The sequence below is a fragment of the Leptodactylus fuscus genome, chromosome 5 (genome assembly GCF_031893055.1).
Source record: "Leptodactylus fuscus isolate aLepFus1 chromosome 5, aLepFus1.hap2, whole genome shotgun sequence".
Classification (NCBI taxonomy): Eukaryota; Metazoa; Chordata; class Amphibia; order Anura; family Leptodactylidae; genus Leptodactylus; species Leptodactylus fuscus.
Genome location: NC_134269.1, coordinates 83,607,725 through 83,851,517, shown reverse-complemented (window position 1 = coordinate 83,851,517; position 243,793 = coordinate 83,607,725). Strand labels below are relative to the sequence as shown.

Below are 243,793 nucleotides of genomic sequence, written 5' to 3'. Positions count from 1 at the left end.
AACAGGCCACATTACATGTTAACATAGGAACCCTTCTTTAAGATGTTTTTGATTGAAATAAATGCTTTTCATTTAAGTAAATGGGACATTTTAATGCTGCAAATTCAACAACTGATCATTTTCAATTCTTTAAAACATATAAAATATTTAGAAACTCTGTTGTGCATAATAATTTGGAACACTGGATTTTTTATTTTTTTTATATATATATTTCTGAAAAAAGTTATCACTGGGAGGTTTTTCCAACAAAATTTGATTTATAATTAGGGTTGAGCCGATCTTGAGATTTCAGGATCGTTTTTAAAATCCGATTTCCGATCATTTTCCATTCGAACCCGATCCCAATGCAAGTCAATGGGATTTTTTAAATAATCGGAGATCGGATTTTAAAAATGATCCTATTCACTACACAGCATGGAGTCCAAAAATTGAACGCTTTAATTTTTAGACTCCACGCTGTGTAGTGATTAAAAAATCCCCCAGCTACTTAAGTCTCCCCTACTGTCCACTTACCTGCACAAAAGCGCTGCTGCTGTCGATCCACGCTGCACTTGCTCCTCTACTTTTTACTGCGCATGTCTGCAGACCACCATATGTACCCCCGCCTCCCAGGCTAGTGTTACTGATGCTGAGAATAGGCGGGGCTTGTTATGGCTTAGGTGAGTGTGGGCGGGTACAGATCTGTGAAGGTAAGTGGACTTGTCTATCAACTCTTCTGCTTCGTCCCTGCTTTATCGTATACTCAGCTCTGCTACATGTGAGATGTAGATCTCAGATGTAGCAGAGCTGATGAGTATACGGTAAAGCAGGGATCAGGAAGAAGAGTAGATAAACAAGTCAATGTACAATAATGCAGATGTAGCAGAGTCGAGGATATGGCACAGCAGAGAGGAAACAGAAGAGTAGATACCATCTACTCTTCTGTTTCCTCCCTGCTATGCCGTAGGAATGAATGGACGCAGGCGGCATGCAGGGGGTTAAGTGGCCGGATGCCGGCACAGGCTTTGTGCCGGCGGCATCCATTCATTCCTAACATTGTTAGCGTTTCCTACAATGCCTGGCCAGTAGCAAAGCATTATGGGAAATAGCCTCCAACCTCGATCCTGCATAAAAAGATCAGGATCAGAATTCCGATCGTGATCGTGAAATTTACTTGATCGCTGATCAGAATCTGATCTTTTCCGATCCCTCAACCCTAGTTATAATGCTTGAAGATTTGAATATTATACTGACTTATTTGCATTGACCATTTAGGAAAATCAGAGAAGAATACAGTTTGCATAATTTGAAACTACTAGAAGTCATTCTGTAGACCGACTCTAAGGCAAGAGCTACATGGTAACTTTGTCCGCCACTCCGGTTGCATGTTTAAAGAGGACATGCTGTTATGTAGAAAATGTTAAATGATACATGCCATTCCATTCTTGCTGTTTCCTTGAACAGTATTGTGTTTTCTATTTAAAATCTGTCCACCCGTTCAAAAGATATGGCCCCTAGAAGATTATATGTAAACTAGCCCTGATTGTACATGTGGACGGGAACCTATTTTCTCATAGAAAAACATAAGGTTACCGCCCACTTGGAGAATTAGAGCTATAACCTTCTAGTGGTCACATATTTAGAATTGGTGGATGGATATTAAAAAGATTGACATTTATAGATTGCTGTGACTCCTGCACTAAGGCTAGGGCTATATGGCGACTTTGGATGCGACTCCCGGCATGTGACCCTTTGACTCCTTTTGCTAATGTTACTGTGGCTTTAGTGTGCCGCAACTTCAAGTCGCAAAAATTTCAAACAGTGTTCAACACAGTCACTAGGGGTGACAATGAGGCTCCACTCAATGGGGGTTAGTTATCATATGCCTATTTTTTGGCCATACCTTTCACAGGTGAGCTTTTTTTTTTTAGACTAGTTTTACTGTGGTGCTCTTTTATGATGTCTGCATATTTCCTTGTTAAATTATGTGCACATTAGTTAGTTTAGATGCGCCTTTTTAGACCATGTGCTCTTTGCCCCTTTTTTGGTCAATGAGGTGTAATTGCCCCTTTCTATTGCATTCTAACCTGCCGGGCTCTTTTACGTTGCCCATGGAATGAATTATATTTGTGCCTCATAAATACAGCACAAAAAGGCTCTTCGTTTTGGCTACATCCCCTTTTCTCGTTAAAAGCAAAAGTTGTGAAACAAGTATTACAGTATGAAAAAACAAACAAGCAAATGCTTCATAAATTAAGCATAGAGCAGAGAAAGACCTCAAAAAGGCCCACTATATGCCAAAAAAGGCGCAAGTAGCTTCATAAATGTGCCCATTGACTTTAGTCAACAAGAGTTACAGACTTTAGGATCACACATGCATTTGGGTTTCTGTTTTTTGAGACCACTTCGGGATCCAAAAAACAAAAACCCAATCCGCTTAAAAAGCAGTTACCTGCCGCGCCACATAGACTATAATGGGGTTCGTCTACTTTCTGCCAGAAAAATCCTACATTTTTCAAACGGAATTATGGACGAAATCTCCAAACGGCGATCAAATGCAGATGTGAACCTAGCCTAAGTCACTGTGTAGCTCTAGTCTAATGCATACCTCCCAACCGTCCCGATTTCCGTGGGACATTCACGATTACGGTGACATGTCCCGCGGTCCCGGTTGGAGGGAGGTATGTCCTGATTTCAACTCAGATCTGCGTCCAGAGGACGCAGATCTGAGTTGAACACATATGCGGCTGAAGCAAGGAGCTGTCACAGTTCAGCTCCTTGCTTCGCCGCTGAACGACGCCTACTGGCTGTGTAAACGCGATGTGATGACGTCACATCGCGTCTACAACTGTGCGCGAGAGAGAGAGCGGCGAGGGAACGAGGAGAAGGTAAGTGTAATGTGTACACTGAGGTGGAACGTGAAACTGGGGGCAGATGAAGGAGAGGACGGCATGACACTGGGGGCAGAGAGTTGGAGACATGAATCTGGGGGCAGAGATGGAGGGGCATGAATCTGGGGCCAGAGATGTGGAGACATGTATCTGGGGGCAGAGATGGAGGGGACATGAATCTGGGGGCAGAGATGGAGGGGGGGCATGAATCTGTGGGCAGAGATGGAGGGGACATGAATCTGGGGGCAGAGATGTGGGGACATGAATCTGGGGGCAGAGATGGAGGGGGGGCATGAATCTGGGGGCAGAGATGGAGGGGACATGAATCTGGGGGCAGAGATGTGGGGACATGAATCTGGGGGCAGAGATGGGGGGACATGAATCTGGGGGCAGAGATGGGGGGACATGAATCTGGGGACAGAGATGGAGGGGGGGACATGAATCTAGGCAGAGATGGAGGGGGAACATGAAACTGGGGGCAGATGAAGGGTGTATATGAAACTGGGGGCAGAGATGGAGGGGGGACATATAATTTACGGGTGACTGTAGGAGGATTATACTGTGTGCGGGCACATGAAAAATTGCACATTTTGTCCCTCTTTCGGTTCTTCAAAAGTTGGGAAGTATGCTAATGTAAGCGAATGGAGTTGCACTGCGACCTGAGAGCGCTCGGACTGCGACTTGGAGCTTCAAAAAAAAAAAAAAAACCATTGAACCCAATTTGATTCTTTTTGCAACTGGAAGTCGTGTTCACCTCATTCCCTGGGCTGTAATGTGACTCCATTCAAATACATTTGTGAAAGGGTGACAAGGTGATCTTTCATCATGTGACAAACAGCTGCCATGGAGCCCTAGCTTAAAGGGACAGTACAGCATTATCACAGGCTCCAACACTAGGCGCTGCATATAGCCAGGACAGATAAGGTAGTCAGACAAACCATTACAACACCCAAGCCCTTTGGTGACATGGCCGATAACCCTGGACCTCAGAGTTTTCGCGGCGCATTCCTTCATTAACCAGCGAGCTCAAGACTCGTTCTGAAGAAGAGCAGCACACATCTCCGCCGCACACTGCCCTGACGCGCATGCGCCGATATAGTTTGTAGCAACATTACGTTACCATGGAGGCCGACAAGCGGCGGAGTTATTGGCGTTCAGCGTGTAGGGAACGGGGAGGGGCGGGCGGTTTCCGTGGAAACAGCGAGCGCCACCTGACAGAGATGTGGAAGAGCCCATCTTCGTATTGTGTGTGAGGGGTTATACCATTGCCATTCATCAGTAAAGGGGGGCACATTCAGTAATTCTATGTCATTATTACCCGCCTTTACCCTGATTCCTGCTAGCCATGTACTACCGGGGATAAAACATGCTGCCTAGCAAATACCGAGGGCGGCTGGTGTCTAATGTGAGTAACTGGCTTTGTGTTTAATGCCTGTGTGTGCCTGCCCATGTAGTCAAGCCCACCAGCTACATGTCTGTCTGTCTGTCTTCTTCATGTGTGACTAAACCAATGTACTGTATGTTCTGTATCACTGGTGAAGCAGCAATGGCTGTACCCTACACTATAAAGGCAAGTGCTGTGTAATGCCTGCCAATGGTGGCAGAATGGTATGGTATGGAGAAGCATCTATTCATTGTTCTTAATGGTAAACTGTGTGCTATATGCTGCCACATGGTATGGGGGACTCCGTGGCACGATATATAATGCTATGTAATGTGAAATATGATGAAACCTATGGTACCTGTCAGTGGTGGCAGACCATTGGCAGCAACATCAAAATGTGACCAAATGTGCCCCCTGGCGCCCACTGCTTTTTATCCACCCCTGCCCCTGCTTAGGGCTTCCTTCAGCCTCCAGTAGACGCCACACATTAGGTCCTGATGAGTAAGTAGATCTCAGCTGCAATAGTTAATGGATAGAAGTCACTGTGGGGGCCTGTATAGGAGGCAACTACTTTATGGGGCGAGTAAAGGGGGCTAATGAACAATATACCTGGGGGGGCGGGGGTCATTAAAGGGGGCTTGCTATGGGGTCTGTTTTTTCCTAGGTATGTTCCTCGCTGCCAGCGATTGCATAAGATGATACAGAACATGCATGCACCTATACATTGTTGGGGACACTCGTAGAAGACTATTTCAGTTGTACTCAGAATGCAAAAGCCTCAGCCCTCTCTAATATGCTTAATCCCCTCCGTGTATTTTATTAATAGATTAGCAAATTCAGGGCATCGCACATTATTGGGGAACCATTAGGCCATTGCCATACTTGGGTTTTGCAGTCTAAATAATTTATGGCCTATCCTTTGGATAGGTCACGAATTAAAGATCGTTGGCGGCCTGACAATTGGGCCCCTTGCGAATCAACAATTTGGCTAGGTTGCAGTGTTCAAGTGAGCACAGTGTTTGCTGTATAGCGGCTGTGCTTGATATCGCAACGTAGCCCATTAAATTGAATAGGACTGAACTGCGATCAGGCTATGTGACTAATGAACATGCCATCAGGAAATGCTGCTACTACTTCAGATAGTTATGGGGGTTGCAGGTGTTAGGATCTTCCATAAAAGTTCCGAAATACCCATTTTAATGAATTACAAACTATAAGATATCTTTGTGTGATATCTTGTAATTATCAATAATAGAAATATTCTCCCTTCTGCAGGTAAATAACTGTGGCCTTCATTTGGTTTTACAAGCTACCCCTGTAACAGATAAAAATAAACAGGTAAAGCCAGCTCATATTGCTATAATATTTGTTTCTTTGTAATCCATGTATTTTTTTTATAGTGTTTCATATAGCTTTTACAAATTGAGAAACAAAATACAAACAAGAACATCAAAAAAAACCCTCTGAGACAGATGCTTGCCTTATGTTATAGGAAAACCTCCCAACTCCCTGGATAAATGCGCCATCACCAGAAACCTAATACCCATGTCTTTTGTAATGTGTGTGTATATATAAATGCAGGCAATCCAGTCCCCCTATGAAGTTGAAATTCCATGGTCACACTGCTTTTACAGAATGTTTATGTAGCACCATTGATTCCATGGCGCCTAAGGGGGCGTTCACACTACCGTCGGTGTCCGACATGTAGTGTCCGCTCCTAGTGTCCGCTCAAAATCTGTCACGGACACTAGGAGCGGACACTAGATGTGTCCGTGACACCTGTCATTCACTTGAATGGGCATCGGGTGCGTTCTTTTGCACTCCGTGCCCGTCCTTCCCTGTCCGCAAGAGAAGATGTCCGACTTCTCAAGTGGACAGAGGAACCCCGCTTGAGAAGTCGGGCCTTGGAGCCTTTATTAGACTCTTGGCTTCTGTAGGAGCAGGAAGGCTCTCGCTGCAAAAGAAAAGGAACTGGGTTGGTTGGGCCAGCCCTGGGAGGCTAAGTTTAAAGGGGATATTCAACTCTCAAAAATTATCTGCAAATACATCCACAGCAGTGATAAATACTCTACACTCCCTTGTGCAGCCTTTGCTTAGTTTTATTTTCCTTTGCTGCTTCTTGCATCACAGTTATGTACATGCAGTGAATGTGTGGACAAACTACATTTCCCATGATCCGTCTGCCTGCTCTCCCTTCTCCACTCTTCTCTGCAATGACATCAAAGGTAATAAATCACTCTCAAATCTGAAGTCATATGCTGCTGTGATGTTTTGTTTGCAAGCCAAATCTCCCCCCCCCCTTTGTGAGCAGCAAACACAGAGAGTGAGAGCTGGCTGATGAATCATGGGAAATGTAGGTTGTCCCCGGAATCATTTACATGTAAATAACATTGATGTAAGGAGAAGCAAGTAAAGTCAATCAAAGGCTGCACAAGGGGACAGTGAGTGTTTGGCACTGCTGTGGCTATATGAAGATAATTTTTGGAAGCTGGATAACCCCTTTAACTTTAGGTGGGCATCACAAACAGCAATGCCTGTGGACACTGCATACGCTTATCGCGGGCATTATCTATGGGTCTCTGCTGTGCAATACAGCGGTGACACAGTGGCTATAGCAGCCTCTCTGCTTCAGGGTGGCCCCATCTCTAGAGACCTAGCATCCACCGTACTGTTGTGGTGGATATTGGGAAGGGGTTAAAATTTGAATCCAGTGGACAAAAGTCATTTGTGCAGGACACAATGGGACAGAATTACTAATGAAAATATAGCAGAATTGTGGAGCAATCTGTGTCTTGAAAATGGTGTATGTTGCTTACAGCGCACTTATTAAAGAGGACCTTTCATCAAATCGGGCACATGCAGTTTTATATACTGCTGGAAAGCTGACAGTGCGCTGAATTCAGTGCACTGTCAGCTTTCCCGATCCGTGCCTAGTGTAAAGCGCTATCGGTCCCGGGACCGTAGCGCTTTAGTGTCAGAAGGGTGTTTCTAACACTTAGCCAGGGATGTCCTTCTGCCTCACGGCGCCTATCGCGCTGTGCTGTGGAGCGGGGAGGAACTCCCCCCTCCCGCTCCTGATAATACTTGTCTATGGACGAGCTGTGTGAGCAGAGGGAGGGGGCGTTCCTCCCCGCTCCACAGCACAGCGTGATTGGCGCCGCGAGGCAGAAGGACGTCCCTGGCTAACTGTCAGAAACGCCCTTCTGACACTAAAGTGCTACGGTCCCGGGACCGATAGCGCTTTACACCGGGCACAGATTGGGATCAAGCCCATTTGCATATCAATTTCCACAGTAATTAACCTTTTTAAAGGCTATTTATGCATATCTTTAGCTCATAACACGTAAATCTAGTGATAGAGCCCCTTTAAGACTGCCTAGTTTATGTTTACATTGTCTGAGTACTAGACAGTATTACACTAGGTTCATAATAGCATTGAATGTCCATTCTTCCGGTCCATTGGATAATATATGCTTTTTTTTAAGGTTGTGTCCCATTTTCTGTGTTTCAGGCACAATTTACCAACCAGTGCAAACAGCTGCAATTTTATTTGTTCAATTTAGGCTAAGGCTGCAAGGCAACTCTGGCCACAAATCCCATCGTGTGACCAAAGATCACCCTGTCACTCTTCCACTAATGCAAGTGTGACCCCCGAGGGTGCTGCAATTGTGACTTTTAGTATTAAGCACTTCTGGATGTTCCTTTTCTGTGTCTAGACAACAGTGACATCACCCTCGGGGTTGCAGTACTGCACTATTTACTTACATTAGTGAAAGAGTTGCAGGGTGATGCAGCGATCTTTGCCTGTGTGAGAGGAGTTGTGGCCACTGTTGGTGGGTAACCCTAGACTAAAGGTTAATGTGCATTTTAAAAAAAATGAATGGCGCTATATGGGAACTGCTGAATGCCACTTTCCTGCATATGCAAACCTTTACCCCTCATTTCCAAAATCAGGATTTGCGCATTATGAATAAGTGTCATGGAGGATTAGTGTGATCTTTTTATATAGGAGTTGAGTTTTTGTCTGGTATTTCTTAAAATAAGCACTTCCTAACATCATGTAAATGTGACCAATTTATTTTACAGCACCAAAAAACATACAGTGCGGTAAAAAGAGTGCTCAACAGCTGGAATAAAAGTAAGCTAATGTGTGGCTGACTACATGTGGTTTTAATATAAACTCTTCTGTGTTTTGTAGTTTGACTTCAGGTTAAGTAAGGATACTGTTCCTCTCCACAACAAGCATTCGCAACATGACCTGGAAAAGAACATTACAGGAAGGCAAGGTATAAAGAACTGTGAACTGATAAAACTGCTGGCAATAATAGATCAATACATATCTATATCCAGTGTTGGCCAAAAGTATTGGCACCCCTGCAATTCTGTCAGATAATACTCATTGTCTTCCAGAAAATGATTGCAAGCACAAACTCTTTGGTATTAATATCTTCATTTATTTTGCTTGCAATGAAAAAAACCCAAAAGAGAATGAAAAAAAAAAGGCAAATCATTGATCATTTTACACAAAACTCCAAAAATGGGCCAGACATAAGTATTGGCACTCTCAGCCTAATACTTGGTAGCACAACCTTTAGACAAAATAACTGTGAACAACCGCTTCCGGTAACCATCAATGAGTTTCTTACAATGCTCTGCTGGAATTTTAGACCATTCTTCTTTGGCAAACTGCTCCAGGTCCTTGAGATGTGAAGGGGGCCTTCTCCAAACTGCCATTTTGAGATCTCTCCACAGGTGTTCTATGGGATTCAGGTCTGGACTCATTGCTGACCACTTTAGAAGTCTCCAGTGCTTTCTCTCAAACCATTTTCTAGTGCTTTTTGAAGTGTGTTTTGGGTCATTGTCCTGCTGGAAGACCCATGACCTCTGAGGGAGACCCAGCTTTCTCACACTGGGCCCTACGTTATGCTGCAAAATTTGTTGGTAGTCTTCAGACTTCATAATGCCATGCACATGGTCAAGCAGTCCAGTGCCAGAGGCAGCAAACCCAAAACATCAGGGAACCTCCGCCATGTTTGACTGTAGGGACCATGTTCTTTTCTTTGAAGGCCTCTTTTTTTCCTGTAAACTCTATGTTGATGCCTTTTCCCAAAAAGCTCTACTTTTGTCTCATCTGACCAGAGAACATTCTTCCAAAACGTTTTTGGCTTTCTCAGGTAAGTTTTGGCAAACTCCAGCCTGGCTTTTTTATGTCTCTGGGTAAGAAGTGGGGTCTTCCTGGGTATCTTACCATGCAGTCCATTTTCATTCAGACGCCGACGGATAGTACGGGGTGACACTGTTGTACCCTCAGACTACAGGGAAGCTTGAACTTGTTTGGATGTTAGTTGAGGTTCTTTATCCACCATTCGCACAGTCTTGCGTTGAAATCTCTCGTCAATTTTTCTTTTCCGTCCACATCTAGGGAGGTTAGCCACAGTGCCATGGGCTTTAAACTTCTTGATGACACTTGTGAGGAAGCCTTGAGATTGCTCATGCTTCTTCACAATTTTGCTTCTCAAGCCCTCAGACAGTTCTTTGGTCTTCTTTCTTTTCTCCATGCTCAATGTGGTACACACAAGGACACAGGACAGAGGTTGAGCCAACTTTAATCCATTTCAACTGGCTGCAAGTGTGATTTAGTTATTGCCACCGCCTGTTAGGTGCCTCAGGTAAGTAACAGGTGCTGTTAATTACACAAATTAAAGAAGCATCACATGATTTTTCAAACAGTGCCAATACTTTTGTCCACCCCCTTTTTTGTTTGGTGTGGAATTATATCCAATTTGGCTTTCTGACCATTCTTTTTGAGGTTTTCCATTGAAGACAAATTAAATGAAGATAATAATACCAAAGAATTTGTGATTGAGTATTATCTGACAGAATTGCAGAGGTGCTAATACTTTTGGCCAACACTGTAAGCTTGATGGAGAAGTTTAATGTTTGTGACTTCTGTTTCTTTAGAAACTAAGATCATGAAATATTAAGACTTTTTACTAGATAAAATGTACACTACAATTCTCAAACTGCTCCCTCTAGATCAGGGATAGGGAACCTTTGGCTCTCCAGCTGCTGTGAAACTACAACTCCTAACATGCTCCTTTCACTTCCATGGGAGTTCCAAGAACAGCAGAGCAAGTATGCATGCTGGGAGTTGTAGTTTTGCAACAGCTGGGCAGCCGTACGTTCCCTACCCCTGCTCTAGATGTTCCTGAATCTCAAAATGTCGATCCACACCTGTGCATTTAAAGGGTTTTCTTTTCATATTCCAGAACGCTCTTACACTGCTTTATAGTGGTATAAGAAGCTAGTTATTCACTTCTGGGCTTACCACTGGCGTAACTATAGTAGTCACCTCTGTGTCTTGGGCCTTTCTGTCAGAAAGAAGAAAATTTACCATTTAATGCCAAAAGTAACTGTTGGCAAGCTTATAGTCAAGGAGCAATTCTGTGGAGGAAGGCTATGGTGCAAAATGGAGCAAGTTACTGCATGGGGGATATTGACAGGAGGTGGCAATGATGAGAAACATTTGTCCATAGATATATTGTGAACAAATCTCTATGGAACTCGAGGCCCAGATAGAAAACGAAAATGTGAATGTTAAAATGTACAGAGGGAAAGTGTGTGTGTGTGTGTGTGTGTGTGTGTGTGTGTGTGTGTGGGGGCGGTGTGGCAGTATGGGGGGGGGGGAGTTGGCAGACTTGTGAGGAGAAATTGTGCAGGGGGCTCAAACTGAGCTTTTGCTTCAGAGCCCACCAGCCCCTTTTTCCGTTCCTGAGAAGTAAACCAGTTGCATGCTCCTAAATTAAACCAAAGTGTCACCTGTGTCTTCTAGGTTGCAGTTCCTCTGCAACATACTAGTTCAATATATTGCAGGTAAAGTTAAGAGATTGTTTCATATTTTGTATCATGACTTAAGAACTTCAGCTTACACATCTGCCGCATGCACAGTGTGTAAAAGCCATTGAACTTTTATTTACAAACAAGTTAGATTACCACTTTTTTCCATTCTAATAGCGGGTTATTGAAGAACAATCCATTATTTTACCACAAGTTGTGTAGAGTTAAAATTTATTTATTTATTTTTAATTGTAAAGTTGATGTCAATTTATTTTTAGGTGTTTCTCTTCTGTACTTCTGTTGCATGCAGTTTATACTTTCCTGTTTTGTCAGATGTAACTAGTCATCTGATCTTTTACAGAAGAGCTCACAAGAACTCTTAGTTTATGTCCACATAAGATGTATACACAATAGTTGCAGTGGACCTGCCAAATACTATTTCACTGTGTTGTACAGTAAAACATTAAACTGGTTGAAAACGAAGTAAAACTTGCCCACATGATGCAAAATAAAGACACAGCACAACTTGAGCTGTGGTTTATGTCAGTTTATTCTGTGATATTTCATTACATCTTTCAACCTTGTGAAAGCAACAGCATACCCTTAAGAATTCTTCCACAACAAAATACTCCAATTTGGTTGATTTTTACCAAGGCAAAATTTCAAGCAATGTTAAAGATGATTTTACCTACACAAAGGTGGTGAGGAGGAGTTTAAAAAGGATCAATGGTGATTTATAGGAGGACCCCGTAAATTATATCAGGATAGGAATAAGTAAGCGCATCTGTATTAAACTCAAAAATATTATCTCATAGGAGCAGTTTCTGTATTCCACTGGTTTATCCTAAGCGTACTCTTTGTATAGTTAATTTTATAGATGAACATATTGTATAATTGTACAGTTTTCTCACGACTTGCACTCTGCTTACTATAATGTTTTTGTTTTTCTTCTAGATGGAAGAAATTCAAGTCCCCTAAGTAGGAATAAGCAGCCATATATCCCTTTAACGTCTAATGTCACTGAAGTTTTTGGCTCTGCTTCAAGATATGGCAGGGACCCTGTGTCACTAGGAGCATTTGGAGAGCTTCCAAGTCAAATAGCCAAGAAAAGCAGATCTAGATCCGTCCCCCATTGTGGCAGTCCTAATAACAATGAGGATGTGCATCAGTCTAAAGGCAAGTCAAGTGTATAGTCAGAAGAACATGGTGCTTATTGAGAACAGTAGGAAGGGATCTGAAGGGTATTTCCTTAGCAAAAGGTCTAAACCTAAAATCTAGCTTAAACAATCTTAAAGAGGACCTTTCATCAGATCGGGCACAGGCAGTTTTATATACTGCTGGAAAGCTGACAGTGCGCTGAATTCAGCGCACTGTCAGCTTTCCCGATCTGTGCCCGGTGTAAAGCGCTATCGGTCCCGGTATCGTAGCGCTTTAGTGTCAGAAGGGCGTTTCTGACAGTTAGCCAGGGACGCACTTCTGCCCAGGAACGCCCCCTCCCTCTGCTCACACAGCTCGTCCATAGACGAGTGTTATCAGGAGGGGAGGAGGCGTTCCTCCCCAGTCTTAGAGCACAGCGCGATAGGCGCTGCTGGGCAGAAGGGCGTCCCTGGCTAAATGTCAGAAACGCCCTTCTGACTGTAAAGCACTACTTTACCGGGACCGATAGCACTTTACACCGAGCACAGATTGGGAAAGCCGATAGTGCGCTGAATTCAGCGCACTGTCAGCTTTCCAGCAGTATATAAAACTGCATGTGCCCGAACTGATGAAAGGTCCTCTTTAACAATTTGCGCCCTGGGTCTCCGTTATGCAGGTTCCCGTTTCCTGCCCGAAACTGGACAGGAGACAGAAACCTGCAGTCAGTTTTCAAACCCATTCATTTGAATGGGTTTGAAAAGTGTCTGGCCGTGAGCGCCGGTGAGCGTTTTGTGCTCTCCGCGGCAAAACAGTTTTTTGTTTTTTTTTTAATTGGACACAAAGTCAGACATGCAGAACTTTGTGTCTGGTTAAAAAAAACAAAACAAAACAGGTTTTGCCACGGAGAGCACAAAACGTTCACCGGCGCTCACGGCCGGACACGGTCTGACAGGTTTCCATCTTCTGTCTGCAGAAGACGGAAACCTGAAAACGGAAATCAAGCGCTGGTATGAGGTAAGAAAGGCTTTTTTGTGTTAAGAAAAATATACTATGCTCTAGGGCTGGGTGATTAATTGAAAAAGTTATTGGTTATTACTATATACACAGGGTCCTATTTGCATTTCTATTTGCAAGGTTTTAAAAAAGGGCATGACCTAAATAATCGCCATTGCAATGTACCATCACTTGGCTAGATGTTAGGTGCACAGAAAAGCCCTCTCACAGCCATATTACTAGAATAAGGAATTTCCGGCACTGACACAGCACCTGTTTTTCTGGACATTCCACTTGGCTTCCATTCTATCCTTCTCCGTTTCACTACATCCCATGTACTGAGGAAGGTCCATGGGACCGAAACATTTATGGATGTAATAGAATTCACCACTGTTTTGGAAATCTACTTTGAGTGCCAGAAATTTCTTATTCTAAATAATCGCCAATAATTATAATCGAGGTAAAATTCATGATTAATCGGGATTTATATTCAGGTCATCATCCAGCTCTACTATGCAGTTCAGATGAGTAAAATGACACAATACTACATTTCATATACCACTTAACTTAAAACATGCTTGACGTTTGATAGGTCTGTATTTAACACTTTGCTTGTAACGTATGTACAGCTGTGATAAAAAGATTCTTTAACAAATGTAAGTATAAGCTAACATTAGAGAATGCTTATCTAATGAGTAATAAAAAACAGGTATAGTTACAGATAAATATGACTGAAGACGTTGTGAATCAATGCATTATATTATATATACATCATAGACTGTAACAGTACAAGAAAGCACTGTAGGGCTGAGCATTACTACAAAAGGAATATTTTTATTCTTGAAATTCTTTGAAATCTTTTTGAAACATCTCAAACATGACGTAAGCTTTTCTGTAAAAAAAAAAATAAAAATAAAAAAAAAAATAAAAAATGCTTTTTTGTCTACAAAACAAGACAGGTTTTTTTTTTTATCTTTACAAACGAAACCGTGCAGTGCATATACAGTGCTGTGAACAATACCTGCCACATCCTGATGCATATTGCACATTTGTCACACTGAATGGTTTGTTTAACCCCTTAGCGACCCTTGACGTAACTGTACGTCATGGGTCGCATGGGGATGTATGGAGCGAGCTCACACGCTGAGCTCGCTCCATACACGGCAGATGCCGGCTGTATAATACAGCCAGGACCTGCCACTAACAGCAGCGGTCGGTGCCCGAGCCGATCGCTGCTGTTAACCCTTTACACACTGCGGTCAAACGTGACCGCAGTGTGTAAACGGCGCCGGCGGCATGGGCGCCGCCATGTTTCGCCGATCGCCACCCTCCTGAACGTCACAAGAGGGCGGTGATCGGTTGCTATGACAGCCGGAAGCCTATTGAAGGCTTCCAGGCTTGTCTCTGCACTAGATCTATTAGACGATGCCAGAGGCATCGTCTAATAGAAGTGCTGCGATTTTCCTATTCACTGCAATACTGTAGTATTGCAGTGAATAGTATGAGCGATCAGACTCCCTAGGTTTCAAGGTACCTAAGGGGTCTGATCATAAATGTAACAGAAGAAAAAAAAAAGTTTTTAAAAGTATTAAAAAAATAAAAAAAATATAAAAGTTCAAATCACCCCCCTTTCCCTAGATCAGCTATAAAAGTAATTAAAGAACATTAAACATAAACATATTAGGTATCCCTGCGCTCCAAAATGCCTGAACTATTAGAATATTAAAACATTTATCCCGTACTGCGAACGGCGTAGCGGCAAAAAAAATAAAAACAGCCAAAAAGCGTTTTTTTCAACACTTTGCCTCCTATAAAAAATTGAATAAAAAGTGATCAAACCATCGGATCTTTCCCCAAATGGTATCAATAGAAACGTCATCTTGTCCCGCATAAAAGACACCACAACCAGCTCCATACATGTGTTAAATATCTTGTATTTGCCGGTGAGACTTGTATCCACTGTTAAATATCCGTACCTAGCCTTGAAATTGTGGGATAGACTTGTGTCACGTGTTGAAGGCCTTATCCACGATAGGAAGAAGTCAGCTTGTTATAAAACAGTGTAGAGGTTTATTAATATGTTGAAGGAAAACACAGGAACAGGGAAAATGTCCAAATAACACAAATATCAGTCAATTGTCAATAGCTTACATCTTCAGAGAAGTTAAATCATCTGGATATCTTGTAGTTACAGCTTGGTTCATGCTTGTCATCTGGTTGGTGGACTTGGGATATTCACGACATCTTGTCCAGGATGACAGAGAGGGATGGCAGACAGACCTGCCATAGATTCCCCATGGATCCCCCTCATGGATGACGACGACGACGTGTGTGTCTGTCACTCATTTATATTCATGAGAGTGGGTGTTACCTTCCATGTTACAGCTATGTAGGGAGATTTCTAAAATGGTGTACTCTAACCGCACCCATGTACCCAAAATACAACAGATATGATGTCAGTAGAGTGTTAACCCCATGTCTGCTAGAGAATATTGTAAATATATAATATTTAACAACATGGAAATTTGAAAAAGTTACAGGTGTTAGAACATGATGACACAAATTTTTTTTTCTATTTTGCAAAGTTTATCATTTTTTTAAAAGTATCAAAAAATTTCAAATACTATATAAATTTGGTATCACCGCGTTTGTACTGACACGTAGAACACAGGTAACATGTCATTTGTACCAAACAGTGAATGCTGTAAAAATTAAACCCATAAGAAAATGGCGCAAATGCATTTTTTCTCCAATTGCGCCTCATTCTGAATTTTTTTCCAGCTTCCCAGTACATTGCACAGCATATTGAATGGTGCCATTACAAAGTACAATTTGTCCCGCAAACAATAAGCTATCATGTGACTCTGTGAACTGAAAAATGAAAAAGTTATGGCTCTTGAAATGTGAGGCGGGAAAAACGAAAATGTGAAACCAAAAAATGGCCTGGTCCTTAAGGGGTTAAACAAATATTAGACAAAGAAAACTGCGTAAACACATAGCAGAGATTTTGGACTAATACTAAATTCTCTAGGAGAAGTGAGAGCCATGTTTAAAAGGAACTGCATCTATTTGGTGGAATGTTTTATTAAAACGGATCTGTCATTTAAAGCAAGTTTTTTTTTTTGTTTTTTTTTAAATGTGTGGTTTAATATTTAATGTCATCATCTATACTAAAGGAAACTGTCAATCTCTAAGTGCAGTCCAATCTGCAGACAGCCCTCAATGACTCGCTGTGCATACTGAGATATGTCAGTCATTGAGACTGTCTCCATGACTAGATGACTGTTTCTAAGCATAGGAAGGACAAAAATCTAAATGAATAAAATATACGTTATACTAAATCTAAACATGGGTAAAGGAACACTAAAACACCAAGCACTCCTCCTTTCCTTTTGGTTCTGTTTTATCAGTAAGTGAAAGGGGAGCCGGAAGGTCAGGAAATGGAGAGGAGTCTGAAGCGAACAATTGCCTCATTTCCACTTCATTTTCCAACATGTGAGTCAATAGTTCCCTACAAGTAAAGTCCTCCCTCTCCATAACTAAAAGCATTACTTATCTGGGCATGGGGATATTACCTGGGGGTGCACTATAAGCTATGTGATGAGACAATTATCTGTGTGTGTGTGGGAGGGGCACTATTAACGCTCAATTACTGTGTTAGTGCGCCCCCCCCCACACACACACACACATGGTAATGCTGTTACGCTTAGAGGCACTATCATTTCAATAGTGGTTTCCCCCCAACACACACACAGCTGGTGTGCCAATGCAGCTCTCACCCTCTGCATCACTGCTTTGTGAATACGATATAATATTATACAGTGCACTGGAGGAGGCACACCCAAGGGCACCCCTAACACTTTGGGGAGGAGGGGGGGGGGGGAGTTGTGCAGGCCGCAGCATGGGGGCAGACAGTAGTGTAGCTTGGCCCACCTGACCTGCTTGCCAGCGCTGCCCCCTCAGGGACTCTGTCACCTGAGTTGAGATTTTCATCTTATTTAATGAAGATGTGGTCCTGTTGGCTCTTTTCTAGGATTCCGTGCTGAAATTTTTTTTTTTTTTTTTTTTTTAACATACTGTAGTTTTCTATGTCTTTTGTTGTGCATCATCATAGTGCAGCAAATTATCTGATTCAAGTTGAAAAAATAATACATATTAAAGCTTTTGATTATTATCGTTAATACATTTTATAGTATACTTTATAATTTATAATATGACCAGCCGCAATAGTAATGTATAGAATCTCCCACAAAATAGTGGAAAAAAAAAAAAACTTAAAAAAAATAATAATAAAAAAAATAAAGTAAATAAAAGTTCTAAATCTTCTTTCCCTAGAATACATATAAAAGTTGAAAATGACTGTGAAACACAAACACATTACGTATCTCTGTGTCTGAAAGTGCCCGGTTTACTGAATATAGGGTACCTGCAGTGCTCCTGTTCCATCGGGAAGGGGTTAATAGGAGCACTGCAGGTACCCTATATTCAGCCAGGCTGAATTCTAAGTGGGGGAGAAAAATCCCAGTCCTCAAGCTCAGGGAAGGGGCAGACAGACAACCAAAACAACCCCTCCCCCTTCCCCATCACCCAGCAACTACTGCACCCAAAAACTGACCATTTTAATTTTTGAAGTTTTCCAGTAGCTGCTGCATTTCCCTCCTTCGGCTTATACACTAGTCAATAAGTTTTCCCAGTTTTTTTGTGGTAAAATTAGGGGCCTCGGCTTATATTCGGGTCGGCTTATACTCGAGTATATACGGTATGCCCCATGTGCTCACAGACTAAAAACAGAAAATAGATTGCAAACAAAAGAATGTATTGGTACATACCATAGATTTAAATAGTAAAAGAAATGAGTAATCCTTCATAACTGGTTGCTCCACCTTTGACAACAATACTGGCAACCAACCATTTTATTTAAACAGTCTTTTATATCTCGGTGAGCTCATACCTTGAAGATCTGCTTTATGACATATTTCTAGGATATTGTACAAGAAATAGTTTGAGTCACATTTAGTCACTTGTGTGGAGGAGGAGTGTGATTGATGGCTGCAGATATAGCTCCGTCCCTGCTAATGCATTTCAAGTATCAGGTGAAAACAGCGTGAAATAATTTTACAAAGTCACAAGAATGTGAAGGAAATTACAACCTTTGTTAGAAATCTATACATGCATCTACTGAAATGTTGTTCTACAATAAATCACATACTTATTTCTCCTCCTCTCTCATACATCAGTAAAAAAAAAAAAACTAATCAGAAAGGTAATATGGACAGCAAATAAAATTATGGTAATGTGTCCAAACAGTAAGGGCAGGCTTGATAATTGTCCATTCTTTGTGACCTTCAGTATTATCATTATGTGTGGGTAGTCAGTGATTGAGAACCTTTTCAAGAGGAGATGCTGATCCGCTCAGTGGGAATACAGCTATTGTTCTGTCCCAGAGTGGCATGGGTGCTAGAGAGCTCTTTGGCACTTCCTCTTCTGTCCTGAAGAAGTTCTCAAGCTTCTTTGCAAATAATTGTCAGCCTTAAAGGGGTTGTCCCGGATCTGATATTATTTGAAACTGATAACCTATTCTTTATCAAATCTGTTAGACATCAGCTGATCACCCAAACTGATCAGCTGATGCTACTGCCAGACGTCATATACAAAGTATACGGTCAGAAGCAGCCTTGTTCCTGTTCAATTAAATGGGAGTAGGGCTGCTGTTCCCTTTGTCCACCACTACAGTCTACGGATCTTCTTAGTATATGTCTATACTAGTATACATACAGTAGTATACGGCTGCCACACCAACTGATTGGTTTTGGATAAGTAATCAGTGTCAATTATCTTCAGATCCTGGACAACTCCTTTAAACAAGAGAAATCTTGACTTTGTAATAAAAACAGTGAGGCAGATTTACCAATAATGTCTAAGGTTAGAGATTTGCATGTGGGGAGATTTATCATAAGGGGAATTTTTTGCTGGAGTCTGTGGTGTAATTTGGGTAAATTTTATCAAATATCACACAATCATTAAAGGGGTTGTCCCACGTCGCATACTCACCCGTCTTCGTTCCTCTAAAATCTTCTGTCTTCCGGCTTTGTTTCTTCATTGGTGGGCGGGGTCACATATGCAGACCATAATACAGACCTGACACCCTGCGGGTCTGTATTAGCATTGTGAAGGCTAGACTGGTGTATGAGCTTGCACGCAGGGCCGGCGGCATCTCGCCGCTTGGCTTTGCATATGTGACCCCGGAGCGGAACAGCATCGCTTCTGCCGCTGCTGTCTTCATGCAGGGCAGAAGCATAGCGATGTGCCTGTGCCGGCGTCTAACAGTCCCCAGCATCCGCCTATTACAGCGGATGCCGGGGAGTTAGATGCCGGCACAGGTGAAGCCAGCAACATCGCTATGCTTCTGCCCTGCATGACGACAGCAGCGGCAGAAGCGATGCTGTTATTCCGCTCCTCCGCCCCCCCCCCCCCGCCCCAGAATAGCAGCATTGCTTCTGCCGCTGCTGTCGTCATGCAGGGCAGAAGCATAGCGATGTTGCTGGCTTCACCTGTCCCCCAAAGGGTAAACTACCCCCCCCTCCAGGCTCGCTCCCGTGTACTTAGCCCCTCCTCCCTCCCCCCTGAGAGCAGGCTGACACATCACTTGACTCAGGAGCAGCTAGGTCAGGGCTGTGGCCACAAAAAAATGAATAAAGTGAGATAGTGGCCAAACAAAGCAGTTTTGCTGAAGCATTGTATTTAGGAAAAGTCTTACATTCACATTAATAAGCATTATAGATAGGATCCTTGTAACGGGACAACCCCTTTAAGAAAATTAGACTCCTATCTAACAGTTCTGTCCTTCTCTTTTCAACACTGTATGCCACCCAACAATTGTGTAATGCGGCGTTCACACTTGCTTCTGTTGTTTGCCTAGGGGTTTCCATCGTAATCCCTGGAGAAACTGCATAGGGGATGGCTTGCTAGCGGTCTGTTTTAAAGTCAATTCATTTGAATGGGTTCTTAAGGCAAACTGCCAGTGTTTGTATGCAATCTTTGCAGGTGAAACCGTCTTTTCTTTTTTTTTTTTTTTTTTTTTTTTTTGCATGAACACAAAGTCAGACATGCAGGACTTTGTGTCCGTGCAAAAAAAACCCACAAAACAGTTTTGCTTTAAAAACAGAGTGGGTTTTACAACTGACCATCGGCAAACCATTCCCTATGCAGTTTTTCTGGGGATTACGATGGAAACCCCAGGCAGACAGCAGGCACAAGTGTGAATGCCCCTACTTTTTATTGATAATTCTAGAATACAGACAGCTAGACAAGCTAACCACACTCCCTTCCCTGCCCACTTTTCAAAAGTGGAGTTGGTGGTGTAAAAATGCAAAATTAACTTTTTTTTTTTTTTTTTCCACAAATGAGCTCAAAAAGTCAAAAATATCTACTTTTTAGACTTTTGGAGTTTGTTTGAATTCTCTACTCCCTCCCTACCATCACGTGTGTCTCCACTCTAAAAATGTGCCAGATTTATTTAGGGGCTTTTCACTTTTGTTTTTTTTAACAAACGGTTGCTAAAAATGGATGCCAATAGATACCGTCTGTTTTACATAATGTCAATTTGTCTTGCAATAAAAATAAATGATTTGTGTTTTTATGCTTTGAGTGTATGTAAACATTTGCATTTCTTTTCATCCATTTTTTTTAGCATCCATTTTTAAAACTGATCTGTTAAACAGAGGATCAAAACATGGCCCCTTAGACTGTCTGATCTTCAGTCTGCACCACACATTTGTTGTTACAATAGCTCATGATAGGGACATATGGATCCCTCCGTATGTTGTAGAGGTCCTAATTAGATAATTAATTAACAGGCCTAGATGGACTGCAGCCATCTTTCTTTTAGGCCTGGAGAACTGATTAAGACACAAGATGATGGTGTATCAAAAGAGTTCTGATTTTATTGTAAGAAAAAGGTAGTTTAAATACATTACAGACAAAGAGCTGGCTTGGCTATTCTAATCAGTACAACATGATTGGTTATAGAGATATAAGACAAGCCTGGCACATGGCTATTGGCTGAGGCTCATTATAATCTGCATCTCATTATAGCTTTCCACACTGGGATGGACTTTCCCATGAAACAAAGAAGGATTCAAAATACTTATGTGTGAGCTAACATCCCAGACTATGTCTATATGTATATATCATGGCAAAAGAGATAAGATGACACGTTCCATAGACTCTGTGTCTATACACACTCTAAGTGACCTTCATATACCATAAAATATGACAGAGTGCCCAGATACCATAAGATTAATACTTTTGTTGGTTATGTGTCCATACATCATGTAAAGGAGATAAGAGATATACAAAGTCAGCTGCATCTTCTCAAAATGAGGCCCTTGAGAGATAATGATTAGCAACCTATGCATTAACGTTCATTATCACATTCCTTAAAGTCTAACAAGGGATCTCCTTGACTTAAGCAGAAAAATACATACTTATACAGTTTATATGTGAAAGAGTACAAGATGGCTGCCAAAATACAAAGATGGAGGACTTAACTCTAACACTCAGATTTACTAGAAGTTAGACCATATAAGTTTAGGTAGTCTGTGAATAAGCTTATTTATCACAGTGGCTAATGCGTGGTAAATTTGACATAACTTTAAAATGTGTAGTCTAACTTTATACCTTTCATGCCTTTCATTTGGCTTATTTTGATCCAGAATGTTATGACACATTTTTGGCTGCATTTAAGTCACTCCCCCTTTTTCTAAGATGTCACACTCAACATGTCTATGCGCTGAGATGCACCAAAGATGTATCACATTTAGGCCAATGTCTAGTTTTAAATACAATGTTACTTCCTAAGCCACACCCCTTTCCCACAAAACCACACCCCTTGTGAGGTGACTTGCAAAAAGTAGCTGGAACAAATAATAGATGTGGTGCACAGCATGTATACCAGGTTGTATGGCACAGAATCTTGGCACGTTTTCATGTGTAGTTATGCCCAATTGCTTCCATTTTATTTTTCTAAATGTATTAAAGAATTGTAAATACTATATGTTTTTTGTATTGTGCTGCCAGGGCTACACCCAGGAACATGTACTAGAACATACTTGTAAAAGATCTGTTCTTCTCATATAGTTGAATGCATTATATTACATTATTTATTAAGAATGCAAAGTAACGAAAGTGAAACATCTGTATGTATCCCTCAGTGTAGCTATGGCAACCAGAATGAAATTGTGGAAATTGGCGTATAATAGAAATAAGATTTCTATTACAAACTTCATTTTTCATGTCATAACAAAGCAGCTTTTTTTTCTTTGTGTTGAAATGTTCACTTTGCTGGCACCTATTTGTATTCAGACCTGCTGTATTCATACCTGCATTCATATTCATACCTGTTATTTCCCTTTCTTTTACAGTAAACCACTTTCACTGTTTGAAAACCCTTTCAAGATCAGAACTGGGATATTCCGTTGTGCATCGTACCGCAGAGGAGAAAGCAGTCAGCCCAGACAAACTTAACTTAGAAAGGTCAGACCCCTGCACATGCTAACCATGCATAGGAGATGGGTGTCCTTATAGTAGGTTATACAGCTCTTTGTAGTAATGGGACATATATATGGTGTAACAGTTTTACATTATATAAAGCTGCTCAATGCTTTCTTCTTAACATATATAACCATGATACAGGCCATATGTTGCCTGTTTAGTGCCAAGACTACGTACCAAAAATTGAAGAAAAACATTTACTTGTCTCTGAAACTTCGAGCGGATATCTAAGTATTAGTTTTCATGATGTAGAAGATGCTAGTCTGGAAATTAGTTTAGAGAGAAATAAAAAATATCTGTGCCAGCCATTAAGATACCTCTTTTATTTTACTATACCCGCTGTATTTATGTGGGCACAAGCTGTGCAAATAGTTTAGTAATTGTTATAACTTTTTAGACTATTTTAAATGCTTGGCTGTTGTGCAGAAGAGGATCAGATAGTCTGAATCTCTGTTGTAATATTTTTTGAGCCCCCCCCTTCCCCCAGAAATTCATCACTTACATTTGTCGATAGATGATAAATATAATTAAGAGGAAAACCCTTCCATGTGGATTTTGTTACTAATTTTACTCTCTATATTGAAATGGCTTCAAATCCATTGTAAATGTAGAAGAAAGCTGACAAGATGCCTTCAAATCCTTTTCTGCTTTGTGTGGATAGGGTTTGTGCAAAACTCTTTTCTTATATATTGTAGTTAGTTTTTGGTGCTAAATATACACAAAAAATGCACAAAATAGACTATGTATAAACATGGACCCAAAGCGGTTTTCCCCTCTGGGACACTTATGGCATATTGTCCTCTGAGACCTGCATCTGTCTTGAGCACAGTAGTTCCTTGACCTCCCCCCTCAGGACTGCAAAGAGGTGGTCACCCATACATGTATCTTTCTATTGACTTTATTGGGAGCTCTGAAAACAGCCATGTAAGGAGACTACCTAACTGTGCTGGCCCAATATAGTAGGGATAGAAAGTAAGTGAACCAAATATAAGTACTAAATGCATTACAATTAAAATATATTTTCTTTTTCATTTTTAAAGGCAAAACTTCACAGTCTTCCCTATAATAGAAGGTGAAGAACAGCTTCGACTGTTATATTTACAACATAACTTTATAACAAGAATACAGAACATCTCAAGCCTTCAGCGTCTAATATTTATAGATCTCTATGATAACCAGATAGAAGAAATAAGCGGCCTTTCTTCTTTGAGATCTTTACGTGTGCTGATGCTTGGAAAAAACAGGTATGTGTTTACCATCTATCACTTATAGGAATAACAAATAGCGTGTCCATTTACTTTAGCTCTATAGGGGAATTTGCTCACTGTAGACATGTATACTGTATTGTTTAGCCACTGTGGGGCGCTAGATTTTATAGCACAAGCATTGTGGGCAGCATGGTGACTCAGTGGTTAGGGCTGTTGCATGCAATTCAGAGATCCTGAATTAGAATCTGACCAGGGGCTACATCTATATTAAGTATGTATGATCTCTGCATGTTTGCATGGGTACTCCAGGTATTATGATGTTCTCCCACACAGTGCCACACTCCCTGACCCCCTTTTGATGATTGGGAAAAGCTCTCTCCCTCCCTTCCCCACACTGAATCTATCAGATCACTACCAGGCAGGAGAGCGGAAGCTACATATTCCAGATTGCAGCTAGCAGGCCATGGTCCCAATGTGGATGGCAGTCCCCAGGTACCCCTGCCTTCTGGCCTTTCATAATTGCAGCAGTCAGGTGGAATACTCCTGTCCCAACTGCTGCCTTCATAGCCTTAATACAGTACAATAGTGGCAGCAGTATCATTAAACGTTCTACCTGCCTGTACAAGACACATTACTCTGATTTCCAATCCCTGCTGTTATTGTAATGTATTAGTGCGTAAAGGACAGCAGCCAGGAGATGTTGTAAGAGAACTGTCCGTTCTGTGTGGGGGCAATCATGAGTATTATATTGTGTGGTGTGCACTAATGCACATTAGTGCCCACTACCCGGTATAATGTCCCATTGGTTCTCTCTGCAGAGTGTAATGCTCCTTTCGTGCCCCCCATTCTGTATAATGCTCCATTAGTGCTCGCCACAGAGTATAATGCCCCATTATACTGTGTAGAGGCACCAATAAGACAACCTACCATGTGGAGGCCACAAATGGGACTTTTTTTGTATGTCTCCCTTATGAACAGCAGGAGCAGACTGTTAGCCAATAACTTGCTTTATCTTTCCTAGTTAGTGACATTGACCCATATACTCCACTTGTCTTTTGGTGAAGGTCGAATTAACATGAAATATGTTTCTTGCCTAAATCTGGGGTGTGTCTTCTAGTCTGATACATCTTACTGTCTGAAAAAAATATGGTATGTGTGTGTGCAGTGAGCTCAAAGAATTGCTTGGATACTGTCACAATAAGTCAGGAAAATTCAGTGCTGGTCCCCCTCCCACAGCAGACACCATAACAGTTGTGTGTCCTGTAGTACCATAGGTATGCCACTGATGGACATGATCAGGGGTGAACCTAGTCTATAATGGAACAAGGATGCTTAGCTCAAGGATATGTAGTGTCAATGAGACATACTTCAGTTTGTAGTAAACTTTCCCTTATCCATAACCTTTCACAGGTGTAGCATTTATACTATACTGCTGTAACTAACTGAAGTCTGCATGTCGTTGTGTTCTACTATCATTGTGCAAACCAAGCATTATGCTGTATTAATCACAAGGTAGACATGGTTTTGTAAACTATAATGCTTAGAGACCTTTATAATTATTAAGGGAATTTCTATTTGCATTGCTGGTAGCCATTCAGCTGGAAATGTAAAAAATGTATATAGCACCAAACCAGTTCTTACATGTATAATGTTTTACCGTTTCTTTGTTTAACTGTCTTGCAGAATTCAGAAAATGTCAAGCTTGGAAAATCTTAAAAATCTTGATGTTTTGGATCTGCATGGCAATCAGGTAATTGTCCTAAATATTAATCTATATATAGAGAAAAAAAACATCTAAATTACTTTATCTCTTTCTCTTATCTCTTTCTCTTATCTCTCTATATTATAAAAATGAGTGTCTGTCTGTCTGTTTATGCACGACGAAATGACTGAGCCGATCTTCACCAAATTTGGCACACAGATACTTCAGGTGTCCAGGAAGCTTTAAGACGAGGCCTCAACTCTCTGACGTACCATTCTGGAGATACAGTATTCCCAAAATAATGACCCCCATTAGTCAATACAAACCTGCAAGTCTTTCATTTATATTCCAACTGCAATACACACTGTCACTCCACATGCACAATCCAACATGAATATCCAAACTGAGATACACGTATCAGAGGATTAGATACGCGACTCGGCACACACATGCTGGAGGATTAGATACGCACATCTGCACAGTTTTACACGTCAAGGAATTAGATACGTGCATCTGCATACAGTACCACACGCTGGAGGATTAGATACACGCGTCAGTACACCGTTCCACATACCAGAATATTAGATACGCACCTCTGCACACAGTTCCATCCGCTGAAATATTAGATACATGCTTCTGCACACAGTGCCACACGCTGGAGGATTAGATACGCGCATCAGCACACGGGACCACAGATAGGAGTATTAGATACGTGCCTCATCACACAGTACCACACGCCCTAGGATTAGATACGCACCTCTGCACACAGTACCACATGCCAGAGGATTAGATATGCGGCTCTGCACACAGTATCACACATCAGAGCTTTACTCCAGGTTTCCATAGCAACCCAGCCATTTTTTTTCACTCCTGTATGTCGGCTTTAAAGGGGCAGGGCGCTGAGGATTACACTGTTTCACAAGGTCACATTCACACAGCTTTACTCCACGTATCCGTAACAACCTATTGCAGGTTCTTCACTAATATCCAGACTGAGATACACATGATCACATGACACTTATGGAAACACACACAAACGATATACAAAATACACCAGTGCAAAACTGGGCAATTATTATGGGGCCACTACACAAACAAAAAATTAAATATAGCCATGCGAAGTTGGGTCCTCCTGCTAGTACATATATAAAAATGAGTTTCTGTGTGTGTGCCTGCCTGTCTGTTCTTTATGCGCGACCAAGCTACTGGACTGATTTTCACCAAATTTGGCACACAGATATATCAGGTGTCTGGGAAGGTTTTAGACCTGGTCTCCACTCTCTCGGATGTACCGTTCCTGAGATGCAGTATTTACAAAACAATGACCTGCATTAGCCAATACAAACTTGCAAGTCTTTTACTCATATTCCAACTGCCATACACACGGTCACTCCACATGCACACAGCATTACTCCAGGTTTCCATAACTAATATCCAACAGTGATAATCAAACTGACATACACGCATCAGAGGATTAGATACATAGCTCAGCACAAACCAACACATGTCATAGGATTAGATACATAGCTCAGCATTCACCATCACACCTCATAGGATTAGATACCCAGCTCATAACACCAACAACACACATCAGACGATTACATACACGGTTAGCACACATCAGGAGATTAGATACACAGCTCAGCACAGTATCACACATCAGGGAATTAGATACACAGCTCTGCACATACCATCACACATCTGAGCTCTATTCCAGGTTTCCCTAACAACCCAGCCATTTTTCTTCACTGCTGTAGGTCAGCTTTAAAGTGGCATGGCGCTGTGGATGACACTGTTACGGTTATCTGTTGTGTCAGATGCACACAACTTTACTCTAGGTATGCATAACAGCCTATTGCAGGATTTTCTGTGATATCCAGACTGAGATTTACATGATCACATGACTCTTAGGGGCACACACACACAAACAACATACAAAATAGACCAGTGCAAAAGTAGTCAATTCTTATAGGGTCACTACAAAAACAAAAATTGAATTATACCCATGTGAAGCCGGGTCCTCCTGCTAGTACAGTATAAAAAAACTAGTGGGTTTTCTAGTTTGCAAAGTAATATCCACTACGGATAATAATAATACATTTATTTATACATTTATTTATTGATAAAGTGCCAACATATTCTGCAGCACTATACAATTTGTAGGGTTCAAGTATAAACAAAAAGATACAATACAAAGAAATAGTCACTTCACACGAGGTGACTGAGGGCCCTGTTCACAAGAGTTTACAATCTAAGAAGTAGAGGGGGGGGGACACTAGAGGTAACAGTGATAGGTATTATATATTTTAGACAGTTTCTTTTGTTTGCATCATCTGACAAGGGGTCAAGGTTAGGTTATGTTCACATCTTCACTGTGTTCTGTGCTGGGGACCAGAAAGGCGGAATGCCAGACCACTAAAACACTGGTTACCGGAGGACCCCATAAACTATAATGGGGTTATTTGGGTGTCTGCTGCTTTTATACTGAAACTGGACAAGAAAAAAGTCCTCTGTGCAGAACATTTTTCTCTGCTGATTTCTGGCGCCAATTACAGGGAAAAGATTAGCTCACAATCAAGTTTGTCAGATGGTGGCAAGGGGCAACTGACCGTAGCATGGAAGCCTATTAGGCCAAGCCAGATGTTTAATAAAAAAAAAAATTACACACATTGCAATTTTCCCTAACACATAGCCTGTTGTTTATACCTTATGGTGAATGATGTATTTAAATTAAAAAAAAACAACTCCAAAAATAATAAAATTAGCCAATCAGTTAGTTGCTCATGGGCTATTTTCAGCAGTGTTCAGTGTTAGCTTTAGGTTTTTATGGCATTGTGTACAATGTGGACAACTTGACATTGATTTTGGACTGCGGTTCTATTTTAATGTGTGCTCATGTATGGTGGTATCATTTACATTGCAAGACATAAATATATGGATATTCGCTGTATTGCTGTCTCTTGTATATAGTACATAACAGCACAATGTTTGCATTGAGTACCTGTATTGTGAACTGTTTGCCTTCTTTTTTTTTGATCTGCAGTGTGTAGTATAATCTTGGCTCTGTATGTACGGTACCCAATTTCCCCATAGCTTCCCTTTTTTAGCTAAAAATTTGTTGGAGTCATTCTATTAGTTTTAGGAAATTGCAGAAACGTCAGTTCTCCTTTATGTTGTGACACCTATAACCAAACCAGAGTAAAAAGTTTATATTAGTACTATTATGTTTCTTTTTCTGATTTTGGAAAAGTCTTTGAACATTTTGGTGTCTTTGGTTGTTGGGTTGTATGTTTGTGCAAAACTGAAATAAAGGTTGACAATTTCCTCTTTTACCAAAACGGCAAGGCATAATCTGACTTGGAATAGACAAGAAAATTAGCAGTAAATTTGCCTTGGAAATATTCTTGCATGACAGGCCGTGTGTTTGCTGCTGACCAGTAAATACTGTATGCATATTAAACATGCATCCTATGTTTGTCCATGGGCTGTGTCTGATATTACAGCTCATGCCCATTTAAGGGAATGGACCTGAACCACACTCCTAGACACAGCACATGGGAAGATAGTGTACAGGTTTTTTTTTTTATTTTTTTTAAGAAATATTTCCAACAAAACCTTTTAATTTCTGTGTGAAAGAAAGGGAAAAAATAAAATACAATACAAATAATATAAAATAGTTTTTCAGCACAGGGGTATACTCAAGTGAAAATAAAACGTAGCTTTTAATAAATATGATTAAAAACGAAATTTCCGTGTGTCTCGTCACTGCTATTGTGTTACAGTGTTAACAACAAGTATTGCACACTTGTATCCTTTTGTGGATAGGGCAAGGGGGGTGGCCAGAGTCGGGGAAGCCCACCCCACCAGCAATGGTTCAAAATAATTAGCAGCGCGGTGTGGTATACACCCACCCGTATGACCAATTCCCCCCTATATCTCCAAGGGCTAATGTCATTGCTCCTGTCACTATTTGTTAGAATGGTGTCTAAACAGATATAGTCACTTGATAAAACAATAGTAACCCTCTTGTCTAAATAAGTGCAGATACAGCAGACTGCCTCTAATAGGTCGGATATAACAGGCTGCGCTTACACTATTACAGGCTAATTGTTAGCACACAAGTAAACTGAAGTAGACTGAGCTAATGGCATTATAAGCCCTATTTAAACACTCTCTATGCGTTTCGCAAGGCTCATCAGGAGAGTTAGAGATAAGAAAACAAAAAAGGTTGCGGTGATAACCACATTTCCTGAGTCCTGGATGGTAGGACTCAGTACATATAGCAGATCCGACGCCGACCGCTACGCCAGACGTGTTTAAATAGACCGAGTTCTGGTCAATAGCCACACCCCCCCAGACACGCCTCCACCCGCTGGGGCAAGCAGATAGGCCTCCAGCAGATACCTCATCAGGGGAGTGAACAGACGCATGGCACTGGTAAACAAAGACATGTGTCACTCCAGTCAGAAACCAAAGAGATGTTCAAGAACAGGTAAGTAATACATTGAGTTTAGGTACTCACACTATTACGTGTGTTTATTAAAGACGCCGACAAAGAAGCCAGTAATGCAGAGGATCAGCGCTTACTACGTGTCTAAAACTAAGGTGAGTGATGCATCGTATTTAGATCTTTACAGGATTACACGAATGAAGATCCTCGGCAACAATCGCCGTTTGACCACAAAATACCCACTACCTTAGTGTCCCGATACAGACATCCAATGTACAGCTCCATTTGCATGAAACGGTTACATTAACCCTTAGTTATGCCTCGAGTATCTACCACTGATCGTAGTGGAGACCAATTTATACCCCTCCCTTCTAATATAGGAGGTGTTTGGTGCTCAAACTTATACTCGAGCCACAGATAGGGACGCCAGATTATATACTAATCCCTATGAAACAGTTAGTCTGTATCGTACTAGATGAAGGGAGTAAACGTGAGAGCCTCATTGAGTCCATAGGGACTCATGCTGTTAAATCTAAAAATCCACTGCGATTCTCTCCGCAGTATGAGGTTCTCCCAATCCCCTCTCCTAATGGATTTTTTGACACGTTCAATAGCCTGGAACCTTAAACAAAAAACATCACCTCGGTGTGCCTCTCTAGTATGCGATGCCACCGGTGTCTCTGTCCCTCTTTCCACATCCCCCACATGTTTGAGGATGCGTCTCCTGAATTGGCGTTTAGTTTTGCCAACATAGTTCATATTACACGAACATGAGATAACAGAAATAACCCCTTCCGTCCGGCAATTCACGAAATCGTGTATCATGAACTTTTTATTTACCGCAAAGGCCATCACCTCCTGTCCCCTCTTAATATACCCACAGGCACGGCATGACCCACATTTAAAGGTCCCTTTCGGGCGTCCAGAGCTAAGCCAATTCTCATTTGCTATTGGCTCAAGGTGACTGTGTGTAATCCTGTCACCAATATTCCTACCCCGTCTAAAGGTTACTGAGGGAGCTGCAGAAATAACTTCCCTAATATCGGGATCTTGCTGGAGGATCCCCCAGAATGTCCGGAGGATTCCCAGCACTTCTTGTGATTGCTGATCGTATGTCCCTATCATCCTAATGATGTTCGTTTCTTGTATTTTACATCGGGGTATTAGTAATTCATCTCTTGGGGTATTCCTTGCCTGCCTCCTAGCCTGCTCCAACAGAGACCTCGGGTAGCCTCTACTGGCAAAACGTGTCAGTAAGATCTCACTCTGTCTGTCAAATTCTGAGATGCTGGAGCAGTTCCTCCTCACTCGCAAGAACTGCCCCTTTGGGATCCCCCTCTTCAGGGGCTGAGGGTGGTGGCTATCCCACCGTAGTAGGGCATTTGTGGCAGTTTCCTTCCGAAATAGTGTTGTCACCAGTTCATTTGTTTCGGATATTGAAATCTCTAGATCCAAAAAAGGGATTGACCTATGATGGAAAAAGGACGTGAATCTAAGGTTCAATTCATTCCTATTAAGATATTCCACAAAATCTTCAAAGGCCTGTGCGGACCCCGCCCATATAATCAGTATATCATCGATATACCTAAGCCATAAAATAACATGGCGGGTCCATTGTTCACACGACTCCCCAAAAACAACCTCCTCCTCCCACGCCCCCAAATAAAGGTTAACGTAGGTAGGTGCGGCGGGGCACCCCATCGCGGTGCCCCGCCGCTGATGGAAAACTCGGCCGTTAAAGAGGAAGACATTGTGGCTCAGAATAAATTCTAGGAGTTGGACGATGAAGCCATTGTGCCGGTCAAATTGAGTCCCCCGAGTCCGCAGGAAGCGCTCCACAGCCCCACACCCCTTATCATGGGGTATGGAGCTATAGAGCGCCTCCACATCCAAAGATGCAAGGGCCGCCCCAGATGGTAAATGGATGCCCTCCAAATGACGGAGGACATCCATGGTGTCTCGGGCATACGACGGGAGTGCCACCACAAAAGGGCGTAAGATAGTATCAAGGTAAACACTGGCATTCTGTGTTAACCCGTTGATGCCCGAGACAATGGGACGGCCCTTCAATGGAGAGTACCCTTTATGTATTTTGGGTAAACAGTAAAATGTTGGGACCCGGGGGTTCCTTGGGCACATGAACTGATACTCCTTCATCGAAATAAGACCCTCATCCTTCGCTTGGTCCAAAAGTGCTATCAGTTGAAGAGTGAATTGGGGAGTTGGATCGGATGGGAGAATATCATAGTTACTCTGATCGAGCAATATCTGTTCGCATATAGACACATAGTGATCCCTATTTAGAACCACTATATTGCCCCCCTTATCGGAGTTCTTTATTACAATGGTTTGATCCTCCTCCAATGATCTTAATGCTTCAAACTGTGTGGTACTCATGTTTGATCTTCCATATTTGGTGTTCCTAGCTAGTTGTTGTAGCTGGTTAGTCACCATTTTCTCAAATAAATCTATATACTTTGAATCACAAGGAGGTGGATTAGTACGATTGCGGGGTCGGAGTTGTGTAAGGGGTTGTGTATGTTCTTCCCCCTCATTTTCCAATAACAAACTCTCTAACACTCGAATCCCCTCCAAATCCCCCACCTCCACTCCCAGATCCCGTGCCCTCCTCATCTCTGTCATGCGCATAAATTTGGACCAGCGAAGTTTCCTAGTGAAGAGTGCCACATCCTTAACCCACTCAAAATGGTGAAAACGGGTGGTTGGGACAAAAGTAAGTCCCTTTGTCAATACTGATATCTCTGTGTTAGTCAATATTCTGTCAGAAAGGTTGATGACTTGTAGCAAGTCCTGCCCTTCTAGAGAAGTCTGTCCCTCTAATTCACACTTTGTTGTTCCGTTCTGTTCCTGAGGAGGTATTGCGTAATCTGGGGTCCCTGTGATAAAAAACCCGTAGTCCCTGGATTCTGTGTGTGGTCCCTAGATTGGTTTCTGGGTTTACCCCTTCCCCTACTATGGGTATTCGCAAATCTCCCCTTTGTAGGTCCTTTATCTTTGGGTCTAGCCCCTAAATCAGAGTCCGAGTTTTCAAACTCAGAGGAGGAAAGGTCACTAGCTGGACCAGTTCTCCTTAGGTCCACATAGGCCCTATTCTCCTTGAATTCAGTTAGGTCCCTTTGGAACTGCTGATGTTTACGATGTTTGATCTGACTTGTGTATTTCTCGATATTACTCTGTAATTCACGTTCCCTCTTGGGGAAATCTGGATCGGACGAAAAGGACTGTGCCCTACTTATTGCCTCTTTTAAAGAACCCTCTATCTGGGACAAGTTTTTCTTCTCCTCAATGACTCAATGAGCCTCTCACGTTTACTCCCTTCATCTAGTACGATACAGACTAACTGTTTCATAGGGATTAGTATATAATCTGGCGTCCCTATCTGTGGCTCGAGTATAAGTTTGAGCACCAAACACCTCCTATATTAGAAGGGAGGGGTATAAATTGGTCTCCACTACGATCAGAGGTAGATACTCGAGGCAGAACTAAGGGTTAATGTAACCGTTTCATGCAAATGGAGCTGTACATTGGATGTCTGTATCGGGACACTAAGGTAGTGGGTATTTTGTGGTCAAACGGCGATTGTTGCCGAGGATCTTCATTCGTGTAATCCTGTAAAGATCTAAATACGATGCATCACTCACCTTAGTTTTAGACACGTAGTAAGCGCTGATCCTCTGCATAACTGGCTTCTGTGTCGGCGTCTTTAATAAACACACGTAATAGTGTGAGTACCTAAACTTAATGTATTACTTACCTGTTCTTGAACATCTCTTTGGTTTCTGACTGGAGTGACACATGTCTTTGTTTACCAGTGCCATGCGTCTGTTCACGCCCCTGATGAGGTATCTGCTGGAGGCCTATCTGCTTGCCCCAGCGGGTGGAGGCGTGTCTGGGGGGGTGTGGCTATTGACCAGAACTCGGTCTATTTAAACACGTCTGGCGTAGCGGTCGGCGTCGGATCTGCTATATGTACTGAGTCCTACCATCCAGGACTCAGGAAATGTGGTTATCACCGCAACCTTTTTTGTTTTCTTATCTCTAACTCTACTGATGAGCCTTGCGAAACGCATAAAGAGTGTTTAAATAGGGCTTATAATGCCATTAGCTCAGTCTACTTCAGTTTACTTGTGTGCTAACAATTAGCCTATAATAGTGTAAGCGCAGCCTGTTATATCCGACCTATTAGAGGCAGTCTGCTGTATCTGCACTTATTTAGACAAGAGGGTTACTATTGTTTTATCAAGTGACTATATCTGTTTAGACACCATTCTAACAAATAGTGACAGGAGCAATGACATTAGCCCTTGGAGATATAGGGGGGAATTGGTCATACGGGTGGGTGTATACCACACCGCGCTGCTAATTATTTTGAACCATTGCTGGTGGGGTGGGTTTCCACAAAAGGATACAAGTGTGCAATACTTGTTGTTAACACTGTAACACAATAGCAGTGACGAGACACACAGAAATTTCGTTTTTAATCATATTTATTAAAAGCTACGTTTTATTTTCACTTGAGTATACCCCTGTGCTGAAAAACTATTGATTTTGGATATACTAGCCCTTGGACACAACACAAATAATATAAAATAAAATGATTAAAAAAATAAGAAATCAGAATAACTTACTTTTGACTAGGGTCAGGGGATAATCGTACACATCAGGGAGAGTTTGTGCCTACATAGGCAGTACGGAAACTGACGCTAGGTTCACACCTGCGTTCTGGTTTCCATTCTGTGCTTTCTGTCTTCTGCATGCCAGAAGACGGAAACCACAGACCGGGTCCAGCCGTGAGCGGCGGTGAGCGTTTTATGCTCTCCGCCGCGAAACTGGATTTTTTAATCCGGACACAGAGTACTGCATGTCCGACTCTGTGTCCAGATTAAAAAACCCGGTTTCGCGGCGAAGAGCATAAAACGCTCAAATGAATGGGTGAAAAAGACTCCTGCAGGTTTCCGTCTCCTGCTCTGTTTTATGCAGGAAACGGAAACCTGCAGAACAGACACCTGGGCGCCGATGTGAACGAGCCCTTACAAGTCATTTCTGCTCCGCTAGGGATTCTGGGTAAAAAATATGCAAATCTATTCTCCAGGATGTAATTAAAAGAACTGTGCTCTCTGTATGCCGCCCTCTAGAGGGCAGCATCCTTAACATCATGCATGACTCAGTTAAAAAGTCTACTATCATGATGCGGATTTAATTGCCAAATTAGTATTTCTATTCCAAAAGGAACAGATTCCCAGCTATGGACAGCGCTGTTTCGGCCTTTTGGGCCTCCTCAGCATAGCGTAGGGATACTGGTTTGGCAGAGTGAGAGACTATAGATCAGGGTCAGGGGATAATCGTACACATCAGGGAGAGTGTGTAACTACATAGGGCGGCATACAGAGTGCACTGTTCTCCTAATTACATCCTGGAGAATAGATTTGTAATTTGTAGTATGATGGGATTGGAAATCAGCTCTACAGTTTAGCATGGTGTTCCCCAGGGACAGCACAGCTTATGATAATAATTAACCCCATCATAGACCACCAATGGGCTTTTCTATGGTAATATGTAATAAGGCAGAACTGATATATTTATGTTAAAGTAGCATGCTTTGACTAATATTACCACATTGTCGGAGAGGTTTTCTTTTTCTATACATTGGGGTAGATTTATGAGAAGTAAAGAGAATTTTTTTTTATTTTTTTGTCAAAAGCAATGAATCAAAGCACAACTTTGAGGTTTCAAGAACGCCGTAAGAAATAAAAGCTCTGCTGTGATTGATTGTTGAGGCAGCAAAGATCTGTATGAATCTTACTTCACCAGACAGGTCCCTAGAACATAAGATGTACCAAAAGGAACTCTGCGCTTCCATTGGATTTTTTTGGATGCATGTTGTTAATTATTGATTCAAAAAAATCCACGAACAGATTTAGAGTAGAGTGAGGAAGGTCCAGTTTGGAATGAGGCGTCAAACTCTATTAGAAGTAGGCACATTAATCCTGTGTCTTCTCCTTCACATCATATACAGTACCACCTCTAAGTGGCGTGCCTCTTGAGACCACTTTCTCAGGGAGTGTGGAGTTCCTTTTAGCATATGCTATAGGGTTGCGACCCTACTCAAGCACCTCTGATTCTGACACGCAGAATGCTGAATACATCTGGAACAAATTAGTAATGAAGATGACTACAGGATTTCCTATTGCCATAATCTGCAGGGAATCTGGTAGACAATGTTCATTTGCCCTGTAGTATTGCCACATGGGAACACAAGATATTATAGTCTTAATTACCTTAAAGCTCCTTTAGCTCACAAAGTAGTGTACGTGTGAAACGCAGAGCTGTTTAAAGGGGTTCCCCATGTAGGGTTTCTCTATGTAGAGTTTCAACACTTACTTCCTCTGTGATTCTATCTGTGATGAGCAATGGGTTTCCAGGCTAGTTCCAACCCCAGGTGACATGATTGGAATCAACACTTGGCTCCCAGGTCACCCCTCCTCCTCAATCATCTCCATTGTCCAAAGCTGAGGAGTCTTGCAGACTAGATCATTGTATTAGTAAAATCAACCCACATGAAAAACTTGGAGCAAGCAGTGAACACAAAGGATGGAGGAGGCAGAATGACTCCCTGTGGCAGGGTTGCTCATTCTGATCCAGGTCGTCACAAACTGGTCTTACAGAATTCGAGATTACTTGTTAAGGAGGTACTGGGTGATTATGGCAGAGATGTCTGGAGGTGACAGGTAGTTGACAGCCTTCTACATCATTGTCAGTATTATGAAATAAATTTGCTGGTCATTTGGTATCCAGTCAAGAGGATGGCAGAGGGGAAGAGCGATAAAGGAACAAGGGGTGAGATTTATTAACTGGATGGAAAGGGTTGTAGGTGTAATAGTGGTGGCAACACCGGGCAGTTTTTCAGTAGTCTGAGCAGGATATGACATTTTTGTTGAGTAAAGGATATTTTCAAGGAAATTTGTTTTAAAGCAAAAAACATGATCTGACCCTTACATAGTTCAGGCTCCTCAGAATGTAATGCCTTTATCCTCACAAAACTTTGTGTCTCTGTTACCGAGAAATTAATTTCTCAGAGTATGTAAAAGGACAGTCTGGAGCATCAAGGGCAGATCCCTTACTCCAAACTTCTATGTCCCACACTGCACTAATACCCATACTTGAACATAAGAAAATGGCTAGGCCAGATGGGTGAAGAAGACCATATTGGAGCAATGTGGGATGCCGCAACAGAGCCACCCTTACTGCTCCAGACTGCTCGTTTGCATATTCTGAAATAAATGAAATTCTCATCAATAGAGGCGTGAATTTTCAGATGAACCTGACCTGTCTAGCCATGTTTCTTGTTGAATGTGCTTCACACTGGTGAAAGACTCCCTTTAACCCAAGGCAGTGTATTTGGAGGAAATAATGTATCCATGAACGGGATGGAGAAATCGCCTACATTGTGTGTAAATAACATTGCATTGTGTAAAACGTGGACCTATTGGGTTCTTCATGTATTGCTGCCATTTGTACACTCTCTCCATTCTATCACCATGAGGAGATGAATGAGGCATGCTCCTGTGTTAGTGCAGAATGCCCACATAGGGTATTTGAGAAGGAATTTTCCAAACCAAGCAAACCCCTTTGACTATTGTATTGTACATCGGTCAGTAATGTATGCATAAACCCATAAGGTCTCATATGACTGCATTATTGATATTTTAGGTTTCATTTCACTGATTTGTTTCCTGCTTTCTTACAGATCTCTAAAATAGAGAATATTGGACACCTGAGAGAGTTGCGAGTGTTAAACCTTGCTCGAAATCAAATAAGCCAAGTGGAAAACTTAACTGGTCTAGACTCGCTGACCGAGCTCAACCTGAGGCATAACAACATCAGTGCTGTGGTGAGAATTATATATAGCAATGGCTTGTACATCACATTGTCTGTAAGGTGTTCACAAATGGCAATTCTCTGTTTATATGCATTTTGAGACAGTATAAAATCAAGTACCATTGATGATGGATGAAGTTGGAGTTACCAATTCTGACTTCAAAATTAAGTGATTCATTATTTTTAATTAAATTATGCAATTATTAATATTGTTTAACTAAATGCATAGTTTGTTATATATTTACTTTAATAGGAATTTAGGAATCTGGCTGTGGAAAAATAGATGAGATGGAATTGCTGGTTTGACCTACTGACTCCACGGCCTTGCAGAGTAATCTATACAATTAAACCCAATCTGACTCATGAAATTGGCTATTTGTTACCAAACAATAAGCAGCATTCGTACATAGCACTATAAAACATCCCAAAACGACAGCAGACCGCAGCAGTTTTATGCACGCTGTTTACTTGATTTCTGCAGTTTTCCAAAACTTACTAGAAGAAATAGACAACTGCTGTTCACATAACCTGCTCAGGTCTGCCCTAGTCACAGCAAGGCTCCACTGCTCAGAAGGGCACATTGCAGCCATATTTTATATGGTTGTCTATTCATTTGCACTAGAGTACTGTAATACCTCTGTTCTGCACAGCCATGAGATGTAACAGGATTCTTAAAGCCATGTTATGTTTGAGATTATTTAGTATATCGAGCCTGAGAGGGGTAAGAAGTACTTGTGAGATGGCTGCTGTTGGCTAATGGAACAGAAGAAAATATAGGCTTTGATGTCCCAAGTTTCCTGAAGGGGTTGTCCAGGATTATTAAAACCATGGCAGCTTTTTCTTAAAAACGGCGCCATACCTCATCTCAATGCATTGACAGGTGTTTGTAAGAAAAACATGGAGGGTTTAGTTACAACTTTGTAACCTGTTTAAAGGGGTTGTCCAGGGTAAATTTTGAAAGTTTAATTACGTTGAGGGCAGTGAAAAAATGGTATACTCATTTTCCCCCATTGCTCCGTTGTCGTCCCGCGGTTCCCGGTTCATTTGCTATCCCGGTTCTCTTCCAGCGTTGTGCTGAAGACTCTTTATTGGCCTCAGTGGTCATGTGACCGCTGAAGCCAATCAGCGGCTTCAGCATAACACCAGGAGACGCCGCCGGGGCAGATGACTCAGGAGGGACTGGAGGACAACGAAGCAACGCCGAAAGGCAAGTATACTTTTTTTTTTTTTCACTGACCCCAGATTACTTACACTTTAAAAGGGTTGACCATTCTTGCGTGGACAGCCCCTTTTAAGTTTTGTGTGATGCATGAAAATAAAGCTGTATGAAAAACCATTAAGATTTTGGGATCTTTGGTAGTGGACTGACAGATCTTTCTTGGAATGATACGTCCTTGCAGTGTTCTAGCTATAACAGAAATGCAACAGTTGTAATATGGACAAATTTTGTACAACCCCACAACCACTCAGTTATAGGTAATTTGCATTTCATTGCGGCTGAACAACGAATACTAGAACATGATTCTACATTCAGAAGCCTTAAATAAGATATTAGCATCAAATAGACAGAGACTGATTTTACATTCACTGGCTTCCCAGCCCTTGCCATAATAATGAATGTGAGCCTTATGTCTAAATTAATCAATGTAAAATCCTGTATGTGACACATAGACAGCACAATATCTGCTATTGAGGTCAGGAGGAGGTTCTCTATACACACTCCTACTGTATGTCAGAATGCAATGGGGGAATGATGACTCTTAGAATTGTAGCCATCAAAACCTCCATCTTTTCAGAATGATAGGATACAGTATATAGTGTTTTCTATATTCAGCTCTCTGCTTCAGAGGAAATACTTGAATAAAAAAACAAAACTCCTGCATGCTTTTCCCTGGAAATAAGATGGAAAAAGAAATATTTTCTACACATATCTTTTATTTTCTTTGTTCTTCATGAGTTATTGTAAAATTTAGAAGTACATAGCCACTATATGTGTAGCCAGAATATAGATAGTTTTTTTTTTTTTTTCTTTTTATTCAATTCTATCCTTGAGATAGGTGTCAGCGGACCTAGCCCATCTTGTAAGTTAATGAAGTTATTGCCATTTGGCCTAGTAGTAAATTCAGCTACAGTCACATTCGATACCCCATGTTGTACCACATTTATAGAATTAATAAAGGGTGAAGCTAAATTACATTATTTAACCTGGTTTTATATGGCACTGCAACTAATTTGGAGAAATCCAATAGATCTGTGTGTGTGTATAATATAATACAGGCATGTCAAACTCAGGGTACCCCAAGGGCCACATGAATAACAAGAGTTTGTTGCGAGGGCCGCACACAGCAGCTAATGTCACACACGTATTTTAACAGCAGTCATGAAAACAAGATATGAAGTAGTAATATGTAACCGCAACATATATTTGCAGTGTGCAACAGCAACTAATATATTTAACAAAAATACAGCAATTAAAAACTAAACATTTATTTGCTATCATTTTTTTCAATCTTTTTTAGTGTTTTGTCCTGTGGCTTGACACCTGTTTGTGCTAACAATTGTTGGTACATCAGGCTGAAATGACAAACGCAGTGCCTACTTTGATCAAAAATAAGTGGTGATCAGTCAGCCTTGTTCTCTGAGAAGATTTTGTTAGTTTCATAAAAGAAAATTATCTGTTTACATATACACCCTTCATCTGCCCCCAGTTTCATGTCCCCCCTCCATCTCTGCCCCCAGATTCATGTCCCCTCCGTCTCTGCCCCCAGATTCATGTCCCCTCCGTCTCTGCCCCCAGATTCATGTCCCCTCCGTCTCTGCCCCCAGATTCATGTCCCCTCCGTCTCTGCCCCCAGTTTCATGTCCCCTCCGTCTCTGCCCCCAGTTTCATGTCCCCTCCATCTCTGCCCCCAGATTCATGTCCCCTCCGTCTCTGCCCCCAGATTCATGTCCCCTCCGTCTCTGCCCCCAGTTTCATGTCCCCTCCATCTCTGCCCCAGATTCATGTCCCTACATCTCTGCCCCCAGATTCATGTCTCCACATCTCTGCCCCAGATTCATGCCCCCCCATCTCTGCCCCCAGATTCATGTCCTCTCCATCTCTGCCCCCAGATTCATGTCCCCTCCATCTCTGCCCCCAGATTCATGTCCCTCCATCTTTGCCCCCAGATTCATGTCCTCTCCCTCTCTGCCCCCAGATTCATGTCCTCTCCCTCTCTGCCCCCAATGTCATGCCATTCCTTCCTTCATCTCCCCCCAGTTTCACGTTCCACCTCTATGTGTACAAACATTAAACTTACCTTCTCCGACGACTCCGAGTCCTCGCTCCCCCGCCGCACTCTCTCTCGCGCTAACAGTTGTAGACGCGATGTGACGTCATCACATCACGTCTACACAGCGAGTAGCAGCGTTTAGAGACAAAGTTTGAGACTGTTGTGCGGGCCGCAGATATGCCAGTAAAGGGCCGCATGCGGCCCGCGGGCCGCATGTTTGACATGCCTGATATAATATATAGATATATATGTGTGTGTCATTTCTTTTTCCTTTCTTTCTTTCTTTCTTTCTTTCTTTCTTTCTTTCTTTCTTTCTTTCTTTCTTTCTTTCTTTCTTTCGAGAGGCCACACTCCCTTTTTTCACATATTAGAGTGCTGCCTCTCTTTTTCTTTCTCTGTTATTTGTGCCTGGGGCTTTACCATTGACTTTGAGGACATGCACCCTAGCTTTCCTTGTATTTGGCTGGTGCTGCTCTTTTTTGAGTTGTATAAGATGTACTTCAGGCATCTGTACCAGCAACAAGGCATAGGCTACAAAGGTATTAAAATGTATCTTTATAATGATGCTAGGTTGTCCCATTACACTTGAGCTTTCGAAAATGAACTGGCTTTGTAAAACTTGGGTGTAATTCTTCAATGGATAATGCAAAACCCCTGAAATAAATGCAGAAAATGTGCGTTTTATTCACATCTTACAGGGGTTGTCCACTTTCCACTGACATTTCGTAAGTGCCATTCACTGCATAACAAACTGCTACATTGCTTCCAGTGCTACCTTAGTTGGCTCAGAGATCACCCCCTTAGTACCATGGGTACCAATGTAGACAAGTCAAAGCATCCATAGCTTACCAAAATGACAGCTGTCCTCTTGTGCAGGTAGAGATACAGGTAAGCTAAGGAAGTTCTGTATCAGCACTTGGGAGATAAAGGAAGATATAGATGCCACAGCATGCTTACATTGGTATCTATGGGCACTGGGGATTTCGGTTTGTGGGTCCTGTAATGTAGTGATTACTTCTGCCATTACTTATCTGTGTATAGAAGTTCTAAGATTTATGCAGAAAGTGGGCAAGCCCTTTCACTGCTTTGTTGTAGATCTATTGCAGAAGTATATGCAAAGGCTAAATGATGATCATTGTGTCATTGTCTAAGTACTTCTGCACCTGACTATACATGTCTTGATCAGGGAGCCTGCTATTTGTACACATTTCTAGCTAAATATTGAGAAATATGTTGAAGGAGTCATGAAATATAAATGATGTATTTATCCACGACATAATGATGCATGAATTATTGAGCGTGTGTGGTCCTAATAAAAAGCAGCAAACAATAGGCTGCAAAGGTCATTTTATTGTGTTCATGTCTGAGAGCTTGTGTGATCTGTGAATTGGTGTGCAGTCTACCAAGGCGCTGTCATGTTAGGACTATACTATAAAATCCAATTTGCTGCTCTGCAGCTGATCAGTCTTCTTGCCAGTGTGCAGTATAATTGCCGAGCCTGCATGTTGGCTACTGAAAGCAAGGACCTCTCTTCCCCACCCATCATCTCTCTGGTGTTCACCTAGCTCTGCAGAGCAGCTCAGCCTCCAGATAGCCACGACACTGAGGCTTAGCACTCCCTTGTCATCGATGCTGCAGCAGGACCACAAGAATTAGCAGAGGGTGCTATATCAGCTGAGCAGATGTTACTGTGCTACGTCACATAATCCTACTGATGTAGTCCATCTATGCTTCCTTTTAGAGAGATGTGGATACTTTGCCCAGCCTTCAGCTCCTTTATCTCAGCTTTAACAACATATCAAGGTAAGCTATGGATACATTTGATGTCTTGATGCCTGGCTGCATTGTGGATGCTGTGTAATGCTGTCATTAGGGATGTCCTTGCTCTACTGCACAGTGCGGATACAGCCTACAGACAAGAATAGTGTGGTGCCTTTGGTTTATAAAAGCAGCTGCCACACCTTCCTGTCTTTAGTCGTACTGCATTCATTTACAGAGCATAGAGAATGAGAACTCTTGGATTTGAATCCCTTGCTGTAAAGGGTTAATGAGGCAGCCAAGCCTATGCAGCATGCTTTGTGATGGCTAGGCACTAGAGATTGTAGGCCTCTGGGTATACTAAAAGTTTGCCTGCAGTGAATCTTGTGCACATTGTGTCAGTAATGAAGAACAACTGACTGAACCTTGCAGCTTGCTTATATGAAGTCCATTGTTATGGAGGATGGAATTTTATTAGCAATTACTTCATTGGATTTATTTACATGGGTGCTTACTGTTGGCAGTTGGCCACAATTGAGCCACAGTTTGGCTCAAGGGCCACATGGGGCGTGTGGGCCTCTTGTATGCAACTCCGGATTACTCAAGCTTGTGACAACTAAGGTAAATATCAGCCTGGGATTTCACTGTGAAAGTTTGTGATTCTTTCTGCTCTTTTTGTTTCTAGCGCTGACCTCTACTGTCAAAGATTGGCTACAAGTGACTGTTCTTGGGCATCTATCTGCTAAGTTCCTATTAAAGAGCCATAGAGAAGCCATATGCAGAACCATAGGGAAGATTCTATATTTGTGTTCTAGGGACATTAAGGCTTGTACATCTGAGTGAGCAGGGTTGTTGTTGGTACATTTGTAAGGTCACTGCTGCAGGAGAAGACTTCTATGTCTGACAATATTATGGGTGACTCTGTGTGGTGGGCAAACTTGTGGGGGCAGTACTTTTCTTTACTTGCTGGATGTGAAGTCAGGATTGTCTTGAGCTTCTGGCTAGGGTTAATTTTGAGGGTGGGATTAGGGTGGAACAAACCTCCTGAACAATTTGCTGCAGCATGTTCTCCTGCATAGCTGCTAGACAGCTCACTGTTTTGCTATATTTTATGAATTGAAGTCAGATGATATATGGAAATATAATTTGTATTTTGGCAGCTGACAGTGGAATAGGATAGAAAGTTATGCGTGTGCATGGGCAGGGCATAGAGTTTTCTCCATTCATACCAGCAGCCTCTGATGCAGTTTATGACAATGACCTAATCCTGCAGCATCTCACAACTACCCAGCCACATGCAGATGAAGTACAATAGTTGTATCAGTTGTATCTATTGTATCAGCTTCGCTGTCTTGCTCTATCTAATATTTACATTTTGTTATTCATTTAATTCTGACATATTTTCTTGATATTACTTTTATTAGATTGCTGATTTAAAATTTTTGGGAAAACTGAAATATATATATATATATATATAAAACAGATTATTTAGTGCTAATTCACTATTAAGTTTCAGAGCTTATAGCTATGTGTGCCATACACAAGTTAAGTATGTCACTGCTCACCACCACCTCCGAGTGAGTATCCGACTTGCAACAGGATTCGTTACAATTGTGTCTGTGGTGCTCAACTAATGCAGAGCAACAGTCCATAGATACACATAGAAGAAGAAATATAGTGGCACTCACCAGAAGAGGTTATTGTTGATGTGGCAGCACTTGTATAAACGCGTTTCACGTACTTATACACTTCTTCTAGTCATCAGCATTACGACAACTGTCTCCCTATTTGTACAACTGTATTAATATCCTATGATCCTAGATAAACCACACATAGTTGATTGAAAAAATAAAATTATATTCTGGGTGCAGGTGTGAACACTATCTTCATTTTTGTGATTCAGAGCTCTCTGATTGGAGGTCTGAATCACACCCTCTGCCTGACACTGCCCTTCTAACATTACAGAGTTTAAATAGCACATCAGGCACCAAAACTAACTGCGCTTGTTGCTTGGGAATGGTGGGGGCTAGATAACTAATTCCAACTGTGCTGAATTCATGGTCAGAATTTTATCCACTGTAAGTAACAGAATAAATATTCTAAGCGGAGATCTAGAACTGTGAGCAATTGATATACAACATACACTGGGAAATCTTTTTATTGTACAAACAATAACGTTTGTGTCTCAGTATTGGTCTGAAAGTGGCCAACCCCTTTTTAACATCAGGGGAGTTTTTTTGTATGTATAAAACTGATCAGTTAAGATTGAAATGTGACATGTACTGCCAATAAGGCTTCTTGCTTTATTGATAAAAAAATAAATAAATTGGCCATTTTTGAAGGAGTTATAGTTGGAGTTAAAGCCTAGGAAAGGTAGAGGAGTCAGAGTCTGTGTCAGACGTTAAGCTTGAAGTTAGGATTAGGGGCTTCATGGCATGTTTCTGTCATCCGTTCATCCGTTCAGAAGATCTGTTTAATGGATCTATCTATTTAATATTTAAAATGAATACAAATATGTATCAGTTTAAAAAAACAAAAAACAACAACATCTGTTCGGTTGAACAGAGCTATGAATACTGGTGTGTAGAGATGGGCAAAGTTCACGAAATTTGTTTGGACGAATACTTGGCATATTTAAACCATGCCCCATTCTTCTGAGAATCCACATTAATATTTTCTAGCAGGTCAAAAATGCTAGCACAAACTAGATGTGCCTTATTTGCGCCTGTGTCTTATGTCAACTGCAATAGTAAATCTCAGCCGCTATGTAAACTCTAATGCCAGAACTATTTAGTAAACTGTGGGAATGATCATACAATGCTACTGATGATGCTGGAGCTTACCGCCATTTTGTGGGGGACTCTACTAAATTATGGTGCCATAGCTACCGTATAACACATTTTTTATTTTTTTCTTCTCACTCTTTGGTGATCTGTTCTATAATGTCTGATATTTCCTTTTCACTGTTATGGCCTTCAAGTTGATATATTCTGTGTCCTCTCTTACCGTCTTTTCAAATTGGGAAATAGAAGTAGAAAGAAAGTCACAGGTTGTTGTGTTTTTTTTGTTTGTTTGTTTGTTTTGTTTGTTTTTTTTATACTGTCCAAGCACAGTTTTAGTTACAGGGTCCTGAGGATGCATCACTGGGCCTGAGAAGTGAAACACTAAGGGTCCATCCCTTTGACAAGGAAAAAAAATCTGCTTTAGGAAATGTTTTTTTTTTTCCTCCAGCACAGTGTATGGACCTTGGAAAAATCACTAGCGTTTTTTTGCACACGGTTTTTGCCACTTCCACATGGCTTTCCCACCTCCCATTGACTGTGGTGGTTTTTGCTGGCGGAATCTGCCTGAAGGATGCTTTTTTTTTTTTTTTTTTTTTTTCCGCTAGTGGGAAAAAAAGCTAGCGGAACCCATATAACTCTATAGAGAGGCGTTTTTTTCCACGTGGATTTTTACACAGATTCAGCGCCAAAATCCTCGCCTAAAAACTCTGTGAGGAATTTGGTGTGAAATTCCAGGGCATCTGCACATGTGCTATATAGATAGATGGAGGATGAACCAAAGGAACCCCAGTCTGATGATTGTAAGTGGTATGAAAAGTTGCTTATAGGTTAAGCTCCTCATTAATTGTTAGATTACTTTTCAACAAAGCTGTTGTTTTTTGTTTATAACATGTTATTTCTAAATTTTTTATTTTTTTTTTAGTAATAAAGTTGTGAGTTCATTGTTATTTTTTTCCTGATCTCCAGGTTCTATGTATTTTTTGGTGACATAAACTATGAGGTTATATGTCTTTAATCAGTATTTCATTTTTCCAAACAGAATCAATGACATCCTGTGCCTTGCTGACTCAACATCGCTTTCAGATGTCACACTTGATGGCAACCCTATAGCTCAAGAGTCATGGTACAGGCAAACAATTTTGGGACATATGCTGCAGCTACGACAGCTGGATATGAAGAGAATCACGGTAAGGACAGAAGATGTAAATCTAAAAAGCCAGCACAACTTGGCACATTTTCTGATCGAACTTGAAGAAACCATTGAAATTAAAGTTGACCTGTCACATGTTGTCCTGTGTAAGGGCAGCATATTACAGAGACATGTCCACCCTTCGGTTAGGCCAAACAACATAAATTTTAGGGAAAATCAAAGCATACAGAGCGGTGATAGATTTGATTCCAGTGTATTTATGATGGAAGGCCTCATACACAATGAAAAATGGACATATAGTGGATGTTTTAATTAACGTCCATTGCATGTCTGTTTTCAGAACAATGGGGGCTTGTGTGCAGCAAAGGTAAACAAAGACCGGGGATCCATTCAGAGACTCTCTGCTGGGTCTCTGGCTGAATGGACAGGTGAGTATATAATTGTCATTTTAAATGGGTATTAATTAAGGAAGTGATTAAAACACACAGTCCATTCTCATATTGTAGTTACAGCTGTAGTGTTACTTACTGCCCATTTATTGCCACAGGAAACAGCTTGACAGCCCTGTAACACTCATAATAATACAGACAATTAGCAACATTGTATCCAGGTCCTCTGTTGCTGGGAATTACCTGTAAATCGAATAAGGGGCTGACACGTCCTGTTTTATTGAGATTTCTTTCCAGCAGTATCCTCATTATCAGAACAGGCAGGATTACAATGACAGGTATCATCTTTTATACATAATGCAAGATCCACCATTGACGATAAATTGACATACATTATCTTCTCTCTCTTCCTGCACAATCACTTCTGTAGAGGTCACAGAACATCTCTAGAAAACTCTCTCCTAGCATTCAATAGACTTCCTTACTGAATAGCATACACTTAGTGATACATCCTTTTAGCCAGTAGCAGTGTAATTCGGCATGCCATGGATGTAAAATAATGTAAGTAAGTTCATATTGATTAATTGACTGGACTTTCAATTTTGATTATTTTTTGATTAATTGCCCAACCTTAATAGGTGATATTTTTAAAGTTTTGTACCTATACAGACCTCTTCACCATATAATCTCTGCAAACTTACCAGTTTATCCCTGACAGGTAACACTGGAATGAAAGCCTTACTGAAAAGTTTTGCCACTTGACAGCATTTTGATGGGTAGTAATGCTCATGGCCTCATGAATACCCCAGAACCCTAGCTTGTAATATGTTGCCCTTATATAGCTTGTTGTGGACAATCTGTGTTACTGTAGTCATATACGTTGCTTCCAGCCTAATCCAAGGTGTAATTATATAGATAGAGTATTGCTATTTTCACAAGAGAGTGTGCTGTAGTTATAAGGGCTAGTTAACACGTAAAAACCTTCTGGCTTATTTTGGTCCTGAAAAAAGCTTCCTAATTAGCAAGCGTTTTTTTTTTTTTTTTTTACCTTGAGGTGTTTTTTGGAGCTTTTTCTGGAGCAGTTTTTGGTAAAAACTGCTTCAGAAAAAACGCCAGGCGGTTTTCCCCTCCCCTAAAGTGAATGGACTTTAAAAAAAACAAAAACGTTTTCAGTTGCTGTTTTTTGAAGAAAAAAAAAAAATGCTAGGCATTTTTCGCCTTCCATTCACTTCTATTGCTTTTCTCAGGCGGAATCTGCCTGAAGAAAGGTCATGTTGCTTCTTTTTTCTGCTAGCAGAAAAAACTGCTAGCAGTCTCCATAGACCACCATTTTATGGAGGCAGATTTTGAGGAGAAATCTGCCTCATTGCCCCCATGTGAACTAGCCCTAACAGACATTCTCTGTTTTTTTCCATTCAGAGACATGAGTGTGTTTATAGGGAAAAAATGCTGTGATCGTTGTTACATTTAGAGCTGTGATGTGATTAATTGGTTAGTTAGGCTGTGTGCACACAGTGATTTTCTGTTGCATTTTGCTGTAGTTTTCTTGATTTATTTTTATTTTTTTATACTTCTCTTTTAGCTGTAAACTAATAGCCATGAAATTCAAAACAAACACCTTCATTCCTCCAACACCCACTTTCTAAACTGTTCATTAAGTCCTTGTCTTTTAGGCTTAGGCCCCATGTTACGGAAATGCAACTTTTTTGTTGCAGATTTTGCTGCAGTTTTTTTGAGCTAAAGCTAGGAGTGAATTGAGTGTAAGGGAGAAGTATAAGAAGCTTCTTATATATTTCCCATTCATTTTGTAGCGGATAAACTCCCAGATATGGATGCAGATTTTGGTAACTGTTGCACCTCACTACATTGCTGAATTCCCTGGTTCGTTGGTCACAGTTGCCACTAAATGGCTTTCTTTTTGCTGATCACTCCCTGTTACTAGAGACATTCCATACTTAGTTACTGCAGACTATGGAGTGAAGGGAGGGAGCGCTAGTCTATTCATACAATGAATGGAGAGGGGAGGGTCTGTTGTACACAACCCCTGCCTCAGATACAAATGTAAACTCTGCTGCAGCCATGATGGGGCTAAAAGCAGCAGAAAAATTGATAGGGGGCTGTGATGAGAGACTCCCAGCTAAGTATTTTACAATATTATTTTGTCTTGGTAAGTTATCACCTGGTCAGACTTCTCATACATGGGATGCCATTTGTGTCTGCTAACAAAACCTGTTTAGCTGTAGGAATGTGGATTGTGTGCTACTCCATTAGCATACCTGTGCTAACCTCATTATCCCAGCAGAGGGGCATCCTGGAGTGGTGTACTGAATACACAAGACCCAGACCTGGTGTCTTTAAGCCCAACTTCAAAGGGAATATAGTCTTCTGATAATATTTGCCTAAGTGGACATTCCACAGCCAAAGTTAAAACTCACTAGGGTTGGAAGCAGGGGAAAAGTCCAGACACGGAACTCATTACTCAAAGGGAATCGGGGTGTCATCCTTGGTGTCTACACGATGGGGACATCACCACGAACTCCATCATACCACTCGCCTGACACTGATCATCTGGAGAGGAATTATGACTGTGCTTAGTTATTTCATTTCAAGGATTGAGGGTTGGACTTCTATCCCTAATGACATCACTCAGGGAGGAGACTGGGGGAGATTTAAATTTCCCTCCATGAGGAGACAGAGATAGTTCTGATTCTGGAAGCCATGTGAGCAGATTGAAACTCCTTGCTGACTTAAGTTTGTGCCCTGAGGCCTAGAGGTGAGGACCCAGAGAACCAACTACAGACTTGTTTTGTTATTGTTTCTTTTTTCTATCTTTTATTCCCATTTTATTTTATGTACTGTATTATGCTTTTATCTATATTTGCTTGTCATCCACTGATATGTATTTCTGTATATGTTAGTGGCTAGTACAGACCCACTCTGGTTAATAAATATATAAAATTTATAAAGCTTGTTTCGTATTATCCTATAAGACCCAGGTACACTCGCGGAGCGTGAGTGGAAAGTAAGAAAGAAGGGTGATTGCCAGGTGTGCCAAGCGGGTTGGCAAGGCAATATCCCTCACAGGGGCCATGTATGATGGCTTATAAAGTCAGAGAATAGTATGCTCACCAAAATCTTGCAAATATCTTAACTTTTCATGAAAACACAGATTCCCTTTAAAGACTTAGATACCATTCATCATGGCACATATTTTAAATGGACAACAATGAGCAGTATGAAAGTAGCCTGACAATAAGGAATTCTTTCTGAGCTGCTTATAAAACTATTGTCCTTTAGGTGCTGAGGATATTATTTTATATGAGGTAATATACCTGCATGGACTTTGAATATTACTATTGGCCTCCACCAGCTCATCCTGTGCATGAAGACACCCTATTAGTTTATACTTCATAAAGTTGCTTTCCTGTTAAAGGAGTTTTTCAGTCCTTAAATATTAATGACCTGCTCAGAGCCTTAGCATCTCGCTGTCTGAAGCCAGGAATACTCTTCCAACTATAAGAAATGTCTGGTTTTCTAACAGTATTGTTTTGCCTGGGACTTGCTGCTTGCATGCGGAATACGATGTTTGTGACCTGTGGGGGAGTAAGCTCAGCGGTAGCAGCAGTGGACCCAGACAGTCAGAGACAGACACAAAAATCTTGTACAAACAGGTTTTACCCTGTGTGTTTATTTTTTCAAAACTGGCAGAAACAAAAAGAGGCCTTAATTTCAGGCAAAACAACAACACAAAACCTGCTCGGCTGAGCTACTAACTAAACACTTGAATGCTAACTATACGTATGGCTTGCTCCAGCCACACGGAAAACAAAACCAAACAAAACAGAGGCTGTGTTCACACAGGTCTCACCAGTAGACACGCTTTTAGAGACAGGACCCGACACCTCCTCTCTCCCCCAGGAACTGCACAGGACTGAGGTCTTGACATGGTTTGCGTGTGCTCCTTCTGCTGTAGGAAAGAAGTGGTTAAAAATCACAGGTGAGGTTTTTGCTACAGCCCTGTACTGACCTCACTCACCACACATAAGAGAGGAGTCTGGGGGAGATATAGCGTCCTTCCAGGACTTTGCCTGTCACTTTCTCACAGACCACACTGTGTATTTTGTTTTATGTCCTATGTGTACAGTATAACTCATGAATTCATTCAAGAGTGAATAAGGTTTTAGTTTCCATTGATATACAAATAAAGTTGCTAAGCTATTCTTAGGATGCCTCAACTCTTTCATTTAAGTGCAGATCTGATACCCCTGTCAAAAATCGGTTCTAAGCTGCAGTAGTACTTTAGTGAGTTCCCACTCCGTTTCAGAGGCTAGTGACGTCATATACATCTGTCACATAGCTAATACCACACACATCGCCTAGACAAGGTATGGGGCTGTGGTAGGTAAGCAGTAGAGAGGCTGCAGCTCTGAACTGAACACTCCACACTCTTCAAATGGCTGATCAGTATGGGGCGTCTGATATCAGACCCCACCAATCTGATATTGATGACTTGTTCTTAGACTATGAATATTGTCACATATAATTATGTTTTAAGTTGACATCCACCTCCATTTGATCTTCACTTCCTGCTGTGTGTGTTTTACTGAATGGGTTATGCCATGAAGAATATTTATGTAGATAAGAGGATAAATTTCTGATCAGTGGGGGACTGACTGCTGAGACCTACACCGATCCTGAGAATAGGGCTGTGTATTCAGACTGAGTTCAGCCTACAGTTCAGTGTGCGCCTGTCTCTTGCTGGACTGGATGCATTCCTGCTTACATTCACGTCAATGAAATGCTGTACTTTGGCTATGTCTGGTACACACTGAAGTGAATGGGAGCGCAGCTGCATCCTGTCCATCAAGGGGTACACCTACATTCAGCCAGCAGCTCCAGTCAGGTAAAACACCCCAGTTCTCAAGATTGGTGGGGTTCTCAGCAGCCAGACCCCCACCAATCAGCTATTTATCCCTTGTCGAAATATCCTTTATGGCATAACCCCTTTAAAGGGGTTGTCGCACGTCGCATACTCACCAGTCTTCGTTGTTGTAAAATCTTCTGTCTTCCGGCTTTGTTGCGTCATTGGTGGGCGGGGTCACATATGCAAAGCCAAGCGGAAAGATGCCGCTGGCCCTGCTTGCACGCTCATAGACCAGTCTAGCCTTCACAATGCAAATACAGACCCGACATCTGCCTCTCTCTATTACAGCGGGTGTCGGGTCTGTATTCGCATTGTGAAGGCTAGACTGGTCTCACCATCTATGAGCGTGCATGCAGGGCCAGTGGCATCTCGCCGCTTGGCTTTGCATATGTGAATACAGACCCGGCATCCGCTGTAATAGAGAGGCGGATGCCGGGGGGTGTAGACGCCGGCACAGATGCACAGACGCCAGCAACATCGCTATGCTTCTGCCCTGCATGAAGCCAGCAGCGGCAGGAGCGATGCTGTTATTCCGCTCCTCCAACCCCCCCCTCGGAATAGCAGCATCGCTCCTGCAGCTGCTGGCTTCATGCAGGGCAGAAACATAGCGATGTCGCTGGCATCTGTGCTGGCGTCTAACCCTTCCCGGCATCCGCCTCTCTATTACAGCGGATGCCGGGTCTGTATTGGCGGCCCCTTCCCCCCAAAGGGTAAACTACCCCCCTCCATCCTCGCTCCCGTGCACTTAGCCCCTCCTCCCTCCCCCCTGAGAGCAGCAGATACATCACTTGACTTATGAGCAGATAAGTCAAGGGATGTGTCCCAAAAAAATGAATAAAGTAAGATAGTGGACAAAATAGCAGTTTTGCTGAAGCAGTGTATTTAGGAAAAGTCTTACATTCACATTAACAAGCAGTATAGATAGGATCCTTGTGATGGGACAACCCCTTTAATAAATTGCTGCTTAACATTTATCATTCTGACAGCCGACCTACATTTGTTACTTTTTTAGTGTGCTGCTGTGCCGAGTGCATTGGGTCTCCTCTAGAAGCAATGCTTTGGTAGCATCTAGTGTAACACAAGCCAGAGTACTGGAAGATTAGATTCTTGGTTTTATATTGACATTAGTTTTAGATTGACATTAGGTCTGCTGGATGAAGTTGTTTGGTCACTTTTTATAATAATTCATGACAAGCCACTAGATGGCAGAGTTGAGCTGTAGTTCTGGCCATGGCGTGAGCACCCCATACACTGTATTTATTCATTGGCTAAAGGAGAAAATTCAGATTGGTGAACGTCTGTTATAACTGGCTGACTTACCATGAGCAAAAAATCCTTATATAATGACCACTAATCTACAGTAAATGCAACTAAACAATGATATGTGGCTGATATAGTGTTAATTCTCTGATGACAACAGACTTCTCTAACACATTTGTATGTACAGCTAAAATGACAGCCATGGACTAGGGGACCACAACAGTGTTCTGTAGTGTTGAGCAAGTAGTATTGGATTTTAAAGGTGACTGCCAGGTTTCCGTCCCCTGTCCAGTTTCGCTGGGACTGAAGATGGAAACCCGACAGAACGCATACACCAGACACCGAGCACAAGTGTGAACACCCTCTGAGATGTTATTTATCCTACAGTAAGATATTATACTGCTTACTTCAGGGGGCACAGGTTGGGTCCGTCCAGGAAGGCAGCAGGCACTAAACCTGACCAGTGAGACCACTGCTGAGCGGCACAGCAAACTGTAGTACGGTAGTGGCTTTGCTTACTGTAATTTGGGCTGCGTCAGGTCAGGTCACGTTGCCAGGGTGACCTGACTGACGAAGTGACGGAGGGGCACAGTTGACTATATTGGGACAGGCCATGGAGACGGTGCGCTTCACTTTACCTATTGGATGGCACCGCTCCTGATGTCTGTGCGACCTGTGCTGCTTCCAGTGTCCGCCTGTGTCCTCCTGCCACATCACTTGTATGTGATGTAAGGAGGATACAGGAGGCACCACTCCTTATGTCTGTGCCACCTGCGTTGCTTCCGGTATCAGTCTGTCTCCTCCTGCCACATCGCTTGTACCGTGTTTCCCCGAAAATAAGACAGTGTCTTATATTAAATTGTCACTCTAAATATAGGACATGTCTTATTTTCGAGGGGTGCCTTATTACAACAGGCAGTCATGCCGGCACTTCCGTAGTGGAGCGTCAGCATGACTGCCGGTTGTAGGTGGGGAGGGGGGTAAGGTATCATACTTACCTTTCCCTTCTTCCTAGCAGCGCTGGTGCTGCTGCTCGTCCTGGAAGTGGTGAGCGGGGCTTAGCTAGGCTTTGGGGGGCGGAGCTTATCGAGGCTTTGGGGGCGGGGCTTAGCGGAGCTTTGCACGCTCCACTTCACTGACACAGCAGCCATGCTCCGTGTGCACAGGAAAGCCGGCTGCTGCCTCTTTTGTATGGCAGCTGCTGTCTCTGCCTCTGGGATGAGCTGGGAGAGCTCATCCTACAACAGCAGAGGCAGCAGCCGGTTTTGCTGTGCACACGGAGCACAGAGCATGGCTGCTGTGTCAGTGAAGTGGAGCTCGCTAAGCCCCGCCCACGAAAGCTCTGCTAAGCCCCGCCCTGAAACCGCCGCTAAGCCCCGCCCCCGAAACCTCTGCTAAGCCCCGCCCCCCGAAATCCCACACATCACTGCCGGGCATGCCTTTTTTTCAGGGGATGCCTTATATTAGGCAATTCAACAGAAACCCCCGCATGCCTTACTTTCAGGGGGTGTCATACTTTCGGGGAAACACGGTATGTGATGAAAGGAGGATACAGGAGGCACCACTCCTTATGTCTGCGTGGCCTGATCTGCCTCCTGTATCCTCCTTACATCGCATACATGCGATGTGACAGGCGAACATCGGAGGCAGAGCAGATCGCACAGACATCGGAAGCGGTGCCTCCTGTATCCTCCTTACATCGCATACAAGCGAAGAGACAGGAGGACACAAATGGACACCGGAGACAGATCAGGTCGCACATACATCGGGAGCGGTACCCTCCAATAGGTAAAGTGAAGTGCGCTCCATGGCCTGGCCCGAGCTCCCCAGGAGCTTCATTATAAATGCACGCCTGCCGTCGTTGTCGGCGGGGCTGGACAGAAGTGCTTGGCGGGCCGCATGTGGCCCGGGGTCCGCAGTTTGAGGACCCCTGCTTTAACCCATAGCTGAGGTTTCAAGATCAATATTAGTAAATCTGGAGTACTGCTCACATAAAAAATATTTTCCTAAAGAAAACCAGTCACCAAGTGCAAAATGCTAAATTACATATTTCATTTGCCTGCTGCTGTGCTCTTGCTTGCTGCTGTGAACCTATTTAGCTTTTCAAAAGCAGTTAAAAAAATATGGTCCCCTGGAAGGTGGGCGCTAATCTTTTATTTTGTCTGCGGTTGTGTCTCTGTCTAATGTATTAAAATAAAAAGTTGGTATCCCTTGACCGTGCTTCTGTGGCTCCTTTCATTAAATGAATAGTCCTAGTCCTGTCCTATCTGATGCAGCCCGAACTGTTGGCTTGCACACGGGACTGTAAAAATCACAGTTGTGTGTATGGGCCCATAGAAATGAATGGGTAGTATGTATCTGTGAGGTACACGGATGGCACACTGACCCACACCATGGTCATCTGCACAGGGGCTTACATAGTGTTCATTCAAATTAGTTTTCTGCATAATATAGGACAGGACAGGTCCACTGGAGCAAGAAATGCTTTTGGTATTCTTTTTCAGTCTGGACAAGAAATTAGGACTGTATATTTGCTATAATAAATTAACATTTACATTTGTTTTTCTTTAACCCTGAACAATCAGTGCTTACTTTTTTCTTTATTTGGGTCAACTACCTACCACATGGGAAGTAAGTATATGTCAAGAGTGGTGGACAAGGAAACATGGGGAGAAGTGTTAGTCCTGACTCCTATACTGTCCCCTAGTGAAGCGCAGAGATTGTCTTATACACAGTCCAGTCACATTAATGTAACCACCTGTCAAAATCCAGAATAACCACCTTTGCAGAGCGGACCGCTGCGAGACATGCAGGAAGAGAGGGGATGTTGTGATGATGTTCACTGGGATGTTGAGCCATGTCAACTCCAGTGCCGTGGCCAGCTGCGCTAGGTTACGCATTTGAGCATCCAACAACCCGATCAAGGTGGTCCCACAGATTCTCGATTGTGTAAAAGTCCGGGAAATTTGCTGGCCAAGGGAGTACAGTAAACTCCTCCTGGTGCTCCTCGAACCACACACATACACTGTGAGCTTTATGACACGTCGCATTGTCCTGCTGGTAGATGCCATCATCCAGAGGAAAAACTATTCGCATGTAGGGGTGAACATGGTCCGCAAGGATAGATGCATACTTGTGTTGATCCATCGTGCCTTCCACAATGATGAGTGCACCCAGATGGCGGCTGACACGTGCCTTCTGCGGTTGGTTATTTAACGTTGACGTCAAAAGTAGGCAGTGGTCACAGGACTGTGTATTTATCTCTTGCATAGGGTCTATAGAATTCCACAGAGACTGTTCTGCATGCATATCTGTTCTGATGCCGAATGTCCCTGCTGTATTATGGAACCCGCACATCTCCTGCATATGATGTGGGAGTGTCAGGAGTTAACCGATTACTGTCCTTGCTTGACCAGGTATATTCTATTGCCTTCTGCGCTCACTGTTAGTTTGCCTTCTAGGTCATTTGGGGCAGGGTGTGGACCTGGAAAGCCCGGAATTTATAGGGTTGTCTAGGGTATTGTACCAGACCAGAAAATTGATTGCTTACCATTGGTTGGACCAGAGCCCCCCTCCTCTGGTGGAATTGATATCTAGAGTTGATAATACTATTAGGCTGGAGAGGGGAGTATATACACAAAGAAAGACCCAAACTAAATTTGAAAAATGGTGTTGGATACACCTGGTCTTCCCTCCCAGTCTCTGATTCCCTGAGTACTATTATTTGCTATCAATCGAAGGATGTTTGGGAGATTTAGTGGGCGGTCCTAATGGGCTTTCCCCCTTTATATGTCGGATTGTGTCTCTATATTTCCTTTGAATTGTTGTTGTGTTGCTGTTGTTTTGTTTGTTTGAATTTATGTACAGAAAAATGTAAGAAAAATTATCTGATTTAAAAAATAAATTAATAAATAAATATGTCAAGAGTATATGACATGATCTAACCAAGTGGACCAAACTATCAGCTGTTTTTAGAGTTTATAAAGCCTAATTTGCATATTGTGTGCTAAAACTATCAGAAATTATTGCTCAGGAATGGTGGGGCCAAGATGAAAAACGTTAAAAGTGCGTTAGCAAAAACTTATTAAAGAATATAAATAGGTGGGGTTTGTGGAGGTGGTAGAAAGTCCTCTTTATTGTCTGTGTGCCAGTTCCCTTTGTTTTAATAGCAACAATAACCCAGCTTACACTATGATGATCCATATGTGAACCGTATTCTTTATCAAGAAAATCTGTTTTGACAGATCCCACAATAGATTTTATGCTTAGAATGAATTAGGGAAAAAAAGGTCACGGATTGTATGTTCCGTAATGGCCACGTCAAACACAATTATCCGTTTCATCCTGTAACCAAAATCTAAGACTGAATTCCAGCACCTCATAAATGGTTTTCTCACAATTTTAACTGTAGTCCTGCATTGTTGAAATTGTCCCCAGTGATGTAATGGGAAGGTTTTGGAGAGATCTCACAGCATACCCTTGTTAAAGTGTTTGCTGTATATAGGCAGGAATACAGGTAATTGTTCTTTGGCTGTTACCCATGCCTGTGGTACCAAAGTGTTGATCACAATATTTTTTTCCCTTAACTATAAAAATGGCATTAATACTTGTCAACTATATAATTTACCGAGAATTTTACTTCTGGCATAAAATAACTCTCTTGTCTTGATGGTATTCCCATCTTATAAAGTGCTAGTATGTCACTAGGATATACCATTGCTTTATGATAAGTGGCTGCCTGATCTTTAGCACCTCCTTAATGATGGGGTTGCAGTGATGGTTTGTATAATTCGCTGGAATTCAATGTTTTACCTTATGTGGCACTTGAGCCCAATAACTGACTGCTGGAAAAGACCTACAAATACCTGGAGCTGCTAAACCCCGCTCTGCTGTGAGTCAGGGAACACTTAAAACTGCTGTTTCAGTACAAGTATCTACCAATGCACAGAGTGAGACAATCTGCAACATCTGCATGACCTTTGTGTGTTCTCTCCAGTAGGTTTCCTCCAGATGCTGCTGTTTTCCGAAAAAAAAACAAAAAAAAAAAACCCAATAATGAAATGTTAATTTGACATTGAGACTATACAGTGCTGTTGAGTTGTTGGAGCTGTATAAATTGATTAAGTAATCATATTAAAGGGGTTATCTGGTTTATTAAAATATAGTTTATATAATACATAGAAGTGCCTCTACAACCCCCTTCCATTCTCCTATTTCAGCACATTGGGACTGAGCTCAGAGAGGCTCTAGCTCTACCCCTTCACCTATCACTGTAGGTGCACTCATAAACCAACATGTTCCTCCTCCCTATTGCTGTGCCTCGAAGAAGAAAACCGTGTAGAGGCATTGCTGCGGGATGGTGGAGTGGGTCGCAGTGCAGTGTAACAGGGAAGTACTTGATCTGCCATAGCTGGAATAGGGAAGAGTAAGAGGCTTTGTGTATACACTGCCTCTTTGATGTTGGTACGTGCAACTGCAGCAATAGGTGTACTAGGTGGTAGGTGTACTCTGCGTAACTGAGCTCTGGCCCAATTTTCTGGAATAGATGGGGAGGGGGGCTCTAAGGTTAAGGTCCCACGTAGTGAAGCACAGCATAAAAAGAAAAAAAAATGCGGAGGGAATGCATCACATCTTTTTTTTTTTTACACAAAGTCCATAGAGTTTTTCCCTGAGGAAATTCTACCTCTTTTATACACATATGGAGGACACCAGCGTTTCTTCAGGCATAATTGACATGCTGCGATTTTCGAAAACGTAGCTTTTCCGCTGCGGATTTTTTTCTACATTAGGTGGCTGAGATTAGATTCACTTTCTTGGTAATGTAAAATGCAGCATTTTTGCAACGTGGGCCTCGGCTTTAGAGACACTTGGTGTCCAAAATTTCAAGTGATTCTGTGACGTTTCATTTCCAGGGTTAGTGCTCGCATGGAGCTTGCAAATGAAAAGTCACAGATATAGTCACGTGAACTGAATGTAAATCAGGTAAACCAAATTTTAACATGATGTATATTGGTAAGTTTTTTTGTTTGTTTGGTTTTTTTGGTTTTTTATACAGAGGAATCCTATTATATGAACTATACTAATAACCTATATTTAGTAAACGGGATAATGCTAATTAAATAATTGTCAACTACTTTTTCAAACTGAGCCCTTGTAATGTTAATGCAAATTCATAATTTTCATCTTATTTCCATATGAATACAACAGGGCCAGGTAACCAATGTACATGTCACTGCCTGAGAAGAGAAAGTGCAGCTCAGTGCTGGAAAACCCCATATGAATACTTTTACATTCTCAAATTGATGCAGCACTCCCTTAAAAAAAATAGTTTAAATGTTGGCACAGCAAGGGCACTTGCTCCAGCTTGAATTGGCACATAACTTAATTGACAGCCAGTTCCTATACTTCATATATGATGCTGCCTCTTCCTATCCTGCACATGCACCTGGAATTTCTGGTCTGGGGTGTGCACAGTACATTTTCTGATTCTGTCTAGTTACCTGGGACTGTACTTTGTATGCACTTTCTGAGTAATGCCAGGAGCATGCATGAGATATAAAGAAGCAGCATCATGGCAACTGTGTAGAAAGAGGTTGCCAGTGAAGCAGTGAAGTCTATGTTGTTCCCTAACACACCCATATTGCTATCCATTGTGTTTTTATAAAAAAAAAAAAATGTATCCCAAGTATGTTTTAATTCACTTGTTGTGGACTCTCCAACAGTATCTGTTGGTAGTTTGTTCTGAGCATTTACAACTGTTTTTAGTATAATATTTCCTCAGCTTCTAGTTCCCTCCCATACTGTGTGTAGTACAGTTAGTGATGTCTTTATAAAGTTGAGGGATCCACACTCTGCATCACCCAGATGCTTTATTAATATGATGCTCATTTTGAAAACTTCGGAGCCCATTAAAGGGATTGTCCAGAATTTATCCAGAAACCATGCCGCCCCTATCCATAAGTTATGTGTAGTTTGTTGTACCATGTTTTCTAATGCTGTACAACTTCTATAATAAGGCCTGGTGTATAGAAGCCTGTGTCAGAGTGAAGTGTAATAAAAGTATTAAGCGTACTTCTCTTAATAATTTTAGTGCATCTCAGATAGTTTGTGCACCAGAAATCAAAAGTTAGGAGCTGACCTAGATTTCGGCCATTATTTGCAGTAGTAAGTTGGGATACAAAACCATTTTTCAGAGAAATGTGATGTAAAAGCAGCTAAATTTCCTATATCTTGTGTGATTCATTTCCCTTGTTTTTCAGTTTATTTACATCAGTCAGCAGGTATAAATACATTGATAAATTTCTCCTATATAGCTGTGGGAGAAAATTTCTGCTGCTGCTGCCACCACTAGATGGAGCTCAGAGCATAGGAATTAATACTGCTAGCATTGAACCTCAGGGAAGCTGTAAAGGGAAAAAAAGATTGCACTTACAGGTAATTAGATTTCTCTTGAGCGGCACCAACAGGAGGAATTCCAGTGACAGGAAATAACAGGAAGCCTTGGTTTTAACAGGTCCCTCCTCCAATTCTACAACAGTAGTAACCGAGGACCCGAAAAACTCCAACTTTAACACACAATCAAAAAATGTGAACATACACACTGAAAAGCATATTAACCTCCGCAACAGCGTGCGGGTTTTCCTCCCTTATAATTGTTAAAAGGAAATGCAGATAATTTACACTTTTTCCCCCACACCTCCACAAAGTCCCTGACAGGAAGAATTACAGAGAAACATCACTATGGTGGTGCCACAGCAGATAGTACTGCACAGCCAAAAGACAAGTCTTTGTTAGATATGGCATCGAATTTATAATATTGATAGGGGTAGATGAGTTTGCTGGCAACTCTATTCTATATAAGCTGATGCTCCTCTAGCACAAGAGGCAGCGACTGCTCGAGTGGACTATGCCTTTAGACCAGAGGAAATAGCTAGAGATAGCTAGTTTATTCCACTGTACAGTAGTAACTTTGTAACTGCCGCCTCTTTGTTTTTTTTTCCTGATACGGGACCAGGAGCTGATCAGAGCTTCTGAACTCTTCTGAGTGGTTAAGGTAGGACTGGACACTTCTTAGCACATCAAGATTTTGGAACCCCTCTTTCTTGCTGGATAATGTGTTCTGGGAAAAGGAAGGACAACTTCTTGGACACAACGGAACTTTGAGACAACCTGGCCAGAAATGACAATATGATCTTGCAGAATTGTCAGAAATGGGGCTTTTCAAGAAGGCCTGCATTTTCCCCAACACATCTCACTGTAGTCATGAGTAGAGATGAGCGAACACTGTTCGGATCAGCCGATCCGAACAGCACGCACTCATAGAAATGAATGGAAACACCTGTGACGCCGGCCACTGCCAAAGTCAGCGTCACAGATGCTTCCATTCATTTCTATGGGTGCATGCTGTTCGGATCGGCTGATCCGAACAGTGTTCGCTCATCTCTAGTCATGAGCTGTCACGGTTAGATATATGATGGTAATATCAGAGAGAGGTTCAAACGGACTAGGACCGCCGACAATGCAAGATTTAAGTAGAAGTAGAGGAGGGACCTTTTTATAGTCATGGCTTCCTGTTGTCTCTGGGGTTGTGGAAATCCTCCTGCCGGTGTCATTGTGGAGGTGTGGGAGAATACACTCACCGGCCACTTTATTAGGTACACCAAGCTAGTAACGGGTTGGACCCCCTTTTGCCCTCAGAACTGCCTCAATTCTTCGTGGCATAGATTCAACAAGGTGCTGGAAGCATTCCTCAGAGATTTTGGTCCATATTGACATGATGGCATCACACAGTTGCCGCAGATTTGTCGGCTGCACATCCATGATGCGAATCTCCCGTTCCACCACATCCCAAAGATGCTCTATTGGATTGAGATCTGGTGACTGTAGAGGCCATTGGAGTACAGTGAACTCATTGTCATGTTCAAGAAACCAGTCTGAGATGATTCCAGCTTTATGACATGGCGCATTATCCTGCTGAAAGTAGCCATCAGATGTTGGGTACATTGTGGTCATAAAGGGATGGACATGGTCAGCAACAATACTCAGGTAGGCTTTGGCGTTGCAACGATGCTCAATTGGTACCAAGGGGCCCAAAGAGTGCCAAGAAAATATTCCCCACACCATGACACCACCACCACCAGCCTGAACCGTTGATACAAGGAAGGATGGATCTATGCTTTCATGTTGTTGACGCCAAATTCTGACCCTACCATCCGAATGTCGCAGCAGAAATCGAGACTCATCAGACCAGGCAACGTTTTTCCAATCTTCAATTGTCCAATTTCGATGAGCTTGTGCAAATTGTAGCCTCAGTTTCCTGTTCTTAGCTGAAAGGAGTGGCACCCGGTGTGGTCTTCTGCTGCTGTAGCCCATCTGCCTCAAAGTTCGACGTACTGTGCGTTCAGAGATGCTCTTCTGGCTACCTTGGTTGTAAACGGGTGGCTATTTGAGTCACTGTTGCCTTTCTATCAGCTCGAACCAGTCTGGCCATTCTCCTCTGACCTCTGGCATCAACAACGCATTTCCGCCCACAGAACTGCCGCTCACTGGATGTTTTTTTCTTTTTCGGACCATTCTCTGTAAACCCTAGAGATGGTTGTGCGTGAAAATCCCAGTAGATCAGCAGTTTCTGAAATACTCAGACCAGCCCTTCTGGCACCAACAACCATGCCACGTTCAAAGGCACTCAAATCACCTTTCTTCCCCATACTGATGCTCGGTTTGAACTGCAGGAGATTGTCTTGACCATGTCTACATGCCTAAATGCACTGAGTTGCCGCCATGTGATTGGCTGATTAGAAATTAAGTGTTAACGAGCAGTTGGACAGGTGTACCTAATAAAGTGGCCGGTGAGTGTATATTCATATACTGTGCTCCACCTAGTGGCAGCTTTATTAAAATGCAGTAAATCTGGAAGTGTGTGAATTTTAAATAGACCACCAAATTGTTGTAGCTCTCCCTGATAAAGATCTATCTATCTATCTATCTATCTATCTATCTATCTATCTATCTATCTATCTATCTATCTTTATCCTAAGATAAAAATGAAAATAAATCACATAAGATCAGACTATACGGTCTTTTTGCTGCTGAGTTTCTATGTTTCTAAGTTTCAGTTGTTTTTTCCTATTGTAATTTTCCATTGTAAGAATAAACGGAGTACAAAAAGAACAGACTCAACATACAGCAACATCACAAATACTAAGGTCACGGACATCCACATACAGATGATGTAGGAATAACATTTACACATCCTGGACATCATATTGTAAACTTATAGCATGTTGAGCCTCGTAAAATATAAGCAAGTATTCCGAACAAGTATAACCACAGTCGTCTTGCTTAAGCAATGTGTGACTGCAGATATTTGTCATCTGCCATTTTAACTTTCATCTTGGGAGGGGATGGAAACTGGAACTAAAACAACACTCATGCACATGCAAACCTATAACAGGGAGAAAGGGATAGGACATAAAATGAGCACAGCAACAACTTAAATCCATTTGATACACTGAAACACTAGAGTTTTATTAATGTGTTTAAGACTTAGAAGACTCTCTTCATCTGTTACATTGTGGTGCTATTAGAAATCAAAATACTTTTCATCTTTTTAGGAAGAAGAAAGACGTACTGCATCTGTACTGGCAAGAAAAGAGGAAGAGAGGAAGCGTGAAAGCCATAAGCAGGCCTTATTAAAGGTAATATCTGTCAGGCAAGGATTTCAAGGCAAATTGAACATTTCACTCATCAGGTTACAACAGTCTCAGCTCATCCGTAAACTGTAACAGGATAAACTTGTCTACAGTTGCACCACCGTTCTCTCTACTGTTGGCATCTTGCCCTTCTGTGCGGGATAGTGACAAACCTATAGAGCCTAAGAAAAACTGGTGCAAAGAAAAAAGGAGCAGTTGTCTGTGAAAGCCAACCAGATTTCAGTTGTCGGATCTTAATTGCAATGTGCTATGGACTCTATCATCCTTTGTGTCTTTTACAGAAATTTCCTAGATTAAACTTTTCATTCTATGTTAATTGGTTATCTGATAGCTTGCCCAGAGTCTTCAGGTGCAAATAACAAAATATTTAGGGGCACTTCTTATGAACCAATCATGTCTCTGCTGTGTAATTTTTACAAAATGCATTTGTAAAATTACAGATGTCTTGCAGTTTGCTATGGACTTCACCACTCGTTTAAGTTGCATGTTTTCTTTTATTTTGTGTAAGGCACAGTTATGATTACATTGAAAATGTAACCACAATTATATGAGGCATGTTATTGAACGGAGATAGACAACCAACCAAAAATAAGCAACCTAAAGTACCGTATTTTTCGGACTATAAGACGCACCTAGGTTTTAGAGGAGGAAAATAGGGAAAAAAAATTTTGAAGCACAAAATGGTACAATATTTAATATATGGGAGTTGTAGTCTTGCAACAGCTGCAAGGCCACATTGACAGGTGACCCTGCAGCTGTACGGGGACGCATAGAGTGGTTTTTTTTTTTTTTTTTTTACGGGGCCAGATGTACTTTTTAGTTTACCATTTTGGGGAATATCTATTGCTTAGATCACCTTGTATTGAAAAAAAAACCCGGCGGTTTATGATATATGATTTTCTACTGTTATATATATTCTAGGGAAAGGAGGTGATTTAGAACTTTTATTTCATATTTTTATTATATATTTTTAAAGCTTTTTTTTTTTTTTTTTTTTTTTTTTTTTACTATTTTGTTCCCCTCCGGGGGCTTGAATGTGCGGTCACTTGATTGCAAGTCCCATAGACGGCAATACAACTGTATTGCCGTCTATGGGACATTCTGTGTATTAGTATTACGGCTGGTCATAGACCCAGCCGCAATACTAATATATAGCAGTGACAGGCCTGGGAGCCTCATTAGGCTCCCGGCTGTCACCCGAACAGATCGGCTCCTGCGATATCGCCACGTAGGAGCCGGCCTGCAACTTCACAGGTACGGGACCGGCCCCGGGGGAGAAGGGGCCGCCGATACTGACTACAGACCCGGCATCCGCTGTACTAGAGAGGCGGATGCCGGCGAGGGATAGACGCCAGCACAGGTGCCGGGGCCTGAGACATCGCTGCGCTCCTCTGCCCTGCATGAAGCCAGCGGCGGGGGGACGGAGGAGCGGAATAGCATCACTCCTCCTGCTGCTGGCTTCATGCAGGGCAGAGGAGCGCAGCGATGTCTCAGGCCCCGGCACCTGCATCTATCCCTTGCCGGCATCCATCTCTCTAGTACAGCGGGTGCCAGGCGCCACATTCAGACTATAAGACGCACCCTTCTTTTTCCCCCAAATTTGGTGGAAAAAAAGTGCGTCTTATAGTCTGAAAAATACGGTATATGCATAAATGCATGGGTTCCTTTAAACTATACCCAGCCCTAAAGAAATCTGTGTCCTCACCATACACATAAAATATCCACATGAAAAACAATCGTGAGTATGACACTTAGTATAAAAGGAATATACTACACATCCAGTCTAGGTCAATAAACTTGACAAAATTTTATTTATTACATCATACACATATATAAAAGATGGACATTAGAAGGGAAATCTACAAATACAAACTGACTGGGTAAAAGTGAAGTGCAATAGATGGTATGTGGTCCCTTTAAGTATTTACATACAATGGAATGCACATGGATTAAGCTAATGCCAGAAAGGACCTCAGCATTGGAGTCCTTTATACACCATATGTGGGCATTATATACACATAGCAATAGTATCAATAGCCGCTGAGGTATATATCATGAGTGGCCACTAAGTTATACACATTGCCACAACAGCTCAAAGAAAATGCTAGAAGTTTAAAGTTACCATGTGGTCCAATATATGTCTCCTATCCTTTAAAGTAATAGCATTGATACACATACATTGGTGACTATAACAACATAGGTTCACATGTATCCTATACCACTATATACAGGTTTAATAGCACTGTGGCTTACCCATGTTGCCAATAGGAGGTATACAAGTCGGGACAAGCACTCACTTCCCAGTACCTGCCGTGCGTTTCGGCTATGCAGCCTTCGTCAGGAGGTCCATCTTTTATATATGTGTATGATGTAATAAATAAAATTTTGTCAAGTTTATTGACCTAGACTGGATGTGTAATATATTCCTTTTATACTAAGTGTCATACTCACAATTGTTTTTCTTGTGGATGTTATTGAACGGAGTCTGTCATCAGGCTTTAAAGGGATTCTACCATTAATAACTTTATTTTTTCCTAGTTGACACGTAGGAATAGCCTTAAGAAAGGATATTCTTCTCCTACCTTTAGATGTCTTCGCCCCGCCATTCACTTAAAAATCCGTTTTTTGTTGGTATGCAAATGAGTTCTCTCGCAGCACTGGGGGCATCCCCAGTCCTGCGAGAGAACTCTTACGCAAGCATGCACAGTACGCCTTGTACTCCATAGAACTACAGGAGCGTACTGCGCATGCTCGCGTAAGCGGCCACAAAAAAATGGCCGCCGGCATGTGCACTCGGTCTACGGGCCCTATGGCAGAGCCAACTGCGCAGGCATACAAGTGTGACCCCAGTGCCGGAAGAAGAAGATGAATAGGCTATTGCTGACGAAGATGGAGGCGTCGCTGGAGAGAGTTCTCTCGCAGCATTGGGGACGCGCCGCAGTGCTGTTTGAGCGCTGAGGCCCGCCCCCAGTGCTGCGAGAGAACTAATTTGCATACCGACGGAAAACATATTTTTAACCAAATGGCGTGGCGAAGAAGACATCTAAAGGTAGCAGAAGAATAGCTACCTTTTCAACTAGAAAAAAAATAAATTTAATGGTAGAATCCCTTTAACATATAAAACAGACACCACAGTTATATAGCTGAAATTCACCTGAATACAATGGATTTTATCCTAAAAAAAAAATGCAGATCTTCGTTACTGAGATAATTATACAAATGAGCAATCTGGGCATCAGACACCATCTCTGGTGCTCCAAACTGTTGTACAATTTACTTGTTTCCTCTCTGCCTTCCTTTAGTGCCAGCGACAAGTAGCAAAGCTTATATCTCAGCTGGTTCTGTATTCTTGCCACTGTGTATTGCACCTTCAGCAGCACATGCGCAGAACCGCTCTGACTTTGCAAGGTCGGAGTGGGTATACTGCGCATGCATCACAGTTCATCCGACTGTGGTGAGACACTAATCATTTCATCCTATACATAAATATAGCAAATAACAGTTGGAATAGGCTGTTTCCATGACTAGGAACGCATGCTGTAACTTATTAAAGGGTTCTAAGGCAAGAAAATAAGATATTTTTGGTAATCCAAGAGCTTCAAGGAAAGTGTTGGAAGGACTAGTTGTTCCACACATATCCTAGGCAGAGTTATTAGCATAAAAAAGTGACCTTTAAGATTATGATTCACTTTTAGAATTTCACTGTTATGATACAATGCCCTCATTGAAATGAAATTCCATTTTTTTGTAAGCATTAGATTTAAACAGGAAAATGTGGGTGTTTAGAACAGGGCATGTTTTACTGGTAGCTGAATGTGCTTTGTGCTCTTAATGTCCGTGAGATGATGTGACCATTAATAGATCGGATAGAACTAATACGGAGACACTGCATTCATGTTATCTACTTGTGGTATATACGCACTAGTAGTGCATGACTGCTTGGCCACAGTCTTTTCTCTATGCAGTAGATTCGTTTAGTTATTTTCTTTATCCCCTGTTACTTCTGTTTGTCAAGGGTTACTTTCACAAATCATTAGAATGAATTTTTCCACAGACATAAAGTTGTTAAACTGTTGCAATAATCTACTGCTAACACAGATAGATAAAGGCCAACTTTACTAAAACAGGAAAAAGTCATTGTGCCGCTAGCTTCTCTACGTCATGGCTAAAGTACTCATTTTCTTTCATTTACATTTAGCACACATTTTGAATTACGGGCATCATGGTAACACAATTACTATGTTAAAAATGATGAACAAAGTTCAGCCGGTGAACTAAAGCTATCAACCACTCTTGGGCCCGATTCACATCTGCGTTCGGGCCATTCCATTCCTCTCTCCACATGAAAAATGCAGAGAAAAGTCCTGCAAGCAGTGCTTTTCTCTCCGCATTTTTAGTGTGGAAACTTTTTTTATGCAGATTAGATTTTCGTTCAGGGGGTCCCCAAGTGGACCTCCCGAAACGGAAACCCTTGCGCAGATGTGAACCAGGCCTCCTAGCTGATTTATCATCACAATACTAGATTACGTGACAACATGCCATGTGCAGATAGAATCAAGCTTCGGCATCTGATACTGGGAGAGGTAACCAAGTTTAATTTAAAACTACAAATAGATTAATATAATCAATGTATAGGTTGAAATAGAAGTCTCTAAGTTTGGTACATGTATCATTCAAGCCAAGAAATAAGTCTGTCACAGGTGTACAGGTACAGGTGATATATCTCCTAAAATGGTGGTATAAAAGGCCATTGAATGTAGTTAAAACCTATGGGTCAAATAAATAGGTTCACTGCCTGGTGAGAGTGGATTCAAGAATCTCCAATTTCACTTTCATAGTATAACCACGAGGGACATGGCATATACATAGCTCCACAATGCTACAAAGCTCCTTGTTTGTGTACTCTGATCACATGGAAGCCTGTGGGAATCAAGATATCAAGTACTGCTTTTTTTGCTGAATGGAATTACATCATGAGTAGAGATGAGCGAACACTAAAATGTTCGAGGTTCGAAATTCGATTCGAACAGCCGCTCAATGTTCGTGTGTTCGAACGGGTTTCGAACCCCATTATAGTCTATGGGGAACAGATACTCGTCAAGGGGGAAACCCAAATCCGTGTCTGGAGGGTCACCAAGTCCACTATGACACCCCAGGAAATGATGCCAACACCTCTGGAATGACACTGGGACAGCAGGGGAAGCATGTCTGGGGGCATCTAACACACCAAAGACCCTCTATTACCCCAACATCACAGCCTAACAACTACACACTTTACACACTCAATACCACCTCTCTGACAGTAGGAAAACACCTTGAAACATGTGTATTTGGCACTTGCAGTGAGGAGAGCTTGTCACCAGCAGTGAATTTGGCCCTTGTAGTAAGTTGAGGTTGGCACCAACATTTGTTTTGAAAATCAGGGTGGATTGAGCCTCTAACCAGCAGAGTTTGGGCAAATTCATGGTGGAGGGAGCCTCTAAACACCCCAGTTTGGGCAAATTCATGGTGGAGGGAGCCTCTAAAAACCCCAGTTTGGACCAATTCATGGTGGAGGGAGCCTCTAACCAGCCCAGTTTGGGCAAATTCATGGTGGAGGGAGCCTCTAAAAAACCCAGTTTGGACCAATTCATGGTGGAGGGAGCCTCTAACCAGCCCAGTTTGGGCAAATTCATGGTGGAGGGAGCCTCTAACCAGCCCAGTTTGGACCAATTAATGGTGGAGGGAGCCTCTAACCAGCCCAGTTTGGACCAATTAATGGTGGAGGGAGCCTCTAACCAGCCCAGTTTGAACCAATTCATGGTGGAGGGAGCCTCTAAACAGCCCAGTTTGGGCAAATTCATGGTGGAGGGAGCCTCTAAAAAACCCAGTTTGGACCAATTCATGGTGGAGGGAGCCTCTAACCAGCCCAGTTTGGACCAATTAATGGTGGAGGGAGCCTCTAACCAGCCCAGTTTGGACCAATTCATGGTGGAGGGAGCCTCTAAACAGCCAAGTTTTGGGAAATTCATGGTGGAGGGAGCCTCTAACCAGCCCAGTTTGGACCAATTCATGGTGGAGGGAGCCTCTAAACAGCCAAGTTTTGGGAAATTCATGGTGGAGGGAGCCTCTAACCAGCCCAGTTTGGACCAATTCATGGTGGAGGGAGCCTCTAAAAAACCCAGTTTGGACCAATTCATGGTGGAGGGAGCCTCTAAACAGCCCAGTTTGGGCAAATTCATGGTGGAGGGAGCCTCTAACCAGCCCAGTTTGGACCAATTAATGGTGGAGGGAGCCTCTAAACAGCCCAGTTTGGGCAAATTCATGGTGGAGGGAGCCTCTAACCAGCCCAGTTTGGACCAATTCATGGTGGAGGGAGCCTCTAACCAGCCCAGTTTGGGCAAATTCATGGTGGAGGGAGCCTCTAAAAAACCCAGTTTGGACCAATTCATGGTGGAGGGAGCCTCTAACCAGCCCAGTTTGGGCAAATTCATGGTGGAGGGAGCCTCTAACCAGCCCAGTTTGGACCAATTAATGGTGGAGGGAGCCTCTAACCAGCCCAGTTTGGACCAATTCATGGTGGAGGGAGCCTCTAACCAGCCCAGTTTGGACCAATTAATGGTGGAGGGAGCCTCTAAACAGCCAAGTTTTGGGAAATTCATGGTGGAGGGAGCCTCTAACCAGCCCAGTTTGGACCAATTCATGGTGGAGGGAGCCTCTAAACAGCCCAGTTTGGGCAAATTCATGGTGGAGGGAGCCTCTAAAAAACCCAGTTTGGACCAATTCATGGTGGAGGGAGCCTCTAATTAGCCCAGTTTGGACCAATTAATTGTGGAGGGAGCCTCTAACCAGCCCAGTTTGGACCAATTAATGGTGGAGGGAGCCTCTAAACAGCCCAGTTTGGGCAAATTCATGGTGGAGGGAGCCTCTAACCAGCCCAGTTTGGACCAATTAATGGTGGAGGGAGCCTCTAACCAGCCCAGTTTGGACCAATTAATGGTGGAGGGAGCCTCTAACCACCCCAGTTTGGACCAATTCATGGTGGAGGGAGCCTCTAACCAGCCCAGTTTGGACCAATTCATGGTGGAGGGAGCCTCTAAAAAACCCAGTTTGGACCAATTCATGGTGGAGGGAGCCTCTAAACAGCCCAGTTTGGGCAAATTCATGGTGGAGGGAGCCTCTAAAAAACCCAGTTTGGACCAATTCATGGTGGAGGGAGCCTCTAACCAGCCCAGTTTGGACCAATTAATGGTGGAGGGAGCCTCTAAACAGCCAAGTTTGGACCAATTCATGGTGGAGGGAGCCTCTAAAAACCCCAGTTTGGACCAATTCATGGTGGAGGGAGCCTCTAACCAGCCCAGTTTGGACCAATTAATGGTGGAGGGAGCCTCTAACCAGCCCAGTTTGGACCAATTAATGGTGGAGGGAGCCTCTAACCACCCCAGTTTGGACCAATTCATGGTGGAGGGAGCCTCTAAACAGCCAAGTTTGGACCAATTCATGGTGAAGGGAGCCTCTAAAAACCCGTTTGGACCAATTCATGGTGGAGGGAGCCTCTAACCAGCCCAGTTTGGGCAAATTCATGGTGGAGGGAGCCTCTAAACAGCCCAGTTTGGGCAAATTCATGGTGGAGGGAGCCTCTAACCAGCCCAGTTTGGACCAATTAATGGTGGAGGGAGCCTCTAACCAGCCCAGTTTGGACCAATTAATGGTGGAGGGAGCCTCTAACCACCCCAGTTTGGACCAATTCATGGTGGAGGGAGCCTCTAAACAGCCAAGTTTGGACCAATTCATGGTGGAGGGAGCCTCTAAAAACCCCAGTTTGGACCAATTCATGGTGGAGGGAGCCTCTAACCAGCCCAGTTTGGACCAATTAATGGTGGAGGGAGCCTCTAAACAGCCAAGTTTTGGGAAATTCATGGTGGAGGGAGCCTCTAACCAGCCCAGTTTGGACCAATTCATGGTGGAGGGAGCCTCTAAAAAACCCAGTTTGGACCAATTCATGGTGGAGGGAGCCTCTAAACAGCCCAGTTTGGGCAAATTCATGGTGGAGGGAGCCTCTAACCAGCCCAGTTTGGACCAATTAATGGTGGAGGGAGCCTCTAAACAGCCCAGTTTGGGCAAATTCATGGTGGAGGGAGCCTCTAACCAGCCCAGTTTGGACCAATTCATGGTGGAGGGAGCCTCTAACCAGCCCAGTTTGGGCAAATTCATGGTGGAGGGAGCCTCTAAAAAACCCAGTTTGGACCAATTCATGGTGGAGGGAGCCTCTAACCAGCCCAGTTTGGGCAAATTCATGGTGGAGGGAGCCTCTAACCAGCCCAGTTTGGACCAATTAATGGTGGAGGGAGCCTCTAACCAGCCCAGTTTGGACCAATTCATGGTGGAGGGAGCCTCTAACCAGCCCAGTTTGGACCAATTAATGGTGGAGGGAGCCTCTAAACAGCCAAGTTTTGGGAAATTCATGGTGGAGGGAGCCTCTAACCAGCCCAGTTTGGACCAATTCATGGTGGAGGGAGCCTCTAAACAGCCCAGTTTGGGCAAATTCATGGTGGAGGGAGCCTCTAAAAAACCCAGTTTGGACCAATTCATGGTGGAGGGAGCCTCTAATTAGCCCAGTTTGGACCAATTAATTGTGGAGGGAGCCTCTAACCAGCGCAGTTTGGACCAATTAATGGTGGAGGGAGCCTCTAAACAGCCCAGTTTGGGCAAATTCATGGTGGAGGGAGCCTCTAACCAGCCCAGTTTGGACCAATTAATGGTGGAGGGAGCCTCTAACCAGCCCAGTTTGGACCAATTAATGGTGGAGGGAGCCTCTAACCACCCCAGTTTGGACCAATTCATGGTGGAGGGAGCCTCTAACCAGCCCAGTTTGGACCAATTCATGGTGGAGGGAGCCTCTAAAAAACCCAGTTTGGACCAATTCATGGTGGAGGGAGCCTCTAAACAGCCCAGTTTGGGCAAATTCATGGTGGAGGGAGCCTCTAAAAAACCCAGTTTGGACCAATTCATGGTGGAGGGAGCCTCTAACCAGCCCAGTTTGGACCAATTAATGGTGGAGGGAGCCTCTAAACAGCCAAGTTTGGACCAATTCATGGTGGAGGGAGCCTCTAAAAACCCCAGTTTGGACCAATTCATGGTGGAGGGAGCCTCTAACCAGCCCAGTTTGGACCAATTAATTGTGGAGGGAGCCTCTAACCAGCCCAGTTTGGACCAATTAATGGTGGAGGGAGCCTCTAACCACCCCAGTTTGGACCAATTCATGGTGGAGGGAGCCTCTAAACAGCCAAGTTTGGACCAATTCATGGTGAAGGGAGCCTCTAAAAACCCGTTTGGACCAATTCATGGTGGAGGGAGCCTCTAACCAGCCCAGTTTGGGCAAATTCATGGTGGAGGGAGCCTCTAAACAGCCCAGTTTGGGCAAATTCATGGTGGAGGGAGCCTCTAACCAGCCCAGTTTGGACCAATTAATGGTGGAGGGAGCCTCTAACCAGCCCAGTTTGGACCAATTAATGGTGGAGGGAGCCTCTAACCACCCCAGTTTGGACCAATTCATGGTGGAGGGAGCCTCTAAACAGCCAAGTTTGGACCAATTCATGGTGGAGGGAGCCTCTAAAAACCCCAGTTTGGACCAATTCATGGTGGAGGGAGCCTCTAACCAGCCCAGTTTGGACCAATTAATGGTGGAGGGAGCCTCTAAACAGCCAAGTTTTGGGAAATTCATGGTGGAGGGAGCCTCTAACCAGCCCAGTTTGGACCAATTCATGGTGGAGGGAGCCTCTAAAAAACCCAGTTTGGACCAATTCATGGTGGAGGGAGCCTCTAAACAGCCCAGTTTGGGCAAATTCATGGTGGAGGGAGCCTCTAACCAGCCCAGTTTGGACCAATTAATGGTGGAGGGAGCCTCTAAACAGCCCAGTTTGGGCAAATTCATGGTGGAGGGAGCCTCTAACCAGCCCAGTTTGGACCAATTCATGGTGGAGGGAGCCTCTAACCAGCCCAGTTTGGGCAAATTCATGGTGGAGGGAGCCTCTAAAAAACCCAGTTTGGACCAATTCATGGTGGAGGGAGCCTCTAACCAGCCCAGTTTGGGCAAATTCATGGTGGAGGGAGCCTCTAACCAGCCCAGTTTGGACCAATTAATGGTGGAGGGAGCCTCTAACCAGCCCAGTTTGGACCAATTCATGGTGGAGGGAGCCTCTAACCAGCCCAGTTTGGACCAATTAATGGTGGAGGGAGCCTCTAAACAGCCAAGTTTTGGGAAATTCATGGTGGAGGGAGCCTCTAACCAGCCCAGTTTGGACCAATTCATGGTGGAGGGAGCCTCTAAACAGCCCAGTTTGGGCAAATTCATGGTGGAGGGAGCCTCTAAAAAACCCAGTTTGGACCAATTCATGGTGGAGGGAGCCTCTAATTAGCCCAGTTTGGACCAATTAATTGTGGAGGGAGCCTCTAACCAGCGCAGTTTGGACCAATTAATGGTGGAGGGAGCCTCTAAACAGCCCAGTTTGGGCAAATTCATGGTGGAGGGAGCCTCTAACCAGCCCAGTTTGGACCAATTAATGGTGGAGGGAGCCTCTAACCAGCCCAGTTTGGACCAATTAATGGTGGAGGGAGCCTCTAACCACCCCAGTTTGGACCAATTCATGGTGGAGGGAGCCTCTAACCAGCCCAGTTTGGACCAATTCATGGTGGAGGGAGCCTCTAAAAAACCCAGTTTGGACCAATTCATGGTGGAGGGAGCCTCTAAACAGCCCAGTTTGGGCAAATTCATGGTGGAGGGAGCCTCTAAAAAACCCAGTTTGGACCAATTCATGGTGGAGGGAGCCTCTAACCAGCCCAGTTTGGACCAATTAATGGTGGAGGGAGCCTCTAAACAGCCAAGTTTGGACCAATTCATGGTGGAGGGAGCCTCTAAAAACCCCAGTTTGGACCAATTCATGGTGGAGGGAGCCTCTAACCAGCCCAGTTTGGACCAATTAATTGTGGAGGGAGCCTCTAACCAGCCCAGTTTGGACCAATTAATGGTGGAGGGAGCCTCTAACCACCCCAGTTTGGACCAATTCATGGTGGAGGGAGCCTCTAAACAGCCAAGTTTGGACCAATTCATGGTGAAGGGAGCCTCTAAAAACCCGTTTGGACCAATTCATGGTGGAGGGAGCCTCTAACCAGCCCAGTTTGGGCAAATTCATGGTGGAGGGAGCCTCTAAACAGCCCAGTTTGGGCAAATTCATGGTGGAGGGAGCCTCTAACCAGCCCAGTTTGGACCAATTAATGGTGGAGGGAGCCTCTAACCAGCCCAGTTTGGACCAATTAATGGTGGAGGGAGCCTCTAACCACCCCAGTTTGGACCAATTCATGGTGGAGGGAGCCTCTAAACAGCCAAGTTTGGACCAATTCATGGTGGAGGGAGCCTCTAAAAACCCCAGTTTGGACCAATTCATGGTGGAGGGAGCCTCTAACCAGCCCAGTTTGGACCAATTAATGGTGGAGGGAGCCTCTAAACAGCCAAGTTTTGGGAAATTCATGGTGGAGGGAGCCTCTAACCAGCCCAGTTTGGACCAATTCATGGTGGAGGGAGCCTCTAAAAAACCCAGTTTGGACCAATTCATGGTGGAGGGAGCCTCTAAACAGCCCAGTTTGGGCAAATTCATGGTGGAGGGAGCCTCTAACCAGCCCAGTTTGGACCAATTAATGGTGGAGGGAGCCTCTAAACAGCCCAGTTTGGGCAAATTCATGGTGGAGGGAGCCTCTAACCAGCCCAGTTTGGACCAATTCATGGTGGAGGGAGCCTCTAACCAGCCCAGTTTGGGCAAATTCATGGTGGAGGGAGCCTCTAAAAAACCCAGTTTGGACCAATTCATGGTGGAGGGAGCCTCTAACCAGCCCAGTTTGGGCAAATTCATGGTGGAGGGAGCCTCTAACCAGCCCAGTTTGGACCAATTAATGGTGGAGGGAGCCTCTAACCAGCCCAGTTTGGACCAATTCATGGTGGAGGGAGCCTCTAACCAGCCCAGTTTGGACCAATTAATGGTGGAGGGAGCCTCTAAACAGCCAAGTTTTGGGAAATTCATGGTGGAGGGAGCCTCTAACCAGCCCAGTTTGGACCAATTCATGGTGGAGGGAGCCTCTAAACAGCCCAGTTTGGGCAAATTCATGGTGGAGGGAGCCTCTAAAAAACCCAGTTTGGACCAATTCATGGTGGAGGGAGCCTCTAATTAGCCCAGTTTGGACCAATTAATTGTGGAGGGAGCCTCTAACCAGCCCAGTTTGGACCAATTAATGGTGGAGGGAGCCTCTAAACAGCCCAGTTTGGGCAAATTCATGGTGGAGGGAGCCTCTAACCAGCCCAGTTTGGACCAATTAATGGTGGAGGGAGCCTCTAACCAGCCCAGTTTGGACCAATTAATGGTGGAGGGAGCCTCTAACCACCCCAGTTTGGACCAATTCATGGTGGAGGGAGCCTCTAACCAGCCCAGTTTGGACCAATTCATGGTGGAGGGAGCCTCTAAAAAACCCAGTTTGGACCAATTCATGGTGGAGGGAGCCTCTAAACAGCCCAGTTTGGGCAAATTCATGGTGGAGGGAGCCTCTAAAAAACCCAGTTTGGACCAATTCATGGTGGAGGGAGCCTCTAACCAGCCCAGTTTGGACCAATTAATGGTGGAGGGAGCCTCTAAACAGCCAAGTTTGGACCAATTCATGGTGGAGGGAGCCTCTAAAAACCCCAGTTTGGACCAATTCATGGTGGAGGGAGCCTCTAACCAGCCCAGTTTGGACCAATTAATGGTGGAGGGAGCCTCTAACCAGCCCAGTTTGGACCAATTAATGGTGGAGGGAGCCTCTAACCACCCCAGTTTGGACCAATTCATGGTGGAGGGAGCCTCTAAACAGCCAAGTTTGGACCAATTCATGGTGGAGGGAGCCTCTAAACAGCCCAGTTTGGGCAAATTCATGGTGGAGGGAGCCTCTAAACAGCCCAGTTTGGGCAAATTCATGGTGGAGGGAGCCTCTAACCAGCCCAGTTTGGACCAATTAATGGTGGAGGGAGCCTCTAACCAGCCCAGTTTGGACCAATTCATGGTGGAGGGAGCCTCTAAACAGCCCAGTTTGGGCAAATTCATGGTGGAAGGAGCCTCTAACCAGCAGAGTTGTGGGAAAGCAGGGTGGAGGGAGCCTCTAACCAGCAGAGTTGGTGGAAATCAGGGTGGAGGGAGCCTCTAACCAGCAGAGTTGGGGGAAATCATGTTGGAGGGAGCCTAGTATTAGCAGAATTGTGCAACGCTTATGGTGGATGAGTATGAGGATGCGGAGGAATTGGAGAGGTTGAGTACAGACATGGAGTTTCATGTTGGGGTGCTTTACACAGGTGGGCACAAAAATGAAGGCTCTATCCAGTGGTGGTTCATTTTTATCAAAGTGAGCCGGTCGGCACTCTCAGCTGACAGACGGGTGCGCTTGTCAGTGATGATGCCACCGGCTGCACTGAACACCCTCTCAGATAGGACGCTGGCGGCAGGACAGGACAGCACCTCCAAGGCATATAGGGCAAGTTCAAGCCACAGGTCCAACTTCGACACCCAATACGTGTAGGGCGCAGAGGGGTCGGAGAGGACAGGGCTGTGGTCGGAAAGGTATTCCCGCAACATGCGCCTATACTTCTCAGCCTGGTGACACTAGGACCCTCCGTGGCGGCACTTTGGCGAGGGGGTGCCATCAAGGTGTCCCAGACCTTAGACAGTGTGCCCCTCGTTTGTGTGGACCGGTGAGAACTTGGTTGCCTACTGGAGGAACTGCCCTCCCTGCCGCCACTGTCACATGCTGGAAACATCTCCATCATATTCTGCACCAATTGCCTGTGGCAAGCATTGATGCGATTGGCCCTCCCCTCTACCGGAATAAAAGACGAGATGTTGTTTTTATACCGGGGGTCAAGGATAGCAAAGATCCAGTACTGGTTGTCCTCCATGATTTTGACAATACGCTTGTCGGTTGTAAAGCACCCCAACATGAACTCAGCCATGTCTGCCACAGTGTTAGTTGGCATGACTCCTCTGGCCCCACCGGAAAGTTCAATCTCCATTTCCTCCTCATCCTCCATGTCTACCCATCCGCGCTGCAACAATGGGACGATTCGAAGTTGCCCGGAAGCCTCCTGTATCACCATCACATCATCGGACAACTCTTCTTCCTCCTCCTCCTCCTCCTCCTCCTCCTCCTCCTCCTCCATTAAACGCAGTGAAGCGGACAGATGTGTGGACCTACTCTCCAGCTGTGACGGATCGGATGCTATCCCTAACTCCTCTGTGTGATCTGAGTTATCCCTGATGTCAATCAGGGATTCTCTCAGAACACACAAGAGCGGGATTGTAAGGCTCACCATCGCATCCTCAGAGCTCACCCTCCTTGTGGACTCCTCAAAGACCCGTAGGATGTCACAAAGGTCTCTCATCCATGGCCACTCATGGATGTGAAACTGAGGCAGCTGACTTTGTGGCACCCTAGGGTTTTGTAGCTGGTATTCCATCAAAGGTCTCTGCTGCTCAACCACTCTATTCAACATCTGAAACGTTGAGTTCCAGCGTGTGGGGACGTCGCACAAAAGCCGGTGTTGTGGCACATGCAGGCGTTGCTGGAGAGATTTTAAGCTAGCAGCGGCTACTGTCGACTTGCGAAAGTGGGCGCACATGCGCCGCACTTTCACCAGTAGCTCTGGAACATTGGGGTAGCTCTTTAGGAAACGTTGCACCACTAGGTTGAAGACGTGGGCCAGGCATGGAACATGTTGGAGTCCGGCAAGCTCCAGAGCTGCTACCAGGTTCCGGCCGTTATCACAAACGACCATGCCTGGGCCCAGGTGCAGCGGCTCAAACCATATTGCCGTCTCATCGAGGAGGGCATCCCTCACCTCGGAGGCAGTGTGCTGTCTGTCCCCCAAGCTGATCAGCTTCAGCACAGCCTGCTGACGTCTACCAACGCCAGTGCTGCAACGTTTCCAACTCGTAGCTGGGGTCAATCTAACAGCGGAGGAGGAGGCGGTGGCGGAGGAGGAGGCGGTGGCGGAGGAGGAGGCGGTAGAGGAGGAGGAGGAGGGGGGTGTTCTTCTCGTGTCCCTGCCAGGAATGTTAGGCGGGGAGACGAGGTACACCGGGCCAGTTTGGGAAGCAGTCCCAGCCTCAACTACATTTACCCAGTGTGCCGTCAGTGAAATGTAGCGTCCCTGTCCGCATGCACTTGTCCACGCGTCGGTGGTCAAGTGGACCTTTGTGCAAAGCGCGGAACTAAGGGCCCGCCTGATGTTGAGTGACACGTGCTGGTGCAAGGCGGGGACGGCACACCGGGAGAAGTAGTGACGGCTAGGGACGGCATAGCGAGGTGCCGCAGTTGCCATCAGGTCCAGGAAGGCGGGAGTTTCAACAAGCCGGAACGCCAACATCTCCTGGGCCAGCAGTTTAGCGATGTTGGCGTTCAAGGCTTGCGCGTGTGGGTGGTTAGCAGTGTATTTCTGCCGCCGCTCCAATGTCTGAGAGATGGTGGGTTGTTGTAAAGAAACGCCTGATGGTGCCTTTGATGGTGCAGGAGAAGGAGATAAGACAGGACCAGGGGAGGATGAGGTAGAAGTCAACAAAGTGGCGGAGGCAGATGAAGTGGTGTCCTGGCTCGTCCTCTGGAGTGCATCGCCAGCACAGTCAGCAGTGGCAGTGGCAGAGGCAGAGGCAGAGGCAGTGGCAGTGGCGTGAACGGCAGGCGGCCTTTGTCCTGCCGTTGCTGCCTGCCACTGATTCCAGTGCTTGGATTCCAAATGACGGCGCATTGAAGTGGTGGACAGGTTGCTCTTCTCAGAGCCCCTAATCAATTTCGAGAGGCAAATTGTGCAGACAACACTATATCTGTCCTCGGCGCATTCCTTGAAAAAACTCCACACCTTCGAGAAACGTGCCCTCGAGGTGGGAGTTTTTCGGGGCTGGGTACGAACTGGAACATCTTGGGAGATTCCGGGTGTGGCCTGGCTTCGCCTAAGCTGCTGACCTCTGCCTCTGCCTCTAGCTACCCTTTTTGGTGCTGCACCTGCCTCAACATCCACACTACTTTCCCCGCTTGACATCCCCCCTGTCCAGGTCGGGTCAGTGTCCTCATCATCCACCACTTCCTCTTCCAACTCCTGTCTCATCTCCTCCTCCCGCACAATGCGCCGGTCAACTGGATGCCCTGACGGCAACTGCGTCACATCATCGTCGATGAGGGTGGGTTGCTGGTCATCCACCACCAAATCGAACGGAGATGGAGGAGACTCTAGTGTTTGAGCATCTGGACACAGATGCTCCTCTGTTAGGTTCGTGGAATCGTGACGTGGAGAGGCAGGTTGAGGGACAATGAAAGGAGCGGAGAACAGCTCTGGGGAGCAGGGACAGTTTGGGTTATTGTTCTGTAAAGCTTCGGAATTTTGGGAGGAAGGAAGACAAGACTGTTGGGTAATAGGAGGAGAGGAGGCAGAGTCTGACTGGCTGCTGGACAATGTGCTGTAAGCGTTCTCTGACAGCCATTGCAAGACCTGTTCCTGGTTCTCGGGCCTACTAAGGTTTGTACCCTGCAGTTTAGTTAATGTGGCAAGCAACCCTGGCACTGTGGAGTGGCGCAATGCTTGCTGCCCCACAGGAGTAGGCACGGGACGCCCTGTGGCTTCACTGCTACCTTGCTCCCCAGAACCATTCCCCCGACCTTGCCCACGGCCTCGTCCACGTCCCTTTCCGGGAGCCTTGCGCATTTTGAATTCCTAGTTAGAAATTGGCACTGTATACCAGTAGTAAAAATTGTGGGTGCACGTAACCCCAATATATTCTTTGAATTCCCAGTCAGACACTGGCACTATATGGCAGTAGCAAGAAATGAGGGTATTTGTATTCCCAATATACTCTTTGAATTCCCAGTCAGACAATGGCACTGTATACCAGTAGTAAAAATTGTGGGTGCACGTAACCCCAATATATTCTTTGAATTCCCAGTCAGACACTGGCACTATATGGCAGTAGCAAGAAATGAGGGTATTTGTATTCCCAATATACTCTTTGAATTCCCAGTCAGACAATGGCACTGTATACCAGTAGTAAAAATTGTGGGTGCACGTAACCCCAATATATTCTTTGAATTACCAGTCAGAAACTGGCACTATATGGCAGTAGCAAGAAATGAGGGTATTTATAACCCCAATATATTCTTTGAATTCCCAGTCAGACAATGGCACTGTATACCAGTAGTAAAAATTGTGGGTGCACGTAACCCCAATATATTCTTTGAATTACCAGTCAGAAACTGGCACTATATGGCAGTAGCAAGAAATGAGGGTATTTGTATTCCCAATATACTCTTTGAATTCCCAGTCAGACAATGGCACTGTATACCAGTAGTAAAAATTGTGGGTGCACGTAACCCCAATATATTCTTTGAATTACCAGTCAGAAACTGGCACTATATGGCAGTAGCAAGAAATGAGGGTATTTATAACCCCAATATATTCTTTGAATTCCCAGTCAGACAATGGCACTGTATACCAGTAGTAAAAATTGTGGGTGCACGTAACCCCAATATATTCTTTGAATTCCCAGTCAGAAACTGGCACTATATGGCAGTAGCAAGAAATGAGGGTATTTGTATTCCCAATATACTCTTTGAATTCCCAGTCAGACAATGGCACTGTATACCAGTAGTAAAAATTGTGGGTGCACGTAACCCCAATATATTCTTTGAATTACCAGTCAGAAACTGGCACTATATGGCAGTAGCAAGAAATGAGGGTATTTATAACCCCAATATATTCTTTGAATTCCCAGTCAGACAATGGCACTGTATACCAGTAGTAAAAATTGTGGGTGCACGTAACCCCAATATATTCTTTGAATTCCCAGTCAGAAACTGGCACTATATGGCAGTAGCAAGAAATGAGGGTATTTGTATTCCCAATATATTCTTTGAATTCCCAGTCAGACAATGGCACTGTATACCAGTAGTAAAAATTGTGGGTGCACGTAACCCCAATATATTCTTTGAATTACCAGTCAGAAACTGGCACTATATGGCAGTAGCAAGAAATGAGGGTATTTATAACCCCAATATATTCTTTGAATTCCCAGTCAGACAATGGCACTGTATACCAGTAGTAAAAATTGTGGGTGCACGTAACCCCAATATATTCTTTGAATTCCCAGTCAGACACTGGCACTATATGGCAGTAGCAAGAAATGAGGGTATTTGTATTCCCAATATACTCTTTGAATTCCCAGTCAGACAATGGCACTGTATACCAGTAGTAAAAATTGTGGGTGCACGTAACCCCAATATATTCTTTGAATTACCAGTCAGAAACTGGCACTATATGGCAGTAGCAAGAAATGAGGGTATTTATAACCCCAATATATTCTTTGAATTCCCAGTCAGACAATGGCACTGTATACCAGTAGTAAAAATTGTGGGTGCACGTAACCCCAATATATTCTTTGAATTACCAGTCAGAAACTGGCACTATATGGCAGTAGCAAGAAATGAGGGTATTTGTATTCCCAATATACTCTTTGAATTCCCAGTCAGACAATGGCACTGTATACCAGTAGTAAAAATTGTGGGTGCACGTAACCCCAATATATTCTTTGAATTACCAGTCAGAAACTGGCACTATATGGCAGTAGCAAGAAATGAGGGTATTTATAACCCCAATATATTCTTTGAATTCCCAGTCAGACAATGGCACTGTATACCAGTAGTAAAAATTGTGGGTGCACGTAACCCCAATATATTCTTTGAATTCCCAGTCAGAAACTGGCACTATATGGCAGTAGCAAGAAATGAGGGTATTTGTATTCCCAATATACTCTTTGAATTCCCAGTCAGACAATGGCACTGTATACCAGTAGTAAAAATTGTGGGTGCACGTAACCCCAATATATTCTTTGAATTACCAGTCAGAAACTGGCACTATATGGCAGTAGCAAGAAATGAGGGTATTTATAACCCCAATATATTCTTTGAATTCCCAGTCAGACAATGGCACTGTATACCAGTAGTAAAAATTGTGGGTGCACGTAACCCCAATATATTCTTTGAATTCCCAGTCAGACACTGGCACTATATGGCAGTAGCAAGAAATGAGGGTATTTGTATTCCCAATATACTCTTTGAATTCCCAGTCAGACAATGGCACTGTATACCAGTAGTAAAAATTGTGGGTGCACGTAACCCCAATATATTCTTTGAATTACCAGTCAGAAACTGGCACTATATGGCAGTAGCAAGAAATGAGGGTATTTATAACCCCAATATATTCTTTGAATTCCCAGTCAGACAATGGCACTGTATACCAGTAGTAAAAATTGTGGGTGCACGTAACCCCAATATATTCTTTGAATTCCCAGTCAGAAACTGGCACTATATGGCAGTAGCAAGAAATGAGGGTATTTGTATTCCCAATATACTCTTTGAATTCCCAGTCAGACAATGGCACTGTATACCAGTAGTAAAAATTGTGGGTGCACGTAACCCCAATATATTCTTTGAATTACCAGTCAGAAACTGGCACTATATGGCAGTAGCAAGAAATGAGGGTATTTATAACCCCAATATATTCTTTGAATTCCCAGTCAGACAATGGCACTGTATACCAGTAGTAAAAATTGTGGGTGCACGTAACCCCAATATATTCTTTGAATTCCCAGTCAGAAACTGGCACTATATGGCAGTAGCAAGAAATGAGGGTATTTGTATTCCCAATATATTCTTTGAATTCCCAGTCAGACAATGGCACTGTATACGCGTAGTAAAAATTGTGGGTGCACGTAACCCCAATATATTCTTTGAATTACCAGTCAGAAACTGGCACTATATGGCAGTAGCAAGAAATGAGGGTATTTATAACCCCAATATATTCTTTGAATTCCCAGTCAGACAATGGCACTGTATACCAGTAGTAAAAATTGTGGGTGCACGTAACCCCAATATATTCTTTGAATTCCCAGTCAGAAACTGGCACTATATGGCAGTAGCAAGAAATGAGGGTATTTGTATTCCCAATATACTCTTTGAATTCCCAGTCAGACAATGGCACTGTATACCAGTAGTAAAAATTGTGGGTGCACGTAACCCCAATATATTCTTTGAATTACCAGTCAGAAACTGGCACTATATGGCAGTAGCAAGAAATGAGGGTATTTGTATTCCCAATATATTCTTTGAATTCCCAGTCAGACAATGGCACTGTATACCAGTAGTAAAAATTGTGGGTGTATATAGCCCCAATTCTATTGCTAGGGGACTTGCAGGGTATTTCTGGGGTGAAGGTGGGGGGGCACACCGTTGGAACGGGTATCGGGGTATATATCGGGTATACGGGAATACACTGACAGTGTATTCCATTCAGGATCCTGGGAAAGCTGGGTTGCGGCGATTGAGCCCGTCAGTGCCACGTTACACTGACAAGCTTCTCCCTGGAATTTAGCTCTTACAAGAGCTGTTGGTTGTCTTCTCCTTCCTATCCTAGCCTGTCCCTGCCTACCCAGAATCTAAGCCCTAGCTAGCTGGACGGAAACCTCCGTCCTCGGTGAATTGCAAGCTCAGAATGACGCGAAGCTGGGCGGCGCTGTTCTTTTAAATTAGAGGTCACATGTTTTCGGCAGCCAATGGGTTTTGCCTACTTTTTTCAACGTCACCGGTGTCGTAGTTCCTGTCCCACCTACCCTGCGCTGTTATTGGAGCAAAAAAGGCGCCAGGGAAGGTGGGAGGGGAATCGAGTAATGGCGCACTTTACCACGCGGTGTTCGATTCGATTCGAACATGCCGAACAGCCTAATATCCGATCGAACATGAGTTCGATAGAACACTGTTCGCTCATCTCTAATCATGAGAAAATTGACAGAAGTGTATATATGGATACCTCTTTTAGTTTCAGGAGCTACTATATTTGTGCAAATATAAGTAACCCAATTTTGTTGTAACTGCTTACATTTTTGGTTATAAAGGGATTCTATCATTGGTATCAGTGGTTTTGAGATAAAGACATTCCTGGATAGCCTTTAAAAAGGCTATTCTACAACTAACTTCTTTTTTTCAATTCTCTCCACTGTTCCATTGTAATCCTGGATAAATCACTTTATCAGTCTGGAGACAGACTGCAGGTTACATGACTCAGAGGATTCATGTCTATGGAGAGAGGAGGGAGAGGAGTGAGCAGGAGATAACAGAAGAAAGACAGACTGATGTTTGGTTCACACTTGCATTCGAGTTTCTCTTCTTTCGGTCCACTTAGGAACCCAAAAAAACGGAAACCTAATCCGCTTAAAAAGTGGTTACTCTCTGCATTTTTCAAGCAGAATAGGGACAGAAACTCCAAACAGCGATTGAACGCAGATGTGAACCTAGACTGAAACTGAAGTGAGTGGGGTGGGGTAGGATAGAGTGGTGACTCCTGAATCCAAAATATTTGTTATAACTCCCGTTAGAAAACTTAGATTTCATATTTCCTGAATTATACAGAATATCTATGCCAGGTCTCGACTGCTGTAGATTTCCATTCAGGCAGATGGACATGTGACTGATTTATTTCAAAACTGGAGCCTCTTGATACATCAGGTGCTTGTTGGAGGCCTTTATTAATAAATTCCCCCATTAGGACAATGTCGGCTGAACGAGATTATTTTGGTGGACTGACATACTGATTCTTCCACCCATCAGACGATGATGTGGAGGCAACACCTCACTGCCCACTCACCATTGAGAACACATGCATGCTCATGAGATATAGCTATACAAGAGTTATTGAAGTTGTATGACCAGCTCGTAACGTATAGTAATAATTATTGGTAAGGATGAGAAAGGGGTAGGCTTAAATGTCATTGGTATGAATAAGGGTTAGCACATTTCCTTTCACCATTTATACTTCCAATATAGTATTAAACCCAGTGGGAGCTCAAAATATTCTTTGATGTATTTTTTTTGTTTTTTCTTCCCGTTATGGCTCATATAACACTACTCCCTATAGCATGGTTTTACTGCTGGAATGTACTTTTACAATATTGTCTTCAATACTATAATAATTAAAAGCATGTACAGTATCTGTTAACATATATCATCCTATCTTGTGCATAAAATACTACATGTTACTGTATACTGTAGGTATTATGTTGTACTCTTAATTTACTCAAAACTAGGTTTTCTTTTCCTAGTAAGATAATGAAAACCAAGTGATGCCTCCGTTCATTGTCATGAAACACTCAAGCAGTTCAGGTTGTTTCCATCCATCTTCACATAATCCTTCAGTGGCTCTCACCGGCAGTGAGGTCTCCGGAGCTGTGAATAGCACATTGTGTGGACCTCATATTCTTACATCAGAATCTTCTACTCTTTCATATGAAACATTTAATTTACTACTGACTACATTTAATGTATTTAATTGCTATTTTCAGTCCACCGAGGTCTGCTCAACCATAGCCAGTTGGCAGAGCTTCTCTTTCCCTACTGTACAAGGTTTCTAATATGAAGTCATTTATGTTCCAAACTTCTGTCAATTGCCAGCTAGACACCAGCAGAGACATGGCTTTTTAATACCCTGTTAATACGAATATAAATATCTCTGAAACACCTTGAGGCATGGCGTGCATTTCGTTTTACTTTCCACTCACTCCTCATTATTGTGCGGAGGAGGAGAACTTGGTTATATTATAATCGGAGAATAAGTGAAAGTGGTAAAACGAATATCGGAATGATTTTGGGTTTGTTTCACAGTTATCCTTTGTTTCTGTCTGAGAATATATTAGTACTCTAGATTACGATGTAACTACTGTCTGACACATTTATTGCTCCTCTGGTTCAGTGGCCCATGTATCATATTATTTTTAATCAGGTTCCGGGGATAGACATGGTTCACTATATCAAAACAGCAATAAATCTTTGCCTTAGATGATATATAGGCTTGACAACTTACAGTGTATCAAACTATGCTTTCTTGTAAATGTGAGGTTCTTCTGTGTATGAAATCTGCACAGAAATAAGTTCTTTACTGCGCTTTTTCTAACTTGCAGTCACTGTTGTGTTTGAATTCTGGGAATGTTAATGATCCTATGGTGTTGTCGCTGATAAACATGGCCTTGCGTTGTGATGGTGAACCCTACATACTTATGACAAACTGATAAATGAGTTATTGGCACCAAATACAAAGGGGAAAAAAAGCAATTGTAACACTATTGTACCATAGTTTGCACTACTTTACTGGGTGCAGTTTAGTCATAAATAGAGATCAAAAGCTGTCATGATGGCAGCAGAAAAGAGAATGAGGTCAGAAAAAAGTGAAGTCCTAATATCTGTAAACAGCAGGAAGCGTAATGGAGCCAAATTAACTTTATTGGTAAGGCCCAGAGTGAGGAGGGAAAAGGACTCTTGTGAAGCCTGGGGCACATAGGCACTGAATGGATGGAGGAACACTTGTCACATACTGGTCCTTTATGAGGCCCAGAGCGGGTGCTTGTGCATGGCAGAGATGTGGCCATGAGAAGAACATTGTGGCTCATTGTGGCCATGAGAAGAACATGAGATCATGAAATCCGGCAAGTATTTGAGTATGGAACCTGAACTATAATCATTGGAAATCTATTCACCCTTCCATCAAGGAATTGTAAGACAGACTAAAGCCATTATTCCTAGGGTATAACCAAGGGATTAGTTCTTTAGCAAAAAAAAAAAAAATGTGAGGAATATAGCAATAAGAACATAGGATGTTAAGCTGAAGCAGACAATGAATATCTTTATTTGTGTTACAGGAAAAAAAACGAATTGCAATTCACAATGCTGCACGACAGTGGGATATTCAGCAAAACCGAGTATTACCTGGCATAAATTCAGACCAGGAAAGTGGAGGTTCTGTAAGCCCTTCTCACAAACCATGCCAGTTGAATGGATCTACTCCTTATGAATTTAATGAAGACAAGAGGTAAAATAAAATGTGAATCTCTGCGAATGTATTGTATGTAGTGGTGGAAATTATGTGGACAATAAATAAGTCATAGGAGATAAGTAAAATAGCTTTACTGTCCTGCTGTGTATGCGCTGCTGTTTACTATGTACCTGCTTTTATTGTATTTTAAAGTAAATGGAATTATTGATTGAAGAATAAAAGGAGAACATTAAAAAGAACAATTCCACTTACGAAGGGATCCTTATAGAAAGCTGGAATAGTCATATTTTATTAATCTAGTGTAATAACATTAAACTCTAAACAGTAGTAGATAAAAGGTGGGCTTATTTCCAGATTCATTGGGAACGTTTGTTCCATCGTGGCCCATTTAGTTCCATGGGTCAGGTCTCATTTTAGAACTGAGTGATCCATACTTGGGTGTTAACTCTTAGTAAGATTGATACCATTTCTTGGGTTTGTGGTAGCAGTATAAGGACTTTTTCAGAGAAAAACTATTTTAATTAAAACTGTTTTCATTAATGATCAGACTGGCATAAGAAACTAATAAGAAAATAAAGTTAAGGCTGAGCTCACATATGCGTGTTCTAGTCTGTCATAGGAACAAAAGAGTAGACAAGACCGTAAAGACAGATAAATCTAATAACTGATGGCAGTTTTCACCATTTTGGTCAAAGGGGTCAGTTGGGTATCTGTTATTTTTGCCATCAAGTCCATGATTTTATAGGAACTCTATGACCGAGCCAGCTGTGAATATTTCCATACATCTTTTACATTGTATTTTCATATGGGTCACTATGATGCCTGTGATTGACTGTGGTATTGACCTGAATATAGTCAGAGTAGATATTACAAAGGCAGGCTGTCTCCACGTCTCACAGGGTAGAAGAAATGAAAGGGACAAACAGGAATTAAGCTATGCTAATATGGAACAAATGAAGGCAGCAGCCTACTGGATTTATAGAACTCTCATCCAGATTGTCTTTGTGACAGGGAGATTCCTATATGGGAGTAAACTAGGAGAGCCAGGCCAGTCATGGGGTCTCCGTACTACATATAGGTATGGGTCTATCAGAAATCAGAAATTTTCTATAAAAATGACAAATGTGCCCAAGGAATATGTAGGAACATGCCTTTTAAGGTATAAGAAGAGGTTAAGGTACTTGCTCCTAGCCATATCAATCCTGCATATGGAATCAATATTTAGTGCCAAAGCACTTTACCCAAGATTGCAAGGTTGTAACCTAATCTTCACTATGACTCTGTTACTAGCAGTGGGATATTTTAGTGTAAGGCATTTAAAATACATGACATCTGGGTTTCAATATCTTGATCTATTTTGTCATTACAGGCTGAAATACTGAGTACTAAAATCCCCAAGGTTTAAGAAGCCAAAATACCACATCTTTCTGGGCTCGTCGAGGCCTTTAAGTAGCTTTTCAGTTCTGTGCCTCGTAAATTATTTACACTTAAATGCTAGCAATAAAAATGTTTGTTCGCCTAAAAGCATAGTTCTTAGAAGTTAGTAAATCACACTAGATTTTATTTTTTATTAGAATCCATACCTGTAGCAAGAGTCATATTGCAGTGTCAGTGCAGGTGCTCCCATTTCTTATACATTCATGAGTGTCCCAGTTAGGAAGATAAATTTGGGTACATTACCTTTGTAATGTTTAAAGGGGTTATCCAGTATTTTAAAAATATGGGCCAAATAACGGTGCATCAATACCTGTTCTATATCCTGTTTAAATTTGGCACATTTTATCTAATTTATTTTCAGGTCATTGACCACAGCTGTGACATTTTGTTTATAAGCTCATTATCCCTCCCTGTGAGCAGTTTAGACAGCAAATGAAACCTGACATCAGCACGTAACCACCTTGCCACTTGAAACAACCTGCTGGTCTGGGAGTGATTTATTACCTGGTCAGATATGTGTACTGCATGTAGTGAAGAAAAAAATCTGACACAACATAGATTCGAGGGTGGGAGTTTGCAAATAGGTGGTGCGTGTCCTGTGATTTCATTTCAGGGGAGAGTGGAGAAGGGATTAAGGGCAAGAAGATGTATCACAGCAAATGTAGATTTTTCACAGATTCACTGCATGTAAGTAACAGTAATACAAGGAGCAGAAAGTAAACTAAAGCCAACAAAGAGTGCACAGGGGAACATGAGTATTTAGCACTGTCGTGGATGTATTAGCAGATAATTTTTGTAGTTGAATAACCCCTTTTAAGTAAACTCCTACTTTTAGTTCTGACATTTTATGCGAGAGTATTGCTTCCTGATAGAGATGACCGAGCACTAAAGTGTCCGAAGTTCGAAATCTGATTCGAACAGCCGCACACTGTTCAACTGTTCGAATGGATTTTGAACCCCATTATAGTCTATGGGGGGAAATGCTCGTTTCAGGGGTAGGCAACATTCGATAAAATCATATTTACCAAGTCCACGAGTGACGGTCGGGCTGGATTCTGCTTGAAGTCTTCTCCTGGCGCAGGGTCCCCGCGTCCTGGAATTCACTCTGCCTATTCATCCGGCCTAGGCAGAGCCGACTGCGCATGCGCGTGCGGCTCTGCCCAGGCCCGACGCCTGAGCAGAGCCGACTGCGCATGCTTGTGCATGCCCGCGCATGCGCAGTCTGCTCTGCCTAGGTCGGATGCCTAGGCAGAGTGAATTCCACCCGGAAGAAGATGCGGGGACGCAGCGCGGAGAAGACTTCGGAAAGGTAAGAGAAGAACCAGCGTTGATTGGCAGAATGTATAGCATTCTGCCAATCAAGGCTGGTTCTGCATCGAACCTTAAACTTCGAACAGCTAGTAGTGTTCGATCGAGTACGAGTATTTCGAATACCGTAGTATTCGATCGAACACCTACTCGATCGACCACTACTCGCTCATCTCTACTTCCTGATAGTAGGTACTTTCACTGTGTTTATTGTGTATTTACAATTCAATAATAATGTATAGAATTGTCGCCTAAGACCCCTTAGTGGTGCCTGCAGATAGATAAATTCATATAATTTATACAATAATATTAATAATCTAGAAACTCTATGTATAAGAAGGATATTAAAAGGAATGTGTTAGTATTCGTAATGTTGCCCATAAATCTTGTTTTTTTAAAAAAAAAAATAGATTTTTTTTTTTTTTTTTCATTTTCCATGTCACTATCTATATTTTTAAAAAATCCTGAAATCTTGCAGGCCATTGAGCCTCAAAATAGGCTGACACTTGCTGTTCTGTACAGTTGATTCTTTTCTATTCTTTTCATCACATGCAGAGTTACAATGAAAGGGAACACCTATACATACAGTAGGCCACTGAGTGATCAGAAATAATGTGCATAGGGTCTACTTGCCTGTAGGGGACACGATTAATAAAGAAATGCAATTTTAATAAAAATATGAATTTAAGTAATTATCCTATTTTGTCACTACACATAAAAATACTTGACAGAAAAGCATTATCAGAGTAAATATGCAGTCTGTTACAGTCAAACTATATTTGCTCATCTCCTAAGGGTATATTCCCATCTGTGGTGGAGACTATGCCTAAAATTACAAAGGGCTTTTTCTTCTACCTGTTTCAGTTTTATAATAAAGCGTACAACATAAAAATTAATATTATAGACAATGGGATCCTCTAATTCTGTGTATTGCTGCTGTTTTAGCAGTTTGCCTCTCTCTTCTTCAGATCCCTAAACAATGTAGAGACAACGCTAGTGTGAACCTAGCATAAACCAGAGCCACCACTACTGACTACCACTCAGCTGTTAGTGGATGGTTTTTGAGATATTACATTACTAGTCATTTCTACTATGACAGATAGCACACTTAACATACAGCATGTTCAAAATGAAAACCTGTCTCTACACATTATCAACATGCTAAACCAGTGCATCATGTAATAATACATGTATCATCAATACAGCTATCGTAGTAATGGGCCATCTATTGGAGAAATAAATTCCGAGAATGCCCTGAAGGAGTCACATTGTAACCATATAGAATTATATTGTGAAGCTCGTTGATTTATATTTATGATATTAAAGGGGCTCTATCACTTAATTTCAGCAATATGTGATAGAGAAGGCTATTCCAGCCCCGCTACTCTTTTAATACAAGCCCCCCCCCCCCCCCCCCCCCCCCCCGTTTTTAAGTTCAAGCTAAAACATGTATATTTACTGCGCATGCTCCGGCGCCACTTTTGTGTAGTGAAATTAGGAACATCGCAAAAGAAGTCTCACGGAGAAGAAGCCAGAGGAGGCCGTCAACGATGAATGACGTGGAAGAGTGCACGAAACACCCACCTTGCATGGTAAGTATATGGTTTTTAGCTTAAACTTAAAAACTAGGGGGGGAGGGGTTTTATTAAATGTGTAGCGGGGCCGGAATAGCCTTTTTAAAGGCTATTCAGCAATATGTCTGTCGCGTATTGCTGAAATTAGGTGATAGAGCCCCTTTAAAATACAAAACTGATGATGGCCGTGTGCTTATGTGGGTTGTGTTTTATTTGTATCATTACCTTATCGCTGAAGGTACCAGCAGTCAGACTCACTGCATTTTGACAATTCTCTATCCTGTGATATTAGTGATAATACCCCTTTAAACCATACAGCTAATAAGGTACAGTATGTGTCCAATAGAATTGCGTGTTAGACAGACACTTGTGTCCATGAAAATACAGTCATGTCTGCTGGTGACATGTTATAGAGCAGGTTAAATTGATATATAGTGTGGGAAAATATTTAGTATAACTTAACATTTATTCATTTATCTCTGTTGTTTTTATGGTTAGCTTTCTATGAAACAATCATGTAGTCATGGGAGCGGGCATATTATTGAATGACAGCCTCTCCTTTATGACTGTGCATACAGAGATAGCTGTCGGCCACTGTTAGGACCGCCCCATGACTAGATGTTTGTTTTTAAGCGTCGCAAAAGCCAAGATATACTGAATCTTCTATAAAACTATACATCAATTTACTTAGCTCATCTTTCTTTATAACCTGTTGCCTGCAGATTGATTCATTTTGATTGAAGAGAGGCCTCAGTTGTTATCTGTCTGTAGAAGTTATTTAGGGCTTAAGAAATAAGTTGCTCTGTGTGTCCTAGGCTTATTTTCCTTCCTGCAATCATTTAAAAGCCCTTATGAAGCCATTTCCTTTGGATTGCCATTCGCTTCTATTTCCATTCTTTGGCACTCAGCATCGCAAAAACCTTTGTAAACTCCAGGAAACTGCTACCTTTGATGCAAATTGCCACCAAATTGTTGTAATACATATACACACAAGTACGTCTACAAATTGCAGCACCATGTATAAATACAAGGGGTGTTCAAAAAGCCTTTTACCTGAATATGAAAACAAAATATTCTGAAAAAATGGAACTTATACTTTTCAATGCAATATCCCCTGACTTTAACACACTCATTCCACTTTGCCTCCATTACATAGATGTCCTCAGAATAGAAGGAGACTTCTTGCTGAACCTATTACCACTTCTGACTGCATTATTCTCAGGAAATAATTGCCCATGCAGAAATTTCTTCAGGTTACAGGTTGACATCAAAATATCATGATTGAATATTGGAAACTGCGCCAACTGAAATTCCTAATTCATAAGCTAAACCACTGATTCTGACCAGATGATCTTCCAAAATCATGGCCTCCACTTTATGGCACATTTCCTCTGACGATGCTTCAACAGGTCGCCCTTCAACAGGGGTCATCTTCAATTGATTCCCTACCCCATTTAAGCTGCTTGGCCCAAAACTATACTTGGTAGTAGTAAGGTGCATCATTATCATACACAGCAATTATCCTTTCATGGATTTCTTTAGGCTTTTTGAATTTAACCACTAAACAACGCTCCAAATTCCTTAGTTTCTTTGTAGACCTGCACTGTACTTCACTTGCCATCCTGTTACTTCCAGTGCTTTCATTGAACTGAACTGCTACTGTGTGTGTTGCATATCTAGATACAGTGTTGGCCAAAAGTATTGGCACCCTTGCAATTCTGTCAGATAATGCTCATTTTCTTCTTATTATTATCTTCATTTAATTTGTCTTCAATGGAAAACCACAAAAATAGTCAAAAAGCCAAATTGGATATAATTCCACAGCAAACATAAAAAGGGGGTGGACAAAAGTTTTGGCACTGTTTCAAAAATCATGTGATGCTTCTCTAATTTGTGTAATTAACAGGACCTGTTACTTACCCGAGGCACCTAACAGGTGGTGGCAATAACTAAATCACACTTGCAGCCAGTTGAAATGGATTAAAGTTGACTCAACCTCTGTCCTGTGTCCTTGTGTGTACCACATTGAACATGGAGAAAAGAAAGAAGACCAAAGAACTGTCTGAGGACTTCAGAAGCAAAATTGTGAGGAAGCATGAGCAATCTCAAGGCTACAAGTCCATCTCCAAAGACCTGAACGTTCCTGTGTCTACCGTGCGCAGTGTCATCAAGAGGTTTAAAGCCCATGGCACTGTGGCTAACCTCCCTAGATGTGGACGGAAAAGAAAAATTGACGAGAGATTTCAACACAAGATTGTGCGGATGGTGGATAAAGAACCTCGACTAACATCCAAACAAGTTCAAGCTGCCCTGCAGTCCGAGGGTACAACAGTGTCAACCCGTACTATCCATTGGTGTATGAATGAAATGGGACTGTATGGTAGGATACCCAGGAAGACCCCACTTCTTACCCAGAGACATAAAAAAGCCAGGCTGGAGTTTGCCAAAACTTACCTGAGAAAGCCAAAAACGTTTTGGAAGAATGTTCTCTGGTCAGATGAGACAAAAGTAGAGCTTTTTGGGAAAAGGCATCAACATAGAGTTTACAGGGAAAAAAAAGAGGCCTTCAAAGAAAAGAACACGATCCCTACAGTCAAACATGGCGGAGGTTCCCTGATGTTTTGGGGTTGCTTGGCTGCCTCTGGCACTGGACTGCGTGACCGTGTGCATGGTATTATGAAGTCTGAAGACTACCAACAAATTTTGCAGCATAATGTAGGGCCCAGTGTGAGAAAGCTGGGTCTCCCTCAGAGGTCATGGATCTTCCAGGAGGACAATGACCCAAAACACACTTCAAGAAGTACTAGAAAATGGTTTGAGAGAAAGCACTGGAGACTTCTAAAGTGGCCAGCAATGAGTCCAGACCTGAATCCCATAGAACACCTGTGGAGAGGTCTCAAAAGGGCAGTTTGGAGAAGGCCCCCTTCACATCTCAGGGACCTGGAGCAGTTTGCCAAAGAAGAATGGTCTAAAATTCCAGCAGAGCATTGTAAGAAACTCATTGATGGTTACCGGAAGCGGTTGTTCGCAGTTAGTTTGTCTAAAGGTTGTGCTACCAAGTATTAGGCTGAGGGTGCCAATACTTTTGTCCGGCCCATTTTTGGAGTTTTGTGTAAAATGATCAATAATTTGACTTTTTTTTTCATTCTCTTTTGTGTTTTTTCATTGCAAGCAAAATAAATGAAGATAATAATACCAAAGAGTTTGTGCTTGCAATCATTTTCTGGAAGAAACTTGAGTATTATCTGACAGAATTGCAGGGGTGCCAATACTTTTGGCCAACACTGTATGTCTCAACCTGCACAGACAAGCTCTGCTTTATAACCGTGAAAGAACATACTGAGGTAGATAACTTAGTGAACATCCTTCGTAAATGTGTTAAAAGGAGACTCTTCATAAACCAGACGTGCCTTGTGTCTTTCGGGCTTTTGCCAAGACTGACATATGAAATGCCAGTTTTAAGAAATCTGCCCATTCTATTGAATTTGGTGCCTGCTCATCTTGCCATGTATTAAACATCCTATTAATATTATAAAGGTGAAAGTTTGTGAGTTTGGATGTTTGTGGGTTTGTGTGTTTGGATGTTTGTTCCTCAATCACGCAAAACCCGCTTCACCGATTTGGCTGAAATTTTCCATAAACATAGTTACTACACTCGATTGCGCAATAGGCTACTTTTCGTCACAATAGCGCACATACATTTTTCCCAGGACCCCCACAAAACCCAAACTCACATCACTATCTCTGCAATCTCACACACTTTGGACCATAGCAAGCCACAAAATTCATATTACCCTCTACAGCAGAGGTCTGCAACCCCTGGCACACGTGCCAAGAATGGCACTCCTGCCATATTTCACTGGCACACCAGCAGCACAGGACCTACAAGAGTTAAATGAAGTCTGAGGTCCCTTCAGTGCTCTGCTAGAGCTGAGGCATAAGGACACTCCCCTTTGAGAGGGGTGCAGGAAACCCAGGGGGTGGAGCTTAATCGCTCAGGTCTGTGCCTGCTATAGTGGTCTGCATCCTGCAAAAATTCCCCGAGGAGGAGAGCAAGTTGCTAGCAAAGTGAAACTGAAAAACACACAGGTACATAGGATTACTGTTCTCATTAATGTCAGGCATTTGGGGTTATTAGTTTAGTCTTAGTAACTCCATGTGCCTCACATTAATAGGAATAAACCCCATCATGTCCCTCATATTAACCCCTGTGTGCCTCATATAAAGGTTACTAATATGTGAGACATATGGAGGTACTAATAAAAGACCTCAGTAATGAAGATACTTAATTATTACCTCCAAGTCTCTCACATATCAGTAACTCTTACACAAGGGTTAATGTGATGGGGTTAATTGCTATTAATAAGAGGCGCATGGAGTTACTAAACTGTCATGCACAGGGCCAGACTTTATGTTGCTTGCTCAAGAGTATCCTGTGCCCAAAACTTAAATGTACTGGCGGAAAATAACAAATCATACAGTGTCGTATATCGAAGTATATTCACTTGTAATACCGCTGTCCCAAAGACACTATGTACAGTTTCTCACAACACCGTATAGCAGCTGAAATACAAATTAACTTCAACACAAAAGTCTCATGTGCTCTCAGAATTACACCAAAAACAAGATACAAAGTTACATTTCATATCCCATACCTTATACACAGTACGAAAACCTTACCCGCGCCTACGTACCCACTTCTACAATCACCGCAGACGAAGTCGCGGGTACCAGCTAGTTATAAATATTTTACAGTATATGTTTTCAACTAGCAGTTATCAAATGAAAGTGAGTTTTATTGCAGAATCAGATACCGTTTTTATTTATAGGTATGCACAAAAGCTGAGTATACATCAATCATCAAATCGCTTATTTCACAATAATGAAATAGTTGCAAATTGGCGATAGTAGCAAGTGGCATTTTTGCATTGGCCACAATGCTTTTTAAAAGGGGACTTGGGTGGGGTCACCACCTGCTCCATATTCAATATCTTTTACGTTACAAAAGTAGCATAAATAATGCCAAAATGTATCGCTGCCTCTGGCTGCTGTAGGTTTGTGCCTAAGTGCAATGGCACTAGGCATAATCTGGCACAGGGCACTTCAACACTCGTGTACAAATTTGTCAGACTTGATGAATCCCCTCAGAATATTTAGTTTGTGTTAGGCATATGATATAAGTGTAAACATTTTATTATTTAATATCTTGACCTATTATAACACTTTGAAAGAAAGATGTTGACTGTTTAATCATGAAAACCTCAAAAGCTTTATTAACGTCAGTCTATGAAAGCAGACCAGAATGCTAAGTGGCATCTTTTTTAAGAGCTTCATATGGATGTGGTTTAGAAGGTTTTACACAACCACAAGTGTACTTTTTACTCAGCAGATTGTTATAAACATTGAGAAACCGTTAAACAGGATCCTGTTTGTGATGTAATTTACAAAGTTTTATAATCTGTATTTCCCAGCGCATTACCAGGGCCCCAAAGTACACTGGTATTTTCACGTTTTTTTTCTTCTTCCCTTCTCAAGGTTCACTTCTGTGTCTTTGTCAGTTTACTTCTGTTTTTTTTGGCGTATAAAATATTACAGAACAAAGTAACATTCCACTTTATTTTTTATGGAACCATATTGTTGTAGACAGAGTGAATTGTTTTCATTAAATAAAAAATGTTGCATTTGATACTTATTCAGCTGTAGAAAATATTGTCAAAAAGACAGAAATTCATAAATGAATGAAGTTTATTAGAAGTAATTTATAAAAATAAGAAAACAAAGTAACAAAATGAATACAAATAAATTACATATAAGACAGTGGAACCAAAACTACCAGAAAAACAATGTGGAAGGTGCATGGATCATACTGGTGCGAGGCATAAATAAACATACAATGCTGCTCTAAATTATTCAAGAGACAATGTCTCAATGTAGCATGATTGTAAAAATAAACCATAAACCCCTCAACTAAAACCATATAATAGGGGTGCAGATACATATATAATGGATATATAGAGCATCAGCCTTTCTGAAACAGATAGCAGTAAAGAAAAGTGACCAAGTGTGTGCATAGTAATGAACAAGGCAAAGTCTAATAGTAAAGCACAAGAAAACCTGGTCAAGTTCCAAACATCACCAAAGTAGACCCACAGGAAAAAAGCACCTTTAGTAAATCATAATGGGACCTTACCACAAATGGGGCGCAACAGTTCCACAAAAACGGACATCACATGGAAAACATTTATGGTTTTTGGTGTCCCCTAGCATTCTGTGGCCTAGCTGGAGGAAAACAATGTCATGTATATTAACTCATTAAAGGAGCTCTATCATTGGGAAAAGTCATTTTTAGCTAAGCACATCCTTGCATAGCCTGTAGAAAGGCTATTTCACACATTTTGTATGTAAATTGCCTCAGTAGTTTTTGAATAAGTACGTTTTTATGCATATGCTAATTAGCCTAATTAGCCTTCTCTGTGCACCACGGAAGTGTCTTACCAGAGGAAAAGTATCTCTTGCCAAAAAAGACCCTGCAATTTTGTAGTAAGGAATATAAAATCTGAGAATGTATTACTCAGGAATCCCCATAGAGTAACTCATTACAATGCTTAAATTAATGAGTTGAAACAATTATGACAACTCAGAGGGTTATGGTTTCATATGTGCCGCTCTGCTCAGTAGTGTAGTTTGTATTGAACAAATATCCTTTTCTGGGTATGTGGTTTGTGCCCTTGGATGTTTCACGTATATTTATCTCACTGATAGACCCCTTTTTATTTTTAGTAAAAGTTATGTTTTTAAGCCACTCCTTTCAGTGATTAGGTTTTTCTGAGAGACTATCCTAGTGTAAAAAAAAAAAAAAAATCACAATACATAGAGCAGCCTGCAAAAGAAAAGCACTGCAGATCGGGGAGCCTTTACAGAAGTGCTGAGGGGAATCCCCGGCAGGAGCGCTGAGGGGCGGACCTGAAGGGGAACTGCAGCCGGCCACCGGCAGAAGCGCTGAGGGGAATCCCTGGCAGAAGTGCTTCTGCCAGCGGCCGGCCACAGTTCCCCTTCAGGTCGGTCTGGCCAAGGTTCTCCTTCAGGTCCGCCCCTCAGCGCTCCTGCCTGCAGCAGGGGATCTCCCTCAGCGCAGCCAAGCCTATCTTTAGGATTGCCCTTGAGAAAGCCATCGCGCCCGCTCTCTCCAGCGGCATGGCGGCGCCTGCCGCTTCCCAGCAGCGGTTCCCCTCGGCGTCTGACGACGATCACCGGACCAGGACATCATCGGAGAGCATCTCCGCTGTAACACTTACAGCGGAGATGTCAAAGCTTATCCAAATCTCTGATTGCAGGCATTAGCTCCGGCATTACCTACCTCTGTAAAAGTTACAGTGGAGGTTCCGTTTGGTATGGCGACCGCTCTGGAGCAGAGTGGCGCCATTATAGATACACACCCGGCATCCGGACCCGACATACAGACACCGGGGCGGGTGCTGGGGCACAGCATAGCCACGCTCATAGCAGGAGTGTGCTGATGCTGTTCATTTCAAACTGCAGAAGTACTTACGGTACTTCTGCTAGCAGGCCCGGGAAGGCACACACGCCAGGTGCGGGCCTGACCTTACGTGGCCATGTCACCCGGAGTGTGATGGGGGGGGGGGGGGGTGTCTGCATTTTGGGCCTGTTGGCATTCTCTTGATGAGCTTCAAGAGGTAGTCACCTGAAATGGTTTTCACTTCACAGGTGTGCCCTGTCAGGTTTAATAAGTGGGATTTCTTGCCGTATAAATGGGGTTGGGACCATCAGTTGTGTAGAAACTTGTTTGGGCTAAAGAACAAGGAATAGACATTAGACCAGTGGAAATCTGTGCTTTGGTCTGATGAGTCCAAATTTGAGATCTTTGGTTCCCACCACCGTGTCTTTGTGCAACGCAGAAAAGGTGAATGGATGGACTCTACATGTCTAATTCCCACCGTGAAGCATGGAGGAGGAGGAGTGATGGTGTGGGGGTTCTTTGCTGGTGAAACTGTTGGGGATTTATTCAAAAATGAAGGCATACTGAACCAGGATGGCTACCACAGCATCTTGCAGCGGCATGCTATTCCATCTGGTTTGCGTTTAGTTGGACCATCATTTATTTTTCAACAGGACAATGACCCCAAACATACCTCCAGGCTATGTAAGGGCCATTTGACCAAGAAGGAGAGTGATGGGGTGCTACGCCAGATGACCTGGCCTCCACAGTCACCAGACTTGAACCCAATCGAGATGGTTTGGGGTGAACTGGACCGCAGAGTGAAGGCAAAAGGGCCAACAAGTGCTAAACATCTCTGGGAACTCCTTCAAGACTGTTGGAAGACCATTTCAGGTGACTACCTCTTGAAGCTCATGAAGAGAATGCCAAGAGTGTGCAAAACAGTAATCAAAGCAAAAGGTGGCTACTTTGAAGAACCTAGAATATAAGACATATTTTCAGTTGTCTCACACTTTTTTGGCAAGTATATTATTCCACATGTGATAATTCATAGTTTTGATGCCTTCAGTGTGAATCTACAATTGTTATAGTCCTGAAAATACAGAAAACTCTTTGTATGAGAAGGCGTGTCCAAACTTCTGGTCTGTACTGTGTATAAATAAGTATATATACACACATCATAGTCGTCATATTTCTATTGCAGTTTTGTAGATGATAGCAGCGCCTTAAGGTAGGAGCATTACCTTCAAGGATTTTATTGTATGATATATAGTTATAGAGTGGGTGGTGAATTAAAATGAGATAAATAGTATATTAAAACATTGAAAATGACAAAACCAAAGCGTTTGTAATGTGACAATGGCAGCAGCTGGCCTTCTACTATTACTATGTGTACTCTTGTAAGGCTGATTCCTCTATGGCAAGCCTTAACCTGACAGCTATAAAACAGTGGCATGATAGGCGACAGTACTGACTAAATTGCCATACTTAAACAGGGGACGCTCACGTTATCTGACTTTTACACCTTGAACAGGGTTTCTTTTGTGACACAGATTGCTCTTGGGATCTGGGCAATCATCCTGACAGTATAATTAAGTAAAGTAATACACTGTATAAATCTCACTTTGTTCTGGAGGAATGCATGCTATTTTAGGACAGGATTCGAACATTGAGCCTTCGAGGTACGCGTGGAAAGCTGACATATGAGGTAATCCTGTACAGTTAATGTGTACGTTCTAGTCTCTAAATACGTGGCAGACTGCAAGACTCCAGGCAGGTATTACATTGGGATATAAACACATCTCAGGTTTCTCTTATAATTTCCTTATGTATGTAAATTACTGAAGTGGAATAATAATTAAATGCAAGGCAAGACAAAGGATTTGTGTTTATCAAGTCACATCCTATAATGGTCATGATATTTCTACAAGCTTGGCTCATGCACTCAGTGCATTTAGAAGTACATTACTTTGGTAATACATGTTATATCTGCACAACAGTTAGCATTATATGTACATCTGCAGGTTAAGTTATTCATAAAGCCACATACTCATGATGACCATTTTATTATGTACATTAATAATACTGGGCAGGAACACATTAGCTTTCAGAACAGCTTGAATGGTTTATGAAATGGAAAGGCACATGTGGCACTGCAAAACTGCACTACAACATAGGAAGGACTAGAATAGATGGATCTGTGTCTTTATTTGATCTTATCACATGTTAACTTAAAGAGGACCTTTCACCATTTTGCCCACAGGCAGTTCTATATACTGCCGGAAAGCTGACAGTGCGCTGAGTTCAGCGCACTGTCGGCTTTCCCGATCTGTGCCCGGTGTGAAGAGCTTACGGTCCGGTACCGTAGCTCTTCTATGGTCAGAAGGGCGTTTCTGACAGTTAGTCAGAGACGTCCTTCTTCACAGCACAGCCAATCGCACTGTGCTGTGAGAGCCGGGAGGAACGCCCCCTCCTTCCCTGATAATTCTCGTCTATGGACGAGTACTGCGAGCAGAGGGAGGGGGCGTTCCTCCCGGCTCTCACAGCACAGCGCGATGATGGGGGTAGCGCAGTGTATGCGCGATTGTGTAAGAGAAGGGCTATGGCGGGCGTACAGCTACCGGCCACCTGGCAGACAGAAAGTGCCGGCATGCGCCGTAGTACAAGGGAGTATGGCGGCCCAGATCAGAGGCAGTGTGAACAGTGGTGTGCAAGGAAGCGTCGGCTATGGCAGCCGGTTACCATAGGAATATCAGTGGCATGGGCCGTAGCAAGGGGGGTGAAGTGAGGTGCAAGTGACTGTGAGGTGTGTTTGTGGAGGAGAAGTGGAAGAATAGGGCACTGAGGGAGAGGGGTAAGGTTATTATGGAGTGTAAGCTGTTGGCACAGCGGAGTAGAGAGGGTCCTGGCAGTGTTAGAGTGGTACGTGAACTTACCAGTGTCGGGTTGGTGGATGGATCAGCAGGGAGGTGATAGCGGCGTCGGGTACTGTTGCGGGCTGGAGGCAGGATTTCTTGTGCTGCAGCCTAAGGTGGAGGCGCAAAATGGTGGCATGCTAGTAACACGTTGTTTATGTGTGCAAAGTGCGCATGCTCCTGTGAAGCTAGTGGAGTAGTGTGGTGGGCGGTGCCGCGGATCCTCCCAGCGGTGGGGGTCGGCAAAGATGGCTGATCCGGAGAGTGACAGAGATAGCCTTTTGCAGTATGGTGAGGGTGAAAGTGGGAAAGTATATGTGAGTGTGAGAGTGTGGGGTTAGGGGCTAGGCTGTAGAGGGTAATGTGAAGTTTAGGGGCTTGCTATGGTCCAAAGTGTGTGAGATTGCAGAGATGGTGATGTCAGTTTTTTTTTTGTGGGGTTCGTGTGGAAAACGTATATGGGTTATTGTGTTCAAAAGTAGCCTATTGCGCAATGGTGTGTATTAACTATGTTTGTGGAAAATTTCAGCCAAATCGGTGGAGCGGGTTTTGCGTGATTGACCGCCAAACATCCAAAGTCACAAACTTACAAACATTTCACATTTATAATATTAATAGGAGATATATAACATTTCTGCAAAGCCCGTTTTTTGATGACTGATGTGACCATTTAGTATGTGTTATAAAGTTAGTGATTCAATATTTTTGTTGTAGTTTTAGAATATTTACCACCACCTGTTCTGTTACAGTACATGATACAATGTGTAGGTGATCCGATTGGAAGAGACCAAACAACATGATAAGCTATATCTGCTATTTCATCTAACTTGAGAGGATGCAGAGCTTGCAGTCTCACCCAAGTCCGGGAGTCTTAGGGGGCCTGTAAGGTGTTTCCTCCCATTATGAGAAGTCAAGTACTATAAACAATACATCATACTTTGGGGAGGGGGGGGGGGAGGCTGGCACAGATTTTATATTGTGGCCCAGGAGTTTCGTGTTATGCCCCCTTATTTCAGCCTTACTGAAATTGAATGGTCCTTTTATGCTAATTTCAAAACTTCATTAAAAACTGACTACATCAAATATTCTGTGTAAGCATTTATCAGTGTATTGACCTTTCTAACTAGGGCTGCAGTTGTCAGTGTGACATTCATTGTGCTGTGGTCCCAGTGTGCCAACAATATGGAAGAAAGTGTGGATGTGTAATGGAAAAGACTTTTATATTTCCATTTGAGAAAATCAAATAAATCACAACATGTTAAAATGTAAATATGTGTGGATCGACAATAATAGAATTTGCATTAGGTATGTGGTCAGCACTCCGGAGAATTATCATGGAGAACTGTTTAGTTTAGTTCTGGTAGCTGTGTCATAGTGACTCCTAAAGTGATTGTGTGGGTTCTACTTATGTAATGTCTTAACAGAAAACGTCCACTTTTAATATTACATTTCAAGTTGTAATTTTAGGCTTTATTGGACATGTGGATGCAATAGGGGTGATTAAATGAATTATAGGTTATTGTGTATCCTAGGTAAGCTGACCGTATGTATTAAAAGCAAACTTACCTGAGCTTTGAAGCATGTTTATTGTATTAACCTCTAGTAACTCCATCAAAACAACACTATATAAGCACTTACCAAGTGTGCTTGGCACTTCAGCTTTAGAGGAAAAGGAAATGACTTGCCCGTAATTGTACAGACGACCGGGAAATAGAACTGGGATTTGTGCTCAGTTGGATGTGCCCTCATTAAAGCAAACAAAAAAGCATTGCTTAGAAAAACCCTATATATTCTTGCCAAGTAGTAACTTCTTGGAACGGGATGTATGTGCCAACATGAGCTAAATTAATATGATCCACATAGCAGGCAGGCTTACTTGGGTGAATGTAAGGCTGATGGTCTAATACTAAAAGTTTGGCTGAGGTTCCTTGTGATGGCAGAACAGCCATTTCATATTTGCTATGTTGTGTGATTGAGACTTTCCATAGAAATCTTTTTAAAGCATTCATTTCTAACATCTACACAGCTATGGTTTATTGCCGATATAAATTATTGTTTTACTGCCATGTTTATATATTAATGTATATACAACATCTCTCTCTCTCTCTCTCTCTCTCTCTCCACACACACACACGTATGTGTATATAGAGCTACATGTAGAACATTCACTTACAGTCTATGCACCTTAACTAACATGGGATCTTATGTACAGATACATTTTTTTTTTGTAGTATTATTTCTGTTTATAGCTTCACCGCTTGCTCCCTATCTGCATTGAGTGTATTGGATAGATCTAAAATTCTAATATTTCATACTTGTCCATATTTGTCATTGTTATATGAAACCATATATGTTATATGAAACCATAACAAGGAAGATGGACATGGCAACTTCACTGTGATCAGTGAGGATGAGCCTTGTACTAAGCAATCTAGAGGGTAAAAAACAAAGGATAAGAACTAATTTATCTTAAAGGGGTTGTCCAGGCAAAAATGGACAATTCTTTTAATGTTTAAATCAGCTGGGGGCAGTAAAAAAAAAAAAAAAAAAACTCACCTGTGCCCGTTGCTCTGGTGTCTTTGCACATGTCCTTCTGCTCCAGTGGCGTCTTCTGGAGTTCCGCTGCATTCCTTATCTTGGTGTCCCATACAGTAATATAACCCTACCAGTGGCCTCATAGAGTAAAATGACCCCCACACAGTGTCCCCCATACAGTGGCTGGGTCCTCATGCAGAGGTGATTATTAGTTTAGAACCTACCTCACTGCTTCCTGAGGCGCTCTTTCCTTGCATTGCGCTTGCTGCTGTGATGTGTCCTGTGTGCAATGAGCAGACTGGAGGGGCCAGGGAGTGGAGAAGTAAGAACTGCACTCAAGCCACCTGCAGCTTTTTGGCTACAGGCCTACTTTGGACAGCAGCCTACAGATCAGAAAGTGGTAGTGCGGGAAGCCTACCACTTTCTGATCTGGAATATGGTTGGGGCATCGCTTCTCACTAGTTTTACCTGGCTACATTTTAAACAACCAGATCAGAAGAACCAGGGATAAGTCTTGGAAAATCCTTTTAAGCCTCAAGCATAGAAAAACATGACATTTAGAGGCCATTCATTAATCTGAAAATGTTACTGTAGAAATATTTATTCAGTGTAGACAAAGCTTATTCAACCATCTCTTGGATGTGTATTTCTCCTGTACCTTTTCTTTCATGTTCTCCATAGTTTACCCTTATTATATTAATAAACACTTTCAGTCTTATGATGGATATAGATCACCCAAGAAGTAGTTATAAGCAGATTCAGCCGCCCAAGGCTATAAACTGTACTGTGGTACTACCTTTGAGATGACACAGTTCTCCTTCCATCTTCTACATTCCACTCAATCTTCTCAATTGATCAGCAGTCAGTCAGAGTACAACACTTGAAGCATCCTGAGGGCTGCACACTATTAAGTTTGTCATTTTAATGACCTGTTTAAGGAAATTATTAAGACTTTGTTGTCTTCCTCTGCAGATCACTTGATACTGTGCTCAGCAGTGCTGTACAAGGTCTTTCTGTGGTGGACTCTCATCTTGTGGAGCTCGAAGGTGATACTTTGTCCCTGTATGGTTTAGGAGCACTGGAATCTCTCGACAGAACATGGAGTGTACAGACAGCTGGTTCAGTGAATTCCATCTCTTTCACTTTTATAAATTTTGAAGATATAGTTCAGGTTCTGACAAAAATTAGAATCAAGTTTCCCAATCTAACGGTAAGGGCCTGGATGCTTTCATTGACTTTAATGTTGTTAAGGAGAACTTTTGACCACTGCCATCAATTCAAGTGCTTAGCGTCTGTGAATAGGCAACGCTCTACTGAATCTGGACAGAAACGAGTCTAACTTGCATATCAGACTCTAAAACTAAAAGCAATTATTGTTCGAGAACAATGGGAGGTAAAAATTTAAACTCTGCCAAAATCAGTGGAGCAGCAACTATTAATTGATATAAACAGCTGGACTTGCTGGAGGTGGTGAAAGGTCCTCTTCAATTAGGAAAATGTATCTTCTTAAAGTGTTATGTTCTCCTACAGGTAGTTCTGATGACTTATCTAAACAATAGGCCATTGTATGTGGGAGACCAAACCCAAAACTATACACCGATCACTAGGATCACTGTATAGTGGTGCTGCTGAGGTACTGCAGCACTACCCCATCCCTCACTTTAGCTTCTGCTGGGGGCAGCAAGATCAGCTGAACAGTGTGGGATGTAGGTGTCAGATCCCCACTAATCAGATACTAATGACCTACCCTGTAGATAGGTCATCAGTACAAAAAAGGGGCGTTTTCTAAGTGTAAACCCCTTTTTAAAATAAAATAAAATCTGTGATATGTGCGTATAGGGCAAAAGTAATTGATAACATATTGGGGATGGCCTAACAACCTTCACCCAGAGTGATCAACTGATATCAGTAACTGCTGTGCTTTTACTGCCAAATATACTCATGTGAAAGCAGATAGTTCTGTCCATTGTTTAATGGCACTTACTAATTGCTGCAGCTCACGTCCCATTCATTTGCAGTAATCACTAACGGGCAACTACATAATGGACGGAACTTTCATCTCTGTGCATTGTGTAGGAACAGGACCACAGCAACTAACATCTGCTGATTGGTCAGTGTCCTGGTTGCGAGATCAATCACAACTACTGATGTCCAATACCAGGGGTCGGCAACCCCTGGTACATGTGCCAAGAGTGGCATGCAAAGCATATTTTGCTGGCACGGCAGCCAGCACTAGACCTGCATTTATTAAAAGAAAAGACTGGTCTATGACCTCCCCCTTCTCTGGCTGCCCTCTCTGCCCACTAATGAGAGGAGTGAATGAAGCCCAGGAGGCAGAGCTCATTACTGTACAGCACAAGGACCCCACCTGCTACAGTGATGAACTCCTGCCTTGTGTATCCTGCAAAGAAGAGGAGAAGAAAGAAAGCTCTGGCCAGCAAAGTGAAAGTAAAAAAATATATTGGTACATGCTGGGGTTACTATTCCTACTAATGTCAATGGCATTTGTAAAGGCATTTGGGTTAATAATTTAGTTTTAGTAACTCCATGTGCCTCACATTAATAGCAATTACCCTCATCATGTCCCTTATATTAACCCCTGTGTGCCCCATATAAGGGTTACTGATATGTGAGACATATGGGGTTAATAATAAAGGACCTCAATGATGAAGATATTTACTTATTACCTCCATATAGCTCACATATCAGTAACTCTTATGTAAAGCACACAGAGGTTAATGTGAGGGACATGATGGGGTTAACTGCTATTAATATGAGGCATATGGATTCAGTAAACTGTAATGCACACGTCTGTACTTTTATCTGCAATTGTGGATAGAAGTATGGAGTCATTCATTTCAATGGCCCTATACACATAATGTTTTTGCGGCTGTGTGTACAGGCCAAATTGAAGAGCTGCAAATTATGCAGAATGTCCTATATGTGTCCAATACCTGTTCTTGCGGCGTTTTGTTGAGCCAAAGCCAAGAATGACTACAAAAGGAATGGTAAATATAAAGAAAGTTTTTATATGTCTCCTTTCTCCCTAATCTACTCCTGGCTTTGTCTCAGAACAACGCAGCAAAATCTACAACAAAAAAGTTGCGTTTCCACAACATGGGGCACACTGTGTACCCAGATGCGACTATAGCCAAATCTAGTCCCCAGGCATCAGTGCTGTCACTTTGGGGTAAGTGTGACGCCCATTTTCTGGCTGGGGTTTTGGTGTTACTGCACTGCCAGAAATTAAATGTGGCTGAAATTAATCTGCGTTTCACTTACAGAAAAGTGAAAGTACTGGCGGCCGGGTATGCACCATCCAGGTACATAGAGTGTCTGTCTCTGCTGTACAGGTGTTACCTCATGCTGCTCCCAGTCACATACATTACCACTAATTGTGGGTTGCACATGTACTTACATCGCTTCTAATGGAAATGTACAGGTGTACCCAAGCAAAACGCAGTAAACATATGTGGCTGGGAGCACAGTATGATGATACTCCTATGTTATGATTTTTTCTATATGACTGCCATGTCTTACCATCAATAAAGGAGAATTTCTGAATCCGTTTGGGTGAGCTCTGACCCTCAACCTGATTTCATATCGGGTTGATCCATATCCTGCTGTTTAAAGGGAATCTGTCAGCAGTAAATTCATCGTAAGCCTAATATAGCGTGTAGTATAGATCTTACATTCATAGCTTGTATTGTCTGACTGGGCATAATGCTTACATGTAACCATTTTAAACTATTTGTCTGTGAATTAAGGCCATAGATTATGAAGTGTCTCTTGATACCTATATTATATCAGTAATCCAAAGTTTATTTTTATTTTTTTTAACAGCACCTTAAATTTAAGGAAAACAATCTGATCACCTTGAATCAGTTCAATGCTTTAGCTCAAATGCGTCGGCTAGATCAGTTGACGGTGGATCCTCAGGGAAACCCTGTTGTTAACTTCACTCTTTGGAAGTATTACGTTCTTTTCAGGCTGAACAACTTCAACATTCAGAAAGTCAATGACAATGAGGTACAACTTGAGTCATGTCCAATGTTTTTTCATTTATTTCATATCTGCAAATTATTAAAAATGTTGCAAATGTCTAAATATTTTCACTAACCATTTCAGTGGTCGCAGTCTTGATAGGTTTCCAGAACCCTTTTATGGTTTTAAACTTGTCAGAACCCCAACCATGATGTTCCTATTGTTGCCAGGTTATCTTCACATGTATGTAGTGTCCTTGCCCGATAATCTAGCTGACCCAGACCATAAAAAATTCCTGCATTCAAGGGTGTGTCCATTAACAACTGATCAAGACATAAGATTGTAACCATTTAGATCAGACCTGGGCATTGTACGGCCCGTGGGCCACATTCGGCCCTCTAACTGTCGCTGACCGGCCCGTATAGGGTGTAGGATAAAGATAGATGCTAAATGGCAAGTCGGATAAAGGACCTTTGATGACGTCATCAAAGGTTCTTTAGTTCACTAGGATATGATCAGACTCTTTAGTGGGCTGAGCCACACAGGACAATGTGGTTGGTGTTACACAGAAAAAGCAAGCTGCTGGGAATGGAGACTGATGGAAAATAAGGAGGAGAGAAGAGACAGTATGTGTGAGCAAGAGGAGGGAACTGGGGATAGATGTAGGGGGCAGATGGAGGATGACATAAAACTGGGGTCAACAGGGGCCACACGGTGGCTCAGTGGTTAGCACTGCAGCCTTGTAGCGCTGGAGTCCCTGGTTCAAATCCTGCCAAGGGCAAAAAACCAACTGCAAGGAGTTTGTATGTTCTCCCCGTGTTTGCGTGGATTTCCATCCCATTCTCCAAAAAAGACATACTGAAAGGGAAAAAAAATGTACATTGTGAGCCCTATGTGGGACTCACAATCTACATTTAGAAATAAATAAATAATTAAAACTGGGGTCAACTGGAGGAGGATATTAAACCATGGAGGGTTGCTGGAAGGGGACATATCTGCCTCTAGTGGCCCCCAGTTTAATGTCCCTCTCCAACTACCCTCAGTAGTGTTTAATGTCCCCCTCCAGCTGCCCCAGTTTCACGTCTCCCCCTCTAGTTTCTGCCAGTTTAAACTGTGGCACGAGGCGAGGGACTTAATACTGTGAGACATTTGGAGGGGAATATTATGATGTGGGTCATATAAGGTTAGCACAACAGCGATGTACGATGAAAAATAGAAGTCCAGCGAATCCTCTTTTAACCCTTTCCCGACATCCGCCGTACTAGTACAGCGCATGTTGGGTGTTTTACTATGGAGGCCACCCAACTCCCTGGTCTCGGTCAAAGTCGCCGGAAGCGCCATTTTCCCGGCGGCGCATGGGCACCGCTATTTTGCCGCTGATCACCGGCGCCTGGAGCAAGCTCCAGGGCCGACGTCACATTTCCATGACAGCCGGGAGCCTTTACAAGGTCTGCAGCCTCTTTCTTTTGCAGGCTGGTCTATGATTTTTTGCAATGCACTAGCATTGTAATGCATTGCATTAGTGATCAGACCCCTAGGGGGTTTAATAAATGCAAAAAAAAAAAATATATATATATATATATATATATATATATATATATATATATATATATATATATATGCACATTTTTAAAAAGTATTAAAAATTCAAATCACCCCCCTTTCCCTAGAACACATATAAAGGTAGTTAAATACTGTGAAACACCTACATGTTAGGTATCCCTGTGTCTGAAATCACCCGCTCTACAAATCTATAAAAATATTTTTCCTGTACGGTAAACGCCGTAGCGGGAAAAATAGTCAAAAGTGCCAAAACGCACTGCATGCAGGGTTCCTCTGTCCGCTTGAGAAGTCGGACATCTTCTCTTGCGGACAGGAAAGGACGGGCACAGAGTGCAAAAGAACGCACCCGATGCCCATTCAAGTGAATGACAGGTGTCACGGACACAGCTAGTGTCCGCTCCTAATGTCCGTGACAGATTTTGAGCGGACACTAGGAGCGGACACTACATGTCGGACACCGACGGTAGTGTGAACGCTCCCTTACCTGCACAGCTGCAGCTCCCAGTTCTTCTTGGTCCGGTCCTCTGTCCTTCACACGTCTTCAGAGCCCCTCCGCCCCGCCTCCCTAGACTAGTATTGTAGAGATTCAGGGAGTAGGCTGGGCTTGGTGTGGCTGGCCACACTCTCCTAAGCCCCGCCTTCTCTATAATACTAGTCTAGGGAGGCGGGGGCGGGGTGCAGGGTGCTCTGAAGCCACATGAAGGACAGAGGATTGGACCAACAGAGGGCAGCGTCAAGCACTTCTGAGCAGGTAAGTTGAGCGAAGTTCGCGAGTAGATAGATATTACTGTACATTGACTTGTCTAGTAGATGGACAAGTCAATGTACAGTAGTATCTATCTATTCGTGAACTTGCCTCGTCATCCTCACAGATGTCAGGAACGGGCATGATAAACAAGTACAGGCGCCGCAGGCTTTCTTCTAACTTGCCTGCGCCACCTGTACCCTCTATCTGTAGCCATTCTCTGCTTCGCACAGACGGGATAGGGACGGGGACACAGACGCACCGTATTTTCACCGCTGTGTTCGGACTATAAGACGCACCCCCATTTTCCTCCCATATTTGGAGGGAAAAAAGTGCGTCTAATAGTCTGAAAAATACGGTATATGCACTCAAAGTATTTTCAAACTGAAAGACATTTGTTCATTGTTTGTGGACTATACTAGGTGGCTGTGTCCCCCCCCCCCCTCCTTTTTCCCTTTTATATATATTGCATATAAGGTGTTAGGGTGATTGTAGGAGCATTATACTTTGTGGGGGAACATGGAAAAATGGCTGTGAATGGGCGGAGTCAATGTTGAAGTGGGTGGAGTTAAATTTGCTGCGGAGTGTACAGCTCTCTAGAACTGTTTCAATTTCTCATGTGGCCCCATGGGAAAATTAATTGCCCACCCCTGATTTAGATGGTTAGAGATAATTTACAAATATAAATATGGTTATGTTCATGCAAAAGCCCTTTTAAAATACAATTCTGTCTAAGTCTTTTCCTCTAACCAATATCTATAGTGTTGCACGATAGTGGGGACAGGGCTTTTAGATGCATTTGGACAGGGCTTTTGTGACAGAGGTTGCACAATTAAAAAAAGCAAAATATATATATGCAGTACATATGTTGAACCAGCGGCACTGAGTACTATATCTTTTTGTGTATTGGCAGGTTACTCAAAATGATGTAGTTATGTCAGAAAGACTCTTTGGAATTCTTGCCTATGTTGCAACTTCAGAGTTACCACAGTATAGACTCACTGCACTGCTGGGCGATACCAGGTACATCTAATTTCTAATAATTCATCTGTTATTTATTTCATTTTAGCACTGTACCAGCAAGAAGAAAGACAAATGCTCTGATATAATTTTTTTATCTGTTTCTTATGCATGTATATACTTTTGGGCATGTCCTTTCAAAAACAGATTCTGCTATTCGCTTATCTACTGTATGTAAAAATGAGGTGAATTCAGGGCCCTGGTGTCGCTGGTAGTAATGGTTATTAACTCATTATCCTATCATTATGAATTAATTGTTCTGCTTGATGTTACACTGTGAGCAAGATTGTTGCCAGACACATTCTTAAATGTGTGAAACAGATGATTACTAGTAAAAAACACAAAGGAAATGAACTTTAACAAAACTTGTGTAATTACAATAATTTTCTGAGAGAAATATTGCATTATCTGGAAAAATGTCATGGGTGCCATCACTTCTATGACATACAGTGGTTCCCCCAAATTCTAGGATGACCATTGTAGCTCGAAACTATAACTCTATGGAAAACTAGTAACTGCTTCCAAAGACCACAAAAGTGACCATAAAAATAAAGTAAAAAAACCAAAATAAACAATGATCGGATACCTAATATTGATATTGCAAATCCTTACCTGTGACAGTCAGAAAAGTCTGCCTGAAGCTGTAAATCACTACAATGATAAGAACTTTTTCAGAGTTCTGAAAAGTATATGCAGTACACCTGAAAAAATAGCATGAAGCCACTCGCTCAGTGTCCAAAGCTCATCCTGACACAGTTAATATAAATCTCCTTCCGCTCATCTTCTCTTTTTTACTCACTCATCCCCTTTAATCTGGTGTCATCTTGTATTTTGTATTATGTAATGACTTCTGTCCATGTGTATTTTATTAACAATCATTTATATGTGTATTCTAAAGAAAGAAAACATTCCATCAACTACTAGAGACAAAGTCTAAGAAAGTTCCCATAGGTGGTGAAGAAAATAATGATCATAGCAGAATTGGTGGAGAAACCCCAAGCCGGGCAGCATTACAATACATTCCACAGGATCTGCTCAATGACAAGCTCGAGGTAAATTGATGCATGGAATTACTCGTAGTACTTGGTAGTATTGAATAAGTGATTTGATTTATCAAAACTAGTGAAAATGCAAAGAAAGGGCAATGCTCAAATGGTGAAAATGAAAACAATGACTTGACTGAGCATCGACTTTTCAGCCTTCATGATAAGACCCATTGGCACAGTTACTCAAAATTGGTTATGCACAAAGGTATTTTTTTTTAAATGTGGTTTCATTTAATGTAGGCTAACTTTGCTATGCAGTATCTCTATTGGTGATAGGAAGCTGCCTGCTTTCAAAATGGTATTGATGTCTGAATATTGGCATATGTAGGTGTTTGCTGTTGGAGGGAGTTTGGTACTGGTGGCTTCCCTTATCACTTATACGTGATCTGTTTCTCTGTCACTTATCTCATTGTATAGGTTCAGAAGAAATCAGACTTGAAGAGACCCCAGCTGAGTTTAGCTAGACACATTCTAATATGTATTTAATCGTCACTTGGTAATTTAGACTAGGCTTCACTTTTTAATTTGTATGCTAATATGGCATTAAAGAGGACTTTTCATGTCTTCGGGCACATGTGGTTTTGTATACTGCTAGAAAGCCGACAGTGCACTAAATTCAGTGTACTATCGGCTTTCTCGTTACTTGCCCCTTGTGAAGAGCTATCGGTGCCGTTACCATAGCTCTTCACTGTCAAAAGGGCATTCCTGACAGTCTAACTGTGCCCAAGGACATGAAAGATCCTCTTTAAAGGTGTTGTCAGGGATAAATTAAATCTTTACCCCTAAGCTGAACCCCCTCCCCCGCCTAACTTCTAATTTACACCCTTAAAAAAAAAAAAGTATATTTACCCATATGTCACGTGACCGCTCCAGGCGCATTTTGTGATTTCCTGGTGATGTACCTTTTGGCTGTTTCTGGAGACAGGAAGCCACCATTACTCTTCTCTATTCCCCATTCCCTCGTCCCCCTCATACTTACCAACGCTCACCGCTCACTTCCTCACTGGCCGTCGCTTCATTCTTAATTGAGCCTGCACAATTGGGCTTGTAGTTGGCAGGCTTGCTAGAGAAACGGGGGGGGGGGGGGGGCTGTGAGGGAGAAAGTGAGAGGGAGATCTGAGTGAACTGTAATGCATCATGGTAATTTTAGGCTAAGACAGCAAGAACCTACCTAAGTAAACAAATGTAATGGACACCAGAGAGAGCCAGAAATCACTCAAAACACTGCGAAAGGTATTTGGGTGCACTTAGTGCTATCAATGTGTTAATAACAGACTTTTTTAAAAAATAATTTTTTTGCCTGGAAAACCCCTTTAAGTCCGTGGTAGGAAAAGTTGACGCTTTTCAGCCTTTGATAACTTATTCTTAGGATAAGCTGTCAATTGAAGATCAGCAGGAGTCTGACATCCAGGATCCCCATGGAACAGCTGTTTGAAGCAGGAGCAGTACTCCTGCTTCACAGGCTATGTGACTTCATATTCCTCATTCACATGTCCTGTTTGCATCTCAGTTCTATTAATGTGTATGGTGCTGAGCTGCAATACTAAGCACTACTGCTGTAAAACGTATGGAGCTGTGCTTGGTTTAATGCATACCTCCCAACCGTCCCGATTTCCGCGGTCGGCGGGAGGTATGTCCCGATTTCAACTCATCGTCCGTAGGACGCCGATGAGTTGAACATATAAGCAAGTAAAGCAGGAGCTGTCACAGCTCAGCTCCTGCCTTACCGCTGCGCTCTGGCTTCGGCGTGTGTAGGCGCGATGTGATGACGTCACATCAGGCCTACAACAATGTGAGTGAAGTGAGAGAGCGGCGGGGGAGCATTGGAAGGTGAGTATAAGTATTTGTTTGTGTTAAACATTGAGGGGAACGTAATATAGGGGGCCTATGAAACTTAGGGCATATGAGTGGTGGAGAACAACATGACACTGGAGCAGATGAAGGGGGGAGAACCTGATCAGCAGAACTGAGGTTAGATCATCGATTTGAAAGTCCAGAAAACTCCTTTTAAGCCTCATTTATCTTTCCTTTCATTGATTCAATATGGCAGATATTTAGGTAAAGCAAGCCTCCAGGCTCCCACTTATCAAGGCGTATTTCTCTCAGTGCAGTTTATGTAAAGAAATTTCTAAATAATCATATTTTTCCCATGTGTGGTTTAATAAACTGTACTTTATCATTACTCCGGCATAGCTATAGTGGAAATAGTCTCTCCATGCACACGACTTCCTGTTAAGTTCTCATTGACTTGAGTATACACAGCAGTCGTCTGAAGAAGCAGAGCCGTAGGGCGGAAGTAGAGAGCAGAAGCCTTATCCAATGATAAGAATGGAAGTGTGTGACTATCTTAGGCTTACTTTGGGCACTGTACTTAAACTGTAGTCACATATAATAACTCTCCCATAATGAAGAGGAGCTAAAAAGTAGTCAAGCAGCAAGATCTGAAGAAGATAATTAGCTGGTGCCCTCTGCTGTAGGAATTGATTTGCATATCATTATTTTGTTCCTTACTAGAAACACTTTTTAAGTGAGTGACTGGCTAAGTTTTTGTATAAAGTGCTAATAAAATCTGTTTATATATTAAAATAACAAAGACGCTCTCCTGGATCTGGAAATAAAATCTTGGTCATTTGCTTAAAAAGGAAAGGTAAATTGTTTGTTAGAGTCGTTATTTGCAAGAAAAATTGCCTGAACAAAGAATAACAGTATTACCAGGGTAAAATAAGGACAGTGTAGCAAACAGAAAAGAAAGGGAGTTTAGGTGGAAAATCACAACACAAATACTATGCATAGAAATAATTATAGGAACAAAAATGGCAAATATTGCAGTAGGCCTATACCAGTCTGATCATGTCATGAACAGATAGATGGGATCATCCCTATACAGAGGAATAACTTGACCACTATCCAAAAATTATAATAGGGCCCCTACATACCTTCTGCCATTTAGAATAGTCATATATTTTTTTGGTAGAGGGACCTTTGGTGCTCTCTAAGGGTCCAGTAATAACCGGTCCCAGTACCGTAGCTTTTTACAGTCAGAAGGGTGTTCCTGACAGTCAGTCAGGTACGACTTTCTTCACAGCAGCGCCTATTGCGCTGTACAGTGTGAGCGGGGAGGAACGCCCCCTCCCCTCCTGATAATACTCGTCTATGGACGAGCACTGTCAGCTTTTCAGAAGTATATATAACTGCCTGTGCCCAAATCGGTGAAAGGTCCTCTTTAAGAAGAAGAGAGCATATTCACACTGAGAACCGTAAGCATGCATGCGCAATGTAGTACAGGCCAGGGCTCAGAGGCTGAGAATCAGCATGGGGGCAGAAAAGAGGCAGAGCTGGAAACAAAGCCCATCCAGGATCTGCCACTCACATAAATCACTTTATGCTTATTTGCAGGTCACAAAAAAATTTGACTTTTAATGTAAATGAGCCAACAATTCACAAAACTAAAGTAATGAATGTACTCGGCAGACCTTCCACTACAAGGTACTTGTGGCTAGTTTCATAACTCTTTTCCTGTTGACAGATTCCCTTTAATGAACGTATATACATTTGTTTAGAAATATTAGTCATCCATTCACTATTCCCAAATTTCCTTATTTTTCCCCCCGAAAAGATCAGTCATATCTTATGTTAACACAAATGTGAAATAAAATTCAGTTTAACAAAGTATCAATTTAACATATAAATCTAATATTGCATATTTCCAAAATAATATAAAAGTTTCTCATGAATAAAATCACTTTTGCCTGAATTTTTACAGTCTGATAATGGAGTAATTTATATTGTATTAGAAGCCATTAGACATGAAACCAAAGTCAACGAAGGGGGACGTGTTTTGTTCCTGCCTAAAAGCATTAGATCATAACTTGGATCATTGATGGTGAGCGTGAGAATTAAGTTTAAAAATACACAAGATTCTTGCCAGCAAATTATTTTAGTGAAAAGTGCATTTTTTCTTTGCAAATAAACCCAACTGGGGATCCTCATTAACGGGGCTTTTTGTGGCAAATCATATTTAGTTTGCTATTTTATTGTTGATAGAGAACAGGACTTAGCAGGTTTTCTTAGGGCTTGAAAATGTAAAAACAATGTACAGCCAGCCGTTAAAAGGAACGCTATCTGAAGGGAATACTATCTACATCTAGATGTATCTGTATTTAATATAGCTTGTTTGGCTTGTTACTGGTTTTTACTGACTCACTTTTGAAAAATGTTGCACTCTAATTTTGATGAAAATTCCAAATGAGACTTCTCTTTCTTCTTCTCTCTCATTTACGTGTGGGTTTATCGAAGCACTCTTAGGTCACAATGATACCTGGCGGATTTGTAGCAGGACAGTCTGCAACAAATTACTGTACAATGCTAGTGGATATGTGTAATGTGCACAACTTCTCAGAACATGGCTGTGACTGTAAGGCTACAGTCACATGACTGTGATACAAAATGGCCATGTAAAATGGACAGTGAGTTAATGGGAGGGGGGTACTTTGTACAGACATAGCTAAGAGCCACATTCCCTAGCTAAAGGGAGCCATGATATATTTTGCCACAATTGTGGCCACAACTCTTGCACATTTCGCTTAGAAAATCACCCCCCATGTGTTAGATTGCATCTTTGCTTTCTTTTGTGTACAGTGCAATTCTATTCATTCATGTATAACTTCTGTGAGCGCTACCCTCCCGAAAAGAGCAAAAAAAAAAATCTTGGTAAGAACTAAACAATCACCTTTTTGAAAAATAGAATGAGGTAACTTACACAACTAGAAAATAAAACTGCCCTGTTGAGCAGTGCTCAGTTGTTATCCACGTTTTGTTTTTTTTTACTGACTACTTAATCCATTTATATTGCCACCAATCTCTAATTGAGTAGACACTACGATGCGCAGCAGCTCTCCACACAGCAAAGCATTTACTGAACCACCACTCTCATCTACCAATACAATCGCAGGTGCCAGAATGAAAAAAGATGTTTCTTTTTGTACCCAAGATCTATAGATATTTCTGCTTTCTTTACTTTTCTTATTTTGTTTGGTTTGTTATTCCTTTAGTTAAACTGAATCCAACACCTCCCCCAAGCATATCAAACTCCAAAACGACAAAAATGACATGTATAGCAAAAGGTATGTTGTTGTTTTTTTTACTGTAAGGTCCTCTGTAATGAGATGGAAGAAGTATGATATGCTTGGGGGAGGTGTTGGATTCATTTCCAGTTCCACACCGGTTGACTCCACAATGTAGGAAAGAGGATGGGACTATCCAGGCCTTGCCAATCTCTTTCTGACTCTCTCATACATGGAGTTGTAATGAAAGTGTATATTGATGTTTTATTTGCTCATTGGTAACTCTAAGCTCTCCTTACAGGAGCTGACAGAGAAGAAAGCTTTCTGCCAGACCTATGTGAAGGACCTTGTGAGTGAAGCTAATGATATCAGCTTGAAGAATGAGACCCTGCAGAAATTGTGGCCTCAGATGTTCATTGAACTTGTCAGAGATGCCGTGATTGAGGTCCGTGATAAAAACTCCTACATGAAGCAGTGCTTACAGAGGATCTCCGAACAGAAATAGCCTTTCTTGCACCAACCCTTATAAATTTGCACAGTCCCAAATAAGGCACGGAGACCCAGCAGTATGGTTTGATGCGCTTACCAGTATATTCAGTTTTTCACTTGCCTTGTTTCTTTTGCATCCCCTGCATTTTCCAGTTTTATAGCAATTGCAGTATTCCAAAAATGAGTTTGTTTTACACCAAATTACTTGGACGTGTTACTAGGAAACAAATAATTTTTTTGAGGCAAAAAAAGCCAGGGACCTTAATTGTCTTCCATTATTTTAAGAACACATGGAAGAGATCTTTCAGATGCCCCTAATTTTTTTGTTGTTTTAAAAAAAAAGGCAGAAATAAATTCTCTTTTGTAACATTCTCCGAGTGGTATTCAGATTTTGATTGTGTTCAAGTCACTCCTTGTATTTCAATCTGCATGCCATATAAGCCACACATGACTAATAAAAATGTTGTAACATATGTCATATCTTAAACGATATCCAAAGACGAATGTGAAGTAACTCGGGATTTTTATGTTGAGGATGGCAGCAGTTTATTCATGTGTAAGTAATGGGGCTGACATTTGGTGTCATGTACATACCCCAATCATCACTTACAATGAATGGTAGCAAGGGCTGGCTTTTTTTTTTTTTTTTTTTCAGTCTTCCCTAGACAGACTTCCCCAGACTCTAATATTTGGCTAATTACGAACACCATTAATACTACACATAAAGCTAGACCAACATGGGAGTGGTCCTGCCCTCTTCTGGAATAATATGCAAGATCCAAGCTATTATAGGAGATTATAAAATAAGATAATCCTTTAATAGTCCCACAATGGAGAAATTTCTGTGATACAGTTTCATAGATGGTACAGTAGTATATAACAAGAGAGATATACTATAGATATACTTGACTATCAATCAGAAAACATAAAGGGTAACAGTCTATAGGCACAAGTGTAATATTTGTGCCTCATTCATTTATTTAAAGTCATTGTCCAGTTACTATCATTACTATCTCTTATTGCAATAATGTACAACCCTAACTGCCTTCATTCACTGTATTGAACTGAAATATAAGTTACTGTACGCTCAGTTGTTGAAAGCGTGTAAGCAATGTGCATTACAATATTTTTTTTTCAGAAATTCTTGGATAAAAAAAAAATGAAAGCTGAATGTACAGGGGTTTTTTTTCTGCACACTGATAGGTTGGAATATCTTTGAAGCATGCTTGACCTATGGAATCTACAGGGATATGTACAACACAGTAGGTAGGTTGCCATGTTGTAAAATGCCAGTCCAATACTGTGTGCCTTAATGGTATTGTGAGATTAATGCACAACCCTTACCTTACAACCCTTACATTTCTGATCCATCATAGTTTTTAAAGGGATTGTCTAGGACCACAAAATAATTGATAGGCCATCAGTATCAGAATGGTCAGGATCTGGCACCCAGACCCCATTGAGAAGCCGTATACTAGGTATACAGCCAGAAGCAGCTCTGCCTCTATTCAAGTAAATTGCAACAGAGCTGAAGTTTCAGACACCGCTGCTACAGTATACAGATCAGAAGCTGTATACCGCCACAGTCCTATTCACTTGAATAGGAGTTGGGCTGCTGATCTCTTATTCCTGGTCCCATCTCAACAAATAAGGAATGTCCAGAAATAGAGACCAGCAAGAAACCAGTGAATGTTGAGACTGGATTAGGGATCAATAAGAGAACTGTTTTGTTGTTTGGGTGTTTTTTTTAATATTTTTACAAATTCTTTACCAGTTTTCAAAGATGTTAGCCATTTTATCATAACATAGCTGCTATGACCAGAAACCATTGTGGTTGAAACCGATCAGCTTACAAAATCCATACCAGAAAATAGCCAACATTGACCTAATCTCAAACTTTATGTGAGCCAGCATAACTAGAAGTACTAATAAGTCATTCTGACATCACTTTGGAAATGCAGTCGATGGGAAACCGTAAAATTCTGTAACTTTTATGGCAGGTGACTATAAAGATTATAAATTAAATGTATTTAGAGCCATAAAAAGCTGTTTGCTTTCTCTGAACTGTAAGCTATAGTTGCATTATATGGCAAGCATTTTCTTGTACGATGCTGTATTTAGAAGCTGACCATTTGCTTCAACCTTGATATAGAAACTAGATGTCAAAAGAACGTGGGAAAATGGCCCATGATATGTGAAAGTTTCAGCTTCAAGTGTCTTAGAGGGTTGTCTGACATGTTGGAATGTATCTGAAGGTTTCTTTTGTTTCTGAAGAAACATACTTATCATGTAATACTGAAGTTATCTTCAGACATCCCTAACAAGTCAGAACTTTAACATCCAAGTTTTCACTTATCATATTGCGAAGAATTCTTTATTCACAATTCCTCAAAAGGTGCTCAGTTCCAAGATTTTAAAATGTGAATATTGTGGTGGGTAAGTAAGGTTTGTGGATGACTTAAAGTTTTGTTGTTTTTTTCTTTAAGCTTTATTTTTTAAATTTTCCTTACTCCATCATATTATGCTGCACTGTGCACAAATGAGCGAGTACTGTTCGGATCAGCCGATCCAAACAGCACGCACGCATTGAAATGAATGGATGCACCTGGTACTTCCGCTTTGACGCCGGCCGGCCACTTAACCCCCCGCGTGCCGGCTACGTCCATTCATTTCAATGCGTGCATGCTGTTCGGATCGGCTGATCCAAACAGTACTCGCTCATCTCTAATAAGCACGCCTTCTCTGCATTGGAGCTAACTGTCTCATGTTCCTATATTTCTGTAAACGGTAAAAATTATCGTTGGCTTCTAGCTCTTGCTTAACCAGTATAATGAAGCCTGTATAGACTCCCAACATTTATTACAGAACTAGGTTCTTAGCACATATTTTGATCAATTACTGTATGCTTAACTAGGGAGTCTCTACACTATAATAGCAGTTCCATCATGGCTAGGATTATTCTTCCTGGCATATACATTAAATATAGGATTCAGGCCCAATATGTTCTTAGCCCTGTTGCTGCTGATGGTAATTTATCACATTCTAGCACTTACTTACATGGGACTTCATATTTAGCAAATCTGACAATGGGAAAGTGTTAGACTATTGCCGATCTCACAACCATCATACTTCAGAATATGTGTATAAAACATATGTGTATATAAGTTCTTTAGAAATAACTGTATTTTAAGATTTTCTTTAGTTGATTCTTTGAAAGAGATGGATCTAAAAACTTTCTCTATTCATAGTAGAAAACGTAAGGAGTCTAAAAATAACCTTGGTTTATTCATATACTTGAGTAGCCTTGCCAAGGAAGGACATCATTGCTCTGTCTCTCCATTCCTCACGTTTTATTAAGCTCGGTTTCATTACTGCTCAGCACTTACTGCTTAATGTTATATTATAAACCAAGGAGCCTGTTGGCAGAGGAAGTCTCCAAACTCTGAAATAAGATGTTTTTATTTAATTAGTACTTACATATGGTTGAAAAACACACATACTGTACGTTCTGTATGTGAGTGATGATGGTCGCAGGACCGAAACAGAAATCTACAAATCGGTCCAATAAAAACTGCAAGTAAATAAATGAAAACTCTCACTTCCACTTTATGATTGTATACGGCAGCCAAGGCAGCTGTCTAAGCCATTTTCTATAGCTCCACATATATCTATGGAGCATGAATACGGTGATGTCACTCTCCACATTTGGGTTCATGGAAAGGGTGGCACGGTGCCACCTTGGCCATAGTCTGACATAGTAAAAATATCAGAATAAATGAACTATGCACAATAATAGATAATACAATGTCTATTGATCATTTTACAGTATGAAGTAGAGATGTGGAAGAAGCTATCTTGCCCAAATGTTGGCACCTTATGCTTTAGTGATGAGACTGAACACGATTCCCTCTGCCACGTGTGGTGCTCTTAAAGGACATAGGATGTAGTCTATCTTTAGCAGGGGCTATTTACTTTCTGCCAACACTAGCACAATGGAGCAGGGATGTCATGTCTTCTTTCCTTGTATATGCATTCCCATGATGCTGGATATAATATAATAGATTAGTAGTTCTATACTGAACTACTATATAGTGCTAGTGATGCCACCCTAGTGGAAGGATTTTAACCACTGAATCCTTGTCCATGAATTTCTCCGTTTCTAGAAATATGAATAAAAGCTGTTTTTATAGCAGGAGGAGAAAAATCATAGACTTTAATAAAGAGGACCTGTGGGCTCTCCTCAGTATAAAATGGTTTTCTACAATTCTGGAGCATGCCTTTCTGTGTGGCCCTAAACCATCAGGACACAGACATTTCTGTGTGTTTTAATACAATCGTTCAAAAAGACAGGACCGTCATAAGACAGCCACTTTCTACTGATGAAAATTTCACAGTGCCATCTTTTAGATAAATTCACAGGCAGAAAATTTTGTTTCATAAATTGGAAATTCTGTTCCATACTTCTTAAATGGGGTTGTTTTTGAAGCCTTGACTCCAATGACCGTATCATTTATAATATGAAGTTGTTCAATTCTTTCCTGCTTTTGGATATGCTGTAGCTGTTCATTCACTGGTGCGGGTGTTTCTGCATTTGTGGATATGCAGTTACATTCAGTGGCTATGTCATCCACAGCTAGTGCAAGCAATATACAGCTGACATCCTGCTAAAACTGTAGGGATTATTGTGACCAGAACTGAGTTACTAAGGCAATTGAACAAGACCCTTAAGACTAAAACTATTTTTTATATGTAAAATGTGGCAAACTGCGCACAAGATCTGCACACAAATTAGTTCTGTTGGAAAACCTCTTTGTTTAATGGCCCTGTCTTTTTTTATTATTTAATGTCATAACATTCCCAAAAGTGATTCTATAAGCCTGCAAAAGAATATTCTTCACCTGCCTGCCCACACTAACATGAAACAAACATAACATTTGCTATTTGTACAGTACATGCATGCCTAGATTGGACCAGACGTGAAGGTATGTTTCGTGACTTGCCTAAGGGAAGTTTGCTCCTTTTTAGTGTATATGAAGTTAACCCTTTTCCTGTCTGAGTACTTTAAACTTGCTGTCAGTATATTGTGAAGCAGTGAATAGAGACCAGAACAAAACTACTCTTATCCTGTACATGATTGATAGCATCCATACCTGACTCTACTTGTAACGTACAGATACAAATCATGGCCAGTGTTTCGGGGAAAACCCCCTTTCCTGATCAAGGGATGAAACAGTTCTTGTCCCACCTGAAGAATCCTGACATACTGTACCTTGTAGACACTGTCACTTTTCAGCTCCAGCTGCTGCTCCTTATGTAATAGCAAACACCAAAGAAAAGTTAAATGCAGAACTGTCGTTCTTCGTAACTATGTGGCCACACTGGAAGTGATTTATTAGTGACAGAAGATAAAAAGTGGACTAAACACCTCCTAAAAATGCAGCTGCATGTTGAGACCGCCAACGACACCTAATATAGACTGTTTAGGTTTGGATATTTTTTCTTTTAGCCAGGTTGCAGGGCATGTCACAGCTTCAGGATACATTTCAGAAATGTTGGTATTCTTTGGATGAGCTGATGCAACAATACGTAATGAAAGTCATTAACGAAAATAAGTAAATAACATACCAGATCGAAATGTTGGATTGCTGAAAAACAGTGCATGCAGTTATGTGTCAGGCAGATATGTAAATCAGACATTGGGTCTTTCTATAATAAGGCATAATAGTGCTTCCCCTGCTACTTTTGGGTAGTGTACCGCTTGCAGAGAGATTTTTAACTGCTAGACATGCTTTTCTGACACACTCAGCTTCTTGACCACTTGACATACACTGAGTGGGGTGGTCGATTTGCCAAATTGCCTACCAATTATGAGGTGCTTATACCGGATATGAAGTGGTTATATGAGGGCGCATACACATGGAAAACAGGTTCCGCATGGGCCAGGCAGGCCACCAGTAGAAAGGATCATTGGAGCCACCAACAAGCATGAGCAGCACAGTTTCCTTGTCCACTATGCAGACAACTTCGGCACCTTTATTATACACTCCTTTCTCTATCCAAACCATTTCCAGGTGCCTATTGGATGTCCTACCATTGACAACTAGCCACCATCACCATCTTTTACAGCAGGGGTAGGCAACGTTCAAGACTCCAGCTGTTGTAAAACTACAACTCCCAGCTCTCTCTGTTCCTTTGATGCAGTCAGTATTTCCTGGTATGAACAGGAAGTAAAACTTGCAATGCAGATCTATTGGAGTCAGATTGAGGCTCTAATAGACTTACATTGTGAATTTGGCTTACTGTTCAAACAATGTTGTTGTCGTCCATTGCAGCCAATCACTGTGTAACTTTTATATCTTATATTGCTTTTGAATAATCAACGTTGTGCTATTGCTATAGTCAACTAAGTTTTTCTTTTAAGACTTTTTTCATAAATCTGATCCACTGTGTGCATCAGAGGAACACTGAAATTATGAGTTCTCCAGAGGGGAGCACATAACTTCTCAATAAAGTTGTCAGTAAGTTATTAAGTAACACTACATTAAACACAGGCTCATTTTCCAATATTGGGGCCAACTTTTTTTTTTTTTTTTTTTTACCTGGAGTGTTTCTTTAAAATTAGGATACGCTTCCTCTGAACTATCTGGCAGACAAGGTAGGCAATGCTGCTTTGAAGATGCTGATCTCAAATACATACACTTTAAGATTTTATAGGGTTGTTGCAGGGTCTGACTAAATTTGTGAAGCTAAATTTAGGCACTATGACACAGGTTATAGCATCCCCCTCACCGCAAAGTGTCATATCTACCATCTCTGATACAAATAAAACTCACAGTGACATACTGTACAGTAATCATATGTTTGTAGTAAAGCTCTATAGTACAGAAATGCATTATATTGCCTGACCATATAAAGGAAGTGTTGTTAGAGCATAAAAAACTGTATCTGAATGGAGAGGCGAGTATGTTCACATAAAACTTTGCAAATGCAGGAAAAGCCAATGTATTGTACTTGTTTTTCCCTTGTGTACCTAATTTGTATTTTAGAGACTCCTTGAGGGCAGGAAAACTGGTAATACATACTTTCCCATGAGCTGTCAAACTGTATAAATAGTCACAGATTATACAATACATTGGGCCTAATTTTACATGACTTTAATTGACTTTGTATTTATCAAGAAGATGATATGTTTTTCTCATTGAGTGGAAAACTCATATACCAAAAATGATGACCTTACCCTTTTTCAGATTGAAATTAAAGTTGTGGCATGTAGTTTGTTTTGTGGGGTGTTTTGCCATTTATACAATACCATAATACAGTAAGCAGGTTATGTAAAGACATCAATACTGGGAATAATAACTTTGGGCAGTGTACTCACTGCACCCTATCAGTAAACTTACCAATATACAAGCTAGTTCCACATCACACTGATTTCCTCACATTCTGAGAGCGTTGCATTGCGAGGAGGGGAAGAGGAATCAAAGGAAACATGAGAATGTAGTTATCAGCTCAATCAGGGACAAGGATGTATATTAGTATACTGATATGGTGCAGTGAGTACCTGACCTGCGTAACTCACTTGAAACCAACATAAAGTTACTAGTGACAGGAATAGTTGATGTACCATGTATAGTAACAGTACTTCAAATACATAGTAACACATGAAAATCTATGAAGCTGAACTCTGAAGGTACTTAAACAGTTGTACCAATGTTTATGGCATCATTCCACACAAAAGGCAACAGCAATGGGAGCCAAAGGGACACAGTGGTCTAAAGCATTCCCTTTGCTCGAAGTACACAGTGTACTGGGATTTGTTCATTTTTAACCTGACAAAGAAGGAATAAATGGTAGATCATAGTAAATGAAGTAATATATTAGCATAGCATTAAAGGGGTTATCCCATCTCAAGTATCCTATCTATACTGCTAGCTTATGTGGATTTAAGACTTTTCTTAAATACATTACTTAAGCAAAACTGCTTTGTTTGGCTCCTATCTGAGATTATTCACTTCATTGTTTACACTGCGTTTCCATAACCACAGACCTATCAAGTTGTTTAGAAAATGTCTGGAAAAGGGGTAATAGATGAACTTCAATTGTCAAGTTGAGCTTTGCTACATCTGTACCAACTAAAATTCAATGAGAAATGTTGCAGAAAAAAAACAATGCGTTTTCCCTGCATTTTTTTTTTTTGCTGCATTTTGTTACATTGGGCATTAATACATGTCTAATACTAACTGATGGATTAAGTTGCTAATGTATCCATGAATTTGCGTAAGATATAAGGTAACACTAAAGCCGAAATAATATTTAGTTATTCTCAATGTATTCTGTCCAGTTTCACCTACCAAAACCATGGTTCACTTGAGATGTTTACAGAAGTTCATGCTCCTTCCTGTAAGGTTAAAGAAAGTTTGGTATATACTGTTATGAATTAACCTCTGTTTTCCTGGCCCATATTTTTCTTTATAAATGGACCCTTATGGCTTTATTCTAAGGTATCTGTTTTTCTACCAAACCACAACTGTATTCAAAAGATGTCCCGGCTCTTCATGCGTCACTTACAATGTATAAATATGGATGACTCCTTGTTTTATATAACATGATCCGAATCCCAGCTTGTCATTCTTTGTTTATTAGCATGTTTGTACATTGCAGGCTTGTCTAAGACAGTGGAACTCGGAAGCGGGAACAAGAGTCGGATAGTAATTTTAGATGACATAAAATATGGGGGTGGACATTGAGAAACTTCCTCTGTCAGTCTGCCAGCTCTACGTTTATAAATGTACTGCCAGACCACCCAGAATCATAAAAAGAAACACAGCCTCCTGGTTAATGCTAGGGATAGTAATCTTTTAAACTGTTTACTGTTTTTCTTTATTGTATAAACCCTTTTCTCTATACTTGTACAGTTTTATTTATAGAGATCAATTCACATGTACAAAACTGATACAAATATACGTAATACCTTAAGGAAAACAACATACATGAAATGTCAAGTTGGCACCGGCAGTAAAAATGTTACACCTCAACCTGTAATTTAGTAGTTTTACAAGCTCGGGACTCAATGGCTTACTCGGAGTGCTTGTGTGCTTTGGTAATTACTTGCTGCATTGCAAGGCCTTGGGGCGCAAAATACCTTTAATAATGCACTAAAGAATACACCTTCTCTCTTCTACACTACGTCTGTCAGTAGGTTCTTAGTTTCTCATTTTTCCATGACACATAGTAAAATTCAAGTTCCCAAGACATCCTATAAGATGGCAATTCCCATTTCCCATTCTCTGACAGTTGGGTAATTGGCCAAAAGCCATATGTAGTCACTGGATCCTAAGTTTAGTACATGGTATGAAAATATAACCTTGCCAGGGATCCACAAATGAATATATAAAGTAAAGTTGAAAAATTGTTTACAATCCTTATGCCAACTAATCGTTCAGACTGATCATAAAATATGACCCTGAGTAGTTCGGAAAAACTATTCTGTAAATAATTTCTTTTTCAGAATTATTGGTACCCCTCAAGTCTCCTGATAAATGTTAGAACAATGCATCTAATGTATATAACATAACTGATTTCTACATGGTTGTTGCTTTATTTTAGCAATAGTGAATCACCTGAATAGTGCATATGTCATCTGGAAGTAAGGAATCAAATAATTTGATGTGATCGTTTGGGAATAGCTAACTTTTTAAGAGGGTTGTCCATAGGTGATAAAAGAAGGATATCAATAAGCTGAAGATGTCTTGCAAAAAAGACTGACCCCCCCAACAAGTGTTGGGCAGACTTGCTAGCCAATACAGATAGCAGCTGTTATTACTTGCCACTAAAAGGGTGTCAATATATTTTTTTATGTTTTTATTTAAAATTGGGTAACTTACAAAACTTAAGTTCATACTAACACCAGTTTTCCATTCTTCGGGTCCGTAGAGGGACCAAAAGAAAGCACAAATGGACTGCTAAAATAGTGAACACTAATGGAGCCCATGGGACTCTACTGAATATGAAATGCAGGATGAAAAAGATGGGCTTACAGGACTTTTTCGTCCAGTGAATTTAGATGGACACTGCAATGGAGTCTCAGAATGGAGACTGCAACACAAATGTGAACCTAATCTTATTCAGTTGTTTATACCTAAAATGTCACTCACTTCTTTTTGGGCTGCTGTAGGCATCATGGCCTGGGGGCAGCTTTGAATTCCCTATACCTGCACATCTGACTAATGTGTTTAGAGTATTTATTTAGTATGCTTACTTATATAGTGCCATCATATTCCACAGCGCTTTACAGATATTGTCAGTCACTGTCCCATATAGGGCTCACAATCTACATTCCCTATCAGTATGTCTTTGGGGTGTGGGAGTAAACCCACGCAAACACGGGGAGAACATGCAAACACGGGGAGAACATACAAACTCCTTGCAGATGTTGCCCTTGGCAGGATTTGAAAGTAGGACTCAGCGCTGCAAGGCTGCAGTGCTAACCACTGAGCCACCGTGCTGCCCAGAGTATCATTTATGCAAACCGTCCTCATACGGCATAATCTATGTAAAAAAATAAATAAATTAAAACAAATGTTTGAAATAATATGTGATCTGACAGATATAATGAGATTTGGACACTTTCATTGTCTCATCATTAATATAAAGTATTATAGTCACATAGAACTCATTCACTTCAGGTGTTCTGGTCTTTAACTAGTTAAGGCATTCTTAAAGATGGCGTTACTTCTGTTTTCCGACTTTACCAGACATTATTTCAGTTCTATACATAAGCCGGTATTATGCTGCATTTATTATCTTCTACTCGCTGACTGTTGTACATGCTGATTGTGAAAATGATATATCCCTCCCTATAAGTGTGAGATTATCTGGCTTATTGTAGTACATTTATAGGAAAGGTCTGTGAGTCATTTAATAGATTATGTTTACTAGTAAGAGCTTTCAGAACATATAGTTACTACAAATCTGATTTATCCTTAAACTACTATGTTACACATTTATACAGCAGTAGATGTCATTCTGGGTTTCTTCTATGACAGGAGTATAACAATCTGGTGAATTACATTTTGGCGTGTATCTAGAATAAGTAATTTATCAAAATGCTGTGCCATGTGTACAAGGCAGTAAAAATCTAAAATGGGTTCCTATAGTGCTCTATTCTCTTTGGAGAGGGCAATAAGGCCATATTATATGAAGTTTAGATGATTTTTGGATTCCTAAGCAAAATTTAAAAGAAAACTGCAGCCTTATGCTTATGGGTGTAGTCATTCACTCTTCTGATCTCCAGCCCTTCATGGATGATTGCTGGGCACCAGTGTGTACAACCATCTGCTATCTCCAGTCATTGAAGAATGGCGCTTGAAGAGAAGATGGGAGAAGGCAAGAAGGGATTTAATTTCTATGCTTATGAATGCAGCAAACTTAACTATGAGCCTGTTATATTCTTTCTTTGTGGCTGTTTTCATTGAACTATGTGGTATTAGTCAAACATATCTTCATAGACACCACCAAAATAACACACAAAACACATAACTTAAAATATATATACATTTATTTAATCATAAGATAAGAGACGTAGTAAAATGGTGAGAGGTTACATAACAAATAAGTGCTAATAGTATGCCAATGCCGATCCATCTAACACATAGTATACCAAACCACAAGACAATAAATAACAATGACTTAAAAGCTATACAAAGCACATACATCCACTATTAGTCAGGGGGTGAGAAAATATCAAGTAATAACACATAGTACCTGCCCCAATGTACCTTTTGCTCATACGCTTCTGGAAATATTTTAATGACAGGTGCACTTTAACTACTTTCCCCTGCAGAGACAAATTCATGTGCAAACAATTGGCTCCTGGCCAGAGATAGGAATTTGTGGTTCTTTAATGTCAGACACTTTCCTTGTCTGTGAACTAGGTAAGACATATATGTTGTTTCAGAGGGCAATCTTATCAAGATGCTGGTTTAATACGAACCTGCCTTTTGTTTTATATAGAAAATATATATATATATATATATATATATATATATATATACACACCTTCTCACCAACTTATCTTTCCCATGTTAGTTCAGTGGAAAACATTATTAAATCCATCATGCAGGTTCTTGCTTTCCCCAATGGCAGACAGCACATGGCCATCATGTTCTCCTGTATACACATCCTGTTTTATGGTAGCAAACCTTGGTAACTTCTTTTAAATTCTAGTGCATGATCGACTTCAAGGACTTGGTGACAGATTTTCTTTAGTTTGCTGCTAAAAGGGAAGGTAAAACCACTAAAGTACCTCCATTTTAATCTTCCAAACTTTGGACCCAAAGTAAAAGGAAACTATAGAGGTGGAAACTATTGTAATGATAAACTCCTTTAGCTTATCCCTTGTTTTAGGACTTCCATATTATTTTTGGGGTTTATAGCTGAGTGAAATCCTGTTCAGAAGCCATTTGAAAGATTTCCTCTGTTAATGCTAAAAATCTTTTATATTTACCAGAAATGATCTGTTACAGCCTCACTTCTATGGCACACATCGGTCAATGGGACCCTCTATGGGTCCTTATACTATATTGTAACACAAGAAGGACGATGAAAAGTTAGGGAAGACATAAATTTACTGTATACGAGGGTTATTGAACTGGCAGACTGTAGTCCGAAGACTAACTGTGGCCACCAGCTTCATGGTCCTTTAATTATGACATTAACTAGAAACATTCATCTCCCGACCGCTGTCCCACAAACTGGCAATTGTTCCTGCTGACTGCTTAAGAGCACTTTTCTGTGCAGGCAGCTGGGATGATTGCCAGCTTGGGGAACAGTGGTCAGGAGATGAATATTTCTCCTGGCCGCTTTTACTGTGAGTTGTTTATGGGGGCACTAAAGAAAATTATACTGTGGGAGAGCACTAATAAGGAATTATATTGTAAGTAGGGGAGGCACCAATGCTTCATTATAACATGTGGAGGCCACTAATAGGCCTTATGCTGTGTATACCTTCTATATCCCATTGCTGCCACTACTGACAGTATAATACTCATTAGTGCCTCCCACAAAGTATAATGACACATTAGTAACCCCCCACACACTATATAATGCTACATTTATGCTCCCCCCAATGTTTTTTTTTTTAATGCTGTACACACATTATAATGCTACACTGGTGTTCCACACACTGTGTAATACTTCTTAATGCCACCCTGCACATAATATAAAGCTCCTTATTGCCCCTTATTAGCTAGAGACACTGACCCTCTACTCCATTTGACCACCATGGATGGAATATCTTTTCCTAATTTTTCTTGTCTAAACCTGGGGTATATCTCATAGTCGGACACATCTTATTGTCCAAAAAATACAGTAAATACTGGACATGTTCAGTTACTATTCTGCTTGGACCTTCATTTGATGGCATACAGTTGTCAGTGAACCTTTGCTGAAAGTAGTTGAGTATCCCTGCTGTACAGAGATGTTTAGACAGATTTACAGTAATCAGAACCTGTATCTAATCCTAATGAATATCTTACGTGAATGTGAATGTAAATAAGTGTGTATGTATGAATGAAGTGTGTTCTGTCACGCATATTAAGATAATCACTTCCCTGATACATCAACAAGCCAGGGCAAGTCTTATATGTTTACCGGTACTTGATTTATTGCATGTAGACTAGAATAATAAAGAACAAAAATTCAAACACCAAGTTATATCTTCCATTACAATAACAAAAAGTTACTCCCTATCTAAATGATTCCCTTGCTGATTGGTGGGGTTCTGACTACTAGTACCCCCCACTAATCCTGAGAACTGTGGTGTTATGCACCCCAGTTTGAATGGAGTGTCAGTTTGGTTTCATATGTTGCCTCTCCATTCATTTCAATGGCAACCACCAGAAATAGACAAAGTGCAGCACTTGGCTATCTCTGGCAGTTCCCATTAAAATGATTGAGGGGAGGGGGTTCACATATCTGAAATGCCACTCAATTCAACCTGCAGTGCAAAAAAACCCTGGTTCTTGTGATCAGGGGGAGCATTACAAAAGATGGACCCCCACCAATCAGCAAGGTACCGCCTATCCTTTGGACAGAGGGTAGCTTCTTGTTAGTGGTTATCCCTTTAAAATGTTTGTCTCTCTGTCATAACTTATTAGCTATTATTATTAGATATTATTAAGGTTATAAGTGATTGGTGGGTCATACAGGTCTTCTGCCACTTCATTCACATGAGACTTCAGAAGATGGTCATGCTATGTACTCTATTCTCTTTGGCTTTCGTCACCAAATGAGATGCCTTAAAACTCTCCAAACAGGATAACTATATTGTGTCTACAGTCTATAGTGTGTCTATTGTGAAATAGGATTTTACGTTAGAAATATTAATACTATACAGCATTATACATAATAATGTTTTGGCTCTGGTTCTCCATCACTTCACACCTAACCCTTTAATTTTCAGATCCTTTTATCGACAGTGACTAATTCTATTCAGATGGTGACAAGTTTTTTATTTATGTAACAATTTGCAGCAAGTATGGGAAGGTCTTATTTTGTGGTTACTTGTTGGTATATTATATTGCTAAGTATTAAGCAGCCAGCTCCAGCAATAGAGTAGAAGTATCATGTTTCTACAGTTTACCCTTAGGATAACAAATGAAGCTTTCCCATACTCTGCTGGAACACTGAAAAACAATCTGGCAGAAAAGAATGAAAAACCTCTACATTTTATTTTTTTGACTCTTTTCCCAGCACATGACCCTGCAGCCCTGATATAATCAGCAGCGATCGGGGTCATCACATCACTGATACATATTTGTGTAATAAGCCTAAATTAGCTGATAAAGACTAGTAAGATGAAATCTGCTGACATTTCCTTCCTAACTGCAGAAGTAAGTTTATTGTATCCACATTTGTAGATTTGTGGAAACATGAAGTATTCTGTAGTTCACATCAATATGGAGGTGCATCTAATGTCACTAGCTTGTATAGAACAGCCTGCAACTATGGGTGTATATGGGTACAGGAGAAACAGGACAACCCTAAAATGACCATAAAAAAACTAAACAAATGTTACTATGCCTGAAGGGGACACATCTTCTCCAGGGGGGCCACATGGGACAAATATGCCATAGACTCAAAAACTACCCTGGTGCTTTCAAAATTTGCTTTATAAAGGTTGCAAGCAATAGATAAACCCACAGCAGTAATTGACTTGCTGCAGTTTTAGAAGGTAGTTTAACCAGTTGCAATTAGATACCATGTGGTCCAGGCCTTAAACATTTACAAAGGCAGAGCAGAGCAACTTCTCTGTATGATAAGATAATCCTTTAATAGTCCCATAATGGGGAAATTCAGTGTGTTACAGCAGCATGGATAATACAGTATAATTTAAGAAAGAACACATACAAGCTCATAGCAGATAGAAAAGATACTAGGAGTCATAGCAACTAGGATCATTTAGTTCTCTGTGCGGAGTGATCTTCTCTTAGCCTGATGTTGATTATACAGCCTGACCGCGATTGGTAGGAAGGATCTCCAATAGTGCTCCTCACACTTGGGGTGAAGCAGTCGGTCACTGACAGTACTGCCCAGTGCTGTCACGATCTCATACATGAGATGGGAGTTGTTCTCCAGAATGGATACAGACAGTATCCTTCTGTCATGCCATGCCATGTTAGTTGCTGGTCACATGACACAGCTGAGGACCAAAAGGGAGGGAATAACTCAGAATTGCACCAGTAAGATTTCCTTACGACAACTTACTTCATATAACTTTCTATGGAGGCAAAGATTAGAATTTTGTGGGAGTGCTTCTTTAAAGGGGTGCCATATATAATTCCTACAGATTTTGGATGATTATAACATCCTTATTCATGGCATTTTAGCTTCCATTATATAGGGAGAACACAGCACAGATGTGAACAGCTTAATAGTCCAACATTTCTCACAAAACACACATGAAAAGAAGTAATAACCATAATGCACAATGTTACGCTGTTGTGAAACAGAAAGATTAGTTTACATTCCACAACTCAGGTTATGTCAGTACACTTCCTAAATTTCTAATGAGTGTTATCGACATTGCTGGGGACCAGAGAATGCAGAAATTGTACTTGTAGCTGTGTCATCTGACAAGAATGCTCCTAATCACAAGTCAACGGGGGAACAAATGTTTTTCTCTTCATATGCAGCCCCCTCAATGTGAAGCAGCTGTAGCTCAGAAAATTCCTTAACCTGGACAGCTTAATTTGCTGGTCACTGTAGATCCCAGCACCACAATGTGACATTACAATTGACATTTTTAGTGTGATTATTTTTATTACATATACAGTAAATGTTTATATTCCCTAAACTTCCTAGACCAACTTATATATGTCTTCTGAGGATCTGTTTTTAAGTCTTAAAAGGTCTCTGACATTTCATACAACTTAGTCTTACTCATATTACATTTACTGAAACCACCACTTCCCAAAACCGGGGAGAAGAGTTGCCCCAACCTAACCACGAACCTCAGACAGAGTATGAAACCATAGGCTTCTTGTCCTGCTAGCAGAAAAAGGAACCCATTGAAGTCAATGGGAGGCTTTTTTTTTTCAGCGCTGAAATTCCACACCAAATTCCTCACCATTTTCCTCGATGTGAATGGACCCTTACAAGGGAAACATTTATGGGGGGACAGGGGATGTGACTGACATACTGGGGGAGCTTTATTAAGAAAAATGCAACAGAATTCTTGCATAATTTGCACCAAAAAACTCTCTAATATGCTATGTTATTTGTCAAATGTTTCAGACACTTTTCTAACTTGTCTGAAAATGGGAATGGCATGACCTATCAGGAAAGGCACATGGCATATTGGGAAAATGGCATGGCCTAAGTTGTGACACTGTGCACCAAAAATGCACCAAGGACTTCTATGCCAACTAATAAGTGGTGTAATATTAGACTAGATAGTCTAATAATATGCTAGACTTATCAAACTTCAGAAAATATAGGAAAACCTGTTTAAGACTGTCTAGTTTAAAGATGCACTCTTTAAAATACAGACACTATTATACATCTGCCCCATTGTGTTTCACATGACCAAAAGAGAGCTTGACCACCCTGAAAACTTTTGCAGCACACTTCGTGTGACAGTGACATTCCCCCCAATACCCTGCATGTTGGACCCCCATCGCAAAATTCCTGTAAGGATAAGAAAAGAGACAATAGGCATTATAAAAAAAAAGCCATGCATTAAACTTGTATTTTATTGAGCCATATGTCATATGCTGGGTGTAAGACATATAACTAAATAAAGGAAAACATTTGTCTGGAGTGATGGTTATGCATGTGCGCTGCTTCTCCATTGAAGTCAATACAGGTGTGGCTGATTCAATGGGAAATGTAACAATGGGATAGGGTCCCAATCCGTGTCCGTTAGGTATAAAAAGATCCCACTGTTGTTTGGATGCAATTGAAAATTTCGAAAATTTCTTTATTTCAAACAATTCTCGAGATCACAGCAGATGGTATACATGTCCACCATCTGCTGTGATCTTGAGAATTGTTTGAAATAAAGAAATTTTTAATTACATCCAAACAACAGTGGCTGCTCCATTGAAAGTCTGTGAGACTGGCCAAGATAGACAAGTGTGGTATTCAGTTATCTTTCTTATACACCTAGAGATTGAATGCAAAAAAACAAACAAACAAACATTGGATTTCATTGTTGTAATTATTGGGCAACCCCTTTAATGGTATGCCATGACCCATAGTTTCTGAATATACTTGCACAGTTTCCAGGCTATATTGGAGCACAGCCACCTTCTCCAGAAACCAGGGGGCAGTAAGAGTGATGAATACAGCCTTATCAGTGCATATAGTTTTTGTATACTGCCTCTATCTAGATCTTTAACATTATAGCACAAGCTAGCATTTGTCATTAAATATCTGATGTTAATAAGATGACTGTGCTGACCCAATCTACACATCAAAACTTACAACTGATCTGTAAAAAACAGAAAAAAATGTGAGCAAATTGTATATGACGTATTGGGCAGGATGAGCCAGGAATATTTTAGTAATAAAAATGTCATGTATGGACCGTCCTAGCACGTCACGTGGGTGCGGCTGACGGGTCAATTCACTCCATTCACTCACTCACTCAATCTGGCACTCACCCTTCACTCAGGCTGAAAATTGAGCAAATATTGCACCCAACAATCAGATGCAAATGCACTTTGCAAAGGTAATGGATTTACAGATCAAACACAAAGTACCAGTAAATTTAACAATATTTCATAGTACTATATAAAAAAAGAAAAGACAGATAAGAGATCACAAACAAGCAAACAATTCTAAAAATAACATGAGAAAAACAGAATAAATCTAGTACTTGGGGTTCTTTTGGATCCATGGAGCTTGAAGCATCTCTTGTAATGGAAAAATGGACACACCCAGCTTCTCTGTTGACTCCAAGATGTGACACAAAATACAGATATCCACAGCCTCTTGTCAGGTGATGTTCCTGGCTTAATCTTAGCTACACCCCCTGCTAGGGTAGCCCCATCCTCCTATTCCCCAAGGTGAGGGATGAACTAATTCATCACTACCAAGGAGAGTTGGAGCATGAATTGTTCTAACTCTGCCTTGTAAAGATGTGTATGGTGGCCTCTAAGGTTAACTCTGATCACAACACTCCATCTGCATGCCTGGATTGGTTAAAGATAACCAGTAGAGATGAGCGAACACTAAAATGTTCGAGGTTCGAAATTCGATTCGAACAGCCGCTCAATGTTCGTGTGTTCGAACGGGTTTCGAACCCCATTATACTCTATGGGGAACAGATACTCGTTAAGGGGGAAACCCAAATCCGTGTCTGGAGGGTCACCAAGTCCACTATGACACCCCAGGAAATGATGCCAACACCTCTGGAATGACACTGGGACAGCAGGGGAAGCATGTCTGGGGGCATCTAACACACCAAAGACCCTCTATTACCCCAACATCACAGCCTAACAACTACACACTTTACACACTCAATACCACCTCTCTGACAGTAGGAAAACACCTTGAAACATGTGTATTTGGCACTTGCAGTGAGGAGAGCTTGTCACCAGCAGTGAATTTGGCCCTTGTAGTAAGTTGAGGTTGGCACCAACATTTGTTTTGAAAATCAGGGTGGATTGAGCCTCTAACCAGCAGAGTTTGGGCAAATTCATGGTGGAGGGAGCCTCTAAAAACCCCAGTTTGGACCAATTCATGGTGGAGGGAGCCTCTAACCAGCCCAGTTTGGGCAAATTCATGGTGGAGGGAGCCTCTAAAAAACCCAGTTTGGACCAATTCATGGTGGAGGGAGCCTCTAACCAGCCCAGTTTGGGCAAATTCATGGTGGAGGGAGCCTCTAACCAGCCCAGTTTGGACCAATTAATGGTGGAGGGAGCCTCTAACCAGCCCAGTTTGGACCAATTAATGGTGGAGGGAGCCTCTAACCACCCCAGTTTGGACCAATTCATGGTGGAGGGAGCCTCTAACCAGCCCAGTTTGGGCAAATTCATGGTGGAGGGAGCCTCTAACCAGCCCAGTTTGGACCAATTAATGGTGGAGGGAGCCTCTAACCACCCCAGTTTGGACCAATTCATGGTGGAGGGAGCCTCTAAACAGCCAAGTTTGGACCAATTCATGGTGAAGGGAGCCTCTAAAAACCCGTTTGGACCAATTCATGGTGGAGGGAGCCTCTAACCAGCCCAGTTTGGGCAAATTCATGGTGGAGGGAGCCTCTAAACAGCCCAGTTTGGGCAAATTCATGGTGGAGGGAGCCTCTAACCAGCCCAGTTTGGACCAATTAATGGTGGAGGGAGCCTCTAACCACCCCAGTTTGGACCAATTCATGGTGGAGGGAGCCTCTAAACAGCCAAGTTTGGACCAATTCATGGTGAAGGGAGCCTCTAAAAACCCGTTTGGACCAATTCATGGTGGAGGGAGCCTCTAACCAGCCCAGTTTGGGCAAATTCATGGTGGAGGGAGCCTCTAAACAGCCCAGTTTGGGCAAATTCATGGTGGAGGGAGCCTCTAACCAGCCCAGTTTGGACCAATTAATGGTGGAGGGAGCCTCTAACCACCCCAGTTTGGACCAATTCATGGTGGAGGGAGCCTCTAAACAGCCAAGTTTGGACCAATTCATGGTGAAGGGAGCCTCTAAAAACCCGTTTGGACCAATTCATGGTGGAGGGAGCCTCTAACCAGCCCAGTTTGGGCAAATTCATGGTGGAGGGAGCCTCTAAACAGCCCAGTTTGGGCAAATTCATGGTGGAGGGAGCCTCTAACCAGCCCAGTTTGGACCAATTAATGGTGGAGGGAGCCTCTAACCAGCCCAGTTTGGACCAATTCATGGTGGAGGGAGCCTCTAAACAGCCAAGTTTTGGGAAATTCATGGTGGAGGGAGCCTCTAACCAGCCCAGTTTGGACCAATTCATGGTGGAGGGAGCCTCTAAAAAACCCAGTTTGGACCAATTCATGGTGGAGGGAGCCTCTAAACAGCCCAGTTTGGGCAAATTCATGGTGGAGGGAGCCTCTAACCAGCCCAGTTTGGACCAATTAATGGTGGAGGGAGCCTCTAAACAGCCCAGTTTGGGCAAATTCATGGTGGAGGGAGCCTCTAAACAGCCCAGTTTGGGCAAATTCATGGTGGAGGGAGCCTCTAACCAGCCCAGTTTGGACCAATTAATGGTGGAGGGAGCCTCTAAACAGCCCAGTTTGGGCAAATTCATGGTGGAGGGAGCCTCTAAACAGCCCAGTTTGGGCAAATTCATGGTGGAGGGAGCCTCTAACCAGCCCAGTTTGGACCAATTAATGGTGGAGGGAGCCTCTAAACAGCCCAGTTTGGGCAAATTCATGGTGGAGGGAGCCTCTAAACAGCCCAGTTTGGGCAAATTCATGGTGGAGGGAGCCTCTAACCAGCCCAGTTTGGACCAATTAATGGTGGAGGGAGCCTCTAAACAGCCCAGTTTGGGCAAATTCATGGTGGAGGGAGCCTCTAAACAGCCCAGTTTGGGCAAATTCATGGTGGAGGGAGCCTCTAACCAGCCCAGTTTGGACCAATTAATGGTGGAGGGAGCCTCTAAACAGCCCAGTTTGGGCAAATTCATGGTGGAGGGAGCCTCTAACCAGCCCAGTTTGGGCAAATTCATGGTGGAGGGAGCCTCTAACCAGCCCAGTTTGGACCAATTAATGGTGGAGGGAGCCTCTAACCAGCCCAGTTTGGACCAATTCATGGTGGAGGGAGCCTCTAAACAGCCAAGTTTTGGGAAATTCATGGTGGAGGGAGCCTCTAACCAGCCCAGTTTGGACCAATTCATGGTGGAGGGAGCCTCTAAAAAACCCAGTTTGGACCAATTCATGGTGGAGGGAGCCTCTAAACAGCCCAGTTTGGGCAAATTCATGGTGGAGGGAGCCTCTAAACAGCCCAGTTTGGGCAAATTCATGGTGGAGGGAGCCTCTAACCAGCCCAGTTTGGACCAATTAATGGTGGAGGGAGCCTCTAACCAGCCCAGTTTGGACCAATTCATGGTGGAGGGAGCCTCTAAACAGCCAAGTTTTGGGAAATTCATGGTGGAGGGAGCCTCTAACCAGCCCAGTTAGGACCAATTCATGGTGGAGGGAGCCTCTAAAAAACCCAGTTTGGACCAATTCATGGTGGAGGGAGCCTCTAACCAGCCCAGTTTGGGCAAATTCATGGTGGAGGGAGCCTCTAACCAGCCCAGTTTGGACCAATTAATGGTGGAGGGAGCCTCTAAACAGCCCAGTTTGGGCAAATTCATGGTGGAGGGAGCCTCTAAACAGCCCAGTTTGGGCAAATTCATGGTGGAGGGAGCCTCTAACCAGCCCAGTTTGGACCAATTAATGGTGGAGGGAGCCTCTAAACAGCCCAGTTTGGGCAAATTCATGGTGGAGGGAGCCTCTAACCAGCCCAGTTTGGGCAAATTCATGGTGGAGGGAGCCTCTAACCAGCCCAGTTTGGACCAATTAATGGTGGAGGGAGCCTCTAACCAGCCCAGTTTGGACCAATTCATGGTGGAGGGAGCCTCTAAACAGCCAAGTTTTGGGAAATTCATGGTGGAGGGAGCCTCTAACCAGCCCAGTTTGGACCAATTCATGGTGGAGGGAGCCTCTAAAAAACCCAGTTTGGACCAATTCATGGTGGAGGGAGCCTCTAAACAGCCCAGTTTGGGCAAATTCATGGTGGAGGGAGCCTCTAACCAGCCCAGTTTGGACCAATTAATGGTGGAGGGAGCCTCTAAACAGCCCAGTTTGGGCAAATTCATGGTGGAGGGAGCCTCTAACCAGCCCAGTTTGGACCAATTCATGGTGGAGGGAGCCTCTAACCAGCCCAGTTTGGGCAAATTCATGGTGGAGGGAGCCTCTAACCAGCCCAGTTTGGACCAATTAATGGTGGAGGGAGCCTCTAACCAGCCCAGTTTGGACCAATTCATGGTGGAGGGAGCCTCTAACCAGCCCAGTTTGGACCAATTAATGGTGGAGGGAGCCTCTAAACAGCCAAGTTTTGGGAAATTCATGGTGGAGGGAGCCTCTAACCAGCCCAGTTTGGACCAATTCATGGTGGAGGGAGCCTCTAAACAGCCCAGTTTGGGCAAATTCATGGTGGAGGGAGCCTCTAACCAGCCCAGTTTGGACCAATTAATGGTGGAGGGAGCCTCTAACCAGCCCAGTTTGGACCAATTCATGGTGGAGGGAGCCTCTAACCAGCCCAGTTTGGACCAATTAATGGTGGAGGGAGCCTCTAAACAGCCAAGTTTTGGGAAATTCATGGTGGAGGGAGCCTCTAACCAGCCCAGTTTGGACCAATTCATGGTGGAGGGAGCCTCTAAACAGCCCAGTTTGGGCAAATTCATGGTGGAGGGAGCCTCTAAAAAACCCAGTTTGGACCAATTCATGGTGGAGGGAGCCTCTAATTAGCCCAGTTTGGACCAATTAATTGTGGAGGGAGCCTCTAACCAGCCCAGTTTGGACCAATTAATGGTGGAGGGAGCCTCTAACCAGCCCAGTTTGGACCAATTCATGGTGGAGGGAGCCTCTAAAAAACCCAGTTTGGACCAATTCATGGTGGAGGGAGCCTCTAATTAGCCCAGTTTGGACCAATTAATTGTGGAGGGAGCCTCTAACCAGCCCAGTTTGGACCAATTAATGGTGGAGGGAGCCTCTAACCAGCCCAGTTTGGACCAATTCATGGTGGAGGGAGCCTCTAAACAGCCCAGTTTGGGCAAATTCATGGTGGAAGGAGCCTCTAACCAGCAGAGTTGTGGGAAAGCAGGGTGGAGGGAGCCTCTAACCAGCAGAGTTGGTGGAAATCAGGGTGGAGGGAGCCTCTAACCAGCAGAGTTGGGGGAAATCATGTTGGAGGGAGCCTAGTATTAGCAGAATTGTGCAACGCTTATGGTGGATGAGTATGAGGATGCGGAGGAATTGGAGAGGTTGAGTACAGACATGGAGTTTCATGTTGGGGTGCTTTACACAGGTGGGCACAAAAATGACGGCTCTACCCAGTGGTGGTTCATTTTTATCAAAGTGAGCCGGTCGGCACTCTCAGCTGACAGACGGGTGCGCTTGTCAGTGATGATGCCACCGGCTGCACTGAACACCCTCTCAGATAGGACGCTGGCGGCAGGACAGGACAGCACCTCCAAGGCATATAGGGCAAGTTCAAGCCACAGGTCCAACTTCGACACCCAATACGTGTAGGGCGCAGAGGGGTCGGAGAGGACAGGGCTGTGGTCGGAAAGGTATTCCCGCAACATGCGCCTATACTTCTCACGCCTGGTGACACTAGGACCCTCCGTGGCGGCACTTTGGCGAGGGGGTGCCATCAAGGTGTCCCAGACCTTAGACAGTGTGCCCCTCGTTTGTGTGGACCGGTGAGAACTTGGTTGCCTACTGGAGGAACTGCCCTCCCTACCTGCATTGGGGTAGCTCTTTAGGAAACGTTGCACCACTAGGTTGAAGACGTGGGCCAGGCATGGAACATGTTGGAGTCCGGCAAGCTCCAGAGCTGCTACCAGGTTCCGGCCGTTATCACAAACGACCATGCCTGGGCCCAGGTGCAGCGGCTCAAACCATATTGCCGTCTCATCGAGGAGGGCATCCCTCACCTCGGAGGCAGTGTGCTGTCTGTCCCCCAAGCTGATCAGCTTCAGCACAGCCTGCTGACGTCTACCAACGCCAGTGCTGCAACGTTTCCAACTCGTAGCTGGGGTCAATCTAACAGCGGAGGAGGAGGCGGTGGCGGAGGAGGAGGCGGTGGCGGAGGAGGAGGCGGTAGAGGAGGAGGAGGAGGGGGGTGTTCTTCTCGTGTCCCTGCCAGGAATGTTAGGCGGGGAGACGAGGTACACCGGGCCAGTTTGGGAAGCAGTCCCAGCCTCAACTACATTCACCCAGTGTGCCGTCAGTGAAATGTAGCGTCCCTGTCCGCATGCACTTGTCCACGCGTCGGTGGTCAAGTGGACCTTTGTGCAAAGCGCGGAACTAAGGGCCCGCCTGATGTTGAGTGACACGTGCTGGTGCAAGGCGGGGACGGCACACCGGGAGAAGTAGTGACGGCTAGGGACGGCATAGCGAGGTGCCGCAGTTGCCATCAGGTCCAGGAAGGCGGGAGTTTCAACAAGCCGGAACGCCAACATCTCCTGGGCCAGCAGTTTAGCGATGTTGGCGTTCAAGGCTTGCGCGTGTGGGTGGTTAGCAGTGTATTTCTGCCGCCGCTCCAATGTCTGAGAGATGGTGGGTTGTTGTAAAGAAACGCCTGATGGTGCCTTTGATGGTGCAGGAGAAGGAGATAAGACAGGACCAGGGGAGGATGAGGTAGAAGTCAACAAAGTGGCGGAGGCAGATGAAGTGGTGTCCTGGCTCGTCCTCTGGAGTGCATCGCCAGCACAGTCAGCAGTGGCAGTGGCAGAGGCAGAGGCAGAGGCAGTGGCAGTGGCGTGAACGGCAGGCGGCCTTTGTCCTGCCGTTGCTGCCTGCCACTGATTCCAGTGCTTGGATTCCAAATGACGGCGCATTGAAGTGGTGGACAGGTTGCTCTTCTCAGAGCCCCTAATCAATTTCGAGAGGCAAATTGTGCAGACAACACTATATCTGTCCTCGGCGCATTCCTTGAAAAAACTCCACACCTTCGAGAAACGTGCCCTCGAGGTGGGAGTTTTTCGGGGCTGGGTACGAACTGGAACATCTTGGGAGATTCCGGGTGTGGCCTGGCTTCGCCTAAGCTGCTGACCTCTGCCTCTGCCTCTAGCTACCCTTTTTGGTGCTGCACCTGCCTCAACATCCACACTACTTTCCCCGCTTGACATCCCCCCTGTCCAGGTCGGGTCAGTGTCCTCATCATCCACCACTTCCTCTTCCAACTCCTGTCTCATCTCCTCCTCCCGCACAATGCGCCAGTCAACTGGATGCCCTGACGGCAACTGCGTCACATCATCGTCGATGAGGGTGGGTTGCTGGTCATCCACCACCAAATCGAACGGAGATGGAGGAGACTCTAGTGTTTGAGCATCTGGACACAGATGCTCCTCTGTTAGGTTCGTGGAATCGTGACGTGGAGAGGCAGGTTGAGGGACAATGAAAGGAGCGGAGAACAGCTCTGGGGAGCAGGGACAGTTTGGGTTATTGTTCTGTAAAGCTTTGGAATTTTGGGAGGAAGGAAGACAAGACTGTTGGGTAATAGGAGGAGAGGAGGCAGAGTCTGACTGGCTGCTGGACAATGTGCTGTAAGCGTTCTCTGACAGCCATTGCAAGACCTGTTCCTGGTTCTCGGGCCTACTAAGGTTTGTACCCTGCAGTTTAGTTAATGTGGCAAGCAACCCTGGCACTGTGGAGTGGCGCAATGCTTGCTGCCCCACAGGAGTAGGCACGGGACGCCCTGTGGCTTCACTGCTACCTTGCTCCCCAGAACCATTCCCCCGACCTCGCCCACGGCCTCGTCCACGTCCCTTTCCGGGAGCCTTGCGCATTTTGAATTCCTAGTTAGAAATTGGCACTGTATACCAGTAGTAAAAATTGTGGGTGCACGTAACCCCAATATATTCTTTGAATTCCCAGTCAGACACTGGCACTATATGGCAGTAGCAAGAAATGAGGGTATTTGTATTCCCAATATATTCTTTGAATTCCCAGTCAGACAATGGCACTGTATACCAGTAGTAAAAATTGTGGGTGCACGTAACCCCAATATATTCTTTGAATTACCAGTCAGAAACTGGCACTATATGGCAGTAGCAAGAAATGAGGGTATTTATAACCCCAATATATTCTTTGAATTCCCAGTCAGACAATGGCACTGTATACCAGTAGTAAAAATTGTGGGTGCACGTAACCCCAATATATTCTTTGAATTCCCAGTCAGACACTGGCACTATATGGCAGTAGCAAGAAATGAGGGTATTTGTATTCCCAATATATTCTTTGAATTCCCAGTCAGACAATGGCACTGTATACCAGTAGTAAAAATTGTGGGTGCACGTAACCCCAATATATTCTTTGAATTCCCAGTCAGACACTGGCACTATATGGCAGTAGCAAGAAATGAGGGTATTTGTATTCCCAATATATTCTTTGAATTCCCAGTCAGACAATGGCACTGTATACCAGTAGTAAAAATTGTGGGTGCACGTAACCCCAATATATTCTTTGAATTCCCAGTCAGACACTGGCACTATATGGCAGTAGCAAGAAATGAGGGTATTTGTATTCCCAATATATTCTTTGAATTCCCAGTCAGACAATGGCACTGTATACCAGTAGTAAAAATTGTGGGTGCACGTAACCCCAATATATTCTTTGAATTACCAGTCAGAAACTGGCACTATATGGCAGTAGCAAGAAATGAGGGTATTTGTATTCCCAATATACTCTTTGAATTCCCAGTCAGACAATGGCACTGTATACCAGTAGTAAAAATTGTGGGTGCACGTAACCCCAATATATTCTTTGAATTACCAGTCAGAAACTGGCACTATATGGCAGTAGCAAGAAATGAGGGTATTTGTATTCCCAATATACTCTTTGAATTCCCAGTCAGACAATGGCACTGTATACCAGTAGTAAAAATTGTGGGTGCACGTAACCCCAATATATTCTTTGAATTACCAGTCAGAAACTGGCACTATATGGCAGTAGCAAGAAATGAGGGTATTTATAACCCCAATATATTCTTTGAATTCCCAGTCAGACAATGGCACTGTATACCAGTAGTAAAAATTGTGGGTGCACGTAACCCCAATATATTCTTTGAATTCCCAGTCAGACACTGGCACTATATGGCAGTAGCAAGAAATGAGGGTATTTGTATTCCCAATATATTCTTTGAATTCCCAGTCAGACACTGGCACTATATGGCAGTAGCAAGAAATGAGGGTATTTGTATTCCCAATATATTCTTTGAATTCCCAGTCAGACAATGGCACTGTATACCAGTAGTAAAAATTGTGGGTGCACGTAACCCCAATATATTCTTTGAATTCCCAGTCAGACACTGGCACTATATGGCAGTAGCAAGAAATGAGGGTATTTGTATTCCCAATATATTCTTTGAATTCCCAGTCAGACAATGGCACTGTATACCAGTAGTAAAAATTGTGGGTGCACGTAACCCCAATATATTCTTTGAATTCCCAGTCAGACACTGGCACTATATGGCAGTAGCAAGAAATGAGGGTATTTGTATTCCCAATATATTCTTTGAATTCCCAGTCAGACAATGGCACTGTATACCAGTAGTAAAAATTGTGGGTGCACGTAACCCCAATATATTCTTTGAATTCCCAGTCAGACACTGGCACTATATGGCAGTAGCAAGAAATGAGGGTATTTGTATTCCCAATATATTCTTTGAATTCCCAGTCAGACAATGGCACTGTATACCAGTAGTAAAAATTGTGGGTGCACGTAACCCCAATATATTCTTTGAATTCCCAGTCAGACACTGGCACTATATGGCAGTAGCAAGAAATGAGGGTATTTGTATTCCCAATATATTCTTTGAATTCCCAGTCAGACAATGGCACTGTATACCAGTAGTAAAAATTGTGGGTGCACGTAACCCCAATATATTCTTTGAATTACCAGTCAGAAACTGGCACTATATGGCAGTAGCAAGAAATGAGGGTATTTGTATTCCCAATATACTCTTTGAATTCCCAGTCAGACAATGGCACTGTATACCAGTAGTAAAAATTGTGGGTGCACGTAACCCCAATATATTCTTTGAATTACCAGTCAGAAACTGGCACTATATGGCAGTAGCAAGAAATGAGGGTATTTGTATTCCCAATATATTCTTTGAATTCCCAGTCAGACAATGGCACTGTATACCAGTAGTAAAAATTGTGGGTGTATATAGCCCCAATTCTATTGCTAGGGGACTTGCAGGGTATTTCTGGGGTGAAGGTGGGGGGGCACACCGTTGGAACGGGTATCGGGGTATATATCGGGTATACGGGAATACACTGACAGTGTATTCCATTCAGGATCCTGGGAAAGCTGGGTTGCGGCGATTGAGCCCGTCAGTGCCACGTTACACTGACAAGCTTCTCCCTGGAATTTAGCTCTTACAAGAGCTGTTGGTTGTCTTCTCCTTCCTATCCTAGCCTGTCCCTGCCTACCCAGAATCTAAGCCCTAGCTAGCTGGACGGAAACCTCCGTCCTCGGTGAATTGCAAGCTCAGAATGACGCGAAGCTGGGCGTCGCTGTTCTTTTAAATTAGAGGTCACATGTTTTCGGCAGCCAATGGGTTTTGCCTACTTTTTTCAACGTCACCGGTGTCGTAGTTCCTGTCCCACCTACCCTGCGCTGTTATTGGAGCAAAAAAGGCGCCAGGGAAGGTGGGAGGGGAATCGAGTAATGGCGCACTTTACCACGCGGTGTTCGATTCGATTCGAACATGCCGAACAGCCTAATATCCGATCGAACATGAGTTCGATAGAACACTGTTCGCTCATCTCTAATAACCAGTCATAACACAATAAAATCTTAGTTGGACATCTGTTTTTGGGCTGCAGAAAGTTAATGGTCTTAATGGTAGGAAGAATCACCTGCACCTCTGACCCCCCTTCATATAACTTGTATACACACGTAGTATAATGATAATGCATGCATAAACTATATATTCACTAAGGATATACACGTATATATTAATATGTTTCAGTATTAATTTATACATTTCATCACACAAAAAAATCCACAAATTTAAAGAGTATATTTATTAAAATGCCTATTAAAAATAATATGACATTTGCTTGTGAAACCCATACATTCACTTTTCTATGATGCCTGCAAACATCTGATTTTGCCAGGGAAAGTTTTCCCTGCAGATGTACCGTAGTATTACATGGCAGCTATTCAGATGAATGGTTATCCATGAAATACAAGGATGACTTGAGCTTGCCAGAATGGGGCCTTTTCTCATAGAGCGACTCTCCATTCTGGTATATAAAGGGGTGTCCTTAGATTTCCTAAAATACACTGATTATTGCTATCAGTCATTCTTGGTGATATGTACTAATTTATGTTGATCATACAGTATATTGCTCCTGAGACTAATATACCAAGAGTAAGCCTTATTAAACAAGCAGAAATTTAAAGGAATATAAGATATAAGGAACTTATATTTCTGCCTATTACCATGTGACGTTCCTTCATGCATAACCCTCTTTGTTCCTTATGAGTTGTATTCTGTGGAGTTCTAGTGTTACTAGTAGTTGCCCTGAGTTACTTGTGGCCTATCTACACTGTTCTATTTCTCGGTTTCTTAAAGAGGTCTTTTCCTCAGTTTCTCCTTTCATCACCCTGGAAAGTCAATCCCATTTTCCTTGGTGGTTGTGGTGGGGGAGGGGGGTTACGACTCATATGGCTCTATATTTCATGGCTACTGGTATGAATCTCAGGTGACTATGTAAGATCTAGAGTTCTGTATCAGTGCATACCATGATGTCTCCAGTGCATTTACAACAACAAATAAGTGGCTTCTAACCTAATGCTGAACTATAGCTTTTCTGATGCTTCAGCACTTTATACTCCTTGGTTTGGACTGGATCCTGACAGTATAACAATTAAGAGTATAGTGTTTGGGGATGAAATATTTGGATTCCAATAATGCTGGCCCATTTGCTGATTTCCAGTTTGGCACTGGTACAATTTTGTGAAATGATAGACCTGCAGGATATATGGACAAGATTAAAGTATTTTAATTTAGAATGTATTGATGGAAAACAAAGTACACAAGAGATTTGGGAAAATCGGAAATAGAAGGAGGCTAAAGAGCCGTTCAGCGGAGACACAATGTGGAAAAGAAAGGATGATATTGATGCTTCTTGGCTCAATGAGTGTAAAATCTCCTACGCTTCTATTCTGCCAGTCTCCATTCTGGCTTACTACATTTAGCATTATTCTTCATTTTACAGATGTAGATTTCCCGTAAAGAAAAAGCTTGCTTTTTTTTAATACATAAATGAAAACAGGAAAGTTATGATGTGGCTGATGACAAAGCCTGGGGACAAAAGGGGTGTAACTAGGTAGAATACAGAAAAACAGTCAGAAGACTGGGGGAGAGTTTTGTATGTAGTAAAGTACAGCAGCCAGAAGTAGAAGAAATAGTGCGTGGGGACAATATAATAGTGGAACTGGGAAATGCATATAGAAAAAGAAAAATCTACAACTAAAGCAAGAAATGTTGATGGAATTCTAATACTTTTATCACATCCTGCAGACTCACAATGTATCCAATTACAGTATATCTTTAGGTTAGTGAGCAAACAAAATACTCAATAAATCCATTTATCCTCCAGTATAAGGCTTGTGGCTATTTTCAGGGGATATTTTGGAAAAATGTTTGTAATATGTTTAACCCCTTCCCCTTGCATTCATTTTTCAGATATTTCTTTTCGTCTTTTTACTCTTCTATTTTCTTTACAGGACAGATTATATGTCATAGTGGTGTAATGTAATATTCATACAATGTACTGGGAAGATGCAAAAAAAAAATCAGAATGGGGCTATGTTTCAACACCTTAATAAAAATCCTAAACTTTCAAAAATAATAACATTTCTTGGAGCCATCATATTCTGACATGTGTGACTTTTTATATTTCCATGTATCAGCCAGCTGTACATTTCAGTTCTACCATTTTCATCAGCATGTATTTATTTATTTATTATTTATTTATTTATTTTATTTTATTTTTTGTGGGGGGTGGGGGTGAAACAGCGACAAAAATGATGGAAGGTAACAATCCAAACTACAATATTAATATGTTATTTAATCCACACATTGAATGCCGTGAAAATAAAACACCAACCATAAAAACATTTTTTTTTCCTTTCAATGATATGAAGAACTCTTGTACAATGTTATTTATGCCATATTGTCAATGGCACAAAATTTAAAACACAAAAAAAAGTGAGGAATCTATTGTTTCCACCTTCCCACACAATGAATGAAAAGTTGTGTACCAAAAAATACAACTGCAAAAAACAAACCCACAGTTACAGCAATGGAAAAATGTATGGTCCTATGAATGTCATGTTGAAAGAAAAAAACATGCTTCATCCTAAAGGTCCAAAATTGGCTGGTCCCAAAGGGTTTAAACCTGAATAGTACAAATATACAGTAAACTAATAGTACTATATCCCTGGTTGTGAAAAAGCTTACTATCCATGGTGATATTGGGTGATAAAGTAGTTAAATATATTCTTCTCTGTGACTTACTGATCTGTTTAAATTCCTGCACTGTCCAGTACAGAATGATGAGTACCGTCAGCCTATCCTACAGTCTCAATGTCCTTTCTAAATGTGTATAGCATCAGTTAGATAGGTAATGCTATGGATCCTATGCAGCCGTTTTTATATGGATTTAGTAGAAAAGTGGACAGCCAAAACAAATTCCTCCCAGAGGGGATTTAGAACAGCAAAGGAACAAGAACAGTTTATATTCAAGTCAGTATACCACTTTGTAAAGATGCTCAAAAATCTTTAGGGTGAAGGGAGAAGGGGGTTAGCAGCAGCCCCCAATCCAATGACTCTGTGGGGCCCAACCCAAGGCTGTCATTGAAACATGGAGTACATTCACCTATATCAGTGTCTAAAGGACACTGATACAGTTTAAATGTATGGTAGAGCAGGAAGCGGTCGTCTCTGTAAGCTAAAAGCCAATTCAGGCCTGCTGCCTTACAAGATACCAGGCAGTGGCGGATCCAGGCTTTGCGGGGCTCTGGGCACTTGACTTTGGCAGGGCCCTACTTACTGGGGGGTATGGAATATTTTTTGAAAAAAATTAGCCCTAAAAATGCGTTTTTGAGGCATTTTTTAACTAGTTATCTGTGTTTGACCAACTTATAAAGCTGACCTTATTTGTGTACTATTAGCTACATCGGGAGCGCGCATGCAAGGCCAGCAGCATAGAAGTGATGTCATCTCGCGTGCTGGGTTTGCATATGAAACCCCGCCCACCAATTGACGCAAGAAAACCAGGAAGAAAGAAGAGTTTACTGCAGCGAAGACTAGTGAGTAAGGGACATGGGAATACCCCTTTAAGAGCCTTGCGCTTCTAACCCATACCTCCCAACTTTTGAAAATTAGAAAGAGGGACAAAACATGCGGCGCGCTGCGTGCACCGTGACAAATTCAGCTCCGCCCACTTTTATGTTGACTTAGCCCATTCTCATTCATTTTTCATGTGCTTCCACACAGTATAATCCTCCTACAGTCACCCAAAAATTATAAGTCCCCCCTCCATCTCTCCCCTAGTTTCATATACACCCTTCATCTGCCCCTAGTTTCATGTCCCCCCCTCCATCTCAGTCCCCAGTTTCATGTCCCCCCATTTCTGCCCGGTTTCATGCCATTCTCCCCTTTTCATCAGCCCACAGTTTAATGTCCCGCTGTCTCTGTCCCAGTGTCATGCCGTTCTCCCCGCCTTCATCTGCCCCAGTGTCATTCCGTTCTCCCCCTTCATCTGCCCCAGTGTCATGCCGTTCCCCCCCCTTCATCTGCCCCATTGTCATGCCGTTCTCCCCCCCTTCATCTGGCCCAGTGTCATTAAGTTCCCCCCCATCTGTCCCCAGTTTCATGGGCCACCTACATTATTTTCCTTTTTTTAAAAAAAAAAAAAAAACACACACCTTCCAACGTTCCCCTGTCGCTCTCTCACTCATACACATAATTATAGGCGCGATGTGACATCATCACATCGTGGCTACAAATGCAGGAGTGCAGCGATAAAGCAGGAGCTGAGCTGTGACAGCTCCTGCTTTAAACGCCTATGTATTCAGCTCATCGGCGTCCCTAGGACATACCTCCCGCCGACTGGAACCATCTTGTTAGGTCCGGGCCGTGCCGCGGTGGCCAGCCCTGGATCTGCCACTGGTACCAGGACCACAGACAAGATGTCTGTGCCCTGGGATGGCGCTATGATGTCACATTGCCTTGTAAAGAAGAAGAGAAGAGATGGAAGAAGCAGTGGCTTTGAACAGCAAGGGTTTGCAGACAGGTGAGGAAAACTGTTTGTTTTATGGTGACCATGTGATTTAATTATAGCCTTGTTCCAAAGGAATGTATAGGATGAGGCTGTAGTTACATCACATGACCACTATGAAATGAACACTACAATGTAAACGGAGTAGGGGTCACGGTGCATGCACAACCTCTGCTGTCCCTTCAAACAGCTGATAAGCAGGGTCCTGGGTGCTTGAACTCCACTGATTATTATTTATTGATGGCCTAAAAACCCCTTTAGTTAGAAGACACAGAGAGGGCATATTTAGTAAGGGCATTATTTCAGAGGGCACACAGAGACATTATAAATTTAAAGATGTAATTGGGGATATTATGCATTCCAGGGAGCTGGGCTATTTTATATATTTTATGACTGAGCATAGCAGTAGGTTGTGGACTTTATGTAGGTGAAGACAATGTGGGTCAGGTGCCTGACAAAGTTAGGAGCCCAAGATGTCTGTCTTGAAAACTTTACAGAGAAAAGTCATTGCAGGAAGAAGTGATCATGGTGGTCCACATGGAAGAGATGGGAAATGTGAATGATTACAGTCAGAGACGTCACTAGTAAGTAAATAAATGTTTTCTTCGCTCTATTCACCTAAATCAGTCTTTCTCAAAGTGGGCGATAATGCCCCCTTGTGGGCGCTGGAGGCCTATAGGGGGGCAGTAAAGGGCACAGAGAAGATTGGGGGGCGTTGAAGCGGTTTAGGGGGGCGATGGCTAATTTAAAGGGGTGGTATCATAACAATGATTCTATCTATACTGCTTGTTAATGTGGATTTAAGACTTTTCCTAAATACACTGCTTCAGCAAAACTGCTTTGTTTGTCCATTATCTTACTTTACTCACTTCATTATGGACACTAGCACCTGGCCCCCTACTCATTGCTGAGGGAGCCACATCACCTAGCTCCCTGCTGTGTGGGGGGAGAGAGGGGGGGGGCTGAGTGTACGGAGCCAGCCTGTGTCTGCACCACACATACACATCACATACACATCACCTAGCTCCCTGCTGTGAGATAAAGGGGAGGGGGGGGGGTTGGAATAAGTGCTGCTTTCTTATATAAAGCAGTCTAAATCCTACTGGGCTAAAGGACCTGGTCTCTCTGTTCACTAGGATAAAGCTTTATTATATAGAGCAGGCTGCTAGTGGGCAGAGGAGCCAGGTCCTTTAGGAAACTCCGTACAAGGTAAATCCAAGTCTACAGGACCTTTTGATGACATCACAGGCCCTTCAGTCATCCCATAGGATCACGCTATGTGGTGGGCGGAGCTAAACGTTAATTTGGGGGCGGGGCTAATTGACGCGAGCAAACAGGAAGAAAGAAGATTTTTAGGCAGCTTAGAAGGCAAATTCAAAATTCAAAAATGGATACCAAGAATTTTGGCTACAAAAGCCAATCCCGCAATTGTACCCTGGATTGTGGTCCATCGTTCCAACGATTTTTGATAGCATTCCCATCATCGTATTTGTGTGAACGTGGATTTAGTGCTGTGGCAACGTTGCTAACTAAAAAGAGAAATCGGTTGCAGATTACCGAACGCGGTGACTTACGGCTGTTTTTGAGTAAATTCGAGCCTGATATTAACAAACTTGTTAAAAATCATCAAATTCATCCTTCACATTAGATTAGTTTTAAAATTAAAATTGAAATGTTTGTTTTAATAACATGAATAAAAGTTTTCCTAATATTACAAAATGGTGTTTTACATTACCCTCATCAGAAAGTCTTATTTTCACATGACACACATAATTTAATTATTAACATAATGACTGCGATTGTGATTCTTAAGATGTAGTAAAGTAAAAAAAATTGGGGGGGCGCTAGAAAATAATTAATTCTCGAAGTGGGCGGTAGACAAAATAAGTTTGAGAACCTCTGACCTAAATTGTCTGCAAGCCCTACTGTGAGGTGGAGAAAGGTATAAACCGCTATATTTCCTCCAGATTGTTGCAGTATGCGCAGGCATTTAGCTTTTAGTTCCCGGACTGGAGTAAAAGTTTGGGCCAGTCCTGCAGGGCAATCCACTCCAGGTTTGGGAACAGACCAGCAGGGCTTTTTAAGTAGCACAGGTGTGCTGTTTAGAGGAGAGAGACTGACACGCTGACACAGTGACACAGTCAACCAGTCTGTGAGAAAGCTCTGCCAAAAAAGGACTCTGCTAAAGTGCCGGGTATGTGTACCCCTTGTTTACTTTGGAAACCCTGTTTATTAGGAGGCCAGCGGTAGGCTGACCCCTGGTTAGTGAGGGAGTATCTCGTTTAGTTAGTCACCGGAGAGGCGTAGGATTTTATTTTCCATTGTTTGTTTTGATATGCGGGGCTGCTGAGCAGCACAATCTGTACATTTAAACTGCTTTGCTGCAATAAAGCCTGATTTGAAAAGGAAACCAGAGCATCTGAATCCCCCGTACACCACACTACGCAGAGCCAGCACTTATCACTACATGATCTCCATATAATGATAATATTGGTACACACGTGCTGAGGCCCACAAGGACGTGTTTTCCCCCAATGTACTGAAACCCTAGCTATACCTTTGGCTAGACTTATAGATGAACCAAATTTATTAAGCATTGTGAAATATTTGATAAATTCTGTTCAAATTACGGTAAGACTTCAGAAAAACTGACTTTAAAGTTTCCCTTAGGAAAAATTCCCTCCATTGTACTCTCTGTTGTATGACCAAAAGATTAAATGTATCTCTGTAACAAAGCAAAACCAGTAATGCATTTTCTTTACAATAAAGATATCTGAAAACTGAGCAAAAATAAGACATTTTAGAATTTGCAGTCAATGGGAGCCTTCTTTTTAAAGAAATATCCACATGTTTTCTAAGCAAGGAAAGGCTGACTTTAAATTCTTTTTACTATGAAAATAGTTACATTGCATAGATGCAACATCTCTATGAAAACATAACCCGTGGTAAACCAGTTTAATGAATTTGTTTTCAGACCAGCAGGGTTACTATGTGATACATACAGTTTTGTGTTATTTTACAGACATGAATTCTCACATTCAAGATGTATCTTTTGCGTTCTACTTCTCAAGCAATTTAGCATGTACTTGAAGTTTTGTCCTTGAAAATGCATTAAATGTTATTTACTTCCAAGCTCCTATTGTTTTCAAAGAGGTTTTGATAGGAAAATTATTGAGGTGTTGTGCACATATAATGTGATAAACTTTTCCCACAGTCTTAGAGAATAATCAATTTTAGGCCGAGTTCACACAGAGTATTTTGGTTCGTAATGTGGAACTTAGACGCCGTGGGAGCTTTTGCGGGCCGTATACGCTCCCATTGTTTTCAATTGGAGCCGGTACTGTATACGCAGCGCTATTTTGTGGCCGCCGCAAAATCACGGCCGCAAAATAGCGCTGCGTATACGGTACCGGTTCCCATTGAAAACAATGGGAGTGTATACGGCCCGCAAAAGCTCCCGCGGCATCTACGTTCCACATTACGAACCAAAATACTCCGTGTGAACCTGGCCTAACACAATGTGAAAAGAATAATGCCATCATGGTATGAGAAAAATTATTTGACACCTCCTACTGTACTTATCTTACAGGGAACCTGTCAGGTCGATTTGGGACACTAAACCACCCAAAGGTCCTTATAGATCGGGGGTTTATGTAGTAATTCTGTGGCCTACATTATGGCAGGGAATGGAGCCTATACTTCCCTTCTCTTTCATACAGGTTGGTTTCAAGTTTATTGGTTCCCTGACAACTCTGTTTCACTTGAAAGGATGTTTCCCTGATTGGGGACACCAGGTGAAAAGTCTGGTGCCCCGGATCCCTTGGGGGCTTCTTTGGAGATAAGGGCCCAGGGCAATTGCCCAGTCTGTCCCCACCTAAGGCCGGGCATGGCCAGCACTAGGATTACATAGGCAGAGTGAGTATTTTTATTGCTGGCATCGCTGGTCCTGTAGATGGTTTAGTGTCCCAAATCCTCCTGACAGATTCGTTTTAAAGGGATCATATCATTCAAACGCATTTTTTTTCTAGGTACCACGTCAGAATAGCCTTAAGAAATTAAGAATTGCCTTCTCCGCGCCGCCGTTTGCCTGTAATCCCGGTTTTTGTTGGTATGCAAATAAGTTCTCTCGCAGCACTGGGGGTGGGCCCCAGTGTTCAAAAAGCACTGGGGGCGTCCCCAATGCTGCGACAGAACTCTCTAGCGACGCCTCAGTCTTCTTCAGGAACCTGCCTCTCTGCACGTCTTCTTCTGTCTTGGGTTTTCAATTTTCTAGGCTACTGCAGCTCTGCTACTATTTAATTGAATGGGAGCAGGACTGCTGCACACTGGTACAACTGCTGTACATTGGTAGACGCCTTCTGCAGAGCCATTTGCCGTGACCATCCTCCCCCTTTTGCAAACGCTGCATCACTTCATACTGCATTGAGTGCAGGTGAACAACACAGAATTTTCCTGACAATACTTTTTTAGTGGGAACTTTGTAGCCTGTTTTCTATTAAAAAAAAAGTTAGATAGGTAAATTAAATGTATTACAAAAATGTTCCCCAAACATCTCCTGATACAATATGAAAAAAAAATAGAGAAAAGGGAGTTACACTTTCAATTTTAACAAAGATAATTTTTAGTGAATATAACACTTCCGAGGGATGACATGTTGACTGGTGTATTGTCAGTACCGATAAATATATCATTTATTAAACTAAAATTGGCTTATGCAGCAAAAGTCAGTTTGAGAATTCCTCGATCACAACATTATCAAGAACTCACCGGGGTTTCCGTGGGATTCAAACGCAAGTATAAATGATTGAAAGTCTGTAAAAGTTCAGAGTAAAACTAAAGACACGTTGATGGCCATATTGGAGCTCACACTTTCCAAATTCCACATCTGTTGATAACAGCAGCTTAAGTTTTAACCTTGTCTGTTAATCCCTTGCCCTGGGTTCCATATAAGAGTGATATGGCATCTCATATTAATAACATACTCCCATCTCTATAATGAATATTGTGTTACACTTCAGAGAACACTTGGCTGATCCATCTCATTTCATCCCTATTATCAGCACATCTCTGGCTATTTTTTCTTAACACCTTGTGCCACATTTAAGTACCTGGCTTCAACTTGCACTGGAAAAAATCCAACTATTCCAGAAATGGCAGATATTTGTACAGAGGTGTTAACTCCGATAAGAAAACTGGAGGTCTCTATGTGGATGAAGGTTTTTTCTTAACAAAAGTAACATATCTGTTATTTGTCTTTCTAAATATAGCTGCACTTGCTTTTCACTTTGACTATATATTGGGAAGCGAAGAGCAGGGTGTGGTGCTAAGGGCGTTACATCGCATTGGGAAACCATCATATGTTAGAATGGGTTGAGTACTCCACTTGACTGTAAAAGAGTTGTAACTTACTATGTCATAAGCACATAATAAAGCCTCATAGAGCAGACTGTATCTCATCTCACATCCAGCTCGTAAGTGGTCCCAGATGTGTAGAACACTTGATTTAGTGAGGTGCATACTTTACTGGACTTCGACACATAGGGTATTATTGATTCCTAACTGTTACTGTTGTGTATTCAAAGATACAAAGATAACTGTAGTAACCTAAAATTCTCATAGATACAGATAACAGAATTAACCCATCCGATTAGGGATTTACCTAGACATATATTTGCTGAACTGTATAAGATGTAAGGTTCCCAGTACAGTGACTAGGAATGACCTGCTTTCTGGGATAAAGAACTGTCAAACCTTTCCACATCTAAAAAAATACGGAATAATATTAATGCCACACTTCCTGGAAATCAGTGGAGAAAAGATTGTTTGCAATTCAATGCCAGCAATGAAAAATGTAGTAAAGAAAGTGAAGGTAATAATAATAATAATTTTGGTTTAGGAAATCGCAGCATGTCAGTTATACCTATGGAAACACCAGTAGTTTCCCTATAGGTTATAATGCAAGTAGAAAGTCCACAGAGGAAAACTCAGCAGAATTTCTGTGAAAAGTGCTGTGGGAAAAATCACGATGCGTTGCCACCATGGTTATTCTCACAGCGCTTATTTACTGTGGGATGCTACGTAGGGCTTTAGCCTCAGAGATAAACTGTCTTACTTGCCCATAGTAACCAATCACAATTCAGCTTTAGCCTAAGACCCCCTGTTATGGAAAAGTTATTTTTTTTATTACAGATTTTGCTGCAATTTTTGAAACAAAGCCAGGAGTGAGTTGAACAGAAGGGAGAAGTATAAGGCTAAGACCTCACATTGCAGAAAAAAATGCAATGGATGCATCACAAAATGCATCAAATTTTTTTCCACAGTGTTTTTCACTGCAATTTTGATGAGTTTTTCTCTGCAGATTTTTTTAACCTTATTATATCTGTAGGGAAACGACAAGCTTTTTCTCAGGTATAGTTGAAGTGCTTTGTTTTTCAAACGTGTGCATTTCTGAAAATGCAGCTTTTCGGCTTCTTCCATTATACCGCCTGCATTTCTGTTGGTATCATTGACAGGCTGCAATTTCCAAAACCACAACAGCTTTGGAAATCGCAGTGTGTTGCTGCATGTAATTTTCCGCAAAGTGGAGATGGGATTTGCTAAAATCCGATCCATTATGCTGTGACTGTAAAATGCTGCGTTTTTTTCCTTGGAGCCCCGACCTAAGGCAGTTTTCATAAAACTATGATTTATGGGATAGCTGGGATTTATTTGTAGTTCTAGCTAAATGGGCAAGTGTGATGGTGTTTTACCAGTCCAGATGCAACTGTATATCAACTGTGTATATCGTCATAAAGGAACAATCCAACTTCTACTATATACTATATAGTATATAGTTTGCATTTAGTTGGCATATGTTTAACATTAGCAAGTTTTTATAGTTTTCTATATAGTTTTCTTACGGAAAAATCAATTGTATAGTTTGCGTATGTAAACACATATCAATATTCATCCATATGCCTTTCAAATCTGTGTTGCTTTTTGTTTTTTGTTATCTAGATGTAAAACATAGGTCACACTTTAAATACATATACATTATGAGTATTTTACAGTATAATGCTAAATGCACACAAGCGTGTGTGTGCCAGGTGTGTGGATGAATGGTATGCATGATCTACATGTTCTGCCCATGTATAGCCACATCCAGTGGCTTTAGTGAGCCTGGGCCGCGAAATGGAGAGGAATAGGAGTTTTATCCCAGGCTCATAGCCCCATACATGGACCTGTGATTATACACAGACGTGTATATGGGGCCATAGAAAATAATGGGTTGGTGTGCTAGCCATGAAAATTACAGCTAGCACGCTGACAATGCACACTATTGTGTGAATGAAGCCTTATGTATGCTATAATACATATTTCTGTTGACATACACTTTTGTACAGTAAATCTCCTTATAGTGTTTATAGTATTCTATATGTTCTCATGGCATAAAACAAACTTTAGAAAATGTAGACATACAGTATATTTTGGCAAGGAGCCCACAGAAGAAACCCAAGGATAGGCAGTGGGTTTCTACCATGGGCTTTTCAGTTTCGAATTGCTGTGGACAGACACATTTTTGACTCCCTAAATAAGACCAATCAATGTGAGGCACTGGATGTAATTTTAGAGATGTTTTTGCATCTAGATAGGCAGGAAACTTCTTTTTCAGTCCAACAACCCCTACTGAAGTCAGTTTGGGAACTTTTTAATGTTGTATTGAACATGGAAATGCACAAAATCCTTGTCAACAAGCTCTATGTGAACACAGCCTTAGACACATCAAGGCTGTTCTAATTGACCCAGTCTAATAAGTATGCAGAGCATGTAGAATGGCATATATACTTATAGAATATAAAAAAAATAGAGAGAAGAGATTCTGTATGTAATTTTATATATAATTTTTTTTTATTGTAGATTGGGAGCCCCATATAGGAATCACAATGTACATTATTTCCCTATCAGTATGTCTTTAGAGTATGGGAGGAAATCCACGCAAACACAGGGAGAACATACAAACTCCTTGCAGATGATGTCTTTCGCAGGATTTGAACCCAGGACTCCAGTGCTGCAAGGCTACAGTCTATGGACTCAACTGATTCATTTTATATTGTATGGACTCAATTGATTCATTTAAGTGAGTGTCACCAGAACCCATCACATCAGCCCCGCTCTGTAGATAGGTTAGATCCACCAGAATCATTTGTCCCCTTTGTGCACCAGTGCCTCCATTGCCAAGATATCAATTTATCTGCAGGACTGGGTTCTGGTAACATACTCCCTCTAAAAGCTATTCTGTTTTAGGTTTTGTGCAATTTGGTATAGAAAATAAGCCGTAATAAACATTATTCATAAAATGTATCTTTATAGGCTGAATTACTAATAATGAAATTTACTAAGGACCGGCTCTATCTCACTCATAGTGGCTAAAATGCAACAGTATTTAGTCTGGAGTATGATGCTAGAGCTCAGAATCCAGTGAAAAACAGCTTTGCCGCCGATGAGTTTTAATATAAATGTACCGATTTAGTAAGTAATAAACGCCTTCTTAATGCTAAAGCTTGAGACTTAGCACATACAAATGTTTGTAAGCAATAAGGAGTCTACTAACAGAACTAAGTCAGAAGGAAATGAGATATGCTATGGACATGATTGACAGTGAATGGCACCGTAACCCAACATTCAACCATTCTCTATGTAATTATATCACAAATTACATTCCATAATAATGAATGAGATCATACATGAAATTGAAGGCAGCTGTGCTTCTTAATGTCAACCCAAATAAAACATACTTATCATATTCTTTTCATTTACCTCTCAAATCATATGATGTATCCGGTTCAATAACAACAGGAAAACAGCATTGGATAATAAATGATCTGCTTTATGTTTTATGTAATGTTACATAATGGGCTAAAGTCTTTCTAGTTTATCTATCAAGTCACAATGATTAATATAGCCATTTTGTTTCTGCTCAGCTTTACGGAAAGGAAATGAGCGTTAGGGGATACAATAATACAAGACAATGACTGATACATGGTGACGAACACTGCAATATACTTTTGGTTTTGGGGTGTACTGTATGTTTCTATATACGTTGTCTTCTTTCTAACTTCAAAAGTAATATAGATGTGTGAACTGATATATGCCTACTTTTGATCCACCATAGGAACCTATTAAGGATCCAGTTTACAGATAAACAGCAACTGCCAAGAGTATGACCCTCCATGGAAGACCCAGTATGTCCATGAATTGCAATGGGTACTCTGTAATACTTTGTTCCCCTAGGGTTGTTCTGCAAGAAAATTGATCACCTGTTGTCAGGTGTCTTAGCCTATGGTCACATTTATATTCACTTTTTTTTAACAGCCGTTACATGGCCATATTACTTCCAATGTGTGTGAATAGGGGTTATTCACATGACCAATATTTTGACAGTCCATTGTCGCAGACTATCAACTATAGGTCATGCTCTATTTTTGTCGATTTTCATGAATCCCTCACAGCAATGTAAGAGGGATCCGTGAAAGCAGCTGCCTTTCAGGTGCGAAACAGCCATGAAAATTCGATGTTTTTGTGCCCATTTTGCACCATGATTGTGTGGCTGTAGGCTTAGTACGTTGTAGCTTATTCCTGGGACTCCAGCTGTGATCACTTATTTTCCGTAGGCCTTCTGAACAAAAAGGGTTTATGCAAAATGGACAACCATTTTAATAACACGGCTATAGCAGCCTGTGATATGCCAAGCCTGTAAATGTACAGTACTGTAGACTGCTATAGTATAAATACAATGCATCATCAGCTTGCAGTATGGTCCCTGAGAATCAGGTTAGAGGGTTAACATGGAGCTGGAGATCAGATAAATGAGTAGTATTGTCATTCTGAAAGAGAATGTCACAGAGACAGATAGCTAGCTACCCTTAAATGAAACTGATGTCCTCTAGCAAAACATATGGCTATAAATTTATCATGCACTCTGTTATAATAGTTCTGCTGAGGGGTAATGTCTGACTTGTATACAGTATAATAGCTGTACAAAATAATTGCACTGGAGAACATCATTGCCCCCTCTACTGCGGTGGTCTTCAATCTGTGGCCCTATTGTAAAACTACAACTCTCAGGTAAGACTGGAGATCACTGCAATAGAGCAATGTGATGAGATTTATTTACTGAGCACACTAGTCTATGACTTATTGTTTGAGTTGATCTGAAGCTTATGGTCCCTTTACACTAAATTTACAAAAAAAATGTAATCTGAAACAAAAAGGCCCAATTTGTCAATCCAATAGTCATAATGTTGTTCTGCACTAGTAGAGAAATAATGAGGGCATATATTCAATTTATTTACTTGTATACCAGATTTAGTAAGCAGCTTCATAGGGTTATGTGCATTCAAATCACGGTTTTCCAGAGAAACATACAGTACTCTAACCCTTGACCTCTTTTAACTATTCGCTATTCATGTGACTGATGCTGCCATACTCCTTCTGCTTTTTTCTTAAGACTCATTTCTTTTACCCTCCATCTACTTGGTTTCCTTTGGCTATATAATTTCCCTATTCACCTTTTTCTCCAAGATTCTAAAACATAAGACTGAAGCCAACAAACGTTGACTATTTTTGTTCCAACCTCCAGCATGAACAAGGCCTGTGTAATGTTTTTCCTGTGCATTCATTATATATATATATATGTATATATATAATGACAAATTGTACCTTCTGCAAATTTCTGAATCTGTTTAAAAGAAAGACCACAGTAAAGTAGAAATAAAAACTGAGCCTTGACTGGTGGCTATGGGTGACTAAGACAGTTTTTCTGGTCAATAATTTATAAATCTATCTGACATTATGTTAGTTTTATAAGGATAGTATAAAACTATGGGCTAGTTCACACATCTATAATATAACTATGACACGCTGGTTCAGGCCATCAGGCCCGCACCCAGGATTTGTGATTGTAATGCAGTCTATAGGATGCACAGTCTTTCTCTCTCCTAAATATATGTATATTATAGATTTTTTAATGTAGTATTTCTGCACCAACACAGTAAACCATGATAAAAGAGCCAATTATAAGTACAAGCCCATATGTGACCAAGTAAAAGCAGATAAATCACATGCCTCAGACCTGGTTAAATGTTAGCACTTTAATAATATCCGTCAGTAAATCTCTAGAGCTTTACACTGTTCATGCTCTCACATGTTGGTGTTCAGCCTGGGGAAAAGGTCTAGTGTGACATCCCTGCAAGTTAATGTTCTGACAATTACCATAATACCAAAAGCTTTCATACAAATATACATACAGATCTGTAAAAAACAGAATATCCATGTCTTTCTTCCTACACCAATATTATGAAAAGTGTGTAAAACTTTGGGGAAATCAGACAGAATTTGTGATAATTCTTTAATCTTTGACTATTTACTTCTTCTCTATTTAGATATTGCAGCATGCCTGTAATAGTGTGTAATGGTGGCAACAACTACAGCGGCTGCTTTATGAAAGTTTTTATTGGAATAACTTAAGAAGTATACAGGATAAACGCCAAGTTTAAAAACTGGAAGTGACTAGCATTACATAGCTCCCCATCTTCAGGGGCACTCCTGTAGGGAGGAAGTCCCCCTCTTTTCCTACATTAAACAGTAAATGTCATCGCTACTCCGCAACAATAACAAGACTCTCTGTCTCAATAGCGTTAATAATTTGACTCTTGGAAGAACTACTGTAGTGCACAGTCAGTAAAATGCCTGTCTGTCATCTAATAGGACTGCCCACTTGACAACTAAGCTCAGAATGAGTAGTATATTAAATTATTAAATAAAAACGTAATACTGAATCAATGTCAACGGAGCTATACTGTATATAGCATATGCTGTATAGCATACTGCCTGCAGAGAACAATGCAGGTTCAATGCAACAGGATTGTTATAATCTATTTAGATATAGATAAAAACAGTGGTACACTTGAAGGGGTACAGGAGCCTGAGGGGCCCATAAGGTGTCTCCTTCCAAATAGGAGGAGATCAGGACTGTAAACAATACTATATAGCTGAGGGGCCTGTTCCAGATTTTGCTTTGGGCCCAGGGGTTTCATGTTACAACTCTGGCTTAAAATCTGATGAAAGAAGACAGATATTAAAGGAATTGTCCAATTCAAACCATGTACCTGGTGAACAGCTGAATGCCATGGATTACAGAACCTGCACCTACACAGATCAGCTGATCAACAGGCCTGCTTAATTCTAAGAGGAGTTACCCTTTTATGGGGTCTACCAGCATCAGAATCACATCTATACACCTTATATATTATTGTGGCATAGTGAATTTTCCATTTTTTGTACAAAGGAGATTAATTCTTGTTTAAAATATCTTACAAAGTTGATTTATTTTTTAATAATATGGTCACTTCTGGCCAATGCTAAACATGAAGGCAACCCAGGACTAACCTTAAAGGCTCAGTTTATATCTCTGGTTAGTTGTGAATTTTCTCCACTTTTTCCTATAAAAAGTTGTTGGGACATTGAACTCTTCAAAGAACTGAACAGTGGAAAATCATGTGTCAGACCTTCACTGATCTGATATTAAGGGCCCCTAGTCCCTCCCAAAAATTTTGCGTACAACATATATGTGACATTATAGCAGATTTCCCAGCGATGTAATCAGCAAACGTACTTTGTCTTCAGTTACATGAGTGATGCATGATATCATTTAGGCTGCAAATCTTCACAAAAAGTGAGTGAGCTTTTTCCTAATCTCTTGAAGGTTCATATGAGAAAGGCTTTGTATTTGTTAGTGAATGATCTCAGTGTATTCTCCTGTGAATTGTTAACATGAATGAATTTACAATGCGTGGATAAGCCCCCATGATATGTGTCATGACTAATGCTTGTTCCCACAAACGTAACAGGTGCAATAAATGTAACAATGATTTTAAGGGGATTTGCTTCCTTTGATACATTTTCTCTATATCAGTTGTTGACATTTAAATCAGGATTATTTAGGACATGAAAAGTCTGGATGATTATTAATTTTGCTTAAGGACACCACTAGAATGGATTCTATAGGAGGATAAATTGTACCAGCATGTCTATGTAGTCTGACAAAAGTGCAGACATGTCCCATTGTGTGCTACAAAGTCTACATGAATCTATGGCTGGGTTCACACCAGCACTGGAACTCCGTTCTGGGACTCTGTTCCCCTTTCTGCTTGAAAAATGAGAAGATAAAATTTTCTCTCCGCAACTCAGTGGCTTTTTGCATCTCAGTCCTCATTCTAAACAATAGCTCTTAGAATTCAGAGAAAAAGCTGCAGTGCTCAATTGAACATTGCAGTCACTTCAAACAACTGACCTATGGGGGTCCCGGATTTTGGATACTCAAAGATCAGATATTGATGGCCTACCTTAAAGGGATAGTCCTGGATAATCCATTTTGTTTTGCCAGGTGAAGGTAAGAAGAAAAACAAATACATTCACCTGTCGCCAATGTTCCAGTGTCACCCACTGCAGTCCTCTTCTGCTGCTTTCAGGTCTTGTTTTACTGAAACTCCTCACCATACGTGACTGCTTATTGACCTCAGCGGCCTAAGAAAGGGACACATCACATCCTGGTTCCTTTACTTAGGCATCTGAGGGGGTGACTTTCGCCAAAACAAGCACCAGGTGGTGGGAGATACTGGAGCGAGTATGATCTTTTTATTTTGTTTTGTTTTTTAAACTTCTCTGTCATTCTAGCAAAAAAAATCCTGGGTTATCCTGGACAAATCCTTAAAGGATAAGTCATTAATATTCAACTCTCTTAACCCCTTCCCGCCGATGGCATTTTTTGATTTTTGTTTTTGACTCCCCTCCCTCTAAACCCCATAACTTTTTTTTATTTCTCCGCTCCCAGAGCCATATGATGTCTTAATTTTTGTGGGACAAATTTTTCTTCATGATGCCACCATTAATTATTGTACTGGGAAGCTGGAAACAAATTCAGAATGGGGTGGATTTGAAGAAAAATGCATTTCTGCGACTTTCTTACGGGCTTTGGTTTTATGGCGTTCACTGTGCAGCCAAAATGACATGTCCCCTATATTCTGTGTTTCGGTACGATTCCAGGGATGCCAAATTTATATGGTTTTATTTACATTTTGACCCCTTAAAAAAAATCCAAAACTGTGTTAAAAATTTTTTTTTCGAAAAGTCGCCATATTCTGACAGCCGTACCAAGTGTACTTTTTAGTTCTACCATTTTCGGGAAATGTTATTGCTTTGATCACTTTTTATTCAAATTTTTATCAGAATCAAAACAGTGAAAAAATGGCGGTTTGGCACTTTTAGCTATTTTTCCCGCTACGGCGTTTACTGAACAGGAAAAATATTTTTATATATTTGTAGAGCAGGCGGTTTCGGACACGGGGATACCTAACATGTATATGTTTCACAGTTTTTAACTACTTTTATATGTGTTCTAGGGAAAGGGGGGTGATTTGAATTTTTAATACTTTTTATATATTTTTTTTTTTACTTTTTTTTTTACTTTTTTTTTTTTTTTTTTTTGCATTTATTAGACCCCCTAGGGGTGTTGAACCCCAGGGGGTCTGATCACTAATGCAATGCATTACAATGCTAATGCATTGCAAAAAATCATCCTTTCTTTTGCAGGCTGCATAGACCAGCCTGCAAAAGAAAGAGATTACAGACCGGCTTTACAAGGCTCCCGGCTGTCATGGCAACGTGACGTCGGCCCTGGAGCATGCTCCAGGAGCCGGCGATCACCGGCAAAATGGCGGCGCCCATGCACCGCCGTGAAAATGGTGCCTCCGGCGCCTTTGAGTGGAGGGGTTAATGACTAAGACATTAGAGCCGGTTGTCTACTGCTTAAAGCAGTAGACACCTGGCGGCTAGGGCGGTCGCCATAGTTACACACCCGACATGCGCCGTACTATTACGGCAGATGTCGGGAAGGGGTTAATAATGTGTGGTGTGTTCATGTACAGAAGGCAGATGTAAAAGTTATAGACATAGGGGTTAATGCAATGTATAAGGAGACACTTCTTATATCTCTTCCAGGATTATCCAGGTTGTAGAAGAGAATTCAGTTGAGATGAAGTGAAGTTGAGTAATCCATGTAGATGTTTGAGAGTCCTGATGCTTTCACGTCATTTGGGAATCAGATACTCTGCTTTGGTGGTACGCTGCATGGTGATAAAGATTACAACTTCAGATGGAGGAGCTCAGCAACAAGGCATGGGAGAAAGACCTGCCGACAATGACAAAGCCAATAGCTGCCAACAATAGAAACAATGTTAAAGGGATTGTCCCATCACAAGGTTCCTATCTATACTGCTGGTTAATGTGGAGGTAAGACTTTTCCTAAATACACTGCTTCAGCAAAACTGCTTTGTTTGTCCACTATCTTACTTTATTCAATTCATTGTTGACACAGCCCTTGACTTATAAGATAATTATCTGCTCAAAAGTCAAGTGATGTATCTGCTGCTCTGAGGGGGGAAGGGAGGAGGGGCTAAGTGCACGGGAGCGAGCCTGTGTATCTAGCTATTCCTGTGTCTACACCATGTGACCTAGCTTCCTGTACTCAGGGGAGAGGAGCTGCTTTTATTTCTTCTGTTTTCCCAGTTATCAGGCTAGCTAATTCAAGTGTGTTCATTATGGCAGAGACAGGCAGTCTCTGTATGTAACATAGAATGGAGTTGCTGCTGCCTGTACTTCATAGTCCAATATGGGTGGGCAGAGCTACACGCTAATTTGTGGGCGGGGCTAAACGGCACTTTGCATGTGAAACCCCGCCCACCAAATGATGCAAGAAACCAGGAAGAAAGAAGATTTTACAGCAGTGAAGACTGATGAGTATGCGACGTGGGAATACCCCTTTAAGCATTAGAGTGTCACGATACTAGTGGTACAGGATCAGGAGTCCAGTCGTCGGGTAATGCAGAGGAGGCTGGAGAAAGCAGGTGGATAGCCCACAGGGGGCTGAGGTAGTAGTCCAAGAGCAGATGAGTAAAGACCAGGTAGAAGTCTGTAGTCTTTCAGGAGCTGTAGTAAAGCTACGGTGAGCTTGCAGCCAGCAGGTGAGGTTCCAAGGAACTGAAGAGGATCTCCAGCAAGGAGGTCTCCTGGGTGTTCAGGCTGTATCCGGAATAAACAGAACACAATACCAACACAAACAGGAAGTGTCAGAGTCACCTATATATAGCCAGTCCAATCAAGGTTAATACAGGGCGGGTTACCATCATTAGCAGCAGCTGATGAGCCTCAGGAGTAGGCTCCACACAGAAGTCCAACAGGCCATGATTCCACAAGCCTGATAGCTCAGGTAGCAAGGAGACACTGAGCAAGACAGCAGGTCACAGGTTCAAATTCTGACATAGAGATGAGCGAACACTGTTCGGATCAGCCGATCCGAACAGCACGCTCCCATAGAAATAAATGGAAGCACCTGGCACGCAGACTTTGCCGGCAGCCGGCCGCTTAACCCCCCGCATGCCGGCCGCTTCCATTCATTTCTATGGGAGCGTGCTGTTCGGAACGGCTGTTCCGAACAGCGTTTGCTCATCTCTATTAAGCATGTAATGAAATAATGAAAAATGTTTACAAGAATGGAGCAAAACAAGAGCATATCCATCCTAGTCTCTGTATAAGGATGCCCCCACATCTCACACGACCTAACATTCTATACCCACATGGCACTGTATACAGATCATCTGTACATAATGTGACTAGTAAAGAAAAGATTGTTACGTGACTTTATACATCTATGTAACACAATTAAAAACTAAGCTTCTGTGTCCACTATCAAAGGTCTCAATGTGGACTATGAAAGTAACACAATTATATTGTAAAACATTAGGAGAGATCTCAGGAAATTATCCAGTGCTCTACTTGCCTGCATATAGATAAGAAGGTTTCCTGAAATTAGGACACATCATATTTGAGGATCAAAAAAACAACAACTTGTTCTTCAGGTTTGTTATGCAGACTTTCTCATTTACATAGTAGATAGGAACAGGGCTAGGATCAGGGTTGGAGACATAGTAGATTCAGTTTAGTATGTACATGGTAGTTGATGCACAGAAAGCAAAACTGAAATCTTCAAAAGATCTCTTGCTGATCGCCATAAATTGGCTTTTCCTTCTTTTCAGCAGGGTACAAGAATCTAATTTGTCTCTTCAGTTGGATTGGTGAAGGTACTCTTCCTGCTTCCAGGTCACCACAATGATTCGAAAAGAAGAAGGATTATTTCTGTAGCTCCATATGTACTCTTAATCTGCAAAACTGCTCCTTATGTAGGAGACTCAGTATTATGTGGCTTTTGTTTCACCAAAGATGTCATCAAGGCAAAGTCCAAAATCTGTCATTTTAATGTCCCCTTCTCTAGCCAACATTGCATTGCTTATTTTTCATATCTCTGTGGATGACACCTTTGGAATGTAGGAATTGTTTTCCATAAACCACATAAGCTACAATAAAATTGATAGTGTTGTCTTCCAACCAATAATCTTTTATTTGGTGGTAAAGTATACCACTACTGACTGGGATTCTATGAGTTGGCCATGGCCGAGGGTGTAAATAGAGAACAGGAGGGGTCCTGGGAGACACTGAATCTTCAGTTGGTGAAGTCTGAGGAGATCCAGGAGAGGGCCAAGGGATGAGAGAGTTTTACAACAAGAGGGTGTGGTCAACGGTGACTGTCAAAGGTCGAGTAGGAGGAGAACAGATTAATGCCGTTTGGATTTGGCAGTTAGGTAGTTTGTAATTTTGGTTAGTCGAGGGCTGAAGTAATGGTGGTATTATAGAAAGGAGGGGTGGCATCTGTGTCCTGGAGGGAAGATATGCCAGAGAGTGGACGAAAAGAGGCAGAGAGTTTGTAGCTGTCAAGGCGTTTAAGGTTCCCGCAGTGGCGTGTTAGTTCCCGAATTGGGGGGTATCTTAGGGTATGTTCACATGGTGAAAATGGATTCCATGCGTCAACATACCACGCGGCTAGCCGATGCAGTGCACTCCGCTACGGATTAGACCTGAATGAATGGGCCTAATGGGGAGGGATTCTTGCGTTGCAGATGCCGCGGCTGAGTCTGCCGCAGAATCTGCAGGAAGAAAGGTAGCACAAAAAAGAAGTCAGCAGCTTCCATTGAAGTCAATGGGATCCGTTTTTGGCAGTGGATTTTGAAGCGGATTCCACATCAAAATCCGCTGTCAAAAAACTCTGTGTGAACTAGCCCTTATGGAGGAGAGGTATGAGAATGTTAGTAAGTTGTGGAGCGTGGTAATAGAGTAAGAGAGTTTGGATAGGTAACAGAGGTGAGTGAAGATGAGGTCCAGTGTGTGTCCCCCTATGTGAACAGTAGAAGAGGACCACAGAGAGACCAAAGGAGGTGGTGAGGAATAGGAGTTTATAAGCAAGGGTGGTTTGAATCAATAGTGATGTTGAAATCACCCATTTTGATAGTGGTGGTATAGGTGGAGAGGAAGTGCTTGATCCAGGTGGCAAAGTGGTCGATAATGGTGGTAGTGGGTCCAGGGCGGTCCCTGGAAGTATTGAATATACTTCAATGGAGGTGTTAGCAGGTAGCGGTTGGATTGATGTGAAGGAGCAGTTATCAGACAGGAGAAGGCCAACACCTCTCCCATGTTTGTTGTTTAGGTGGGGAGTGTGGAAAAACTGGAGACTGAACCCCAATTAAAATATAGGCTACTTTTTATCCTGGTACATGATGTCACTAAATGAATGTTAAGCACAAATTTACACACACACTATGTTTGAGGACCTTTGATGACATCACAGGCCCTTCAGCCGTCCCATAGGATCACGCTATGTGGTGGGTGGAGCTACACACTAATTTGGGGGTGGAGCTAAACAGGAGGGAGACGCATAGTGTGAAAGCTGAAGAAGATGGAGTCTCATAGAAGATCAGGAGAATACAGAACATACAGCCTGTGTCTGGAAAAAAGGAGTACCATATATCAGGTGTAGAGTTTCAGTAAGTAGGATGAGGAATCTGATGTTCTGCCTCAGATGGGGAAGGGGGGAGAATTGTTGTACATTTCAGCTACATCCATTCAGCCGTGTCTAACACACAAGCTGCTCAGACACTCTCACACAACAGAAGCCTGTATTCTAAATCAGCAGATGTAGCAGAGCTGAGGCCGCACGCTAGCAGTTTGTGTGCGTAGCACAGGGGCATGTGGTCCTCGGACTGTGCTGGGGGGGGGGAGGGCAAACTTTGTCAAGTTTCACCAGCAGCCATTCAGCCGTGTCTAACACAGAATTGCCCGATGTAGCCGAGCTGAGGCAGCGCAGTACCACAGCTTCCTCTGCTCTCCATACGGATGTGCATACAGCTGGGGCTGCTGCGCATATGCACAGATGTAGCAGAGCCGACACGCGGACGCAGGCAAATCACCGCCAACCACATTTGGCTAAATATTAGCGGCTCAATGCCAACAACAACCCGCAGACGAAGTCGCGGTCAGAAGCTAGTGTCTATATGTATGTGTATGATACTAATCTTATTTATAGATGGGGCGGGGTTACATTTTATTACTATATAAATGGGTTATGGGTAGGTAGAATTACATTTTAGATTTTTTTTAGTTTTATATTGTACTATTTATTACTATGCATTAAAACAATATATTATGCTATTTTTTTTAACTTACTGAGCCACTATACATATGTGTGTGTTCTGTCTAACATATTTTATTTTAATTTTTTTATCTTTCACTCCAATCTATAATCTTAAAGCTATGTATTAAGCTTTTTTTTTTTTTTTTTTTATCTACGTCTACTAACTTAGTGTATGTGTGTGTGAGATCTATAAATTATATTTTATTTATAGATGTCACACACTATAATATTAAAACTACATATTATCCTATTTTTCTATACTAAGCTAGCGTATATATGTATATATTCTATATGTGTGTGAACTATAACCTTTATCTTATTTTCTTAAAAAATTTTTCTTTTTCTGTACTAAGCTAGTGTGTGTATATATATATATATATATATATATATATATATACGTAGAAGATCTTCATGCTGGAATGGCAAGTGTGGCATGAAGGTGGAGAGAGTTGGTGTTTCAAGGCAGCCGTGGTCGTATAGAACAGTAGAGACATAGAGGAGTCGTGAAGTTCTGGGCTGTGGGCACTGGTAAATCCTGCAAGGCATCCCAGCTTGGTGACGTATAATTATGTTGGTCTGCGGGGTGAAGGGCGCTCCTATCATCCGGCCACTGCAGATGTTCCTTCTCCAGAACTGGCTGAAATGGTGTAAATGGTGGCCGCGCTCTCCTCTGCTCCAATTCCTCCCAGCCGATGGTAGAAAAGAATGGATGCTCTCTGATGTTCCAGCACACACCCAGGTGCTCCTTAGGATTCTTGCATAGCAGATTTTTGACAAGATGTTTCATGTCCGCATCAGCGTCAGCTGGAAATTCTGGCTTTTTGGTGAGCTTGGCTTTAAAGGCTTCCAGTCGGATTGAACCCTCGTAAAACGGGAGGCGTCCTGTTGCCATCTTGGACATCACGATTCCCAAGCTCCACCAGTCCACTGCTACGCCATATCCTGTCTTGAAATGCACCTCTGGGGCCATGTAGTGGAAGGTGCCCATCACACCACAGATTTTGGTGGAGGCGGTGATTCCATCTAGGGCCAGCCCCAGATTGATGATACGGGTGTGGCCTTCTGCATCCAACATGATGTTCTCTGGCTTGATATCACTGTAATGAAATAAGAGAAGTAAATGATGATCTGCCCAGTGACAATGAAGATGGGGTATGAGTTACTACAAGACCATGCAGAATAGCCAGGCAGGACCCTAGGAAAGCTGGGTGCATGAAATCCAGAATGTAAAGGAGAGACATAGAAGGAAGAAAGTTCTTACCGGTGGACGATGCCGTATCCATGGAGGAACTGTAGACCGCACACAAACTCTGTCGTGTAGAATCTCATGGGAAGAACAAATCTGAGTGTTAGCAAAGCCCCCCCTCTCTATTTACCCCTTTTTCTTACTTTACTTTGCCGATGTTCAGGCAGACGCACATCTTGATCACATCCGCCAGGCTGCCACCAGACAGATACTTGGTGATGAAGTACACCTGCTGCTCAGAATGGTGTGCGGCATACAGGTGGCAAATGAAGGGCATTCTCTGGCAGCGGCGAGTATCTTCTGCTCTCTCAGGATGGTCTCCATATCGTCCTCTCTTTTCTTGATGGTCTTGATGGCCATGAAGGTTTGTCGACCAGAGACTGATGCCAGGAAAACCTGAAGGAGACAAATAGAAAATGGTTGTTACATCGAAAAGGAAAAGGGGCTCATACACATCATGTAGTGTTAGCTCTGGGATTGTGTATGCAAAGGCCATAAAGGGGGTCTCTACTATTACCATATGGGAATGAACAGAATAGGCACAAGATGACAGGGTGGATCGGTTTGGGATCAGCATTCAGCTCAATTTAGATCAGGTTTTTTTTTTTCATCTGTTTTTCTGATCCATTTAATCAACGTCAACAGATGGTCGTCTGTATACATAGAGATCAATGTTAAAAATAAAATGGATCCATCTGATCCATTTTCTACACAGAAGGGTAATCTACCATACTTATGTCTCTGTGCAAATAAACTGCAAGATATGGATTACATGATCAGAATAGAGCCTTATTCACATTGGGTCAATGTATGTATTGTATAGCATAGACCAGGACATGGATATAAACAGTCCACCCCACACAGCTCTGATCCTGAGATCCTCCATGAGTCAGAGTACCCCTTTATATTAAAGGGGTATTCCCATGATGCTTGTTCACTAACCTGCAGGCTGTTGTGCTCTCTTCACTTCCTGCTTTTCTCGGCACATTGGTGGGCGGGGTTTCACTTGCACGGGATTGCTTGTAAATGAATTACCACAGTGTGAAGCTGATGTAGCAGAGCTGGATTTGAGTCAGTTTGCATTACATACAGAGATAACAGACTCCCTATCTCAGCCCTTATCAACCAAATTCAATTAAACCGACTGATAAGAGCTCAGAAATCCCGGAGCTCTCACCTCCCCTACCTCTGTCATTTAAGTAGCGGGACTTCTCAAATAGCTCAGGGCCCCTTCACACGGAGTAAACGCACGTGTATTTCGGCAAAATACACGTGTAAAAATCAGTCTCCCATTGACTTCAATGGCATTTTTTTTTACACGTGTAAAAAAATATGTCAAAATACACGTGTAAAATGTGATTGAAGTCAATGGGAGTCTTATTCTTACACGTGCAAAAATACATGTGTATTTTTGCCAAAATATACGCGCGATAACTCTGTGTGAAGGGGCCCTTAGAGCTGCTCCCAGCCCCTCCCTTCCCCCCTAAGAGCAGGCAGCTACATCACTTGACAAATGAGCAGATAATCCCAAGCGCCATAGAAATGGAGTGTAAACAATGAAGTGATTAAATTAAGATAACGGCCAAACAAAGCAGTTTTGATAAAGCAATGTATTTAGGAAAAGTCTTAAATCCACATAAACTAGCAGTATAGATAGGATCCTTGTGATGGGACAATCCCTTTAACACTAAACCTAACTATGATGATAAACAGAGAAGATGAGATATGGGGCCTACAACAGTGGTCATGGGGGCAGGAAAGTCTCTGGGTGTCCTAACAGTCGCCCCATAGACCTAGACTAAAATTAATATCTACCCAGTCTGCAATGTTGACAACAGGAAGTAAAATGGGGGTCAAAATGAATAAGAAGTGATAAAACTTACTTTGCCAAAGTGGCCCCTACCCTATACTCTTCCCTCTTCCTCTTCTTCTCCTCTCCGTCCTCTCCTCTTCCAGTGGACGCCATTCTGGTCATCTCACTCAATCCAAAAGGCAAAATAAAATCTAAAGAAATCCATAGAAACTCTTCTTCTCTCCGCCGTCGACAGTTAAGAACTAAATGTCAGTTGGCCATGCGCAGGTGATGTGATGTCATGGCCGTGAGACCCTCAGGTAGCTCCTGCCTGGCAGTGCTCCATTGCCCTGCACTGCCATATACCATGTGGGGTTGGCATCATGGGGGACAGTTCAGGGTCCTGAAGATTGGGAGAGACCTTTATGGCAACTTCTAGTACTGCATTATTAGTAGATGGGGAAGAAGTGACCGCTGTATGAGGGCCGCCGTGCACATAGTCCATTATTATAGAAAGTGTTACTATTAATATGTATGGAAAGAATATATGTGTAATACATGTTCCTGGGTGTCTATAAAAAAACATAATCATTTGAAAGGGCTCTGACAATGATTATTGGGGCACTCTACTCTTGTTTATTACACTGTAATTTTCTTTATGGGGCACTGTAATTTTCTTTATGGGACGCTCTAATGTTCTTTAGGGGCACTCTAATCTTTATGGGAGCACTCTAATCTTCTTTAGGGCTACTCTAATCTTTAGGGGGCACTCTGGCATTAAGGGTATAGAAAATGATCATGTGAAAATTCTTCCCCCTCTTACAATGAGCTTTACTCTAGATATAGTGTATCCGGGATAGAGAGGCAAAGTCTGCGCGCCGGCCGCTTCCATTCATTTCTATGGGGGTGTGCTATTTGGAACGGCTGTTCCGAATAGTGTTCACTCATCTCTAGTGGCATATAATTTATGGGTGACTGTAGGAGGATTATACTGTGTGGGGGCACATGAAAAATGAACGAGAATGGGCAGAGTCAACATAAAAGTGGAGCTAAATTTGCCCATCTTGTCCCTCTTTCTGCTCTTCATAAGTTGGGAGGTATGGTATAGCTATCCTTCCATTTTATTTGCATGAAATATAATATTTGTTGCATGAAATAGACTGTGTGCCTGTTTACACATGGCTTTGTATTTCTAATAAGCTGTAGATCAGAGGCTGCTATTCAGGGGTCTGTAGTTCAGTAACAGCTGGATGTCTGGGATCCCTGCACTGCTGCGGTCACTGTCCTGGTCAGCCAGCAGGTGGCAGCAGAGAGCACTGCTCCGGCTCCCAGGTCTCCCTCCAGTTGACAGTGCATGTCCCAGTGTGTAGCACTGGTGGGACGGAGCTGCCTGGACAGACGCTTCCTTCTTTCCCACAGCGTGGAGTTGCCAGGGAACTGAAGTGAACCTGCATGCACTCTGCCTCCTCCACACACCTCCTCCGCTGGAGGGACTGCTCTGCGGGTTGTGGTGCTTCTATCTGGAGGCGGCGAGGTCACTTGTGGACTCATCACCTGAAATATTGATGTGGAGTGCAGAGCTCTGAGGAGACATCTACACAGGTGAGCCCCGGCTGCTGCATCATGGCTGCTTACCTGCTGCACACATGTGCTGTGCTGTCCTCTAGTCTGCCATTCATTGTGCATGTGATGCTTTATATAATACCTGTGTGCAGGGTGATGGTGCCAGGTGAGTCTGTGTAACTTGTCCCTGTCATAGGTTATGGGGACACCTGCTTTCTATGTTTAAGGCTAGCAATTGTCAATATTGAGGTCAAAGTCATACAAGTAGTTTTGATTTTTGTGTAGTAAAATTAAGAAAAATTGCATGACTTTGAAATCCCTGGAATAGTTCTGGTCCTGCATTGCCTGCATTGTGCAGTTCACAGGTGGCCTTGACACTATGTGAGGGTTCAGGTAAAATGTGTACGTGCGCGTTTAGTGCTATGACAGTGGGATCTGAACCTTGTGAGTTCTTGCAGGTGAAACTTGTTTTTACATGTTTTTTTTTTTTTTCCCCTACATCACAATAAACCGGGAAGGAATTGGTCTGTATGTCCAGTGATCCATCATTGCTGAGTATATGAAGTTCTAGTTCACAGTCTATTCAGACTGGAAACCTTCTTATGACCTCATTCAAGTAGATCCTTAAACAACTGTAAGCGGAGGTTCACACATGGCAGATTTGTTGCAGGCGTTTCTGGGACCCTCCCATTCATCTAAATGGGGTTTGCAGGAATGCATGTATATAAGATGTTAATCGGCTGAGGGCATTTTCACAAGGCAATGTTTTGGTCAGTATTTTGTATCAGTATTAGTAAACTAAGACCAAGAGTAAAATATACACAAAGAAAAAACTTATATTGCAAAAATATTTGTACCTCTTCTTCATATTGAATCTACTCTTGAGTGTGGCTTATAAATACTAATACAAAATACTGCCATGTAAACGTGGCCAAATAGTGTTTTTTTCCAATGCATCACTTGCAAAGGGATTGGCCCAACCGAAAAATCAGCATTATAGTTATAGCAGTAGAAACCATAGCAGCCCGGTGGACACTTAGGCTCTGTTCACATGACCAGACTTCACGACCAAGTGCTGTCTGTGATCCATAAACAGGTAGAGCATGCTAGTGGATTAGAATTTGTCTTTATTTTTATAGATCCAACTTTCCAATTAAAGTCAGTGGGTCTGTGGAAAAAAATGTCACATTGAAAAACGTGGCCGAGAATCTGTGCAGCCATGTGAATATAGTTTTAGAGTCTGCCCACAAGGGTCGGATCCGCTGAAGAAATTCTGCATTGTTTTATCATTCTAGCCAAGTAAATGAAATTTCTCAATTTCTCATCTCACAGAGAATGTTTTTCTGCTCCAGATTCCATTCATAATATTATTTCATGGGCAGATTTTCAAAGCCCAGGTTGTCAATGCATGCTGCTTATTTTGGGGGCTTTTCCTACAGGTTATGCATTGCAGTACAAAATTTGCAGTAAAATCCATGGTAAACTGTAAAAACACATAATTAAAATTTGCAGTAAAAGGAAGTGCGAATTTTGCAGTAGTCACATGTAGAGATGAGCGAGTACTGTTCGGATCAGCCGATCCGAACAGCACGCTCCATAGAAATGAATGGATGCACCTGGTACTTCCGCTTTGACGGCGGCCAGCCGCTTAATCCCCCACGTGCTGGCTACGTCCATTCATTTCTATGCGAGCGTGCTGTTTGGATCTGTTGATCCGAACATTACTCGCTCATCTCTAGTCAGATGTGTTTCCAATATGGAGCGGCAAACCTGCAGTGGGTCCAAACGTGTCGATGGACCCTACAGTTAAAACATAAGGTTCTCCTTTGTCTGGGAGAGAATAACATGGTGGTGATTTTCTGATATATGACACAACTATCCGTCCTTTGAGTGTCACTCATGAAAAAGTTCTGCCAGTGTATGCATTACTACTACCAGAAGGGGGACATTTCTGTCTTTGCTCTAGGGTCTTGTTCATTTTAGATCCCAATGGCACCCCTGTCACCAAGCCAAGCTCCCACAGCTTTTCCCCATATTTAGTGAATGAAGAAAATCATCACTAGAGCATTCCCTGTAGAATATGCTTTCATATAGTACAGTGTATATAGAATACAGCGGGTTAATCTTATTTCATATATTCTTGTCACTGTCTGCCTATTGGCACTCTCCTGAAATACTACAATGCCGCAAACCACCATGAATAAGCTACATGTCATGGAGTGATGGCTGTGTGAAAGTGGGTGCTAATGGGTGTCTTTTGGACATGGCGCAGCTCCCCCAGCCTGACATTCTTTTACTCCCTTTGATATGTCTGAGACGTTGTTACCTGGCGCTCTCCTGCTCCTGACACATGCAGGTAATGGCGAGTTGTGTTGCTCAAGGGCTCATGAGCAGTGAGTGATAAATCCTGAGATTAAAAAGCTGTCTGCTTACTGCTGGAAGTCTGTATATGTCTCTTTTTAATTTACCTTAAAGAATGTGTTTTCAGAATCTGCCAACAAGTATTGTTGTAAATCAGGCATGGAAGATAAGTAAAATGACTGACAGAAAATTTACTGTTCCAAGAAAGTGAAAGAATCGTTTTTTTTTTCTTAAAGAGGAATTTGTAACTGCTAGGTATGGAGAGATTGTTCAATGGCTGACACATGACAGTATTGCGGCTGTTGTCTACAAGGCTATAATGAGGCTGTCATAAAGGCACATAAGCCCTCAAGTGTGCGCTGTATGTTCCCTATTTTGTATGAATTTGGTTGAAAAAAAAGTTTCCTGCTTGATCAGATGCCACATGTACAGAGCGATTCACTCTTACAAGTATTGCTTTATACAGCTTCTGGGTCCATACACTGTGCAGATCTGGCAGCTGACAGGGGTGCTGATTGTCGCACCTCCATCAATCTGATATTGATGACCTATCTAACTGATAAGCTTTCAATATATTGTATAGTATTGGACAATCCCTTGATGAAGACTGTTTACCACCTCCACTAACTCCAATTCTTCTATAGGCAATGCTCAACCCATTCTAGCACAGTTGGAATTTTCTCTCTAGCACCCAATGTTCCCGAGCAATTGGTGCTCATAATGATGTTCTGTTCTAAAGTCAATCAAAATGAACAATTTCAACAGAACCAATAGTTTGTAGGGTAAAAGGCTGTACCCCTATCAACCTAATTCTCTTGTTTAAGTTAGGCATGTACTTTAGAAAGTTGTCGACTGACAGCTATTACTTCCGAAATGCACTTGCATATTTTGAACTGACCAAATGTACATATGTTCTGAATGAGCGGGGGCAGAAAGCTGCTATTAGATTCCTCTGACACCCACTGATAACAAAAGGATTGGGCATATTGAAATTCAGCTTGTACAATCCTTATGTCCTGCAACATCGGCTGTCTAGTTAGAGTTGGAAGGCCCCATCGAAACCTGTGGATTCGGCAGACCTTAATCTAATTTGTATAGCCATCTATAGGGTCATGCAAGATTAAAAAGTGGGATTTAGTGTTTTAGTCTCAAGTGAATAGATTTATACACAGTCCAGTCACATTAATGTGATCACCGGTCAAAATCCAGAATAACCACCTTTGGTAGAGCGGACCGCTGCGAGATGTGCAGGAAGAGAGGGGATGTTGTGATGATATTCACTGGGATGTTGAGCTATGCCGACTCCAGTGCTGTGTCCAGCTGCGCTAGGTTACGCTGTTGAGCATCCATGGCGCGAACAACCCGATTGAGGTGGTCCCACAGATTCTTGATTGGGTTCAAGTCCGGGGAATTTAGTGGTCAAGGGAGTACGGTAAATTCCTCCTGGTGCTCCTCGAACCGCGCACATACACTGTGAGCTTTATGACACGTCGCATTGTCCTGCTGGTAGATGCCATCATCCTGAGGAAAAACTATTTGCATGTAGGGGTGAACATGGTCCACAAGGATAGAAGCATACTTGTGTTGATCCATTGCGCCTTCCACAATGATGAGTGCACCCAGATGGCTGATGACACGTGCCTTCTGCGAATGGTTATTTAACATTGACATCAAAAGTAGGCAGTGGTCACATTAATATGACTGGAGTATGTACTTGTGGTGCAGCTCTGACAGTTCTTTCATACAATTTAGCTATATTTTTTTTTCGATACAGCTAAGTCATGTATTTGCAGAAGGTTTTGTGTTGACGTCATGAATGGCCTTAAGTCAATGTGCCTCCAAGCACTGAACTCTGAGGCAGTATGATACTGTCTTAAAGGGATTGGGGAACTTTTAACTGCAGACAGGAAAACACTTTTTGTATAGTGCAGCAACCAGGCAAGCCAGATGATCACTAAAACTTAGCTATTAATTCATCAACGTGAATAAAAAACAACCAACCTAGACATGTTCCCACAGGATTCAAGACAAGAAATCGCTTACGCATTGCGGGGAGAACATCCCCTCAGTTATAGCATCAAATTGGGGAACTTTAGTTTATCCTTATGCATATAGCTGTATGTATATTTGGTATGAGTACACTTTTATGCCAAGAACTCAATCAGATACTGCAATAGAAAACAATAAAATGTCAGTATGCAGCTTTAGGTACTGGAATGCTTATTTATATATCAAGAAAGAATTTTGTATGTAAAAAAGAAATGACAGAAATGTTAACATTATATTAGGCACAGTAGCAGAGATCACAGGCACATCTTAAGGTCAACATTAGGAATATGTAACTGAATCTGGATAAGATAATCGAAACATACAGGGCCGGACATAATTATGCCAAATATTACATATATCATTAAAAATTTAGCATCTGTGCACATGTTGTCTCATGTTACTCTACTTGACAAGTGCTATATTTTACATGGCAAATTCCTCCTAGCACATTCCTTAATCGAGTCTATCATTACTTGTGCTTCACTTATTGCTGAAGTTTTCACATAGGCATTTATAGACACATCAGTGAGGTTCACAACGGTGACCCTGCTTATCAGGAAGCACAGCCGTATCTATTACACTGGTGACAGCCTGGGAATGCTCTGTACGCAGCAGACAATGGTCATTGTTAGGTTAACTGGAGCAGTCTAAAGGCCAAAGATCAATCACTTTGAGGCTATAGGCTTTAATGACATACATTGACTAATCTTTATCTACATTTATATTTGTAATGTGTATAGATATTTATATATATTTACTGGATATCTGGAAACATGTCTACATTGGACCACTTATAAGCTGGCCATACACATAAGTTCAGGGGGCCTCCTGACCCCCCCTTGTGGTAAAGGGTTGAGCATGTTGGATTTCATAATATCTCATCCTATTATTCTCATATAGTTAAGCTGCTGTGACTGGCAGAGGTTTATTCACCTCTCCCTATTGGGTAACATGCAGACTCGGCCAAAGTTGCATGTGTCTAGAGGAAGGGAGCAGGTTGTTGGGGAGAGTAGTTGTCGCCGGAATGAGCCGGCGGCTTTGGAAATAATAGATTATAGTGATATATGATCACTTTAAAAGATGACAATAAGGATACACATACAGGTTTTTTGTATCTTATAATGAGAGAACCTAAAATGGACAGGTGTTGCTTTTCCTCTTTTTTTGTTTGTTATAATTCCACTCATGGTTTTGGCTTCAAAAACTGCATCAAAATACCTGAGTATGTGTCCATAGCTTAAGACTTCACAGAATATTTTGTGTCATCTCCCCTGTTCCATAAGTGATTCATTAAACTTATATTGAGTCTAATGCATTGAGTGCGGTGAAAAACTATTTCTAGTATGTGTACATAACATTTTTCTCCTGTTATGTTATTCATAGGATAGGGTGCTACCACAAAGACTGATCAGTAGAACGGAGGATGTTCTTCCCCTGTTCTGAATGGGGTGGTGGTCCGCTCCATTCATTTCAATGGGAGTCCTACAGATATTTTTTGTCACATCCTGTTATCAACTCCTGCACGTAAGGTATATTATACACATTACTGTATTATAACAGTGTATAACCAGACATTATACAGACCTCATTATACAGACCTGTTTTTTTTCTAGCTGATTAATGATGTTTTAACTGGTTGATAAAGTATAGAAGTTATTATGGTGTATATATTAGGCCAACTGCAGTGCTTCTTATATTATAAAAGGTGTGAGGTTTTCCATGTCAAAGTAAAAGTTAGTTGGCTCGAGGTTTAGTGAGCAAAGGGATCATTCTGCTTCTTAAGGGAATAAAAACTATACCTTTCTTATATTTCAGAGCCCCAGGGATGAGTAGAAAAAGCATATTTATTCTTTATGCAAATAAGGACCTTGGAGCACAGGGGATATTTTCTTCTTTCGCCGACCACCTTCTCATCATCACTAACAATCTTGCAGATACTTTGTCCCCCTGGGCAGTGAGACTTGATCTTCCCACTGCTGTGATATCAAGGAGAGCGAAATCCCAAGCATGTGCAGTATGCTCTTTTAGACTTATGTCTGAGCATTTTGTGCATACACCTTCTGTAAGTTCTGTCCTACACCTGGAAGAAAAGGAGAGGTGGAACTTAGAGATGGCACATGCACAGTATGCTCTGACATGACAGAGACTACAAAAGCTAGGAATGGACAATTAATCTAAAAATAACCGAAATTGAATGTCAACCCCGATAACCGACGTGAATTTGTGCACGTTGGTAATTTCTGTTCAGTTATTACAATATTTGCAAAGGTGCCACCTTCGAATAGTTAGACCCTACAGTATAATTTGCATTTGTCTTACGAGGTTTGCCCAGCGGTTTAGTTTGAACTAAACCCATCCAAATATCCTTCCCCAGGGAAGGTGATCAAACATAAACAATGTTACTTTCCTCTCCTGGGCTCTGGTGCGACTCCCTGTTCTCTTTGGGTCTTCTAAGGGACATCATGGACCATTGAGGCCTGTGAATGGGTCTCCGCAGACAACAACTTCACGCCATATCATCGATGAGGTTCAATCCCAGTTTTTCTGACATCAGTCAGAAGACCTGAACAGAACAGAGAGTGGTGCCGGTGCCCAGGAGAAGTGAGTAGCATTGCTTTTTATGTTTGAGAACCTTCCCTGGTCTGAAGAGTCCCAAGAATACAATAGCAGGTTTGCTTTGGACGTGTTCATCCAACACATACTTCTAGTTTAATACTTTAAATTTAATTAATACTTTAGGAGCGTGGTTTTAAAAGGGGTGGGAGCTAAATAATAGCCATTAATCTTAATAATGTTAAAATACCTGATCAATTGCAATTTTGGTTTAGGTCATGATCACCGAGCCATAACATAAGCATACTACACATGCGTGGAATTTCACCTTGGCTTTCTATGACGTCATAACAGCAGGAGGATCAACTCAGAATTCCCAAGGGAATGAAGTATGATAATGATTTTTCTTTACATACTTGGGTCTTTGAAATATAAGAAAAATAATATTTTTATTCTGTGACCTTCTACAGCTCTATGAGAGCAGTTTAAGGTGGTTGAGGTGGGGGAGCCTACAGACTCCCTTTAAAGGGACTTAGATACAAATGCAACTTACCAAAGGTCAGTAATGGCTGTTTTCATTTTCTATGGTGAAGTACAATCCTTGGCTATCTCTGGTGGTCTCTGGGAGAAGACCTGTTTATGGTATGAACAAAACTAATGCTTCACTTTGTGTTCAGTGTTCCATTTACATGGGAATGCAAGGCACCGTTATTGACTTGTTAACTATACAAAGGCTAAGTTGCTCTTGTGGACAAACCCCTTTAATCATTTGTTGCAATTAAAAATAAAAACATTTAACTAATGAGTGATGTAGTGACTGAATTTATTCCCATGCATGAATGGTGATATAACGTCTTTATAGTGTAATCATGGCCATTAAAATATTAGTTAAATAAGATTAGTTAAAAGAAAGTTACATGTTGGATTAACATGTATCAACACATATGACAGGATTGTTATATAATAGTTATTGACAGACCGTAATAGATATTTCCTCTGCTTGGATACAAACGCAGAGCATTCCCACCTGACTGCCCTTGAGGATGGGTGTTAGAAAGTGTCATATGTGTCAACGTGTTTTATAACGCTGTCAAAAAAGTAATAATTTCCTTAATTTGGGTATTGCACACCATATATCTTCATGTTACCTTTAAATCTAGGCCTCTAGCTATAGCTGACTTCCTAATAACGTTAATACCGGTTGCTGGAGGCAGGAGTATGGGGGTGGACAGCACAAAAAGTTGGATAATATAATAGTTGCACATATTTTATACATTTAAACTGACTAAACTTCAAACTATAAACATTATTTAATATCCTTTATTAATTTTAATAATATCATGTATATTTGCACAGCTTCTTAATAGCAATAGCATTACATTATAAAATTATAGCTTTTTTCAATTGTAACTTTTATTAGAGTTTTAAACAGTAACAAACGTATATGATAACAATGAGTAGAGAAATGCAAATCAAAATGTGACTAAAGTATAACAATTTCAGAGCAAAATAAGATAGAAGCAAAAAGTGCCAATGTCAAAAAGTGTCGTAACCTAGGCATAATAAAGACAAATGGAGGTAGTGGTGGAGGAGAATATACAAGACACAAAACAAAGAAGGGGAGAAAGATTGGGCAGGAGATGAGCAGGGTAATCCATAAACTAGTAAAACAATAGCTGCTGAAAGGTCAGACTATAGGGATTATAGGTAACAAAGGGTCGAAAGTGCGTCCTCATTGTGTTAGAGTGCCATTAAATGTTCTAGAGTCCTAGAATCTCGTGTTCTAGTGTATAACTCCTCTAGCGGTAGAGGGGTGGCACATCTCTAATGCTTTGCTATAAGATAGTGGGCTGAGGTGAGGATATACAGCACCAATTGGAGCGTATGTTTTCCTAAACGCGCAGGAGGCAAATTGAAGAAACATCTTGGGAGACAATGGGAAACTAATTCCCACAATACGTTCCATCACTGTCTGGACCTGTTGCCAGTAGTGTTGAACTAAAGGGCATGACCAAAACAAATGTTAGCCTGCCAGGCATCACTCCTCCAACAATTGTCTGGAACAGAAGCGATAAAAGAGTGGAGAAGTGCCAGGGTGAAGTACCAATACAACAGCATTTTATAAAAGTTCTCCTTATATGGAGTGCAGCGTGAGGTTTGCCGCTCGTCTCCAGAATTATAGCTTTATGTGCCACCACCAGGGGAAGCTAACTGCAAATAGTTAACTGCAGCATTTTAGTTCAACCAAGCCAAAGTTGACTGGTTATATACTGGCCATCAGATACACCACCGTCAACCAATGTATTTGAGTAGATTTTGCCACCATTCCCAAATTCTGGTAATATATTTCCTAAAACCTGGAACAGATGATTGCAGAGACAGGAAAGACCAAATTCTAGACTTGGGCTATTTTTTAGGGTTATGTGTTCATCGCAATATCCATGACACAATTTTTTTCTTTATTAAGGCAAACATTTCAAGCTGTCTCCCCTGACTTCTCTAGCAAAGCATAATGTTTTTTTGTGGCTACAAATATGTTACGTGAATTACTGCAGTAGTTGACTGTTGAATCATATTTGACAAACAGTATGGTCTATTTCTGGTATTAAGTTTCTATAATATGGCTTATGTTTGAGGTCATTCATTACGTTTGACCTTAATTTATTAGTTGGGCTGAACAAGCCATTAAAGGATATCTTTTTCTGTATTACTTGTGACATTTGCTGATGGGAATTCAGTAGAACATGTTTGAACATTATTCTCCTTTTCTACTTCACTGGGACAACTGTTTTTAACCCATTTTATGGACTTGGAAATGTGAGTTGACATGTTAATGCCATAGCTAGGAGTGCTTTTTGACAGTTTTAAAGCAAAACTCCTTGCTCAGTTTACAGATGTCTGTCAGTTTTCTTCTTTGTAGTGATATGCTGTGTTAAACTGGCCACTTACTTGACCAAACAGGCACTAAGATAAAATTACCCAGTAACAAACCAATAAATTAAGGGGAAGCTGTCACTAAGATCATGCTGCTTTAAGGTCAGTGTAGGTTAGTGACAATGACATGACGCATACTGCAGGAAAGTTTTACAAATTAAAAATAAAACACTGTTGTGTTTTACACGTGGATTCTACTTTATATGCTGGGTCACAACAGGTGTAGTATGCTGGTCTTCTACATTACTACATTGCCTGGTCCATGTTCCTAAGGAAAGAGAGATTAATATGGGGCTGAATTCAGAAAGTAACTCCCCAGTGGCCACATTTACACAGAGCAGCTTAGCACATTTAGCTATGCTGTGTCTGTAATTCTGGAGCTATGGAAATAGTGTAAAACATCTGTGCGATGGTGTTTCCATAGCTCCCATTCATTTCTATGGGAGTTGCAGAAACATTGTAGATCAGCACTGTGTAAGTTTCGACCTTTCACCTCCTCCACTAATTCTTGTTCAGGCATAACTCCACTGATTCCAACACAGTTGGAATTATTTATCTAGCCCCCACTATTCCTGAGCAACAAGCAGTGTTTGTTGTGGAGCTTGGTGTTGGGCATGGGGGTGTGATTCAGAGCTTCAGTCAGGCAGCCGGTGTCAGTGCTGAGAATCACATCCCTCTCTGCTCCTGCTTGACTCCGCCCTCTCAACAGTACAAAGACTAAATAGTATATCAGGCACCAAAACTAAGAGCATTGATTGCTTAGGAGCAGTGGGGGCTACAGGAATAATTTCAACTGGGCCAGAATCAATAGAGCAGCAGCTATTAAGTGTCATAAAGAGCTGGAGTTGATGGAGGTGGTCTGTGGACGAGTACAGTCAGGAGGGGCGTTCCTCACAGCCTAGTGTCATTGCTGGGCGGTAAGGAAGGCCCCCTTTGACAGTAGAGGGTTATGGACAAGCGCCATCAGGGGAGGGAAGTGCGTTCCTCTCAGCCCTTCTGGCAATGGGCGGAGATTAGTAACGGCACAGATATCTCCGGCCCGGGAGCATATTACTGGAAAGCCACCAGTGCATTGAATTCAGCGCACTGTCGGCTTTCTAGTGGTATATAAAACCGCAGGTGTCTGAGGACATGAAAGGTCCTCTTTAAATAACTGACATCTGCCGTACTATTACAGCGGGTGTCAGGAAAGGAATAATATGATATTTTTGTTCTTCCAACATGTATGAAGACCATATTCATCTATAAATGGGCTCTAAAATGTAATGCTGGGTTAGTCTTTATTCACATTTTTTTTTATTTAGAAAACAATTTGCAAACCTTGAATTTGCATTGTATGGTTTTAACAGTATCAGTGTTGTTTTACTCTAGTCCCAAAAAAATATAGACAAAAAGTACTGTGAAATATCTTAGAAAAGGTTTGCATTTCTTCAGTGGAACTTGAAGGAAGAATTAAAATAACTATCATCCATAACATGGTCCATGTACTTCTTTATTCCTTATATACTACTGCAAATAACATTGAAGGGCAGGGGAAGAGACTGAGGATCTGTTAGTAATTGATTTTATTTCAGCTGACATCTACCTTCTTAAAGCTGGATTCATGTGGCCTTTCTATATCTGTACTATGCGGACTGTATTACAACTGCAAATCTTGTCCCAAATAGAGGTCAAATGACCTGACCTTACAGGGCCATACATAACCTATAATGATGCTAGTTGGGAGTCGATAGAAAAAGATAAATCACCTGTCACTTTAATGTTCACCATAATATCGTACAGTATCTTCCTATTATTTTAAAATCACTTGAGATTGTGTCCTTTTTTTTTTTTACAGTAGGTAGATGACTACCAATGAAATCCAACTTAATTCCATTATTGGATGAACCTCTTTTCCCTGTCCATGGTACTGAGATGGACATTGGGACAAGTTTTTACTGTTTTCTCTAACAATCAGTTGATCATGTCCTTGTGGAATATTAATTATTCGAAATTCTATCTTATTAACATGGTTAGTAATATTTGTAAGTCAAATGTAATACAAAAGATCCTCCATTATCTAGTACTTTGATACTAGTCTACCCTGTATATACAATGCAGCCTTATACAGTACAATACATTTATCATTCATACCATGAAAAAAAAATAGAAGAGATCATCTTCAATATTAAAATAACTCATTTATTCATCCACTTCTGTGAAATTGTCATTTTATAAAAATGTTATAGCTATCTACTAAAGCATGAGGATAATATGACTACTGAAGGGGTTTAGTACTGGAGAGGTTTAGTAGTGGTTTTGTCAAGGTGTTTTTTTTTTTTGTTTTTTTTTTAAAAACCCATAATACATAAAGTCAGATTTATAGCTTTCATCTGGATTGTCATATAGATTTCAAAAGATCTTGTATGATATATATGTCTGCACATATTGCACCTCTGATTAGGGTTAGGGTAAGGCAAAACGCCACAAACTCCTCTACCCCTAACACTATTCTACAGCAACTAAAACATTGTATCAGTGAAAGAGGTGTAGTCATGATATACACACTGCTAGGCACTGTACATGGGACTTCATCTCTAGAAGTAGGTCAAAATGAAATCTTGAAAGGGTTTCTTTTTGGGACTTAACGCAGTTCTACCACATATCACTTATCCTCTCTCTATACTTATCACCTCTCCACTGATATTGATAACATATCCTAAAAACGTAATCTACTTTATAAAGCTGGCAAATAACTTCTCAACTGCCTAACAGAAGATATTCAATATTTTTCATTTTTCTGACCTGCTTGTGTTGAGTCCTAAAGTGGGTAATTTTCCTGTTAATCCTTGTCCTTCTGCATATATAAGTGTACAGGAATACTGCATGTACAACACAGGACGAGGCATGTGCTGACTCCTCTGACATTACCTCAGGAAGACCCTCTTCACTCACCATGTATTGTAGAAAAAATGTGGATTAACAGAAAACAGCAAAGGGAAGGAAAACCTTTGTGGCTGCACTATATTATATGTAATGAATCATACGCTTTGTACAGCCTAGTGCTGGGCCTTACAGGGCAGAATATGCTTCAGGGATTCAAAGAACACCAAATTAAAATATAATTTGCTCCCTTCTTAGGATTTGCACTTGTTTCTGAGATCTCAAATCCGGTGTACATGCTTTATAACTCAACTATTTTAGACACTTAACTCTTTGTGTACCTTGTTGAGAGGTGGTTGTGATTTATTGGAAAACGTATTGGTTTCCTAACGCAAAAAAAAAGGGACAAGGTCCCCCACTTTTCTAACCTGCTCACTCTGGATATGAGTTGAGAGAAAACTGGCTATTAGTTTTGGAGCCTACAGAATGGAGGATATGAAAACTGAGTAGCCCAGCTGAGCTATGGGAGTTAGGTCATACGCCATAACAGTATGGGAGTTTGGTGACAGCATAGAGTAGCTCAGCTGCCCCCATAAGTTCCACCTTAGAGGCAATTAATCCCATTGCTGGGATGGTAATAACCCTTTAACCAAATGTCAATTTTCAAACAGCTGCACAGAATGGTTTGTAGGTTCAAAGGATGTGCAAGAAAACTTTTATATTTCACCTTCTAACTACAGATGAGAAATGAAAGATATGTTGAATAGAATGTTTTTTTTCACACTGTAGCCAAAGCAAATCTGCTGCAATCAGTTCAAAGGTGGACACATTAAGCTAGTAGAGAGAATGCGGCGAGCCATGGATTTCACTTCAGATTATTATACTTCAGTCTCCAATGTTATGGGTTCAGTCCTCGCCTCAGCCAGATCCACATACTTCTTGTGACCTTGGCACTATCTCTGCTGTATATTCTTACATGAAAATTTTAGAATCATTAAGATGAAATTAGTAACTTTGTCCAAGAATGCAACTTATCACAACAGGATTAAAGAATTTAACTCTATTTGTAGAAAGTTGCGTCTCTTAAAAATTATTAATCTTTCCTGCAGGGGAAAATGCCACAGAGAAATACTATAGAAAAGTTGTGTTTTCTTGCAGAATTCTTAGTGGGATTAGATGGACCTGAAAGGCACCACAGGCCTTAGATTCCATTGAGATTGGTTTAGGGGAGGGACTATGGACAGAAAAATGTGCCTGTTAGAGTTGTGTTCATACTAAATTGTCTCTTGCCTGTACAGTTCCGAAATAATCTCGTGTGTAGGTTAGGAGATTACATGTGAAATAGATACCTAAAAGAGGAACAACTAGCAAAACATACCAAGTACATCAACCTGTCAATGTAATGACTTATCAATTATATTTCCAGGGTGTGAACTACTGTGGGAATTTCTTGACACCTATACTATTAGCCAGTGCTGACAAGAGTTTTCTAAGATCTAATTCACACAACAATTTTTTTTAATGGCTGCCAGACATCTACATTAAATGTAATGTGTGTGAATGGGGGCTATTCACTTGACTGAAATTGTTATGGTCTGTTTTAACAAACCTTCAAAAAATAGGTCAAGTCCTATTTTTACTCATTTTGACAGATCCCTCAATACATTCAATTGAATAAGGGATACATGAAAACTGGGGCAAATGGGATACAAAACATCAGTGTGTGAATGTAAGGTTAGTTAGAAGGAAAATCATATTAGTAGCCTTAGAGAGCCACTGTCTGGGTCTCATGTCAATGTCAGAAGGAGATTTTATTAGGATTACGTGGGGGCTGAAAGACTTCTAGTTTGGCTCTCCTGATGATGCTAAGACTCCAAGGACAAGCAGGAGGAGCACAGCAAGGTTGGCTATGTGGTCCAGTTTTGGAGTGTTGTCAGGGGAGCTGAAGTAGAGGGCTTCCAACTCCTATGGAAGACTATTAAAAGCTACTAATCAGCAAGATGGGGCAACAGTATTTAGAATAGTAAATTTTACCTGATGCGGTGAACCAGGTTTGGCTCACAAGATAACCTCTGTTAAGGGCTCGTTCACACGGTGTAACGTGCCGCGTGATGTGGCACATGTACGCCGCATGACCCTTTGCGTGCCGTACACGCTCCCATTCATTTCAATGGTAGTGGGGATCGTATGCGCCGCGCTAGTTTGTGGCCGTGAATAAATGCACGGCCGCAAACTAGCGCGGTGCATACGATCCCCGCTCCCATTGAAATGAATGGGAGTGTGTACGGCACGCAAAGGGTCACGCGGCGTACACATGCCACATCATGCGGCACGTTACACCGTGTGAACGAGCCCTAATGTTACACAGACCAGGCATTTTTTCCTAGTCTAGTAGTTCAGTGTTATCATATGGTGTGATATTACAACCCATCTGTGCCAAGAACTCATGAATTTCAGTCTGAGGTGACATTAGGTTAAACTTTATTGTATTTTGTGACTGCTTGGCTAGCCTGCAAAATTCACATCAATAACCTCAAGTCAACCTTATTCCCTATTAGACTCTGTAACCAAAAGTATATTCGCTATGTTTCCTTAGTCTCTGTCTCGGTTCAGTGCAGATTGTGAGCCCCATATATTCTGTCTTATATCACCAGTTCTCGGAAGTAGATCTGTCAATAATGCTTATTTGAAATGTATCTGTGTGCCATTGTTTTATCTGTGTGCGTCCTCTGTTCATCTATATACATCCTCTCTTCAACCATGTATGTCTTCCTTTTAGCACAGATTACTGCAGATAGGTGCAAATCAGAAGTGTTGAAAGTTTTCAACTATGCTTTATGAGAGAACAAATGTTCTGAAAATACTGATGTACACTTTTCAGTGTCAGAAGGATGAGAATCACACATTTCTTGTCTGCTTTTCTCTTCTTTGATGGATGGTAATTGTTAGCCTTTCTGTACTTGGTCAGTTATAAAGTGATTATAGCTTTGTTGGCATTTGGAGATCATTTGTAATTGCTTGCTTAAATATTTGTAGAATAATAGTGTACAGTAATCTGTGGAGTGCTTGATCTGACTTGTGGAACTTTCTTTTTATTCACATCTACTGATTTACCGTTGTCTTCCATATATAGTGCCCACTTATTCTATGCATGTTTTCTCACTATCTGACATGAAATCAGAATAAACCTTTCCCATTATAGGTCTATTAGGATTACCAAAATTATTTAGTTTGCAAACATTTCATTAGTATTTGGTACCGATGACTTAAACTGTATGACTTGGGTCAAACATTTTGGATATCCTTCCAAAAGTTTTTTTTTTAATTTTTATGTAAATTGTGAGGCTCCACATAGAGCTCAGAATGTACTTTTTTATCCTATCAGTATGTCTTTTTTGCAATATGGGATGGAAATCCATGCAAACACGGGGAGAACATACAAACTCTTTGCAGATGGTTTTTTGCCCTTGGCGGGATATGAACACCAGGACGCCAGCGCTGCAAGGCTGCAGTGCTAACCACTGAGCCACCTTGTGGCCCCCTTCCACAAGCTTCTCACAATAGTTGGTAGGAATTTGGGCTCATTCCTCCTGACAGAACTGATGTAACTGAGCCATGTTTTTTGGCCGCCTTACTCGCACCTGCCTTTTCAGCTTTTCCCATAAATGTTAAATAGACTTTGTGATGGTCACTCCAAAACATTGACTTTGTTATCTTTAAGGGTCAGTTTTCCAACCAATTCACTTGAATGGGTTTGCAAAATGACTGCCCGTGCCTGTCTTCTGCCTCTCTGCGACAAAACCATTTTTTTTAACCAGACACAAAGTCGGACATGCAAGACTTTGTATCCGGTTAAAAAAAAAAACGGTTTCGCCGTGGAGAGGCACAAGATGCTCACGGGCGGACACTGCTGAGTTTCCGTCTCCTCTCCAGTTTCTTGGGCAGAAGACAGAAACCCACAAAGCGGAGATCAGGCGCAGGTGTGAATCCACCCTCAGCCACTTTGTAATCAGTTTGGCAGTATGCTTCAAGCCATTTGGAAGACCCATTTATGCCCAAGCTTTAACTTCCTTGCTGATATCTTGAGGTGTTGCTTCAGTAATGCCACATAATGTTCTTTCCTCATGATGCCATCTGTTTTGTGAACTGCACCAGTCCCTCCTGCAACAAAACAACCCGACAGCATGATGCTGCCAGCCCTGTGTTTCATAGTTGGGATAGTGTTCTTAAGTTTGCAAACTTCTCCCCTTTTCCTCCAAATGTAACAAAGATCATTATGGCCAAGCCTGAGAACATCATCCCAACTGTTAACATATAAAAATAAACAAATGAAAAAGCAAATCTACAAATACAGTCCTATGAAAAAGTTTGGGCACCCCTATTAATCTTAATCATTTTTAGTTCTAAATATTTTGGTATTTGCAACAGCCATTTCAGTTTGATATATCTAATAACTGATGGACACAGTAATATTTCAGGATTGAAATGAGGTTTATTGTACTAACAGAAAATGTGCAATATGCATTAAACCAAAATTTGACCGGTGCAAAAGTATGGGCACCTCAACAGAAAAGTGACATTAATATTTAGTAGATCCTCCTTTTGCAAAGATAACAGCCTCTAGTCGCTTCCTGTAGCTTTTAATCAGTTCCTGGATAAAGGTATTTTGGACAAACAATTCAAGTTCAGTTAAGTTAGATGGTCGCCGAGCATGGACAGCCCGCTTCAAATCATCCCACAGATGTTCAATGATATTCAGGTCTGGGGACTGGGATGGCCATTCCAGAACATTGTAATTGTTCCTCTGCATGAATGCCTGAGGATTTGGAGCGGTGTTTTGGATCATTGTCTTGCTGAAATATCCATCCCCGGCGTAACTTCAACTTCGTCACTGATTCTTGAACATTATTCTCAAGAATCTGCTGATACTGAGTGGAATCCATGCGACTCTCAACTTTAACAAGATTCCCGATGCCGGCATTGGCCACACAGCCCCAAAGCATGATGGAACCTCCACCAAATTTTACAGTGGGTAGCATGTGTTTTTCTTGGAATGCTGTTTCTTTTTGGACGCCATGCATAACGCCTTTTTTTATAACCAAACAACTCAATTTTTGTTTCCAAAATGAAGCTGCCTTGTCCAAATGTGCTTTTTCATACCTCAGGCAACTCTATTTGTGGCGTACGTGCAGAAACGGCTTCTTTCTCATCACTCTCCCATACAGCTTCTATTTGTGCAAAGTGCGCTGTATAGTTGACTGATGCACAGTGACACCATCTGCAGCAAGATGATGCTGCAGCTCTTTGGAGGTGGTCTGTGGATTGTCCTTGACTGTTCTCACCATTCTTCTTCTCTGCCTTTCTGATATTTTTCTTGGCCTGCCACTTCTGGGCTTAACAAGAACTGTCCCTGTGGTCTTCCATTTCCTTACTATGTTCCTCACAGTGGAAACTGACAGGTTAAATCTCTGAGACAACGTTTTGTATCCTTCCCCTGAACAACTATGTTGAACAATCTTTGTTTTCAGATCATTTGAGAGCGGGCTGTCCATGTTCAGCGACCATCAAACTTAACTGAACTTGAATTGTTTTGTAGAAAGAAATGGTCCAAAATACCTTCATCCAGGATCTGATTAAAAGCTACAGGAAGCGACTAGAGGCTGTTATCTTTGCAAAAGGAGGATGTACTAAATATTAATGTCACTTTTCTGTTGAGGTGCCCATATTTTTGCACCGGTCAAATTTTGGTTTAATGCATATTGCGCATTTTCTGTTAGTACAATAAACCTCATTTCAATCCTGAAATATTACTGTGTCCATCAGTTATTAGATATATCAAACTGAAATGGCTGTTGCAAATACCAAAATATTTAGAACTAAAAATGATTAAGATTAATAGGGGTGCCCAAACTTTTTCATAGGACTGTATATAAAAGTATAAAACTAAAGCTACTCCAGCAAAATTTGGTGATAACCAGAAAGTATTTTAATTTTTTTTAAACAAAACTATATACATTTGGTATTACTGTAATCGTACTGACAAAATAAAAGTAATGTGCAATTTTTTATTTCGTGGTGAGCTCTGTAAAAGCCGGAATTTACTTTTTAGAATTATTTCACCTCACAAATATTTTTTTAAAAAGCTTTTGCTGTACATTGTATTAAACATCAAATAGCGCCATTAAAAATTTACCCCTCCCACAGAAAACAAGCTCTTATAATGCTTCTATCGCCAGATATTCCAGGAAATAGTGTTAAAATTGCTAGAACTGCTATTTCTATGAATACCTTTTACTATGTCCATCTCAGGAAATGTGCAAATGTGGACATTTACAATATCTCAGTCTTTTATTTTTCTGCACCATCTGTATTTCTGTCCAGAGGAGATGCTGAACAAATGCAGTTGCAGTAACATTGTCACACTTGCTTATCACTTTTTTTTTTGTAGATTGTGAGCCCCATATAGGGATCACAATGTACATTTTTTACTTTTTTTTTTTCTTTCCTATCTACTCTTTGTAGAATGTGAGGAAATCCAGGCAATCACGGGGAGAACATACAAACTCCTTGCAGATATTGTTCCTGGTGGGATTCGAACCCAGGACTCCAGCACTGCAAGGCTACAGTGCGAACCACTGAGCCACTGTGTTGCCCCTACACTTACTTATCACTTTGTAAGCATCTCACAGGAGATGGCTGAATGCTGTACTTTGGTTATCTTTGACAGTTCAATTGTAGTGAATAGAGCATGGGCACTTAAACAACTATTGGTCCATTCACGACAGGGAGCAAATTTCCACAAATGTACTAATAACCCTGCTGACGGGTCTACCTTCACTCTGCAGAGCTAACTCTGATCCTGAACAATTAACTCCTTAATAAAATTAACATATTTGTCCTACCTTCTAGAAAACATGGAAAAAGTGAAAATATAGCGAAACATAACAAGAACTATATACATATACTATGTTAAAGTCATAATTACAATGACCCCTAGATTTGTTTTCTTGTTTTATTGTTTTAGTCTGATGCCCCACGTTGCGGAAACGCAACTTTTTTTGTTGCAAATTTTGTTGTGGTTTTTTGAGTCAGAGCCAGGAGTGGATTGAGCAGAAAAAAGAAGTATAAGAAGCTTTCTATGTATTTCTCATTCCTTTTGTAGCCATTCTTGATTTTGCCTGAAAAAAAAAACGCAACAAAATCTGCAACAAAAAAAAAGCTGCATTTCCGCCAATGTGGGGCTTCAGTTTATATGTTTTTTTTTTTGTTTTTTTTTTTACATTTTATTTAAACTTAACATATGATTTGTACTCCATGGTAAACTGTAAAAAGCAATCCCAAGAAACTATTGCAGAGTTTCCACCCTCCTAAAAAAAAGTCAATAAAAGTTATACAGTACGTTAAATGTGCTCCAAAATACAACTTGTGCCACATAAAATAAGCCTTTATATGGCCTTTATATGGCTATATCAACAGAAAACGTAAAAAGTTCAGCTCTTTGAAATGCAAAATTGAACAACAACAAAAAAAAAACAGTAAGAAAATTTGCTGCAATATCCTTAAGGCTTACTTGGTTTGCAGTCCAGTAATATAGTTGCTGTGGGTTTTACAGCTCCACAGTGGTGATTGACAATAGGCCTAGAGACTTAGGGATCTGTGCAGAGTCCTACCTAGGCGCCAACTGCTGTCTTTGTCCACTTCTGGTTTTAGACTTTATTTTCCTTTAAGGGTTTATGGCAATTCTAAATTCCTTAGCACAGTATTGTGCATTAGTTCTGACTTTTGCTGACTAGTATTTTTAGTGTAGATACCCCATGGAATAAAAGTCATAACTTGCTGTGTGACAGAATACAGTATAGTAATTGTGCTCCCTTCTATTCTATATTGAATATTCGATGTTGCTCCTTTAAGTAATGGCCATAATATAAAATTGCATTACATTGTCTAGTGCCAAGAAAAAATACTTTCCTATTCACTTCTGATCACATCTGCAAGTTTAATGCTGACTCCCACTCATGACCAGAAACTTGAATCTGTTTCTTACTTAAAATCACATTTCAGGGTAAGAATAATTGCCTGCGTAACTTCAACCTCAGATATTTCACTTTTAACAGCTTTTTAAACTTGTTTTTTTATTCCCCGTATAATGACACATTTCATAGACATACATTACTCCCTTCTATATCATAGTAGAGAGTAGAAGAAACAGAAAAGGTCATCCTATGTGTACTGTAGAGCCCTCACCAGGGCAGACACTGCTAAATATTTCACCCATATACAACCACCAGGTAGCACTGTAGGTACAAGCAAGATCCAAAATTAACATGCTCATAAATGATAGTTCAGACCAAAATATATAGGATCTCACATGTTATGTTAAAATAAAGTCCCAAAGATGTGAGATCAATGTCATTATAGTTGCAGAAAGGTGATTTTCAATATGATAAACTTAATTCACAGAACATTTAATATCCTCTTACTAAGGCTTCATTCACACAACCATATTTTTTACCTGCAGTTGACGAAGCTCTTTAGTGAGCGAAACGCGCGTCGTGCGTGTGCAGGCCGTGTATGTGGTATAGGTAACGGCTTTATAGGGGGTTCCATCCATACCTTTATAATTTGGTGATTCTTATTTATTGTTTTTCACATTAACTTATATACTTACCTCATTGTTTGTTCACCATTTCTATTAAGAGTTGCACGTGGCAGTTAAGTGTAGAGATGAGCGAACAGTGTTCTATCGAACTCATGTTCGATCGGATATTAGGCTGTTCGGCATGTTCGAATCGAATCGAACACCGCGTGGTAAAGTGCGCCATTACTCGATTCCCCTCCCACCTTCCCTGGCGCCTTTTTTGCTCCAATAACAGCGCAGGGTAGGTGGGACAGGAACTACGACACCGGTGACGTTGAAAAAAGTAGGCAAAACCCATTGGCTGCCGAAAACATGTGACCTCTAATTTAAAAGAACAGCGCCGCCCAGCTTCGCGTCATTCTGAGCTTGCAATTCACCGAGGACGGAGGTTTCCGTCCAGCTAGCTAGGGCTTAGATTCTGGGTAGGCAGGGACAGGCTAGGATAGGAAGGAGAAGACAACCAACAGCTCTTGTAAGAGCTAAATTCCAGGGAGAAGCTTGTCAGTGTAACGTGGCACTGCCGGGCTCAATCGCCGCAACCCAGCTTTCCCAGGATCCTGAATGGAATACACTGTCAGTGTATTCCCGTATACCCGATATATACCCCGATACCCGTTCCAACGGTGTGCCCCCCCACCTTCACCCCAGAAATACCCTGCAAGTCCCCTAGCAATAGAATTGGGGCTATATACACCCACAATTTTTACTACTGGTATACAGTGCCATTGTCTGACTGGGAATTCAAAGAATATATTGGGAATACAAATACCCTCATTTCTTGCTACTGCCATATAGTGCCAGTTTCTGACTGGTAATTCAAAGAATATATTGGGGTTACGTGCACCCACAATTTTTACTACTGGTATACAGTGCCATTGTCTGACTGGGAATTCAAAGAATATATTGGGAATACAAATACCCTCATTTCTTGCTACTGCCATATAGTGCCAGTGTCTGACTGGGAATTCAAAGAATATATTGGGGTTACGTGCACCCACAATTTTTACTACTGGTATACAGTGCCATTGTCTGACTGGGAATTCAAAGAGTATATTGGGAATACAAATACCCTCATTTCTTGCTACTGCCATATAGTGCCAGTTTCTGACTGGTAATTCAAAGAATATATTGGGGTTACGTGCACCCACAATTTTTACTACTGGTATACAGTGCCATTGTCTGACTGGGAATTCAAAGAGTATATTGGGAATACAAATACCCTCATTTCTTGCTACTGCCATATAGTGCCAGTTTCTGACTGGGAATTCAAAGAATATATTGGGGTTACGTGCACCCACAATTTTTACTACTGGTATACAGTGCCATTGTCTGACTGGGAATTCAAAGAATATATTGGGGTTATAAATACCCTCATTTCTTGCTACTGCCATATAGTGCCAGTTTCTGACTGGTAATTCAAAGAATATATTGGGGTTACGTGCACCCACAATTTTTACTACTGGTATACAGTGCCATTGTCTGACTGGGAATTCAAAGAGTATATTGGGAATACAAATACCCTCATTTCTTGCTACTGCCATATAGTGCCAGTTTCTGACTGGGAATTCAAAGAATATATTGGGGTTACGTGCACCCACAATTTTTACTACTGGTATACAGTGCCATTGTCTGACTGGGAATTCAAAGAATATATTGGGGTTATAAATACCCTCATTTCTTGCTACTGCCATATAGTGCCAGTTTCTGACTGGGAATTCAAAGAATATATTGGGGTTACGTGCACCCACAATTTTTACTACTGGTATACAGTGCCAATTTCTAACTAGGAATTCAAAATGCGCAAGGCTCCCGGAAAGGGACGTGGACGAGGCCGTGGGCGAGGTCGGGGGAATGGTTCTGGGGAGCAAGGTAGCAGTGAAGCCACAGGGCGTCCCGTGCCTACTCCTGTGGGGCAGCAAGCATTGCGCCACTCCACAGTGCCAGGGTTGCTTGCCACATTAACTAAACTGCAGGGTACAAACCTTAGTAGGCCCGAGAACCAGGAACAGGTCTTGCAATGGCTGTCAGAGAACGCTTACAGCACATTGTCCAGCAGCCAGTCAGACTCTGCCTCCTCTCCTCCTATTACCCAACAGTCTTGTCTTCCTTCCTCCCAAAATTCCGAAGCTTTACAGAACAATAACCCAAACTGTCCCTGCTCCCCAGAGCTGTTCTCCGCTCCTTTCATTGTCCCTCAACCTGCCTCTCCACGTCACGATTCCACGAACCTAACAGAGGAGCATCTGTGTCCAGATGCTCAAACACTAGAGTCTCCTCCATCTCCGTTCGATTTGGTGGTGGATGACCAGCAACCCACCCTCATCGACGATGATGTGACGCAGTTGCCGTCAGGGCATCCAGTTGACCGGCGCATTGTGCGGGAGGAGGAGATGAGACAGGAGTTGGAAGAGGAAGTGGTGGATGATGAGGACACTGACCCGACCTGGACAGGGGGGATGTCAAGCGGGGAAAGTAGTGTGGATGTTGAGGCAGGTGCAGCACCAAAAAGGGTAGCTAGAGGCAGAGGCAGAGGTCAGCAGCTTAGGCGAAGCCAGGCCACACCCGGAATCTCCCAAGATGTTCCAGTTCGTACCCAGCCCCGAAAAACTCCCACCTCGAGGGCACGTTTCTCGAAGGTGTGGAGTTTTTTCAAGGAATGCGCCGAGGACAGATATAGTGTTGTCTGCACAATTTGCCTCTCGAAATTGATTAGGGGCTCTGAGAAGAGCAACCTGTCCACCACTTCAATGCGCCGTCATTTGGAATCCAAGCACTGGAATCAGTGGCAGGCAGCAACGGCAGGACAAAGGCCGCCTGCCGTTCACGCCACTGCCTCTGCCTCTGCCTCTGCCACTGCCACTGCTGACTGTGCTGGCGATGCACTCCAGAGGACGAGCCAGGACACCACTTCATCTGCCTCCGCCACTTTGTTGACTTCTACCTCATCCTCCCCTGGTCCTGTCTTATCTCCTTCTCCTGCACCATCAAAGGCACCATCAGGCGTTTCTTTACAACAACCCACCATCTCTCAGACATTGGAGCGGCGGCAGAAATACACTGCTAACCACCCACACGCGCAAGCCTTGAACGCCAACATCGCTAAACTGCTGGCCCAGGAGATGTTGGCGTTCCGGCTTGTTGAAACTCCCGCCTTCCTGGACCTGATGGCAACTGCGGCACCTCGCTATGCCGTCCCTAGCCGTCACTACTTCTCCCGGTGTGCCGTCCCCGCCTTGCACCAGCACGTGTCACTCAACATCAGGCGGGCCCTTAGTTCCGCGCTTTGCACAAAGGTCCACTTGACCACCGACGCGTGGACAAGTGCATGCGGACAGGGACGCTACATTTCACTGACGGCACACTGGGTGAATGTAGTTGAGGCTGGGACTGCTTCCCAAACTGGCCCGGTGTACCTCGTCTCCCCGCCTAACATTCCTGGCAGGGACACGAGAAGAACACCCCCCTCCTCCTCCTCCTCTACCGCCTCCTCCTCCGCCACCGCCTCCTCCTCCGCCACCGCCTCCTCCTCCGCTGTTAGATTGACCCCAGCTACGAGTTGGAAACGTTGCAGCACTGGCGTTGGTAGACGTCAGCAGGCTGTGCTGAAGCTGATCAGCTTGGGGGACAGACAGCACACTGCCTCCGAGGTGAGGGATGCCCTCCTCGATGAGACGGCAATATGGTTTGAGCCGCTGCACCTGGGCCCAGGCATGGTCGTTTGTGATAACGGCCGGAACCTGGTAGCAGCTCTGGAGCTTGCCGGACTCCAACATGTTCCATGCCTGGCCCACGTCTTCAACCTAGTGGTGCAACGTTTCCTAAAGAGCTACCCCAATGTTCCAGAGCTACTGGTGAAAGTGCGGCGCATGTGCGCCCACTTTCGCAAGTCGACAGTAGCCGCTGCTAGCTTAAAATCTCTCCAGCAACGCTTGCATGTGCCACAACACCGGCTTTTGTGCGACGTCCCCACACGCTGGAACTCAACGTTTCAGATGTTGAATAGAGTGGTTGAGCAGCAGAGACCTTTGATGGAATACCAGCTACAAAACCCTAGGGTGCCACAAAGTCAGCTGCCTCAGTTTCACATCCATGAGTGGCCATGGATGAGAGACCTTTGTGACATCCTACGGGTCTTTGAGGAGTCCACAAGGAGGGTGAGCTCTGAGGATGCGATGGTGAGCCTTACAATCCCGCTCTTGTGTGTTCTGAGAGAATCCCTGATTGACATCAGGGATAACTCAGATCACACAGAGGAGTTAGGGATAGCATCCGATCCGTCACAGCTGGAGAGTAGGTCCACACATCTGTCCGCTTCACTGCGTTTAATGGAGGAGGAGGAGGAGGAGGAGGAGGAGGAAGAAGAGTTGTCCGATGATGTGATGGTGATACAGGAGGCTTCCGGGCAACTTCGAATCGTCCCATTGTTGCAGCGCGGATGGGTAGACATGGAGGATGAGGAGGAAATGGAGATTGAACTTTCCGGTGGGGCCAGAGGAGTCATGCCAACTAACACTGTGGCAGACATGGCTGAGTTCATGTTGGGGTGCTTTACAACCGACAAGCGTATTGTCAAAATCATGGAGGACAACCAGTACTGGATCTTTGCTATCCTTGACCCCCGGTATAAAAACAACATCTCGTCTTTTATTCCGGTAGAGGGGAGGGCCAATCGCATCAATGCTTGCCACAGGCAATTGGTGCAGAATATGATGGAGATGTTTCCAGCATGTGACGTTGGCGGCAGGGAGGGCAGTTCCTCCAGTAGGCAACCAAGTTCTCACCGGTCCACACAAACGAGGGGCACACTGTCTAAGGTCTGGGACACCTTGATGGCACCCCCTCGCCAAAGTGCCGCCACGGAGGGTCCTAGTGTCACCAGGCGTGAGAAGTATAGGCGCATGTTGCGGGAATACCTTTCCGACCACAGCCCTGTCCTCTCCGACCCCTCTGCGCCCTACACGTATTGGGTGTCGAAGTTAGACCTGTGGCTTGAACTTGCCCTATATGCCTTGGAGGTGCTGTCCTGTCCTGCCGCCAGCGTCCTATCTGAGAGGGTGTTCAGTGCAGCCGGTGGCATCATCACTGACAAGCGCACCCGTCTGTCAGCTGAGAGTGCCGACCGGCTCACTTTGATAAAAATGAACCACCACTGGATAGAGCCTTCATTTTTGTGCCCACCTGTGTAAAGCACCCCAACATGAAACTCCATGTCTGTACTCAACCTCTCCAATTCCTCCGCATCCTCATACTCATCCACCATAAGCGTTGCACAATTCTGCTAATACTAGGCTCCCTCCAACATGATTTCCCCCAACTCTGCTGGTTAGAGGCTCCCTCCACCCTGATTTCCACCAACTCTGCTGGTTAGAGGCTCCCTCCACCCTGCTTTCCCACAACTCTGCTGGTTAGAGGCTCCTTCCACCATGAATTTGCCCAAACTGGGCTGTTTAGAGGCTCCCTCCACCATGAATTGGTCCAAACTGGGTTTTTTAGAGGCTCCCTCCACCATGAATTGGTCCAAACTGGGCTGGTTAGAGGCTCCCTCCACCATGAATTGGTCCAAACTGGGCTGGTTAGAGGCTCCCTCCACCATGAATTGGTCCAAACTGGGGTGGTTAGAGGCTCCCTCCACCATTAATTGGTCCAAACTGGGCAGGTTAGAGGCTCCCTCCACCATTAATTGGTCCAAACTGGGCTGGTTAGAGGCTCCCTCCACCATTAATTGGTCCAAACTGGGCTGGTTAGAGGCTCCCTCCACCATGAATTTGCCCAAACTGGGCTGTTTAGAGGCTCCCTCCACCATGAATTTGCCCAAACTGGGCTGGTTAGAGGCTCCCTCCACCATGAATTGGTCCAAACTGGGGTTTTTAGAGGCTCCCTCCACCATGAATTGGTCCAAACTTGGCTGTTTAGAGGCTCCCTCCACCATGAATTGGTCCAAACTGGGGTGGTTAGAGGCTCCCTCCACCATTAATTGGTCCAAACTGGGCTGGTTAGAGGCTCCCTCCACAATTAATTGGTCCAAACTGGGCTAATTAGAGGCTCCCTCCACCATGAATTGGTCCAAACTGGGTTTTTTAGAGGCTCCCTCCACCATGAATTTGCCCAAACTGGGCTGTTTAGAGGCTCCCTCCACCATGAATTGGTCCAAACTGGGCTGGTTAGAGGCTCCCTCCACCATGAATTTCCCAAAACTTGGCTGTTTAGAGGCTCCCTCCACCATTAATTTGCCCAAACTGGGGTGGTTAGAGGCTCCCTCCACCATTAATTGGTCCAAACTGGGCTGGTTAGAGGCTCCCTCCACAATTAATTGGTCCAAACTGGGCTAATTAGAGGCTCCCTCCACCATGAATTGGTCCAAACTGGGTTTTTTAGAGGCTCCCTCCACCATGAATTTGCCCAAACTGGGCTGTTTAGAGGCTCCCTCCACCATGAATTGGTCCAAACTGGGCTGGTTAGAGGCTCCCTCCACCATGAATTGGTCCAAACTGGGCTGGTTAGAGGCTCCCTCCACCATGAATTTGCCCAAACTGGGCTGTTTAGAGGCTCCCTCCACCATGAATTTGCCCAAACTGGGCTGGTTAGAGGCTCCCTCCACCATGAATTTCCCAAAACTTGGCTGTTTAGAGGCTCCCTCCACCATTAATTGGTCCAAACTGGGCTGGTTAGAGGCTCCCTCCACCATGAATTTGCCCAAACTGGGCTGTTTAGAGGCTCCCTCCACCATGAATTTGCCCAAACTGGGCTGGTTAGAGGCTCCCTCCACCATGAATTGGTCCAAACTGGGCTGGTTAGAGGCTCCCTCCACCATGAATTTGCCCAAACTGGGCTGTTTAGAGGCTCCCTCCACCATGAATTTGCCCAAACTGGGCTGGTTAGAGGCTCCCTCCACCATGAATTGGTCCAAACGGGTTTTTAGAGGCTCCCTTCACCATGAATTGGTCCAAACTTGGCTGTTTAGAGGCTCCCTCCACCATGAATTGGTCCAAACTGGGGTGGTTAGAGGCTCCCTCCACCATGAATTTGCCCAAACTGGGCTGTTTAGAGGCTCCCTCCACCATGAATTTGCCCAAACTGGGCTGGTTAGAGGCTCCCTCCACCATGAATTGGTCCAAACTGGGCTGGTTAGAGGCTCCCTCCACCATGAATTTGCCCAAACTGGGCTGTTTAGAGGCTCCCTCCACCATGAATTTGCCCAAACTGGGCTGGTTAGAGGCTCCCTCCACCATGAATTGGTCCAAACGGGTTTTTAGAGGCTCCCTTCACCATGAATTGGTCCAAACTTGGCTGTTTAGAGGCTCCCTCCACCATGAATTGGTCCAAACTGGGGTGGTTAGAGGCTCCCTCCACCATGAATTTGCCCAAACTGGGCTGTTTAGAGGCTCCCTCCACCATGAATTGGTCCAAACTGGGTTTTTTAGAGGCTCCCTCCACCATGAATTGGTCCAAACTGGGCTGGTTAGAGGCTCCCTCCACCATGAATTGGTCCAAACTGGGCTGGTTAGAGGCTCCCTCCACCATGAATTGGTCCAAACTGGGCTGGTTAGAGGCTCCCTCCACCATTAATTGGTCCAAACTGGGCTGGTTAGAGGCTCCCTCCACCATGAATTTCCCAAAACTTGGCTGTTTAGAGGCTCCCTCCACCATTAATTGGTCCAAACTGGGCTGGTTAGAGGCTCCCTCCACCATGAATTTGCCCAAACTGGGCTGTTTAGAGGCTCCCTCCACCATGAATTTGCCCAAACTGGGCTGGTTAGAGGCTCCCTCCACCATGAATTGGTCCAAACTGGGGTTTTTAGAGGCTCCCTCCACCATGAATTGGTCCAAACTTGGCTGTTTAGAGGCTCCCTCCACCATGAATTGGTCCAAACTGGGGTGGTTAGAGGCTCCCTCCACCATTAATTGGTCCAAACTGGGCTGGTTAGAGGCTCCCTCCACAATTAATTGGTCCAAACTGGGCTAATTAGAGGCTCCCTCCACCATGAATTGGTCCAAACTGGGTTTTTTAGAGGCTCCCTCCACCATGAATTTGCCCAAACTGGGCTGTTTAGAGGCTCCCTCCACCATGAATTGGTCCAAACTGGGCTGGTTAGAGGCTCCCTCCACCATGAATTTCCCAAAACTTGGCTGTTTAGAGGCTCCCTCCACCATTAATTGGTCCAAACTGGGCTGGTTAGAGGCTCCCTCCACCATGAATTTGCCCAAACTGGGGTGGTTAGAGGCTCCCTCCACCATTAATTGGTCCAAACTGGGCTGGTTAGAGGCTCCCTCCACAATTAATTGGTCCAAACTGGGCTAATTAGAGGCTCCCTCCAGCATGAATTGGTCCAAACTGGGTTTTTTAGAGGCTCCCTCCACCATGAATTTGCCCAAACTGGGCTGTTTAGAGGCTCCCTCCACCATGAATTGGTCCAAACTGGGCTGGTTAGAGGCTCCCTCCACCATGAATTGGTCCAAACTGGGCTGGTTAGAGGCTCCCTCCACCATGAATTTCCCAAAACTTGGCTGTTTAGAGGCTCCCTCCACCATTAATTGGTCCAAACTGGGCTGGTTAGAGGCTCCCTCCACCATGAATTTGCCCAAACTGGGCTGTTTAGAGGCTCCCTCCACCATGAATTGGTCCAAACTGGGCTGGTTAGAGGCTCCCTCCACCATGAATTGGTCCAAACTGGGCTGGTTAGAGGCTCCCTCCACCATGAATTTCCCAAAACTTGGCTGTTTAGAGGCTCCCTCCACCATTAATTGGTCCAAACTGGGCTGGTTAGAGGCTCCCTCCACCATGAATTTGCCCAAACTGGGCTGTTTAGAGGCTCCCTCCACCATGAATTTGCCCAAACTGGGCTGGTTAGAGGCTCCCTCCACCATGAATTGGTCCAAACTGGGGTTTTTAGAGGCTCCCTCCACCATGAATTGGTCCAAACTTGGCTGTTTAGAGGCTCCCTCCACCATGAATTGGTCCAAACTGGGGTGGTTAGAGGCTCCCTCCACCATTAATTGGTCCAAACTGGGCTGGTTAGAGGCTCCCTCCACCATGAATTTCCCAAAACTTGGCTGTTTAGAGGCTCCCTCCACCATTAATTGGTCCAAACTGGGCTGGTTAGAGGCTCCCTCCACCATGAATTTGCCCAAACTGGGCTGTTTAGAGGCTCCCTCCACCATGAATTTGCCCAAACTGGGCTGGTTAGAGGCTCCCTCCACCATGAATTGGTCCAAACTGGGCTGGTTAGAGGCTCCCTCCACCATGAATTTGCCCAAACTGGGCTGGTTAGAGGCTCCCTCCACCATGAATTGGTCCAAACGGGTTTTTAGAGGCTCCCTTCACCATGAATTGGTCCAAACTTGGCTGTTTAGAGGCTCCCTCCACCATGAATTGGTCCAAACTGGGGTGGTTAGAGGCTCCCTCCACCATGAATTTGCCCAAACTGGGCTGTTTAGAGGCTCCCTCCACCATGAATTGGTCCAAACTGGGTTTTTTAGAGGCTCCCTCCACCATGAATTGGTCCAAACTGGGCTGGTTAGAGGCTCCCTCCACCATGAATTGGTCCAAACTGGGGTGGTTAGAGGCTCCCTCCACCATTAATTGGTCCAAACTGGGCTGGTTAGAGGCTCCCTCCACCATTAATTGGTCCAAACTGGGCTGGTTAGAGGCTCCCTCCACCATGAATTTGCCCAAACTGGGCTGGTTAGAGGCTCCCTCCACCATGAATTGGTCCAAACTGGGGTTTTTAGAGGCTCCCTCCACCATGAATTGGTCCAAACTGGGGTTTTTAGAGTCTCCCTCCACCATGAATTGGTCCAAACTGGGGTTTTTAGAGGCTCCCTCCACCATGAATTTGCCCAAACTCTGCTGGTTAGAGGCTCAATCCACCCTGATTTTCAAAACAAATGTTGGTGCCAACCTCAACTTACTACAAGGGCCAAATTCACTGCTGGTGACAAGCTCTCCTCACTGCAAGTGCCAAATACACATGTTTCAAGGTGTTTTCCTACTGTCAGAGAGGTGGTATTGAGTGTGTAAAGTGTGTAGTTGTTAGGCTGTGATGTTGGGGTAATAGAGGGTCTTTGGTGTGTTAGATGCCCCCAGACATGCTTCCCCTGCTGTCCCAGTGTCATTCCAGAGGTGTTGGCATCATTTCCTGGGGTGTCATAGTGGACTTGGTGACCCTCCAGACACGGATTTGGGTTTCCCCCTTAACGAGTATCTGTTCCCCATAGACTATAATGGGGTTCGAAACCCGTTCGAACACACGAACATTGAGCGGCTGTTCGAATCGAATTTCGAACCTCGAACATTTTAGTGTTCGCTCATCTCTAGTTATGTGATGATTTATCCCTTTGTCTTCACATTCACTCAGGCATTTGTTGTTCACTCTTTTTTATATATGTGGGGTTTTATATATATTTACTGCTTTGGTATGTTTGGCACCCCAGCTGATTCAGTACATTCTTATATGCCACATTCCTACCTGCTCATTTTTTGTGGACACTTCAGCTCCTCCATTAATTGTTATTTATGTCTATATGTTTGTATATTTTTAGATTAATAAAATTTATATATTTTTGATAATTACGTTTGGTCTGGGTTTTTTGTTTTTTATGCCTATATTGCCCTGGCTGTTTTGTTACTTAGTTTTTGATCATAATTTTTACCTGCAGTTGCGAGTCAGCAATTGCGCATAAAAGTATGGGCCCATATGTTTTAATGGGCCCATACACACAGCTGTAATTTTTGCAGCTTTGTCTCTGGGCTGAATTACAGAGTATAGGATCTGCTTTACAATTTGTGGCTCGGTCAGTGAAAACCACAGATGATACAGCCATACCAATCTGTGTGTTATCTGTGCCGTTTACACTGACCGCAGACTGAACATAGTCGTATGCAGGAGGCAATTGGAGTGATGAAGAGCTGTAGTTCTTTCATCTATAAATTCATAGGCTGCTATATGGAAGAATTGAGATTTTCTCCATGGAGCAGCTAAACTAATAGAGATGCGCCAGAATTCTGGAGGAATTATGCGGCAAAATACTGGCGTACATGCTTTACATTTCATTCTCTAGACACTTCCTAACAGTTTCTGGAGTTTACTATGGAAAACTGTCCATCAGACGATGCAGCAAAAATTTGTCAGAGTTTAGAAGGCGAAACACGTGACATTGCTCATTGGTCTCTGCTCAACTGCATTTGGCCCATAGATTCAAATGGTAGCATGTATTATGGGGATCTAATTCAGATCCTTATATGTATACTTTTGCACTTGTAACACAATGCTGATTTTGGCAGTTTTATGTAATGTGCATAAGTAGGTACAGTATACTGTGCCGTGATCTGGATGTGCCTATATACATACTGTACTGGCCCTTACTATACAACTCCAACTCTGCAGCACTGCACTTTTCTGACTCTTGTGAATTTTAATGTGATTACTATATATTACAGAGTAGAGACTTCTTTGTAGACCCATTAAGCTGTTTATACATGTACAGTATGATGTTTGTATTCCCTCTTTTTAATGTACCGTAATTATTATGGGCTAATATGTATGTTTTGCAATGGTTGTGGAATAAAGACATGACTATATGTTACACTGTGGTATTCTTCTATATGATTGTACATAGACAATGGCCCTAATATTTTGACATATACTGTAGGTATTCCTCCATACCTACAGTATATGTCACATAACACAATCTAACGTTTTGAGCCGCTCTTTAGTAAACATTGAAAAAATCAATTAATAAATATTAAAAAGCTAATAAATAACACTAAATGAGGAACTGGTATTTACTTGAGCTTTCTTTCAAAATATACCAATATATAATATGATATACTGTGTGTACATATCCTATCCTACTTATAATATTATAAATGTGAAACTTTGGATGTTTGTTACTCGATCACACAAAAACGGCTGAACAGATTTGGATGAAATTTGGCATATAGATAGTTTGTAACCTTACTTTATATCCCAGTAAATGACATGGCTTCACGACTGTTATAAATTTATGTTTATATACTATATTAAACTCCTCTTGCCTGCAGGATTGGAGTTTGCTGATAAAGCCTGGCCTGTTATCTATCTATGTAAATACACTGATAACATTGAGTCTGAGTCCATTGTATACAAGCACCTGCATATTATCTGATCTGCTCCAGGCAGCCCCTTTAATCCAAATTGGCAGTTTGCTAATTTTAAACATGCTAGGAAAAAGAAAATCTAATTTGTCTCAAAATTCTAAAACAACAAGAGCTATGAAGGTAGCCAGAAGTCAACAGACTTCTCCTCAAGTGGAACTCAGGGGGATCATCGACACCAACAACACACTCATTACATGCCGAAACAATCACAGGCATGGTGCGAGGAACAAGTTCAGCAGACCAGCTTGAGAGCTGCCGAAACGCTGGAGCAGGCGGATCATCAATGCCTAGAACACACTCATTATATGGCGTCCCAGCGAGCTGCTGAGATGCCAGAACAATCACAAGCACAGCACGAGGAACAAGTTCAGCAGCAGGACACCTGAGAGCTGCTGAAACACTGGAGCAGGCGAACCATCGACGGCAGCAATTTACTGACGATAGCTGGATCATTGTACTAACAACACGCAGACGAAGTTGGGGGCAGAGGCTAGTATATAGATATTTATATGTGTGTGTTTTATTATTTTACATGTACCGTATTTTTCGGACTATAAGACACACTTTTTTTTCCCCCAAATTTGGGGGGAAAAGAAGGGTGCGTCTTATAGTCCGAATGTGGCGCCTGGCATCCGCTGTACTAGAGAGACGGATGCCGGCAAGGGATAGATGCCGGGGCCTGAGACATCGCTGCGCTCCTCTGCCCTGCATGAAGCCAGCAGCGGGAGGAGTGATGCTATTCCGCTCCTCCGTCCCCCCGCCGCTGGCTTCATGCAGGACAGTGGAGCGCAGCGATGTCTCAGGCCCGGCACCTGTGCCAGCGTCTATCCCTCCCCGGCATCCGCCTCTCTAGTACAGCGGATGCCGGGTCAGTATCGGTGGCCCCTTCTCCCCCGGGGCCGGTCCCCACCGGCCCCGTACCTGTGAAGTTGCAGGCCGGCTCCTGCGCGGCGATATTGCAGGAGCCGGGAGCCTAATGAGGCTCCCAGGCCTGTCACTGCTGTATTAGTATTGCGGCTGGTCTCTATGACCAGCCGTAATACTAATAGACAGAATGTCCCATAGACGGCAATACAGTTGTATTGCCGTCTATGGGACTTGCAATCAAGTGACCGCAGGTTCAAGCCCCCGGGGGGGAATAAAATAGTAAAAAAAAAAAAAAAAAGCTTTAAAAATATAAATAAAAGTTCTAAATCACCTCCTGTCCCTAGAAAATAAAAAATAAATAAAAAAAAATATATATATATATCATAAACCACCGGGTTTTTTTTTAATACAAGGTGATCTAAGCAATAGATATTCCCCAAAATGGTATAACTAAAAAGTACAGCTGGCCCCGCCAAAAAAACACTCTATGCATCCCCGTACAGCTGCAGGGTCACCTGTCAATGTGGCCTTGCAGCTGTTGCAAAACTACAACTCCCATATATTAAATATTTTACCATTTTTTGCTTAAAATTTTTTTTTCCCTATTTTCCTCCTCTAAAACCTAGGTGTGTCTTATAGTCCAGTGCGTCTTATAGTCCGAAAAATACGGTAATTGTACTGCATACTGTAAATGCAATACATGCAGACCTTGAATACTGTTAAAGGGTTGTCAATCCTCTTTGGACACGGTGTATCATCTGTTTTGGGAATGTCCTCTCCTCCGTTCTTTTTGGGAGGAGGTTCAGCTCATTATGGAAGGTCTTTTTATCCAGGGAGTTCCGTTGGATCCAATGGTTTACCTGCTTAATCTCCCTCCCAGACAGTTGGGTAAGAAGTCTCGTCTATTTTTGTATCTATGTATTGGAGCTAAAATGCTTATTTCCCGACATTGGAAAGACGTACTCCCGCCCGCAAGGTCTGAATTGATAGCACGTATGAAAGATGTTTGTAGTCTTGAATATATGACAGCGACATTAAACCACACAGTGGATGGCTTTAATTCCATCTGGTCGTCCTGGGATGCTTACTGTATCACTCATGACTACTGATTCCTTTTGTCCTTGTTCACCTGTATTCCTTGTCTTCTCTCCTTTCCCCCTCCTCCTTTTCCTTCCCCTCTTTCCCTTATTTTGTCTAATGTCTCTTGTTTCCTCTTGTCTTTCAATTGTATCAGTTGCTTTATAATGTCCTAGGTTCTCATGGACGCTTTCGAGATTTCTTTGTTGGTCTTATTGTTTTCTTTTGTTATGTAAATTTATTGAAAATCTTAATAAAAGGTTTGAAAAAAAGAATACAGTTAAAGGGGTTGTCTACTTTCAGACCAATATTGAGAAAAAAAATGTTATTGTTTGTATAATGAAAAGTTCTACAATTTTCTAATATACTTTGTGTATCAATTCCTCATGGGTTTTCCAGATCTTTGTTTGCTTTCATTCATTCTGCTTACTCCCATTGAATAAAAAAAAAAATGAGTCCATGGTCATGTGATGGGCACATAGGTATTGCTGCTTGTTATAGTCACAGCACAGTAATCAGACAGCTGCCTGGTAATGAGCTGTGCACCTGTGTGCTCATCACATGACCATGGACTGTATATCATATGACCATGGACGGTATATCATATGACCATGGACGGTATATCATATGACCATGGACTGATTTTTATCCACTGGGAGTAAGCAGAATGATTGAAAGCAAGCAAAGATCTAGAAAACTGTGAGGAATTGATACAAAAAGTATATTAGAAATTTGTACTTTTTAGAAAAAAATTATATAAACCATAACATTTGTCTCTCAATATTGGTCTGAAATTGGCCAACCCCTTTAAGTTAAATAAGGTTTACAAGTAGAGATGAGCGAGTGCTATTCGAAACTCCCATTTCGAATAGCAAGCACCCATAGGAATGAATGGAAGCGGTCGGCACGCAGGGGGTTAAGCGGCCGGCAAAGTCTGCGTGCCGGCCGCTTCCATTCATTCCTATGGGTGCGTGCTATTCGAAACGGCCGTTTCGATTAGTACTTGCTCATCTCTATTTACATTTATTAAAAAAACTTTGAAAAACAGTCCCACAGATTTCCACTGTTTTTGTGGTATTGCAGCTTAGCTCCATTCACTTCATTAGAGCAATACCAGCCATAATCTTTGCAAAAATGTCAAGTTTTTTGTGAAAGAACTCAGCCATTTTTCTTAACCTGTAAATCCCCTTTAATTGGCTGGTTGAGTCAATTAAAGATGCATGTCTGGGTGGAAAATTTGATGTGCATAACTGTCATGCTTGGTTCAGGGTAGTTGCCTCCTTGCATATTTCTGAAGTGAATATTGCTGTAACCCAGGTGAATAAGAAGCTACTCTATAAAGCTGTAACATTTTCCTATTAGTGAACGATAAAGTGAGACTCTTCCCGTCACTTCTCTTAATTTGGGCTGAATAGTGTTTTTCATGAATGTGGAGTCATTTACACATTATGAAGTGATTTACCAACCTGCTGCTGCTCCTTAATAAATACTTTCCATGTTACAGCAAGGACACTGCGGGCGGAAAGAAAGTGATACATATTTGAACTGTAATTATAAGGCCCAGCTCCTTGCCTGGTTAGATTGGTCATAGTTACAGCCTTAAAGGGGTTTTCTTATTTAGATTACTATATGACAGATTGTTGTTATATAATGTCCACTAAGGAGTCTTGAAGAAAACTGGTGGGAATTTGAAATTGTGGCAGCCCTGCATGTAATAGTGGAATGTGCCCGCCTGTGAGACATGGTTTCTTACTAGAGATGAGCGAGTACTATTCGAAATAGCCGTTTCAAATAGCACGCACCCATAGGATTGAATGGAAGCGTCCGGCACGCAGACTTTGCTGGCGGCCAGCTGCTTAACCCCCTGCGTGCCGGCAACATCCATTCATTCCTATGGGTGCGTGCTATTCGAAACTGGAGTTTCGAATAGTACTTGCTCATCTCTATTTCTGACATAATAGGAAGATATTGTGTAAATGCATAACACCGTTTATAAGTTATTATTAATGTATATAAAGGGGTTGTTCAGGAATTACAGGCATCGGCAAGGAGGCTGGGGAAGGTGAAAAAAAAAAATACTCACCTGTCCCCGATGCCTCGGTGTCTCCAGCACTGTTTGGTCCTACTTCACCCCAAGGCTTGTTGTTGCAGAAGTCCCCACCATATGTGACTGCTGAGGCCAATCGGCGGCCTAAGGAAGGGAACTGGCACGTCACAAGTGACATATGTGAATGCCCTCTCTATTCCTTTCCTTAGGCTGAAAACTAATTCCAGGACCTCTTTAAGTATTTAAATATTATTTGCATGTAAAATACTCATTATCTGTATTTCTTTGATACTGCATGTATATACAATACCCACTTTTGTGTTTACTGAAAGAGGGTTTCTGGGATTTACATATGAAGGTATTTGTCCAATATTACAATATTATCTAATGTTTGTCAAAGATTCAAATGTGGAAGTCTTCTGGGGTTAGATACTTGGCTTTAAGGATCCATAATAAAACAGATTTTCCTATACCAATTCAGTGTACCTCACCTGAGACAGCTCAAACACCTCCAATTCAGGTACAGCAATCCTCTGCATCTTTAGATATGTTAGCAGTACTGAGTTTAGGTATCAAATATTTTGTTATATACTCAACCTTTAAAATCTGATCCAGACTAGTGATTAGAAGCATAATATGAAGACAACGGTCCAAAAGAAAAGTTCGGAATCCAGCCAGTTAGATGGAATAAAACTTAGCTTTTATTAAAGCAATTCATAAAAACTTGCCCAATATTCATGCAAGTAACTGAGCCATAGTTCGGCTGACGCGTTTCGGTTTACAAAACCTTAATCATAGCCTAACTCTAGCTTAGTGATTTCCCCCTTATGTATGCAACCACTGGAAGAATCACCTCCATCATTAGTACAATCACACTTGTTGGTCTGTTGATTGCACACAGAAGGGGGAAATAAATCCAACAACACCATAACATGTGACATATAACACACTGCCCTGTACATACAACCAATATAAAATCAATAAAAACATGACTCACTTGCAATAACATAGCATAACATATATTACACCACAACAAAATTGGCCGATTCCATTCAATGGCAACTCTTCAACATGTTTAAAAAATTCAATTACATCGAGTAATATTCTTTGCATCTGATATATAGAATAATCGCAACTCTTTATTTACATATGTGTACAATGACCAAGGGATATCAAAAACTATATTACCCAAAGATCACATATCTCTATGCAATCACTGGCACTGCATTATATACGCCATGTGTAATTGTCATACAGTAGAATAAATCTTAATCACTATTTCCACATATAACGTATCCATAAAACAATCCCTACCTTTGGTAACTGTACCGGTTCCTCATACTGCTCTCCTGCCACACCAAAGATGAAAAAACAGGGGGCCACACGGTGGCTCAGTGGTTAGCACTGCAGCCTTGCAGCGCTGGGTCCTGGTGTTCAAATCCCGCCGAGGGCAAAAAACCATCTGCAAGGAGTTTGTATGTTCTCCCCGTGTTTGCATGGATTTCCATCCCATATTCCAAAAAGACATACTGATAGGGAAAAATGTACATTGTGAGCTCTATGTGGGGCTCACAATCTACATTTAAAAAAAACAAAACTGTCAGCGCATACGCACTTGTTTCACTATCGGTCTTTCACAAACATGGAGAACCTGATCTACCTCTCTCCCATTGCGCATGCGCAGTCACATGATCTCAATTCTCCAATAGGCTCAAACAAGCTATATCACTATCCGATTTCATTATTATTCCACGATATAACATAACTTTACTATAATTAACCACTATCATTCACTGACTGACCTATCAGAAACACTGAATTACACAATGATCTACCACGAGATATATGATTTTGCTCGCTAACTTCATTAACCGGCACTTCTTTGCAAATCATTCCCCTCTAAATGAACATAGTTCATACTCACCTCAGCCCGAAGTGTAACCCATGTCTACACTGATGCATACCATACTACTACCATACAGCACCCCTTACTGCATGCATCTATAAATACACATCTCCTACACTACCCATATTATATCATGAAGACTACACTACCTATACCTGGTCCATGCGGGCTACTGAATGTACTCCATTATTCAGGTTTCACAATACATGAACCTGCAACCATTCACCTATGGAATGGGAATGGGAGAGAGGTAGATCAGGTTCTCCATGTTTATGAAAGACCGATAGTGAAACAAGTGCGCATGCGCTGATAGTTTGTTTGTTTTTTCATCTTTGGTGTGGCAGGAAAGCAGTATGAGGAACCGGTACAGTTACCAAAGGTAGGGATTGTTTTATGGATACGTTATGTGTGGAAATAGTGATTAAGATTTATTCTACTGTATGACAATTACACATGGCGTATATAATGCAGTGCCAGTGATTGCATAGAGATATGTGATCTTTGGGTAATATAGTTTTTGATATCCCTTGGTCATTGTACACATATGTAAATAAAGAGTTGTGATTATTCTATATATCAGATGCAAAGAATATTAGATAAGATAAGATAAGATCCTTTAATAGTCCCACATTGGGGAAATTTCAGCGTGTTACAGCAGCATAGTAATACAGATACAGGATAATACAGAGTAATATATTACAGACGTAGACACAGATAAGCTGAGAAGAGAAGATATACTAGGAGTCCATGGCAGCTAAGGAAATAAAACAGAAGAGAAAGAGGAAGACCTCATGGTCATCGTCATAATCATTTAGTTCTCTGTGCGGAGTGATCTTCGTTTGGTCTGATGTAGATTATACAGCCTGGTCGCGGTTGGAAGGAAGGACCTGCGATAGCGCTCCTTCTCACACTTGGGGTGGAGCAGACGGTCGCTTACAGTGCTGCCAAGTCCCATCAGGGTCCCATACATGGGGTGGGATTTGTTCTCCCGCATGGAGGTCACCACAGACAGTATCCTTCTGTCACCCACCACCTGTACTGGGTCCAAGGGGCTCCCCAGGACAGAGCTGGCCTTTCTGATCAGCCTGTCAAGTCTATTTCTGTCCCTGGTTGATATACTGCTTCCCCAGCAGGCCACACCGAAAAAGATGGCTGAGGCAACCACAGAGTTGAAGAAGGCCCTAAGAAGTGTCCCCCGGACTCCGAAGGCCCTCAGCCTCCTGAGCAGGTAGAGTCTGCTGTGGCCCTTTCTGTGCAGCGCCTCCAGGTGATCAGCCCAGTCTAGTTTATTGTTGAGGAGCACGCCCAGGTACTTATAGGTCCTGACTATCTCAATACATGTTCCTTGGATCTCCACCGGGGTCGGAGCACCTCTCCGTTTACTAAAGTCCACCACCATCTCCTTGGTCTTCCCAGCATTAATCCTGAGCTGGTTCTGCTGGCACCATTCAACAAAATCCCGGTTTAAGTCTCTGTATTCCCTATCGTCGCCTTTCGCCGAGTTGTGCCTGAAGTCAGCAGTGTACAGTGTGAAGAGGAATGGGGCAAGAACTGTACCTTGTGGTGCCCCCGTACTACAGATCACAGTGTCAGACACACAGTCCTGGGCTCTCACATACTGAGGGCGATTTGTCAGGTAGACTAGGATCCAGTTGGACAGGTGATGGTCCACACCACCAAGGTTCAGCTTCTCCCTCAGTAGCCCTGGCTGAATGGTGTTGAAAGCACTAGAGAAATCAAAGAACATTATTCTCACAGTGTTCCCGGGTTTCTCCAGGTGAGAGAGAGCTCTATGAAGAAGGTGGATGATGGCATCATCTACCTCAATGCCTGGCCGGTAGGCAAACTGGAGGGGGTCCAGAGCGGAGCTCACTAGGGGGCGTAGGTGTGTCAGGACCAGTCTCTCTAGGACCTTCATCAGGTGTGATGTCAGTGCTACAGGTCGGTAGTCATTGTAGCCCATCGGGTTGGGTTTCTTTGGGACTGGTACCACGCAGGATGTTTTCCACAGTTGAGGTACTACTCCCAGCTTCAGGCTCATATTGTACATGTGCGTTATAATACCACACAGCTGGTCACTGCACATTTTAAGAACTCTTGCGCTTATACCATCAGGTCCCCCCGCTTTGTTCGCTCTAATATTCTTCATTTCCTTACACACCTGAGACTCCTGCAGGATCAGATAGTCAGATTGCAGTTGACCGCAGTTCGGTGGGGGTTGGGTCTTGGTGTGTGAGGGGAGGGCGGTTGGCTGACATGCTGGTGGAGGGAGCATTTGCTTGGAGTCGAAACTATTGAAGAATAGATTAAGCTCGTTAAGCCACTTCCTGTCCCCTACTGTTTGGTGCCCTGTCTTTTCCTTGTGTCCTGAAATTGCCTTAAGGCTGTCCCACACCTCAGAGATTCTACCCTCCCCCTCTGTAGCTCCATCTTCCGCCTGTAGTTGGCTTTCCCTTCTCTGATCAATTGTCTTAGCTGTTTCTCAACCGCCCCCATGCCATTTTTGTCCCCAGACCTAAAAATTCTCTTTTTTTCCTTGAGGAGAGTTTTAATCTCAGAGTTGATCCAAGGTTTGTTATTGGAGAAACACCTCACCTTTCTAGTTGGTACCGTGCTGTCCACACAGAAATTAATGTAGTCCGTTATGCAGTGTGTGAGTCCCTCAATGTCCTCTGGAAATGAGTCTTGAAACACTTCCCATAAAGTTATATCGATGTAATTGAATTTTTTAAACATGTTGAAGAGTTGCCATTGAATGGAATCGGCCAATTTTGTTGTGGTGTAATATATGTTATGCTATGTTATTGCAAGTGAGTCATGTTTTTATTGATTTTATATTGGTTGTATGTACAGGGCAGTGTGTTATATGTCACATGTTATGGTGTTGTTGGGTTTATTTCCCCCTTCTGTGTTCAATCAACAGACCAACAAGTGTGATTGTACTAATGATTGAGGTGATTCTTCCAGTGGTTGCATACATAAGGGGGAAATCACTAAGCTAGAGTTAGGCTATGATTAAGGTTTTGTAAACCGAAACGCGTCAGCCGAACTATGGCTCAGTTACTTGCATGAATATTGGGCAAGTTTTTATGAATTGCTTTAATAAAAGCTAAGTTTTATTCCATCTAACTGGCTGGATTCCGAACTTTTCTTTTGGACCGTTGTATTTTCGTTTCTGGCCGTGGAAACGAGGGATCCATGCTGGACTATACCGGGATCGGAGTAGTTTATACGAATAATCTTCAGGACGGGCTGAGTATTTTTCCACATTCCCCCCTTTTTTCCTATTTTTGTGGACTGTGCATAATATGAAGATCCTTGGCCCTAATGCAAAATCTGTACCAGGCCCCTCAATTATAATGTGTCACTTCTAGTACTATTTTCCTCCTTGTGAGAAGTGACACCTTACTGGTCCTCTAAGGCTCCTGGGCCTGGGTGTGACTTCACCCTGTTCAATCCACTCAAGTAACAACCCAAAGAGCAACATTCTCATGCTGGCCATCTCTACCCAAGACTTGCCAATGGGAGATCGCCCTGTAATTATCACCATGTTATTCTTCTTTGTTGTTACAATATTGTACAATGCTTTCCTCTGATAGCTTGTGACAACTTATGTTCCATACAGTATACAGTTATTTTACATAGTCTTTGATACTATTTATTTATGGTCTCATTATATATTAATTTAATGAAAAAATATCCGGAAAATGTTGGCTTGGTGGAAAGTAAACAAAAGTAATAAAATATAATACAGAACATAACGCTTGATTTGTCACGTGACATACACTTTAGGCACCTGCTGGTCTCTACTGACTTAATAAAGACCGTCTGTCCTTTGTTTTGTTGGATAAAATAGTATTACATGCAGAGAAATGTGGTTTTATTAGCTCCATACTTTAACAACCTATGAATATCTTTCATTACCACGTCATTGAGTTCCATTCTGCTTTTCATTTCTGAATATCAAGGAGATTACTTCACGTTATATTAATGGGAACAAGATGCCTTTCAATTACCGATTGCCATGGTCGCTAAATGTTTCCCTGTACTGTTATAATGGATTCAGTCTTTGACAGTAGTTTAAAGATTAGAAATAAAGATGTCTGACTTTCAGGATATGCATTTTCTAAATCTCTTTATAAACTACTTTATTGCTGTACTTTCTTTAAATTACATCATCTTCTAAGCACATGCGGGAGATATAACACTAGTGCTAAGGAAAAAATGGCAACCAATCAGGTTGGTGCTTTGACTTTACCCAGTTTTGAAAAATCTTCACTATGTAAAAAGTTAGAAGTTGCCCTTAAGAACCAGTGAAGTCACCAATTCTTTTTACAGTGTGGCTCTCATATACTGTGACACTGTACTGTGGTCAGTATTCATCGGTATTATCTGTAATGTCCATCATCAGTACTGTGTATTGTGTACTGTGTGTGTAAACAAAACGAGAAAGTGTCATTTGTGAAGCCTCTTATCAGCTCTGTATTATCATTGTCAAGATTCACTCTTATATCACAGGTCAGGATCAGGCCAGTTATCAAGAATTACAATATCTTAGAAATGGTCGCTCTCTGTCATTAGCCCATGTAAAGGTGCCATCAATGAGCCAAAAAACAAGCAAATGCTTGTTTGTCATGTGATTGCTTCTTTTATGCAGTCCCATCATTAGTTGGCAACACATACTTCATTTAAATAGGAAAATGTGTTGTAAACAAACACAAACTGTATAGAGATAGGAAGATAAATGATTTGTTTGTACACATAGATCGCTGTATGTACATGAAATTATTGATCCAACAATTATTCTTCCTTGTTTTATACGAAAGGAAATAAAGGCATACAGACAAATCAAAAGACCTTTGTTATTTAGCCCTTTAATGCTAGTGGGGCACTGTTGTGTCCATATCCCCCTAAATTGTCATTTATCCTACTTAAAGAGAAGGTCCCTCTGAACTGCTTGAACCTTACATATATCTGGAACTAATGTCAGTCATGAGTAAAATACATGGAGGTGAAAGCAACCTTTTATCTGAAAATTTAGGGGGATTTGGAAACTGTTCCCCACTTCAGCTGGAGAATATCGGTCTTATTACTGATTTATGCCCCCATTCCCTTCTGGTTAATGAAGCCCGTGATCAATTGGTAACACAGGTTCAGTAAAAGTCTAGGAATAGTATAGCTACATGCAATAAACACACTTTTTTCAGGGTCCAAGTGTAACTAGATCATTCACCATGTCTAATCATGATTATTTCATTTCAATGAGAATCATAAAATCAATTGTAACTAAAAGAACAATAAAAACAGTATATCATGTTTATTTATTATATTTATTTATTTATTTTTATATGTAAGCCCACAATAAAATGTAGCCAGGACAATTACTATACTTCTATTCACAAATTACTTCTTATATGTTATGACACTTCACTGTATTATATGGTAAATCTCATCTACAGCTTTTTATTTCATAGTTAATAGTTAAAATGCTTGTGAACATCTCATCTACACTCTATTATGGGGTATTCTTCACTTTGTAGATGAGCTTATCATCTGTCTGCCTGTTGCTTACAGTACCTCGTAGGTCATGCTGGCTATCCACTTGGTTTATTAGCATATTACTGTATTTGGTTTACATGTCCCTGGGTATACTGTACCAAAAAGCATTTAACTAATTGTAGTAGGTTGTAAAACATACACTATTTATATATACTACAAGGTTCAAAAAGGTAAGATTCGCTATAATTCACATACAACAGTTAGTACCTAAAATGTAAAGCTTGTTACAGCTGAAGCCCCACGTTGCAAAAACGCTGAGTTTTAAAGTACCGTACCTACAAAGTATATTACAGAAAAAAATCTGCAGTGGAAAAGCTGTGTTATTGAAATTCGCATCATGTCAATTATACCTCAGAAATGCTGGTGTTTTCCGTATAGGTATAATAAGGGCAGAAATTCCAAATTCGAAATGAAAACCAGTGTTTTTATGCTGTGCTTCACTACATGAGGCCTTAGCTTAGTTTTCTGGACCCATATTGACTTTTCATACTGATGACCTATCCTGTGAGTAGGTTATCCGTATGTGATCAGTGGGGGTCCTACACATATTAGCTGTTGCAGCTTCCAGGTGCAGAAAGCTGTTAGTGGAAAGGTAGCTCATGTAGCAGTATTCCTTTTCACGTAATATTCCCTGGAAGCATCGCTATGCAGTGGACAGGGCTGCTACACTGCTTTTATTACATGTATAGGAGCAGTTCTGCATGTGCTCCCCATCCAGTAGTAGCTTCTGACACCCAGAGGATGTGGCAGCAGCAGAATTGTGCAGGGTCCAGGTGGATAGGTCATCAGTATGAAAAATCAATTTGAGACCATAAAGCCAGATTAAATAGTGGTGTAAGCAAGCTGCTAAAAATCCTTTTTCCAGCATTCTCATTATAAAACAAGAATTGACAATAAGAATGAGTAGGCCATGAAGAATAATAGTACTGAGCTAACTCCACTTTTTATTAAGATTATTCCAATATGTAAAATGTTAACATAAGGTTCAAATCTAAACTTTTATTTCATTTTCTTAATTTTTTTTTGTTTTATTGTATTATTTTCTTATGCAGTCTTTTTTAATGACCAGTTTGTTGGATGAGATAAAGCTACTAGCAGTTTACATAGAGAGACAGTAAGTTATAAAAACTGGCAATGAGAACTGATCATAGAGACTGTCTAGCCACTTACATTTGTACAGATACATCACAAACTAAACTGTAGCCAAAAACACGTTAGACAAAGATATTTGATTATTCACATTATCTGGATGAGGTTAAAGGGTTTGGTTTCAAAGTTAAATGTAGGAAGCAAGTAATTGTATTTCTGGACTGCATGGTTGACTTTTACTAGAGTCTAAGTATATTCCGGTAGTAAGGGCACATCCTTACTGTCTCCTTTCTTACTGTATATAGTTTATGAGAGTGTTTGATGTGCAACATATTTTCCCTTTGGTTTGGCCATAACTCATATATTTTGCTACTTCAGTAGTATTCTACTGTATACCAGTGACTTTAATGAAAACTGATTAATAATTGAATAAAAATGATAATTTCTTTAAAGGGGCTCTATCATTGGGAAAATTCATTTTTAACTATTCCACACCTACCTTTTGTATGTGACCACCTTTGTAGTCACAGCAGGACACCCTTCACCCCTTCTCAGCAAACAGCCATAGCAGGACTCCTGTTCAGCTTTAGGTTGTCACATCAAGTACTGATTTGCTCTAAATGTTCTCATCTCCTGCAAACTCTAGTAAAGTGCCCTCTACTTGGAGAAGCCATACTACTGGCCTTCCTGCATTGCTGTCTACTATCGGAGACTGAGAGGAACCCCATGTTTTAGTATATATCTTTCTGTGAGGGCTTATGCCAAGAAAGATAAGTTTAATGCCATTGCTGTCAGTAGCAAAAACAGCAGGTCTGACTAGGTTTTGTATAGCCCAGGGCTAGTATGAAGAAGTAAGCTGACATTACTGTTACCTATTAAAGCTATGACTTATGACACAGACAGTTTAGACTTCTCCAGTCATAATGTGACTTAAATAAAAAGCCATTTATTCAGAGTTGCAAGATAGATTGGATTATCAGTGTGTAGTGGAAGAATTTATGGAATATTTTTACCATGAGGGCTCATAATCCAAACCATGTTATAGTTCTGTTCAACATGTTTGTAATAAGATAATATAATATGACATGCATAGGCTTCTCTACTTATTAAGAATAAAATGGTGCCTTGTTTAATTGGATATTGTATGAATAAGATCATATGAAGACAGATGATACATAAAAAATATATATATATAATATATATATATATATATATATATATATATAATTACATTATATATATATATATATATATATATATATATATATATATATATATATAAAATGTAATTTTTTATTTTTTTTTTACTAATCTGAGATTTTGCGACCTCCCCTATGGGGCCATTACAGATGTTAGTTTGCACCTTACAGTGACATCCATTCATTATGGTAAGGTGTGGGTCTTGAAGCATGCAGTAGACAGGAATAGCACCATCATTTTGTTTCCCCAGGGTTCACATAAACCTGCAGACAGCCCTATATAGCTTTGCTTGCTAATTGATTTGTCTTCAATTTCCATTCCAATCTCTGTAAAGAATTTTTGGACTTGAAACAGGTGGTCCATGTACAGTATTATGGTGTAAGGGTGGGTAAGTTCAAATGGCAATGTACATCTTTTGGAAAATGAACAATACTGTGCTTTCATCTGCTCCACAGCTGTCTGCTCTCCATAGAATAGTAAACATAAGTCCAGTTTTGCTTAGCAAACTTGTCGTTGGCACACAGCTGAACCTTGTTGGCTGCCAAGATAAAAATAAACATTACAAAAATGCTCTGGTTTTCCCCATTCAACCAGAGATCCATTGTTAGTACGCTGAAGAAATAAGCCAGTAATCTACAATATTGGATTTTTTCTTATGGTTGTTGTAATGGAACAGTTAGAAAAACTTCTCTAAATCTAGAAATCAGAAGATTATTGCCAAATATTATAGCCTGAAGAATATGCCAAAATGGTTTAATCTCTTTTCCTAATATGGATGCCAATGTTACCACTGACGTAATGTACATACTTCTCTCTCACTGTAGATGAAAGTATAAAGCCTTTTCCACGGAGAGTCTTTCTAATATTATTTTTCTACTATTGATTGAATCATGAAACCAGATATTTGGATGATGGGAGAAACCAACTGTATGCCACTAGGAGAATTTAGCCTAAGGCCTACTTAACTTTTCGAAAAACTTTTCAGGATAATTTGTAATGTGTGTACATAAGGACTAACAATATTTTTGGACATTTTATGAATTTTATTTTGCATTTTAGCAATTTCCTCGTCTGTATTTTCGTTTCGTTTCCTTAGACTACATATAGAGAAAACACTATTTTGTGTTCTAACTCTTTCATACATTCAGAAATATCGTGATGGGCATTACCGTATTTTTCGGACTATAAGACGCACCTAGGTTTTAGAGGAGGAAAATAGGGAAAAAAAATTTTGAAGCAAAAACTGGTAAAATATTTAATATATGGGAGTTGTAGTTTTGCAACAGCTGCAAGGCCACATTGACAGGTGACCCTGCAGCTGTACGGGGATGTATAGGGCGTTTTTTTTGTGGGGCCAGCTGTACTTTTTAGTTATACCATTTTGGGGGATATCTATTGCTTAGATCACCTTGTATTGAAAAAAAAAAAACAGGAGGTGATTTAGAACTTTTATTTATTTTGTATTTTTAAAGCTTTTTTTTTTTTTTTACTATTTTATTCCCCCCCGGGGGCTTGAACCTGCGGTCACTTGATCGCAAGTCCCATAGACGGCAATACAACTGTATTGCCGTCTATGGGACATTCTGTCTATTAGTATTACGGCTGGTCATAGAGACCAGCCGCAATACTAATATATAGCAATGACAGGCCTGGGAGCCTCATTAGTCTCCCGGCTGTCACCCGAACAGGTCGGCTCCTGCGATATCGCCGCGCAGGAGCCGGCCTGCAACGTCACAGGTACGGGGCCGGTGGGGACCGGCCCCGGGGGAGAAGAGGCCACCGATACTGACCCAGCATCCGCTGTACTAGAGAGGCGGATGCCGGGGAGGGATAGACGCCGGGGCCTGAGACATCGCTACGATCCTCTGCCCTGCATGAAGCCAGCAGGGCAGAGGAGCGCAGCGATGTCTCAGGCCCCGGCACCTGTAATGGCGTCTATCACTTGCCGGCTTCCGCCTCTCTATTACAGCGGATGCCAGGCGCCACCTTCAGACTATAAGACGCACCCTTCTTTTCCCCCAAAATTTTGGTGGAAAAAAAGTGCGTCTTATAGTCCGAAAAATACGGTATATAGAAGTACTGAGCAGTAGTAATGTAAATAAAACACTTGGTGACATACAAAGTGCCTCCTTCTGCTTATACTTTTATCTATCTCATAGATAAATTTTGCTTGCAGCTATGTAGCAGCTGACATGGCAGTGGAGGTGGCTCGTATGCTTTGCAAGTCTAAGCCCCCACATAGCAAAAAGCGCTGCAGGAAAAACTGTGGGGGAAATACATCGCATTTTTTTCCCTGCATCATTTTTCCTCTGCATGTACATGTAAGGGCCCCTTCACACGGAGTTTATACGTGTATTCTGTATATGCGCTGTATATTCCGTACATTTTACTCGTGTAAAAATACATGTGTAAAATGTATTTAGCCATTGAGTTCATTGGCTTTTCCATATAACGCTCGTCTTTTTGCACGTTTTACGTACATGCCATTGAACTCAATGGCTAACTACATTTTACATGTGTATTTTTACATGTGTAAAATGTACAGAATACACAGAGCGTAAACTCTGTGTGAAGGGGCCCTAAAACACCAGCTCTTTCTTAGATATAATAGACATGCTGCAATTTACGTGACAGTCTTTGAAATTGCAGCATTTCCACTGTGGGTTCTTTTCTGCAATGTATGGAAGGGATTAGCCACTTTGCAGGTACTGTAAAATGCTGCAGAAAAAACTCTACGTTTACACTATGTGGGACTCTGGCTTAATAGTGACATCGCTAACGTCCATGCAAGCACTGTGCAACACACATTATACATGTTTTGAATGGTGGCCCGAAAAAGGGTGAAGAAGCCTCAACTTCAATATTGTCATAAGTGTTGGCCCAAGTATGCAAATAAAAGTATGAAAAGTGGACAGTAGAAGATTGGAAACCGGGTGACTTGGAGCGATGAGACGAAAGTAAATAGACTGGGCTCTGATGGGCACAAATGGGTTTGGAAGAAAACAAGAGGGCTAACAGATTCAGAAGTTGAAGGAACTATTAAGTTTGGTGGAGGAAGCCTGATGATATGGAGTTGTTTCATAGCCAAAGGCCTTGGATGCTTGACCAGGACTGATGGTGATCTCACTGCTGAGCTATATGTGAGTATCCTACAAGATGATTTAATTCATACACCTGAAGTACTATGGGTATGAAAAGGGCTACATAGTATTTCAGCAGGACAACGACCCAAAGCATATGTTGCGATTAGCAAAGAAATGGTTCAAGGACAATAAATTAGGCATGCTGGATTGGCCCTCATTCCCTAGACCTCAACCCAATTGAGCACTTGTCGGTAGAGTTGAAGAAAAAGCTGTATTTGTACCCAAGTGAGTCGACCAGAATGTACCCACATTGGGAACGTGTAGAAGAGACCTGGGATCAGATTTTCGTCAAGACATGCTTGAATCTAATCGAGTACATGCCCAGAGGGCAGTGTTGAAAGCCAAAGGTAGACTTTCAAAATGCTAGCAACATAATAAAAATTATATTTAGATTTTTAGGAGCAAAATAGTAACAATGTAGTCACATGACAAGAATCTGCATAGCTAATCATGTGCTAAATAGTTGCAACTCAAATTCATGTATGACATAGCCATGATGATTGTCTTTAAAATGATGGCAGGGGTAAACGGAAAAAAGGGGTAGAAAATGCTAAATTGAAACAGTCAATTTTTATTAAATATACAAAACACAATAACAAGTTAAAAAGGGTGACAATACCACATCTACCAGCAGTAGGTGTGGGGGATAAATCCAGCAAAATGAATATAAATAGGGTAATTATTGTTCCCAGTATTTGAAATAAATGGATTTGTACAAAATCAAGTTGTAAGCTTATAGTAATCGCCCAAATGTAAGGGTGATACAAACCCAGGAACCTATCAAGGTATATATGAAATTTCAACATCAATGACCTTCATACATCTCTGACACAATTCACACAGTGAACTAGTAAGTGCATGTCAGTTAATAGAAATGGAGACGTAATGTTACAGAGAAAGCCTATCCAGGTGAATACACTTCATGTTATAAATAGGTAGTGCACATGTCAATGAGGTGGAGGTAGTAGGTATAACATGCTAAGAAATATATAAACAACAAGCAATAGGTAACTGAGGTCAGAGGTATAACATACCCATGGATAAATTGTGAAGATTGTTGCTGGTTTAGCCCACACACCAGGCAAAAGCAGTAGGTGTGGGGGATAAATCCAGTAAAATGAGAGTAAAAATAAGGTAGTTATTGTTCCCAGTGTTTGGAGTAAATAGATATGTACAAAAGCAGGTTATAAGCTTATAGGGTACTATTCCGTTATCGGGCCAGCAGCAGCGCAGTTCAGCAGCAGCTTTCGGGACAGCAGTTCAGCAGCGGGAATTACAATGACATCCGAGGACTGCTGGCCCGATGCTTGTGCCCAGTAACCAGTACATCGATGACCCCCCTCCCCCATCCTTCTCCTCCTGCCAGTGCTGCCCCCCAGCTCTCCTTACATCTTCCCCGTACCCTCTCCCCGCCACACGACTAGGCCTCACCTCAGCGCTAGTACCGAGACCGAAAGGAAAGACACCGGGGCTCAATCCAGGCCCTGACAAGAAACACGCCGACTATAGGAACGGTGAGCTACAGCGAGCCGGAGGGACAAACTTTCTGCAGCGTCCGGCGGCTATCTAGTAGCATTCATTGCTCAAGATTTACGGTGAGGCCTATTACAGGGAGAGGGTACGGGGCAGATGTAAGAAGAGCTGGGGGGCAGCACTGGAAGGAAGAGGAGGATGAGGGCATCGATCGATGTACTGCCTACTACACACAAGCACGGCCTCTATCATCGGGCCAGCATCGGCTTAGTCATGTGGCGGGGAGAGGGTACGGGGTAGATGTAAGGAGAGCTGGGGGGCAGCACTGGAAGGAGGAGGAGATGGAGGGGGGGTCATTGATGTACTGGCTACTGGGCACAAGCATCGGGCCAGCAGTCCTCGGATGTCATTGTAATTCCCGCTGCTGAACTGAACTGCTGTCCCGAAAGCTGGTGCTGAAATGCGCTGCTGCTGGCCCGATAACGGAATAGTACCGCTTATAGTAATTGCCCAAATGTAAGGGTGATATAAACCCAGGAACCTATCAAAGTATATTAGAAATTTCAACATCAATGGCCTTCATGCATCTCTGACACAATTCACACAGTGAACTAGTAAGTGCATGTCAGTTAATACAAATGGAGACATAATGTTGCAAAGAAAGCCTATCCAGGTGAATACACTTCATGTTATAAGTAGGTAGTGCACATGTCAGTGAGGTGGAGGTAGTAGTTATAACATGCTAGGTAAAAGTATAGACAAAAAACAATAGGTAACTGAGGTCACAAGTATAACATACCCATAGATGAATTGTAAAAATATTTGCTGGTTTAGCCCACACACCAGGCCCCAACGCACGTTTCGGCTATGAGTCTTCTTCCCTACTGCTTTTGCCTGGTGTGTGGGCTAAACCAGCAACAATCTTCACAATTTATCCATGGGTATGTTATACCTCTGACCTCAGTTACCTATTGCTTGTTGTTTATATATTTCTTAGCATGTTATACCTACTACCTCCACCTCATTGACATGTGCACTACCTATTTATAACATGAAGTGTATTCACCTGGATAGGCTTTCTCTGTAACATTACGTCTCCATTTGTATTAACTGACATGCACTTACTAGTTCACTGTGTGAATTGTGTCAGAGATGTATGAAGGTCATTGATGTTGAAATTTCATATATACCTTGATAGGTTCCTGGGTTTGTATCACCCTTACATTTGGGTGATTACTATAAGCTTACAACTTGATTTTGTACAAATCCATTTATTTCAAATACTGGGAACAATAATTACCCTATTTATATTCATTTTGCTGGATTTATCCCCCACACCTACTGCTTTTGCCTGGTGTGTGGGCTAAACCAGCAAGAATCTTCAGGAACAAACATCCAAACTCACAAACATCCAAACACACAAACTTTCACACTTATAATATTAGTAGGATTTAGTGACCAAAAAAGTTAATTTAACTTTCTGGGGGCAATACATTGATCATTTGTTCAGTGCTATACACTATATACTGTAAGTATTAGATTATATTGGAATGTCAAATACTATACTATACATTATATACATTTGTATGGGTTGTCCAGTCAGAGCAAAAGTTAGTTTAATGTGTTTTAGATTAAAATTGATTAAACTTACTAATATACTATTGTTACAAAAGTTGTCTTGTCATCATCCCTGGTACATTATGAGCCATAATGTGTTTGTATATTAGAATAGTGTAATTGCCATTGGATACATACCATTGTAGTTTCTGAGAAAACTAATACATGAAGGAATATTTCTGTCCTGCCATATTAATGCCCATACTTATATATCAACGTATGAATATTGTACTGAAATGTTACATACAATATATAATTACTCTGCTCAGGTATAATACACATATAATATATACTTACTCTGCTCAGTTATAATACACATACAATATATACATACTCTGCTCAGTTATAATACAGATACAATATATACCGTATTTTTCGGACTATAAGACGCACTTTTTTTCCCCAAAATTTTTGGGGAAAAGAAGGGTGCGTCTTATAGTCTGAAGGTGGCGCCTGGCATCCGCTGTAATAGAGAGGCGGAAGCCGGCAAGTGATAGACGCCATTACAGGTGCCGGGGCCTGAGACATCGCTGCGCTCCTCTGCCCTGCATGAAGCCAGCAGCGGCAGGGGCTCCTCCGTGCCCCCGCCGCTGGCTTCATGCAGGGCAGAGGATCATAGCGATGTCTCAGGCCCCGGCGTCTATCCCTTCCCGGCATCCGCCTCTCTAGTACAGCGGATGCCGGGTCAGTATCCGTGGCCCCTTCTCCCCCGGGGCCGGTCCCCACCGGCCCCGTACCTGTAAAGTTGCAGGCCGGCTCCTGCGCAGCGATATCGCAGGAGCCGACCTGTTCGGGTGACAGCCGGGAGCCTAATGAGGCTCCCGGGTCTGTCACTGCTATATATTAGTATTGCGGCTGGGTCTATGACCAACCGTAATACTAATAGACAGAATGTCCCATAGACGGCAATACAGTTGTATTGCCGTCTATGGGACTTGCGATCAAGTGACCGCAGGTTCAAGCCCCCGGGGGGGGAATAAAATAGTAAAAAAAAAAAAAAAAAAAAAAAAAAAAAGCTTAAAAAATATATGAAATAAATAAAAGTTCTAAATCACCTCCTGTTTTTTTTTTTTCAATACAAGGTGATCTAAGCAATAGATATCCCCCAAAATGGTATAACTAAAAAGTACAGCTGGCCCCGCAAAAAAAACGCTCTATACATCCCCGTACAGCTGCAGGGTCACCTGTCAATGTGGCCTTGCAGCTGTTGCAAAACTACAACTCCCATATATTAAATATTTTACCAGTTTTTGCTTCAAAATTTTTTTTCCCTATTTTCCTCCTCTAAAACCTAGGTGCGTTTTATGCTCTCCGCCGCGAAACCGTTTTTTTTCAAGCATTGTTTGCCACAGAGTACTGCATGTCCGACTCTGTGTCCGGATTATAAAACCCGGTTTCGCGGCGGAGAGCCTAAAACGCTCACCGCCGCTCACGGCCGGACAGCTTTCTCACCCATTCAAATGAATGGTTGAGAGAGACTCCTGCAGGTTTCCGTCTCCTGCCTCTGTTTTAGGCAGGAAACGGAAACCTGAAGTACGGAGTGCCGGCGCAGATGTGAACGAGCCCTTACTCTACTCAGTTATAATACACATACAATATATACTCTGCTAAGTTGTAATACACATATAATATATACTTACTCTGCTCAGGTATAATACACATATAATATAAACTTACTCTGCTCAGTTATAATACATATACAATATATACATACTAAGCTCAGTTATAATACACATATAACATATACATACTATGCTCAGATATAATACACATATAATATACATATACTTCCTATGCTCAGTTGTAATACACATATAATATATACTTACTCTGCTCAGTTATAATACACATACAATATATACTCTGCTCAGTTATACACATACTATATACATACTCTGGTCAGTTATAATCATGCATTGCTCAGATGCGAAGCTTTTGCTTCTCTGCTCATAGAGACATGCTGGAGTCTCTGTTCCCTTTTTGTTCACCAAGAATAACTGTGGATTATATAATTTCCATCTGTAAAGTCCTTGTTTCCATATTCCCGGGACATCAATATTTAGTTGTTTGAATAGAGGAAAGTTTTGTACATTCTTAGCACACATTATTTTATTGGTGCAAATACCTGGCTAGTATTTACAATGATTGGTAAAATGTAATGTTCATCCATTAGATTTACTGAAAAATCATGAAAATTGTTCCAATTTTTGACCCTCTGCGAATTAAGTGTCCAACATTTCCAGTTTTTCACCGGTAGTAATTAAACTGGAGAAAGCTCCCAGCTCTCATTCTGAAGTCAATAAAGAGCTTTTTATTACACAACGTTATTGCCGAGGGCCCCAGTGAGTAGATAAAAGACTAAGGTTGCACTCATCACAATGCCTAACCGAGATGATTAATCCAATGACATTTCATCTCACAGCCCAGAGCCACATAGCTTTTACAGTGTTTTCATATGTAAAATCCATTATCCACATTAAAAGGAGCATGGTGCACAAGGGCTGATCTTTATGTAGAAGAACCCCATTGCCCCTTTTCTTTTACTGGAAAGTAATAAATCAGTATTTTCTTATGTTTTATTCTTATAAAGAGAATGTACTTAGAAAAGCCTTTTAAAAATGCACAATAACAGAGCTGATAGAAGAAAAGTTATAAGAAGTTTGTGTGGATTTAGAAGGCGTATTTATCTGTTTAACAACAATTATATAACTGGCTGCAGTGTAAACAGTGAATTATTTGTCTAGTATTGCAATTCTTTCAAAGTGTTAAAATTAGAGCAGTGACCACCAAAATGATTTGCCAGAATTCCATCTTATTTGCAGGGACTTTAAAACGCGTTTACACCACATGGGGCCCCGACCTTACTGTGTCTTCCATCTATTATTTCTGCAAAAACCATTTAAAATTGCACTACCAACAGTGAACTAGTGCACCAAAATGTATTGTGCTTCTTAATACAGGTACATACCTGCAGATCCAGTATATATTTGCTGGTGTTAATGTACAGCCATCTGAACCGGTTTGTTTTTCTTCCAGATAATGTAATGACATTACTTTATGTGCTTTGTGTAGTGAATTGTTGACATGCGGAAGTAGTATTTCATGCTTTCTGGATAACTCTGCACTTGACTAATTTCTGTGAATTGAATATACTACATATGTGTTTATTTTTGTTTTAGGTTGGAATCTTTTGCTATTATCAATAGATCAAGGCCACTATCATCCTTCAGGAAACTCGTTCACGCTTCAGCGACTCTTCATTTCCTAGGAACATGGTTGACAGTTTGATTGTATCTTTACGGTAAGTTGTTCATCATTATTGCTACGGACCTGTGATCCTTAAAGTTCAGTGTAATTCACAATACATGACTTTGGGTGTAGGTAACATATCACATTTCCCTCCCAAAAAAATTCTGCAAGGAATTTTGTGCTATATGTAATTAATAGTTTGGCTAGTCTGGCTTAATAAAATATATGTACATACGCGCGTGCGTGTCTCTGTGTGTATGTATATATATATATATATATATATATATACACATACATATTTATTTACACATATTTATTGACATATGTGTGTATTGGTAGCCTTACATTTTTGCTGATAAATTTTTTTTAAATTTTTTTTTAGCCCTCATTGGGGGCTAGAACCTGTGCAATCAGTGAAGTGCTTGCCCTATAGATGGCAGTATAAATATTTAGGCCTGTCACGAGTGGATATCGGCAAGGCTTATTAATTACAGCATCGGCTACTGATGAGGAACAGGTTAAGCAGTGGCTTAACTACCGCTGTGTTTTTTTCTTTTTTCTTAATAGGGTGTTACTGGCTGGAGTCCAGCTGGTAACGGGCCCTATTTACTTACCGATCCTGGCTGGGCTGGCATCGGTAAGTGACACCGCGGACCCCGCAAAGACTATTATTATACTCGGGGGTCTTTGCAGACCCCCTAGTATAATGATTGGAGGCCCAGGAGAGGTAAGAAACATAAAAAACTGTGTTACTTACCGCTCCGGGCAGGCTTCTGCCTAGTACTCTTACAGACGCTACCAAGGGGCGCTAAGTGATGGCTTGTTCATATATCTTTCATCTAATTCTGTTTGTGTATAAAGGTAGGCAGGGGATGTGCTCCTTTAGGGAGCATTTAGGCTGGGGCCCCACGGACCAGAAACTCCGTGATTTGCCTGCAGCGGAGACGCTGCGGGAAAAATCGTGGCATTGTACAGTGCAGGCAAAGTGGATGGGATTAATTCGAATCCCATCCCCACTTTGTGAAAAAGATTGCAGCACGGACATGCTACGATTTGTAAAGTCATTGCAGCTTTGCAAATCTCAGCATGTCAATTATATCTACGGAAATGCCATCGGATTTCCCATAGATATAATGTTCAGAGAAAGTCCACAGAGGAAAACTCTGTGAATTTTCTCTTCAAAGCGCTGCAGAAAGAACTGCAATGCGTTCACGGAGCGGTTCTTCCCGCAGCGCTTTAGTGCTGCAAATACGTCCCGTGGGGCCTTAGCCTTACACAGAGCAAGTTGGCGCTGATTCTGGCACGATAACTCGCGGCCGAATCAGCACTGAAAAAAAGACTACCACTACCTCTGTTGTAATTTGTGATGCCTTGTATTCACCTGGTGAGTTTTCCCACCAAGTGTTGTTCTAGTATCTTACCATCTGCCTTTTTGCTGCCATTTATTATTAATTGTATTCACTAATAAATTTTGATAATATTTTACTTATTTTTGATTCTGTTATTTTTTGATTTTCCTTTTGGGCTTGTTCGTTTTCTTTGTGATGTAAGTTCTACCTCTGAGACCCGTGCCTGTACCCAGAACAGGGGTCCAAAGGCTCCCCTGTCCCAACGTGTGCTGCAGCTGCTGCAAATGGCTGTATATTTGTGAGCCATTTGCATTAGCTGTGGCACTCATCAGAACAGCGGGTCGTGTTGTAGATCTCACATCTGAATTCTAGACATCTCAGACAGTAATGGCATCTCCTGAGGACATACTGTAAATGTATAATGCTGGAATACCTGTTTAACAACTTTGATATTATGTTCATTTGTTATTGTTCTTATCTACTCGGTGAGCAGATCTGTATTTCACAGCCATAAATGGAATGGAAGCGCTCTCAGTTTAATACCAGGTCCGTTGAGCTCTACATGACCCCATTGTGGAGAGGAATATGTTTTTGTGAATTAGTGAAGCCAGTGTTTCCTCTCTTACTGTGTACGCTGTGCGGAGACGTCATTATTAAAGAATGCGGCATCTGTAATCACCAGTCCATGTGCTGGTATGCCGCTGGAATGCTGGAGTGAATATTAAGTTATCTTTACATTACCAGCTCTGTTTTTCTTTGCAGATTGGTCAGCTCCATAGTATTGTTAGGATTTCAGCTGGTTTTCTCACAGCTGTCAATTGACCACAGAAAGGTAAGACATCTTCACTGTTCATTGGCCATTCTTGTTATTTTCTATCTTCCCAATAGTAAAAGGTTAAACAAAGCATGCATTTAACTCATATGTTTCCATTTGTAGAAAAAAAAAAAATCATGTGTCCTTCATTGATGAAAGTTGCACATTAAACCCTGAGCAGCTGAGGCTACACGGGAGTCTATAAATCAAGTGACTACATCTATTTTCTTCCGTTACTAATGGCTCCTAATTTAACTAAATGTTCTCTGTGGTTAAAAATAAGCACTTTACATAAACTGCTCCAGATCATTCCCTTAAACCTCCCTCTTTATTCAGTAGTTCTAGTGAAATTCTGTTTGTAAGGATTGACTGACATATAAGATGTTTTGACAGATTCCTAAATAACTGTGATTGGAAACATGACGGGGAGTCATGTAATAAAAATAGTTTACACTGATATACACAGGTTAGAACTGAGTAACCCTACTTGTTTCCATTGCCTCCTATCTGCCTCTCCTTTCCCTCATTCATTCCAATTGGGAATCCGCCTCAAAAACACCACCCATTCATCTCATTGGGAGTCAGTAGCAGTTTTTTTCCCCTCTAGCTGATGTTTTCAGGTAGTGGAAAAAAAAAGTGACCTATCTTCAGACAGATTCCACCTTGATAAACTTATTGAAATCAATGAGAGGCTGAAAAAAACACGTTGCTATTTTTTTAATGTGTTTTCTGATGCAGTTTATTCAAAAACAGCATCAAAAACCGCAAAAGTTTTTAAAAGGGAAATTTTCAGGTCCATACAGTGTGTTGGAGCAAAAATAAAAAACGCATCATGAAGAAAAAGCGTAAAAGCCTGAAGAAAACTCTGTCTGAACATACCCTAACAGTACAATGTGCAAAACCCAATTTTCATGTGTTGAAAAAAATGTTACCTACAATTTAGAGTATTTTAAAGTTTTAATTATTTTGCTTTGCCCTCTATGTCTTGTGGGATGCTCCAGATTAGCCATAGCCACTTATGATAATGCAAAGACCATGTACTTGAAACTACAGGTGCACCCTCAGGGTAGGTTCACACAGTGGAAAATTAAGAGAAATTCCTCTTCATTTGCCGACACTGTATTTGACTATGGGATTGCCCGGACAGAATATTGATACAAGGCGTCTTCCATCTGTCATGGCTTTCCTTGGCTGACTAGCCCTGGATGAATGGGCCTAATTGACCGGGTTCCTGAGCCGCAAAATCCACGGCAAGATTGAGCAGGGTGCTATTTTTTTTTCTGCCGCCTTTTGCAGTCTCAGCCTCCCATTAAAGTCAAAAGTAGGCACATTCGGGGCAGAATCTGCCTTGGATTTGGGAGCGGTTTCCAGTATCCTCAGGGTGCACTTACGCAGTGCTACATGACCACATATGGCATGTACTAACCACCAGACCCCACCTGTACTTTCAATATGAAGCAATAACAGCAGTATAAGTGCAGCCCAACAATTCATGGTATTCGCATATGGCCCCTAATTGTTGGGCTGCACCTGTATTGACGCTGTTGCTTCAAATAGGAAGCACAGGTGTATATCGGCAAGTTGGGCATGCTAAATGCGGCTGGACTGTACCATGTCAAGTTGGATTCAGTTAAACCTCATGAAAGCTGCATCTGAAAAAAAATCACATATGTTGTGAATGCCATTTTTGGGACCCTTTTTTTTTTTTTTTTTTTTTTCCAGGTGAAGTACACTAAATGTGTCTGTAAAATTGAGAAAGTTGGAGTTTTGAAGTAGTTTTAACTGCACCTAACCTTACTGTATAAATGCACCTTTAGGGATTTACAAAAGTCACTTATATCAATATAAAAAGGTTATATATACATTTTTTTATATTCATAATTGTACATTCACGCTAGTAAAACTACAAAGTGGCACAAATGTGATTGGATGTGCGCCATATTCAGTTACTCTTTATCCAAGCCCACAACTAGAAAACTACCGGAGAAATTTGATAAAATCCTCCATTACCTTAATTCATTCTTGTGTACCAGTCTACTGTAAAATATTGGCTGCACCAGGTTTTAGAAATGGCCTGGGAATGTTTATCTGCTGTTTTTATCTGGTGAATATACCTTCTCCCTTTTTGTTTCAAAGCCAGTCATTTTTTTTCCTGAGGGCAGTGAAAACTTCTGACTTAAGTTGTGCCAAGTTGCTATCTTTTGAAGTGTTGTTTATAAATGAAATAGCCGTCCTATAGGGAACAGGTGTTGTATGGGAAGGTAACAGTGCACATAGCCCTAATAGGGTCGTGTGATTGATACACATTACCACTGTTAAGAGAATATTGAAACTTTGCTGGCTTTTGGTGTAAAGTAGATAGGTTGATGGGTTATCAGTGAGATTGTGCACTTTATGTCATTAGCTTATATCACTTATAATTGAGTTGTAATTGAGATTAATGGGTAATGTACTTTGTTACAAAACCATAACATTGAAAGCGTTAGCCATATGGATTGTATATGTCTGATTGTGGAGTTCCTCACAGTCTTCAGGTTGCTTCTTTATTTTCCATTCACTATAATACAGACTGACATTATGTTGTGCATCATTTATAGTAGTCTTGGTGGCTGTTAATTAGAACCAAAAATAGACAAATTGTTAGTAACAACTGTACCTACAAATATCAATGATCAAGGGTCAGCTGTTCTTGTGCTAAATAAAATTAATAAAATACATAGGATTAGAAATTAGCTCCCCTTCCTTAGGGAACACGGGATTGACCACACATGTGACATAGTTGGTTGAAATTACCCGTGGTTTCCATCTTGGCTGATGGTTTTTAGGGACAAAATTGCTTTATAATGGATAAACTATGACCTCGTGTAGGTCAGGTTGTGGTCAGTTGGAGTTCATACATGGTTGATATCTGTATTTGGACAAAATATCTTATCCTACACAGAGTAATTCCACTGAATTTTATTAGTCTGATAAGTATAATCCAGTGCGTTATTTACTCAATTTTAAGCGTATTAATAGAATTTATATTCTAAGACATCCTTTTGATAGTATACTTACCTATCCTGTTTTCTTATTTTCTTTTGGTGGCTGTTAAGGTGCAGTTGTAGCTGTTTTAAAGCAAAGGTTCAGCTTTGGATTTGGTTTGGTTTTATTTACTGTAGTTGCAATCGGAAATTGGTTAATAAAGGAGATAAAAATACACGGACATCTAATTTCCCAGTGGTCTGCCTGGCATTTTGTATAAACATAGGGGCCGATAATATGAGACTAATAGGACTAAGTGACAGAATAATAAGGATAATAAGTGCAAGTGCTGAGAATTATAGCATTTTTTGTGTTTAGTGTTCCTTTCAGTAGAGATAGATGATATGTAAAACAGATTTATTTCCAAAAAGAAATCTGTGCCTCCTCACCACCTCATGAAAGGTTGTAGTTTTACATATCAATGTCCGACCCAAACAGTCCTTGGAACATGACTTGAGTTTTATGTAAATCTCCAGACTAGACATACCGTATATACTCGAGTATAAGCCGAGTTTTTCAGCACAGTTTTTGTGCTGAAAAAGTCCCCCTCGGCTTATACTTGAGTCCTGCGGCAGCTCCAGGCTGGTGATGGTTCAAGTGCAGCTGCTCCTCGCTCTCCGTCTTCAGCTGCCGCCAGTCCGGACCAACGGGGAGCACCTTCTTCCTGTGGACCCTGCCAGCATCGTCACCAACTGCGCAGAGCGGCAGCAGATTTGGCGGCCTTCCATCCCCCCCCCCCCCCCCTTGAAATGAATGGTAAGAGTGATCTTTCAACTATTTATCCCCAGGCTGAATATAGGGTATATGCAGTGCTCCTATTCTATCGGGAAGGAGTTAATAAGAGCACTGCAGCTACTTTATATTCAGCCAGGCTGAATTCCAAGTGGGGGGGGGGGGGGAACAAAAACCCAGTCCTCAAGCTTAAGGAAGGGGAAGACAGACAATCAAAACACCCCCTCCCCTTTCCCAGCACCCAGCATCTACTGCACCCAAAACTCCAGCCATTTTGATTTTTGAAATTTTCCAGCAGCTGCTGCATTCCCCCCCTCGACTTATACTCGAGTCAATAAGTTTTCCCAGTTTTTTGTGGTAAAATTAGGGGCCTCGGCTTATATTCGAGTCAGCTAATACTCGAGTTTATACAATAAATGATATTTATATGAGTGGTCATGTTCCTTATGTGACTCAGAAAACCAGATAGCCATGCAACATTGTACCTATCCCTGACAGTGTATATTATTAAATAATTCCTCCATCCATTTCATAAATAAATAATTATATAGTAATATAACATATTGGGATACAATCCTTACTTTAATTTATTAGGTAAGCTAATATTAAATGTGCCTTTGTACCTGGATGCATTAACAATATATTTTCCAGGTTACGCAGATGTGCAGTGATGGGGTGCATGTTTCAATTCTCCCCCATTAAGTGTAGCCACCTGGGATATCAAAAATTGTGTTTCCGATTTTTGTGCTGACAAGAACATCTGCATGCCTTTCAGCATGGCCAATGTTCTGGTGCAGCTAATAGTCTGCAGGTTCATAGAATATTATGCATTGACCTTGAAATAGCACTGACCCTTTCGTCCCCTTGCCTCCCATGATGCGTGATTACCTCACCTAGGGATTTCCACAAAGGTCCGTTATGGGTTGACACACTTGATCTAGGGTCACGTTTTACCTTATTACGTGGGGGAATAGAATATAATAAACTGTAATTTCATCACTATGGCTGGAAAGAGTTTGTTATAATTAACTGATATCTTAATCCTTTTAATCTCCGCAGGGACTAAATTCACTCTAGCCTCAATATAAAATGCAGAGTCTGCGTTTCATTTAATCGTGCTTTAAGCTTCATAAGTTCCTTTATTTGCTTGCTAATCACTTGACATAAAATTCTATGATGTAAATATATACGTGTGTGTGTATATCTCGCTCTCTCTCTATAATATAAATATATATATCCCCCCCCAAAAAAAAATAAAATTGCCGTCATCTAGCCATGAAGATGGAGCTTGTTTCTATTTAAAGGAAGCTTTATCTTGGCTGCAATGCTCTGGCATACTATAGTGTGTTTTTTTTAAATTTGATTGTGTCTCTTTTGTTTTGATTACTTCTGTCTAGATATCTATTATGTATATTTGACATGAGTGTATATTTGAGTGTGCTGTATGTTAATATGATGTCAACAAATCTTGATAACCCTCAGAGTAAAATTTTTAAGACCTTAGGGTCCATGCACACGGAGGAAAATGGTGAGGAATTTGGTGTGGCATTTTCCACACTGAAAAAAAAAGTCTCCCATTGATTTCAATGGGTTCTGCTAGCGGAAAATTCAACTAGTGGAAAAAAAAAAAGCTAGCAGAACCCATTGAAATCAATGGGAAGGTTTTTTTCCAGCATGGAAAATTCCACACCAAATTCCTCACCATTTTCCTCCATGTGAATGGACCTTAAAGGACAACGCAATAACTTAGAGATGCTTAAAATTACACAACTGTTTAAAATTATTTTTTCATTACACATTGTTCTTCATGTGGTAAAGATTGATCAATATTTTGTATTTATTTATAAGAAGAATAGGACATTTGGAAAAGATCTCAATTTTCGAAATTCAAAATGCTCTACTCAAACAGATAGTCATACCACCCAAATACATTAAGAAATAATTATTTCTATGTTGATATCATCTTCTAATTAGTTTAAAAAAAAAATAAAAATATTTATTTATTTTGGATGTTAGAAGTGTAACAGCGATTGTCCAGATTTACAAAAAAATTTCCCAGACTAATTTCTTAGGGACAACTTCAGTTCTGAAAGGGATTGTAAAGGCCTATACATTAGAAATCTTCCAACTGCACCCCTCAAATAATTTAAAATAGCACTTGGGAAGTTTGTTAACCCTTTAATCATTTCATGGAAATTAAAACAATATGAAGGTGATATTTAGACATTTCATTTTTTATCAATAATACATTGATTTAACCCTGAAATTAACAAATTCTTAAAGAGGTAAAGGAGAAAATGCTTCTCCCAAGCAAATAAATACTCCACATTTGGGTATACAACATCATGCGGAAGGGAAGGGGTGGCACTGGGGGTTTGAAAAGCAGATTTTGCTGTAGCAGTTTTCAGGTGCCATGTCTCATTTGCAGAGCCCCGTCAATTTAGCCCCAAATTTTTCATTTTCACAAGAGGATAAAGGTGAAAAAGCTCCCCAAAGTTTGTTACACAATTTCTCTTGAACCTGGGAATACCCCATATGGGATTGTAATCTGCTGTATGGGAACATCATGGTGAGGCTCTGAATAGAACGAGCACTATTTGGCTTTTGAAGGGCAGATTTTGCTGGAATAGTTTTTGGGTGACGTGTCATATTTGCAGAGCCCCTAAAGTTTCAGTACAATGGAAACCCCTCAGAAAGTTGGTTTTTAGACACCATGTAGTTTCCAAAATAGGGATTTTGGAAACTACATGGTGTCTAAAAACCAACATTCTAAATATGCCATCTAAAGACACATTGTGCTCCTTTCCATCGGTGCCCTGCTGTGTGCTCAAAGTGCAGTTTATGCCACATGTATGACACTAGTGTATCCAGGATAAAGTACTTTAACAATGTCATATGTGGGTATAAACAAATGTTTGGGCACAGTCGGGTACTGGAGCGAAGGAAGCAGGTAGCTTGGAGTAGTTCAACCCCAGCCTGGTTTAGCCCCAGTGAGGCAAAGTTCAGTGTGCCAGCTGTAGCTTCAGAGTCAGCCATGAGGGTCATAGATCTAACCCCTCTCCATTTTACCTGTGCACTACCTTTTCATTACTATATGCCCCAGTGTGATGGACATTTAACACTTATTGGAGCAATATATCTGTGTGGAGGTTACAGACTCGTCTCCCCAGATAATTGTGCGATCGTTATCCTATGCTGATCATGGCAATAGCACCTTACCTATTTTGATTATGACAGTTTATTTTGGAGTATATTTTATTGCGTTACCCCTTCTATGTATTATACTCTGACAGAAGTCTGATTCAGAGAGTGGAGCGATATATTTGTATATATTAGGAAAATCCAAATACTGAATGAATACATTTACTGTCAGACTCTGTCTTTTATATCGTCACTCATCACTTGACTGGGTATGATACTGTCATAAGCCTTTTTATTCATATTTACATATTAAAAGTTCATTTTTAGCCTTTCCTAGTTCCCCTCTGTGATTCACATATGACATTAAGTACATTATTCTGGGTACATCAGTATCCTACGTTTGGGCATAAACTGCTGTTTGGTCACACAACAGGGTACAGAAGGGAAGGACCGCTATGTGGATTTTGGAGCGCAGATTTAGTTGGTTGATATCTGAACATCATGTTGTGTTTGCAGACCTGCCAGAAAAGTGGGTAGCAGTTCTCAACCTGTGGGTAGTGACCTATTTCACATGGGTCGCCTAAGACCATCAGAAAACACATATTTCCGAAGATCTTAGGAACCGAGACTCCACTCCTCTATCCAGGGTCGGCATTTGGGAGGGGTAAACTAGGCAATTGCCCAGGGCCCCTGTCCCCAAAGGGGTACCTGGGATCCGGAGCATCAGGCTTTGAGCTCCACAGCTGTATTGGTGTGCTCTGCTGTGTACATCGATACTGTTTAATTCAATGACAGAGCAGGAAACTGAAAGGAGGCGTGTCCACTCATGATTACCTGCTCTTGGACTCTTGTCATTATGTGTTGGCACAGTTAGGGTTACATTTGTGTGCTGGTGATTGCCAGCTTATCTGCC

At 42.0% G+C, this 243,793-nt stretch overlaps 2 protein-coding genes across 2 annotated transcripts in view; both read left to right on the top strand.

The window, feature by feature from the left end:
- The first annotated feature begins 4,087 nt into the window (after positions 1-4,087).
- On the top strand, positions 4,088-119,631 carry LOC142203106 (leucine-rich repeat-containing protein 49-like). The gene is made up of 17 exons (XM_075273599.1): positions 4,088-4,275; positions 5,530-5,592; positions 8,453-8,540; positions 12,046-12,276; positions 22,644-22,755; positions 23,814-24,017; positions 25,665-25,731; positions 37,902-38,045; positions 43,046-43,107; positions 46,885-47,032; positions 64,182-64,265; positions 88,055-88,224; positions 106,386-106,623; positions 109,257-109,442; positions 112,619-112,728; positions 113,624-113,777; positions 119,136-119,631. Exons 1-17 carry the CDS (start codon positions 4,237-4,239, stop codon positions 119,337-119,339), a joined length of 2,304 nt encoding a protein of 767 aa, XP_075129700.1. The 5' UTR covers positions 4,088-4,236; the 3' UTR covers positions 119,340-119,631.
- Positions 119,632-176,859: 57,228 nt separating this feature from the next.
- THSD4 (thrombospondin type 1 domain containing 4) overlaps positions 176,860-243,793 on the top strand; it is a 539,554-nt gene continuing 472,620 nt past the window's right edge. Inside the window, exons 1-3 of the mRNA XM_075273577.1 lie at positions 176,860-177,099; positions 233,751-233,872; positions 235,932-236,001. Coding sequence (XP_075129678.1) covers positions 233,844-233,872; positions 235,932-236,001 — 99 coding nt within the window. The 5' untranslated portion in view covers positions 176,860-177,099; positions 233,751-233,843. The remainder of the gene's footprint in view (positions 177,100-233,750; positions 233,873-235,931; positions 236,002-243,793) is intronic.

Excerpts from the sequence above, each read along its gene's own strand:
- LOC142203106 (XM_075273599.1), top strand. The coding sequence starts at position 4,237 with ATGCTGCCTAGCAAATACCGAGGGCGGCTGGTGTCTAAT. Across the intron at positions 109,443-112,618 it reads AGAAAGTCAATGACAATGAG|GTTACTCAAAATGATGTAGT; the intron begins GTACAACTTGAG and ends GTGTATTGGCAG. Across the intron at positions 112,729-113,623 it reads GCACTGCTGGGCGATACCAG|AAAGAAAACATTCCATCAAC; the intron begins GTACATCTAATT and ends TGTATTCTAAAG.